This window comes from Denticeps clupeoides, chromosome 17 (genome assembly GCF_900700375.1).
Source record: "Denticeps clupeoides chromosome 17, fDenClu1.1, whole genome shotgun sequence".
Lineage (NCBI taxonomy): Eukaryota > Metazoa > Chordata > Actinopteri > Clupeiformes > Denticipitidae > Denticeps > Denticeps clupeoides.
This window is the reverse complement of record NC_041723.1, coordinates 11,842,073-12,069,473: the sequence shown is the minus strand read 5'-3', so window position 1 is coordinate 12,069,473 and position 227,401 is coordinate 11,842,073. Positions and strand designations below refer to the sequence as shown.

At 44.3% G+C, this 227,401-nt stretch overlaps 17 protein-coding genes, 1 long non-coding RNA gene, 1 other non-coding gene and 1 pseudogene across 35 annotated transcripts; 9 read left to right on the top strand and 11 right to left on the bottom strand.

Moving 5' to 3' along the window:
- Positions 1 to 9,545: 9,545 nt before the first annotated feature.
- Positions 9,546 to 11,629, top strand: LOC114767342 (uncharacterized). The gene is made up of 3 exons (XR_003742929.1): positions 9,546 to 9,768; positions 11,151 to 11,371; positions 11,455 to 11,629. It is a non-coding gene; the product is annotated as an uncharacterized LOC114767342 (long non-coding RNA).
- A 2,789-nt stretch (positions 11,630 to 14,418) lies between these two features.
- On the top strand, positions 14,419 to 20,840 carry oaz2a (ornithine decarboxylase antizyme 2a). Its single transcript, XM_028959122.1, is given in 6 exon segments — positions 14,419 to 14,665; positions 17,467 to 17,533; positions 17,535 to 17,615; positions 18,250 to 18,422; positions 18,773 to 18,858; positions 19,098 to 20,840. Coding segments are annotated over 6 exon segments (645 nt in total). The 5' UTR covers positions 14,419 to 14,558; the 3' UTR covers positions 19,229 to 20,840.
- An 864-nt stretch (positions 20,841 to 21,704) lies between these two features.
- psma4 (proteasome 20S subunit alpha 4) lies at positions 21,705 to 27,301 on the bottom strand. Its single transcript, XM_028958100.1, has 9 exons — positions 27,212 to 27,301; positions 26,434 to 26,458; positions 26,293 to 26,335; positions 26,018 to 26,180; positions 24,108 to 24,185; positions 23,800 to 23,888; positions 23,220 to 23,350; positions 22,736 to 22,859; positions 21,705 to 21,970 (listed from the first exon to the last, which is right to left on the bottom strand). Exons 2-9 carry the CDS (start codon positions 26,434 to 26,436, stop codon positions 21,816 to 21,818), a joined length of 786 nt encoding a protein of 261 aa, XP_028813933.1. The 5' UTR covers positions 26,437 to 26,458; positions 27,212 to 27,301; the 3' UTR covers positions 21,705 to 21,815.
- A 304-nt stretch (positions 27,302 to 27,605) lies between these two features.
- Positions 27,606 to 36,463, bottom strand: ireb2 (iron-responsive element binding protein 2). The gene is made up of 22 exons (XM_028957904.1): positions 36,396 to 36,463; positions 34,610 to 34,705; positions 34,244 to 34,409; positions 33,971 to 34,108; positions 33,688 to 33,888; positions 33,546 to 33,615; positions 33,220 to 33,403; positions 32,674 to 32,813; positions 32,419 to 32,590; positions 32,234 to 32,334; positions 32,028 to 32,144; positions 31,773 to 31,932; positions 31,495 to 31,630; positions 31,301 to 31,385; positions 31,048 to 31,204; positions 30,836 to 30,960; positions 30,632 to 30,736; positions 30,414 to 30,556; positions 29,777 to 29,924; positions 29,563 to 29,685; positions 29,128 to 29,313; positions 27,606 to 29,037 (listed from the first exon to the last, which is right to left on the bottom strand). The coding sequence occupies exons 1-22, from the start codon at positions 36,460 to 36,462 to the stop codon at positions 28,924 to 28,926; spliced, it is 2,934 nt and encodes a 977-aa protein (XP_028813737.1). The 5' UTR covers position 36,463; the 3' UTR covers positions 27,606 to 28,923.
- Positions 36,464 to 37,245: 782 nt separating this feature from the next.
- On the top strand, positions 37,246 to 40,661 carry slc25a44a (solute carrier family 25 member 44a). The gene is made up of 4 exons (XM_028958878.1): positions 37,246 to 37,570; positions 37,815 to 38,473; positions 39,070 to 39,197; positions 39,527 to 40,661. The coding sequence occupies exons 2-4, from the start codon at positions 37,840 to 37,842 to the stop codon at positions 39,716 to 39,718; spliced, it is 954 nt and encodes a 317-aa protein (XP_028814711.1). The 5' UTR covers positions 37,246 to 37,570; positions 37,815 to 37,839; the 3' UTR covers positions 39,719 to 40,661.
- A 136-nt stretch (positions 40,662 to 40,797) lies between these two features.
- skic8 (SKI8 subunit of superkiller complex) lies at positions 40,798 to 45,699 on the bottom strand. The gene is made up of 11 exons (XM_028958879.1): positions 45,618 to 45,699; positions 45,447 to 45,502; positions 45,339 to 45,366; positions 45,138 to 45,243; positions 44,247 to 44,419; positions 43,741 to 43,889; positions 42,976 to 43,069; positions 42,096 to 42,189; positions 41,847 to 41,939; positions 41,657 to 41,735; positions 40,798 to 40,990 (listed from the first exon to the last, which is right to left on the bottom strand). The coding sequence occupies exons 2-11, from the start codon at positions 45,456 to 45,458 to the stop codon at positions 40,901 to 40,903; spliced, it is 918 nt and encodes a 305-aa protein (XP_028814712.1). The 5' UTR covers positions 45,459 to 45,502; positions 45,618 to 45,699; the 3' UTR covers positions 40,798 to 40,900.
- Positions 45,700 to 48,039: 2,340 nt separating this feature from the next.
- crabp1a (cellular retinoic acid binding protein 1a) lies at positions 48,040 to 56,508 on the top strand. The gene is made up of 4 exons (XM_028958880.1): positions 48,040 to 48,195; positions 49,735 to 49,913; positions 54,289 to 54,402; positions 56,153 to 56,508. Exons 1-4 carry the CDS (start codon positions 48,126 to 48,128, stop codon positions 56,201 to 56,203), a joined length of 414 nt encoding a protein of 137 aa, XP_028814713.1. The 5' UTR covers positions 48,040 to 48,125; the 3' UTR covers positions 56,204 to 56,508.
- A 5,449-nt stretch (positions 56,509 to 61,957) lies between these two features.
- Positions 61,958 to 76,096, bottom strand: sin3aa (SIN3 transcription regulator family member Aa). Of its 9 annotated transcripts, none has more exons than XM_028958870.1 (21): positions 76,046 to 76,096; positions 71,974 to 72,184; positions 71,680 to 71,865; positions 70,881 to 70,987; positions 70,506 to 70,794; positions 70,178 to 70,429; positions 69,854 to 70,024; positions 69,600 to 69,755; positions 69,414 to 69,497; positions 68,770 to 68,888; positions 68,436 to 68,646; positions 68,167 to 68,283; positions 67,264 to 67,502; positions 66,682 to 66,865; positions 66,014 to 66,590; positions 65,368 to 65,537; positions 64,618 to 64,791; positions 64,443 to 64,535; positions 64,255 to 64,349; positions 63,951 to 64,146; positions 61,958 to 63,294 (listed from the first exon to the last, which is right to left on the bottom strand). In XM_028958870.1, exons 2-21 carry the CDS (start codon positions 72,151 to 72,153, stop codon positions 63,064 to 63,066), a joined length of 3,831 nt encoding a protein of 1,276 aa, XP_028814703.1. In that variant the 5' UTR covers positions 72,154 to 72,184; positions 76,046 to 76,096; the 3' UTR covers positions 61,958 to 63,063. The 9 variants fall into 9 exon arrangements, with proteins under 9 accessions (XP_028814703.1, XP_028814705.1, XP_028814704.1 ...); XM_028958872.1 differs by lacking the exon at positions 76,046 to 76,096 and adding an exon at positions 75,815 to 75,921; XM_028958871.1 differs by lacking the exon at positions 76,046 to 76,096 and adding an exon at positions 73,909 to 74,119.
- An 886-nt stretch (positions 76,097 to 76,982) lies between these two features.
- Positions 76,983 to 89,385, bottom strand: ptpn9a (protein tyrosine phosphatase non-receptor type 9a). The gene is made up of 13 exons (XM_028958875.1): positions 88,843 to 89,385; positions 85,367 to 85,510; positions 84,818 to 84,907; positions 82,844 to 82,968; positions 82,612 to 82,717; positions 82,396 to 82,506; positions 81,396 to 81,712; positions 81,150 to 81,237; positions 80,803 to 80,872; positions 80,562 to 80,640; positions 80,237 to 80,387; positions 79,751 to 79,958; positions 76,983 to 78,690 (listed from the first exon to the last, which is right to left on the bottom strand). Exons 1-13 carry the CDS (start codon positions 88,972 to 88,974, stop codon positions 78,500 to 78,502), a joined length of 1,812 nt encoding a protein of 603 aa, XP_028814708.1. The 5' UTR covers positions 88,975 to 89,385; the 3' UTR covers positions 76,983 to 78,499.
- A 2,649-nt stretch (positions 89,386 to 92,034) lies between these two features.
- On the bottom strand, positions 92,035 to 95,798 carry snupn (snurportin 1). Its single transcript, XM_028958876.1, has 9 exons — positions 95,724 to 95,798; positions 94,106 to 94,277; positions 93,636 to 93,813; positions 93,427 to 93,531; positions 93,166 to 93,262; positions 92,974 to 93,071; positions 92,766 to 92,843; positions 92,539 to 92,619; positions 92,035 to 92,457 (listed from the first exon to the last, which is right to left on the bottom strand). The coding sequence occupies exons 2-9, from the start codon at positions 94,261 to 94,263 to the stop codon at positions 92,152 to 92,154; spliced, it is 1,101 nt and encodes a 366-aa protein (XP_028814709.1). The 5' UTR covers positions 94,264 to 94,277; positions 95,724 to 95,798; the 3' UTR covers positions 92,035 to 92,151.
- A 2,335-nt stretch (positions 95,799 to 98,133) lies between these two features.
- On the bottom strand, positions 98,134 to 128,639 carry met (MET proto-oncogene, receptor tyrosine kinase). Of its 2 annotated transcripts, XM_028959061.1 has the most exons (21): positions 128,502 to 128,639; positions 126,939 to 128,124; positions 117,674 to 117,865; positions 114,799 to 114,933; positions 114,226 to 114,399; positions 113,246 to 113,400; positions 112,729 to 112,831; positions 112,445 to 112,581; positions 112,198 to 112,362; positions 111,482 to 111,575; positions 108,914 to 109,132; positions 107,584 to 107,730; positions 106,482 to 106,638; positions 105,345 to 105,485; positions 104,812 to 105,048; positions 103,551 to 103,631; positions 102,293 to 102,474; positions 101,847 to 101,956; positions 101,594 to 101,759; positions 100,769 to 100,905; positions 98,134 to 99,466 (listed from the first exon to the last, which is right to left on the bottom strand). In XM_028959061.1, exons 2-21 carry the CDS (start codon positions 128,115 to 128,117, stop codon positions 99,256 to 99,258), a joined length of 4,122 nt encoding a protein of 1,373 aa, XP_028814894.1. In that variant the 5' UTR covers positions 128,118 to 128,124; positions 128,502 to 128,639; the 3' UTR covers positions 98,134 to 99,255. The 2 variants fall into 2 exon arrangements, with proteins under 2 accessions (XP_028814894.1, XP_028814895.1); XM_028959062.1 differs by lacking the exon at positions 105,345 to 105,485.
- A 4,994-nt stretch (positions 128,640 to 133,633) lies between these two features.
- cav1 (caveolin 1) lies at positions 133,634 to 139,300 on the bottom strand. Of its 3 annotated transcripts, none has more exons than XM_028958370.1 (3): positions 139,285 to 139,300; positions 137,910 to 138,077; positions 133,634 to 135,222 (listed from the first exon to the last, which is right to left on the bottom strand). In XM_028958370.1, the coding sequence occupies exons 2-3, from the start codon at positions 138,012 to 138,014 to the stop codon at positions 134,881 to 134,883; spliced, it is 447 nt and encodes a 148-aa protein (XP_028814203.1). In that variant the 5' UTR covers positions 138,015 to 138,077; positions 139,285 to 139,300; the 3' UTR covers positions 133,634 to 134,880. The 3 variants fall into 3 exon arrangements, with proteins under 3 accessions (XP_028814203.1, XP_028814202.1, XP_028814201.1); XM_028958369.1 differs by lacking the exon at positions 139,285 to 139,300 and adding an exon at positions 138,696 to 139,063; XM_028958368.1 differs by lacking the exon at positions 139,285 to 139,300 and adding an exon at positions 138,669 to 138,746.
- A 268-nt stretch (positions 139,301 to 139,568) lies between these two features.
- Positions 139,569 to 142,806, bottom strand: cav2 (caveolin 2). Its single transcript, XM_028958680.1, has 3 exons — positions 142,105 to 142,806; positions 141,658 to 141,845; positions 139,569 to 140,565 (listed from the first exon to the last, which is right to left on the bottom strand). The coding sequence occupies exons 1-3, from the start codon at positions 142,255 to 142,257 to the stop codon at positions 140,415 to 140,417; spliced, it is 492 nt and encodes a 163-aa protein (XP_028814513.1). The 5' UTR covers positions 142,258 to 142,806; the 3' UTR covers positions 139,569 to 140,414.
- A 20,367-nt stretch (positions 142,807 to 163,173) lies between these two features.
- On the bottom strand, positions 163,174 to 171,997 carry tes (testis derived transcript (3 LIM domains)). Of its 2 annotated transcripts, XM_028958320.1 has the most exons (8): positions 171,955 to 171,997; positions 171,631 to 171,817; positions 169,769 to 169,854; positions 167,522 to 168,092; positions 166,726 to 167,121; positions 165,224 to 165,439; positions 164,918 to 165,076; positions 163,174 to 164,004 (listed from the first exon to the last, which is right to left on the bottom strand). In XM_028958320.1, exons 2-8 carry the CDS (start codon positions 171,655 to 171,657, stop codon positions 163,813 to 163,815), a joined length of 1,647 nt encoding a protein of 548 aa, XP_028814153.1. In that variant the 5' UTR covers positions 171,658 to 171,817; positions 171,955 to 171,997; the 3' UTR covers positions 163,174 to 163,812. The 2 variants fall into 2 exon arrangements, with proteins under 2 accessions (XP_028814153.1, XP_028814154.1); XM_028958321.1 differs by having other exon boundaries at positions 171,631 to 171,962.
- A 1,596-nt stretch (positions 171,998 to 173,593) lies between these two features.
- LOC114766844 (carboxypeptidase A1-like) lies at positions 173,594 to 177,564 on the top strand. Its single transcript, XM_028958107.1, has 11 exons — positions 173,594 to 174,009; positions 174,202 to 174,280; positions 174,483 to 174,617; positions 174,700 to 174,801; positions 174,872 to 174,973; positions 175,077 to 175,178; positions 175,291 to 175,401; positions 175,601 to 175,691; positions 175,861 to 176,060; positions 176,411 to 176,495; positions 177,318 to 177,564. The coding sequence occupies exons 1-11, from the start codon at positions 173,945 to 173,947 to the stop codon at positions 177,503 to 177,505; spliced, it is 1,260 nt and encodes a 419-aa protein (XP_028813940.1). The 5' UTR covers positions 173,594 to 173,944; the 3' UTR covers positions 177,506 to 177,564.
- A 683-nt stretch (positions 177,565 to 178,247) lies between these two features.
- On the top strand, positions 178,248 to 180,760 carry LOC114767206 (carboxypeptidase A1-like; annotated as a pseudogene).
- Positions 180,761 to 180,946: 186 nt separating this feature from the next.
- Positions 180,947 to 186,662, bottom strand: cep41 (centrosomal protein 41). 5 transcript variants are annotated; one of them, XM_028958975.1, is made up of 11 exons: positions 186,319 to 186,662; positions 185,771 to 185,837; positions 185,648 to 185,695; positions 184,793 to 184,854; positions 184,455 to 184,524; positions 184,023 to 184,167; positions 183,466 to 183,635; positions 183,281 to 183,348; positions 183,043 to 183,157; positions 182,605 to 182,820; positions 180,947 to 181,977 (listed from the first exon to the last, which is right to left on the bottom strand). In XM_028958975.1, exons 1-11 carry the CDS (start codon positions 186,352 to 186,354, stop codon positions 181,856 to 181,858), a joined length of 1,119 nt encoding a protein of 372 aa, XP_028814808.1. In that variant the 5' UTR covers positions 186,355 to 186,662; the 3' UTR covers positions 180,947 to 181,855. The 5 variants fall into 5 exon arrangements, with proteins under 5 accessions (XP_028814808.1, XP_028814807.1, XP_028814810.1 ...); XM_028958974.1 differs by having other exon boundaries at positions 184,023 to 184,170; positions 186,319 to 186,659; XM_028958977.1 differs by having other exon boundaries at positions 185,771 to 185,834; positions 186,322 to 186,656.
- Positions 186,533 to 210,996, top strand: poc1b (POC1 centriolar protein B). Its single transcript, XM_028958973.1, has 12 exons — positions 186,533 to 186,860; positions 186,998 to 187,082; positions 187,164 to 187,335; positions 187,435 to 187,614; positions 187,994 to 188,101; positions 188,866 to 188,981; positions 189,069 to 189,202; positions 189,283 to 189,351; positions 189,443 to 189,595; positions 189,708 to 189,782; positions 208,156 to 208,353; positions 209,456 to 210,996. The coding sequence occupies exons 1-12, from the start codon at positions 186,846 to 186,848 to the stop codon at positions 209,666 to 209,668; spliced, it is 1,518 nt and encodes a 505-aa protein (XP_028814806.1). The 5' UTR covers positions 186,533 to 186,845; the 3' UTR covers positions 209,669 to 210,996.
- Positions 210,997 to 219,539: 8,543 nt separating this feature from the next.
- On the top strand, positions 219,540 to 219,611 carry trnag-ucc (transfer RNA glycine (anticodon UCC)). Its single transcript has one exon. It is a non-coding gene; the product is annotated as a tRNA-Gly (tRNA).
- A 3,232-nt stretch (positions 219,612 to 222,843) lies between these two features.
- On the top strand, positions 222,844 to 226,864 carry dusp6 (dual specificity phosphatase 6). Its single transcript, XM_028958310.1, has 3 exons — positions 222,844 to 223,665; positions 223,999 to 224,433; positions 225,223 to 226,864. Exons 1-3 carry the CDS (start codon positions 223,266 to 223,268, stop codon positions 225,534 to 225,536), a joined length of 1,149 nt encoding a protein of 382 aa, XP_028814143.1. The 5' UTR covers positions 222,844 to 223,265; the 3' UTR covers positions 225,537 to 226,864.
- The last annotated feature ends 537 nt before the right edge of the window (positions 226,865 to 227,401 follow it).

Below are 227,401 nucleotides of genomic sequence, written 5' to 3'. Positions count from 1 at the left end.
TTTTTGTTCGTCCACAAGTTGTCAATCTGATTAAGGTCCGGGGAGTTTCCTGGACATGGTCCCAAAATTTCAATGTTTGTTTCTCTGAACCACTTAGTTGTCACTTTGACTTTATGGCACGGTGCTCCATCATGCTGGAAAAGGTTTTGTTCTTGGATGGTTGGGAGAAGTTGCTGTATTCATGACTGTGTTCTCGGGCAAAATTGTGAGTGAACCCACTCCCTTGGATGAGAAGCACCCCCACACATGAATGGTCTCAGGATGCTTTACTGTTGGCACGAGACAGAACTGATGATAGCACTCACACCCCAAACAATTGGAAAGGGCGTCATCTGAGAAAATTACTTTACGCCGGTCCTCAGCTGTCCAGTCAATGGACTTTTTGCATAATATCAGTCTGTCCTTGATTTTCTTGGAGAGAAGTGACTTCTTTGCAGCTCTTCTTTACACCAAGCCTTCCTCCAAAAGTCTTCGCATCACTGTGCATGTAGATGCACTTACACCCGCCTGCTGCCATTCCTGAGCAAGCTCTGCACTGGTAGCACCCCAATCCCGCAGCTGAATCATCTTTAGGATACATTTCAAATCAAGCAGCTCTATCTAGTGGTGCTTTCTTGTATATAAAAACCTATACGAATTCTGATTATTGATGCATGAAAAATTGCATCAGTCCCAACCAACCCTGATAGATCGACTGTGATAGCCCTGTGTAACAGACCTAATACAAAAATGCCAAATTATGAAATGTGATTGCTTTCTTATTGTGATGCACAGCAAGCACACTAATCACCCATAGTGAGCAGTGGGAAGTCATATAAGGTTCCTGGGGAGCAGTGTGTGGGGACGGTTCCTTGCTCAAGGGGACCTCAGTGGCCCCTTGGCTTCCTTAAAATGGTAGGTCACCACTGCCCAGTACATCCTGGCAACGCATTCAAAAAATTTGGTGTCCTAAACCAAAGGGAAAATTATATTTCTTTTGTATTTGATGATAGATCTGTTTGTCCCACACCGCTCAGTTGTAGCAACCGGGTCTGAGTGGAAATGCAACCCTTTCTCAGGGCTGCAAGTGTGCAAGTTAGATTACAGAAAGCAAACAGAGAGCAGGGCCTGGCCCACCCCTATTAGGATGTGCTCTGTTTGTTTACTTGTGATATTTATCACTAACTACTGAGCAACAATAACACAAGAAAATATGTTCACTCAGTAACATAAATGGAGCTTTTCGAAATGAAGGCCACATAATCACGCCGATCAGGATGTCTCTGTGAGGCAGTGGAAATTTGCATTCATTTCATTACTTTGTTTGGCACACAGAAACTAGCTTATCTAATATGACAAACATGCCAGCAGATCGTGGGCACAAAGTCTTCATAAGAGGAGGAACATTTCAAAAAGAGACTAACAATATGGTAATTTCACTCCAAAATCACTGTGATCCTTGCCTGATTGCCTGATCAGATCAGAAACTGGCCCCATGCCGTCACCCTGAGCAGTGGGCAGCCATGACAGGTGCCCAGGGAGCAGTGTGTGGGGAAAGTACCTTGAAGGGGACCTTAGTGGCACCTTGAGGATTCAGGATTTGAACCTGTTTTCTTACCCGCTACGTCACCACTGCTCACATCAGAGACACATCAAATGACACAGATATTTCAACGAAACTGTTCCCTGTGTAGTTATATTTATGTCAAAGTGTTGTTGTATTGTGAATTATATTAAAAGATCAATAAATTCTGAAGATGAAGTGAAATGATTGTCACATGTGATACACAGCAGCACAGCACACGGTGCACACAGTGAAATTTGTCCTCTGCATTTAACTCATCACCCGGAGTGAGCAGTGGGCAGCCATGACAGGCGCCCGGCGAGCAGTGTGTGGGGACGGTGCTTTGCTCAGTGGCACCTCAGTGGCACCTTGGCGGATCGGGATTCGAACTGGCAACCTTCTGATTACAGGACCGCTTCCTTAACCACTAGGCCACCACTGCCCCATGATTTTTACACAGCACGGTGAAATATTTCCAGATTCTCTAGATTTTTTGTCTTGATGTAATAAATGACTTTGGAAAAGTGATTGTGTAAACACACACACACAAATATCTATACCCATAAAGGGTAATAAAATATAGAGCTGGTTAATCAGTGCTTTACTACACTCTTTGGGATGTGGTTTGGCTGGGGGTGATGGGTGCAGATATAGAGTTTTTGGGGGCAGACTGGGTGTGATATGTTCCAGGGCCAAGTGAAGTACATTAACCATGGGTCTCCCATGGGATTCGGCGCATTACACGACAAGACATCACTTCACATCAACCCAGCCATGGATGAGGCCTACTTAACAGGATGAATATTTCATAGGCACCTTCCCCATCACGCTGGACTGTCGGTTTCTGTTTGGATGTACAGCTGTGTCCCGTTCTATACTGGCACAGGATGTGCATTATTCAGGGGCATCTTCTCTTCTCTTCTCTTCTCTTCTCTTCTCTTCTCTTCTCTTCTCTTCCACTAATCTTGAAAAAGTAGATGTTGATTGTTACTAAAACTGCTGACTTTCTAAGACAAAAAAATGAAATGGCTTTCATATCTGTAATGACATAATTTTTCCACTGTGTTCCATGTTTATAGGAAAAATTTCAAAGATGATTCAATAGTGTTAACTGATTTTGTACAGTATTCAATGCATGGTGCCTTTTTGGTATTTGTTATTTGCTTTAACACAAGAATTATCTTATTGTATAAAAATACAATACAGAAATATTGTTGAGATGCATTGACTAATTAATGCATTAAGATTCAACAGTACAGTGTATGTTCATATTATGGTTTTGAATTTTTAGTTGTGGTTCACATAAACTTAGTACTATATATACTCAGTACTATATACTATTCTATATATAATCAGTTAAATTAAAAAGGCATTATTATTACTTAATAGCACAATGGATATTTATCAGTTACATTAAACAATCAATTGTATTTGTGAATCAGTTGGTTGATGATATCCATTTTTTGACACTAGAGCATTAGAAGCATTTTTTAATAATGTTACTATACTGTACTATAATGTTATATTATCAACAAAAGTAAGAATTAAAAAGTCACCACACATAATTTCAGACCAAAACACATTTTTAAGTGTTTCCCATAGGAATTGTATCATTGTTTTTTGTGGAATTCCACTTATTAGTCACACAGCACTGTAGCTGTGATTACATCATCTGCCGGCAATGCAGAGAGCCTTTCCTTCAAACGTAGCATTTGCACCAGCAGAGCACACCATTTATGTACACTAATTAAGCATGCTCCCTCACTCGCTTTCACACACACACACACACACACACACACACACCCTCACTCACACAACACAAGAGATTTGCGGCATGGTAGAGGGTTTTTTTAGTTTATCTCCAAAACATGTTAGTGTACTCGAAGCCGTCAACTTTTGAGGAGGGCCTAATGTAGTTTAACACTGAACACTGACACTCAGTTATTATTAATACTGCCTCACTGCCACTCACAGCCTGAATTCTGACAGGAATCTTGATGTCTCTGACAGAAAGTAAGCATAACATTTTTTTTTTTTGTCCTAAAAATGTTACTAAGAGTGCTACTAAAGAAATGATTCCACCAGTGAGTGCTGGGCAAATTTGAGAAATATGAGCCACAAATCTGTGATCTGTCACCAGTCTCACAGTTTGTGCACACTGCTCTCTACTGGATGCCAACAAAAGCACCAGTCAAAAAAGAGACTGCATGCCCTTCTCACTCACTCACTCACTCACTCACTATCCTTATCTGCTTTGTCCTGTTACCCACCAGGCACACACAGGGTGTGCACACTAACACACACACACACACACACACACACACTCACACACACACACTCACACACACACACACACACACACACATACACACCATTGCTCATATGCTCGTCCCTACGGTCAATGTAGAGTCGTCAATCCAACTGTTGTCTATGTATGCCTTTGAATGGGAGGAAACCGGGGAACTCTGAGGAAACCTGTGCCAACACAGGGAGAGCATACAAATGAATCACACACACAGTCCAAGCTGGGATTGAAACTCAAAACCTTGGAGTTGTGAGGACCATCCCTTTCTCATGATTGCTCAATTCAATGCACCTCATTAACTATAAAACTAAGAGTGTTTAGTTTTCTTAAGGTGACTTGGGACAAAAAGAAAACATTATAAATGATTGAATCACTACACATGCAGGCCTCGTTCCATAAATTGTCATCTTCTCTGTCATTTCAGACACATCACTGTAACTGAATCAGTCGAAAATGGCTTTAAAAGTTACTTCACCACATGCACAGGCCATTGCATGACAGCGTGCATCAATGCTACCTTACAGTGGAAACAGAAAAGAAAAAACTGAGCGATTAATAAGCCAGCGCCCCAGGCTCAGGAGAAACAGAGGAGTGGTAAGCCGATAAGGGAGGCGCCTGCTGGCCAGCCGATTGGCTCCAGATGCAGGTCCGTGGGCCACGCTGCCTTACTGACGTAACCCGGAGGTGTGAGAATGTGGCTTTATTTAGAGCGCGCGGTTGTGACGCGGTTCTGCTTTTGGAATGGGCACCAGATCGCTTTCCTTATAAGTCACTGGAATGTTTTCCAGTATGCCGTGAAGCCTGACCAGGTTTTGGTCGATGGGTTATGTTGTGGCAGGACTTTCAGGCTCTGATAATTGTGCTTGTTACCATTTTTACAAGTCATATAATAAGATAATTTGCTTTTCTACTGTTTATGTGGTTTCTTGTTATTACGCCCTAGTCCGGGTGTAGCTCTGTTGAAAATCTTGAAAATCGGTGCAGTCAGAGCTTCTGCTTGCTCTCCAGTTTTCACTCGTGGTGTTTTCCTTCTCCGCTCTCTCCCACTCCTCGGCTCGATTTAAAGATCTGGTTTAGGATCTGGGGGAGAGAGGGGGTTTCTCCCATTCTGCCTCCCACATCAGTTGTTCTTCAGTGTGCTGCTCTTTGTGCTGTTTGGATAAGTTCATGGAAACATGTCAGCCCAGCCATGATGCTCCCCATCTGCTGCAGCCTCTTCCTGACCTCACAGCCCCCTCTGATGGTTGTGTAAAAAACCCAATCCTGCTTGTGTATGGTCAGGAAATTTTTTTCAGAATATGTATTTCAAAGGCAAAAAAGGGTAAAGGAATGATTACAAACCTTCATCTCTGTTTACGTGTATTTCCACTTAGATATACACAATTGTTTAGGGTATTTTAGCATAGAATTTAGATTTTATAGCTGGGGATACATGCGGCTTACCACTTATTTTTTATGGAAAGCATTTTGTTTTGTATTTGCATGAAATTTGTTATATAAATTAAGGGATTGATTCATGCGCACAGTCTTAACATATGAAAAATCAGTCTTTGTAAGGGGGACAGGACATCTAGGCCGTGATGGTGGCAGGGATGGAAACACAACGTTGTTGCAGTTAAAAGGCAAACTCTGTTTATGAAGTTATATATATAAAAAAACTTCAATAAATACAGTTTTAAAAATATAAATAATAAAACACAAGTCATTCTTTAAAAATCGCCAATTCGACTCACTTCTCCATCTCCTCTCTAGCTCAATGCCATGGTATGTTCCTTGCTCCACCCCTTCCCCAATATCCAGGAAACCATCCCTGCAGTCTCTTCACTGCTGGACTTTAGCAAGAGCTGTACAATCAATAAAATTATTATCAATTATGGAGTGTTTAGTACCAGGTAACAGACCTTAGCTCGGTTACAGTCTTCTAAAAAAACCTACTAACCCCCACCCCACCCTGCCACCATTATACCCTGTCCACCATGATTCTCACTCGGTTCATCCCCCTTCTGGAGCACATCTCTGAACATCTGGACTATGTTCAACTCATATCAGAACAGGATGTCATACAAGTTTTAGGTCCACAGTGTTTTTTTTTTTCCTTTTCTGGAGTGTTTCTGGAGTATTTCACTTTTGAATGCTGTTGTTGGTGTTAGTCCTGCATTTCTCAGCCAACAGTGTTCCCTTGTGGACAAAAAGAGCAACATAAAGGAATTCCAACGGTGTCATGCAGAGGGTTGTACAATAATGGCCTTAATAATGAACATAATAATGAAAGTGGTGGCCTAGTGGTTAAGGAAGCAGCCCCGTAATCAGAAGGTTGCTGGTTCGAATCCCGATCTACCAAGGTACCACTGAGGTGCCACTGAGCAAGGCACCGTCCCCACACACTGCTCCCCGGGCGCCTGTCATGGCTGCCCACTGCTCACTCAGGGTGATGGGTTAAATGCAGAGGACAAATTTCACTGTGTGCACTGTGTGACAATCACTTCACTTTCACTTTCATAAGAGGCAGCATTTCTCAGCAGATAAGTACTTGACAAAGAGTGTCATGGCTCAGGAACTGCTGGAAATTACACAGAATGTGTATATAATAGAGACCTGATGTCATAATGCTAATAGTAAAAATATTTCTAAAGTGTGTATATAAAGAAAATTGCTTTAGTGGTGCTAAATAACACAGACATACAGACATGCATGAAAAATGCAATTAAGCATGACTGTAGATTGGTTTTGTTAGTTGTTAATTTAATTGTTAAGATCTACACAGCTATTGGTTCTAGCTGGGAAAAAAAGTCCTGGCTGTGGCAGCTAATCTGGTTGATCATGGTTCTTTCTAGCACAATTTTGGACAGTAGATGGAGCCACTGGATTGATCTCATCACATCACCTTACCCCATGCCACATTAACTATCATAACTATTATGCTTTCAGACTGGAGTTGACTCCAAGGTCAGGATGTTCACTTTTAGTGCTTTTGCATAACCAAATGAGTCTATTTGAAGGTGACCACGAAAGCTTTACATCTAGGTGCTGGCTGAGCAGGGACAAGGAAGGTCACGTTCCGTCTGTGGTGTAACATCACACTGCTGGCCAAGTAATGTACACTGTGTCCCATCAGACATTTGATCCAGAATGTGTTCATCACCTAGCCGACAACTGACATTTACGTACGTGAGCAGACGAAAAGAAAGAAGATGACTGACACAAGCCAAACCAGTAGAGGAAATTTACATATATATGTATAAAGGGAATGGAATTATTAAATGTTGAAGTAATAGGAATATGAAATGTGCTTAGTGTAACAGTGCATATATACTATATCATTGTGCATAAGTAATATGTATGGCTGAGAAATATTTTTATTTCAGAATGGTACAATAAAAAATGTTTTAACTGCACTTAACATATGCATTTTCTGAATAGATCACACAACATATTGGCCCAAATGTGATTCCTGCAGGAAAAATGATGATATCATAACCTCGTAACCTGCCCACGTAACCCTACGTAACATGGTTGCTGAATGTGCCACGTCAACTCAAATTCTGCAAAGGGCACTTCACTGTTTAAATATTTACTGCGTGAGCAAAACATTTAATGAAATAATTTAACACAACAATAATGAATGTCACAAAGTTAGTAAAATTCCATTTCCCACTGCTTGTTAGCAACAACACTGTGTCCTGTCAGTCTCATTCTGAAGATGCTGAGATTTGACAGCAGTGTCTTTTCCGCGGGACATATGCTGCAGCTCAGAGGGTCACATGCCCCCCTCCTTCCACCAGACTCTGCACTGAGGACGATTCACAGTGCTCTGATACACAGTTCAGGACCGCACACTGTTTATCTGACTGCTTTAAGGAGGCTTGTTTGTTATACTAATTGGCTGAGTGTGAATTTCAAACATGTTTCGACCTTTTCCTGAACAAAGTATATCCTGCATACACCAAAAAGGCACAAAAATGTAAACCCAATGAATGCAAAAAGTGAATAAAATTGCTCCTGTTGTCAGAGAGTTCCTGGGTTGGATAAACTAGACAGAGGTTGAACATCTGCCTGGTGTGTGTAGGGCTGCAGGCCTAAAGCAGATTGTGAAGACCTGCACCTTAAATGAAGATCTGAGTTCACTGATGAGGTTTAAATTTAGGCATCTGTTTACTTGTTCCCATATTCAGGAACAGAGGAACATGCAGATAAGCAGACGCCAACGCATTCATTTTTTCCCCTCCAGGTGATTGCGTGCAGAGGACAGGGGTGTAGCAAAGATGAAATAAATGTCAGATCCTGAGGAAACGCAGGAGAGACAGACAGACGAAAAGTGGCCGGGAGTCACGTACCGCTGAAAACTTTCTCCCCTCCTGTTTTGCGGCTTCCTCTTAATGAAAGGGCATCCGGTTTACATGTTTCCCACCACATGCTGCTGTACACTTACTGTGCACCCTGTGCCATAAGCCAAACAAATCACAGACTTCAAAAAAAGCAAACACAGACCCCACAGCCATGGTGAAGAAATACACAGCAAAGTAAAATGTGACATGGCACACACATATTATATTCATATATATTTTTTAGATTATACATTTTTGGTGGACCAGCAGATTTTAGAAAATTGCTGTTCTTTGTCCATTGAGAAATACCTTGACACTGGACTTGTTCAGCAACAGGGTCTTGTTTTGCTCAGGTCCAGTCACGCATATGTTGGCTAACCGGGGAAGTATGGAAAGAATTCCCAAGAGTCGGCACAAACATGGACTTGGCTAAACCCCCTGTTGTGCGGCTTGGCCTAGTTCGTGGCAATTTGGATTGTAAAGGCCTGACGCAGTGTAACACTGTTATTCTACAGTTCAGTTCCTTTGCTGGGAAGAGCACAAGAGCTCCGGACATATCTGGCATAGCTTCCTGAGGTGGCTTTGTAACAGAACCACAGAGACTGAAGCAGCAGCGGGAATAACAACACGGTGCAAAAATGCCCAACACTAGGTCGGTTAATCACCACGGCGGAGCAGAGGGTCATTGTTGTGGCAGAAAAAAATGGATGAAAACAAGGCAGGCTGTAAAGTGCAGTTGACGGTGCGGTTAAACATGACCACGATGCATGCGAGAACAGACAATTATATAAACTCAAATACAATCGATTTAATAAGTGATACTTTAATGGATTTAATAAGTGATCCAATACTATGATTTAATACAATAATGTGACAAAAAATATTTGCTATGCAATCATGTACCACTATCTGAAATTATCATTAGCAAATATATCAGCATTTTGCAAAGATTGTGAAGACAAGTCAACAAGTACATATACGTATGAATAAGTACATATGAATATGATTATGAGGATTTGGTGTGTGTGTTCTCAAACATTTACAAACGTTATGATTGTTTAATACAATCATATTTTTTGTTTTGTTTTATACTGTAATAGATAAAGTTGGTGAATAGATAAATGTAAAAATTTGTAAGATTCCTTACATGCTAATCTTACTTACAGAAATCACAACTGTGATTTCAGGATAGCTGAATGAATCTGCTGCACATTAATGAATTGTGTAAAAAATCTATATTCATACAGATAAGAAATGACAAACGCTGGCTATGTCATTGTATGTCCGGCCACTCCGAGGGCAAACCAGGGGATGGCTTACAGCGTAAACAAAAGATGTGGGAAACACTGCCGTGGGAAACAGGTCTGTTTTTTTGTCAATGAGCTACTACAGCCTGAGCCGTGGATGCACTGGAGTCACAGACCCCACACCCTGTGCCGGCGTTGCCATTATGGGCAGCTGGTGTGTGAAACGGCTAAGCGGCTCCACATTGTTCTTCTGTTTCCGTGAGATCTTTTTTTTCTTTTCTTTTCTCCAGTTTCTGGTGTTTTCCAATGGACCTGCTTCTCTGTGACCGGTGGCGATGGCAGTAGTGAGTGAGTTCCCACGACCCCTTGCACTTCCTGCACCTTTACAGCTCACTCAGGGCTCGGCCTTCCCCTGGAGCAGGATGTTGCTGACAGGCCAGATCCCATCTAGAGACAGGGCTAAACTAGGCAAACAAACATCCATTTTCATTTCTAGATGAATTTGCGTTAAATGTTGCTTTAGATAGAACCCCAAGATAAAAATGGAAATATTTGCTTATGGGATCTCATAGCCCTCACAAAGGTTGTCAGTGCTAAAAAATAAGAATGTCTCCTCAGGATCTGCCCATAAGCTATGTTATTCCTAAACCTGACATACTTACATATTTCAATTTTTTGGTTCAACAGATGGAGAGTAACTTTCTACTTTTACAAAGCATGTACTTGTTATTAGAGTTCTGTAAGAATGTATGTGGTTCTAAAAGTTCATGAAGGGGATGCATGACGTTCTTCCATTTCAAGCAAGCTCCAACCTGGCTAATTAATGGCAACTTGGTGTGACATTGACAAAGGTCCTCCATGTGCAAAGACATACATATAGCCTAGTGACATAAAACTTGTTTGTTGCAGCCACCTAGCACTGTATGGAGTGCATAGAAATGATGTGGCTTCTCTTATGATAATGGCTGGTAGGCTAATGGGTCAGTATTTGTGTGCACCAGTATTTGACTCCTGGATGGACAGTAGACTGTGAATTATGAAAAGCAGGATTGATGGGGGATGGAAACTATTTAATGGAATATGTACATTATTTTAAATATTGTGAACATAGTTTTCTCGTTGTAGAAAATGAATACAGAAATTGAATGGTAGTAGTGGTGGAGGTAGTAGCCTAGCAGGTAAGACACTCACCCATTAACCAAAAGACCACAAAGTGCCCATTGGGGCAGTGGTGGCTTAAGGTTGCTGGTTTAAAATCACACACCGGCAAGCTGCCACATAGGAGCCACTTTCATGGCTGCCCACAGCTCACTAAGGTGATGGGTTGATCGCAGAGGACACATTTCGTTGTGTGCACCATGTTCTGTGCTGCAGTGTTTCACAATGACTTAATTTCACTTAATTTTAATAAAAAATGTAAATGTAACTTAATTTTCATTACTGATTGTAAGTCACTCTGTATAAGGGCCATAATTGTAAATAAATCTAATAACAAAAAAAATCATCTAAAACAAACCATCAAGAACACAGCAGAAAAAACTTGCAGAAAACACATGACTGGGCAGTTTGTACATTTCCATTCCGACAATAATTCTCAAAGGACACGAGATACCAGAATCTCCAGCGAGTGGCAGATCCTCATTTTACCCATCTAAACTAGGCAGGACATAATGTTCTATGTGTGATGGTCTGCGTCACTGAACTAATCTCACAAATTATTCTCATGTCAGAATGTGATCCCTGCATCACCTGCACGTGGACAACTGAGCTCCTGCTGCAGGTCAGTCTGGGGCAGCCACTGCTGAGAGAACACTGAGAGACACTTGATACCTGTGATAGGCAGCACGGGATACAGGACTGGCAGTTGTCTTCACACCCACCTGAGCCTCTAAATCTGAACACAGACGATCACCGGTGTCTGGATGAAAGCAGGAGCAGAAGCAGCGGTTGCGTAAGTGCATAAAGTATTCATCTCAATGCCAAAGTCAAGTTGAAATGCCTGCACTCAGCTCTTTCACTAATGTCTCCTCTCAGCAAGGCTCCGCTGCAGTGCATGAAGAGCAGTGGGGCAGGAGGGTTATGCAACAAAGCACAGAGCCAGAGGCCAGACGTCCTCTGCAGAAATAAGAATATGCCAGAACTCTGACCTTTCTGCATATGTGCAGTGGACTCAGTTCCCTGTACAGACTTGGCAGTGGCACAAAATGCTTCGATTGCCTTAGGGTGGAGTCATAATCCCAGCAGGCAGAAAGGATGAAGTTAACAATTAAACCAATAAACCTATGAACAAGGAGCAAAGGAACTCACTGTGAAGTCTTCTTTGGAGCGCTATCAATAATTAAGATCATGGCCCCAGCCATCCCAGTGAATTCTTTAACGTGTATGAATAAGTTAAGCACACCATTAAAACTACATGCCTAGTATTGTGTCAAGAAATTGACTAAACAAGACCTCTGAAGGTGTCCTGTGGTATCTGGTTCTAAGACGTTATCAGCAGATAGGGTGGCTGTGAGGGAGGAGCTCTCGGTTTTACGAACTTAAACTTGGTAAACAACATACACACACACACACATAATAATACATGCAAAATAATCAGACCAGGCCAAACTTTGCCATTGCTTATTGGTTTAGGTCTGAGACTAACATGGTTGCCATTTCAATAGTAGTCAGAATCACGAAGGATCACGCTGGGTGGACCAGGTATGATTCACCACATCAGCATCAAGGATTGGCTGTTCCCTTGCTGCCTAATGCAATGAGCAATTGTAATGAGAGGTTTTAATGTTGTGGCTGACCAGTGTACATGACTCATGTAGGATTATTTTGAATTGAATAAATGCATATATATATTCTTGGATCGAGGAATAAATGCATATATATTCCGGGATTATGAAACATCTCATTAATGCATGATGCTTACTGGTGCATTAAGAAGATCTTTCTGGCATTCCAGGTCAGTTCAAGTGTCTTCCCAGAATTCTAGGAAGATTAACTAATGACATAACCATGTTTGTCTGCTGTGGACAACAAATCAACTTGAGGAACATTTATAATCTGTTCTCGCTCCCACTTGGGGGTGGCCTCCATGGAAACTGTGAGGCAGGTATTAGCAGGAGACAATCAGCTTAGGCGTTGCTCTTGTCAGCCATGGGAATGGAGAGGTGCTGATGAGGCAGCATGTGATGTGAGATGCTCACCTGCGAGCATCTCTCACCTGCACGAACGCGATACCCGGTGCATCGTGCCAGCACAGCTAAGGTACAAAGAGATAAAAACAAATGCACAAAACCACAATCTTTTCCATTTTACAGATCAAATTCTTATGTGTGACGACGAAGAATCTTAATACCATCTTCGAAAAGGTTTTGCATCTGATGCAAGTGTCCTCAACTTTTTATAAACTGCAGAACCTTGTTTATTTGGCTTTAAACATGTTCCAAACCATGCACACATACCGAAACATTTTCTAGAGGGGATTGGGGCAGTGGGAGTTCAAGGTGAAACGTGTTTGGAACCAAAAAGTAGCTCCTGTGTTCACAGATCAGGGAGAACTTCGCCCCTAAACCAAACAGACCTAAGTCATGTTTTGGGCAGCCACCAGTGAATTTCCAGGCAGTGTCATCCTGCTCCACCGGTGGGACAATTGGACTGGCCAGGAATTCTCATCTCGGCTCCTCTGCGCTTGTTGTGATTACCTGACAGTGTAAATATACATTTCCCGGACACGTGAGCGTGCCAGAGCGGAAGAGATACAATGGGCTCTTTAATTAGATCAAGAAGGTTGTTCCAAGGAATGCAATTTAGCGCTGGCGGGCGTCCCTCGTCAGCAGCGGAGCTGATCAGAGCGAATCGCTCCCTACATCACAGCACACGACACTACGGTTCCAGGGGAAAGCGTTGGTGGCAGAGGCGCTTTCTCTGGGATGGCCTGGCCCTGATTATTCTCATGTGTTCATCAAGCGTCACCATCTGGTAAACAGAGAAGGGCCTCCTTTTTGGTCCAATTTTCCATCCTTTGTTCTCCCTTCTAGCGCTGCTTAATATTTTATCTTGGGTAGATGTGTTAACCCTCTGGCTGTGTTACTGCTATCTCCTTACATCTTGTTCAGCAGGGGCATGTAATCGACAGTGGTGAACAGGGGTGTGGCATCGGCAATGGAAACATCTGAAACAATGAAACTTGGGATTGCTTTCCTTTTATATTTTTGCCAAATGTAAAAGAAAATCCTTTTTGGGACAGTTTTCACAGTACAACAACACATCTGATAATCTAAACTCATGTACAATTACTGTAAAATGCAAAAGATTTAGCATCACACCATTACATTAAACAATTACAACTTTATACTTTACAACTTAACTGTATGTATTACATGAACAAACACACACCTAAACCTTTCATAAAGACCCTGATCTTTGTTCGCTTTTGAAAATTTTACACAGGTCGGCTTTTCTGCCAGGATCAAGTGGCAAGCTTGGTATTTTGTTACCGATCTGTTAATCCACTTGGCAGAGGGTCCCTTCCATCGTTCCCCTTACATAAGTTGTTTCCATGCACACACAGATCAAGAAACTTGTTCAAAGATATGGCCAACTTATTGATTATTTATATGCATTTTTACTCTCTCTCTCTCTGTCTGTTTATGTGCACACACACGCACACGTACAGAAACAGAGAGATTTCTTCTACGTCTAAAACGCGTGTTTCAGAGCCATCTGCAGCGGTAACTCGCTACACATCTTAAAAATACATTTCCCATAAGCCTCGGCGTGAATGACGTAGAAGACGTTATAGAACGTTCCGACGTTTTCTTTTTGAATACTCTGGTTTTGAAATCAGCACAGCCCCGTGTGTCGTGAGCCAAATCTACACAAACAACACGCTTTCATCTGCGTTAGAGCGTCCCGCATCCGGGAGAAACGCAAGAAGATCGCGCGTGGCCGCCAACATTTACCCATGATGCCTAGCGCCGGCCTTTAAATAGCCGCGCAGGCGGCACAGCCTCAGTAGCGAGCAAGGCAGACTGGCGCAGGGCTGCCGGCGAGAAGCATTCATGTTTGCTCTTCTCTCTTGTTTGACGTCCTTGCTCTATATCTCACGGGTATAGAGATTTTTCTATACTTTGGCCTACCTACGGATGCTTAACTACTCTGTGGAACTTCTATTAAATAGCTATTGCTTTGGTTGTCAAGAAGCCCCCCTTTTGCGTTCCTTCGAAGAGATCATGCGTAATACCGAGGATAGGTACGTTCATCTCCTTCGATAGATTTGCATTATTTTCTTTTGTTCTCCTTTACGCCATTTGAATACTTTGAAATACATATTTCTGACTTTTTTTTTTTTTTTTTTTTTTCCAGACTCAACTTTTTCATTAACTTCTTATGTGTTCAATCAGTTTTTACAAAAGTAGCAGTGGCCTTTATTTGTACTACAACATCCAGAACCCGTGAAAGACGTATTCAATATTTTTTATGTATTTTTTTTTTTTACTGTGTGTGTAATGTGTACATTTCTGCTAATGGACGTGGGTCAAATGTGTGCTTTTACTGTGCACTTTATCAGTGATTTATTAAGTTATTAACGCCCAGCCTGAGAAGTTGTTTACCGCCTGAACAGATATCGTATTGCCAAGAAGGCGATACGGAGCACTTTCATTTTTCCACGCATGGGTCGAAGTGGGACAACAAGCCCCATACAGAGAACTTGTAGTGTTCGGGCATTAAGCGCGGTTCGATCGATGACGTCACTCTAATCACGCTGCCATCAAATGATGACAATGAAGCGGTTGTCCTCGCTATTTCAGGAGGTGCATCGTGTGCACGCACCGCGGCTCATCGTGTTCTCGGCATTGATTTCATGTTTAATCGGCTTTTGCACGACCAGGGACGCTGCTTCCTGTTGTGGTGTCTGGATGCACGGGGGTGGGGGAGGATGCTGATGAAACTGATGCTGCGTTCTGTGGGACCCACATTTTGTCTGTGGACCAGCTTCCTCACATCGGACCCACGTTATGCAACTGACCTCCGCCAGCAGCTGCTTTTAATGTCACCAGGAACTAAATCACATGCTTGCTTTTAAGTAATCTTGTGCGAGTTGTGATCATGTTTTCTCACAATCTGCAGTGTTTCCACGCTCAGGTCCATGGCTGGCAGGATACTTGATTTTCCTGTTTCTTTCCAGCTCCTAAAATGTGGCCAATAGTGGAGTCATGTGACCTGAAGCATTACCCAGTTAAAATTAGGGCCGTGACTTTTTTAACGCACCGCTCTTATGTGGGGGTTGGGGGGCGGCTCCTCAGTGCCGAGCATTCCTCAAAACACGGTCCGTCCGTCCCATACAGGGTTCTGTGTGGATTTTTTGCTCTTTAATTTTTTCCCTGGAAGACTCCTGGTATCCTGTTTTGGATGGGGTGTTGGTTGGACGTCTGCCATCCTCGCGCTCGTAAGAAAACAGGCCGACTGGCCCAACCGTGCAGATTTCCCCCCAGGCAGCTGCTGCAGTTCCTGCCATTTTTAGGTGTGAAATTCTGATATCTCACGCCTGCCTTGGCAGCGCCAGCGCATCGCGCACTTATGTTATTAACAAAATGCAGGTCATGTAGTCCCCTGCTCTCCTGCCATCCCCTAGTAATCTCATTTCTATTCTTCCGCTTATCTTTCCGATTAAAGCTGAGACGATGTTCTGTACTCTGATTCAGCCTGGCCTGCTTTCTTCTCACGTCGGGCTTTCTGGGACATGCGTGCGCTTTGTTGGAATGCTGAAAACATGACCCGATTTCCCATTTGAGGATGACCCTGTAACCAGAGCAGCAGTCTGGATAGGACTTCATTAAAAACATGAGCTGCCGCCTGCCCTGCCCTCTCATGCAGAGGGCACTCTTTGCGTATCAAAGGGCCCTGAATGTCACGGGGTGAAGGTGTCACTTTTCAAAACAAGCTGGCATTTGGACCGTGGAAAAGCCCTGTGGTTTGGCTTTGTTGCGTTCTAGCTGGTTGCCTGGAAGCATCAGGTGCGATGTGGGGCCGTGTTTATGGCACCGAGAGGAAAGGCTGCTTGGCACGAACGTCCTGCTTTCCGGCTCATCAACCGCATCTCTGTGGGCCTTGATGTCCATGTCTATGCAGATTGGGTTGTCCAGGTGACCGGTGCTGTTACCAGAGCAATAAAACCCCACAGTATTCTGGGTAATCTGGCCCGTCCATACAACAGGAGAATCTCATTCTTGGCTATTCTTTGCGACTCAAATTTAGGACTGATGTGGCTTTGTAGGTTGTCAGGCTGCTTTTTATATGATCTTTTCATTTTTTAAGGAGCACAGATGCTATTATTATCAGCCTGAGACTCCGAGCCGTAACTCAAAACGGCAGCAATGTGTGTTCCCAGCCGTGCAGCTATTTGCGGACGTGTTTACTGATCATGCGCTTGTTTGTGATGCGTGCTTTCCACCCATCGGCGAGCAGTGTTGTGTTCCCACGTTGCCACTCGCAGCCTGGGGTGTTGGGCCTTTTAGTGTCTGTCAAGGACACTTGTTTCTATTTCGGTTATTGAAATGTTCAGCATGCTGATCAGTTTTCCCTCTCATCTTTAATAATTGCTTTGGCATTTTATAGGTGTCGTTCAAATGAATTTATTTTCATGGTTAAAAAAAAAAAAAAAAAAAAAAAAAAAAGGGTTTAAGTAAGCAGTCAGTTTACTTGTGGAAAAGAGAAGTGGATGACTGCGTTTGCAGTGGCTGGAAAGAGCCCGTGGAGCCCAGGCAGAAGGTTTGATAGTCACATGGCTGCCGGCTGGCTCTGACACGCCGCTCTGGCTTGACTGCGTGGGGAGGAGCCGCCGCCGCCGCAGTCGGACTATTTGTGGAGCCACTGAAGTTGATTTAATATCGTAGGTGTGATTTGTGTCAGTGCTGAAAGCCGAACAGAAATAGGCCTCAGGCAGGGAATATAAAAAGTAAATATGGAACCTGTTGAATAAGTGATAGCCATTCATGTTACGCAATGGAAGTTTTGTTTTAAGTGATTCATTTTTTTTTTTCTCCGTTTCAGCTCTTCATTAGTGGGCTCCCGGCTTCACTCCACCAGGCACCAGGCCCCAGGGCCTCTGTGGTGCTCCTGATGCCCCTCACCCACTAGCGAAGATCCCGGGTGGGCGAGGGACTGGCAGGGATCACTCTCTCAGCGTACCACTACACAAGGTGAGACTCCGCCCCTCTCCCAAAACCTTCCCAGGCCCCCGATTTCCCACCATCTGGCCAAATGTGGCGTAATGCTTAGAAAAGAAACGTGGCCATGGTTGTGGAGCCAGAGGGACGAGGCTGTGGTTCGCCCTGCCGCCGCCCTCATTTCCTGTTGTCTCTGTCGAGCTGCTGGGAAGAAAAAAAATAATTAAAAAATCAAAGTATTAATCATGCAAAGTTTGGTCAACAATGGCATGGTGTGATTGATGGTTTTAAATAACATTTAGACCAAAAGTCACACAATCAGCTCTATAATTAGCACCAGTTGACGTCACCGTTACGAGCTTTCCCAGGCTTCTAAATTAATAAACCTTTTGTATTTGGAGGAGCTTCTGGAACGGTGGTGGGAAAGTGCAGGTGCAGAGTCTGAAAGCTGCTTTAGGCGTGGTGGTGTCACCTCTGCATAAGCTCCAGACAGGTGACACGCAGCTCAGACAGGCCAATCACACCAGCGCCGCAAACGTCACTGGTCTGCTGAGTGGCGCGCATAGGCACAGACATCTGGTTGCGTGAGCGGGAGGGCAGGGGTTGTGTAATGCACAAAATGGATTCTCTGGTTTGATGTTCTGACCTTCCCCCACTCCACCACTAGGACAACAGGCTGACTGTGCTGCAGGCTGTGCCGGTGAATGGGACCCCCGCCGTCCTGCACTTTCAATATCAGCTGAGCGAGCGTAGGACCTCCTGCTGGGACACCGTGCTCTCAGCCGAAAGCCTCTTCCTGGAGGTTCCTGATGGACCCATCCCAGAAGGGAGCAAAGAAGGGTACGGCACCTAAAGATCTGGATAATATTGGTTTTAAACCAACATATTTTAGTCTGTCAAGCATCCCTTATTGTTTATTTTTATATAGTAACAAATCAAATATGATTGAGCTTTTGTGGATGAAGTATTAAAGAATTTGACCATTGCATTGTGCTCATGAATAGTAATGACCCTTCATTAAAAGCCAAAATCACCTAAGGTGGGGCCGTGTACCAAAAAACGTGCTCCCATCACCCTGTGCAGCACCCTCCCAGGCTAATTTGAGGAGTTCTGCTGCTGCCACTGCGTCATTATGTAAGTTGAGGCGATTATGTAAAACTCATGCGTCATCCCTCCCCTCTGTCCTGCAGCCTCACCAGCCTGCTGGAGTTCGCTGAGGAGCGGCTGAAAGTCAACTATGTGTTCCTGTGGTTCAACAAAAGCAGAGAGGATCGATGTAAGGAAGTGTTCTTTCGTCGCATTCCGTGTCCTGTTCAAATGCAGCAACATCGGTTACATCTTCTTTACTGAATGATGGTGCTTGGATGGAACAAAGTTCTACACTCTTCTAAGATCCCAAAACTATTAATTAAACTGTTCTATTAGTTGCAGGTCACTCATTTCTGCTTTTAAATACTGTATTCTTGGCTCTTATGCCTTGAGCATTTTGAGTTGACTATGACTGTCTCGTTCCAGTGCCCATCACGAAGACCTTCCACTACATGGGCTTTGAGATTGTGAAGCCAGGCCATCCTCTGGTGCCGGCACGCCCTGACCTGCTGTTCATGGTCTATTCTCTGGACCACGGCAGCTCCGACGAGGAGTGAAAGCCCTCCAGACACCTGATCCCACCTCAAACCGCTGCCTTCCTCCCGCTGGTCTGCGAACCTGGCACTGTGTCCCTTTCTGTTGGGTTCCCACCCCGGTGGATTCTCGCCAGTTCCTGAGAATGTTAGGGTTCCTGTAGGTCGTCTAATAAGCTCAGGCTCTGGAAGGGGGACCGGGTATAGAGTGTGGACCTGCTGTCTGACTGAGTCACGCCCGTTTGTCACCCTGCTGGTTTGGCTCCTGTCTCTCTGCCTGTCCTTATTTGTTTAGCTTTTGTCCTTCAGTTGTTCGGTGCTATAAAATAATTCAACAGAGCATATCATCCAATAGATTGCACCAAATATCTACAAGGTCTATACTCTTTATACTGTATGTATACTTTATATACAATGGATCATGTTTCATAGGTGTGGTGGGAATCATATAAGGGAACTGGAGCAGGCTGATTGTAAACCGTTTCCTATAAGCTCATGTGTGATTGTCTGATATGGGGGAATTAATTTTTTCTTAAGTGTAAGTAGTTTAAATGACATTTTGGTTTGTGGTTTTTCACATCACCATTCCTTCGTGTGGAATTAGGCTATTAGTTGGAACTTTCGTACCATGTGTGAGGACTCCGGGAGGCAGGATAGTGCGTTGGTTCTGGCAGGCGGTGTGCAGCCCTTGGCTACAATGAAGTTTTCTTTCTCTCACTCCTATGCAGAAATTGATTATTTGCTTCTACTGTGAGAGAGGGACGCTGAGCCCATCAAGACTGTGTTCCATTCCGTTGTGTGCAGGTCAACATTCATATGCATTCTATCTCTCTCTCACACACACACACACACACACACACATTAACTACATAATACATGTTTTCACACCTGAGAAATGACTGGCCGGCCTGCAGAAAGGCTCTAGAGGTGCAATGAGCTCATTCACTTCAGTCTTATTGTAGAAAGTTAGTATGTCTCCTAGTCTTCTCACCACCCACATGAATAAAGCCCTTTATGGAAAATGACTCGAGCACTTTAGGTGTACACAAGCGATTCAAAGGATGGTGTCTGGGTCACCTGGGAGGAAAACTCCAGCACCTTGTATTTGTGTTGCAGTGTCCATGAACTTATAATTTGCCAAAGAAATGGTCAAACACCAAGGTTCCTTTCAACGTTGTCTGTAAAATAAAGGGCGCCTCCACGCAGTAGCACTTCCTTCAGGGAAGCAGGAACCCGTGCTGGAACTAAAGCACTGCAGCGTGTTAAGTTCATCCCAACATTCACCTACATTCCCCGTAGCCGATTTTACTTTGTGCGGTTTTTATTTCAATGGAACATGGTATTGCTTGTGGGTGCCAAGTGCTGTCTCTATGTGGGATCCCACTGTGGGCTTCATTTTTGCATGTGTTTAGGCTTGTTCTTAATTACCTGACCCATGATTTGAGCCATGACAATAAGCTGTTAACATAATAAATACAGAGCGTTTCTGCTTGTCTTGTCGGGTGAATGATTCTTTGTAGCCTAGATTTTTGTTTACAGTCAAGCAGGTAATCAATTAATGACAATCCATCTTATATACCTTGAATTTTTCTGTATGTTTGGGAGAGGTCCTGTAATAAATATTGTACCAAACGTCTCTATGTGTGTGTGTATGTGCACCATTTTATGGGCCTAAATGCAGGTCACTGCAGAGGCAGCGAGGTTTTGAATGGGAAGAGGAGAGGCCTTGTTTTCTCAATGGCCAGTGAGTATTGAGCGGCGATGCCGCCGTCCTCTGGGTGCCTGACGCACTCGCCAACCTCCGGGCGGATTAAGGCGGAGCGCTCAGCTTGTCCCAATCCAGATGAAGCGCTGGCTCGCATCCAGGGCCGCCGAGCGTGATGATCTTTCCTGCTATTTCAGGCGCCCCGCCCGCCACGCTGCGGCTCCGGGGCCATCCTGCTACTTAACCTTGCCCTCATTTTTTTTTTTAACGCTCGACCTCAGGTCACACAGACTCGTTGCCAGGTACAAGGGTCTGTTGGCCCCAGGCACATCTGCTGTTTTAATGGAGCAGCATCTCCATTAGCTGAGCTTGGCCACCCATGCCAAATGCATTTTGGTTACATCACTAAGGAATCCCAGGTATTGAAAGCAATTAAGAGGCACTATTTATATATAATCAGTTTAATTCTTTTACTGCTGCGATGGATGCTGGAGATCCTGCGGGGGTGAACTAATCTCCGATTCTAGGGAGCAGCAGTGACCACCATCTTCTGTTGGCCTTACATAATACACTTCAGTTGGAATGCAGTTACTGCACCAAAATATACGGCTTTTCGCAGAAACCCACATGCGTGCTGGAGCTACGGGTCAAAAGAATCATTTACTTAATCCACTCTAAACCGCAAAAAGCTTTCTCAGGGCGTGGCCATCTTATCCCGTAAATCACATTTCTTACTGGAGAGGTTCAGTCTAGATCTTTCCACAGGCGAACACAGCAGAAATCACACAGTGCACATTTCTCTATGAATGGTTTATTTAATAAAGCTGACAGGACAGAGCTGTGGAATTTGCCTTTGAACAAAAAAAAATTATTTTAATAACAAAAAAAAAAAAAGATAAATGTAGACTATTTGTCTTTCTCCTTCTGCTCCTTCTCTTTCTTGTCCTTCTCAGCCTTGGCCTCCTCTGCCTCATGCTTCTTGATCAGCTCCTCCACCTCCTTCAGCTTCAAGACCTTGATCCTGGTTTTGCCGTTCTCCCGCGTCAGTGTGGCAATTTCGACTGCGGGTAGAAGTGACAGTGAAGTGATTGTCATTGTGAAACACTGCAGCGCAGCACAGCACACGGTGATACAACAAATTGTGTCCTCTGCTTTTAACCAGCCCTGACAGGTTCCCGGGGAGCAGTGTGTGGGGGGCGGTGACGTGCCGGCTCGGGATAGAATCCAGCAACCTTCTGATTACAAGCCCGTTTCCTTACCCGCTAGGCCACCACTGGCCCACCATTGGTCCGACCCAGACTGGGTATTAACTGGATGGGTCTGATTCAATTTGCTTTAGTCAGTAGACTACAGTCAGTAAAGACTGTGAAAGCACAGACAGATCCACACGTGTAAAACAGACCCCTGCAAATCCAGCAATATTATTAAAACACCATTTATCCACCAGTCAAGTGGATCTGGATTAACGGAACGTGCCACCAAATCAATGTAGGTCTTTGGTCCTATTTTCAGAAAAGCCATCGGCCTAATCTTTCAGCTATTCTACATTTTCATAAAACACACAGCAGGCTTGCTCACTCATTCATGGACTGCAAATAGGCCTTTCAAATAAAGGAATTAGTGTAAAGAGTTTTTGATAAACCAGAAAATATTATTTTGAAATTACATTGAAAAGGATTTTTTTTTATTTATTTTTTTTTAATTGCTGGACCAACGGTAAAATAATGCAGATATAACATAACGAGGGCTGTCACTGTTCACTTTTGAGTGTTAGAATTCATACATCTATGTGTTCATGAAGCTCACTCCCTAAAATGCACACACACCTTTTTCTGCAGAGAGCTTGCTCACATCCATGGTCTTATTCAGCACTTTAACAGCCAGAGCAAGGGCGGAGGACAGATTCATCTCTCCCTCTTTATAGTCCTGCTTCAGCATAGATACAGCAGCCTAAAGAAAAAAACAAAACATACACAAAACATGCATTCAAATGTACATTTCTGCCCACATAACATCTCAATATCGTTAAGCGTTCACAACATATGATTAAAATATATATTCTCTCTTTCTGAAAGATAATGTGTCCCAAACCACTGATGCACATGCAGCATATGGAACATGATGTTCCCGATTGTTCAGAGGCAACAAAATGCTCACTGGAGCCCTCGTGTGGTCAGCATGGACAGGGTGCTGGTAATAGCTGAACTATTTACTTATCAAATACTACTGAACACGGTTAAAGCTCTATTGAAATCTAACTTCACAGTTACATTCATAGCAGTCATTCAGCCTATAAACAGTCTGACGCACCGCACTGTTGTTTCCAATGCAGGTGGCCTTCCAGCCGCCGTAATTTCCACTGGGATCACTCTGGTAAAGCTGGAAACCATAGTGCTTATCCCAACCCATGTAAAGCAAAGACACTCCAAAAGGCCTCTTTCCTGTGGTAAACAAAAAAAAAAAAAAATACACATGCCAATTTAATTCAAGATAAAGACGCAGATCTTACTGCTTCTAGCTGCTCATAATATTTCAAGAAACATTTACGCCTCACGCATTTAATGCCAGTATTACACTGCCAATACTCACCAAATTCTAGATCTATTCTAGATAGAACACAGATCTGTATGTTTTAATACAACTGAGAAAGTCTTAATTACTGTCTGAGGACACAGATTGCCCTCCAAAGCCGACAGCTTTGGCTTTCTCTGTATTGTACAGAAAGCCCCTTGTTCGGCTGCATCCATTGACATTGACACTGGCTGGGTCCGCTGCGGTTTACTGATGCTGCTCTACCTGCCTGCATTAGCCAATCAGCTAATTAGGAAGGAGCTGAATCAGCTCCATCAATGCAGCAAGAACGCGGCGTTCGGTAACCACGGCACTGTACCTCCAAACTGGGTGTAGGCTTGCTTGATGTCACACAAGGCTGTCACTAGCTGCTCACAGGGGATGGGCTCCTGGTACTGCAGTAAGTATCTGGAGACAGCAAAGCCTTTACGTCAGCAAGCCCGACAAAAACAACTCTACGCACGCATTAGCTCAGTAAAGGTTATTTCTTCAGCAAAACCTTTCATAGTCACCACCAAAAATGCTGAAATGCTCCAATAAAAAAAAAAAGACTAAGCACTTTTAACAGAAAGCGGTGATGTAAACATAAAAACTACAAAACCCTTGTGTGTGAAAGCTCCTGCTCACCTCTGTGCAATTAGTCTCAGCTCATTTGTAAGTACATTGGCATCTGACGTGATTCCAGCCACGCTGCAGGCCATGTCCCTGTCACCAGCAGACACAAACGAAGGGAATGAGAGCAGAGACATTAGACGGGTTTTCAAATTCTAATTCCCGCTGGACAACTTGTATGACTCGCTCCGGAATTGTAATCTAGCAATTCTTCACAGTATAGTGAAGCATGTCCCAAGCTATACGAATCTAACAAAAGCAGTTTTCTACAGATCGCAAGTTAACTTGGAATTTGTTCATATCGCAAAATAGAGCTTCTTGTTCTTCTTAGTTACGTTAAACATGAGCATTGTGGCTGTTTTGGTGGCAGAGGGGGTCTCCCCATGAGAGACCCTACTCCTACTCCATATGAGATGGTTGGTGTAAATGTTTTGGCTGATCCGTGCAGGTTTATATTGTACTCAGGTTGTTTATACATCTCTCACACACACTCTACAAATGTGAGTACAGCCCTGATATTTTCGTAAATATTATATTGATCTTTACAGTTTCTATAACAGTGCAAATTTCTTCACAAAGCCATGTCTAAGGCGATGGCAACAAAAGTGAGTGCACCCCTAAGGTCCAAATTGTGCCCAAAGCAGGGCTCTCAAGTGTCATCCACAATGAATTTCTCACAGGGGGGGGGGATAATTTGTAGGTTACAAAACATGCACAACTCCACTGGAGTCCTACAGACTGTCACTTACCAGCCAATCAGAAAATAGCAGGGAGTAAAATGCAACCAATGGAAAGGGATCCTGGAATTCTGCTACTTGTAACGAAATCTTCTTGTTAGTCATCTTCTGTTTTAATGTTGCAACACAACGACAACTTGACTGCTGGTAGAGAAGGTTGCCCAGATAATTAGCATCAGTTTTTCAATGCTGAGTGTCTATTAACTGACAACGCCTGTTCAGAACAAGTACTTGTCATATTCCGTTGTGACAGGATGATTGACATAGTCTCGCATTATAATCACCTCTCCAAATAAGTCTAAATAACTTTATTGAATTGTCTATGCCATGTGGAATGTCACCATTATTTTCTAGCACTGCCTTAATTCTGTCTGGCATGGATTTCACCAAAGCTTCACAGTTTGCCAATGGAATTCTCAACCATAGCTTATCACCTTGGAATACTGCACTGTGCTCCCCAGTATCGGCAGCACTCACGCAGCATCAAACCACGACACTCCCACCACCATGCTTCACTGTAGGCAAGCCACACTTGTCTTTGTACTCCTCACCTGGTTGCTGCCACAAGCACACTTGACACCTTCTGAACCAAATAAGTGTATTTTGGCCACATCAGGTCACAGCTCATGGTTCCAGTATTCATGTCCTTGAACTACTCTTGTGCATCATCTTTAGAAGAGGCTTCCCTTTGGAGCGACAGCCATGCAGACCGGTTTGATGCAGTGTGCAGTGTCTGGCCCTTTTTTCAGATCTTCAGAGTTCTGGCATGTTGAACTGCCAGTGACCAGTATGAGGGAGTCTGAGACCATGTAACACTAACTGGTCACCGGGGAGGGAAACTGCTTGGACATTTTCACTTTGGGGCATACTCACATTTGTTGAGGGATGCATACTTCCTTTTTTTGAGGGAAAAGCAAATTGACGCTGTTATACTACTTTAAATATAAAGTATAATTGTGTTAATTGGTTTACAAATTAAATTGTATCATAAGTATCATAAGTCCAACTCACTTTTCTGAAACACTGTATATGACGCAAGTTATCCTACAGACTACCTTAATGGAGTGATCTAGTGTTTAGAGAAAGAACAGCTACAGAGGAACCGAATCCCAGACATAGTAATAATCTCAGCCATGATACGGACAATACGGGAAGCGTCTTCAGACACAAATGATCAAGAACACTCACTCATTCAGTTTGTATATTTTCTCTGAGAAGAAAACTTCATCCAGCAGCTTGTGGATGTTCCGCCTCTCGGCTGCCAGCAGCACCCCATCGTTGGCCAAAATGCCCAAACATGTACCAGCGTGTCCGATGGCCTCCATGGCGTATTCTACCTGGTACAAGCGTCCTAATAAAAAATATATATAATAAAAAATAAAAAAAAACAGTTAGTACACTTTACGAAAGTGCGTCACACACGAACGTACAAAGCAGAAGGATGTCCTGGTAAATGTACTTACCCTCCGGTGAAAATATAGTAGTTCTTGAATCATATCTGCGAGACTAAAGAAGGAAAAATAAAAAGAGAAGGGAGAGAGAGAAGTGGTTTGTTAATTACATTAACTGTATTCGGGTCATTTTTATGATCCGCTGAGACTCACCATGGTCGTAACTTCTTTTCACAGGCTGCAGAAACACAACAGAAAAAGCAAAATTACAAACCGCGGAAAAGGAACAAATTACAAACGTGCATAAATAGTAAATACATCTTCCTGTTACCACAATTGCTGTTTAAGCGATTACAAAACAGAGAGATAATTTGATTGTAATGTAATTGGCGATGTGTATAAGGGAGGTAGTAGCCTCGCGGGAAACACACTCGCCTATGAACCAGAAGACCCAGGTTCGAACCCCACTTACTACCAGTGTCCCTGAGCAAGACACTTAACCCTGAGTGTCTCCAGGGTCCCTGTAACTACTGACTAAGGGCGTCTGATAAATGCTGTAAATGTTTTCAGTACATAACACATGAAACCGATATCAGCGAACATAAACCGCGAAACAGAAAATGAAAGCGAGGACCTCACCGAGCTAGCAGTACTAGCCCAGCCCCGCTAACCAACAATCCCAACAAACGAAAGGCGCGCGTAAAATGATATTAAAAGGCCGATCTGAACGAAACGTGACGCATATCTACGAACGCCGCTAAAGCTTCACACGGGGAGGATCGTCGGTGCACAAGCATCAAATGCTGACAAGCATGAAGCAGCAACTTTTAGCCAGCCTGCTAACTCCCTGACGAGACCACGCACATCGCGGCGCGGCAGACCGCGTTGCTCCGTTTTCGACGCCCGAGATAAGACTACAAGCCCCCTCCCCACATCACTCCCACGTTTTTAAAACGACGACGTTCAGGATCAACGAGCGCCCCGTTCGTACCGTCCCCGCGGGCTGTCGCTAGCGTGTTGTCACCGGTTGAACATGAAGAAGATCCAGCGAATTCAGAAGACCGGCGCGGCGCGGCGCTGCGCGGGGAAACTCAGCGGCGCCACCGCGTGGGCAGGAGGAGAAACGCGTGCGGGCGTCCGCAATCCCGGGGCCGCTCTTTAAACGTCACACAGACGTCGGGTCGGATTATTTCATTTCTAAATAATAAATCTGTACAGCTATTGTTTTAGTCCATGCACACCTCATCTGTAAATCTCCTAAATGAACGTAATGTAAAATATGAATCAGATTTTGGACACAGTCACAGAGTGGGATTTGGGCTCATGAAGGGGGCACGATGCAGGCCGGAGCAGTCTCCTCCACAACTCTGCACCAGACACACAGCTAAAGTAAAACCAATCATGTTTGTTAGCCTTTATTAAAAATATGTACAGTATCTGCTTTGCCAAATTACATGTTTCGTTTATGCCTGCCTTCATCCTTTTGCCAAGTGCCTTAGTTTAGTTTGTGCAATGTGCACCATCACTGCATACTCTTCATCTTTTACAAACGGTAAAAATGTGGTAAAGACATTGAAGGACACTAAACATATGCACCAGAATGACAGTTACTTAGCTAATATGCACACATTAACATCCGTAATTACACAACACAGAGAATGAAATGCATATCGAGCATCGCCCTTGAGCCACCATTGTAAAGTCAAACTGAGCTGTACCAGAAGCATCATACACCCAAACACACTTGGAACATAATCCACTGTTATCTGTGAGTTCTTTAATAGTCTTTCGCACTGTTAGAAAAGAAACAGCCCATAGTGAACAGCCCACAGCTTCAGACAAAGACCATGAACAGTACTGAAAGGAACAGAGAGCAAAGATACAATGCGTTTAGGTTCATGAACTACTTCAAGATGTTTGCTGCGTTTAGCATTCATCAGCCATTTATCATTAATGCCTCAACACATATCCAAATAAGTGATAAAACAGTCATGTGATATGGATCGGATTAAAAAAAAAAACAAAAAAAACAAGCGCGTGCTTTCATTTAGAAAACATACTTCACAGAGAACAGGGGTGAAATAATATTTGAAATAATAAATACTGTCACGATTCCACATGATTTTAAATGACCGGGGAGGAGTAAGGGACACACTGGAGATCTGTTGTCTTGGTGAGTGGAGAAGAACCTTGTTAACAGCCTGAAAAAAAAAAAAAAAAAAGCACCAGCGAAGGGAAGGGGAGGGGAGGGGAGGGGAGGGCATCACGCTCACCAGCAGCACCAGTTATGACGGAACAGTTAATATCAAAACAAAAGCAAAAAAAATTGGGGGCGTGTTCTGTGCAGACACTGCAGACGCAGGTGATCAGCCCAACACATACTGTAGTCAACATCTTTTTTTTTTTTTTTTTTTTTTGTTAAGTGCATGAATGCAGGCCTCCCAGGCCGCACGCAGTCCGGGGAGTCGACAGGCAGCGCGTGCAGCATTAATCCGGGCCAGATCCGAGCGCACAGACGCCTCTTCAGGCCCCGAGTCGGTCAAATGTCAGTCTGGTTGCTCAGATGGAACTACGGCTAGTGCCAAAAGCCCCCCATCCTCGTTGCAGGTCTGTTTAGCGAGAGCGTGAGGGGGTCGCGGTCAGCCCTCTGTGCTGTGCGCAGGCTCTGAAAACACCCTGTGAGGTCAGGACAGTCTCTACAAGCTACTGCAGCATCCGCTGTGCCACATATCGGAGGATGCCGCCATGTCTGTAAAACGCCACGTCCATCTCACTCTCGAACAGAGCAGTCACCTTGAAGGTCTTTCCGGAACTTGTCTGGGGGGGAGAGAAAAGAGGTTGAGCTAGGTGAGCCGTTAGGATACTTCCTGTACCAGACTGAGCTGAAATGTCCTTTTTTATGTTTACCTTGATTGTAATTTCTTGTTTAGGGGCGATCTCTTGTGGGATGGAAATGGAGAATCTCTCTTTGCCACTTAGCTCCAGTGTGTCAGCGGTTTCCCCCGGCCGGAACTGAAGGGGAATGATGCCCATGCCGACAAGGTGGTTTCTGTGAATCTTCTCAAAGCTCTCAGCAATCACCGCTTTAACACCCTAGAGCAAACCCAGACACATTCAGAGCAAACCTCACAGAAACATCACGTTTCAGGCTTAATCTCATTTTTATCTACTTGTGTAAAGATCCTTATATAAAGTACGAATGCCTTATTTCTGCGTGCTCTTATCAGAGCGTGCCTGGAATGGAGCATGTGGCCAGAATCAACACCGCTCTTGATGTCTAAAAAATGATTTCATGACTTGCCATGCATTGATCTCATAAAAGAAGGAATGTTGGAACCTTACCAGGAGATAGGGTCCCTTAGCTGCCCAATCACGTGAGCTTCCTGATCCGTACTCCTTTCCAGCCAGAATGATAAGAGGAATTCCATCCTTCTGGTAACGTTCGGCTGCTTCAAACACATCCATCTGCAACATATGGCACAAAGTTGCGTAAATGAAACCTCAAGAGTTCACAGTCCCTGCTAGTTACAGCACTGGTCTGGGTTGACTTGCTTACCGTCTGCCCAGATGGAACATGAAGGGTTTTAGGTCCGGTTTTGCCAATGAAGCGGTTCTGGAGCTTGATGCTGGCGAACGTGCCTCGAGTCATCACAGCATCGTTTCCTCTCCTGGCACCGTAGGAGTTAAACTCACGAGGTGTGAGACTGAAGGATTAAAATAATAATTATTATAATAATAAAAACAGTGGGAATGACAAACGAAGCAGCCGTGGACAGACTGCTAATTCATTGCAGATTATGTGCCTCTGCACACACACACACACACACAGGCCAGTTCTTCCACATTGGCATTGTGCAGACAGGCGCCACCCAGATTTTCCACCATCAGGAAGACAAGTCACACCATGCAGCAGCCAGATCACACTGTAATCTGCAAAGCTCTAGATCCTTATTTTGCCCGCTGACTATGGTGCTTAAGGACCATTCTGAGATCATAACATGCATTTCACAACGTTTGGACACAAGATGTTCTCGACGCATTAGCTGGATGAGTTAAAAAAAGAGAGAGAGAGAGAGAGAGAGAGAAATGCAGTCCTGTAGCAGGACAAAAGTAAACAAGATCCTTTCATTCATGAAAAGTAAATTTTTTAACCCAAACCTGTACAAAATCACAATTGGGCGGCAGACACTCACCGCTTGCTTTGTAGATACTTGGCAGCAGCACTGACCCGAGCAATGCTGCCAGCGGGGGAGATGTGATCGGTGGTCACCTTATCCCCCAGGAAGAGCAGAGCGTGAGCGTTGTCTATCGACTGAGGGGCCAAGCACTCCTTAGTCTGGACAAAGGAAGGGACAGTTAACGCCATTCATTCCATTCAGAGACCAGGTATACGCCGATCTACTCCACTTACTAAATTGCTAAAGAACGGCGGACACCGAATGTACGTTGATTTGGGATCCCACTGGAAAAGAACAGATTCTGAACAGTCTATGTTGTTCCAAAATTTGTTCCCTTTCTGGAAAAGACAGAACAAAAACACCCCAAATGATCAATACCATCACAGCTACATAGACTACAATTACAAACAGCGATCGATTCAGACTGACACACCCACCTCCGCCCTAACTCCGACGTCCTGAAATATGCTGGAGATAACTGTGTGCTCCTCCACATGCTGGACCTCCTCCCTTGAAGGCCACACGTCACTGAGGAACACTGGTTTGCCATCAGCGTTTACTCCTATTTAAAAAGACACAGTCTCAGTTCAGCGAAAGATCAACAACGCATGAATATTAGCGGGATCTCATCGCTGCAACACAGTCTTACCTAAAGGGTCTCTCTCAAAATCAATGCTCACTGTGCCCGCAATGGCGTAAGCCACCACAAGCGGTGGTGACGCAAGGTAGTTGGCTCGTACGCAGTCACAAAGGCGTCCTTCAAAGTGCCTGTTTCCAGACAGCACTCCGCATGCAATCAAATCGCCCTACAACGAAGACAGCAAAGCGCTCAGGAACTCTACACAGTCTCCTTGTGGCATGTCGGCTGAGAAAAAGAAACGAAATCAAACAGGATGCTGTACCTGTTTAATGGCACCCACAACGGTTTCAGGCAACGGGGCTGTGTTTCCAACACACGTGGCACATCCATAGCCAATCACTTCAAACCTAATAAAAAAAAAAAACAAAAAAAACACACAATTTGTTAATTATAATGTATCGTGTGAGTCTGAGCGTTCCAGATGTTCCGGACACACAACGCTCAGGGAACACTCACCCTAGCTGGCTAAGGTAAGGCAGCACCCCACTGGTATTGAGGTAGTGGGTCACCATCCCGCTCCCCGGAGCCAGGCTGGTTCTGATGTAAGGCTTCACCGCGAGACCCACCTCCACCGCTTTCTTGGCCAGTAAACCTTGTTGCCAGAAAACACACCACGAATTCACATCAACTCCCTAGCAACACTGAGGCCGTGATTAGTGACCGCGAGGCTTTTAGATAGAAGTAAAGGTGGCATAACAGGACCAGTTACCGGCTGATCGCACCGAACGGCCCACCTGCAGTCAGCATCACTGACGGGTTGCAGTTGTTGGTGCAGCTGATGACTGCAGCGATGACAACGGAGCCGTGCGCAAGCTGGTACTCCTTGCCGCCATGCTGGAAGGGCACCAGTGTCTCCTGTTTCTCTGGGGGGATGTGGAACCCCTTAAAACACACCTAGAATTTCCACACAGTATCATGTGCGGTTAACATCCTTAAACCCCGAGAAGCCACGCAGATTTTTCAATGAAAAGAGCGTTTTTTAAAATCACCTTCTCACTGAGACAGCTGAGGAAGTCCTGCTTCATGTCGCTCACAGCGACTCTGTCCTGGGGACGTTTAGGCCCACTCACATGCGGCACGATGGAGCCGAGGTTGATCTCGACGACCTGGTGACCAAACCAAAGGCAACAAGTTACAGCTGGACAACCAGGAATACGTGAAAGACATTCTGCAGAGTGACTATTTAGTCCTATACCTCAGAATACTGTGGGTCTTCGGACTGCTCCTGATAACCCCTATACAACTTCACAGCCTTCAGGTAGGCTTCCATCATCTCAAGTTTTTCTTCAGTGAAGTCTGACGACACAAAAAAAAGATGTTCAGCACTAGCCTTGAAATGTTTTATTTATCGTTGAAAGCTGTGAACAGATCACTCCTTACTGGTTTTCTTAAAGTGCTTCAGTGTGACATCATCTACAGGGAAGAAGCTAACAGTGGCACTGTACTCTGGGCACATGTTGGCGATGGTTGTTCTATCTGGGATGGAGAGCTGAGAGACCCCAGGGCCGAAGAATTCCACAAATTTCCCTGCGATCCCTGCTTGGCGAAGGTGCTGTTGAGAGAACGGGTAAAGTGAATTAAAATCTGGTGGAGAACATGTTTCCAATCAACTCCACATTCAAATTAAATTAATACCTTCGTGATTCCCAACACGATGTCTATGGATGTTGCGAGGGCGCTGATGGATCCAACCAGCTTGCAACCCACCACCTTTGGAAGAGTTAAAGACACCGGCTGGCCAAGCATTACAGCTTCTGACTCAATACCACCCACTCCTGTGACAAACAGAAAGATCCTTCAGAACAAAACGACATCCTCTCACTTTCTATACCGGATTAGTCCTTTTTACGCAAAAGCCCAGGACACAGGGCCCGCACACACCATTCACTCTCACCTACGGACAATTTAGTGTCACCAATTATAGTGTTGGTGCAGTCTAATGGCAGGAGGAAACCGGTGAACGCCACACAGGGAGAGCACGCAAACTCCACACACAATGAGTCTGAGCCAGGCTTTATGCCACATTATATTTCTTTGTCCTCATTTGGTCATTGTGTAACAAAGTAATAACGTCCCACCGACGTCCATCGGTGAACATTTGTGGGGATGTCACAAACGTCTGGGGAATACCCCCGTTTGCTGGGTAACCAGAACAAGGAAGGGAAATCTCTGCTTTCTCACCCCAGCCAAGAATCCCAAGGCCGTTTATCATGGTGGTGTGAGAGTCTGTGCCCACCACACTATCGGGGAAAAGGAAGCCATCGCTTTCTTGAACCACCCGGGATATGTACTCAAGGTTGACCTGATGCACGGCAGCAAAGTCTGGAGGGACCACATTCACATTTCTAAAAGCTTTGGAGCACCACTGAGGAAAAAAAAAAAAAGGAGGAACCAAACCATCACTGAAAGTACACTTTAAAAAACAGAATTACAAAAACCACAGTACATGATACATTCTGACGCATTTGAAGAATGTCTTAGCATGCAACCAGAAGATCTTGGACTACCTTGAAGAACTGCAGCCTCTCCTTATTTCTGATGAGCTCCATCTCTTGGTTCCTGACAGCAGTTTCAGGCCTGCCATGAACAAAGACATTAAGTGTACTGGGCAGCTAACTGCACCTGATATTTTAAAAAGCTCCTTCTTACTCAGAGACAGGTTGGAGATGGAACGGGCAAAGAAGAGGGGTGTTTTCAATCTGGACAGAAGTAGCTTTTCCAGAGGTAGAAGGCAGGTCGCTGCAGACTCCTTTGCTGCAGCCACGTTGTCCGCTGCACTGGCTGCCCCGGTGGGGAGGCTTTGCCGAATGACTGTCCCCTCCACCCGGGTTGGGGGCGTTCTGTATGGCACTGTGGACAAGCAAGCTTGTTTTACAACAGTCCAAAGCTCTGCTGCGAAAGGTAAAGAACGTAAAGGCCAAAACATTTTTACCATTTACTGAAGTCGATCTGCAGAGCATGATCCACAATGAGATCTGTGGGACACTTTGGATTGACGAGGTTGGGGTCCTCTCCATACTTGGCGACAGCGTCCCTCATAGCAGCCAGATCCACCATGGCAGGTATCCCCCTGTGGCAACAGTCAGCAGTTGCGGCACCAAGCGCAAATCCACTCACCACAACATTTCATGCACGCTGCCCAGGGGGCAAAACGTGCACTACACACCACCGCGTCAGCTGCGCACAACGGACGTATGTCACTTACGTGAAGTCCTGCAGCAGGACACGAGCTGGGGCGAAAGGCACCTCCGCCACACCCTGCTGATGCTGCCAGTCCAGTATGGCCAGAACATCTTCCTTCTTAACGTAAAAGCCATCGCACTTGCGTACAGCGGCTTCCAACAGGATGCGAATGGACAATGGCAGTTTCTCTGTGGGGACAGAAATTTTAAGATAAAAAAAAAAAAACGTGCATTTTTTAAGTTTAAGTTTTCAGTTCCTCCATAAAACACACACGTTTAGGTGTTTGGTACAGAATAACACTATGTCGCCATACTGTTTTCTGCCCTACTGCAATCCCAGACCTATTTGCCTGCGCTGATTTCCTTATCGTGTCTTAAAAACAACTCACCATATCTAGGATCATTCAGCTTCAAAGGATTGAAATATTTTCCATCTTCACCCTTCTCATTTGTGATTGAATCGATTAAATTACTGAAAGGATGATCTGAAAAGAACATGAACCAAAAATGTAAAGCAGGAATGTGCATAAGATCAATAAAAACACTTATTTTCAGTGCCTGTAATCTTTAATCCGAACACATGCCAGCGAAATTCAGACATTCAAGTGTTTGATCTGTTAGCCATCCGTACAAATGACATTTAGACGGGGAAAATGTTACATCTGTTCTCTTCCTCTCCCCCAGCGCTCTGCAGATTTGTAAAAGCTGGTGGCGTAAACAGCTTCCGTGCCGCACGTGCACCGCCAGCCTCTTCTGAGCTCAAAGGGCTGTTTGAAGAGAGGGCACTTGGCTCCGCTCCCTGCTCTCAAAGGTTCAAACTGGAAACTGGCCCGTTTTAATCGACACCGAGGCGACTCCGTTTCATTTCCCTGTCAAATCTCTCTCACAGATTTCGATTTGCCATCAGCATTCCAGCGAACAACTTCAATTTGTACAGCTCCTTTCAAGGAACACAAGGTCAGTCATGGCAGAGGTGGCCTAGCGGGTAACCAAGAAGGTTGCGGGTTTAACTCCCAAACAGTCGAGGTGACACTAAGGTCCCGTCCCCACACACTGCTCCCCGGGCGCCTGTCATGGCTGCCCACTGCTCACCAAGGGTGATGGGTTAAAAGCAGTCGACATCTTGTTGTGTGCAACGTGTGCTTCGCTGAGGTGACAAAAACAATCGGCGTCAGCTCGGAGCCCGAAGGCCTCGGCGAAGAGGCAGGTTTTCCGCTGGATCTTGAAAAGACCGGGCGCGTTGCGGATGTCGGAGGGCAGCAAATTCCAGAGAGCAGGAGCGGCGGCAGCACTTCAAACGCTATCTAGCGTGAGGGATGGAGAGATGCCCGGTGTATTAAGACTAGCAGTTAACAAGTGTGCACACCTTGGTATTTTTTGTAAACGTATTTTAAAAGGAAAGGCTTCAGAGTGCCAGTGTTATTATGCCATACTACTATTCAATCACAGTATATTATCCGCAGGATAATATTTTAGTTCTTTTCAGAACCCTTGAACTGCGTTTGTAAAAAGCTGTCGTGCCCGGGAACTCAAGTTTGGGTAAGAACAGGTCGAACCGGTAATTCTTGCTTTGAGAATCAACCAGAAGAAAAACAAAAAGACATTCCATGTATAGTCATGTCCATTTAAAAAAAAAAAAAAAAAATTGCACCTCGTCTGCAGAGGAAAGGGAGGGACACGCTCCCCTTATCGCCGCCACCCTACAACACTCGGGGCTCACATGCTGCCCGGAGATTAGCGAGAGGGGACAGTGCTGCACTCCGGCTACTTGACATGGATCGTGGTTCAGGATATCGCACGAAAAGAATCCAGCCATTGACGTTAATGTAAAGGGACAGAGAGAGACGGGCTTGTTCCTTTCCATTGTTCGTCCTGTCTAACATTTGTATTAATGGCGCCGGCTAGTTTGCATTTCCCGCACTGAGCCGTCCGGCCAGGTGCTGCGCTGACAGGGAATGATGAAGGGAGCGGGGTGAAGCTAGCTCGTTAGCCGGCCGGCTACATGTCACAACAAGCCCGGCTCTTCCGCCCAGCGAGCCGGCGGCGCACGGCGTCTGCCCGGCAACAAAGCGACCGACCGTCGGACCGAAGGTTACGAAAAGGCAGCGCGTCAAACAACACCGCGTCTCGGCGTCCGACGGGTTCCGCTGGCCGGTCCCACGCAAGCTTTCTTACCTTCGGGCGAGGAAGTGAGCGCCATGATGACTTCTGAAATGCACACGACTCCGCTCGCCCTGCACATGACAACGCCTCCCCGAGATCGGACCAATCACAGCGCGGCGAGACACCGAGGCCCCGCCCACTTACGCAACGACGCACGATGACGGGAAGAAACAAATCATGTCGTGTTTACCAAGTTTTTTTACCAGCCTATAATAAACAACTTTACATTATGCACATTTGTACATTATTCGCAATAAATGGATTTGATCAGAATTCAAGCAATGATGCGCTATTATTCTAGATTCTAGAATAACCTCTGTCCCACAGATTTTTAGCTAGGGCATTCGGTGACTGGTTTTGTAGATAAATGTCTTGATTGGTTGCCGAAGTTGCGGAGGGCGGTGATGGAAAGACGATCGGCACTCAACATCAACTCACATGAACATGTTGAAAGCAGGGAGAAGTACTCGACACTCGAGCTCATCTGACGGGGACGACAGTGAAATGCGATATTTTGGTCTAAACATATCATTCATTAGCAACTGCAGCTGCTTTTCACTTAAAAAATAAAAATAAATTACCACACCGGACACGTCAGGCTGGACAGAAAAATATTTATTTTCAGACGGTATAGATATACAGGCGTCAAAGTCATTGCGCAGCAGCGGCGTGTCGCGAACCCGCGCGAACGTGCCCTGTAACGCGACCCTCGCTGCCGTCAGACGACGGTTCATTTCGTTTCAGAAAACCAACATTGCAAATATTTTAAAAATAAAAAAGTAAACGTTTATGCATCTGTCGTTGTTTTCGAACGGTCTTAGTCTAACGCAAAGCAAAATCCCACACCGGAATTTGACGTGTGACCTTTCACCTCTGCGTGTGAGGTTGAGGTGGGCCGTGGGCTCACGTTGAATGGGTAGCGCGGGTCCTCCGTGGAGAATTTAGAAACTCGCTCGACATCTTGACCCTGTCGGCGTGAGCTGTGTATTAATACTGTGTGTGTGTGTGTGTATACATGAATATATAGATGTTGCGCTTGTTGTTATAGCGTGTGGGACACTGCCGATCATGAGACGTGAAACCGCTGCTTGCCGCCGAGATCGTGTGAGTTCCACCCGAGGACAGCCTGCCTGTGATCGGGACACGGGATCCGCGGGCGTCGTGCGATAAAACGTTGACACGCGACGGTAAGACGCCACGTGACCTGCTCGTACGGACGTTGTGGTCTTCTCGCCGAAACGTTCACCCTCTGTTAAGATCAGACAAAATAAGATAGAAAGATCACGGATGTAGGATCACAATACATGGATTATTGTGGACCGTGCTGCACATTGATCTTAACAATAGTTTACCGCTGGAAAGGCCTTCACAAGTTGAGCAGAGTTTAAAGTCTCATAAAGTTAGAGATTTTATCCTCGTGTTTTTTGGCAGGCACCTTGGGGAGGGGGGTGAGAGGATGCATCAGAAACGCACCATCCAGATCATCGAATGGGAGGACCTGGACAAGCGGAAGTTCTACTCTTTCGGGGTGTTCATGACCATGGCCACCCGCGCCACCGTCTTCCCGTTCACACTCATTCGCACCCGGCTGCAGGTGCAGAAGGGAAAGTCCCTGTACAACGGCGCCTTCGACGCCTTCTGCAAGATCGCGAAGGCGGAGGGGGTGCGCGGCTTGTACCGGGGTTTCCTCGTCAACAGCTTCACCCTGATTTCAGGCCAGGCCTACATCACCACCTATGAGCTGGTGAGGAAGTACGTGTCCCACTACTCTTCTGAAAACACGCTGAAGTCTCTGGTTGCGGGAGGGTGCGCCTCGCTGGTGGCCCAGACCATCACTGTGCCCATTGACGTCGTCTCGCAGCATCTCATGATGCAGGGCCAAGGGGAGCAGCTCACTCGATTCAAGGTCAAACCCAAAATGATGATGGCAGCTTCCAAGCAAAAAGTAACTTTTGGCCACACCAGAGACATTGTGGTCCAGGTCTTTGCTGCTGATGGTCTCCGAGGATTTTATCGGGGTTATGTGGCATCTCTCCTCACCTACATCCCAAACAGTGCCGTTTGGTGGCCTTTTTATCATTTCTATGCTGGTAAAAAATCTTTTTCAAAGGTTTTATGAAGACTGTGTTGTGTTTGTCCATGTTCTTCGGTTCAGGGTTTAATTAAATCCATGAATCCACAAATTAGTTGGAATGACATGAACAGGAACCGGTAATTTATGTACAATTCAAAGTCGAATTGAAAGGCCAGTAACTCAGAACTGTATGGGTGGTAGTAGCCTAGTGGGTAACACACTCGCCTATGAACCAGAAGACCCGGGTTCGAATCCCACTTACTACCATTGTGTCCCTGAGCAAGACACTTAACCCTAAGTTGCTCCAGGGGGGGACTGTCCCTGTAATTACTGGTTGGAAGTCGCTCTGGATAAGGGCGTCTGATAAATGCTGTAAATGTAATGTAACTGTATAAATATTTCTTGTTTTTAGTGTCCTAGAATTATAATGACTTTTTATGAACTAGACAATATCAGCAGTCCTCAAGGTTTTTACCAAGATCAGGAAATATGAAAGAAATTAATCCAGCAGTCCTCTGGAACTAAAGGGACCTGTAATTGAACTATCGTCCCGCGTAGACTAGAGAGGAAATCCTCACCGTGCCTAAGGATCTTTCGGTCGTCTGTTCACAGAGCAGCTCTCGATGTTGGCGCCTAGCAACTGCCCTCATCTGGTCCTGCAAGCCCTGGCTGGGCCGATGGCGGCCGCTACAGCTTCCACCATCACCAACCCGATGGACGTCGTTCGGGCACGAGTTCAGGTAAAGTAAATCCCCACATCCCCTGGTCAGCACTGGATTACCCTGCGTTGTACATCTCAGGTCACAGTTCCAGGGATTGCCAAAAAAGTCAGAAGTTACCTAAACAGGTATCAAGTGATCCATGAATAGAAACAGAGCTATTTATCGTGGCCTATCAAAAAAAAAAAAAAAAAAATATCAAAAGAAATATATATATTCAAGGATTAGATGAAAGAACATTTCCAGCTGGTCAAGTCCTACTAACGTCCAATAGAAGGCGACTTTGTTTCCCATGAACTCTTTTTTTTTTTTAAATGTTTTTTTTTTTTTTATTCTGTTTATTTTGTAAGGTGGAAGGCAGAACGTCCATCACCGACACTTTCAAGCAGCTGCTGGCTGAAGAAGGGGCGTGGGGTCTGACCAAGGGGCTCTCAGCCCGTATCATCTCCTCCACCCCGACAGCTGTGGTCATAGTGGTGGGCTATGAGACTCTGAAGAGACTGAGCTTGAGACCAGAGCTGGTGGAGTCAAGACACTGGTAACAAGAAGGAAACAAAAAATCTTGTTACCTCATCCCTTCTGCCTTACCCAGTTCAGTCTGCCTTATACCTTTTTTGGGCCTGTTTGATGTTTTAATTAAAACATTAAAACAGCAACCAGAAGGGAGACAGGACAGTGGAACTTTTTATGATGGTGTTGGATAGGGATCATAATCAAAATACAGAATATTTTTCCCAGATTGTTATGTAGATTTTGTAATTAGTTGAGTCAAAAATTGTTGCAAATGTATGCAATGTATGGAGAATTGTGATTTTCTCCACTTATATTGTCCTCTTCATGCCATGTCTGATATTTAGTGGTGTGAATATCTGGCCTTTCTTTACATAAGCAGTTTATATATAGTAAATTAGAAGCATGTTCTTTCGGAGCATCAGGTAGCTTTGTGTTTGGGCCAAAACCAGATGTTTATTGAATTTGATGCTGTGTGCACTGGATCAAATCATTAAGGTGGTGCCGATGTGTTCCACACTTGGGACCCTGAATTCATTCTTCCTGTCATTTCATGGTTACTGCTGAAGTGTAATAAAAGGGCGCCAGAACTGGTGTCTGAAGTAAAAGACCGTTTCAGCCCGTAGCTGATGGCCCTGTAGAGGGAGCACTGCATCAGTTCATCTTACTGGACCTTCCAGAAGCACCATTCATAGTCCACAGAGGATCTATGGAGGAACCTGCAAACCTTTTTATGGTAACAGTCAGGTTGACTTTAAAGAAAAATCCCTCTGGAAACCTGAAGAAACCGAATGCCAGACTAAATTGCGATTGCATAGCACAGCCAGCCTTCAAAAATGAAAACCCAGTAACTCCATATGAATTGGGCTACTGGATTAATCCATTAGAGCACCATGTGTACCATAAAGTACAATAAATGTACATTGTATAGCTCTTAAAAAAAATGTACCCTTCACAGAAAAAAAAAAAAAAAAACTGACATCAAAACTTTAGGCCAAAATTTTAATTAAAGTCATCATTTACAGTGTCTGTGTGTGAATTATGCAATATATCATTGTTTTTATAAAGAGTGATGGCAGGGGAGAAAAAAAAAAAAATACAATACAAAAAATACTGGAGGAGATTTAATCAGAGAGCGCTGGTTAAAGAACTGCCGGGGTGGGGTGGGGAACGTCTAGGATGCAGTTTCTCAGCCAGACAGAATGGGCAGAGCCTCAGACTGGACAGTCATAAATGTGTATGGCGCGGTCATCTCCAGCTGAGATGATCTTGGACCCTGTACTGTTGTACTTAACGCTCCACACCTACAAATGAAAAACAGAACAGATGTAATGACTGTGGGGGAAACGTCCCCAAAAGCCGAAGACTTGAGTCCTCAGAGGGTCCACACCCAATCCCGACAAAATATGAAATTCAGAAGGTTTGGACTGCTAACAAAATGAACGCTTTTCCTCTGGGTAGGAAATACTGGATTCTCCAGCTAAAGGGACAAAACGTCTGCTTTTAATATGACTTTGCTGAAGAATGAACCTTACATTCAGCCACTATATGCGATGACAAAGCAAATAAGTCCGGTGGTCATTTTCTGTTTTGTACGAGGAGCCTGTAATTACAGACGCCGATTCGCGTTCCAGCCAGTAGCAGGGATTTTAAAGTTGCCGTGGGTCCGCTGAGGCGGGAGGAAGGAAAAGGGGGAGAGATGCAAGACAGACGTCCTCCTGTCCGCAGTGGTTCTTAGTGCCTGACAGCTTTGTTCGTCTTCATGTCATGGCTTAAATGTACTCCTCTCTTGTTTATTTTAAATTGTTAAAACGTTCGTAGCATGTCAATCCCTCTTTTCCATTTGGTTACGTTCCTGTCCTAGACCAGGACGTGTCCCTGGTTTACCAGTCACCACTGAAAATTAATAGTAGTACATATAGAATATTTTCCACTTTACTAATTTGCAGTGAAAAGGTGAGTTCCTTCACCTGGTCTTGATGGTCAAAGAACGTATTCACACACGTCCTGGAACTCGCATCCCACACCTTCACACTTTTGTCAGAGGAACTGAAGAGAAAAAATAAAACCCCAACAAAATCACAAGGAGGAAAATGGACCAGAGGACAAAAGCAAGTGCATTAAATGCATTTTGACGGCATTATGAAATACCTGACTCACCTTGACACAAAGTGTGTGTCATCTGAAGAGAAGGCGACGTTCAGGACCCAGGATGCATGTCCACTCAGGGTTCCAGCCAAGTTAGCATGTTGTCTGCATAAGATGGGAAAGCATATAAGATGAAACCATGATGAAAAATTTATTCCTATATAGTGATACAGGTTAGTGAGTAGATACAGGTTAGTACAGATACACTTAATAGACATGGAGATTTCCAGATGAATACAGTAAATGTACACCTTTACTCACACATCATAAATCTTTATATATCCATCATCTGAAGCTGTTACTAAGAGCTGGGAGTCGGGTGAAAACGTCAGTGACCTGATTGGCATGGCATGACCTGCGAGATGAGAACAATGATAAGAAAAACTGGATATTGAGGGCCGTGAGCTGAAGAACTTTGCTATAAAATCCTTTAGTATTCCAAGCCATAAACTAAGATTTATATTATATATGTATATTTCTGAGCCTTTGTGTGCTCCGACCTTACACACAATAAAATTAAGGGTGGTAGTAGCCTAGTGGGTAAGACACTCGCCTATGAACCAGAAGACCCAGGTTCAAAACCCAATTTACTACCATTGTGTCCCTGAGCAAGACCCTTAAGCCGTAGCGTCTCGGTGGGGGGTGGGGGGGGGGGGGGGGGGGTGGAATGTCCCTGTAACTACTGATTTTTATGTCGCGCTAGATAATGGCGTCTGATAAATGCCGTAAATGTATACGTTAAACTCCCTGTGAACCTGGAGAACATTCAGCGTTGTGAGTGCAACGCACAACACGCAGGTAGGTGTCTAGTGAATACAAAGAGACTCTACAAAAGACAAAACTTGCAAAAGGCCTAGTAATTGGGGAAGGAAATGATGGAAAAGCTTGGGATGCCTTTGACAACTGCAGCTGAGTGACCAATAATAAATTGTTGGATGTTGCACTAGCATCTGGAGTGTGCTGACATATTGCAGCTCTCTGTGGTGCTCGAGCTGCATGATGGCAGGCAAGAAGTCACTAAAGAAGGTCATCAACTGCTGTGATATTTCTGCAGGAATCTTCAGATAGGTCCTCTGTAATGTTCTACAGTAAGGGAATTCACACACACACACACACACACACACACAGAATAATAATTTACCTTCCAGCGTGTGGAGCAGTTTTCCAGTTGCAATATCAAAGATATTAATGATTCCATCTATCGCCCCACTGGCCAAGTACTTTCCATCTGGGCTCTGAAAGAGGAGCAGTCAGAGGATAAGAAAAGAAAAAAAAAAACTGCACTTGCCTCCAGTTCAGTCCAGAGAATTATGAGCAGATGTCTACAATAAATTGGAATCTTTTAGGCTTCAGAGAGAAGCTTTTCGTTTAGCTGCACAGCCCTGAGCATTAAAGGCACATTATCCATTCACATGATCAGATCAGACCACCTTCTTCCATGGTGTATGGATGACACAGGTCAGCATGGGCACCCTGACCTCTCTGCAGCTACGAAGTCCTGTGACCCTTTCATTCAGAACCACCATCACTTCTATTATTATGTCCCATCAGGGCTCACATAAAACTGGCAACAGCCTTGTGTTCACAAAAACAAGCTAAACAGTTATCTTCTATGCCTCTAAATTGATTTTAGTTATTTAAGCGTTATTGTATTAAGCAAGAGGTTAAAATTTAGTTGCTTCATTTGCTTACTTGAATCACTTCATTTCAAAAGAAGCTGGCAACAATTCCCTCATGCTATTGACCGTACAAGCCTGAGGTGAAGTCACTGGTGAAATCCATATGGGGCAGTGGCGGCCCAGCAGGTAAGGAGGCCTGAATCGCAGGGGTGCCACTGTCCTCACACACACACTAAATATTCAACTCGACACTTGTAGAACAGGGTCAGTAACCGTTAATATCTTACGTAAGCAATACTGAGAATGAATTTCCCTCTGGTGTCCAGAGAGTACTCCTTCTTCCCACTTTCAACACCAAAGATGTTAACCTTTCCCAGGTGGCTTCCCGTGGCTATGTACTTGGAGTCGGGAGAAAAGGCGACAGTCCATGCATCAACTGCAACAAGACAGAAAATGACGTTATCCGGCTCAGCTCAGCAAACACTTGTTGTCAGCCACACCACATGGTCTCATCGGTCTGTGGCATATTTATGCCCCTGGGCCAATATGAAAAGGCCCAAATTTCTCTGGCCAGGTTTCATTTGATATTGGTGCTCTTCTGTTGGTTGAGCAAGGACCATTTGCTCAGTTAAATCAGACTAAACCCGGAATACTTTTACATTTTACCTGGCTGTGAGGAACAAGCAACTAAAGGTGAAGTGGATTTTATTTCCCCCATATTGTATGAGTAATATTATATCGACTTGTACATTCTTAAGGACAAATGTATACAAATTTTAAAGTTGCATCTTACCTGGACCAGCGTCCATGGATTTAATCTGCTTCCCTGACTCTAAATCCCACAGTCGAATGTGAGCGTCCAGAGAGCTGGATGCTGCAATGGCACCATTGTGACTGATGTCCACTGAAACCACTCCAAGCTGATGTCCCTCCATATTCCACTGTAGCTCAAGCTTCTCGTCGGACCTAGGGGGGAGCATTAAAAAAAATGTTACGCTGTACTTTCAACATTTTTCTATTCAAGATTTACATTTTACATTTACATTTACAGCATTTATCAGACGCCCTTATCCAGAGTGACTTACAATCAGTAGTTACAGGGACAGTCCCCCCTGGAGCAACTTAGGTTAAGTGTCTTGCTCAGGGACACAATGGTAGTAAGTGGGATTTGAACCTGGGTTTTCTGGTTCATAGGCGAGTGTGTTACCCACTAGGCTACTACCATCCTACTACTACTACCACCATATGGCATCAAGATTTGAGCTGGCTAGCTAAAAATCCATCTGAGATGACAATCTAAAAACATTAACTAGCCCCAACATTATCTGCCCCAGGGGCAGTGGTGGCCTAGTGGTTAAGCGGCCCCATAATCAGAAGGTTGCTGGTTCGAATCCCGATCCGCCACACACTGCTCCCCGGGGGCCTGTCATGGCTGCCCACTGCTCACCAAGGGTGATGGGTTAAATGCAGGGGACACATTTCACTGTGTGCACCGTGTACTGTTCATCACATGTGACAATCACTTCACTTTCAAAGTACTGACTGCATATTTAGAATTGTGTGCAGTGAATCATTTTATAAGTGATATAGTAATAATCTCTGGATGGACAGAGATGGACTTTATGTGTATTAAATTAAGCCACAAACTTCCCATATGACGTCTGATCTGAATCGACTGGATTACCATTTCCAGACCTTCACCATGTCATCCAAAGACCCAGTGACGATGGTCTCGGACCCGTCCTTCTGACTTCTGCCCCAGGCCACCGTCCATATGGCATCATCATGGGCTACACGCAGGAAGAAAAAGCCACACTGCTCACAGCTCAGCTCGCGTTTCGGTCTACAGACAAGTAAAGAACTGAATACAAGATCCCAACATTACCATGTTCCTGCTTGAAAAGTATGCTGTACTGAAAACGGGGGAAAGAACGGAGAGTCGTGAATCCCTGCAGTGACTCGGTCAACAGTTCGGCGCGATGCCGCCGCTTACCTGCGTGCTCATCGTTATACTTCAGGCCGACGTACAAGTCGGGGCTGGAACTTCCACTGAACGAAGTAAAAAGCAACGTTTACGACAAAAACAAGTCCCCGCGCGAACTTGCCGACGAATCGTGACGCTGCGATTCACCGCGAACCACGAACGGGACGCGGCCAACCTTACCTGCCACCGCCGGGGAACAGAAACAAGAAACCCCGCCGCACCACTAACAGGGGGGCGCCATGACGACGTCGCGCACAGGATTCTGGGTACGGAGGGGCATGTTCGCCCTGCTCCTGCGACGCATTTCTGCCTGTAACGTCGGCGTAAGACAAAATCGTATCAGCCTTCCAGCCGAGTTGATCGAGCTGTCAGGAACGCACTAAACTCGTGCTCTTATTTCAACCTGGACCCTATAATCACGAGGAAAGCGTCGCTGGCAAAACATCTCACGAAGTACTGAATAATTTGCCTTACGTGGATTAGAAATTGATTAAATCTCAGGGACTGTGTTGCTTTGAAGTCCAAACCGGCATTCGAATACAAAAGCCACTGTCGGACTTCCATTTCTTTTGTGCATGTGTGGAATCCATCAGATCACAGAGGGCGTCTGTCCTCAAATCACCTGCAAATCGCGGCCTGCGTCTGAGTTCTGTGGTTGTGTGGACGTCAGCAGCAGGCCGGGTCCCGAAACAGTTCGAGGGCAGCTGGGAAAGCCCAGGGAACTTGGCCGTAGAGATGACCACCAATTTGTCGAAAATATGGTGTTTTAAAGATGACAATTATGGAGAGAAAAACCCACACGTCCTCATGTAAAGAATGTGGGAAGATGCAGCTGTATGGCATTAAAAACAGAAATGTAAGCATTTAAAAAATGTCTTTTTAAGGGATTTTTCCCATTGATTGTAGTGAATAAACTTGGCTTTAATATCATGCTACTCTGTATGCAGCACCAGGTAGGCTTTTCCCAGCAGACCTGAAATAGAACATCAGCTAGATGAATTCTGTGGGTGTGAATTCATTAAGACAAATTGCCTTATTCTTTTGTTACTGTTATTGCCCTGTTTTATTAGTTGTATTTAATTATTGTGTCTGCACTTTGACCTGTATGGAGCATGTATTATATTACTGAGGTTGACAATGGTATGGGTGCTTGGGGGAGTTCTTGCATAATTAGTTGTTTTGTACTACGTTGGTTCTAAATGTTCTCAACAGGAAGCAAAAGCTCATTAATTATTTATCTGAAAGGTCGCCAGTAAAAGGCCGTCTGTTCAGCAGCCCCGGCGTTTGTGCTCTGGAGAGGGAAGCGGAGATGCAGTTGAATCTAAACTGGATTTGTATGTAAAGTAAAGTGAAGTGATTGTCACTGTAAAAAGAACAGGTACTTGGAAATGGCGTAGTGCAGCCTTGAAGGGCGGTGAATAGCCTCAGAAGTGTTTTTTTGTACAGGACAAGGTTTCCACAAATTCTCTCATCAATTTGCATTGACATTGTTGAAAATGCATCATCGATGAACTTTATGAGCTTTATGATTAACTTCAACATTACTTTATAATAGGTGAAGTAAAGCTTGCTTGCTTGTCAGGGGCTTATATATATTTTATATTTGTTTAGGCGTTTAAATGCTAACTAAAAAAAAACTGTTTTTCCATACTTTTATGTACTCCTGCTGTAAATCACATAAACAGTGCAATTATATTATGAATTAAAAATGAAAAAAATTAACTTAATATTTTTGGCACGTCTGCAAACCCCTGTAATTAACAACTTCCAAAGTGAAACTCACGAAGAAAAAAACACCTTTTTTTAAGAGTTCTGCTGAATAAAATATCCCCAGCTTCATACAACACAGCTGATGTTGGCTGCGAAGTCCAAGAAATGCGCTTAATAAATCTGCGTTACGTTACTGTGCACATATCAATGCCATTCGGTACATTTCTTTGAAGAAAAACATTTTAGGAAAGTATGAGAGTACAAGTCTGGGTTTGCAGTGACAGCCGTGTGTGTGTGAGGCAAAGGAGAGATCTCCCCCCTCAACTGGTGTAATGATGGCATAATGATGACACTGAACAAGTGGGTCTGTAACGGGTATCTAGTATCTAGACACTCATTTCAAGTCTTTGTTACCGCATTAGAAAAATAATATAGAGTTAGGTGCATAAAGAAGACCCTCTGTACTATGTATTGGAAATGTGTTGTATATTGAGGGCATTGTAATGTCATGACAATACAATTATACAACTATATAATCTTGTTATATCTATATGTATCTATATTTAGACGGTTTATATATATATATATATATATATATATATATATATATATATATATATATATATTTTTTTTTTTTTTTTACATTTTTTTTTTTACCTGCAGTAACATTATATAAGGAAATAAATGTTGTAGTAAAGAATCTTCCTGATTCAGATTTTGGACTGAGTAGCGGCACGGCACCGTGAAACAGGGGTGGACAGAAGACAGACAAGACAGAGGGACCTACTGAGGGGCTGAGCAGAGAGGGGGAGAGAGAGAGTGACGGAGGGAGAGCTGAAGCGAGACAGGGACAGACAGACGGGGGTGGGGGGGTGAACAGAGAGAGAGAGAGGAAGACAGGGAGGGTGGGAGTAAGCAGAGAGCAGAGCGCACAGCAGGTTCTTCTCCAGGCTCAGCCCCACTGACAGCCACAGCAACATGCCCAACTTTGCAGGCACCTGGAAGATGAAGAGCAGTGAGAATTTTGATGAACTTCTCAAAGCCCTGGGTAAGAGTTTTTTTATTTCGTCTTTTGTTTGCACTCATCTATTAATGTCAAGGAAAGAAAAACAAAAATGGTGCGAGCTTGGCTGCCATATTAAAATGATCGATGGAGGATCTCAAAAAAGATCCATTTTCTTATCCTGATCGATGACAGATTCTTCAGCCAGGGTCTTCAGTCAGGAATTGTAAATCAATGAACGGATTAATCTTAATTAAGCAATCGTCATGCTGATCATCATCCTGCAGCATATTGAGTGTGATTTTTTTTTTCACATTCCCCATTAAAGCAGGACAGGGAATGTCAGTATAGGAACCGGTTTCCAGGTGGAATTCTGTCTGCTGTGGTTCCTTTGTGCCTGCTCGTCTTCTCATTGCCTTTATTCAAGCAGAATCACTGTGTCTGTCTGCAGCAGACGGGCTTAAGTGGGTCAGTCGCCGAAGTGACTTTTTGCTATTGATTTCCAATCAACATGAGTGATTAAAAAATAAAAAAAATTCCGGGAATGTGTGGCTGCGGAGTGGACATCAAATTTTCATGCTGGTCGCACCCAAGCGCTCAACAACATGAGTTTATCTCCACTGCATGGCTCAGAAGAGAAAGAATGAGTCCAAATGACTTTTAAGAATTTTGAAAAGAGTTTGAAATTTCTGGCAGGAGGGATCAAACTCTGAGTCTTAATTTGATCTAATAAAATGTTTCAGTGAATTTTGGAAGAAAAAAAAACTTTGTAAACTGTTCATAGAATTCATGGCTTGAAGACACTTGTGTGTGTAAGATGAAGTTTGTGTGTGTGTGTGTGTGTGTGGACGGGTGCTGACACTGAGGAAAGAAAAAAGATGATACTGACGAACGAGTGTCTCAGAGACGTCCCTGTTTCCTCGAGCAGATGTGAGCAGCATGTGTCCAGGAAGATCATTCACTTACTGTTGCTACAGCGCCATGTAAACAGAGAAGCCGGCATCATTCTCATGCAGATTCCAGTGCCGCTCCCCTGTTTCTGTCAACATCCCATCTGCCACATGCCTGTCCAGCTCTGTGCTGTGTCAAGCAGCAACGACACACACGCTCACACACACACACACACACACACACACACACACACTCACAAAACATCCATACAAGATGGCAAGAGAAAATGCACTGTGTGTTTGTATTAAATTTGGGCGAGAAGCGTTGCTTAACTCACCACACGAGTGGCTGCCAGTCACCGCAGTTCTGCAGCTCTGTCCTTCTCCACGGTCACATGCAACACTTCATTCAGGAGTAAACAAGCCAAAATTCTCTACAATGAGTCCGTTTTTTTTTGTAGAACTCTGGTTGCACTCCCTTCTCAATACAACATTTTTTTTTTTGTTGAAAATTCAATACTGTATGTCTATTCGACCCTCATTCTCTCACAAAAACAAAAAGTGAAGAGGGTGTTTCCAAGCTCAAACCAAGCATGGGTGGGTCTGGACCGTTTGCCGACCCAGACAAAAGCAGGCGGGGGGTGTCTGAGGCGGGTCTGGTCTGGCCATTAACCCCCACACTGTGCTCACCCAGGCGTCAACGCGATGCTGAGGAAGGTGGCCGTGGCGGCCGCTTCCAAGCCCCACGTGGAGATCCGCCAGGACGGGGAGCAGTTCTACATCAAGACCTCCACCACGGTGCGCACCACTGAGATCAACTTCCACATCGGCGAGGAGTTTGATGAGGAGACAGTGGATGGCAGGAAATGTAAGGTAAGCAGGGAGCGGTGGGATTCCCACACGCAGACAGACATGCAGCCGGATGGATAGACTCATCTTAATTTGAAGTGTCAACATGCAACCTTTTACATTTGCAAAGATCGAGATACTATAATGTTTTACAGTATATTACAATAACATGTGCAGCATCACAATGGATCTGTATGACAAAGACAACAGATGAAACAACTTAAATGAGCTGTTACCCATCTCACTTGGACATTTGGTGGCAGAGCAACTCGGGCGTAAAGGTTCTTGCTTAGAAACAATATGGTAGCAAGCGGGGTGTAAAACGTCAACTTTTGTTTAGGGCACTGGGCTACATGGGAACCACAGGGACAGTTAATCCCCTGGCAACATCATGTCCCTGGCCATGGTCTGTAAATCCAAATTATTGTAGAAAAGGCTTGACACTGACATCACAGACTGATCAAAATGAAGTTTGCAACACAGTGGTGATTCTATTCAGGAGACAGGAACTCATATACGCATTCGTAAATGAGTGGCAAGTGTTAAATTCAGTATCTTTAAAAAAGTCCCGATTCTAAGGAAGCCCCTCATCCTTCCTGTTTACATACCACTGGGTTAGAATTAAGATTTGTACATTTATGACATACTGTGTTAAGTAACAGTTATATCTAAACCACACACATTTGATTTCATAGGCTGCATGGAAATATGTTTTTTCAACCATCAGATCACAGACATGATGTCATTCTATCCAGGCATTACTTTAATCTAAACCGCCTGGATGGTGCTTGGACACTTTGATAGCAATCGTCAGGGCATATAGCTCTTTGATATTAACAGACTGCCTTGAAAACATCTGACGTAAGCACAAAGGAAAAAATCCCCCAAAAGTCTCGTAATGAATTCTAGACATCATGACTGGAAATAAGAATGCTAAAATGTGCTTTTATCGTACATTCATATAATGTGACTGAGCTTCTGCAGAAAGCATATTAAGCACACCAGTATGTGCATTACAACATTACCTTCCTATCCCATCAGATAGTCAGCCTTCAAAACATTGGTTTGTCTCTTAACTATCTTGCTCTGTCAAATAAAGTAATTAAAGCATTCATAATTTTTTTTTAAAGCATTCATAAAACTGGCATTTTTTTTAAATAGCAAAAAATGTCTTTAGGTGAATATCAAAATGTTTCATTATTTTCATTTTTAGAATTCACATGAGCCCATTTTATCATTGTGATATACAACATAGCACAGCGCATGGTTGCATTTAACCCTCTGCATTTGGTGAGCAGTGGGCAGCCATGAAAAGCGCCCAGGGAGCAGTGTGTTGGGGATGGTCCCCTGTTCAAGGGGACCTCAGTGGCACCATAGCATTTTGGGATTTGAATTATGAGTCCACCTCCTTAAACACTAGGCCACCACTCCTCCATCTACACAGTAATGGTTTCATCAAAGCTCTGAAAAAAAGTGTCATGAATTTCTCTGCTGTTTTTCTCCCCAAGATGAGTGACTGGCCTGATTTGGGATGTAAGGCGAAGACATGTCTCTGCTGTCCGAGCCCTCAGGGACGGCAGTTATAGGGAGCAGCCAGCAATGGCAGCTGAGCGCCGGCTCGGTCTGAGCTTATCAGTGTGAGCGGTCGCCCCTGGCAGCGTGTGAGAATGTAGGTAAAGCCTAATTGAGTTGGTCCATGATTTGAGCCCGTGTGGGATGCGAAGGACGAGCGTCCACGTCCTGTCCCAGTCTAACTTGTCGACTGCCTGGCCAGACCCGTGGCCAAGGGGATTACACACAGAGAGACCCGCGGCGCGGAGAGGGCTTATTAACACTGGCACAAGGTTAAAAGCGCCCTCTAATCTGTGGACTTTGGAGGATCAGACTGGTGTTCGCACTTAAAAGGGCTTTCTCTCGGCTGGGAAGCGATAACCTCCTGAAAAGTCCCCAGTGAGCCGGGAGAAAAGATAACGAAGTTCAGCATTTCCTTCGGCTCCTCATCCTCGTGTCAATCGTATTAAATGAACAGTGGAAGAGAACTGTCCAGAGTCTTGTGGTATATACTGATGTGAAATACTAGATAAAAAAAATGGAAACGTAAGAAGAAGAAAGAAAAACAACGTGCACCTGCACTAGCGGAGTTGCTATTGCTGTGAGCCAAAATCCTGCATTTTGAGGGGAAAGACTTTGAAAAATGTGGTCCTCTTGCCAGTTTGGTTGCTATAGAGACGGGCTTTAGAGCTGCTCACCTGCTATGGGGCAAAGGGAGAAGAACGGTGACATGCAGAGGCAGTTTTGTCCACGTCAAAAAAAAGCCATTCCCTGCAGAGATGCTGCCTAACCATTAACCTTCTGAGCAGCTTCTTCACTGTCATTATCTCAGCTTAAAGGTGACGAACCCCAACTCGGGGGAGGGTGTGGTATGAACTTCACAGGCCTGTCGTGAGATTAAGAGTCATGAAAATCCATTGTGACAGATGCTGGGCCGTGGTATCTTCACATCACACATTGCTGAATGCCAACATGCCAGAATAGCTGGAGAATCGCAACGATGGAATATAGGATATATAATCCATGTCACAATATCTATTTAATATTTATTAAAATAATGAACTAACGATATGTTAAGTTTATAGGCGAAACACTGTCCACTGCGTTTAGTCATTTTCATTAAGAAATTCGTCCTCTTTTGTAGCCATGTGATGATAGGAGGCCCATGAGTTATTATCCTTACATAAAAACAGCAGATGTTCCAGTCAATTGGCCTGTTAAGCGTTACAGAGAGAGGCATGACAGGGTAAAATAAACGCCCGGAGGAGAGGGAGAAAAGAGGATCCAGTGAGTCAGAGCCAGAGATGGATGGGGGAAAACGAGGCCATGGCTAATCGACTCTCGCGGCTTTATTTTTTGCAAGGAGAGCCTGAGAAAAGCTGGAAGAGTTCCACGGTTCTGCGCTGTGCTGCATTTGATATTCTGTCTGCTGGCCCTGCAGGGTCTCTGATCGCCTCCCCACCTTTGATATGGTGATTAACAGTTTGGTCTCACAGACAAGAAATGAACCTCGGCCTACTGGGTGCAACATCAAACGCAATTGTGAGAGTCGCTACCAGGAGTCAGGCTTTTGTTTGGGAAGCATTTTTTTGTTTCAATGAAAAGGGGGCAGTTGATTCATAATCATTTAGATGAACTACTTTTTGCTCTAACGACAAGATTCCCACACATGTGAGACAAAGCCATGGAAAAATTCCTACCAGACCTTACTTGAAAAGCACCAGTGACAAAATACATTAAATATATAAAAAGCTCTACTTTAATTACAAAAATAAGTGCAATTTTTATAACTGATGTCTGACTCTACTTGTAAGCTGTATAAGGCCCCTTTGAGGGTCCCTGGCAAAAGAGACCTGCAGGGTCCTTCATCAAACTAAACCAGGCCCAGCTTCAGGGCTTTCTAATTCAGTGATATTAATTTGTGTGTTTTATAGTGGCCTGATAGAGACTGATGATGGCATTCATTTATACAACAAAGCGCTTTAAGAAGATTCTCTGTTAATGTTTTGTGCATGTTGCAGTAGTTTGTAGATGGTTCCTTATTCAGCAGCACTGGTGAAAACATGGTGGGTGTGCTATGCCAATTAAAATATAGAACACTTTTTTAGAAGTAGCTTCTTTGCCTACCTGGTGGGTACATTGTCCTCAATGTGTCCTTTTCATAGACTTTCAGCCAATTTCAAACCAGCACCAAAACCTCTGATTCCAGCATTCATAACACATTGTTACTGTATAATAAAGAGTAGTTGTCTACGGTGCTGAAGTTGTTTTGCTAAAACTGATTCTTTGGGGTTGATTGCACAGTCCTTATACATATTAAAAATGCTGTTTGACTTTGGAACTGACTTGTGAAACACGGCCAGAGGGAAAGTCACTGAGTCCACAAACCCACACACCAACATACTTTTGTTTAATTTCAGCATTTTTTCTTGGTATTTTTTTGGATTTCTTGGACTTTGCGTGCATATTCTTGCACATTCCTTTGTTTGACTAACCCAACTCTGGGAAGATTTTTCTGGCAGTAACCAAAGAGACTTGAAGATCATGAAATGAAGTTAGAAGCCTGCAGATAATGCATTCTTTTAAATTAATTTCAGCTGGATTTTGAGAAATAAATAACTGATGATGGTTAAAGTTCAGCTCCTAAAACAAGATTCAGACACGTAAGATCACTGCCATTTACCAGAGGACAGTTGGTGTCAGGTAAGTTGTCTTGACATTAAATGCAGGTATCATATGGGACACGAGGTTTGTTTTATTTCTTTAGTGGCTACAACTGCCATTTCAAGGTCAAGGTTTGCTCCTCATGGTCAGAGCTAATCCATTTTCCTGTGTCTAACTCCAACAGAGTTTGGCCACCTGGGAGTCTGAAAACAAGATTTACTGCAAGCAGACTCTCGTGGATGGAGACGGCCCCAAGACATACTGGACAAGAGAACTTCAAGAAGATGAACTCATTCTGGTACAAACTTACATCACCGGCCAATCTGTTTTCAGAAAGGAACCAAACTTGTTTTACATAAATGAACATGAGGAAGGAAGAACCAGCAATTAAGAAAATGACTTCCAGATGTACACTGTAAACATGTGGAGAGGAATATTCGATTAATTCAATGTTTGAAGTCTGCATAGTTTATCAGGTTATTATTATATAAAAAAAATAATAAAACATTTGACACAGCTGAAAAAAGTAAAGTCAATAAAAAAAATAAACAATAAAAAATAAATTAACACAGGGACTGTAATTAAATGTATCTGAACATAATATAATATAGAATTTATAATATTTTAAATTCTCAATAAGTTCTCATTTATTTTTTCTCTAAATGTTGGCTTTGGCTTTGTCCAAAATGGAATGAGAGCGTAAGCTTATAATGTCCGGTGTGGATGAAATTATCGGACTCTAGTGGGCAAAAGAAGCTTTAATTGAAATGATCAGTTACCAGATCAACCCATCATAAAATAGTTTTTGTAATACAGTGTTTAGCCAACTTTTAGTTTAGTTGAAACACCGCATACACATTCAGTTGGATGCACCTACTCATTTGAAGGTCTTGCTTTTTTTACAATATAGAACAAAACTGAAGTTAAAGGATATGAAATTTAGCTTATGGTGTTATTTAATAAACCAAAAAAGGCAAACAAGCCAAAAAGTTGAACATTTGAGCGATTGGTAAATAACTGCCACATAATATGAACTTAACAGTGTGTGCCCTTTAGCATGAGGCATTTAGAGTTTACCAGGAATAAAGGCATGGAATGGCCAAAAGTCTGATGCACAGGTACTTCTGATGTGTGAACCCCGGCGTGGCTGATGCCTCGCCACTCTAATGGATCACATCGATCTGGGACAGCGCTGACAGCAGAACCGCTGCTCTTCACACTTCACTCCCATATGACTTCATAGCACCAAGGACACATCCTTCCCTCCATCTGGCTCATCACGCACACTGCAATTTTCCAATAAAACCGTCCACTTTAGGAGCTCCAGGCTTTGAATTGTGAAAGATTATGTGAATTAAATGCTGTGGTAGATATTCTTAAATATATTCTCGAAAACTAAGGGGTTAATCACAGAAGTAGCACCAGTTGACCAGAAGATTTCATAAAAAAAAATTGGCTACAAAAAACAAAGACCTGAGCTGGATTCATTCCCGTCCACCATACAAGGGATTTGCAGAGGCAGATGTGCACTGGGAACCATCTTAAGAAACAAACCCCAAAAGCATCAAAATAAAGTGAGTTTCTGCCTAAACTGGGCCACATTTTCATAAGACTCACGTCTCAATAAATTTGGTTAAATGTTCCATTTACTTGTTCATGTGAATTTGTTAGTTCAGATTCATTGCATTTCTGGAAGGCACCTCTGTATGTGCTGTGTTTTAATGACACCAAATGGTGGGACGTTCTTCCGTGATACCTCAAAAGCATCTTCTGGGTTTTGGGATATGAATGAACAAGATCAGTAAGAGGTTGCTTGATAATTATCTAAAGGGTATTGCACTTCATGGTTTGCAAACTTTCATTTCCTGAAATGCATATGACGCTCAGTATGTACATTATGAGCCATTGGCGATAGAGTCCGAATGAGCTGATGGACACCATGTCACACAATTGTTAATTAAATGTCATTTACCAAATACTGGAATCAAATGCAAAAGAACATTTGATGTCAACTGATGTTCCAACGAGTGTCTCTTGCTCCGAAACAGACATTTGCCGCTGACGATGTGGTCTGCACAAGGGTCTACGTACGAGAATAGAGGGGCATCGGTGACAACCAGCAACAGACCCTCAGCCCCGCCTGGCTCCATATACCCAGCATCAGTGTCATGTTGGATTCCTGCACCAGACCTCCATTCAGCCCAAGCCCCGCTCCAGGCTGCTCATTTGTGGTAATTACTGCACTTCTGCAATGACTTTTTTTCGGTGTGAAAATCTCTTTGTGCCAAAATTCACCTGAACAACTGCCCTGCAGTCTTTTGTATGCTAGATATGATAGTGTGTGTCATTGGTATTGCATTCAAACAAACAACTAAAAGAAAAAGAATAAAACGAAATGAATAAATACATGTGTCGTTTTTTTTCTCTTCTTCCTCTATTCCTCTGCATTGCTTGAATAATCTGAAGTGTGACTCCAGCCAACAGAGTCTCTGGCTGCCTCAGCTGACCCCCTGCCTCAAAGCCCGCCTCAGATTAGCGCACCCACGCACCACAGTCTCCCGCAGGCGTTTTTCACCCATACCGCAGCGTCTACGCACAATCCCGACGTCTGCTACTCCAGGCAATGAGATTAGAAGCTGAATGCAGGGCCGAGATAACTGCCGGGCTCTTACGCACACACCCTCACACTCACACGCATTCATCACACACCGTTCTCAATGCATGCTGTCGGTGCGGCTATTAAAGCCAGGGCTTTGGAGGCGTTTTACGAACATCCCTCCGCCATGAACTGGGAGCCAAACAACACGTCGTCCGCGTCCAGAAGCTCTGTGATCTCAGCTGCAGTCAACACTCCAAGCAGCAAGGCCCACAGCCGCCATGGCGTCTAATGTGACTAATTAAGGATGAAGAAAGGGACCCAAAACAAACTCACCCACAGATGCTGCTTCTCAGACATGAAATAGAATTCTAATGCAGCCGGAAACGCTGGAAGTGTAACAGTGTGGTCTGAAGGAGGCGGGGCGGGGGATCAAAGCCATGTGGCTGTCAGACTCGAATCTGACACAGGGAGGCCGTCGCGCTCCTTCGCAGGCGTTGCATGCAGATGACGGATCGGCTGTGCCTTCACAAACCTCCAAACAAAATCACCCCGTCACAACTCGCCATGCCTACACAATGCCCAGAAGACGGGTTCAGTTGGGGCCAGCACTGTGGGTTGGGAATCGGTCTAGAACTGCTTAAAAGGGTTATATATAAAAAAAGGAATATGTCAGAGTATGAATGTACATTTTTGTTTCTTCTCCCTCATAAATGGATAGCTTGCAAAGTTCTGCAAGCTTTTTAAAAACCTAACTTGCCTTTTGGCCCACCACAGGATCCCGCCAGTCATTTTTGTTTGCCTTCCTTTTCAGTAGACAGCAACCAAATAAAAAGAGTCCATGATGGAGTTTTGTTGTATGGGATGATGTTAAGATCAGGGAATGCATTGAACTAGTGTTTTAAACATTGTATGAATAATAATTGGGTTTCCAGATGAATAAGAACTGCTGACAGCACTAAATAAACTGTAATCTAATCATTTACAGCATTTATCAGACATTTACATTTACATTTACAGCATTTACCAGACGCCCTTATCCAGAGCGACTTACAATCAGTAGTTACAGGGACAGTCTCCCTGGAGCAACTTAGGGTTAAGTGTCTTGCTCAGGGACACAATTGGTAGTAAGTGGGATTCGAACCCGGGTCTTCTGGTTCATAGGCGAGTGTGTTACCCACTAGGCTACTACCACAATCTGATTGGTCAAAACAAGTGGGGAAGTGCCTCTTGTACCTATAAAAATATAACAAGGTAGTATCTTCAAATGATAGAAGAGTTCATTACCCTGAGCCTAAATACGAATAAAAGAAGAAATAACCGAGGAATTCATAGTCCTTAAAGGGAATGAAGGGCTCCCATTAGTCAACACCACGGCTGTCGGAGCCAGACAGCAGTGCCACCCCTGCTTTTTGACCCGGTGCGAGATGAATGAATGGATGAGTTTTCCCCCCTCAGCGCAACGTTAATTTAATGATGAGGTGTGGCCCCAATGGTCGGCCACGCATCTGAATAAAGTCATTGTTATCAAGTCCCCAGCGCACTGGGAGTGCATGAGGGCCGCCTCACCCTGTCTGGGGCTGGGCTGCGAACAGTGACATCTCTGTTAGAGACGCCGCTCCACGCTCAGACAGGGCCCCCTGGTCAGAAGATGCCGCCGGTTTTGTCAACTGAGACAATTAGAGCCCTAATTGGTTCATGCACTGTGAGTATGATGTCACGGAAAGGGTGAGTGCAAGACACACAAAAGATCTTAAAAGTGGAAATGGCGTCATATGAGCCCGGTTTTGCCAGTGCGTGAAGACCCGTACACAGATGAACAGTCTTCCCAGGGCAAAGCCTCACTGAGCAAAAAAAAAAACGAATTTTACCACAGCGCAACACATACTGCTGACTTCAAATAAAATCAGCCAATTAAACACACAGCTTAATTACAGTGGAAGGTAAAACCATTGTGCCACCGGATTTCTGAAGGGGAAACAGACATCCAAAGCTTCAAACATGACTGTTGAGTTTCCTCAAGAGCCAAAGTTCCAATTTGTACTGTCCTTTACGGTTAAACTGATATTTACACATTTAGCCTGAATGGAAAGAGACAAGATATAATGGAGCTGGACACTTCACAGCGTCTTGGTGAAGGACTAGCTGTTCACTTTGACTGCTCCAGATGCTGCATGCATGATAAAATGACACCGGGACGGTCTGCTTGTGGAGTGTCGGGATGCCCACCACAAGTACAACAAACACAGGGACAAAGAGGGGGAAAATGGGGATTAACGCGAACCCTGAAATACCGCGGTGACACAAGCGTTCTATACACGCGGCACAGACAGGCCAGTCCGAGTACAGGCCGAGTTTAATATGCAAGCGCGGAGAATGGCTGCTGCGGCACTGGAATCGGTGGCAAGTAAACTGACAGCGTGGATAGTGCTGGGAGACAGCGCACAGAATCGAAGCGGGTTACATAAGAGCGGCAGCCACTAATCTCCTCTGTTCGAGGCAGAGCGGGCCCCTCTCATCATCCAAGACAAATCAGATTTCCCACTGCGCAAGGCCTGACAAAGCCCGTACTGTATTTACACCGACCAGGAAACTCGCACATCCACTTTTCACGGGTCTTTTAACGCAGACGTCCCACATGTCGAGTCTAAAACCGTCTCGCGCAACTCCCCGAGGTATCACGATGCACCCGGCAGACCAGGGTGTCGAAAGTACTATAAAGGCAAAGAAAAGAAAAGAGGGAAAAAAAAAACTGCTAAAAGAAGCCGAGCTCGTTTCCAGGGAGTAATCATGCAGAAGTGCTTTGTGAAATCCCCCTTTTGCACAGAACTCATTATCTCGACCGGTAGGGGACTGTTCCTTGCGCATCTGTCAGGCCGGCTCCTCGTCAGGTTCCGTGCACGAGTCCAAAGTGGGTCAGCAGCGCCCACCAGGACACAATGTCCGTCTCTCACCTGTCCAGAGTCATTGGGTTTTGCACTCTGGTGCGAATGCGGCAGGCCACCTCAGGCTGCTCACGAGATGGGAAATCTCTCTTCGTCAGGTCTGGTTTACCCACATACCTCCAGTTTTCATAATCATATTATACATGGGAAGGATGCTATACACAAAACACCACAAAGTCATGAACATTGGGTTTTTTTATATTTTTGCAATGGGTGGTAAATATTTGTCAGCGCTTCATGGAAACCGTATTCATGATGGAAGGGCCCTCTTAGAAGGACAGTCATCCAAGAAAGGTTTGAGGGACACAATGAGTTTGACTTTTTTTTTTTTCTCAAATCTCAATCAACCCTCTGTGAAATATGCTGGAAAAAAACAAATCGGAGGCACCACTGGATTTAAAAGGACTTGCTATTGAAGGTTATGTGCCAGATACCACAACATACCTTCTGGTGCCTAGTGGAGTTTATGCCTCAAATGGTCAGGGCATTTCTGGCAGCCAAAGGCAACCTACTCAATATTGGGTGCTCATATGGGATCTATACAGTCTTTCAATCTATTCACCTAGATGAACATGCCCATATTTCTTCAGATTCTTAAGGACAAGATCATGTTTTTTATCAATAGGTAACAGATTTAAGGAATTAGCATGTGATTAGGTCCATTCTCAAAAGCTTCCACGAGAAAGAACAATAGGAGGATCATCTGTGATTAGCATGCAATCCACAGCAGATGCCCAACACTGATCCAGTCTTTCAGAAATGCTTTCTTACGCCATCTTATCTGGAGGAAGTGTTAAAACTTGGCAAATTCATAAATACAGCCCTGAATGTAGAGACGGGACTGTGTATTAAATGAAATTTAAATTTGTCACATTAAAATGCATCCATGAGGTCATTAAATATAAAGAACTATAAAGAAAAACTTTGGGCATAATACCAGTCTTCTGCACAATTTATAGAAATTAATGTGTTCCAACCCAGCCACTGGGGATGCATGTGACAGTATATTTCTTGGTGCCAGTCCCAAGACTGGGTAAATGGCAGAGTTGCATCTGGCATAAAACTTTTGCCAAGTCAATTGTGCGGAAAAACAGACTAGCTGCTGCACTTTGGCGACCCCTAAAGGGAGAGGCTGAAAGTGGTGGCCTAGTGGGTAAGAAAGTGGACCTGTAATCGGTGCCAATGAGCAAAGTATCGTCCCCACACAATGCTCCCCGGTCGCCTTTCATGGCTGCCCACTACTCAGTAAGGGTGATGGGTTAAATGCAGAGGACACATTTTGTTGTGTTCACAATGTGCTGTGCACCAATTCACTTCAAGAAGAATACATGAAATGTAGACGCTCAGCATCACTTGAATAAGAAGAATAAAAGATTAAATAGCTCCCTCTACAGTCCAACAGAAGAATTACATTACATTATTGCTGGTAAGAAATTATTCTCTCTCTCAATAACCACTTATTCCTGCTAGTCATTGCGGCTGGTGGAGCTGCAGCCCATCCCAGGTTACTGGGAGCAGGCCAGTAAGAAACTAATGCAACATTAATATGAAATATAAACAAAGCATGCATTTTTAGAAATTACATTTCATAAAAATATATACCAAAGAATTACTATATGCATAATTATTTTAATAAATGCACTTCAGCATCTTTCTTTAATTAGACATCTCCAACCCTACCAGAAATTGTGAGAAGCACTTCTATCACAATATTTCACAAACAGCATTCACAACCAGGAAAAAAAAAAAAAAAAAAAAAAAAAAGTCAACAAAACTGGTATCTGCTACAAATGTCATTTTATTATTATTTAAATAATAATGTTGAAATAAAGGGCTATGATGATCCACAGAAAAAGACATGCTTTCGTGAGTTTCAATTTTAAAACGTGTAGACATTTTCCAGCAGAAATCTATCCAGGCTGGGAAGAAGACCTCACAACAAACAAGACTTTACATTCTTCAAGTTTCCTGGTTGCTTGAGGACCATGAGCCAAATTGTCTTTTGGTCCGATTTCACGCAGTCAGAGTGTCTTATATCCAAATGGGCAGTGAATATTTTACCGAAATGAAAGTCTATTTCAAAATTTGAAAATTAAAAGATTTTTTTTATATAAAAAAACTTTCATTTCAAAAAACAAAGACCTGGATACATTTCTACCTGTCAAATTAACATTTTTACTATTTAAAAAAGGACAAAACAAACAAACAAAACAAAAAAAAAAAAAAAAAAAAAAAAACACACAAAGGAAAAGAAACTATTCTCATTATAATCATCAACTCCCTTTGGTAAAAACTGTAATAAACTGTTTTGCTTTTTTTTTTTTTTTTTTTTTCTTTCTTATTCTACCCACTAACTTTCGCCTTCCCTCACTAAGTCCACAGAAAGCCTGTAAAGTTTTACTAGCACAACAACGCTGATCTTGGTCATAAAAAAAGTCTGACAATATATACAGTTTATTTACAATATGTGAGCAATGTGTTGATAGTCCATTTGTGAGAATCCGTCTTGTGTACAAGCTGGTATATTGGCAGAGGGCATTGCCAGCAACTTTGAAAGGCTCAATGCCAGGGCGGCCAGGACCAGGTTATGACCCATAAAAGACTTTCACAATATACAATTTTACAGTTTGAGACAAAGTGGAGCTGCTTCTTTTTTCCCCCTTTACACAAACCACAACAGTGCTTTTTGCTCCCAACCCCACAATACTGCTTGTTACACAGTTATAGTTCATTTACTTCCAGAAAATAACATCTCCAGAAAACACAGTATGTCTTCTTTGTTCTATGTTTTGGGTCATTCTAAAGATTAGTGATCGACCTCTGCAGCACTTTGTCATGGCAGGATAAATATCAGCTTATCCTTCTCATTTACAAGTTAAGTGCACTTACAGTTTCCCCAAAACTTACACATATACCATATCACGCCCGCTACAACATTTAGTTAAAGGGGCATATATTTTTATATATTTATTTACACTGTTATCTTGCCTCGCTGGTCTTGTTCACATTAAACCAGTCAATCCATGGTCTCATGTTCTGAACTAGCCGATCCTACACGTCACACACGCACTATGGTCCTTAAGTGACTGTGGTTTGGTTTGCTTAATTAAGCGCTCAGTTCAGGGCAGGTGGGCTCTTCACTGACTGGTTGGTTACAATGTTTTGGCACTGAGGGCTCTTGCAAGAGCAGGAACAGCTAAAAACACTGTTAAAAAAAACTGAGTTCCACCAGTCGCCTCTGGCACCACATGACAGCTACAATGGCTTGTGCTTTCATGTCACCCTTGTAAAGTTGTTGGTAAGCCCTTTCCTATTCTACCTGTGACCCTCCCCTGTTACCCTCCCTGACCCCTTCACCCCCTTAGTGGGGAATATAAGAACCTTAGCTGGCCCGCCCGGACCCTGTGAGAAGGGTGGGTTACGGTGCTTTGTGGGATGTGCCATATTTGACTCGGTACTTGTTGATGTTCATGAAATGAAGGACCTCTGGCTCGCAGGTGGTGGAGCAGGGCACAAGGCCCTTGCGCCCATCTCCCATAAGCCATTTGGTCGTTTCAGCTGCCATGTCATGGGTGACGTTATCTTTCACCCAGGAGTCCACCCAGGCCTGGAAGCGCTGGTGTAGCCGTGTGCTCACCCTTTCGTGGGACTACAGGCAAAATCAAAAAGAACAGATTTTAGTCAGTTATGTACAATAGGGTACATAACAGCATTATTTTTTAATTGCATTGCCTAAAAATCTGAGCACTAATATCAGCCAATTTAGAGCGACATGCACTTGCATTGACACCGTTTCCGGAATCAGCATCATAAAGATGTACCTGTCTGTCAGTTGGAATGATGTATGAAATCAGAATTGTCTTTAGCCTTATTCTGGACTTAACCAAATATTAGATCAGCATTGTCTATATACTTAAATAAATATACTTATAGACTCGTTAAATAAAGGAAAAAAGGCCCCAAAGCGCAATCAAGTTTATATTTCAAATACAGGAAAAGTGATCAACTGTCATCCTGACTTCCTGTCTATTAGAATAGAGACACGTCAACGTTATGTATGGCACATGATGTGCAGTAAAAATTGGATTATGTTGAAAAAAACACACACACTTTAATAATTAAAAAAATATCATTATAATAGTCAATTATACTAGTGTATTGTTAACAAAATAATGTTGCACATCATCTTTACTTGTTCATTTTACACGTTTCGAAATGTGCTGGATTTTATTGTACTGTTTCTGTGTATTCAGTAGTCATGGGGAAGGGTGGAATTTGAAACCTGAAACCCTTCCTCTGTCTTACCTGGTGAGCTCGCAGCAGGGCAGTGCGCCGATACATGTAGTCCTCAGACTTACACACATATACCATCTTGTAGGAGTTGAGTTTGAACATGCACTCCATTTTCATGTTCTCTGCGTTCTCCTTCTTTCCGCCCTCTTTAAGCTCCTTCTCCTGCTGCTCTCGTCCTCTCTGGCACTTCCGTATCCGCCGCAGGTTCCTGTGTGACGCAGGGCCACAGTTAGTTGCCTGTTTCAGAGCAACGTTCTTCCTCAGGGCTACAATTGTCTAAAGCAATTAATGGAACTATCATCATGAAAAAGCCAACCTTGGCAAGAACACAGGCTTTTGCGCGAGGTGCTCACGAAGTTCTGTGGACGTGGCTTCAGCATTCAGGTACCGACCCACATAATCAGACCAGCGCTATGTTTAAATGAGGAATAAATTAGTAAACAGAGCTCATTTACAGGAAGACAGTAAAACAGACGTCTTTAAAAGCTGCTACACTTAACTCACCTCAGTGTCTGCTGGTTCATCAGAGTTCTCCTCCTCTGTGTCCAGCAGGTCAACCGTGAGCTGCACATTTGCCCGGTTCTTCAGAAACATCAGCTGCAGAGAAGCAGAGAGCATGTCAAAGCCAGACATACGAGGCAAACCTGCCACAAACAGCCAGACAGCGAGGTGGACGCACCTTGAAGCAATTCTCGTCAGCCATCAGTTGCTCGGCCTTGCGCTGGTAGGCTCCTTCAGCAGAGGATCTGGATGCTTGAGTGGAGAGGGGACCTCCGGTGGCCCCACTGCCACACTCAGCTAAGTACAGGTCAGTCACCTGAACGCAGATCTCATCACTCACTATGTGCTGCAGCTGCAGGAACAGAGAGAGAGAGAGAGAGAGCACCAGACGGAGACACAGTGGTGTCAATATGGTTTCAGTTTGTGTTTAACATGGAAAAATTACTGATCATGTGAAACATGTACAAGGCACCATTTCCAAATTATAACTCACAGAGTTATTATAAAAACAGACAGGTTTCTCTCAATCTTGCCATATTTAGTTGTTGTGGTTTTTCATTGTGATGCACAGAATCACACAGCACATGATGCAGACAACGAAATGTGTTCTTTGCATTTAACCAGTCACCCTTAGTGAGCGGTGGGCCCGGGGCGCAGTGTGTGGGATGGGATTTGAATCAGCAAACTCTCGGTTACCTACTACGCCACCACTGCCTAATAATTAATAACATAATTCCGGACCTGATGCCAGTTCCACGTCCCAGGAAATTCAGGGTGTAAAGAATAATGAAGACAAAAAAATGTATATTTATAGAAAACTTTTAGCATGGCGAATAAATGGTTTTTTAGCCAACATTTAAAACATATAATCATGGGGGTTGATGAGGCATGGAGGCGAGACTGCAGCATTTCAAACACAGCCGCTCACCTGTCTGACGATGCTCTGTATAAGCTTGTCCATGGTGAAGGCTACGTAGGCGTGGATGGTGAACATCTCTCTCAAAGAGTCCTCATAGTGCGATGCCTCCATGTTCCCATCCAGCAGGTTCCGCACCATATCCAGGAAGGCTGAGTAGTAATCCTCCACTTCAATGTCCACTGCAGTGCACAGAGATCACAAATTACACAGAGCGAGGGTTCTCAAAGAAGCCTTGCAACACACTCAGCTATGCGGGTCTATGATCGGTAAGACACAAAAGTCGCAACACTTGCTACCATTGTGGCCCTGAATGATTATTTTTGAGTTGGTACCTGTAACTACTGATAGGGTGGTAGTAGCCGAGTGGGTAACACACTCAACTATGAACCAGAAGACCCAGGTTCAAATCCCACCTACTACCATTGTGTCCCTGAGCAAGACACTTAACCATGAGTGTCTCCAGGGGGGGGGCTGTCCCTGTAACTACGGATTGTAAGTTGCTCTGGATAAGGGCGTCTGGCAAATACTGTAAATGTACTGATAAGTCACTCTGGACAAGACATGGCATGAATGTTAATGTAAAACAGAAATCATTAGGCTTGCAGAAAATGAGAAAACTAATGAGCGGCGACAGAGTGGAAGGCTGAATACTTACTGGGCTCCTTCAGTCGAAGCTGGATGGCAGGGTTGTCATTTTTGTCCCGTCTGAGGCCCAGGACCTCCCTTTCCCAGTCCTTCTCTCGCAGGTCCTCCTCAATCTGCTTCTCAGCTTGTGTGTAGAGGCGCAGCAGGCGTGAGCACAGGGTCTGGTGCAGCCGCAGGAAGATGTACCAGTTGTTGTTAACGTAGAAGAGGTTGTAGGCCTCCTCGCAGCTGCGCAGCTTCTGTGCGGCGGAACTGCTGAAGAGAAGTTTGGACTTGGAGGGGCTGTTGCCACCACCCACACCGTTGTGTTTTTTGGCACCGTTCTCATCAATCTCCATCTCCTCTTCCTCCTCCTCTTCCTCCACGTCAGACAGCTCCCCACGCTGGGAGAAGAGCATGTCGGGGATGAAGTGGTAGACGATCTGCTTGATCTTGTACTTGTCTTCCTTCTGAATACTGGTCTGCCTCTTCACGTGATGGATGATGAGAGCGGCGGCATCTTCCAGGATCTGCCTGTCTTCATAAGTCAGGGTGAGGTGGGGGCCGGTGGACAGGGAGCCATTTTCATCTGATATTTGTTCCTGACGCTGGAAAATATTATTCAATTTATCTTTATGAAATCAGAAACTTCAAAACTATTAATTTAATTAATTCCCCTTGGGAGCGAAAAATGCTAACCTCATCGTAAATACTCTCAATTTCATTCAGGAGAGTCTTGGACCGTAACACCTTGGTGTCATTCTGTTTGAAGTTGATGCCTTGGTGGTCCAGAGACTTCAGGTAATACTTCTCATTCTGCTCCCTCCATATCTTGTTAAAGCCCCGCTGGGCTTCCCGCCACTCCTCGTCTTTAGTCTTTAGCCTGAGGACCCCAGTACAGCAGAGATTAATACCATAGTGCATTTACGGCTGGGTGGAACTGCAGTAGGTGGGGTCAGGAATTTGTGAATCTGGACTAATTAATAAACATCATGCTAATGTGTGCATTTTCCCACAATGTGGTGCAATGTTCTCCCCAAAAATGTGTTATTATCACAAGCTTTTGGTTTGGTCTGCAAAATGGAGAATCCATCAGGGTTTTGAAAATACATTTTCCAACAATCATTTTCATGGATTCTGAGTTTGAAGCTCAAGCTTCAGGTTTCAAAGTGAGGCCAAATTCTCTCTGGTGGAAGTTACACTTTAAAGACTCACTAGCCAGTGAAAATTGAAGAACAAGAAAACATTATTGTCGATGTTCGCAGTTGCAATGCGCCTCACCTCCTCAACACGATTGGGACAGAAACAGCTGGGTTCCTTTTCAGGCCATCAATGATGTCAGGGGCCTTGTCACCGTATATCCTCTGGATGGCCTTGCGATGAATAACCTCAGAGGAGCCACCCAGCGTATTGTCCAGGTGGAACTTAGCCTGTTCTTCGGCAGACATTCGGGACAGCTTCTTCTGCACAGTCTCGAGAACCCGAATGGTGGCCAGGTTGGTCTCCAGCACCACATCCAGCTGCAGACAGTGGAAAAAGCAGCAGGGTTACATTAAGATTACAAAAAACAGCAAATTAAAGACTCTTCAAACCCTCTACTGCCATGTTTACTACAAATCAAACTTTATACACTTCAGTGGTAGTGGTAGGGGTGTAGTAGCCTATGGGACAAGGCATGCCTATGCCAGAAGACCAAAGTCACAAGTTCAGACCCCACTTCCTACCATTGTGTCCCTGAGCAAGACACTTAACCCTGAGTGTCTCCAGTGGGGCTGTATCAGTCACTACTGATTATCAGATGCCCTTATTCAATGCAACTTACAAATGCTGTAAATGTAACAAAATAATCGGTAAGAAAACCAAGAGATCTTAAGGAACAGTAAAAATATTTAGCACAATTTCTGTTTTTCTCATGTGCAATATTTGTATATATGTACATTTACATATGTTATGTATACAGACGTACACAAATATATTTTTTCTATGTATATATATATTTTTAATACTCTCATCCACCATTTTTTCAGTTTGTTTCCAGACTATTTATTTGTATATTATATTATACAGTCAGCATATTCTTTATGCTATATTTTTGCTGCTGTCCACTTTCTGCTGTGACAAAGTCAATTTCCCCACTTGTGGTACTAATAAAGGATCATCTTATCTTTTTCTGATGCTCCTTACCTCAAAGCGCTCATCTTCACAGCGGTAGATGTGCTCCTCATACTGAGTCTTCTTTGAGCTAACAAATGTTGAGTCCTCTGACCAAGAGGGAAATGACACCCATGTGTCATTCAGAACCTAACCAGGACAGGAAAAAAAATGATGACCAATGTATTTCCCAAGCCAATGTCATTGTGAATTCAGACATAATTTTCTAAACTGTGAGAACCACTCACGTCCATATTTTTAAGTTACAGAACCTCAGCATGGATAAATTATCAACAACTAACCTCTTTGCAGAGGGGCGTTCGGCCTGTGCACTTGGGCTGCTGGTAGCTTTTGGGAAGTGCTCTGTAACTTGACCCAAGCCTCTTACAAGAGGCGTAGTCGATCTCCATAGCAATCCCCTCAGTGGCTCGCTCTTTGGGGTACGTCTCAATATGGGACATTTCTTTGTAGCCAAGAAAGTTCTTGAGCCAGGTAAAAAGTTCTGGGAATTTCCTATGTGGGACAGACAAACATGACAGAGACTATGTAAAATAACATTAGTCTGTCATACACAGAAATAGAATTACCCCAATTAAGGCCTATATTCAAATATGCAAGGCACACAGTTTGACTCACCCTAAGAACGGCATCACCAACTGCACCAGCTCAGCTCGAGAGATCACCTCCTGATTAAAGATGACTAGGCACCGCAAGAAGTTCTCATAGGCCTCGGCACTCCGCAGGGCCTTACGCACCTATGCACATAAAGAACTAATCTTAGAAGTTCTTCAGTGATGGCACCATAGCCAGAACCTCACTGGATCCACATTCGCACAACAAAGGCAGCAATGGACCAGATGGAAAGATGTGCTTAAAAACACAATCATTTCCAGTATTGTATCTTCCTGTTTACACAAACATAATATGATTTGCACAATGACAAAACCATACTGGGACTAATAAAGGCAAACAAAACAGAGCTTTTGAATGTGAAGAGCCCTCTTGTGGCCCAAAGATGAACTTGATCACAAAAAAAACATACATTTTATCAAATTGCTTAATAACTTTATCCTTCTCTCAAAGCATCTGTGATAGTGTAGTAATAGCTTTTTTTCCTGCAGTTCATCTCACAATTTCTGTTTTATAAAAGAAATAAATGTAATATTTTGAGGGCTGATAACTGATACATAAATACAGTGCACAAATGCCAGCATATCAGACCACCCAGGGATTCACCAATGATGAACTACAACAGGTATAAAATGACAATTCAAGTATACCTTCTCAAAGAACTGAGACTCCGTTCCAACTCCGTGCTTGCTGGTCTCTGCTAGAGATCCATCTTTCAGCACCTTGAGCTTTTTCTGGGAAAGATATTCAGATGTTAACTACTGCCAAGCAATGCACATTAGTGCCTAAACAAATGCCACGAATATAAGAACATAACTTATGGTGAGACGGCATACCTTCACTGGAGGTGTGGTTCCAGGCCCAGAGGGTCTACGGATCTGGCAACCATTCTGATTGGGCCGCTGTTTGTTATTGAGCTGAAGCTTCTTCACAGTGCCCCCATGATCATTGCGTACAGATTCTGCCTTCTCTGCAGTAGTCTTACTTAGCAGCTAGAAAAAAAAAGGTTTGGGGGGGAATATGACATTAGAACATGGAAAGGTGAAGCTTTTCCTCCAGCCTGTGACACTTCCATCTGTCTATTACTCACTGCTGAACTATTGGCATCAGGCAGGAACTGGCCGAACTCTGACAGAAGGTCCTCCTGGTTCTTGAAGAGTCGCGCAACCTGAGCGTAAACCTCCTGCTCAGTGAGAGCTGGGGTGTAGTTCCCACCAGCCTCCTTAGCATTTCGCTGCTCTTTCTGCAAGGAAACAACAACCTATAATACCAATATAAATTTTAATACTTTTTACCAGTCAACTGATAATGCTGGCACCTTCCAAAGTCTACTTAAAACAACTAATGCATTCTCGCAAATGCTTTATATGGAAAATAATGCTAATGAGAAAGCAAGTTGGGTGTCCACGCTTGCCTGATAGGTGTGCAAGATCTCCAGAAAAGCTTTGTAGATGTCTGGTTGTCCTTGGAAACGGTTCTTGATTTTGTTGACGTAGCTGATGGCATGGTTAAACTCAACAGGCTGGTTGTTCTGTAGGGGTGTGGCATTAGGAGTGCTGCTGACTTGGGTGTGGGGCTGCAGTGGTGGAGATCTTGGAGAGGCATATGGCGGAATGGACGGATTGGGTTGGCTGCTTGGGGTCAGAGCTGGAGACTGCAGTGGTTGCTGATGAGAGCAGCAGAGTTGATTCAATAGCTGAAATCTATTTGTGTATATAAAAAAAGTGAAATAAACTGCTCACCTTGTTAGTCTTGGGGGAAGGCTGTGCAGGGGGAGCTGGTGCAGTGGTCGTAGTAGGACCAGCCAGTGGTGTCTGGGGCTGGGCTGGTGCTACAGGTGGGATATTTTGGACTGAGATCCCGTGGGGGGTGATGTGGTGGATCTGTCCTGGGGTGGTTACATTAACCAGGTCATTGGTCTGCACCTCAATCTTGTAACCAGGAGGCAAAAAAGTATTGAATCCCATGATGAGGTCAGGGTGGCCTTTGAAAAGCTGAGACACCCTGCTGATTACCCCTGGTGTGTCAATGCTGTGGAAACGGCAAAAAAGCTCAATTTAAAAAAAAAAAAAACTTCAACTCAGACAAGATACAACTCAAACCTCAAGTACGCTCACCTCTGAGATTTGAACTCCTTCATTATGTCAAGGAAATCATTGTAGACTTGTGGTTGACTCCCAAACTGTAGTTTTACTTGGTCCAGATAAGACAAAGCATCCTCAACCTGAGACAAACGGATTGGAATAGAAGAACGAAAACAAATCCATGACATTAGATTATTAGAAAAATACATTATTGTAATAAAAAAAAAACGTTTTTTTTACTTAAACAAGAGATAAAGAAACAGAAGCAAAAGAGTAAAAAATGAACAATTATGATACTATGAACACATGATAAAAGTGATACTGAAGAACATGATTAATCAATGAATCCACATACAAAAAAATTAATGAACATGAATGGATATTTCTAAAAAGGTGGATTGTGCTCACCTAACCCGAGGTTATAAACCATTGGAGAAATCAAACATGCACATGTAAATCAAATTATCAACAAAATGCTTAAAACACTGTACAGTGGGCACACAAAAGCATGAGGTCAAAGTAAAAAAAGTGCATTTTAATGACCCTTTGGATTATTTGTTTGTTTTCAATAGTACACAAACACATTACATCTCTACTCTAAAAGGAAATTGACTCAATGGTCTTTCAATTAAATTATTTTTAGCAATATGACTTTCAGGAGCATGAAAAAAATACCTGACATGCTGAGCTTAGGTCAATTAGAAAGTACAGATTACTAAAATGTTATTACTGTTTTAGAACACCTCATAGAAGTTGGTGCCTGCTATGTTTATATCAAGGATTGTGTATTATACTGTGCTCATGAAATCTCTAATGGAAGTGGGGTCTTCACCTTAAGTCTCTGGAACTGCTGCTGACCCTGGGCCGAGGCAGGAGGCGCAGGGGGGTGAGCGTGTCCCTGAACCACAGATGGCCCGTGAGACTGAACAGCTGTGTTGTGGTGGTGGGAGCCACTGTGCATGGCAGGGTTAGGGGTGTGTCCATGACTGCTGGAACTCTGTGCCACTGTTGGAACCTGCTGAGCATTAAGGCAGATCTAAAAGAAGTGTTCAAGACCATTTTTAGCAACAACTGGTAAGAAAAGCCTAAATATCCAGTTTCCGATTTATCAGGAACATTTTCACACCTGGTACCCTTGTGGAACTGGATACTGGATACCAGGGGTAGGCTGCATAGTGTCTGCCACAGCGTCATACACAGCTGGCGCAGGGGCCAGAACACGATGCTGGAAAGTCTCCGTTTTGCCGGTGAGCCGACGTGGCTGGGATGGGAAGATCAGTTCCTGTTCATCCAACCGCCGCTTCATTTTGAACACATACTCGTGGGGGCTTCTAGACCTGTGAACACAAAATGGGAAAATCATCTATAAAGCTGTGGCCTATCAAGCGATGACACAGTTAATACAACTCATTCAATATTAAGACACTATGGGGTCTGAGGAGAGCACACACCTGCCTTAATGTCTTAATTCATGTCTTTTATTGCATTAAAACAAACAAAACAAAACCGGACCGCTGTTTTGATGTAATGTTCAAGAAGTCATACCCAAAACTGCAGGTATTCACTAATTAATTCATATTAATCTGGCGCGCAGTAAGGACGATTAGCATTTTTCTTTAATCATAGTGGGGGGTATTTTACAGCAGGTTAAATATATATATATACACACACACACAGGCTGATCTTAGCATCCTCGTGCTTGCTGCGCCGCACGTAACTTGTATTGATCCGCTGCATCGGTATTTTATTCAGCCACGAAAGGTGGAGTGGGGTAGTGACCGCGACCGCTCGCGTTAACGGGTGCGTGGGGTCGACGCCGGGTCCTCTGGTGAAGTGCGCCTGTGAGGAGGAACCCCAGCGACACACTGCAGAACAAAGTGTGACGTCATCGCGCCACTAGTGCTGGCGTACGCGGCGCGCTTAGCCGCGCTAGCTGGGTTGTCAAACCCTCGATTCCTGCACGGTTTACCGCTTCGTTTAAGCGAAGCGACGGCATTTTTTCCCTTTTTTCTCTCCCTCCCCGTCTCTGTATGTGAGATCTACGACTAGTCGAAGTAATCTCATCGTTCCAAACACGTAGCTAATAGCTAACAAACAAACTACAGACTAGCTTGCTTGCTTATACGTGGACTTGATTCTACATTTGGACATTTTAACCAAGAGAAATATATATATAAATATATGTCTGGAACGGTAGTTGTAAATCAGAGCTGGTTTAAACACAACGCGAAGGACGGGAAACCCCAGTGTTCTTGGTATAAAAAAAAAAAAACTAGCTCGCACGTTAGCGGGCTAGTTAGTTAGCGCTGCCAGCACATGCACTAACAGCTCGGCGTCCCACGAGAGCAGCCACGGCAGGTTCGCCGGATAATAAAACCCTCGTTTCAAATCCATCTGTGTGGTTTTTTTTTCCGTCCCCGCGATTCCCCGCGTAGCCCGGGCAGACACCGCCCCCAGCCCGGGTTTTGCTCAGGCACCGCATTCAAACCGCCGAGCCAGTCAGCGGTTCGCTCGTTCGGATGAAAACTCACACGCGAAATCCACGAGCTGCAGCAGCAGCACTCTTCACCACACTGGACATTGTTCAAGTCGACGTACGAAATGCAAGTGCTGTTGGTCTGTTTTTACACCGAGTGTCACTGCGAGTTGGTTCATCATCATCATCATTATTATTATTATCGTCTCAGGCTGGGACCGAATGGCCAGTCCCCCGTCCCCTCCCCCTCCGATTTAAGGCCTGTCACAAACTGAGAGCACCGACCTGGCGTACATGTTGCCGGATGAAACCATCTTTCAACTTTTAAACGGAGTAAAATGTACCACAAGCAGCAGCCAGTCGCGCAGAACCGCTGCTTTGGCCGCTGAGGACCAGAACAAGTGAAAACGGGGCTGAGAGCGACGTTCTCCGCGGCGCTTCGGACGGCGAGGGCCACACACGCACGAAACTCGGGGGGCAAGTTGGTTCTCTTCCGAACCAGAACCGAGCCGGACGCGTCGTCGCGAAGTGCCTTTGCGGGGGGAACGGCGCCCCACAACAGCCCGAAATCAACAGCAAACTCACCTCCCTGCACCACCGCGACTTGGTTAAACTCCAGTGATGGGTAATGTTTTCTAAAAACTCCGGGGACAATAAAAGATACTGCGGCGCGGGTCTGCGCGACATATAGCGACTTAACAATTAAAAAAGCTCCCAAAGTTAAATGATCTTTTTTTTTTTAAAAAAAGCAAGAGAGACTCAAAAGCGCAAAGGAAAATTTCTCCTCTGAAAACAACCTCCGCTCGGCGCTTCGTCGAGAGGCGTGGCTCCGACCGAGCACTTCCCTAGTCCCCGCCTCCCGACGATCGCCATTGGCTGGCGCGCGTAAAGCGCCGAGCAGGGGGAAGGCCCGCGGCGTCCATTGGCGGCTGCGTCTGTCGCTCAGAAATAAAGGCCGTACAATCGCCCGCCACTCTGTCTCTTTGCGCACACACGTACACACAGTTTGAAAGCAAAGCTCGACAAAAAGCCAAAACAGCGGGGTCTCTAGTGAACGCGGCGGAGAACTCGGCCGGGCGACATTTCGCGTTACGCTCGTTGTCCGCTGTCCCCTGATTCGGGGCAAGGAACGCGTGTTGACGGAGAGCAGGGAGGGAAAACTGTAACATGAGACCTGAATTATCGATTCGGTCCAAATAGTAAAAACTCGCGGTGAAACCAAAGTTGTTACTCACTGGTAGCATAATGAACCTAGTTTGAACATAACATAAACGAGCTGTGCTACGGGCTGGCATTGCTTGTGTGTTTTTAAGGCGAGCTCGTTCTGTTTTTTTTTTTTTTTTTTGGCACGTTTACGGCTTCGACGCCAACTTCCTGAAGTTTAAGAAACACGTGATCCGACGACATTAGCGACCCATACGTCACCGACTTCGATCACAGTTTAGCCCCGCCCCCCGTCGTCTCGCTTTCGACCAATGGGCGTCGCGCGGTCGTCGCGCACGACGCCCCGAAAAGGTGGGACCTTTAAAATAAACCCTCGCCCACGAGAGGCGGAGTCAAGCACTTGCCCGGGATTCCTAGTCCCGACCGTCCTACGATCCACAGGCAACCTTGCCAGTAAGACTACCATGTTTGTACGCGTACTTTCCGTCGTAAGGGGCGTTCTGAATCGAGATTTTGTGACCGACTGCCCTCGGTCCCTAACGACCGGGGGGGGAGTGTAGCTCGTCATGTTTACGCTCGGAAACGTACGCATAGCACAACACCGCTCTTCAATGTAAAGGTCAAATAAATAAAAAAGAAAACGAAACGTGTGTGTGTATGTATGTGTGAAAAGTTGTTTCGCTCTCGCGGCGAACCACCATTGTTCGAGGTAAACGACGTTCGGGGGTCCGGTTCGCGGTTCCCGAATCATCTGCGCCATGCACGTTTTAGGTGCCACTTTCCCTTGAACAATGGATGTTTGCCGCGATCTTCTTGTTTCGGGGTTAAACGCCGCAGCGGCTTTTGTTGTGCCCAGTGTTCGCCTGGCACCGTAGGCTGCCTGTCGCCACACCACAAGGCAACCCGACCGACCGGGAGGGCGATCGGTTCCGCGACGAGTGCTCGATTCATTCCGACCCAAAAGCGGCCGTCCTCCGCGCTCGACACCAAAGTCAAAATAGGAAATGTTTGGCTAGAGATCGCAAAAAAATATATATAATAATCGCCTCCCGGAGCACTTCGCCCGCGTTTACGAACGTCGCGCCAACGTATCCGAGTTCCTGTCGTCTGCGACACGGCGGCCGCACAAAAGTGGCCCAAATTCTTTGTTTACTTCGATATCGAGGGGCCGGGGGAAAAACGGAGAGAGAAAATGTCTAACCTGGTCAGCACGACCCCCCCCACCCCCCGATCCCCTCGCCAACTATCGGGCTGCACACACCGCGCAAGGAGGCGTGCAAAATATCCGCAGGGAGTCCGCTTCACATGCCCACAACACGCTCTTTACCCCGGCGAGAGCCGACGCTTCGGTCCGCACCGACGTCGCCGCACGTTTTCTGCTCACTTGACTGGCGAGCCTGCCTGCCTGCCTGCCCTCATCTATTTTTATTTATTTCACCAACGTCGACCAAACCACCAGAAATCTGCATCGCGACCGCGGACGTCATATAACGCCACGACACGACGGACGGTGGGAAATCGGGGGGGGAAATGTTTGGTTTAAGCAGCTGTTACATACCTCGGAAAAAGAAGCTTCTCACTCCGGATTCGTGTTTGTAACAAAATAGTTGGAAACGCCCCTCTCCGCTCCCATTGGTCGACGGGACGTGTTACGTCAGAGGTATTTAAATATGACCCGCCAAATGCTGGGTTTACTTTGCTGGCGTTCGTCTTCGTTTATAGTGACTCGATCGGGCCGCTGGACCACTTGGCCAATCCTGCACCAAATCTTAATTTCTTCTCCTGGCCTGTAATGCGGGTGCGTTTGCACTCGCTGCATTCTGATTTCAAATTTCTGAGCTATAAACTTGAAAAGCGTGACTCCTCAAAGGATTATCAGCTTTCCTGGGCTTCTCACGCTGTTCGAAACAGCACAGTCACTTCTGAAAGGTCGAAATGACGAGTCTGGAATAACGTGAACTTCGAAACTAACAAGTAGAACCAAAATGTTTGAACGATTCAAACAAAATGCAGAATCAAGGGGTTTCTAAAACGAGGCCTGCAATATTTTAACAAAATTGTTCGAATAATTGAATGGGTGAATACATAAATAAATCTCCTCCACTAATCATTTACATTTACAGCACTTATCAGACGCGCTTATCCAGAGCGACTTACAATCAGTAGTTACAGGGACAGTCCCCCCTGGAACAACTTAGGTTTAAGTGTCTTGCTCAGGGACACAATGGTAGTAAGTGGGACCGGCCTGTATATGATTTAGAAATGTACGGAATGTAATGACACAATTATTCATTTCTAATCACTTACTCTATTATCAGGAACAGCAATGCAGTTTGTGGCTCAGTTAATATTTTTCTTTAAGCCAAAATGACTTAAATGTTGTTGATGTTGTGCACCGTCGCTGAAATAATTACCCAGCAATTTTTTTTTCAAATATATATTTTTAATAACTACTGATGGAGCAGTTTTACAATTTTAACTTACATAATGGTAGCTGTATTGTTTCCAATGATCACAGTGTAATAATTACAATAATAACCAAAAACGAGGAAATGCAAGATCTGTTTAATTATTTTAATCTTTTTTTTTTTTTGGTCATCCTTTACATAGTATGCTTAGATTATATGACTGTTCTACAGCTTGACATTTCATCTTTCTCACAAGTCAGTTTCTATTGTAAATAATATAGTACCAATAAGAAGCAAGATTATGACTGAGAAAATAGAGTATAATTTAGGTAAATACTTAAAAACAAGTAGCATGTATGAAAACAATTTGTGTAATACAATAGAAAAATAAAATTGGTCACATTCGGTGTCCATCCTTGAATGATCAGTTCTGAGATCATTCTGAGTGCATGAGCGAGGAGGACTACATATGCTTCGCTACGAGCAAATTCAATATGAATTCAGTAGCAGAGAACATTTTGCTCATCCGACGCGTTGTCACTACACACACAGACATGGTTTCTTCCCGTTTCTTGTTGTGTTTCTAATTAAAATAAATGAACACTCATTTTACACCCATTTGATTTGTCTTGGTCAGAATACTGTACAGTAGTTTTTAAGATTGGGTTAAGATTTCACTTCAATCCTCTACCAAAGACAAGCACAGCCCACAACAACTTTTTGGACAACGTTTCCATGTTCCACCACTCCTGATTCTGCTCAAGAACCTGGTGGAAGCAAGTGGACAGGTTGAATCAGGTGTGCTGACTGAGGGTAAACCATCCAGGACCAGGGTTGGTGACCACTGTTTTTGGAGGTGCATTCCTGACAAAAGGCTGAAGCTTGAATACACATCTTCTACAATGAACACAGCAGTAATGGCAACTCACGGAATGTTAGAACAGCACGACGCAAGTGGGGCTCCGTGAAGCAAGCACAACGGTTAATTCCTTTCAGAGGTGTTTAAGCAAAGGTTAAAATTGTGTTTAACAGAAATGTGAAGGCAATCAGTATGAATATATATATATATATATATATCTAGTAGTACATGGTGTAAACAGGAGGAAGGAGATGATCTCAGGAGGACAACTGAAAAAAAGAATTGATAACATTTGAGTATTTCTCAGGCTAGAAGCATTAGGATAAGAAAAATATACAAGTAGCTTTACAAGTAACGGATGCTAAATGGTATTCACTTGTGAGCAGCATCTATGGATATATCCTTCATCTCTTATGTTTAATGAACTAAAATAAACATCAGTCTTTACCAGATTTCATTACACCTCACAAAGAGGTACAACTTGTTGCATTTTACATAATCTGAAGAGACAACCCAACAACGAGACGTCTTCACATTCCAGCACAGACGGACAGCATTTGGCAAAAATGTAAGCTATGAGTATTGCACACAGGCACTATATACTATTCTGTCAACTGTTATTCAGTCAAGTCATTTTGATAGGAAGGACAGTAAGAGCAATTCTAAAAAGGCCTCCTATGGCCCTGATTGGACTTTCTTTTTTTTTTTTTCCCTAATGGGGTGGAGTCTTCAAGGCAAAACAAAATCACTGATTGGCTGTGAGCAAGCCCTGTCTCTGGGCATGTTCCAGAATGGCAGTGTGGCAAAAGTAGTACTGTTCAGGGGTCTGGATGCTGAAGGCTCTTTGCGTCCTCATCCTCCGGACTGTCTGGCATATATTCATAGTGCCCAGATCCTGCAGCTGGGACAGGCAGATATCCAGCGCACAGAATGTACCTGAAGACGAGAAGAGGAATGCATACATACACACATATTAAACACTGATTTATACTCATTTATAAAATCACATCTATTTAAACTCTGTTGGTTAATTAAAAAAAATATATATTATATTTTATATATATATAAATAATAAGTAAATACCATTTAGCATCCGTTACTTGTAAATATGTGTGTGTATCCCCCCCATGGATACAATGCAATTAAAACAAGGTAATTACTAATTACTTAATATGAACATTTCAGATAATGTTGTGAGAAGATTAATTATATTTAATATTGATTACTTTAACATAAATTCATACACTGTGCAAACACCACAAGCTCAACTCCATGTGACCCAAAATGCTGTCAGACCATCGGGGCTTTTTTTGTATTGTGACCTTTCACATTTTATACTGAAAATCAAACCACTTAATTAATGACAAATCATTTCTTGAGCTTCTTTATAGCAGTTTTATGAACTTACAGATTTCCACTGATTGTGCAAATCATCCCACTTAAAAAGATGAGAGAGGTCTGTAATTTTCATCATAGGCACACTTCAAATGTGAGAGAAAGAACGTAAAAAAAAAAAAAAAAAAAATCCAGGAAATCACATTGTATGATTTATAAAAAAAATTATTTGTATAATGGGCAGTGGTGGCCTAGCGGTTGCCGGTTCGAGGTTACATTGTCTCTCACAGTTGAAGTGTACCTATGATGGAAATTACAGCCCTCCCTCAACTCTTTAAGGGGAAAAACAATCAGTGGCTGCCAAATACTTTTCCCCCCACTGTATGTAAAACGTCACATGCTGCACCATGGTGTAGAACTGTAGTGTTTACTGTAGTAAATACTGAAGACAAACAAAAAATAAGAAATTCTTCTAGTTCGTTTCTAAAATAAAGCCCACAAGTTAAATCAGTGCAGAGACATTCTGGACCCTGCTTGCACATTAGATGTTGCTACATTTTGCCCTTATAGCAATGGTGAACCTCATTTATTTAGCAATCAGGTTTACTTTCTACAAATTTTAACACATTTTGCATAAGGGAGATTACACATCGTATCTTACCTGTTCTGCCAATTCCTGCGCTGCAGTGTACCACCATTGGGGGCCCTAAGGGATGCCCTCTCCACTGTGTTCCCATGGCCTGTACTGCCCTCTTCTGCTGCCTCTTGACTGCACCCAGAAAGTCAATGAGTGTTACAGCAGAGGTGGGCACGCCATAGTCCGGCCAACTTATGTACTGGAAATGGGTCACTTGTCTCTGTTCACAGGTCTGTGCAGAAGAATCAGAAGTTCATTTAATGGGCAAAACATTCTGGTTATTCACTCTCAGCTCTATTCCAATTCCAATCATGCACACAATATCCTGAAGATTTTAAAATTATATTTTATATACATTTTATACAAGTGTAAAAATAATTAAGAAAAGTCACTCACACTTCTCAATAAGTTTATGACTAGTTTCAAAATGTCTCAAAATTGGTATCAAAGCTTTATTAAGCTAAAATGGCAAAAACAAGCACTGTGCTGCATCATGTTAGTTTGTCTTACCTCGGTATTGTGCAGTTCCAAGGTGGTCTGATTGTAGTGGGAGTGATTGTCCACCCTTTGGTTAACCACAGCAATGTGGCCATACACCTCCTGCCCACCTTCTTGCAGGGGCCAATACTGACCACATTTTCTCCTGCCACCCTCATCCGTTCTAAACACAGACAAAGAGTACAGGAAAAAAGCTCCAACGACACACTCATGGTTCTCTGGAACATCATTAGGCTTCCTAGTACATTATCAGGACTTAGTTAGTAGCATTTGAGAAGCATTTTAGCTCCCTTAATTAAAACAGATCAATCTGCTCAAGGATTAAATCTAATAATACCTTGTAGTCATGACGATGATTAGCACATTCTGCTCCCAGACCATCCTCCAAAAATCACCATAGGTCCTCTCTAGGGGTCCTGTCAAAAGCCAGAAAAGGTGGAAAAATTAACACCCATAAAACTTACTTATATAGAATGTTTGAGAGGGGAAAAAGAAAAGAAATGGTACCAGCATATCTCCATTATATTTATATTTTCTTCCCTCATACATTCTGTATAAGTGAGTATATTTTACTGTACCTTGGGTCCCAATGTACGCATTCTTCTGCTTGTACCCATCCATAAAGCTGGCATTAATGTAGTCCGATCTCTGGGTGTACACGAACACATTGACAGAAAATATCATAATCTATATGACATTTACATTTACAGCATTTATCAGACGCCCTTATCCAGAGCGACTTACAATCAGTAGTTACAGGGACAGTCCCCCTGGAGCAACTTAGGGTTAAGTGTCTTGCTCAGGGACACAATGGTAGTTAGTGGGATTCGAACCCGGGTCTTCTGGTTCATAGGCGAGTGTGTTACCCACTAGGCTACTACCACCCAGTAGTAGTAAAGGATGTCTGTTACAGATGTGTATATACCTCATTTTTTCTGCTTTTCAGGCACACACGGGTTTGGTCCAAGCAGAGTACATCCCCATATCGATTCCTCTCCTGGTTATATGCGGTGCTGAAGAAGTAATAAAAATATCCACAACCCCCCCATGTACAACATGAGCACAATACGACAGAAATCCCCAGCATCAAGACAAATACCCCAATAAATGTTCTGAACCTACAAAATGTACCACAGGGAATAATGTAATTTTGGGGGGATGGGGGACTCACAGTGCCCAGTGGAAAGTGCCAGCAGGAGGCTCTTTGCGAATCTCATCATATTCTGCATAGATACCGCTGCGCTGGGCTCTACTCAAGTGGGAAATCAGCTCCTCCAGCTTCATCGCCTCAGGGCCGGGCATGTGAACAGAGGTGCCTACTAGTGGGATGCCAACGAGCTCATCTACAGGATCCACCCTGCCATTCTGGCCAGCCAACAGCTGCTGGTTCCAGCTATGGGCATCTAGCGGCAACACCCCTCCCAGGTGCTCCGGCAGACAGTCACGAGGAAGGTGCTGTCGGAGGTCAGTCATTTTCACCATCTGCACCTACAGAAAACCATGTGGTTAGCCATGCGCAAAATCCACAATCACATCACCCCTGAACAGCTTTATAAAGCAAGATTTGTATGTAAACAGAAAATCACAAGTGTAGATACTCTGTGAAACAGAAAAAAAAAAATCCAGATTTTAAAGCAGCATTAAAAAAAAAAAAAAAAAAAAAAAATCCACCCTAGCTACTGCAATACGTATGTATTTTCTCACTAACTTTCTACCACCTCATTCCAAAACAGGATCGTGGCCAGCTAGCACCTATCCCGGGACACTGGGCACAGCCCACTGCAGGACATGCAACATTCACGCACACACCCACGGACAATTCCCCTTGTGTGCATGCCTTTGGACAGTGAGAGGAAACCGGCAAACATTGTTTCTTAATTCCTAGGCAAGCAGAATAAATTTCATAAAATCGATCGCTCGCTGCTTTCCAGTGCAAAACCTAGCAGAAAAAAAAATAGCTGGACAAAACTGGAAATGCACATTTTTCAATATGGGTCTAGCCAATGTCTTCTACTAACCTGCCAGACCACAGGATACTAGAAGATGGTTGACTGTAAAAATCACTGGCCATTGCAGTTGTGAAGATGAGTGTGAAAAGAACCTGTAGTAAATTCTGTTGGACGTGCAAAAAAATAGTTCCCATGACCATTCCTACTGAATGTCTCACTCACCCTTTCTCGTAACTTTTCCTTCAGCAGCAGACTCAGAAGGTTGTATGGAACACGGAACCAGACCGGAGCGCCGACAATGAAAACTTTCTTCAGTCTGGCAGGAAAGGCCCCCTGAACACAAATAAATTAAGTAGGCAATGATCTGTTCTAGTCATCCATTTCTGTAATGTTGTGTCAAAGCACATAAATAAATCAGTGTGCCGTCCTCTAACTCACCTTCAGCAAGTTGAGAATTTTCTTACTGAGGTCCAGCTCAAAGTTGTTGTAGTTCGAGCCACCCATGTCATAAATAAACACCAGGCCATTCCTCTGAGTCTCAAAGCTGAAATAAAGTTCCCAGAAAAGTCATGGATTTCTGCATTCCGAAATCCCACAGAAAAACACAGCGGCGTTTAAAAGCACTTCCTGTAAACAGACAGGAACAGAGCTGATTTTACTCCAGACCCACCTTTCAACCGCCCGATCAAGGAGGTAGAAGAGGGCCTGGAGGACGACGTGGTTGCCTGTTTTGTTGGGGTGATGCAGCTTAGCCGTGTAAAGGGCTATAGATGCCCCTGAAGGGTCCCGTGTACTCTGTAACAGGCAAGGACATACCATCGGAGTTTACCACATCTAGCTGACACAGGGACTATGATAGTAAGTAAAACGATTTACTCTTTCCTAGAGATGATTTTCCAGAACTAGAGATGATTTTCTGTGACAAAAAAACTGGCAACAGGTGCTCCAAAATACGTTAACATCTTTAAGCATTTCAAAAATCTCTCAAGCAGCCCATTCAGCTTTAAACTCTGATGATATGAATGATAAAAGGGAAAAAAGTGGGATTTCTATTAACAGAAAAGCTGTGATTGGCTGTATGAAGTTTATAACAGGCTATTCCTCACTGTTACTCTAAACTGATGTTCTCTAAAATGTCCACTGGGAGGCACAGCAGATATGAGCCAAGAAGACAGGAACAGAAGGGAGGCTTTAGTGATGCAGTGCAATCTTTTATTTACAAAAAAAAAATGATTAAATGTTTTAAATATTTTTATAGCCACAATTTTCCTATTTCAACCAACAGGATTTAAATAAACATCAAGATATTCTCATAAATTCCCCCGATTTGAGGTTTTAAGGTTGTTTAGACATCTCCTGCGAGTCTTTCTACAAGTCCAAAAATAGCCCTGACAGGATGTGAAAGTCTCCGGTGGAATGATGGAAGTGTACTGTGATCTGAGAAGAGAGGAATGGAGAGGGGGAAAAGTAAAAAAGAAGAAAATCGATGCGGACGTAGGGATTGGTGTTACTTGGCTCTGATTCTGCTGAGTCAGTGCAACTCAGAATTGATGGTGCTTCTTACACCTTATGACAGTGATGGGGTTCATCAAAAGAGCCACGGCGTGCCCAAGTTAGTCACACGCACGCTCAAAGTGTGCTTTTTAACCGTGACCGTCTCAAAACCCAGTTATTACTAACAAGCCAACGCCCAATCTCCAGCTAGCCACAATGGGCCCAGAGGCTAGAGATGCATCCACAGAAAAGCAGCCACTCAGCAGCACATAAATCTCATGCAATGGTGAAAGCACTTCCTCTGTGACATGATGACAGCCTTTATTACTGTCCCATAAGTGAGAGCTTTATCATCAGAGGGTGTAGAGGGACACGTATGAAGGAACGTCTGCATTTCAGACAAATTAACCCACATGTCTGTTTCTAATATGATTTTCTCGGATTTTAGGCTGAGAAAATAAAAAAGAAAGCGACATTAAGAACAATTAATGAGGATCATGGCGATTAATACGTTTAAATACATTTTGATACAAAACATTTATATTTATATTAGTTTAAAATGAGCATGGTTCATTTGTTTGATCAGAACTATGGTTTATTGGTATTTTGGCCCACATATTCATACAGAAATGTTGCTGTATTTTTTGGGAAGACTTGTTTTTAATGGCATTTTAATGGAACTAAGGTCAAGACACCAATTTCTTCTTGGTTCTGAATCATTGGTACATTTCAGAAGAAAAACTATTTGGTTCAATGTGCTTCTCTCCCCCCGACAGCAGCCTGATGCAGGCAATGACTGCAGATCCTGCCAACCTAAGGCCCTTTGTTACTTGTTTGAGGATTCTACAGCATGCCCTTGTACTGATCTCCATAGGAGGCCTCAGTCAGGGAGAGGAGCAATAGTGATTAATGTCTTCCATTTCTCCACTGACTAGACTGATGGAAGCCTCTAAAACAGCTTTTATTAGTATTCCTTCTCATCATACAATTCTGAACTTGAATAGTAATCAAGAGAAGATTGTGTGTTTTATCATTCAGTTATTGCAGGGTACTCAAAGTATTTATCCCCCTTTCAGTGTCATTATTCATAATCCACCCTGAAATCTCCATTACTGCACAACATCACAGCCACGGCTGCACGTGAACTTACCAGTACTGTAAACTTCCCGCTAAGCAGCTCCGAGCGCAGGGGCTCCTCCATTGGCTGGAGCTTCACAATGCCCTCCTTCAGACGCGTTTCCTGGAAAAGGCAGGACACGGTCAGGGCTTTCATTCTCATATAATAAAATATCCTCCACCCTCTCAGTCATGGACACACATTTATTAAAAAGCCACAAAGAGGAAGATGGCTTTGTAAATCTAATATTTTAGTGCTAGTCTAAAAATGACACTCAGTCCATTCTAAAAATGGGGGTAAAAGGCGATTCTGATTAATAACATATTTGTTGCTACATAATGTCTTAATAAAAGTGCAACAATGTCTTACATGACAAAATGCTGCCCTGTGCTAAACATGACCTTAAAAATGGGCATTTATCCAAAGTACAAAAATCTGTCCCAAACAATAGTAGTAAATTATATTGGAAAACATTTTACAGTTAAATTTACACCAAACGATTATAATTGACAACGTCCAGACTATTTGCATGCACTGCATTGGTTTCTGTAGCTTTCAGGCAGTGACGTGTCTCTGTGTTACCCTGTAGCTATGAAAGAGCTCGATGGCCCGAAGAACGTCAAATTTCCGAGCCATGAGGAACTTGACTGCGACCTCCCAGGACAGAGGTGAAACACCATGTTGAGTGGTCCACTTATTGATCTCCTCCAGAAACTGTTTTGTCGCCTAGTGGGTGAAAAAAAAAAAGACAAACAATCATCAAAACATGATCAGATCTCCGCTAAACAGAAGAACCCGGCTGCTTGAGGAGATGTAATATCCTGGACAGTCCCAATATCCTCTCCTTCATAAGTGCAATGCAGCGCCTGAATGGCGGGTGTTGTGTTTCAAAGGGCTAAACCTCCAGAAGTGCAACATCAAATAGCCAGCCTGCATTTAACCCCCAGCACGTTGCTGCTGACGGTCAAGCACAGATAGAAATAAAGGCTGTTTATCTGAGGGCACACCACCAGTAAGATAAACAGTTTAGATAAAAAGGAGCCTTTTGTCTCGGGTTTCCTGTAGACTCTGGCATGTGCGCGGATTTTAAAGTAGGCGATGCATGAGCACAGCGCCCTTCCTTTTCTGCGCCGAGGTGGATGCAAGGTTCCTCGGGTTATCGCAAGCGTCTGTGCTCCATAACAGTAAGGTTTGTGGGAAATATGCAAAACAAGAAAACAAACTAGAGACCATTTGGATTTATTTTCAGCAAAGACACCAAGAGCAGGGCTTCCATCTGGTGCGTGCTAGCACCAGTGATCAAAGGTGACACGAAACAGGATGTTGGCCATGATGTCAGCGTGGCTTTTGGTTTAATGTCAGCAGAGAATATCAAAACGTTCTCGAGGGTGGAATGCGGGGACTGAAGAGAGTCTGAATACAGATCAGCAGATGCTGCTCATAGAGAAATGGCCATCCCGCATTTCTTACGAAGGGCCCAACTTGAGCTGAAATGGGGAGCGTTTTAAACATGCAAAATAAAACAGCCATTTGTGCAGCAGATACGTTACTACGAATATGGACCGGCACTTATTTTTGGAGACTGAGCATTCATTACGCTTTCCTGTTCCTTCAAATGATACTATATTCAATGTGGTCCGAGTGCAAGAGGAAGAGCTGCTGCTTTTTGGTTTCAGCGAGTTGAAAAACACTCGAGACAAAAATAGTTATTTAATACAAATGTTTAGTCATGCATTTTTTTATGCTGATGTCTGCAACCAATATGATTTCTTGGGCCAGTTAAAACACAGTTGGTCTAGGCAATTGAAATAAAATAAACCTCTAGACACAATTGGGGCTTCAAACAGAACTGACTAGTTCATAATTATGAAAAAGGAAGTCCTGAACATAATATATCCTAACATCTGACCATATAAAACATCCTACTCCTTATAAAATGAACTACTCTGAAACACGATAAGCACAAATGCATTTCTTTATTTAACATATGGAACATTTACATGGCTAAGTGGTTCGAACACCTTTAATAGTTACCCAAAACTCATGCATGAATTTTAATTCATAGTTCGCTAAAACAATACCTTATTTTATCACTTCGGCTACATATTAAAATACTACACTGAAGGGTTTCGCTACTGTACTGACTATAGGCTCCTTACACCCACCAGTGAGCATAAAGCAGGGTCTCTCTCGCGCTACGAAGACTGACCACTGGCTCAATGAAAGCTTTCCAGACTTCAGTTTCTCAAGAAGTCAAGAGGAAGTGTCAGAATACAAAAAAGCCACGGAAAGAGATGCACAGAACCAGAAGAGAAACGAATCAGCCTGTGATTCTGTTCTGCAAAGCCCGGATCTGCATGTGAACTCATGGAGAGGAACAGACATTTGGATTCCTTGGATATTGCAGCTTTTTAATGCGTCTTCATTTAGTCCTTTAAACTGCGTGTGCTGCAAGTACACTCACACACCCTAATTCCCAAAGGAATAACTAAAATAGCTATTTATTGGCTGGAACAAAAGTGCTTAAAGTTTGTGTTGTAGGTGTTGCAGAGCAGTTTCATAAAAGACTGAGTCTATCGAGTTCCTCGGTCTTAATTCTGAGCCGTGACGCAGGAAAAAAAACAAGGCAATTCTCCCTGTGGGCGACAGGTCACAACCTTCCCATACAGTTGGCCCGAAGTTTGCTGCCTTTCCTTAAAAGGACATCAAGCTCTAGTAATGCAAAGGAATTAAATCCCACTTGACCTGAAAGTATTCCTTATCGGGATATTGTCTCTAATACAACTAACGGGAGTATGCTGCACTAAGATGGGCATTACGCTGAACTCAAAGTTCCGTAACATCATCAAGATGTGAAATGAGATGTATTCTTACACAATATCATTATATATATATATATATATATATATATATATATATATATAAAACAATAATAATAAAAAAAATGACTAATTCATTTGATAAATAGCAATTATGTGCTGAGCCCCAGAATGAATTGGAAAGGAACCACGACCCATCACACACGCCACCATCGCACCAACCCATTCTGGTGAGCGCCAGAGCCAAAGAGGAAGTGCGTTGCGTCAATGGCCTCATCCCGCTCTCGCTCTCTGTTTCTTCCTGGGAGAAGAAGCCATCCTCCTCCCCCCACGTCCCCCACCTACCTCCAGCCTTCTATCTCCAGAACTACGGAAATGCTTTTAGCAGCTGCCTGAGACAGGAGCTCCATCGTTCAGCTGAGAGCGGGCCACAGCGCCGGGGATCGAATTACCAGGGGAGCCGCTTCCACCTCGGCTGGACCCGACAGGAAGTGAGGTGTCCGGAGAAAAGGGGGACTAGGGAGGTCCAAGCAGAAAAGCAACCGGCGGCCGATAAGATGCCCCCTTCCATGTTTTTACGGATAAGGTTACTTTATTCTCATTTTAAGTGTGCATGAAAACACCCACACCCACACTAATTATGGTGCTTCATCACTCTCCAAATCATAACTGAGCCAAAGCCGCGTATTCTGACAAAAGCAGACAAGCATTAGGTCAGTTCTGCTCGAATACTGAAAAAAAAAAAAAAAAGGCGCCTGAAGAGTTAATGTGCGAGTCCTCGAACAACAGGAGACTTTCAGAAACACACACACACACACACACACGGAATACGACCATTACTACAATGATTCCGACATGATTTCAGCTTGACTTTTAACCGCTTACTGGCCGCGCTGGTAGACCGGCGTCCGGCGGCTTGTGGCACGTCGGTAGGCCGCGGCGTCGGGTGGATCCATCATTGCTCTTTAAAGCAACGCGAACGTTCCCGGACAAGCAGCTAAACGGGACCCGCGTCTCACCACGACGCGTCCCCGCGGAGCGCGACCACCGTGCTGCACATCGTCATCATCATCATCATCGCCGATTAAACCAAAGCGTTTTCGGGAAAAGGACGAATTTGCGACTTTTGCGCGCATCGTTTCCGTATCACGTGTCGCGAAAAGAGGAGAAGATGAACAACGTCGCGCCATGAGACACGATTCCTGTCGCCGCGCTAGCCGGCTAGTCGCATTAGCCTACCTGCTCCTCTTCTGCCGTCAGCGGCGCTGCCATTCTTCGCTCCCCGTTACGATGTTCGCTCCTCTCCGGCGTTCCCCCGGACAACGTGGGCGGATTATATATGTACAGAAACAGAAGAAAAAGAACGTACATATATTCTGCGCGCTTAAAAAGAAAAAGAACGGCCGGAGGTCGGAATCCCAGCTGCCGCTTCGCAGGGCATGTCAGCCCGCACTGACCGGGGCCGCCGCGCTAGGCTGCCGACAGTAACCTGGCTTGCTCGCCCAGGCCGGAGGAGTCGGATCCCGTCCCGCCCTCGAGCTTCGGCCTCATAACTCACGCGGAGGAGCGGGACTCGGAAGACGTCAAACGGGGACCGGTCGCGTCGACTGGCGGAAAGTTGAGGAATGCCCGCGGCCCGTCCGTCCGTCCGTCCGTCCGTCCCCGCAGCCACCCTCCCTCACGAGGTGACCGTCCCCTCTGCTGGTTACAATTAAACACGACCGGAGACAGCGCGCCTCTTCCTCCTCCTCCACCTCCTCCTCTCCATTCATAAAACGGAGCACGGATGGAGGGGGGGAGGGTTGCGCAACCTCAGAGGAATTAAATTCCATCAAGGCAAAAAAAACAAAAACGCCTTTCATCCAAATGCTCACATTGAATATCATGCACGCACAAACAAGCTCGCAATAATAATATATTCTTGTTATATTTATTATTATTAAGTCAGATTATGGCAGCCTAGAGTATGTGTTGATATGCTTCAGTTAGAAAAATGTTCCCCTAATATTAAAACATTGTTTTATACAACGTTTCAGGGCTACGATCTGTCTTCCCGTGGGGGAAACTAATATAAAAAGACTCGATATGAATGCAGATATTAATATTACACAATACCAGAATTTAGCAGACTGCATTGACATACAGTTTAGTTCTTACATATGAATAACTTATGAATGTAATAAACTTTATATTTCCATCTGTTACAATCAGTTTTATTACAGATGATTTAAACTCTTCTTTCTGCTTGAGGACAAGGTCATGGCCATTCAGGCCAAATCACACATGTACCAAATACTGGATGGTCCATCACAGCATCCAGAACATCATGACCGGCATCACTTGTCCAGGTCACCTTCTAAGTAACCGGTGAAAAGGAGCCCCAGGGGGTCAGTGCGCTTCAGATCAGTGAATTACAGAGCGCTGTCTCACCTCATCCTGGAAAAATCCAGAGCTTCAAATTCTTTTCATGCTGAGACAATGCATCCAACCTCAGAGAAGTAGAATAGAGGTCTGCATAGGCGCCATAATACATATGTAGGTGGGGTCACATAAATCAAATTTAACATTCAAAATGTAGACATTTTCTATATTAAATGTAAGTTTACTATTTAATAAATTATATAGTAAAATGTCATTTGATTTAATTTTGTAATTTAGTCCACCATCCACTATTAATGTAACTTATAATGGCATGACGTGGCTTGTTTTGACCCTAACTTTTCCTTTTTGTTTGAAATCAGAAAATGTAGTAAAAATAAGAAAATCTCAATGTGGTTACAATTCAAGATTCTGTATGTCATATACATAATAATACAAGTTATTACAATTTATTTTAGGAGAATATTGTTGGAAAATACAAAAACTAAGGTATGCAAAAACATGTACACAACTGATATTTAAGATTAAGTTGCCAAAGTTCTGAGAATTTGGAATAGCTGTGTATTATTAAATTAAATGAAGGTTGAAGGTTTGCATGTTGATGTAAATCATCTTCAATGACATGATGACAGGTGAAAAACTGTACCGTACATTTTTTTTCCAACAGCTCTAAATGCAAAATTCAGACTTGGACAAAGTGGTTGGTACCTTTCAGTCAATGAAAGAAAAACTCACAATGGTCACAGAAATAACTTTAATCTGAAAAAAGTAATAATAAAGGGACAGAGGAACCAGAGGAAGTGAACGATTACTTAGCCTATAATATAATTTTGTTATGTTCAGACAGAAAATAAAGCGTAACAAGAAAAGAACGTTGTCCCTACTGTGATACATGGAGGAGGCTGTTACAGTCTAGGGCTGCTTTCTGGCACAGGGTGTCTTAAATCTGTCACACCAAAGAAATCTCAAGACTATCAAGGGATTCTAGAGAGAAATTTGCTGGCCAGTGTCAGAAAGCTTGGTCTCAGTCGCAGGTCATGGGTCTTGTAACAGGACAATCACCCCAAAATTGAGTATTCTAAAGTGGCCTTCTATGAGTCATGACCTCAATCCTATTGAGCATCTTTGGAAAGAGCTGCAACATGGCATCTGGAAAAGGCACCCTTCAAACCTGAAATGACTGGAGCAATTTGCTCATGAGAAGTGGGCCAGAATACCTGCTGAGAGCTGCAGAAGTCTCATTGACAGTTACAGGGATCGTTTCATTGCAGCGAGTGCCTGAAAAAGTTGTGCAACAAAATATTAACTTTTGTCCAGGCCTGTTCCATACGTTCATTTTTAAAAATAATTCTGTTGAAGCATGGTTGAAAAGCAATGTCTGACTTTCATTGGTTAGCATTCATAGAATTTGTCAGATTAAAGTTATATCTGTGACCATTGTGAGTTTTTCTTCCATTGACCAAGGGGTACCAACAAATTTGTCCCTGTCTGTTCATAAAGTAAATATGTAAAGTAAAATAAATCTTACAAGTAGGAAATGCAACTGCCTCAATCAACATTCAACGCATTCAAATGCTGATTTATGTCATGGAGGTGTTTCAGCCAACAATATTATGTGGGCACCGTGTCATCACCAACCCTGTTTTGCTCAGTCAAGACTCATACTGGGACACTTAAGTGTGATCCGATTTCACTGATATGTGTCATCAGTGTGACCGAAGGCATCTGTTCCATCTGTGCTCCATTGAAAACCCAGAAGAATGTTAACAGCGTCTAGATTTTTAGGTAACTTTAATTATGAAAGGCCACAGACTTCCAAAAACATCTTTGGCAAAATACGTACAGACAACAGGTAATACAATTCCAGAAAAAACATCATTGAGGCGAATGTTAAAAACTAAAAGACTAAAATATTTATTAATAAATGATAAGAAAAAAAACTTGAAAAGACTCAGATGATTTCTTCTACATCAAACATCAGGTCCATGAAGTTAAAAGTGAAGCATAAAATGGAACACGTACGAACCCCCCCCCCCCCCCCCTTACACCCTACAAATTCAGTGCCTCTCAATGACATTCACCTCCAGGTTCCTTCCATCATACACAACTGCGATGTATCAGGTGTATGGAGGTGTGATGGATGGCACGTTTAACGCAGCCTCCTCACCCTCAGCACTCCATGCTCTTCACTTTTTGACTGGGACTGCATGCTTTTTTCGGCTTGTCAGGAGTGGAGAGGTGTTCTAATTCATATTGGCCGTCCTGCTCAGCAGGTCGCACCTCAGATGACTTTTTCTTGTGTTCGAGGATCTGCTGGAGCTGCTGGCTGGCGTACTCTGGTTTAGCGGTCAGGGGGTTCATGGGGACCTCCATGCCCAGAATGTCTGATACCATGTAGGGCCTTAGCCAGCCCACTAACGGGGTGCTGCCTGGAGTGTAATGGGTCTGGCGATGGAAGAAGAGGAGGCCGTCCACCTGAAAAGACCCATAATGCTACGGTGTCAGAGATTTACATAGCTGGCAAACAGAAGCACTCTAAAGAAAGGAAGTACTTACATTAAAACTGTACTCCTTGGACAGAGCTTCTTGAATGAACTCTGTAGTGCAGACAGTGCTGTTCAGAGCTATAAATCGAAACTATACAAATACAGATTATTACATTTCTGAAATCATATGGAGGCAAGTACAGGCAAGTAACCAAACCAAAAATGTGCTAAAATCACTGTACAATTTTTGTGGATTTAATGACAAAAAAACTGAGCACACCATAAAGGGTCACTTACAGGATTACGCTTGGCAATTTCTGATAGGTTCTCTGTCTCAGCAACCTTCGACTGCAGCCAGTAAAACCTGAACTCAGTCTATGGGTTGATCATTAAACAAAATCACATACATGATTTAAAATTAGGCAGAATTTGCTATACAGTTCACAGCTGTTGATATAAAAGTGTAGTACCTCCTCACATGGGGACTACTACTACTCAAACTCACCGGACAGTCATAGACAGGATGTCCTCTCCAACACATCACATCTAGGATGTAGTAGGTTCGGTCCACTTCACTATAAATGCAGTCCAGTATAGTGTAATCTGTACAAGAGGAGGGACATGAGACAACAACGAGGTGACCATCCATTCCATGATGCAGTAAAAGCAGAAAAGACCACTGGTCTGTAAGGCCTACCTTTTCCCATTGCAGAGTTGTGTCTGTTTCCACCAGGTAACATGGAGGGGAAGCGGTTCACACAGTACCCACTTTTGGTATAAGCTGCTGTGGAACCCTTAGAAGGGGGGAACGTAGACATCTTATCAACCAACAACTAGACTGCAAGTGTCCATCAGATTTATGAATGAGCTTTAGTCGTATCCATAACAAAAAAAAAAAAAAAACGCATGGTTGGCTTTACTCAGAAAATTTAACAACAATAATTCAATACGCACAAACCTTGGAGGCCACAACAAGAGAGCGTTTCCCCACTGGACAAACCACCAGAAGCCAGTCTGTGTTCAGGTCTGTAGGAACATCTACCAGCCATTCAGACAGCATCAGCTGGACAGACAGATGTGTGGTCAGCACATGGTTTCAGTGCAGTCACCATTGGTATAGAGAATAATAAAAATAATATAAACACACACACACACATCTCGTCATACCTGGTTGGCGTAGTACTTTGGCAACTTTTTGCGCTGTTCAATTTCCATGCCCTCTTCTGTTTCATCCGGATGCTCTTCCTTTTCTGCCGTTTCTTCCTTCTGCTCATCATCGCTATCTGCGCCAGTCCAGTCTCCATCAGCCAAACGACGAGCATGGTTGACATAGTTCAGTCTCTTTCTGAACATAAGAACCACAGTCATATTTTTAATCAGCTGAGGCCACTGTTGACCTCTATATCCTGGTAAACAGCACACAAAAACTCATTTTAAAGGTTAAATAGTTATTAAATTTAGAAAAGGTGTTCAATGTGTTTTGTTTTTTTGTCAAACTGTATGTCAAATTGCATTCTCTGGTGTGACAATTTACAACGCTAGACAAGACACGATGTGCAGATATGCCCTGACAGAGCAAAGCCACGGCAAGAGAAAACAGAACACAGTGCACAATACGGTGTAAGGATTTGTCTCACATTTTCTGCAGCTCCAAAAACCTCCACCGCCGTTCACTCTGCTCAAGGACACTGTACTTGCTCTTGTACTGGGAAAGCCGGGGGTGAGGCGCTGATGTGCTGTTGGGCTCTCTAGAAACAGCAAAGCTGGCGGAGAGAGCTTGGGTGAGTTCATCCATGGTGAACCTGTAGCCTAAAAAGCACATTTTCAAACGATCAAGCAGTGGAGTCTTTCAGCAATATCTCAGCAGTAGACAACATCAGGGCACAAAATATCTATATCAAATATCAATACTTTTATAATACAAATTTCATCCCAAATTCTGTTCTGATTTCTGTTGTTTTGGCTGAATTTTTTAATGCAATGTGAGCCACACAGTTCATACACAGCATCTTGTAAATCAGCTCTGTTTTTACATTTTCAGCAAATTGTAGAATATCACAATATGTACAGTATCACAGCATATTGTGATTATACTTGTATCGTGAGATCCTTGCCAACGAAAACCCCTAAATAACACTGTGACCTAAAAGATTTTATGATCACTGCTAACTTTTGGAAACAGCTCTATAAATAACAAAATATTCAAAAGCTTAATTTGAATATTTTACTGATACACTGAGTTGAAACAAGAAAGAGCAAAAATTACACATCAAAAATTATTAGCCCCCCGGCCATTAATAGTCAATAGTGTACCCTGAACCACGACTGCTACCAATGTCATAGAGTAGATCTTTACTAGGATGGCACGGGCCTCCTGAGGGATTTTGGCCCATTCGTTCATTGCAAATTGTTGTAGCTGGTTCCAAACTGCATGGTTTCCACCACAGATTCTCAGTAGTTCTCCAGAGTTCTCGAAATCTTGCGCTCACAAGATTCACTTCTTACAGAACTTGCCAATCATGCAACCTACATCAGTTCAAGACACAGACATGAGCCAGTACTGTCTTCTTACAACCAGTAGTTACAGGGACAGTCCCCCCGGAGCACCTCAGGGTTAAATGTCTTGCTCAGGGACACAATGGTAGTAAGTGGGATTTGAACCTGGGTCTTCTGGTTCATAGGCGAGTGTGTTACCCACTAGGCTACCACCACCATAACCACCTACCCTCTTCTTTCTGCGCTCCAGACTGGTTTCCCGTGTCTTTGGCACGGTGAGTAACCCTAGACAGTAGTAAATGCTGTAAATGTAAATGTAGACCCGCTCACAAGTGCCCTGTTCCTGGGGAATCTTTTAAGCTGATTGTCCTTAGGAAGCAAGATGACCGCACAGGTCTGGTTTCAAAGCTGACTGGTTTATTACTGTAAGGGTGTTTGTTACGAACCCCGTTTTTACATGAAAAAGAAGGCCTAAAATTGTATTTATAATGCAGAAATCTACCAGATCTACTAGACAGCACTGGTGAACGTTTGATTAGATTAAGTTTCACCAATGTCGTAAACACTGGGAAGAAGTTCAGTAAAATGTTCCATAATTCCTGGCGGGGCTAATAATTTTGGCCTTAACTGTACACGTTAATACGACGTTCAGGTAAAGAAAGTGACAGTTCAGTATCGTAGGCCCACATCCCAAATTAACATTCATTCTGCATTTACATTTAAACAAATCCCATCAGAACGATCCGACTCAGAACAAACCTCAGAGCCCACAGCAAGTTGCTGGTACAGGTCCACGCACGGAGACTCCGTTCAAACGTCTGTTCCGCGTCGCAGTCAAATGACGTAATAGGCGCGCCGTCCTTTCTGTGGACGACCAACCACGGCTTCGGAGTTAGACTCGATCGTCAAGTAGAGGTGCGTTAGTGGTAGGGTTGCCCGCCGTCCCGTATTATCCGGGGACGGACATGTTTCGGAATGTCAAACACATCCTGCGAGATTACTGTTTATAGACCTATTATTATGGCCCGGAGAAATGAGGCGCTGATAACATACAAACTACAGATCCCATGATGCAGTCCTGCACTTGCCTGGCCGAATGCGGCCGAATCAGCACAGGAGCGGTTTCCACTTGGGATAAACCACAGAATTAAAATTCAGTCTGGCATCGGCGAATCATTCATATAAACAGCAAATGTGTTTGTAAAATATAAATAAAAAGGGGGGCGCGTTCCTGCTGGAAACCCTACTTAATAGGCAAGAGATTTATTATTATTCTCTTATTCGAACCCGGGTTTTTGTACATGATACGCCCGGGTCTTGATTAGAATTAATAATAGATTGAGTTGAAAATTGGAGCAAAGTAAAACCTTTTGTGCGTTTTTTTCATCATCAGGCAGAGGGTGCTAACCTACCGCACTTCGCAGAGAACTGTGACAAAACCTTTCATTCACAAATATATTCTAGGTATTTATATGTGTGGAATACAAACTATGTATAAAAGGTTTAGTCTACCTTTTATTTCCTTGGCTTGTCTTGGACCAGAAAAAATTAATTTATTTAAAAAGGTGTAAATGATATGTGTATATTGAATTATGTGTTTCAAAATTGTCATTTGTTTCAAATTAAGTTATTTAATTTATAAAATACTATGGTTTTGTTATTATTGGACTTAGACTTTGATCTAAAATGAATTGCATAATTAAGGACTATAATTAAAATCCTTCCAAAACAAGGGAGATTTGCCTTGTTTTTTTTCATAGTGTCTATGCAGGGTCCTGGATAAGTTCTGATGTCCTATTTCTGCTCCTGTCCCTTGATAGTCCATTTACAGCATTTATCAGCCGCCCTTATCCAGAGTGACTTACAATCAGTAGTTACAGGGACAGTCCCCCCTGGAGCAATGGTAGTAAGTGGGATTTGAACCTGGGTCTTCTGCTTCATGTGTTACCCACTAGGTTACTATCACCCTACCAGTCCGGAGCATATACTGGTTTAAAGTGTAATTGCATACTGTATTCTTAAGACAATTTGATGTTTTTAAAAATATATATGTTAATGAATTTCCATTTGGAGCAAGCAAATTACTGAGGGAACAAATGAACTAATGAATTAATATTCCCCGCATATCTTTATATAAACTGTATGCGCTCAATCTGTATGCAACTGTATGCGCTTAAATCAACTCAAGAACGACCAGTGAAGCCCCTGAATCCTACACGAACGGGCATAAAATAAATCGGCGTATTCAACAAGCCTGCTCATTTAGTAAAACGTCCAGGCAAAAGGGACTGAGCTGAGTGATCTAAAGATGTCCTTTCTTCCCTCTTCACCTCTTTATTTAAATGAGAAATTACTGAGGGAGACGTGACACAGCTCCTGTTTTGGAAGCTGTACAAAGGCAGGATCATATCTTCATTGGTGTCATCGCTGATAGTTGGGCTGTAAAGAACACAGAGGACAGCAGCATTCCCTTTAGTTGTCCCAGTTCCAGGCATGAGCTGTCACCAATGCGCTGGTCCTCCCCAGCACTCCTGTGTCCTTGTCCCTCAGACCTTTTTAATACAGTTCAGAAAAATACTCATTTCTGCTTCTGTAGGAGTTTCCAGTGGAATTCTACTGCCTGCCAGCAGGTGGCGGACATGATCCACGAGTATGCCACCCAGAGCCACTGCTTTGTCCTGAACCTACAAAAGTCCTTCTATGGGAAAGAATGATAAACAGAGCATAACGTTCAGGGGGACTGGCCTTTGATCACATTTTTTTTTCCCTCTTTATGAAGTGTTGTTGAGTACAGGAGAGAAATGTGGGAAGTGAGGGGTGGTGCTGAGGGGGTCATGAGGGGAGGGCAGGCGAACAAAGCTGAACAGGGTGTGCAGCAGCCAAGGTGCATTCTAACTGCTCTTACTCACCTGGATGACACACTGTGAGTGGGTGCTTTTCCAAAAAGGTAACGGAAGCAAGACGTTCTAGTGACTGCATCTCTTATAAACTATTTTATGCTTTCCTTCATTTAAGACATGGAAGAAAAGTACATAATTGACGCCTCTATTGCAGTTCAACATGAGATAACCTCAGGTCTGTTTAGAATTTTGTTATAAAAACGCCTGTTATGCCAGAAGGACAAACACACTGTTAGCTTTATTAGGTAGACAAAGCATAAACATCGTCACATGTACCATTATTACCGAATCGTCCTCATACACAGTGATCGGAAAGTCACATTCTGATTATCAGAACCATAGACAGGGAACAGCGAATAATGCCATGTAAAGTCGTCTGGAATGTAAAAGAATGAAAGGCTTCGTGTGCCAGTTGTACCTCACGTCACCTGGACTACGTATAGACACTTTTACCACAGTAAAGCACACACAGGGGATGCATTTGTCCGAAAACCCCTAGCTATTTACAACATATTATACAGTGTCGGTGGGGTGCACCATGCAAACCCGGCAGCCTCACCTGTCTTTCAAAACACTCAGTCGGCCTCTTAAGGTGCGCTTCAAATGCGCACGTTCCTCTAAAAGCATTGTTTCCATGAAGCTTGCTCACAGCGTAGATGTAAGATGTTAAAGCAGACCAAAGAGAAAATTACGCACACGTAACATATCCAGTGTACTGCATGGGTGCTTTCAAACCGAAGTAACAACCGCACCTCATAGCCACGCACCTCGAACAGCGGAGGCAAATCATGCATTCACATTTACTGCCGCGGCCGAGTGGTGCACCGGGCCGCTCAGGTGTGGTGCGGTGTGATTTGCTCGGAATCCAGTCGGACAATTTTTGCGTGGGCACGCATGCAGCCGCCTGGCCAGCGTCGTATCAGCTCATTGTCCCCGCACTCTCCGTAACACAGTCGCCGCTGGACCGTTGAGCTCAGTCACGGCTATGTTGCCCCGCACAGTTCCTCCTTGAGGGACACGGCTAGTCGTGGTCTGCCATCAGTCCACTACACACTGCCATAAAAACCTGAAGGTCCAGTTGTAGGTGTTTTGGAGGCTTCGTGTCTCATTACTCTCCCCTCACGATAAAAAAAGAAAACTGTACAAGAGAGATGTCTGCCGGGACCCATTAATTCCTGGGCCCTAAATGGAGTCAGAGGTCCTCAGAGGCTGACATCACTGCTTCTGTGTGTCCATGATGGAAGGTACCTCATTCAATTTATTCAGGTTCGTGCTTTTTTTTTTTTTGCTCCGAAGCACAGTCCAGTGCGTATCTATCACATACAGTAGTTGACAAGATGCAGGTCTCTGTCCTGTCCACATTAGTCCCACTGGCTTGACTCTCCCATCGCTCAGGTGCAGCAGTCTCGGTCTAGGTGGCCTTGAGAGGAGATGAGGGAAGGGTATGGTGTCATCTTTTCAATGTTGACATAGGTGGTGTTGAGAAGAACATAGTGCTCCCCACTGAAGCTGGAGAAGATGGCTGAGATTCTGGAAACAAGCTCAGAGAATGTTGGCCGCCTCTCTGGTTTTGGGTGCCAGCATTCAATCATCACGTTATATCTGTGCACCGAGAGAGAGAGAGAGAGAGAGAGAGAGAGAGAGAGAGAGAGAGACCGAACATCAGACAATATGAGCTTTGCTTTATGCTGCAAGCTCTTACATTTTAAATAAAGGGCCATGAATCAAACATTATTATTCCTATACAGTGCCACTTGCATCAGGGCCTAGAACTGATGCTATGTGTGCTCTGCAAGCAATTTCCTTAAATTCCTGAGTTCAGTCACCACAAACCATACACATGGTAACCATACACTACCATAACATCAATATTTCATTTGCTTTACTAACCTTTTATTTTAAAAAAGGACAGAATGGGATTTACTTTTTTCTTTAATTACTCATGAACTTATGGACACTATAACAAGGCAATTTGCTGACAGGATATTTGGTCCAGGTTTGCATTTTACTCGCAAGAGTGAAAATACCCCTGAACATGAAAAGGACTTCAATAATTAGTCAAAACTTTGACATTTTACAAACTAACAGGACCTGCTTTAGGGAACAAATAGCACAAATAATCAATTCAATTCATATTACTACACAGTATTTAGCAATATAGGCCATGGGACCTTAAAACAGGCCAGTGGCATTAATGTATATGACAAATGGATATTCACTCAGAATTGTTCATAATTCCTTATAAGCCTCCAGTCAGTCATCTTCCAACTGTTTGTCCAGATGAGGTTCGTGGAGGCAAAAAATTATGATTCAAAGTAGAAAAAAAAGGTGTGAACTGTCACGCTTTTCTGAAGTAAAGATTTCCCAGTTTTTTTGCTGAATTTATATCTTGTTATTTTTATAACATACTGGTCTCTGCCTAGTCTTTGTTGATCTCAGCAGATGGTGCCCTCTGAGGTGGAAACAGAGTTAGATTTGTGCCACATGTGGTTTGTCTGGAATTGTGTACAACACCAAAAAAAAAAAAAAAGTTTCAATATGAGAGGAAACTCTTGGATTTTGGCATCGTTCACAGCCACCGCTGAGAGGTGACTCATCTTTCATGGCTGATATGAGGGCTGCCCAGATGGACTCACTGACTGTTCAGCTCCAGTGAAAGTGCATTCTTCCCTGGCGCTGCCCTTATACTGCACCCACCAACGCCGTTTTACAACGGCCATTTCTTCTCCGGCTCACTGTGCCGAATAAGCGCACCGAGGCCTGGTTCCTCACCTGTCTCCGTGTTCTCCTTGAATGCATGTTTGAGTTTTGCCGTGATAAGTTACTAAAACGTCTATTTTGCTAGAGTTTTTTTATTGTACAAAGCATGTGAATAATGCATTTAAATTGTGTGTGTGTACTCACAGAGCGTCAGGACAGAACTCTGGCTGAAGCAGTCTCCGCCCTTGCAAGAGGAACACTGTGATGTCAAACGAGTTGACATCGGAGTAAGGTGGGGCCCCCCGGGTCATGAGTTCCCATAGCAACACACCAAATGACCACTGTGCAGAAATGGAAGAACTTTAAATCAGATGCACTCCCCCTCTGACAGAGTGGTGTATGTAATGTATGCCTGTGCATTTTCCTGTCAGAATGATGGTTATCTGGGAGGACGGACAAAATTAATTATATGAACGGCAGTCAGGTCAAGGCAATTTTCATACATTATTTAAATCACATTTGACTGGTGGAATGTTCAAAACACCGAACAATTATTTACTTATTCAGCACTAGAATGGGTTGGCATTGCACAGAGAAAACAAAAAAAGTCAATGCATCATTGCAAAACAAACATGTAAAACATATTCCAGAACCGACAGGGCATTTACTTTTTCTGTCAGTTTTAGTTTGTTGACGTGAATGGAAGAAAATATGAAATTCTAGGCCCAGGCTGTGTAATCTTTCAGCATGGTGCTATGTTTTGCCTAGGCCGGTTGAGTTTCTTTTGGCAAGAAAATTCAGAAGGGCGATTCAACTTAACTTAAAGGAAACACCAAGAATCAGAGATTCAAAAAACATAGACCAGTCCTCTTAATTATTCAAATTATTTGTTTATTATATGATCGAATGTATGTTAATTCATACTTCTGTGCGTTCAGTTTTGTTCTATAATGTAAAAGACCTGTAAATGAGTTTGTGCATCCAAACTACCGGTAGTGTACTTGTTAATAACTCCTCGGCAGTACTTACAACGTCTGACTTTGAGGTGAACTTGTGCGTCTGCAGGCTCTCCAGGGCCATCCACTTGACTGGCAGCTTGACTCCGCTCTTGTTGTGCACACTGTAGTACTCCTTCTCGTAGATATCTCGGGCCAGGCCAAAATCCGCCACCTTCACAGTGTAGCTCTCGTCCAGCCTAGCAAACAACAGGGGACGTCAGTGATGCATTGCAAAACCAAGTATCTCATGGGTGTAATTAAACATTGTGATTTTTTAAACTTACATGCAATTTCTGGCGGCCAGGTCTCTGTGCACAAACTTCTTGCTGGCGAGATACTCCATTCCTTTTGCAACTTGCAGCCCAAAGCCCATGAGATCTTTGACAGTGGGGTTCTGTGCAAAAAAATATATATATTGTCTTAATATGAATGATCAGTTTATATTAAGACCCACCGGTGGTGGTAGCCACCATCTACCAGAAGACCCAAGTTGGAATCCCATTTGTGTACTACAATTGTGTACCTGTCTCCAGGGTCTCTGTCCATGTCACTACTGATTGTAAGTTGCTCTGGATAAGGGCGTCTGATAAATGGTGTAAATGTGAACGTGTTCGTAAATGGCACCGTTAATTGATCTATAAATAGATGTTTAAGTCTAAACTATGAGTTCAAGGCAGAACATACATTAGTTAAGTACTTTCTGTATGATATGTTTAGACTCTCATCTTACGTGAGTCTCATCCCTGATAAAGTTGCGTAGGTCTCCATGCTTCATGTAAGGTAGGACCACCAGAGGGGAGCCCTCGCTGGGCAGGCAGATGCCCAGCAGTGACAATACATTGGCATGGCTGAAGTCTTTCATTATGATGCCTTCCTTCAGGAACTGGGACACCTCCTCAATGTCTGTGATTCCTGTGAGAAATCGGGAACATCTTAATGAACCTGCAGCACTCATTTATTTATATATATCAGCTAATAACATGAACTTAAAACAACTCTTTTAAAAACACTGACAAAAGCAAAGCCATCCAATTTCAGTGTTCGGTGCCATTTCTTTGCATTACAAAGACTTTATCAAGCTTTGTAATCCCATCCAATTTATTTTAAACGAGATTCTGCTAAATATCTCTGTCTCTAATCTGACAGAGCTATTATAGGGCACTCTGAGACCAGCAGAACTAAGTGATTCAGCATTAACCTTGGCAAAACCTCCCACAGACGTTGAAGCCATCACAGTCTGCTGAATGGGCATAGTCACCAGCATGTCTGTTTTTTTAGATCTAATTCAGAGCGACACAACATTCCCATTACAGAATCTCATCAATGTCGGCAGTGCTGTGACACTTTCCCCTTACTCTCCTCTAATCCCATCTGAGAAAAGAATCCGATTTAGTGAAGATGGAGAAGCTATTTACCCTCTCACCCATACTGTGACGGCAGTAAATTACATTAAAAAAAAATCATTTTTGCCTCCAGACTGTCAAATTAAAAGAGCTACCCTAGAACCAACAGGAAATAATCTTACTTGAGAGAATCTGAATGGCAAACTGAAGTGGTGGTGTGAGTGAAAGGGACCAAACCAAAGCAAAAAGCAGTGCATTAATCTTGCTCTCCAAAGTGACACGTTACCCAATTAGAAGCAGCCTAACATGATACGCCGCCATTCATCATAATTATTATGTCCCCTGTTACCAGAATCCACATCTCAACAAAATACCCTTCTTATGCCATTAAAGGGTGACCCAATCAAACCACATAAAAACATACAGAATCTAATCAGACTGGCAGATTATGATGCATGGAGATCAGCTTCACCTGTCTATCTAAATGCACACATTTCGTAAATTATATATTTAACCATTTTTTCAGTTTGGGAGATCCAGTGATTAAGATAAAGTGGGTGGTGAAAAAAATTATGTCCCAAGGGACTGCTACAGCTTGACTGGAAATGGGCACTGCGGATTAGGTTGATCAGGATCCTCACTTACGGTTTAGGGACTTGACGGCACAGTGCTGCTTCTGGCCATCCGGCTCGAGCAGAGTCCCATGGAACACACAGCCAAAGTGACCTGGGGTTCACAAAGGGAGGAAAACAGGGCAAGTGCACTTTATAAAACATGAATCAATCAAGTTCAGTTCCCCTCTGAATGTCTCAGATGTGACATAATGGGTCACTTATTGTGCTGGGCCTTGCTGCTGAACAATGAGGAATCCACAAGTCCACCCTAAAACAACTGGGCTGTTAATGAGAGTTCACACTGCCTCCCTCGTTCACCTCCGTTATTTGAAGATCCGGAGTGCCCTGATCCTGTCACTGGACTGGCACATCACTGAGTAAAATTGGATTCAGTGACAGAAGAGAGACAGTGTGGCATCTTGTTAGCTTGCAATTACTGCTCCTACATGGTGCTATATCTCTGCCGCATTTTATAAAGAGTCTCTCTTACGTGCGAGTAAAACCTGGAGCAAGTAAGTACACAGAAAACACAAATAAAACCTTACTGAATACGGTGTAGCTTTTGTGGCATGTAAAAACAATCAGGCCTAGTTTCTCTGATATCATGTCCCCGCAGATGGCAGCAGAGTCAGATTACTGGACTCAAGCCCCAAGACAGACCAACAATGGAGTCGGAATTTAACACGGGAACAAATCATACAGCGATGCACAAATCTTGCTCCCCCTCACCCCCTGAGAGGGAGTCCTGCTTTCCCAGGGGGACCCTGGAGGTGCGTGGGGGGCAGGGGGAGTCTGAGCCTGGAGCTGTGAGAGGGTGAGTGGGAGAGGGCTTTGTCCCGGGCCTGATATATTTCATCTGGGTGTGAAGCTGATATACTTAAGTTCACACCCCCACTTCTCAAACACAATGAAACATCCGGAACCAACTTGGCAGTTTAATCATCTCAATTAAGGATTGTGAGTGCACTGCACACCTTAAGGTTATATCGTTTTACCACCAAAAGTGTGAAGCTTTTCCTTCGGCCCTGTGTGAGACCCTCCACTAATGGACATGAATATTACATTACAATACAATAAAATTAAAATACAGTATATATTAATATAATAAGGCTGTATAATTTAATAAAGAAATTAATAGACACTTCTTAAATTGTGTGATTATAATAATGAAAGTACAAAATGACAACGTGACCAACACAAAGAAAATACAAACAATGAAGCTATCATTTAGTTATTCTAAAAAATATATTTTTTGTTCTACAGTTGTTGAATAAACAGCCGTGCCATTGTACCTCGCCCGATGACCTCAGTAACATGCAGTAGCAGGTCCTCCCGGGCGATGACCACATGCTGCACCTCCTTCAGCAGCTCTGGCTGCAGGCAGGCCAGGTCTATGGGCGCATGGGCTGGCAGCAGCGGAGAGGCCAGATCCCCCTCCCCAACCCCCAGCATGGGCGACAGGTCCACGTGTGCGTGGGAGTAAGGGGGTGGCCGACAGGACTCAGTCTGGGACAGGGGCATGCTCTGGTCTGTAAACAAAGCGGTGAGAGGTCAGTCATAAACTGACCCCGGCGTTTGTCACAGGTCACCACAACAAAGCCCGGCGTCTCAGAGGAACGGCTAGCAGAAGGAGAGACAGTGAGGCAGAGACCCACAGTTTAGGAAAGGAAAGTCCAATGCATCCCATCTTTTTAAGCAGAGCAGAGGAATATGGAGCGAGAGCAGGAATCCATGCATGGCAGTGAGAGACAGAGAGTTAAAAAAATGAGAAAGCAGAGCCGCACACTACAGGGCTAACTCTGAGAGTGGATAAAGGAAAACGTACCCTCGAGCAAAGTGGTTCTATAGTCCACGGATTCGTGGGACACCATTTCATTAGTGGGACTGACACTCCTTGCGTTTGCCAACATGTCCAAGTGAGGAATGTGTGCCCGGCCATCATACCAAACCATACCCTCACTTAAATCTACAACCAGAGACAGAGAGAAAGAGGGGCGGGGGAGAGGGACAGGCAGATGCTTGAGAAAGGGACAGGACACTGCACCAGAGAACATATGCTGAACCCACTTAAAAAAAGTCCAGGGCCGTTGACAGCTAAAGTATCCTTCACAAAGCACTCCCCCACAAAAAAGGACTTTGAGAACAGGATCCAGAGACCTTCCTGTGTTAGCTTGGTTCTCAAAGAAAACCCAATCAAACCACAGCATTGAATAAGCAGTGGAAGTGATTTATAGCAAAACTTGCAAGCGCAGGAAGGCCGGGGCCTGAACTGAGACGCTGTTTATCTGAGAGACCAGGAGTAACCTGTGTGTGAGGATATTCCTGATGATTGAAAAAGGTGGGTCAGAATTTCTGCACCAAGTTCGTTTAGATGCACCTGATAATACATGCACTTCATGATGTATGTCATTTAATTATACTGAAATACTATATTGAAATACAGGTGTAGAATAGGTGTAGGTGCTATAGATCTCTGAACAATGAGCAACATTATTTGAATAATTTTAATATTGAAACAAAAGAGATTTAGAGCAACTGGAAGGAAAATAGTGCTAATATTAGTATATTATATTAGTAAACTCGAGTTCCTAATGATATACAAATGTGCTGGTAGGAGCATTTATATTTCAATATAGTTTATTTAAATACATAAAGCTCTGAATCCAGAGATCCAGAAATAGTGATCCACCCATTTCAGAAAGGACTTTTGGGTAATTCAAACAATGTTTTGTGCTCATGTCTTTCTATATATATGCGCCAGCAGAGACACTTACATAGTGGATAATGCACAGTGAATCTTGTCTGCACATACCCAACTCACACACATAGACACACACAACTCCATAAAAGTGTATACAGGTGTTAATAAAGTCACAATTAAACTGTTTGCATTCTCATTTGTGCCTCTGTGCCCTTCACAAATCCCATTCCAGACACATGGCAGCCCTGTCAGATTTCATACCGTCGATGTGCTTCTTCCGTTTGACCCAAGCAAAGAGGCAGAGCAGCAGCAGCAACAGCAGAGTGACGCAGATGACACCGGTGATCAGGCTGGTGTAGTCCTGCTCGTGGGCGTAGATCACCCGGCCCAGGATCACGGTGGAGTTCTCCTGCCTCCACTGCAAACGCAACCAAAAAAGCTTCTTACAGACACTGGAAGACCATTCTCGTGGCTAAGATATGTACGCACAGGTAGTGTCACATAAAAACAAAAGACCACCCTGTGAATCCCACCCTGGTGCGCAGAGATCCTAAACAGCCCAGTGTCCCACAGACAGAAGGAAATTGGATTAGAGATATTGCTTCTCTCATGTGGATGAGTGTGTTATTAAGTTTGGGTAGAAATGAGGTTTCCTCTGGCCTGCTGTGATGGAGTGGATAGGGCTTGGGTAAGAGTGGGATGTCACCCACTGTCTGGGCGAGGGGTCTCTCTTGGGAGATAAGCTCTTAATATGAGAGGTAACATTCTGTAATGTTTGTGTGTGTTGTATCATATCAGCCAATCTGATGTCACTGTCTGGGGCTGAATGTTGCTTTAATGCTCCTGAGAAGCTAATTCTGTATCCGAGATGACAGCGGTGGGAAGGCCAGTTGCTGTGTTTTATCTCTGATTTTTCTTGGCACATGAAAAGAGCAATAAAAAAGATGAAGGATGTCAGAGATAATTCATAATCTGGAATGCTGCATCCCAGGTCTAAAATATCTATCAGTGACAGATATTTTAGAAGTAAAGAGAGCAAAGCAAAAACATTTCTTATTTGTGTGTGAATGTGTGTGTGTGTGTGTGTGTGTGTGTGTGTGTGTGAGTGTGAGTTAGTGTGAAGCTACTTGATGGGAAAGTGTTTGCACTGCGAACATCTGAGAGCAGCTCTTCCAGACCAGGCTGGAGAGAGGGGGGCAGCCAGCGAATGAGTGGCTAAACAAGAGCCTCTTTGAGTTCTGGAGTGGACTTGCTGAAGTGGATGTCTGTGTGCATGTTTCTCTGTTTGTGAGACAAAGACAGACTTAGAGAAGGCGAGAGGGGAAGAGAAAATACACTTTTACCTCCAAATACACCCTCTTACCTTAACCTCGAGCTCTTCATTGGTGGCCTGAAGCTCCATGGGAACGGTGCACTCCAGAATGTCCCCTGCGAGAGTGACACCCTCGCAGGTTCTGTTTGACACCAATAGCACCTGACCTTTCACGGCTTCCAGGTCCACTCGAGGAACCTAGGGATAGAACAAAGGCTTGAGTGAGATATACTTTTCGCTAACCAACATCCTTCCATCAGCAGGCAATGTTTATGACTTTAAATTCCATTTGGCAAACAGTTGGCCAATCCCAATGCAAGGCCAGAAAAAATTATGGCATCTCTGATGAAAGGGTTTTAGTCCAGCGTCACCGTATTTTGGGCAATCCGAGCATAGTGTTTAAAGCTAATGTGAAAAAAATCTGCGCCTGCTCTCTTACAACCCGAACGGGTAATAAAGGCAATGATCACATTCCTCGCCTGACAGTCACGGCTTTACCGATTGGATACACAGTTCAGTCCTGCACCTGTTACTCTGCCATGCCCTGCGAGTAGCCAGTCAAAAGAAAGTCCTCAGTATCCTGCTAACCAACTCCTTCTCACCACAGGTGGGATGCTTGCAGTGCATGAACTCTCTAACTCATCTGAAGTTTCTTTTTGTTTGAGAAATAAGTCTTACATTTACCCATAATGCAATTCAGTTGCATGAAATGGGGGCTGCGGCTCAGTAGCTGGATATGTGTACCTCATAAAGGGCCAAGATAAATCTCAGCATTTAACATTTTAAATGACCCCTATTAGTCTCGATGATTAGACAGCTTTTAATGTGCCCAATGAAGCTGGCCAGCCTCCCAGCGTACAGAAGACGAGGTGGGGGTGCCCAAGCTGGGGGCAAGAGGCACAGGGGGGGATTATCGTGCCGCCTGAGTCTTACATGGGAAACAAAACACATGGCTCTCACGCGACCCCCCCCCTTCCCAACAGCTGCTCCTCACCATCAGGCTGCAGGCAGCATTTCATTGTTAAAAATGATGCTTTTTTCACTCAGAGAAGCACACTGACACACAGTCTCACTGTTAATGTGTCAAAAGTTGTGGCCTTTGGGGAGCAGGAACAATGAGCAGTACAGGGTGCCCATGCCTGAGAAACTGGGGGAGAGGGAGGGTTAATGGGAAACAAACTGCTCTTCCTGTTTTGATTCAGTATTGTTTCCTTTCAGCTCAGTGAGTGCAATGAAACGTCTTTGTGCATGCTTGCGTGTGTGTGTGTGTGTGTGTGTGTGTGTGTGAGCAAATCTTTGTAGGCATGCATGTGTGTGACAATGCTTGCATGTATGTCTATGTATCCTCTCTGTGTGTATGGCAATTGCTTGGATCACTCACTTTAATCTCCAGAACACTCTTGTTGCCTTTGCTGGTGATGGTGGGCTGCTGGAATTCCTCAAATTTTGGGTCTTCCACGTAGAGCAGGTCAAACTGCGGAGTGGAAAATCCATCAAGGGTGAAGGACACCTTGGTGATGACAGGGGGCCGGATATTCAGGTCCTTCAGTGAAGGTGTTGTGCACTGGATAGACAGTCTGTCTTGTCCCTGGACACAGGTCTGGACAAAAGTCATATTTGCAATGATTTTCAGTTCGAGGCCTGATAGAGTATATCCAAGTCTAAATATGCATCCATGTTAATTCATAATGCCCAGCCCACAGCATAATGAGCAGTCACCCTTGTAACAATGGCAGATGGATGTAAAATGCGTTATTTCAGGGCATACCAGACTGCAAATCTTAAGGTACACTGACTCTTCTCATGTGAGTTAGTTACGATTTAGAACAGATGCCAGATATGACTCCATCGTTCAGCGGCCCTTATTCCCGCCTGTCACATTCCTCATCCACACACTGATCCCATCTCAGCAAATCAACATAGGAATGTCGTATTTTGCGTTATGCTTGTCATTTAAACTGAGGGCCACTGGCTCTACAGTTTCCACTCCATCCGTTTCATAAGAACCGCAGCTAGAGATGGTTATCCTGGTTATTAGGATTTATTATTTTCTGCTCCTATATATCTGCTTTTGCTGAAATGCACTTATGCTAATGGTACTGACAGTTTGAAAAATCGTCTTAACCAGTGGAAACAAACCAGTGCAAATATTTGTGGTGTGGTTGAGGCTGATATTATCTGTTTACATTGTGGGCCACAGAAGTAAGCATGCCCTTGAGTAGATAGCTCACACTGAGATATATAAGCGCATTTACCAACAAGGACCATGACTGCGTCCCCGTGGATTTTGTCCATTTAATCCGCTGATTTGAAACGCTCTGAGCAATATTCAGGTCAAAACATGCTGGCTATGAGAAACCCGTCAAACAAACTAATTCAAACAATTGCATTTACAGCACAGTAGCCACACGTTATGTCTAAAATAACTCCCCCAACTTCCTTCTGGCAGTTTCTCCATATTTCCCAGTATGATGCAGTATGAAGCAACATGGCAGCAGTGCAAACACACACCGTGGGCCTCTGTTCATTCACATGAAAACACACACAGGGCCCTCCTGCTATCTGCCATAGCGCGACTGAACAGAGACAGGTCCACGCTAATGGAGCCCTTTTCCTGGGCTACACTTCCCAGCCACGGAAAATGATTTTTTATGTCAGTGACTTTAATTACTATTTTTTTTTTAGAATTACAGTAACTAGAAAAAACGATATGGGGAAACACTTAACTTTTTTCAGACTTATCTTTTTCACAAATTAAACTAATTAGCCAAAAAGCTGGATAAGCAACTCAAACAACGCTAATAACTAATGCTAAGCTAAGAGTTGGCATTCATTTGAGGCACTGGCGATTTTGTGTCCATTCTTGTGTCCAATTTTGTGGAGATCCCCACCTTCCTGAAAACACTCCATTTTATTGCACCTCATCAGCCTAATGCAATATTTTTTAAATTGAAACAAGTGGGAACACCAAGGCCATGTGAACACTTGCCACTTGGTGAGATAAGGAAAAGCTCTTACGATGCTTCAGTCTTCTCACCGTCCCAAGGAAAGTGAGACAGACGGACTATGTATTTTCCCTCTCTCGATGGTCTGTCATCATGACGGCACTCTCTGACTCTGGCCCACATGAAATGTAACTCAAACCCTCAACCACATTTCTATTTTTGCTTCCGTCAAGCGAGCCTCAATCTAATGGATGACAGGTTTTCTCAGGTTTCGGGTTTTCTCTGTGGCTGTGGCAGAATTCAGAAGTGTGTTAGAGACCAGCCTTTAAGATAAGGAGTGATGACAATAAAGCACTCGCCATATACACTCAAACGCAATAATTTACAGGGTGACAGCTGTAGCTGTTGGGGTGTATACTAGACCAAATTATTTGCAACCATATCCCTTCATAAAATGGACACTATTGTCACAGGAAACTTCAGATGCCTGCAGACCTCATACTCACTACGGTTCAGGCCACAAGCAGTGATTTATGAGCTTGTAAAACATGATAAGCCTGAGCACAGTATTTACCTTCTGTTTTTCAATTTAGCTCACAAATAATATGTGATGTAATTTAATGCAATTGAAACTGTTATAAAAACAATAATGCCCTCCACTTCTTTCAGATTTTCGGATTCTTCCGCACAGTGGGTTGTCTTTTTTTATCATAACCATGCCAATTGATTTAAAACCAGTGGAAGAAATCCAAAACTGATGCTGGGCCCTGGGCAGACGAGCTGGTGAGACATCGCCTGAGAAATGAAGACTATAAACACAGGAGGTTGAGGTGATGACTATATACCCGCCTTGAGTGTGGATTTTCCATTTCCTCTCAACTTGTGCAGGTTTGGCACTTTTTCTCATTATTAGTTCAGATTCCACTCCTCCTCCATCGACTAATGGCTATAACACGCATGTTTTCAACTATATCGCGCATTTGACAGAAGCCCCGTGAACTCACCACTTGGAAGACCTTTCCCTCCTGGGTGAGGACCATCTGGGGCTGCAGAGCAGAATGGAGATGGACCCCATGCACCGACACAGTGCTACCTCCGCTGCATGGACACACAGAATAGGGAAACCTTGTGTTAGTTGGAGGTTTTAACCCACACCTCCTGTCAAGGACCCACATCCTAATGTATCCCAGCACCCAAATAAGTTTCCCTTCCATGGCTGACTAACATTCGCTTCCTCCCCTGCGTTACCTCCTTCCTGCTTCTGAACACTCATGCCTCTATGTCATCTGTTTTGCCTTTGTTTAACCTTTCCAACACCTCTAAATACTAGTACACCCACCTGTAGTCCCCAATTTATCTGATGTCACACACTCGGCTGCATATTCTTTCACTCTTTCATCCAAACCTTCTTAAATGCCGTCTTTCTAATCTGCTTTTTTCCACTACACCCACATGCATCCTGTTTCCCTTTTCCATTACTTTCTCATTTGTATATTCCTCCACACAGTATTGTAGATTTACTTCATTCTTTGTTTCAGTAATGATCTTTAAGAGTGTTTTATGATAATGCATAGAGCTGAAGGTCAATGTGAAAAACTGTCCAAGTATTAGGTGAAATCTGGACTGAAACTGTTGAATTGTTGACCAGTATAATCTAGGTCTTCCTGTTCAAGCAATCATAACTAAAAATTCTAAATTGGAAATGGATGTGAATACCCACCTGAAAAAGGAGCTTTTGGGCTGGATGTTGGTAATGAAGGGGTCCTCATTGTAGGTAAAGTATTCAGGCGCCTCCTGGGTCACTTCATCTATCTTCAGTGTGACCTTGTGGATGGAGGACGAGGGATGAGGAGGAGTCCTGCACTTTAAGATTTCTGCTGAGACACTAATTCGAGAACACACTTGCGTTAATGCAGAAACTCACCTATTTACTTGTGTGTCATTTATGACTGAGAGTGATTCCTCACCTATGAATCTCGCATGTAGCATTCCCTACTGTCACCTGTCTCACATTTCCACTGTCAAGGAAAGATCCTTGCATTGTGAGCATGGTTCCTCCTGACTTGGGGCCAAACTCTGGGAAGATCCTCCTGATTACTGGGTTCTTTGAATTGAGGGAAAAAGACATTTCTACACTGAATTCAGACATCAAATGTTGGTTTTGTTTCCATCCATCAACACATGAATGCAGAACCATGATACACATTTCAGTTCTACAATATGGCAAAGGTCATTTTACAGACATACTTACAACAAATGAGAATCCCACTTTTTGGTCCATCTCTTTACCACTGTAGACTTTCACAACATGATTAGAATGATCTGCATTCACATGATTCAGACCACAAACTAACCTAAACAGAGGGAAGGGCATAAACATAATGAACAATAAACAAGCTGCTCCTTATATGAACTTGTAGTAAGCAGGTTATTAACTACGGCAAATTTAATGATGGGCACACTACTCCACACAAAGCACATAAGGGTTACTATGTTGGGGAAATTCAACCCCCCATTCTCAACAATAGCATGGCTGTAGACTGAAGAAGCCAGTGGCACAAAGGCTTCTGGTTTCAGTTCTGGTGTTCCCGTCAGTTTACACGGATTTGGCGGAAAGGAAGCTCTCAATGAGGCAGTTTAGTATTTGGAGTTTAGTAAAAGTCATGTTGAGAAAGCTATGTGAGGAATGCATCACACAAAGCTCCCGCTCCATTGTGCCTTTCAGGGGTAGTGCCCCCCTCTGTTCAAGCCCAGATTTCTGGCCTTACCGGTTACTATTGCCCTCTTGCAGCTTGCAAATGGCTCCGGCCACATTAATCTGGATCATCTTGGAGTCAAAGCGTTCTCTCTTGGTGAAACCAAAGTTTCTCCCACAGATGGTCACCTTAGTTTCTCCTCCAACAGGCACAGTCAATGGGGAGAACTAGAGAAATTCAGAAAAAAAAGTTCTGACCTTTCAGTAGACCTTTCAGGGCAATTATGTCAACCGTGTAGTTAAACTGGCCAGACTTGAGCTCCACTGGCTCTGACTGACCTTCCCTTGTCCTGAACGCTGAATTCCAGCAGTTACCATAGACACTCTTGGGGCCAGGGGTTTGGAAACAACAATAACAGAAGCACTAAAGCTGACTGAAACTGCTCTGTATCGCACAATAATGGAAGCATATCTATGGAAGGGCCACTGTGCCCGCCACAAAGAGATGAGTAAACAGTGAAGAAATTCTTTTCTGGCTTGAACTCATCACATTTTTTGTCAACATGCTTCACCTTTATGTTCCCTGTGCCTGAAAAGTTTACACAGTACACAATACTGTGGCCTTCACACACACACAAAAAATGTGTAGCTGCTGGTAATGACTGAGCTAATGATTGATGGCTGAAAAAAACATTTCATATATCTCAGTGTGAAAGGACCTTGGAAATATCTACACCATTACAAAATAAAGCTTATTATTAAAACTCATAACATGCGTTTTCTTCATTTTTAATACAATTTTAACAAATAGGCCATCCACAGACTTCTGCACCTTAGGTCAAAGGTGATAAATGTCCGGTGCAGTCATTCATCAAAAATAGTTAATGCCAAAAACAGCAAAGTCTAAAACAGTGATTGATGAAAAATTGCCTTAAATTTGATTGCTTTACTTTACAGCCACTTATTCTATTAGCAGAAGTTATTTGGCAATGCAACTATGGCAACCTTTGTTTGTGTGTGGTTTTAAGGTTATTGTGTTCCTGGACTGGTTACCGTGGTGATTGCAGGGGGGCAAGAGTCCTGGATCCAGCGCGAGGATGAGCACTGTGTAGCTCTGGTGCAGCGACTCTGGCACCAGCCACAGCCCATGAAAGTCTGGGCCAGGAGACAGGCACTGCAGGTCCTCATCTGCTCACAGCCCGGCCCGATCAGTGGCACTTTCGTGACCTGGAGCAGAAAACGAGACAAGGCATAGTTCTGCAATTGACCATCAGTGTGCTATTTAGATATTTCATCACAGTTAGATGACTAGATTGAAATAAAAACAGTGTTCTTGTTAGTACATGTTCAAAAAAAGCATTTGAAAGAGAGAGATTGGCTTAGAGAACAGATGGTAAATGTCAGGCATTTCATTAGAGTGTATTTGCTAATATGCAATGAATTATCTGTACATTTGTTTTTTATTTTGGGTGCTTCTTCACCCATCATTTGTTATGAACACAGGGTCCTGCATGAACAGGATATATTTACACCAGCTCTGGTGCCAGCGACTTGCTGGCAGGGGTAGATGGTGCCTGTTTTCCTGCATTCTTTATAAAAAGAGAAAAAAACGTGTCGACTACTTACCTTGTTTCCTGTCACCAACAATATGGAGCCATCTGGGTTCTGTGGAGATAGCAGAGCCACTTCTGGAGACACGGGGTACCCATCCAGTTGGAAGTCAACATGTGGCGTGATGCCTTTAGAACGGGAAACCACCCTCTAAAGAGATTACCAACAGCAGTGCAGAGGAGAGTCAGTATTGAGTTCAGCCCAAGACCAAGACCATTCAGAAGCAAAAGAAGGAATAATGGGAAAAACAGCAGACTAAGATCTCGAACATAGAGGAAAAAGTGAGATTGAGAAAAGTAAAAACAGTTTTTTTCTTTGCTGTTTACCACAAGGTCTTGCACAAAACACCTTAGGGTTGGATGAAACTTTAATGTCTACAGATATTAACAAGTACAATCTCCGTGGTGGACACACCCTCTGAGGTTCTTGCATTTCACAAAAGACGGGGCAGCCGATCTTTGTACAATGCTGTGCCCTTGTTATATAAGCTGGTTTTCATGGTCTCTGCCCCGTGGCGTTATTTTTCATTACACCACAAAAAGTGACCCAAGTGTAAGACATCTGTCGTATACCCGAGCCTGCTCCAGTTTGTCATGGCAGCCTACCATAAAAGTAATAATTACAGCTCACACTCGAAACTTTCATTGAATGCAGCTGTATCAAAGAGACCTAGAATCTGGAGACACTTATTGTCAGGGACGGCTCCCCCCTGCCATGGATACTGTAATAACTGGTGTTTGTGCTTCCAGGGCTGGATGACGGATAGTCATTTGGAACAGTCACGGTGCCGCTACAACGCAGGGAGAGGCCGAAGACAAAAGGAGTAGCTGCAGGCGCGCGGAGACGCGAAGAGCGTGGCGCGGCGGACGTGTCGGGAGGTGTCGGGAGCGTTGGCTCGGCGCACACCTGGACGCGCCATTTATCATCTGTGGCTGCACTGCAATTACAGCCCTGCGAGCTACAGGAGCCTGGTGGAAAAACAGGCTCCTAATGGAGCGTAGTTGTGCCCTGATCTTAGGGTTGCATCAGCACCCGCACCCCCTCACCCCGCCGCTGCGTCTGACGGAGAGGAGGCATTAGATTATTGGGTTGCATGTTTTGTTGAATTGCTGATGGGCGTAAAGTGTAAAAAGAAACACTGGCACGCGAACCGTTGATGGGGGTATATGATATTGTTTACTGTCTCCATGTAAAAAGTATATTGATAAAATATTTTATTTCACCATTGTCTATGTTTGAGCACATTTTTAAAAATCATATTTGCACTATATGTGTACCCCAGGGAAATCTGAGCCATCCAATTCTGGCTCTGTATACTTCACAGGTCCACTCTTTCACTCAAGCCCTCTTTATTAAACAACAAGCTGTAAAATGCAAAAAACTGTACAAAATCCCAGGGATTTGCACAAGAGGGTGATTTAAATAACGGGAAAGATACACAAGAGCACTTTTAGAGCCGTAAGAACGGTGGTGTGTTGTCTACGCTTTGGTACCCAAACACTGCTGGGTGTTGAGTTATGCCTGCAATTTTCTCAAGAGGGAAATACTTCCTTCCACTGAATGAAGACCCCGGGGACTGTCCTTCAGCATGTGTCTCTGTGAATTCGAGTAAAACAATGATCTGAAAGCCACTCGTTGGTCATCCAATTATTTAATATATATTTAAATTTTTTTTTTTTTTTTTTTTTTACAAATAGCCTCACCTTCCCTCTTTCTCACCCTATCACTATTTGCTCAACTTCTCTGCTGCTCTCCATCGGTCCTTCTCCCAGTCTGGAGTCTGAAACAGAGTCGCCCCCCCCCCATGTGACAGCTGGCCTAAGACTCGCTCCTTCCCAGGCCTTCGTGCTCAGACAATGGGGAAAGAAAATATTTTGGGGGAAGAAAGCAACAGCTGCACTCTTTGCGAGAAAAACGTGCCATCGAAGCTGCATGCAGCACATTAATGGACCGTTCAGCCCTTTAAGTCCTCTTCCGTGCAGCTGTCACACTTCTTCTGCATCCTTCTTATTTTCTGCATATTTTCAACTTGATTTGAAATGACTTGGGCAGAATCAAATGATATATTATGTCATTTTTGCATGTTGGAATTTCATCCAAAAAGGCAAACAGGCCACTGACAAGCAGGTATTTGAAAAACATGAACAGGCTACAAACTAGATGTTCTCTGTGTGGACGTGAGCAGGGATTTCAGATCCTCGCTGTAGTTTTGGACTTTCATTGATCATAACACCAGACCAAACTGTTCAAATACACAACAGCAGAGGGATTTCTGCAGAAATGGTGGACGGGGTTAAAGGTGGCTGCTGAATAAACAGGAAGAGCCCTGAACCATTTCCCAACCTGCCCCTGGCACCTGCGCCTTCATTCCTTCATCTGGTTTTCACTGGTCACGTACCAACATCCTGCCCATTTACATACACAATGAAGAAGGGAAGCATGCCCTACAACTACCGGAATTTGCTCCAAAATATGTAAATATTTACTATGAGATGCTCTAATATTCCTATTTTAGATTTCCAAGGAAAGTTACAACAATACGGCTCCCCTTGGGTGCTATAAAGGATCTAAATATAAGAATGGAAATTACACGACACACAAACACAACATTCTATTAGATCTGCTGTAGCGCATCTAAAAACAATCCCAGAAAAATTGTTAAAATTCATAATGTCATTAAGAAAAGAAAATTATGTGCTATATTATAAGCAAAGTGTTTTTTGATGTGGATTAAGATTAAGGTCAAATTATTAGAATGTTACCTTCGATTGTCAACTTTGACATGTTTCATGACATCCTTTGAAAACCCAAGTCTAATGGATCAGGATGCTCTTGCTCAACCCTGATCCATTTGCGGTCCACCCACAGTGAAACCCCCCACGTGACCCACCTGTATGACCCTGCCGTCAGCTGTCCCCAATGTGGCCACGGTCTGGTTGAGCACAGGGAACACAGCAATGGAGGTCAGTAGGACGTTGCTGAACTGTCCGTTGAAGAAGTCCAGTCGTCTGATTGTAGTTGTCACTTCTAGGCGATAGCCTCCCTCATGCTTTCCACAGGCAAAGGAGTCATATGAGAAGGTCTGAAAAAGATCATATTTTACATTTTACTGCAGCATCTGTGCAGCAACAGTAAAACAAAATCTTCTTACATCACTTTATAATGTAAATGTGCTGCCATATGCTGATTTGTAGTTTGCCCTTGCATGTGGTATGTTTACTACGGTTCAGCTCAGTGCGTGACCTAATTAGAGGGCCCAAAGTCATGAGGACAGAGCATCTTTTGGGCTAAATGAACCCCATGCCAAATGCATTTAATGGGTAATCTGTCCTGGCAGGGAGGGAGTCGGGTCCTGAACAGAAAAAGCACTATTTAAGCTCCGAATATACTATTTCATCCGGGCCAGGCCACAATAGAGAGCTCTTTCGCGTGCCCCTCCCTGGGAGAGTGGATCATCCTCGCAGATATCTGAAGGCTGGGCCCGCAGATGGCAGGGAAATGGGCTGGGAAACTGCAGGAGGAATGCAGACCTCATGCTGCTAAGCTGGACAGCCTTCCCCCTCTCGCCGTGGAACCGGTGCAGCGCGATCCGTACGGGCTGCAGTCGGGCCGAGCGAGGTGGGTGTCCCGCCGAGCACGGAAGTAGGCTGCCAGAGAAAACGCCATTCCGGCATCCAGGGGCATTTATTTCGCCCTCTGTTCTGAGGGGAAGAAAGAGGAGCCCGAAGGCCACGGTGCGGTCAGACTCTCGGGGTCACGGAGCTGCCACAAAAACCCCGAGAAGTCATCAATAATTAATGAAACCGGACCCTGGCACCACAGGCCATGACTAAATCGGCAGAGAAGGGGTGGTTAATGATTAAGAGAGGGACCATGCCTGCTCCGCTGGCCGGTGTATTGTTACACTGTACGGTTGAGAGACCCCGGCCACAACATATCGCAAGCACACGCCCCGGCCCGAGCCTGGCACCGAAAGGGAGGGGTCGGGGGAGGAGGGGGGGGTGTGGGGTAGAACACAGACCTTTCGCAGCTCTTTGAAAGTCAACTCTGCCTCACCCTCTCGCTCCCTTTTTGTGAGTAAGACGCATGAGTCAGTCGCACGTGAGCCCCGCAGCCTCATTTTAGGGGGCTTTGAAGCCTCCGGAGAACAATGCGGGTCCAGACAATAAATCGGGTCGTTACGGGACGAGGCAGCCTTGCTCCGAGCCGGGGCTGATTCGGGCCCTTGTCCTGGCCGCCGAGGTAAAACACCAAAGCGGGCTGCGGGGTGGACGCTACAGCTGGACGAGAGGCGCGTGGGGCAGGGGCGGGGGAGGCCCGTTCCCACCGCCGGGGTACCGGGAGGGGCAGCTTTGATCTCTCTTCTGCGGCAGCGAGATTACTTTTTTTTTCGGCTCCACGGGCCGCGAGGACGATCCATCGCGGCCCATTTCGGCAGGACCCGCGTCAGCGGCCGCGAGCGGGTTCAGCCGGCCGGGGCTATCACCAGCCGGGAACCCCCAGAGATTAAACGCCCTGCTGAAAAAGGGGGCGGGAGATTATTTTCATGGCAAATAAACCAACAACTTGGGATGTGTTTGAGAAAATAGAACATATAATGAAAAAAACAAGCCGGCGCATTCCGTGGCCTCTGCGAAGGTATTGCAGGGATCAAGGAAAAAGATTGGAAAACGGAGCCGTGTTTTGACAGGCTTTGTTTGAAGCCAGTTGTTATTATCCTCAGTCCTTTACTTTGGCACGGACCCAATCGGTTTTTAAGGTCCCGACGTTGCCATGGCAATTAAGTTTCTTCTTCTTTTGGGGCACGGCGTTGTGTACATTCATCCGGAGGCTTCAAGTTGCAGTCATCGCCTCTCCAGCCCATTTACCCGACGCATTTATTTATGACTGTGACCTCACCCGCTGTTGAACTTTTCTCATGATCCAGTTTCCAAACGCATCCTAGAGCTGTTCCATAACGCGCCATATTGACTGCAAGACAAGAGGACGGGGATGTCTGGGCCACCGAAAAAATACCTCCAGTTCAACACTTGAAGCAGGCCTCATTGTGTCCAGCACAATGGCGAGGTGATACAGTTACAGGCGGGCTCCTCTGAGCTCCGCGGCTACGTGGCCTTTGGCACCGCACCACAGAGCCCTGATGTGCGAGTAAGAAAATCTGGACGTCCCACTGTCACCGCCACGCACTCTCTCCCAGCCCCCGGGCTCTCATACAGTAGGCAGCACTGCCGCAGGTGCGCGGCGCTTTGGACTTCTGAGGCGCGGACGCCCCTCCAAATCACTTGCCCTTTGACACAAAGCAACAGCCCTCTGACCCCAGAGCCTAGCGGGTCTGTGTGGGTTCGGGCGCATGGGTGTTTGTTTAAGCGTCTCTCGCCGTGGTCATAAAACTAGGGTCCTCTGGAAGGGCGTTTTCAGGCACGCTGCTATGCAACCCGACTCTGGGGTCCCTCTGGCGTAGGGATTCATTTGATTACAGGGTCGGGGGTTCATAAGCGCTGAGGGGAATTAGAAAAACTGATAATAACCAGGGATTAGGGGTCGGTGGGGTCGGTGGGCACCCCGCACGCCAAGAGTTTAAACCCACCTTTCATCTGTCTGCCCCTCTCACGTTTTTTTTTTTTTTTTTTCTCAAGCCACCACGGACACTCCAGCTCGCCTCGTTTCGTCCTCCATAACGCGTACAGACCCTACAGAACCCCCCACACCAAACGTGCAGCCACCTCCTCCGACCGCCCGACTCATTTCAGCCGTCAGATTGTCTGTCAGCAGAGCCCTTTGTTCCTCTCTTGGGTTTCCTCCTGGAAAAAACAGTGTAGGTTCCGGGCTGATCAGAACGCTCAGAATGTTTAATATAAAAGGACAGAAATCCCTGAAACGGGAAAATCGACAAGGACAAAGACGAAAACAAAAAAAAAAAAGCACAAGAAAAAAATGTAGACGGCCTTTCAGGAAACAAGACCGGCAATTTAGATCTCAGGCTGGACGCATGACTGGCCGGGGATTAGACTTCCTGACGGTTCGGTTACAAGTGTGCAAGTGTGGAGAGAAAGAATACTCCCTGTGTGTGCTCTCCTGTGTGACAGAAGCACTCAAACATATTTATGGGGGCCAGAGGCGGGCGTTCCACATCCATTCAATTAGAGAAACAGACAAACGCAAACAGAAGATAATTTAGCGTCAGGACCATTCCAGGAGCCCGCCTCTCATCGTTTACGAAACACAGCGAGGCTCTTCTTTCAGCATTAGCACAGGCCTCCATTTATTACTGCAGACAGGATGACTCTTGGGTACCGCCTGTCCCACGATGCACTGCGGTGCGCTTGATTTATTCTGATTTATTTTGGAAACGCAGGGATCTTAAAGCTCCGAGCTTTAAAAATATCAAATCCAGCCTTTCTGACAGGACAAATTTGCCAAACCAAGCGAGTGTCTCCTTGGCAGTTGTCTGGAATAATCGATTCCTCTCACAACTGCGCATACTTGGCAGAACGGTTTCAGTGATGATCTCACACTTACTCAAAAACGCAAAGTCCAAAGAGTGGCCCTGGAACGTTGGTATGTTTCCATGCACAGTTTAGTCAAGCGACAGTTACAGCTTTACAAGGCCATTTACTGACTGTGTCTTATATACTAATCCTGGAAAGGGAATTGAATCAATTTATCGACCAACAAAACAACACACAAAAGAGATTATTTCTTAAGTGCCGTACCCATTATCCCTTAAGTTATGGCACAATCTGAAGGCAGCCAATGGCACGTCCAGGTTGGGGATTGGAGGCTGGAGAAGGGAGTTCAGTTCGACTTGCATATTTTAGACGGACTGTTACGTCCCTGGACGTATGCTCCCACGTGTTCTGTGTGTCTGGCTGTGTTTTTTGCGTCCTGTTCCTTTTAGGTTGACTTTGTGGGAGGAGTTGAGGCCTACCAGCTCCATCTGCCATTGGTCACTTCCACCAATTTAAAGAGACTTCAGATGGTGTTCGGGAGGTCCCCAGGGTCTGCTAGGCCCTTACTCTTTCGGGAGGTCCCCAGGGTCCACGGAGATCTGCATGGAGCTCCGTTGGGGATCTCATTCGTGTTTCTTGTTGCTTTGTGTGATAGACCCTTTGTTGTTAGCCTGTTAGCCAGTCATGTGCCGTTTTTGGTAACTTGTACGTGTTTTAGTTATCCCTGCTGTTATCCCATCCCTTCCTTTAGGCTGTTTTGAAGTTGGTTAGCTGTCCTGAGTCCGCTGTGTTATTGAACCTGTTAACACACTGTAAATAAAAGCACTGTTTGTATCGTTTGTTTGGTTGCATGTGTAACAGGGACCTCCTCCTCTCCACACCCTTGTTGCGTTTCTGAGACCCCTAGACTTAGTGACGTGACACGGACAAAACCCCGTTCATCCCGTTTGACTTATGTGGGCCACAAATCTGATGTTTTCTGATGGCAATCAGAATGTTAAGATCTCCAATGAGGTTCAGGCTCAGATGAACTCACAACCACACCTGAGCCGTGGCTGACGCTGCATGTCCGTACTCATACCACGTTGTGGACTGGAGCCAGAGAATAAAATAAATAAAGCCGAGCTTGCGCCACAGGTGAAAAAGTGGAGAACTGGTTCACAACAGGCCTGGCACGAAGGGACATGCAACGAGTACAACACGCGCACGCACAAGCCAGCTGGTGAAAACCAAAACCACGGCCAACCCTGAGATGTGAGGAGGAAGGCAGAATCCACGCGGAGGAGCAGCGACGTTTGAAATATCATCGTATTAACGCAGGGCCGCGTGGGGCCAGTGTTTGGGCGCCCGTTCAAAAACACTCGGTTCACTGTACATTCTCATATTGGTTAACCTTGGTTAACCTGCTTTATCGTCTAAAGGGGGAAAAAATGTTTTATTGTACTCGCCACAAAAATACCCAGGTGGCTTCCTTCGCTTTTACGATATACCATTCTGCCATTTATTGCTATATGCCTACATATTTGTAAAAAACCCAGACGTCCATTATCCACACATGATAATACATACTGTCACACTGTCTCATATACAATTTTTCAGGGTCTGTCGGGGTCTCAGGACGTTGTTTTAGCACATCTGGTTTGCTCTATGCTGCTGAGACCTGAGGCATTGATCCAGAGCTGCCACTGCCAGAGATGAATGCTTTTATTTTAGGAATCTGTGCCGGGCATGACCCAAAGCCTTTGTTCTCAATTAGCATTTCTGATGATTTTCCAACAGGCAGTGCGAGAATGTCAGGAAACACGTGTTTCAACTCCTGACTTTCGAGCAGAGGTCTGTTTGCAGTTTCGAATACAATAAAAAAAATCCTCTAGACGTATTAACTAGCAGCAGGATCGGTGCAAAAAGATGCTAAATGATATGGCATGGGATTCCTGGCACCTATCAACTGGTGCACTTATCTACTCACATAAATTCCCAGTTCATGCCAGTAAGTAGGCCAAAGCCAAATGCTTATCGTGCCGTCTCATAGCCATCTGAAGCCCCCTTGGCCACAGCAACGCGCCAAAAATTCAAATGTCAGACAAGGGATAGACTCCATCAAAGCCAAGCAGCCTGACTAGAACAGAGTCCTTTGGGTTGGGCAGATAACATCCTGTTTACTGTGTATTGTCCGTAGGGACAGAGGGTGATAATGGGCTGTGTCCCATTGCCTTTGTCACCTAAGCACACATTCCTTTACAGGCCCACAAACTCACATCGACTCATTGTTGTGGGGATTACAGATGAAGAGAAAAAACCCGGCAGGGAGGAGAGATGCCATCAGCTTACACTCTCCTCAAGATGTGGTTCCATACGGAACCGGACGGTATTCCGACGCTGCTTTCTCTTTTAATCACCGCTTTATGAGAAGCTTGGTGACGCTGTGCAAGGTGGAGTTTTCATTTCACTGGGTCACACTGAGGATCACAGTTGACCAGCCGCCCCTTCCGGTCTTCCGCTTCAGTGAAGAAATGGAAATGAGGAGATCCTGTGACCTAGGGCAGGCAGGGTCAGCTATAAATCCAAGTCAGGGAGAACTATTTCTGTTTGTGTGAAGCGTAAAATCTGGGAAACTAGGAAGTAAAGAGACCATTTTTTTGAACAAATACAGCCTCCAGGCCACTGACTCATCACCCAACAGAATCGCGGCATTGTTCTGTGTCACAGAACCAAAGCGGGAGGCGATAAGGCCCCACATGAGCGAGCATTGCTGCATGTTCATCCCTGCTGCAACATGACGTGCATCGATGAAATAAACAATATGATAAAAATGTACAATTTTACCATAAACCACTGCATCTCCATATCAGCGTTTAACATCACTGCTGTCCAGTGAAGACTGCCTTAGGTTGTCACCTTTCTTTGATACAGGACTCCAAAGCATGACAATAGTTTGTCCGGGAGGCTTCAGCGTATGAGACGTTTTGACAGTGGACGCCTTCGCCCACGCGGTAAACGGTTATAGGTGTGAGCGGTCCTCTCGAGGAGACAGGTGGCAGACGTTTATCAGTTGTGGCTCAGCACTTATCTGTAGTGCTGAAGTGGTGCTCAAATAACTGCAGCCAGCGCCAGAGACACCTGTCCAAGGTCAACGTGCAGGGAGACGGGGGAGACGGGGAGAGTTTTTACAGGCACCGTGGTCCTGCCACGATGAGGAGGGTGCAGGTGCGGCGCGTGTAAAACTGCCAGCAAACAGAGCTGCTGTGCACCTGGATGCCAGCTGCCCTGCGTTCTAAAAAAAAAACGCCCGTTACGATCCAAAGTCACGAAGGCCGCTGTCGGGACATGGCTGCCAAAGTGTGCGATAATAAAAAAAAAATGAATAAAAAACAACAAAACAGGCACCGGGCTATGAGGGAGGGGCAGTCACGGTTGGCAGGAACACAGTGGCGCATCAGACCACACTAACATCCAAACACGCTCACCAGAAGACTGAGATTTTTATTCCCTATTCAAAGCGGCAAGAACCCTCCTACACTTGACCTCTGACCCGGATTGTTCGTTTCGCCACCTTTACGCAATTCCAGCTGGGCAACAGCCACGAGCAGGCTGTGACATGCAGGCCGTTACACACACACACACACACACACACACACACCCCTAATAATGCCCTGCAAAAAAATGCCTGTTGCATCTCATGTCAACTGGACGAATAATTAATATCCATTTCAGATTACTGTTATCTATGGATTATAATGTTGAAGTATGGGAAATCAATCCGCCCCAGTTTTTGTTCGTTTAGCCTTTTAAGCCATCATTTAAAGGCATTTACAATTAGTTGGCACTGCAGCTGAAATTAAAATGGCTGTCGATCAAAATATCCCTCGGTAGGAATTATATTGCACTCAACAATCAATCGGGTCTCAAATTGAATTTAAAAGTAATCAGCGTTTGCCTGTATTAACAGATCAATTGTAATTCGATGATAATTTTGACCTTAAATGTGGCTGTATTTTTCATTTTCATTTTCATGCGGCCTCCCCTTGGACCCCACAATTTTTGCATTCGTTGGTAAGTAATCCAACTCTGAATGTCTCCAGCTCCCACCATTCGCCCTCCGAGGCTGGGTTACATATCTGTCGGTTTTATTAACAAATATTGCTGCACAACAGCAAACCGCTGGATCAATAGGAGTTTTAAGAGCCTCTTGGAAGTCTTTGAGGGTCTAAGTCCATTAAAGAGACAAATCATTTGTCCTTAATTAGGATTCGGCTTGACTTGGTTTCACGCTAATGAAGAGGAGCCGCAAGGGAAAACGAACACAAACTGCACTGGAATTTGCCTCGACCAGCACATCTGGGAAATGAACAAAGGTTTCCCAAAAACCAACATTTACTTCTCACATTTTGTGCAAGAACGGGTCAAAATAAATCATTACGTTTTGGCAGATGCACGTCATTTTTTTTTTTTTATTGCTTTGCTTATTTTGTTGCTCCAGACCACGGTTACAGAAGGAGGCTACTGGCCATATGCTACTGAACCTCGTAAATCCTGCAGGCGGCACCAGGGACTTTCTCATTTATGAGGCCAAACAAACACAGAGCCTTTGAGGATGCAACTTTCCACCGTCTCACACCTTGCGTGCCCACTGAAGCCTTGTGAAAATGGTCCGCTTGTCCGGGGATTCCTTCGGACCTCTTGACCAGACTTTGTTAGAAGCACGTTTGCCTGTTGAATGTCGACGCGGGGGAAGTGATAACAGCCCAGTGTCTTTTAACCTTGAAACTAAAACATTTGCGTCTTTCTTCGGTTCGGGCTCACTCACTGATAGAAGGTGTTCAGTGACGGTGGACAGATATAGAGAAGTAAAAAAAAAAAAGAACATATAACGTAAACACACATGAAGGGGATCAGGTTAACGGACGAGGCCTCGGACTCGGACTCCGGCATTATAATGAAAGGGGCGCTTTGACGGCCGATCGTAACGAAATCAATTTCTTCAGCTTGCTATGCGCTTACTTTCTCCTCTCGCACTTTCTGCAAACACGTCGCGCCTGCACTACTGAATCGGTACCTGATATCCCAGTGGCCTTGGTTTGTTTTCGGTAGAATGAGTAACCAGGATCAGTACTGCTGTATTATCACGAATTTCACTTTTAGGCCTTCGACCCATTCTTTTTTTTAAAGGAAATTATTATCTTCTTTCCCTTTAGTTGGTATTACTAAAAAGTGAATATGACTTTACAGAAAGTGAAGTGCATTCTGGGTTGGCAGCTGGTTGCTGGGTAGCATGGTTAGTGCATTTGTTTACCGTGTTAACCACGCGTTGACGGAAAAACGTCATCCTGTTGTGCAACAATAACGTCATTACATGCTTATAACAAGCTCCTGCATGACCATACGACCCAGGTACCGAAACTGGTGAGATCAGAGCCCCAATCACAGGAATGCCCCTCACCTTACCCCTTCCCATGATCCTCCCTGAGGCCCAGCCCACATCGTTTAATGCGGCTGTTCATTACGACCAATTAACATCAGCTTGGCTGGACCACCCGCAACATCTGTGGCGTATGAGCAGGTTCAGTAATGGAATTGTTATTGGCAGGCCCCCGCGGGAGTCGTCTCCGCGATTGATCCTGTGGATTATTGACGGGTCCCGTCACTGCTGATGGACGAGGACGCCACAGCAGGACAGCGGGCACCAGTGGCTCCCCCCGTACGTACCTCGTTGTAGCAGCGCTTGCTGTCTGAGCCGGTGAAGTGGTAGGGCTGCCTGGTGTTGCACATCTGGAGGTACATCCCGAAGAAGTAGTTGATGTTGGTCAGGGAGATGACGCAGACGGCGGAGCTGGGCGCGGGCTCGGCCGAGTCGGGCCTGCTCCGGGCGAAGGCGGCGAACAGCACGTCTTCGTCCTCCTTGAGGTCCAGCTCCTGCCTCAGGTCCTGTCCCGCCTTGGCCACGTGGGCGGCCTGCAGGACGTTGAACTCCGTGCTGTGCGAGTGCCTCTTCCTCCGCCGCTTCTCGGTCAGGATGCAGGTGAAGGGGATCTCCACGTAGCGCCGCAGCTCCGGGTCGGAGGAGCACATGCGGACGATGCGCGTCTGGAACGAGCGCGAGCCCCGGCGCTCCGGCTGCACCGCCAGGAAGTAGGCATGCGAGCCGCTCTCGAAGGCGTACACGTAACGCAGCGGGTGCTGCCCGCGCAGCTCCGGCACCAGGTCCATGTGCGACTGCGCAGAGAAGAACCGGAAGCCGTCTTGAGTCTCCTTCATGTCCCTGACCGATATAGTGTGATGGTCCAGACCGGTGGGAACCGGGGGCTCGGAGTTCCCCACGAAGAACCTCACCACACCGCCGCTCTCCACGTTTAAAACCCGCGCCCCCGAAGGGCTGGCGACACAGTCCGGGCAGCCGTGGCCGTCCATGTCCTTCTTGGGCGAGCGCATGCATTCCACCTCGGCGTCCAGCTTCCCTTCGTCCAGGACGTGGCGACGGCAGGCGCCCTGGCCGATGGAGCCGCAGCTGAAGAGCTCATCGTCGTAGTACGTCTCGATGAGGAGGGCCATGTTGGTGTTGTTTGCCGCGGGGGCTTCGGGGCCGGCGCAGCCCTGGCACGGGCTACAGCGTGGACCGTCGGGTTCGGGGGCCGTGCTGAACTCAGACATCTTCACGAGGTCCCCGGTCAGGGCGTACAACTTGTTGGTGGCACCAACGAAGACGTTGCCGTTGAAAACCACAAGGTTCTGCACTGGCGTTTCTGACACAAAGCTCGGGAGGTCATAGGTCACGGACAGGTTGAGCTTGACATTCTCGGCCGGTTCGTCACACTGGCCCGTCACCCCCCGCCACAGGGACCACAGAAGGACCAGGGCGCAGCCGGCGGCGAACGAGCAGGCGTTCATGGTGAACCTGGAGTCCACATTAAAACAAATCAGTCAAATAAATCAGCACAACAGTCAACCTGGACGCGGACACGCTCGGACCGTCTTTCTGGCGCCAAGCGACACCGATGTCGCCTCCGCGCCGTCTGCACTGAATCATCGTGCGACGTGCCAGGTTCACGTGGTGCATGCATGCATTTAAACGACAAAAAAATAGCATCACGTTATGGGTCACGACACGTCCCGGGGGACGGAAAGTGTTAGAAAAGTCTCCTGGTCAACTTTGTTAAATTGATGGTTTTACGATCGCCGTTTCCTCACAAGACGGACTTTTTTTTTTTAAATCGAGTTTATTTCATGGCTGGGAGCAGGTGGCGGATGAGGACGACATTCGTGTAATCCTACCTGTCCACGCCGTCCACGCCGTCACTGCTCGGGTTCGACGCTCATCTCGTCCTGCCGGGGTGTCGCGCCGGTGGCTCCGGAGCGCAGGAGTCCTCCGCGTGGATTCCGTGGTGCCGCTGGCCTGACCCCGGCGTGGAGTCGCGGGGAGTTTCAGGTGAGGGGGGGTGGGGGGGCGTGGGGTCGGGCAGCTGCGTCACGGCCGGTGGAGACGGAGCGAGTCCCGATTGGCGACGCTCCCTCCCACCTACCTTCCCTCCACATGACGATCCAGCAGCACCACGGGCGGGAATAAATCACCAACTTTACATTTATTTTGTTGCTGTTTTGTCGAAGCGACTGTTTAAACCTCACAAAATAAGTACAAGAAGTAGAAGTTAAAGCGTCGCTCATGACTCAGGTCTCCGGCGCAGCCGCGACTTTTTTACAGCATCTGAAGCAAATGCCATCAGAAGGCGACAAGAGGGGGAAATAAAAAGAACAACTTCAAATAAAACGAGTAATGCAATGGTCGATCGCCTGTAAATGGCCACAAACCATGGAGGATATTAAAAGTACTTGATCTTTAAAAAAAAAAAAAAAGGTCATGTAGAAAGTGATCATTTCCTCAAATCCGCCTATAATATATATATATATACACACACACACACACACACACACACACACACACACACACACACACACACATATATATAGTATGTGTGTGTGTGAGAGAGAGAGAGAGAGAGATAGTATGATTGAACATTTCACTTGTAATAAGGTGAGGTATTTTGTACTCTTCCTTCCAAGGAAATTCCCATTTCTCCTTCAGACATCTTCAGGGCATCTTGGCAATAGTCTGACTGTTGCTTTTGGCTCGCAGATTTACTTTTTTTTTTTTCTGGCCTCCTCAAATCGTATCAATCACACATTAAACCGGATTGTCCCCGTGCGGCGTCAGTTCCCTTGGACATTGTTGTGATGGCGCCTGGATGTGATGGCATGTTTTACTGCCGGCTGTTGGGAGGTGACCACCGTCAGAATGGGCCTTTTTACGGCGTCCTCGGGGTGAGAGTGAGCGTGCTTTCGGACCTGTGCAGAGGAATAAGGGGGCTCTCGCGGTCAGCCCACACCGCCACACTGTAATTTCTGCCCTCCGAGCTCCGGCGGCCTGAGACCGGTGACACACTCTGCAAACACGGCGGAAATGTCTGAGTGCTTTGTGGCACCTGTTTCACCAAATTCCTTTTAGCCAAAGTAAGATTAAAGAGGATCGACTTGATGGTTTTTCAACGCCCAAGTTCTCATTCAGGTTTTCAGTCCACTGAACCACAGTTAACAGACAAAATCTCTTTGATGCAACCTAGTGGTTGTAAAAGACATTATTCCATGCAAGTTCTGACCAAACACAAATATTAAATGCTTATCAACGGGCCATAGCTATATTTTTTAATTGCTGTGCTATGAAGTTAACCGAATCCCATAAATCACATAATGGCAACTGTAGGGTGGTAGTAGCCTAGTGGGTAACACATTCGCCTATGAACCAGAAGACCCGGGTTCGAATCCCACTTACTGCCATTGTGTCCCTGAGCAAGACACTTAACCCTAAGTTGCTCCAGGGGGGGACTGTCCCTGTAACTACTGATTGTAAGTCGCTCTGGATAAGGGTGTCTGATAAATGCTGTAAATGTAAATGTTGGATCTTTTGCTGGCTGTCTGATCCCACTAGCATGAGAGCACATTTTAGGATCATCATTTCCAGCAAGAAGGTGGAAAACAACCCTGGTCAGAGTGCTCACAATATAAATCTTGATTAATTGTGTTGCTCCGTTGTTCCATCTAGTTCCACGGGATATTGTTTCAGGACTTTTTTTTTTGGAACGATTGGATTTAGGGATATTACAATCCATCCCACGCAAGCTAATTACTCCACCAGTGCCACAGTATATCACCTCACAGTCACTACAGGTCAAATTTATTATGCTGACCAGGAGAACGCGCTACTGTAAATCCTCGCTGCAGCTGGAGCCATTAAAGGCCGTTCGCTCTTCATTTGGACAATGCACTCTGCGGCCCGGATTCATCAGCGTGACAGTCGAGCCGCTGTTCCGCTCAATGGCCTGCTTGTTGCGCTGCCTGACTGCGGGCGCAGTGTGACGAAGAGTCATGTGATGATGGTCCCTGGTGACAAACATGTTTATTCTAAATAAGCAATATCATTCTGATAATCCACCGATCAGACTCGTTTTGAATTATCGTTCAGCCCCTAAACAAGTCCGACCTGTAGATAAAACGATTCTAATCAGCAAGCGGTTCTGATTAAAAAAATAAGAAAAATATGACTTAATAATAATTCTCTTTATCTTCTCGTGACTGGCAGTTGCTGATAGTGGCTTATCTCACAAAGACGATCTGCTCTTCATCCAAGAGTAATAAAATGTGGCATGAAAACATACTGAAGTTAAATGAAATTTTAAAGTACCTCCAATGTGTTAATCATAAATCATGATTTAAATGATATCTATATTACCCAGTTTATGCTATTCTACCATAAGTAAAATAAAAAAAAAGCTATCAAGAACAGATGACGTAAATTCCTTGATTTTGGGCGTTTGTGTTCCAGTCCTTTGTGTATCTCAGAGGGGGGGGGGGGCCTTCATTCTTGTTAAATGTTTATGGACACCCTCAAGCATTCCAGCTCCAATGAAACCCTTACAAACAAAGCCAGCTCACTCCACACAGCAGGTAGGTTTGAATCACTGAGGCTCTATCAGTCCCAGAATAGATAAAACCCCCCTGTACCACACTGTAGCTCATTGTTTCACTCGGGGGGTAAAACCGCTGCTATCAGATAAAGTGTGTTTTTATGCAAATAGAACCCAGGTGTGCTGCTTATTCACACCTGCATTCTGCTACGCAAGCCGGCCAAGTGAGGTAGGTCGTGTCTTTATTCCGTTAGCATGGTGTGCATCATCACAGATGTCACCTGAACTGTCATCACCCTTGTCATCAGCCGTGTTCTGTAAGACGCAAACAGCTGTTACGGTCCTTTTAGCCGATAGGAAAACAGACGTTACCAAATAACACATCGCTTGTCCGTCGCTAGTACAGGTAACACGTGTCTAGCAGCTAGTATTACATATTTATCCAATATGTTACCACACAAGGCCCAATACTCATTCCTCCAGGAAGCCCATGCAGAAATAGACAGACTTGTGCAGGGTCCCGGTTTTGCCAGTAGAGGGAGACATCATACACGTTTTGATAATTCCAGTTGCTGAACAGGCCTCGTTTGAATTAATGTACATAAGAGTCACAAATGACATCGATACACTTTATTTACGAAATATAAACAGTAATTCTACAGTTTGTTTAATGATTACATTTTTTCCCCTAGAACGAGGCTTGATTGTTAATTATTAAATTACTTATTTAGCAAAGTATGAAATTAAGATTATAATTTTACTTCTTTTGAAAATCCGCAAATTATGAAATCTCAAATGATGACTCTGAAACAAATGGTCCTTACTGAATGTGAACAAGGCCTATCAAACGACAAAAATACAAGATTTCTAACCATAATCATAAAAGTGAGAGACTACAACCTGCTGGTTACCTTGATATCCCCCCAAAGGAAGAAGACCACTGCTGAAATACAAGGGAGAAGTCTAATGTAAAGTTGAAAAGGAATAGTTGACACATATCACTGTACAGTATGTGACAAATAGAACCAAACCTAACCTAGTTGTCACATGTGACACACCACAGCATAGCACCCAGTGCACACAATGAATTCTGGTCTCTGCTTTTAACCCATCTGATCCTGAGGGAGCAGTGGGCAGCCATGGGGGAGCAGTGTATGGGCATGGTACCTTGCACAGTGGTATTGGGATTGGCCGGGAATCATATAAAACCATATAAATATAAGTTGCTCTAGATGAGGCACAGACTCACACCTTCGGAATAGCTCATCAGACACTGCTTTATAAGCAGCATGTGCTTACCGATTGTGCCACTGGAGTTGCATGTTGCATCACTGGCAAACATGTATGCACATGAACAAAGTATGTACGTTACAAATAGACAATTAAAGAATATTCTGATTAACATTTCATGAGCTCAACTTCCCTAACAAGTCTCTATTTGTCCTCATTGTAGGGTTTCGGGGCTTTGAGTGGATGTTTTCCACCATCAGGTTGGACATCCTAATGTAGGTCTGGGCAGCTGAGATCCTCATTACCATCCATTTCCCCAAGGACTATGATCGTCACTGTAATACAAAGGTCATGGATGTTGACTGTGGTCCACATCCTGTATCACAATGGCAGAGAGAACATTTTGCTAAGAATTTGATGAAATCACATTCAGCAAATCGGAAAAGGTCTTGGACATATATTCAAATGCATACCCCCACCCCATGTAATTGCCTACCCTTCAGGCAGACCTTAGTTTGCAGACCCCTGCTTTTGAGGGTTTGCAATCTAAGGTCTTGCAAACCCAACCTACCAGTGCTGCCTGAGGATTTAAAAGTGTGCAGCATGACAGGAGATTCCCCTTCTCTTCAGTAGTGTTCCTAAAATTCCTAATTTCTAGTGAGATGCAGTAAATATTGGATGAAGGCATAGTCTACGGCAGGAGAAAGTATTAGCTGTACATTGCTGACTTTATTCATGGTATTTATTTGCTGCAGATGTGGTTCAGTCATGTCTGATGCCACACTGTACCCGACTGGCTCATTTTACTTATACTGACCAGCTGCATTCACTTCTTATAGAGAGAAAAGTCATTAAATGGCTCTAAAAGTATAAACCGTACCCAGACACACCGCTCACCGGATCTGAAACGAGGGTCTATTACCGCTGCACCCAGATGTCTTGTGGAGCCCAGCTATGCATAAACACTGGAAGCGAACGGGGTGGTAGGCTGCATTTACGGTCGGCTGTTTACACGAGACAGTAGACTTTAAAAACTCCATCTGCCCTTTCTTTACGCGACCACACTTCAGCTCCCTGAGTAAAACCCACACAGTGGTATAACTCTGCAGTCTAACTGAAAACCATATAACATGATGACTGTATTGCACAACATACACAAATAATGCTTCACATAACAGGTGTTCCTTTTCAAAGGAAGTAAAGAAACACAAACCCATCTGATTGTTATATTTTTTAATGTGCACTGCGTGAGGTTTACAGTAAAAAGCAAGGAAGGACATTATGAATCATATAAAAACATGACCTTTTTACAAGGCAATCTCATTCAAGCAATATTTTCTATATATTACCAAAAGGGTCGGTTTAAAAAAATAAAATAAAAAAAGTCTCTGGGGTGGGAGACTTCACCTTTTCGCAGGCCCCTGCCAGTGTGTGTCTGACTGTGAACAAGAGAAAAATGACGCCTACGTTTTCCAGGGACAGAAAGAACTCACCAGGCCTTCAAGCAAAAAAAAAAACAATAATCCAAATATAATGACATACGCGTGCAAATATAAAATATACTTCATCTTTCGTGTGAATAGAAAAACAAGCATAAGTTCACTAAAAGCTACATTGCAATGTGCATTTACACGGACAGTAAAACTCTCGCTGCCAATGACAGGTCTTCTGTAGTCAAGGTTGTTGGTGTGGTGGGACGAAAATTCAAGTGAGACCCTTTTAAGGACTCTGTTATCTCTAGAACATTCTTTGTCACATAAACAGTTATTCTCTTATATAAAAAACTGGTTTGACAAATTGGCTGACGTAGAGCCAGGCTCTCTGTTAGTATATGCTGACTTGACAGCGGGCTCAGTGAGGGTTGCCTTAGCCACATGATTGTTTTGGCGTCCACCGTACAATGGCGGCATGCAGTGTGATGGGCGACCCCCCCCCCCCCCCCGCCGCCCCCCCGCTCATGCTGGCTTCTCCCTTCTCGCTCTCTGGGACGGCCCGGTACGACGCAGTGGAACATCGGTGGAGGTCAGAGACAAGTTGTTGGCAGCTGTCAGAAGCAGCCCCTGCTTGGAAGCGAAGCAGCCCGAAGGGTTAAGACAGGGCAAATATCCAATATCACAAAATATTTTCACAAAAAAGAACTGAAGGCAGCAGAAACAAACGTAGAAAAAAAAAAAAAAAAAAAAAAAAAGACACGTACAAAGACAAGGTAGCTCCAGCGGGCAGAAAAAGGCAAGTATGGTGCTTCGGCAGTGATAAACACTTTAAATGATAACAATTCAAAAATACACAAGGATTCCCAAGAACTCTTGAGGCCCTGCTAGGAACATACAGACGATGGTTCCCAAGGTGTAAGAAATACGGCGAAAGCGTTTCTTGACGTGGAATTTCCCCCTTGCTCCTTGTTGTCAATTCCACCCTATTCCTTCTCCTCTCCTGCCCCCTCCTCTCGGACTTTTAGGCCATTTTTAAATTTCCTTTGTCGTGGAGATGCGGATGTTGCTGAAGCACTTGCCCACGGCCTCGTACAGGGGGTCGAGGAACGTGTGGACGCAGATCGAGTAGACGCGGCTGATGCACTGGATCTCGATCAGGTAGCTCTTCACACACGGCACCACAGCCCAGATGTGCACAAAGGACAGGATGGCAAAGAAGATGCCCCACACCAGTGCCAGGGGGATGCCAACGATCGCTGTCAGCAAACGGTAGCACCAGTACTTGGTTACTGTGAATGTGGTGAAGCTGGCCTTCCACACGCCATCGAAGCTGTGGGTCCCCGCCGGCTCGGCTATCACGTCCTCAAAGTCCACCTGCAAGAGAACCACAGCTCCACTCATCACAGAGCACAGCCACAAATGGAAGATATGACCCATACAGGGTTCGCAAATATGCCCAATGGTTTATGTGACTGAAAAGAAATTATATTCTAATCCTAATATAATTCATAATAATCTATTCACAAAATTCCATACAATGTATTAGCGGTGGTAATACAAGTTCACAAAGTCACAGGTTCGAACTACCATTGTGTCCCTGAGCAAGACACTTTAACCCTGAGTGTCTCCAGGGGGAGGACTGTCCCTGTAACTACTGATTGTAAGTCGCTCTGGATAAGGGCGTCTGATAAATGCTGTGCATTGAACATTCATACTCTCACCAACATTAATGTGATGAAATGAAACGGCAAGTTTCATGATTATATAATTTAACATTATAGCATTATCACTTGGTACAAATTCACAATTAAAACTTTTTTAAATGGTCTTTTTTAAATGGTCTATACCATAATATCAGCACAGTACTGAGGGAAATTCTGATATAATTCTTGTGAGAATTTCCATACATCCCAGTAATCCTCACTAAACCAGCCTTTTGACTCTTTAAACATGTCTGTGTTAAACTGGGTGACTGGGTGATTTTGAACATGAACAAGATTTGTAAACTACTGTTAAAATGACCTGGGTATCACTTAAGATGTGTGGTCATGCTGTGTGCTGATTGGCCAGTCGAATGCATGTGCCACTACTGACCAGTACAGCAGAAGTCCTCCAGACAGAAACTAGTTTGATCTGAAACGTGGGTTATCTGGTCAACGCCACTAATCCGAGCGACCATCATTCATGCATCTTCCAGCATGTAACAGGTCATAAGAAACAGTGCTGCAACGCCTCTGCTGTCCCTGACATATTGCTACACCATTTCAGATTATGGAGTGGAAAAGCACACAAACATTCTCTCCGGTTCTCTCTCACTGAAGAAAGTCGTGATAAAGCAAATATTTATTCAGCAGTAGCAGCACACACTGCAGCGTAATGTCACCTACACGTGTATGTCTAAATAAGGGCGCCGTTAAACCATTTATGTGTCTACAGTACGTAAGACGGACCTTCTTAGGATCAAGATTCTTCTGAAAGCAATAAAAAAAAAAAAGACATGCTGTGTGAGAGCACATCAACCCAAAATTCCTCAGCTCGGACAGAGAATTTCTGTTACAAGCGCACACTGAAGCACGGTTATTAACTGTCTACAATAACGGAGCATGTTGTGCAATGCTGCCTTGCTCAATTACTCACTTTCCACAACCGTTCCATACTCTGGGTCATGGCTGTCGTCCCCATCCCGGGACACTGGGCCGCCCATCACAGAGCACTCGCACAAACCCACTATTCACTCACACACCCACAGACAATTCAGGGTAATCCAATCCATCTAGTGAACATGCCTTCGGAGAACATGGAGGAAACATGCAAACTCCACATTTACATTTACAGCATTTATCAGGCGCCCTTATCCAGAGCCACTTACAGTCAGTAGTTACAGGGACAGTCTCCCTCTGGAGACACTCAGGGTTAAGTGTCTTGCTCAGGGACACAATGGTAGTAAGTGGAATTTGAACCCGGGTCTTCTGGTTCATAGGCGAGTGTGTTACCCACTAGGCTACCACCACCCACACACTGGCACTGGAACACTTGCAACCTTGGAGGGGTGAGGACCGCAGCACTGCACCTTCCTTCTTTGCTCGTTCTTTAGAACATTTTATAAAGGGCCAAACATACATAATCAGAATACATGAAAAAAGGAGAGAAAAAAAATTATTCTAAGACCAAACACATTCAAATGAAAGAGAGCGATTTTCTATAAGTTCCCCTCGAGGAGCACCGTTCTGGCTCTGTTCCTTTACGAGGGAAAAAATGATCCATTCACAGGCAAAATGGGCATGGATGTGAGCGATGGAGGAACTTTGTTGTGGACGGCCGAGCGAAAGCAGCCGCCCAAATGTTCCTCCCACTGCCACGCCCTCCCGCTGCCTGGCAGCCAGAGGGAACGCAGCTATTGTGGAAAAGGGAATTCCCTGTTTATGCACCATTTTGGTTTTCAGGGCTTTTCTCCCCGACCGACCTCCGGTCCGCTGCAGCGGCCACGTGAAGCTGAGGCCTGGCTAAATTTGATTTGAGGGCACACGCTCCGGGGCGTATTTGGGGAGAGTGACTCACTGCCATTGATGAGTGTGTGTGTGAGGGCGAGCGAGGGAGGGCGTGGCGGCAGAGGTTCCTCACAGGAATCCTCAGAACTCATCACCACACCGCTTGCCCCTGCTCGGGTTCCAGGGGCGTTTTTCTCGGCATTCAGCAGGGGTGGGAAAGCTAAAGTAAATTCATGTAGAAATGCTCATCCACGGATTATGAATTTGGCCCATCGCAGGTGACGCGCCTTCCTTACTTCGCTCCGATTTGTGCGGAATGAAGTGACCTTTCCAGGCTCCGGGCTATTTTTTGACGCTTAAGAGTCTCCCAGAGGAGGACATGCTGTAGACCAGCTGGTTCAAGTTATTTTGGAGTTATTTCAGTGGAAAGGTTCAGGACACAGAGCGTTAAGTCTCCTGCCGATCCTGAAGAGGATCTCAATTTAAAAAAAAAAAATCACATCTGCACACTTCACCGTGCTGTAAAATCTTTAGTTTTTTTGTGGGGTCGTGGCCGGGTTCGAGGTGCCTCACCTTGACCACGTCCTCGTTCACGCGCTTGGGGTCCCTGTCGACCAGGTCGATCTCCTTCGTGTGGACGTCCTGCAGCGTCTTCTCGTTCATGCTGTCGTTGTCCATGCTCTTGTTGTTGGGCTTGTAAATGTTCCCCTGCTTCCTGATGAAGGGCGAGCGAATAAATTCCTGCAGCTCGACGGAGGCGGAGGAGAGAGAGGGAGAGAGAGAGAGAGAGAGAGAGAGAGAGAGAGAGTTTGGGGGTCCTGGCCGGGATGGGTTTAAATGGGCAGGAGAAGCGCGGCACCACACCCCTCCGCAGCGGAGTCCTCCGGCAAAACGCCCCGAAGGTTTCGCCTACTATCACCGACAAGCCCGACCCGGTTTCACTTTACACCGGAACGAACTTTTACTTATTTGCAGTCCATCTCACTCAACCGGACACTCTGATCATCTACCCCCCCCCCTTTACTCCACCTGTCACGGGGTAAAAAGTCCAGCTTTATCATCCATACAAATGTACTTTATATGCTGTTACGTTCCGTAAATGCGCGTCTGCAGACGTGTAACCAGCTCTGTTCCGTTTTCTAAACCTCACGTTCGCCAGAAAGACAGAGATGCAGATATGATGCGTTGCGAGTTATTTGACGAATGTGAGCTACGTGCCAAAAAAACAAAACAGATGAATGAAAACGAGCCAAAAAAAAAAAAAAAAAACGGAGCGAAATCTTCGGCGAGAAACGCAGCGCGATTATTATTATAAATGATTATTATTATTACTATTATCTTTCTATCGCCGCGCCCTACCTCCTCCGGCCGTCCGTCCTTCAGTCCGCCGGTCATGCTGTCGCGCCACCGTGTTTTTACCCCCCCCCCCCTTTTTAACCGGAGGAAAGAGCCCCGTCTCGGGGGGGCGTGGGGAGTCTTCTTATACCGACACCCGGGGGGGGGGACAAACGCGCCTCGACCTGTGCGTGATCGACCGGCCACGGTTTTATATATAAAAAAACGGAGCTGCTGATTATCGAATTTAATTGGGCGACGGAACAGTTCGGAACACAAAGAAGCGCCGTGATCGCAACATACCTGCACGTCCGCGGCGCAAAAACGCACTTCTTACAAAGCAGCTACATTTACATTTACATTTACAGCATTTATCAGACGTCCTTATCCAGAGCGACTTACAATCAGTAGTTACAGGGACAGTCCCCCTGGAGCAACTTAGGGTTAAGTGTCTTGCTCAGGGACACAATGGTAGTAAGTGGGATTCGAACCCGGGCGAGTTCACAGGCGAGTGTTTTACCCACTAGGCTACTACCACCACTACTACGCCCGGTGACCTGAAACAAACTACCTCGCGTCGTGTAAAAGCTTCACAATAATGTTTTATGTTTACCTCTTAAAGTGCCCGGATGTGGATACGGCGGTACGTCCTCCCGCGGCATCAATATTTAAAAAAAAAAAAAGAAAAAGAAAATCGACGTTAACGCGCCCGGCCGCTCCGGTCACCTGTTCCGGACACTCTGACGTCACGGCCAGACCAAAGGCCACACGCATCGCCGTCTTGTGCACATGAATGGGTCCGACTCGATTTTCCACTGTGGGTGGGTCGGAGGATTCAAATGCATGCAAACACGTTTATTCTTAATGCAGAATCAGAAAGTGGCAAAAAAGACAACATTGTCGCTTCAAAATAAATCGTTTATTCGCTAAATAAAGACTTTTGTTCCCATTTGACTTTCGGAGACTTTACATCATTCGATAAAAGCACCAGTCTGGTTGCACAATCCTACCGTTGATATGCATGCACACGCACATGCGCATTGGAATGTTGGAGAGATGAATCCAGTCAATATTGATAACTGATCATTCCATCAAGACCTGCAGCCTGCGCCGTAATGATTGACCAGCACCGCATATGTAACAGTATACCTGTCAAGTCAGCAGTTGACATCTGAGCGTAGAAATGAACACGTGACATCTTTATTCATCTCGGACATCGTATTTCGCATGATAACCTGTCAGCCCCGGACAGACACAATGCTAAAATGTGTTCGAAACCCAGAGCGCAATATTAATAACCAATGATGCAACATTGTACCAGAATCAGGCGTTTCTACAATAAATTAATTAGTTCATCCTTCAGAATGTGTGAGGTCGTTTCTAAATGATATTCTTTATCAAAAGCGTCACTCAGCAGCCCCTTTGAATATAAGTTATAAAAGCTTGTCAATACTATAAATAATGCCAATCAGCTCAACGTAATATATATATATAAAAACAGTTCTTATATTTGCAACATTTACATTTTTTTTTCCTGATCAAAATAGCAAATGAAAGACAAATAACGAGCCTCAACATGTCTGAATGCAGCTCAGCATCTCTGCATACTGTACACTCCACCTTCGTCATAATCTCTATGCATTATATACAATATTTGTAAAATATATAATCATATTTTTTATGATAAGATAGAAACTAGAATTAATGAAGACCATAGAAGAACCAATGGCGATGGTCGTGGTTTCAGTTCTCTGTAGTCTTCACATGGACAGAGGACAGACACTTGCCGCAGCTGCGGGCCACCGGTGTCACGAACATGTCGATCATGCTCGCCCATATTATCTGGATAGGAGGCAGGAGCATCATGCAGCTGTGGATCGCCGGCATCACCACCCTGATCGCGGACAGACAGAGAGACACGGACAGATTGGGCAGTCAGGCTTTAGTTCATGGAAGTGTGCAGTACCTGAAGAGCGCTAAAACGGGGCCTGAGGGACAGTTCTGCAAGCGCTATGCATGATGTTGTACGTTCATCACCAACAATCTAAATACATATTACTGTAACGTCTGGGGCCAAGGCTGTGAGTTCAAATCCCAGCTCGGACCTTGTGCATTTGCATGCTCTCCCATGCTCTCCCTGTGCAGGTTTCCTCCAGGTTCTCCTCCATCCAAAGCATTGGTGGCCCTAAATTGCCTGTCGGTGTGAGTGAAGGGTGTGTGCCTTGTGGCGGGGAGTCCTCATCCTGTTCCAGGATGTGCAGTAGGACTAAGCGGTTGTGGAGATTTAGTGAGAGAGTGTTTGTAGCATCTAATGTTTTTTTTATCTCGTGTTCTTGACCAGCATATCGAGCATTTCCTTTTTAGCCACAAAAAAAATGGCGCAAACGTTTTCAACAAGGGAAAGCCTCAGGTCATGTTGGGCTCAGGCCCTCTAGAAATTGAGCTTAACACCTTGGTGATACATCATGCATTGGGCTGCGAGTCACCTGGAAGAAATACCTTTCAGTGGCACAGAGAGCTGCTGTGTGCATTTTACTGACCCCCCCCCCCATTCATCCAGCTCATCGCAACTCACATACTGTAGCTAACCTTACGTTCAACCGCGTAAAAAAATCTTTACGTGATTTAAATGGTCGTGGGAAACGTCTCAAAGTCGTTCCAAATCTACTTGAAAATATTTTACTATCCAGCCTCGCAGGATCTACCATTCAAGGTATTAGCGTATTTTTTCCTTTCGGAACGGAATTTCTATGCAAAAAACTTGATGAGGAATGTTGCCGCTCTGGAGCATTTTCCACTGTTTTGCACGCTGCATTCCTTTTGGATAAAATGCGCTGGACGAAATGATCTGCTCGTGTGCACAGGTTTGCATCGAACGGGGTGACCTAAAGCAGGAAAGCCATTTGTTGCCATGAAGCGGCCTGCTCACCAAAGTAAACAGCTATCAAACCAGGCCCACAAGTCAAACAAGATAGCACGCTCATACCAAACATGAATGCAGCTGAGGACCCCGAAAACGATCCCGACCAGGAATGCCATGGGGACGGCAAGGAGCGTGGTTAGCAGCAGGTAGAAGACGTATTTCGCCAGTTCAAACACGGCATGACTCCCAACCCATATGCTGTCGAAGCTGTGGGAAGAGATGGGCTCTGCGATGACGTCTTCAAAGTCAACCTGCAAGAGCAGCAACAGGAAACCGAGAGGGCATCACTCACACGCACTGGGTCCAACAACCACAGCAAGCCGGTCATATGTGGTGCCGAGCAAAGGTTCTCACACCCCAGTGTGTAGCTTTGGGGAACACACTCCCAAACAAGGCAAAAAGTGTCGAGCTGTGCAGTGTTAAAGATTCAGAGAAGTCTGCATCTGCATATTATATATTATCAGTTGGAGTTGTTAGGGTCAGTGGAGCTTCTCCAGCTGAACCCCGTACCTTCAGATGCGCGTTGATGTCGTGCGGGTCCCTGTCCGGCTCCGGCGTGTACAGGCGGCCCTTCTTCTTCGCGAGGATGGGCTCGATCGAGCGGTTGAATTCGTCCTCGTCCATGATCGCGCTCGTCTCGGACCTCTCCGTCTCCAGCCCCATGTTGCGGTTTGGTCGGGGCGAGGGAGCTGCGCGGAGGAAGAGGAACACGCCCCACGGTCGCAGACACAACAGGGCACGTTCCCGACTGCACTTGTCTGCAGCAAACGCGTCACATCATGACATCCGCCATGAAATCGACTAAAAGGATTTCGTAAAACTAAACTATGCTTTTTTCCCCCCCTGAAATAGTCACACAGCGAGATTCCTCAGCTACTTTCACTTCATATGTTCACTCCAACAGCATCTCTTTGCATATATAGGTTATTATATGTGTTCCGAGTTTATTAAACCACAAAGAAATGCGTTCTTAACAATCATGCCACTCGATCGATCATTTACGTGTTTAAGGATAAAATGAGATTCTGCGCCGCATTCCGTGCGCTGGAACGCTGGGGGCGTGTCCGCCGAAACCACGCCCATCTCGCAAGTGTAGAGCCAAGTTTGTCTGCCAGATTTATCCATTTTAATTTACATGTATACTGAGGGATCAAACTGGCAACATTCTAACACGTAACAGCAGCAGTAATAACTCATAATGAAGCCAGAGAACCATTGATGCGAATACATCTAGCGTTTATATTCAGAAAGTGTTGTGGGCAGGGTGATGCCATGATTTAGGTCCCACCCATGTTCTCTTTTACATTTTGAGTGACAGTCTGTTTTTTAATTGTGGAAAAACTGGAATTAAATGTTGTAATTAGTGGGGTGGAGTAATACTGCAGAGTTACCAGATTCATATTGCAAACATTAATTCTTCTGGAGTGTTACACATGACTCTATCATTTGCCACAATATATAATACTCTCAATATAACATTGCTGCAACATTTCCCAAATATGTATTGTGTTATATTATTATTGAACATATTAACACATATCTTGAGGTCTCCAGCTGTCTGGAGTTTGTAATGATGTTGCATGGTGGCAGTGGGGCAGTGGTGGCCTAAGAAAGCAGAAACTGGGTTCTCAGTTAAAATCCCAAACCAACGGCACTACCCACTACCCACTGGGGGGTACCCCCTTCTCCCCCACACACTGCTCCCCAGACACCAGTCATAGCTGCCCACTGCTCACTAAGGGTGATGGTAAAAAGCAGAGGACACATTTTGCGGTGTGACCGTGTGCTGTGCTGCAGTGTAGCACAATGACTTCACTTTCACATACAGGTGACTGTAACAATGTTTTTAGTGTTCTCTGTACATGCATTGCATGCACTTCGTCAAAGTTGTTACTTGTTAATAAACACACAATTTTTAATGCATGATCAACATGAAGCAGCAAGGTATGTTCTGGCTGTATGGGTTGCTGTATGGGTTGCTGTGGGGTTGCCCCCCCCCAAAAAAAATGCAATGGGTAAATCAGGGTGTGGGGTCATCAGGGATGCGGACAGCAAAACAAAAGCATAATGGTGAAAACAAAAAAAAAGCTCAGCAGAGAACACACAATGCTTCTGACTATCCATGGGATTAGCGCTGGGCTGGTTTCTGTCAGCAAAGCAGTGCTTGGTGCAGAGTGATTGTGTGTGTCTGTGTGATTACTCTTTTTTTTTTCAGGAAGGCCTAGCTGATTGCAGAGGAAGAAAGAAGACAACAATGTCCTTGGATGCATCTGCAGTTTTCTGGAATAATGAATACATGAGCAGTTCGAAGCCACCTGTATTTATAACATCCTCAGCAATGTTATTGAGCCTTGTCAAGCATTTCTTGGAAAAGAGACAACCAGATCTCCTCATATAAAAACACATTCACACACACACGCACACACACAGGTACACAGGTACACAGGTACATGAGAGCAATGCATTTAGAACATGGAATCTGCCTGGCAGCAGTGTTGTCACACAAATTCATGATCTTCAGGTTTTACTACATGGAGCCACGTTTGCTGTTTGTCAGACGGTCAGACCACAGTGGAAAAAAAAATTAATAATGTACTTAACAAATCAGCTGAGCTCACAAAAACATCAACATGATTCCTTCAACCTCATTCAGCCTAAACCCATCAATGCCTGTATGGCCCTTCGGGCGGGCTCAGACACCCATTCTATGTCCTTATCCTAACATGTTGCTGCATGCATTTATAAAACCTAGTTAAATAATAATATTGATGAGCTGTCTATGGTGCTGATTCCTGAGGTTAACACGGGGTTAACTGGACCATCATGCCATTGATGACAGTGATGAATATGTTTTGAAAATTCTGTTGCAGGGAGGGACACATTGGAGCATTTTTTTTATCTTGCAGTGGGCCCTGTCGTGCTCTTGTTATGGAAGCAGTTTATTGTAGGCTGGTAGAAGCTCACAAGCTCATCTCTGGACAAACAGACCCCTCAAAAAAGGAGCGTGTTTGAACCGCACTCTTTAGAACCCGACCACTGAACCTCTGAAGAAGGCACTTAAATGAGTGCGGCCCCAAGAGTCACCTACTGCAACAAAACAACACAAAGCTACTACAGTATTAGCATGAAGAACCACGTTGTTTTCTGTTTCAACAAGTTTACTGACACCGTGTGTATGTGTTAATGTTTAATGAATGAGCCGAAAGCTCGCATTCCTCAGTCTGGTGTATTCCCGGGCGGATTGATCTGGGAACGTGGAATGCTTCCTCTTTGCTTGATGAGAGAACAATGATATCAGCACACTGGCCATCTATAGGAACTCCCTCCTCCCCAGCACCGCGCTGAACCCAGTGACGGCCTGTGCTGAACGTACCGTGACACCTGGGAATTTGTCAGCGGCCACCACCCTGTAATGCAAGTGGGAGAAAGCGGGTTCTTGGTACTCACACACCTGCAGCCATGCACTGCACTCTGTCTCCAAACATGTATGAAACTAGAAGACTGACTATGATATTTCATATCTTAAAACACCAGAAGATCACAACTATAATATTTTAACACATTAAGTGCTGACAGTTTCAGCAAGGGGAATGAGTTAGATATTTTATTAGATATTCCATGAATGGCAATATTAGTCACTCAATGTCTAACTGACCGAAACAGCAGATTCTTAAAATGATGTGACCAGATGAGTAAAATGAAATGAGATTTTCTTTCTATCCACAGACTACGTAATACTGAAGCCTTCAGTTTCTGCAAGAAAAGCAAACACACCTGTTGTCCGCCTCAGGCCCGGGGCTGTAAAATCTTATGAAGGCCGTATGCCTCTCACAAAGACATAAATAACCCTGTTCTGATAAACAGCCATCTCTGTGCCTGGGGTTCTTCTCCACGGCTGGAGGGTGTCCTAACAGGCCCGCGTGCATTCTGCAGCTCTGAAACCGTCACCTCGTCACACGTGGAAAAATTCGTCTCGGAGCCATGACAGCCCCTGCAACCATTTTCCAGCGGAACCTATTGCAGACATATGCAGCGCTGCACCTGCAAACTGATGTTGCCAAACTCACCCAGCTTAGGTTTCAATCCTTCAGACTGCGTTTGTTCTGCAACCTCATGTGGCATCTTGGTCACACAGGTAAAAATAGGTGAACAGCAGTAAAAATTTATTTTAAATAAACACAGAATCGAATGCAGGCATTAGACAGGAAAACAAATTGTGCTTTGAAGGTTGGGACTATTTAATCAAAAATACATTAGATAATGTTGTATTTTATCAATCAAAGAAGAGGTTAAAAAAATTACAGGCATTCTGAGTGTCATGATCCGGTCCGGAAGGGGTTACTCAGGTCCGGGATCCAGACCGGTGTTTCACGTTAGTCCTGTGTAATGTTTCACTTGTTCACCTGTTCCTGGATGTCTCCCCTGTCCTGTTCATCACGTATTAAAACCCCTGTTCTGTGACGTTGTGCAAATGCGTCCTTCTTCATCGTCAAGTCTTATCATCTCAGATCACTTGCCTCGCCATGCCAAACAGCCGTGACACTGAGACTGACTGGTCCCCCAGCGCAGTACATGCATCACTGGGGTCTTAGCAAAATAGTGACAACATTGCTAAGATTACATGCACTAATCTCTTCAAAGCCCTGTGTCATCAAGAGACTGATGGAGATTTCACGCCTGGCAGCTGCCAAGTCGGAGCTGTAATTTCCACTCGTGGATGGGAAGAGGTGAGTAACTCTACAAAGAGTTTTTTAAAAGACCACTTTTATGAGAAAAAGCCACAGCGTGAATGAAAACACATCACTAGAGGGTATGAAGGGCAAAATCTAGGCCCTGAATAAAGACGCGTATTCTAGTGATGCATCTCAGAGGAAGCTGAACTGCTGGCACACAAGCAGATGTTCTGAATATTGCTTATAATGTGTATGGTTTCCTACTGGACTCAGTCATGTTCTTCCCAGAAAATCTGACAAATTTGTAGATTTATAACCATAAAGATATAGAATGGACGGTGCAATGTGTCCCTGTATTTTATATCTGTGATTCCTCATTTTTATTGCAGCTCGGCACACGCATTGAAAACGAACCAAAACTGGAAAAGCACATTGTTATACTGCTAATTATTCCTAACAGAAATGCAGAAATATTCCACCATGTTTAAATATACAAGCCTAACAGAAATGCTGTTTGGGTGCAACGGTCAACCATAATGGGACACTAGTACACAACACACCGCTTGAGCAGGGAGAGTACGGATGAATTCACGGAACCAGTCAGTAAAAGAAAAAACTTCCCACATCCGGGCAGGAATGTTTTAATCTTTGGTTTTATAAATTGTCACTTGCTGAAAATCCAATTTTCATATACAGACAGCCTACGAGGTTTTTTTTTTTTTTAAAGCGAAATGGTCATGTAAGACGTTTGCATATCTTTCATGTTTTGAACACTGGCAGATGATGAGAATATACTTCTGCTATTCTGGTAAATTATTATAAAAGTGCCGGTCTTTGTGGCTCCGAGAATTCAGAATTGAACAGCATGTGGATGAAGTTTAAATAACTGCATGAACTTGTGTGCCTGAGTTATTAGTCATCAGCTGCAGCATTAATACAGCGTTCATATTGTCATGAAGCGATCACACCACGCACGCGGTACTAATAAACAGGTCACCTGATAGGCCCTTGGTCAGTGTGGGATTTCATTTGCTGGTAGTTGCTGGTAATTTTCCACAGATGTGTCTAGTGTTTACTGTGGCATGTCATGGATACACACGAAATGGCCCGTGACTCAGCTGCAAAGCATAAAGCCGTCGTTTATGCAGCCGTCCTCGGCCGTGCTCGCATGTGGGATGTCCCCGGAGCTATGCCCTCGACGCTTAATGAAGTTGGACCGGCGTGAGCAGAGAGATGAAAGGAAAGAAAACGAGAGAACGAGGTTTGTTCTTAATGGAAACAATGTTCGCCCGTCCCTCCCTGTGTGCAGTTGAGGGGGGGTTTGATGCTAACAGCCAGCCTCTATGTGAATCAGAGTCCTCCCCCAGCATGGAATCCCCTTTCCAAAATGCACGCTTTAATTATTCTCCCTCCTCTCTCTCTCTCTTCTATGACCACACCATCTACAGACACACAGGGAGCTCTGTTACTCCTCCTGCCCCAGGCTGCGAGGGCCAAAGGGTTGGGAAAGATATTTTAAGGGACTGGTCCGGCCCCTCCTCTCTACTTTACTCCATAAACATATATTTATGCCGCGCCACAGTTTATTGGCTCTCGACCCCACAGACTGGCACTACACCAATGGACCTCACTTTGATAATGGAGCATTAGGGACTGCCTCGACTCTGTCAGACCACACACTTCTTACATTTCACCTGTGTGTGAGTGTGTTGTATGTGGGAGGGCAAGCTCTGGGAGTTCAAAGGAAACTCTTCCCAAACGGGGACGATAATGAGACCACTCCTTAAGTGACTCTTCTAGCATACAGCTCTTTGGTTGGAGGCAGAAAAGATCAGCTGTCCTCTCCCTTCATCGCACATAAACAATATGAAATGAGCAATATTATCTCAGGCTGGGGAGTCCAGCACACAAAGGCCACTCCTTTAGGTGCGGTGGACAGGAAGCTGATTTTCCTAGAGCAGCGCTTAAAGAATGTGAACATATTTCTCACCCTGTTTCTCACACTATGTGCCAACTGAACAGAGTGCTAACATTTTACATCCAGGTGGTGTGCAGAAGTATCATAGATCTCGAATTCTCATATGTTGAAAATCAACCCATGTAAGAAGGACTAGAAGGCTGGATTTATATCTTTGAGGTGAATTTGAGAGATGCTGAACTGTTCCACTAATGAGAGGTTGAATGAGTTGGCTGCACCAAACAGCGCCCCTGGTGGAAATACAGAGACCAGCCAGTATGTAGATCCAGTGATGGGTTTTTACCAGGCCAGTCTCAGAATTTATGGCTGGTCACAACTCCATAATTAATTGTTTCCTATGAATATACAAGAACCAGAGCATTATTCATGGAGAAGTGTAGATACAACATCTGAAACATGCTTTAAATATGAAGGTAAAATGTAGCCCTTGATAGAAGTTGGTCTTAAAAAAATGTTTTAAACATTAATTGAAACAAGCTGCTTTGAAAACGCAAGGAGACAAAGGTACAGATGTTCATGTAAAATGTGTAATAAAAGTAGAATGTTGGCAAAAAAATTGTCAAATAAAATAAAGAAACACAAAACTTTGCTATGACAAGTACTTGTGGCATTGTTTTGTGGTTGTTGAGATGAACACGTAACAACAATATAGACATCTGTATTTCCATTGGCAAAATGAGCAAAAATTAACAAGATGAAGGAAACAAATTGATGCTTTGTCTACCTTTAATGACCTCTAAGTATGAAAATGCATCAGATGTGATGACCTTCTGCACAGTAATATGAATAGAAGCGTAATATAAACAAAGCTCATATGACAATCTGATTACAGGTTTCTTGTGTGTTTTTTTTTATTTCTTGCCTATTTTTAGTTGTATGTCTACACCTTCAAGTCAACAGATTCGCTTTGAGATCAAATACTGAAACTGAAAACTCCCCTGGGACGTTTGCTAATGTCCAAGTGCACATGCACCATTAAGGTTATAAAAGGCTTTTTGGCTGAAGCAGTGCATCTGTCCATGTCAGCCCTGAAACACAAAGAGCTGAAGTTTTACTGTTTTTTTTTTAACACAGCAGTGGCTGGAGGGCACTCCATCGTTTTAAGGACATCTGACTATAATCCGTTTGATTTAATGGAGAATAAATCAACACGGGTAACTCAGAGCTTTCCCTGGCATCGCGTCTGAAAAAGATCCCCCCTTCATCTCTGAATCTCTGCTCTCCACCAGGGTGCGGTTTGGCGGTATCCTGCGGTATGGGGTGTCATTAGGCAATTCCAGCACATTGAGGCATGCTGGGAAACAGGGCAGGGTCAGAGACAGCAGGTTGCCATGGCACCCAAAGCCATTGCTCCCCTAGCAAACAACGACACAGAGGGTGGCTTGCAGCCCACTGATCTATCTTATTTCTTGTGTCTTCTTCTCTTGGTAAAGAGTGGAGGGAGGGAGTCACCATTTGTCTCAGTCTGGAACAGACGGTGCTGTAGGGACACAGCCTGCGGTGGACACAGGCAGATCTGGACTTGAATTACCTGTATCCTCAGATTCCTGGATCTGTAACAGATAGCTCTGCTGATAGACAGAGGTTACATTTTTGGTGCCCAGGTGTCCGGTGGGTGGGTGGGTGGGGGGGGTGGCAAAAAAAAAAATAAGAATACAGTTACACACACAAAAAAAAGATCTAATTGTTTAATATTTTTTTAATCTTTAAAAGTTTTTTTCAGCATAATCCACCACTGGGTGTGGTGGATTTTGAATGCACTCTTGGCAAAATCTCAGACGAACCGTAAGTGAGCTAATGGCCATGGAATCTCCTCTCTGTGTTAACGTTCCACTCTACGCGAGCAGCCAACAGCCTTTCTGACTTCCAGTGCAGGAAGTTGTGCGTGGCTGATAACATGGGGACCCATGGCGCACCTCCAGCCGAGCCCCTAACATGGAAGCAGAAGCAGGCCCGCTAATTAATAAAGGCCGGGAAGCCAGGTTTGTTTTCCTCGTGCATCTGAACATGAAATTAGGTCTTTATCTGTGCAGACCAGGCGCCGTTCCCCCCAGGGGTCAAATGCATGGAAGCCGACTGGGTCACACACCCAAAAAACACAGGCACACAGTCCAGGCCCTGTCCGACTGACAAAGGGACAAGTTAATTAACTTTCCACCCTTCCTAGGCTCACACGGCAGTCCAGCTTTCTTTACGTACACAGTAAGTAAAAATTCCTCGTCTAACACTTAACAATTTCCAAGCATGTTCTTTTTCTGACAAGTTAGGCCTTATCGGGGCTCTTAGTTTTGTAAACTCAAAATCTATAGAAATCGAACGAGAATTGCTGGTGTCTTCCTCTAGTAAGTCGCTTTGGATAAAAGCGTTTGCAAAGTAACGTAAAGTAAAGTCAAATTTAACTTCGTCCCTTCCTCCCACTTGCTGGCCACCCTCGCTCACACATTCCTACCCATTTTTCCGTCCTCCATCTCCCATCGGCCGCAGTCTTTTTTTTAGCTAATGTACATTTTACTCAACATTTTTCTTCGCATGCGCGAAGTCTCCCTTCAGAACCGTGAACGACCCGAACAAAAGAAGGTGGCCCATGGAGTCGTGTGGCTATATAAAGCTCTCTGCCTCAGAACTCAGGCAGGCCCTTTGCCCATAGTCTTCCCACAGTCCCGCTGCCAAGCCGACACAAATTTTCCTGGCTCCGGTTCAGGAAAGAGCTGCTTGAAGCTGAAAGCTGGAAACTTCGAGGTCTCTTTGCCTGGATACAATAAAACACACACAAACATGGGGTCTGGTGATTCAGTTCAGGGCAGACAGTGCCTCCTTTATCATGGGGCTCACCCCTCCAGATACAGCCCTTATCAATCCACGGTGCCCATTACCATCGGGCGAGGCCATTACAAACGCACTTTGTGCATTAAAATAAAATCTTACAGCGCTGTACTCATTTACATTTGCAGCATTTACCAGACGCCCTTATCCAGAGCGACTTATAATCAGTAGTTACACCCCGGAGCAACTTAGGGTTAAGTGTCTTGCTAAAGGGACACAATAAGTAGTAAGTGGGAGGTAGTAAGTGGGATTTGAAGCTGGGTCTCCTGGTTCACAGGCGAGTGTGTTACCCACTAGGCTACTACCCAAAGTAGTCTCTGCTCCTGGACTGAAGGAACATGTTCACACTCAATCAGAGGTCTCAATCATTACAGACAGCAGCCACACTCTTACATTTAAGTGAAAGTGGAAAAGTGAAACGTTTCATCTGCCTGTTGAGGTTATTTAGCCGAAGCCATTTAAGGTAAAAATCAAGTTGTCCACCTCATTTTAGCTGATTTTACAACAAGTTTGAAATGGGATCTAAATCCTTGAAGCATCTTGTGTTTCAGATAAAGAACATCAAAAAAAGAAAATCAGAGACAAAAGAAATAATGCAACAAACAATTTCAGTTTCTAGATAATCGGCAAATAATGTGATTTATTGTTCCAGTGAACAATAAATGTTTTTGATGCTAATTAAGAAAACATGAATCAAAATCATTTTTTTTTATTTAAAGAGCACAATTTAAAGGCAACGCAATGTCATATCCATATGCTGTACAAAGGTACAATTAAAACACAATTTAACTTAATAAAATTTTTACAAACAGTTAAAGGCAATGGGGCAAATGTGTTTAGATTTGAAGGTTTGAGTTGATTGCACTAACCTCCTAATTTTGGAGCTAAATTGGCAAAATAATAAACGGATGAACGTATATAACACGCTAACATTAAATGCTTAATAACATAAATCTGCTTGAATGGTAAAGAAAGAGGAGATGTCACATCATTTGTCATGACATTATTAACCCTTCTTCTATTTAACTGGTTAACTGGTTAACTGGTTGTTAATTAGTAACTGGAATAAAACCAAAAAATTACACTATGTTCCAAGGTAAAAAAAAAATTGTTCCATGTTGCAGAACATCACTCAGACCTTAAGATTTGACATGCAGGCATGCCGGGAAGGCTAATTACTGCTGTCGGCCTTCCTGATCATCAGCTACGTCTGGTCTCCCTGGCACCTCAGCCCACGTCCAAAAGCACGCTTGCCGGCCTCCCTCGGCGGAGTTAAGGCTCGCCGCCGACCCGCGCTGACACGCAAACTTCAGCGGCGCCCTGGTCTCCGCAGCAACAGCAATGCGTGGCTCCTGACTCCTTTCCTGCTCTACCCCCTTCATGTACGGGACAGGAGGAATGCTCGCTGTCAACACTGTACTCTCGGGCTTCCTCCTCCTTCCCCAAACACTGGCATCCATGCAGCGCCCACTGCGTCTCCATGACGACAATGTGCTGCTCCTGACAGGTTTTGGGTGGGTGGAGTGCACGGCCCATTCCTACAAAGGGAGATTCTCCCTTAATGGCAGTGCACTCACCAAGGTTTTCAGTAAGTATGCTAATGGTAATAATGTTCTGGTTCCTCGGAGCAAAGACTCATGGGAAAAAAGGCCTGCCACGTTCTGCGTTCGGCATTCCGAGACTCTCACGCTCATCTGTCCGAACTGGCATGGTCCTCCTGAGAGGCACACATGCGAGACGTTAGATCCCTACCAGACAAAAGCCGTCTCAGTGCAACAGCTCAAGGCTAAAACAAAAGCAGATGCTCTGCATGACCAGAAACCGACGTCAGGCAGCTAAAATAATCTAAGGACATCCCTGCTGGCCACGTGGCCCAGCCGGGCGTGTGAGGAGGATGACGGGGCTTTTCTTCTGGCCCGAGCACCGGCGTCGGGAATTCCTCCATGTCAGCGGAGGGCCGCGGCGCTAATGGGATATCAGCGTAAATCTTTCCCCTGGACCTGTGACAGGCACGCCCGCATCCTCTTCCTGTGCGGCCCACGGTAGCGGCAGGAAATGACAGCGTGTTGTTCTGAAATGGCGCATGTGAAAACGATCCTCCAGAGAAAGAGCTCCAGTTACAGCCAGGCCTCCGCTGACGGCTTCCGACAATTGATGCGGCCCATCCTCTTTCATTCATTACGCGTTGGGTGGTTAACGGGGGGAAAATAAAACCAGACGGCAGGGGGCAACGAGGCATGGCCATTTTTCAGAGGGTGGTTCATTCATCTCCAGTAGCAGCGAGGTGAGTCAAGGTGACAGCCGTTTCAGTCAAACTCATCAGAATTCCAGCCGAAAAAGCACCGCAGGCTAGAAACATGCAGAGAGGAAAGAATGAAGTAATGAAGGATGAAGGAAAAACACGAAGGTATAGAGGCTACATCAACACGGTGTGATGGAAAGGGCAAACAGAGGGAGAATCAGAGAGGAGGAAGAACGGAAAACAGCTGGAAAATCACACCTGGAATAATATGATATGACATGACCTCCCTGAAATTAAAAGGGAGTAAACATTACCAAACCTCAGGAACTACAAGTGGCTTTTAATTTAAAAGATTTGAGTTGAATCCTCTTTAGATCTTTACTGCCAATGTCAAAAAAAAAAAAAATTAATACTAATATCACAAAATAAACAAAAGTTGAATATTTGAGTCTTTGAAGGTTTATGCTGAATCATTCGCTCATGTTAAAGAGCATCTCATGAAGCAAAGAAAACATTATTCATCAAACAAAAAAATGACAAAAAGATTTCAAATGTCTCCATGACTGCCACAGAGTAGGTGTGTTTATTTTTAAATTATATTTTTATTACCACACTAGTTTCTAACTATTAGTCTCAGATGAAGAGCTGTAGGAATCTCATACGCCTGGATCACCCCTCAAAAGTTCTAAATCGTCCCTCTTCAGTCTTTATTTTACCCTGTGACTCTGCTTAGGGGGTGGAGACCTCCATCCTAAAGTAGGGTTGAGTTCCTCAGACTGAAGCTCATATCATCTTACAAGAATGTTGACAAAAATGTTCTAATATTTTAATATCTCTATGGAGCAGGCAGAAATTAGAAATACTTGACATTTTGTGTAGCAAAACATTCGTTTGCATCATTAAAACATCAGTGACAGGCAAATGGGCTCCGTCCTGCACAGACAGTTTAGAAGCAAATCAGAACATTATTTCAGATGACAGAATATTAGCAACATGGACTGGTATAAAATCTGGGAGTTGCCAAACAAACACTCTCCACTCTTTCCAGGGCTGTTCCAGTTTCCACTCAATCTTTTAGTGGTGCACAGAAGCAGACAGTTCATTAGCCATAGTGATATTTGTGTCCTATGGATGGAGACGTTATTCCTGATGAATAATGAAGATGGCATCCCCTGAGGACAGAAACATTTCATCACAATCACTTTCCATAGATTTGAAAGTGGATTTAAGCCATGCAAAGACATTGTGTCCATTTTCCTTCTGTTAATTTGTCACCCATGGGTATAGAGTGAATGGGAACTGACAACAAGATCCTCATTGTTTTTTCGATTCTCTGCTCACCAGTGCAAACTGAAAGTTCCCGTGTAAACAGCACATGTTTTATGTGCACATTGTTTCAGTGTCAGACAACCTGTCATACTGGGCATACCTATCAGTCCAACAGCCACACATCCACACAAGCAGCAGGCAGCGTGTGTACCTGATCATCAGGTATAATTTGAAAAGGCTTCTTTACTAAGGCCAGTAGGAATCTGAAGAACTCCCCCACTGGCATCGCCGGCAGAAGTGGATGAAACAGCATGATGCCGAGCACTTCGGGCAGTGGGTGCAATGTGAATCGGACCTTGTTTTGTAAATGTGCAAAAAGCCGCATTGGTTTCATTTGGACGCAGTGGAAAAGGTTAGTGTTTCCACTGGGTGTGGTCAGGAGAAAATCATGAGCCGTGAGCACATTTGCACAGGCTAGAGTGCATAGAGACTACCAAACAGTCAGTAAACACGCTGAGATCGTAATTCTGTCCATGTCTCTGTGCTGTATTGTGGACGGTTAGAATTTATCTTCTGACATCCATTCGCATCTGAAATCTGGACCTGAACACACTTTAAGCTATGTGGGAAAAGTCTGGTGTTTGACATTTTACTACACCAAGGCTGTATGTTCTCCGTTTATTAATGTTACTAATGTGCATTTTAAATAAAACTAGGATATTAAAAAAGGAATTTTCACTGCAGCCACCAAATCAGGGAGGATAAATTCAGGCCCAACCCATCAGCTGTCACATCTGTCATCACTTCAGCTGTTTGCCTCCACCAACCCCCAGTATCTCCTCTGAATCACACTATGGATCATACCACATCAAATCAGCAGGGAGGGAAGAGGAACTGCAGCAGAGGTCAAATTCTTGACTCCTATGGGCTAAGCTCACTCCCAAGCACCCTCCCTCCAGCACATCCACGCTAAAATGAATGTGTGTGTACCAGAGTGCGTGAGGGTTAATGGGTGAAAGCCAGAGGCGTCGGAGAGAGGAATTTTCCAGCTAGGGTGCGTGTGATCTCCAGCCTAACCGCTGATGGACGGAGAGGGGAGCCAGGCATCGTCAGGGATTAACTAACTACGTTGTGTAAAAAGCATTGCTTACACAACAGAAACTTGCATGCCTGGACATTTTGCCACTGGGGGATCATTAGAAATAAGAAGTGACCCTTCAGCTGTCTGGGCAATGGGTGAAGTTGAGAAACTTGCAGGTCAGGATCATGCAGGTCAGGATCAAGTAACCCATCAGTACCGAAATACACATCAACAGCACCAGAATCCACGTCTACCATTCCATTATAAACAGTATACAGAGATGCTTGCTGTTTTTTTATTCATTTTTTACGATTTTGAAAGCTCAGACATTAGCATTTGTGGAAAAATGTTATGTTATACGTGGAACGCAGATGCAGAGTTTGAAGCCCAGAGGCAGCTGAGCTCATTCTGTTAGGACCAGCTCTGTCATGATGATTTACTTTAACCAGAGCCTGGAATCTGAGGATATGGTTTATATTGTACATTCGTATATTAATTCCTTCAATTTGGTGAAATGTCACTTGAACCCCTGTTAATTTCACCCCTCATTATGCAAACAAAATCAATTTAATTATTTCATAAAGATGCAAAACAACAAAGAAACTGTATAAACCCAAAGAAACAGTGAGGTTTTTTTAATACTCTTTTGATATATTCTGACAACATAACCATAACTGCATTGTTTAATTCCCGTAAAATGGCAGGAATGCAGAGAGAAATTCTTGGTTATGATGGAGAGTTGACAGATGGTGTGGAGCAGGTTGGTCCAGTTGCAGTGGGGCACAAAAACAAGAAGGTGTGGATGCTGCTTTAATTAAGGTTTCAGTTTTTAAGTTAAATTTTTTAAACCTAAAACATTAGCATTTGGGTCTTGAAAAGTGGCACGCGCTTTGGTGATGCTCACATGCAACTGGTGAAGCAACATGCAACTTCAGGAAGTGGTATGTGCTCCATTTTCCTGAGAATTGCCTCATGCAGAAGGAATTTGACTGGCCTTATCTAAGAAAAAAAGGTCTCTGTACCAGTCGCAGCGCTTGAATACAATGCTTATATAGGCATCGTATGATTTTTATAATATGACTTGGACTTTATAAGCCAAATGCCCACTGTAGATCTTTCGCCTATACAGACAAGAATTTCATGCTGTAGGCAAAGCCCCATAGGATTGAACTGAATGTGTGCGCATGTGGACTGCATGAGGTCTCTTGGCATTCACAATGTGTCGTAATTTATCCCCTGTGTACCTTGATTGTTGTTACCTGTTTGAGAGTCATGTGTTTGTTTCGTCCCTTCTTTCCCTGATACACGTTTGCAACAACTTCAGATGATAATGCAGCCTATAAAGGTTGACATTTTGTTCCCTTGTAGGGACAATGCTTACAAATTTCACTGTGTGCACCGTGTGCTGTGCTGCTGTGTATCACATGTGACAATCACTTCACTTTCAAAAGACGTGAAACAGGATGTCAATCCGTCCATCCACCCATCTCACATAGGAGAATCAGATAAACATTTAGAGAAACATAGTCAATGTGACAGTCCACTGCAGTGGGAAGAAAAGTTTACTCTTCTGCACGATATCAGAGGTCACTGTTTACAAAATATTAACATTTTTCCAAGATCTTTGTTAGGTAATTCAATGACTTTGAACCAGGGTTTGAGCAAGTGCAAAGTTCAACACAATTCTCGCAGCAATGGCAGCTCACATGACCAGCCTTTAATCGTTGTCTACTGTCAGACAGCAGTGGCGATTTTGGCTGTAGGTCAAAGATCAAGGGTTTTGAAGTGGCCCAGCTCTAACCTTCTGTCCGACACTCAGGGAGAAGTCTCTCTTCCTACAGGAAAAGTGAAGAGGAAATCAGCATGTGTGAGCAGGCCGAGATCATCTACCGGTGTTGTGATGCATTTTGGGAGGTTAACCTTTACTACACAGCTCACGAGAAGGCAGTGAAAAATCGACCACACTACATTCCATAGACCCCTGTCCCGTCTGCACCTTCGTGTCGATATCACGCCGGAGTGTAATGGGGCCAGAAGTGTTGTAATCTCAGAGACTCTGCAATCGTACCCTTTACACACCATGCATACACACACACACACACACACACACACTAAACATGCTTACAACAGAGCTGTGTGTGTACACGTTTAAAGCTTAATAGATCTGGGTTTCTTTGAGGGGGAGCAGAAGGATTTGGAATGTATTCGCTGTTTTATCTCCAGTCCTACCATATGCAGCATGACACTCTAGTTTATTTACACAACAGCAAAACTGTACATACGACACAGGCAAAGTTAAAGAATAAAAAGAGGCAGGACTCCATTTTGTTACCATATATGGCAGCCCCACATTCCTACATGAGATTTATTATACTTTCTACCCCCCCCCCCCCAATTCCAAGCTCAGCTTTTGGAATTTCTTATCTTAAATAGAACAGATTTGCGGGGAAGGTATAATTTATCCACTGGACAATTGTACAATTAAGTTGAGAGACCATGATGAAGTCTACAGTACAGCATCACACTGTTTTCTTTGATTGAGTATGAGATGAGAAATAGTAACCTTGATTTGAACAGCATTGCGCTAGGGCATCTTTTGTCCTTTAGTTCGGCTGTTTTGAGGAACGTACTGTTTTTTTAGACAGGTATTACAGGAGTGCTTGGGGTGGTAGTGGCCTAGTGGGTAACACACTCGCCTATGAACCAGAAGACCCAGGCTCAAATCCCACTTTACTTTACTTTACTTTACTTTACTTTACTTTACTTTACTTTACTTTATTTAGCAGACGCTTTTATCCAAAGCGACTTACAATAGGAAGACACCAGCAATTCTCGTTCGATTTCTATAGAATATCGAGTTTACAAACTTTACAAACTTGTCAGTGAAGAGCATGCTCGGAGATAGTTGGGTGCTAGACTAAGAAAAATTATAATGTATTTATACATTTTGTATTTGTTTGTGCAATGTGTACGCATGTGCGTGTGTAAGTGTTAGATTTGTCTATAATATTTTTGGAATAAGAGGGTTTTCACCTTCTTCTTAAAAGTGGTGATAGTCTCGGCTAGTCGTGTGGAGGAGGGCAGGTTGTTCCACCAGCCAGGGACAACAACGGAGAACAGACATGATTGGAATCGGAGACCCCGTGAAGAAGGAATTTTAGTCTCCTTTCGTTTGCCGATCTGAGAGAGCGTGCAGGAGTGTATCTAGGTAGTAGTGTATTGATGTAGGAGGGCGCAGTTCCATTAACAGCCCTGTAGGCAAGCATCAAGGATTTGAACTCAATGCGAGCAACTACCGGGAGCCAGTGGAGGGAGGTAAGAAGAGGTGTAACATGGGTGTATTTTGGCTGATTGAAGATGAGACGGGCTGCCATATTTTGGATCATCTGGAGTGGTTTTATGGTGACTGCAGAGGCTCCAGCCAGGAGAGAGTTACAGTAGTCTACTTACTACCATTGTGTCCCTGAGCATGACACTTAACCCTAAGTCGCTCCAGGGGGGGACTGTCCCTGTAACTACTGATTGCAAGTCGCTTTGGATAAGGGCGTCTGATAAATGTCGTAAATGTAAAAATGAGTGTGGAAAGTGAGGTGGTGGATTCATGAAGCCACGCCCCAAGCGGAACACTTGGTCACCATCACATGGTGCAGCTTGGAACTGTGCCGAATGACTGCCCCGTTTCACTAAGCGTGCTAGGAGGAAACCCATGCAAGCCTGAGGAGCAGCGAGGAGTTGAATTGAACAACCATAAAACTACTCCACTATTTGTACTTTTGGACACCGTGGTGGACAGAGCAAAAGGACCAGCTCTGGGCCCTTTCTTGTTTGCTATGGTGATGGACAGATGAGATTAGACAGGAGCCCCCATGCTCTATGATGTGTGCTAATGACATTGTGCACTGTAGCGAGAGTAGAGCGCACGTGGAAGAGACCCTGGAGAGGTGGATGTGGTGAGAGAAAGGACATGGAAGATGAAGATGTGGATAATAAGTGGAAATGGAGACGGTCGAGCTGCTGCTGCATCGCCTAATAAGAACGAAAGTTAACTGTTGATGGCGTTAATTCTGTGTTAATAATGATTTATCGATTCACGATTCACTTGCATTGTATACACATTTATGTTGTATCTGTGAAGGTCCAAAATTGGAAAACTGAAAAGTGTGAAATTGATAAATTTACTGACACTGATGTATCTCAAAATGAATTGCCTCATGATTTCTAACCCCTGAATTCAACGAATGATTAGAGATGGGCGGGCCTGTCTGTGGCATGACCAGTATTCGTAAGACATGCTATTTCAAGTCGATTTTGTTCAAGTAATGGAAAGAGGGAAGCGCAACACACAATGGCAGGAAGGGGAAACTGTAATGAGTGTGCAGGCAGAGTAACGTGTTGCGGCTTGGGCTCCAGAGCGCACTTCTCTGATGGCAACAATAGGCTCCAGAGAGATTACACAGAACTATGTGGGTATTTCTTTTCCTGGAGCGTTCAAGTCGCCTCGCAGTTTATTCTCAATGTGTGAGTCAACATAATCTTCTAAATTATTCTAAATGCTGAACAATTACCACTTGCCCTCAGAGCAATTTCAGATTGCTGGACTGATGGGACCTGATGCTCGAGGAACAAACCGGAGGAAAGTATCGCAGTGCTTCATGCCTGAGTGTTTAGCAGTGCCATACCTTCTTCTGGGCAGCGGCCCAAATCCCCGGTGAGGCCAGACACAGTGTCCTGGGCTCTGCATCAACTCATCCCCGCGTCCACCCCCCGTCTCCAGGCTTAGAGAGATTCAGATGCCACGGCATGATTTAATACCGTCTGCCAAGCAGGTACTGCCTGCCTGCTGCAAAATGGTATTAAATGTCAACGTCAATGTCTGCATTGTGCAAGAGAAATTCCAAGAATGAAAGACAATAAATTACATAGCCTAGCATGGCATGGGATAGCACACAAGGCTATCAAAACCAAATGTTCAGACTGAAGGCGGTCCTAGTCTTTATTATAACAAACATAACACAGGATTACTTACATTATGTTTACAGCATTTCTGCATTATTACAGTTACAGTTACAGCACAGGTCCAGTATTTGGGAGGGATTCGGATGTGGTTAAATGAGGAACGTACGTATCGCATCAATTGACGTAAATCCACGATGGACTTAATGTGCCAGAGCAGAACAGGTGTCTTCACCTCTGGATGTCTTTTCAAAAAAAGTACCATTCAAAATGTGACCAATAAAGGAGGAGAAATGTGCGAATTGCAGCAGGAAATGATGGAACAACTGAGAGAAATAAAAGTGCAACATATCCTCGTGGAGGGGAAGAGAATAAAACTGTGGCGGATAAATCATACTGACAGTGAACATGGCGCAGATCTGTGCCTGGAATGGCATTAAACAGGCATGGGCATGGTGTAGTAGAAGAGACATCTCACTATTGAAGCCCTCGAGCCAGCACCTCCGATGGAAGGGCTCCCTGCCAACCACAGTGCATGCAGTGGACCCATTACTGTTGGAACAAATGTATTAAAAGTTCTTTCAGTGAAGAAATTCGCCTCAGTTCATGGTGTTCCCTGGGATCTCCATGTGCTTTAGATTAGTTGTATTTGCATCTTACTGAAGGCTCCTTTTGATTCTGTGCCTTTAAGTCTTCTGAGTTATTTAAGACAGGAAAGAGGAAAAGGAATGCTCCTTTTTAGTTAAAAATGTCCACCAAAGTGAGAAATCCTGTTTTGTGGAACAGAACCCGGGTCTCAGTACATTGCGCTAATTACTCATGCACTCGTGAGAGGAATGCTGCAGGGAGTCTTATCTGTGCCTGCAGCAGCTGACACTATTCCTCCACTTGGCCTGACCGGGCCCTTAGTATTTGTTTTAGTACCTCCACATTCTTTCCACGTCGACCTGCAACATGCATAAGGGTGAAGACTATGAGTCATTTTTCAAACCTTTTCACTCCGGATGAGATAACACAAAACTGCATTAATTAAGCATAGATGGCAGCGTTGCCATGTTTAAAGGCGGTGCACAATTTTTCATTTGCATCGAAATGTGGTGTGAAAAACCAGTGTGAAGGGGCGCCCCCTGCAGGAGGCGTTAACAAACGTATTGTTAAATACCAAATAACTACATATGTGTAAGAGCCAAACAGAGAAAGTATGATGTGATGAATTATGTTTTGACCACATCTATATGTATTTATTGGAGACAATAAAGAGTCATTAAACAGTAACTTCTGTTTAATGACAACTGTACGTGTTAATAGCCCATCCCTGTGTAGACGAATTTGTTTTGGCCTCAGATTCAATGGGAGCCGTTTGACAGGGACGTGCCACAGTTTGACATGAATGTGCCAGCCCCTCCTCCTTGCTGGTCTTGAATGCGTGTCAGGGGGTGGATCGGGGACGGGGGGTTTGCACAATTTGAGACGATAAGCAAATTGTTTCACAGTCTACGTTTTACACATCATTTAGTCAGAAATAAAGACAAAGATTTTTATGTTGCAATAAATGAGACTTGGTATGTAGCTACATATCCATCTGTCCTATGGTTGTATTCTCTACATGGAAGGTGGTGCTGATTTCATTTTAACTACTCATCACATTCATCACCTCTATTCCAACTTTGCCTTGTTATTGGTACAATCACAGTTCATTGGTTTGTTTAAGGGTCATTATGAGGGCCATTGGGTGACCATGGCAGCATGGGTTGCAGGGTTGACATGCTCACAAGGTCCCTGCTTCCCTCCCAATATGCAAAGGCATGCATGCCAGGTGCTAAATTGGCCTTGTGTGGCACAACTAGAATTCTACCATCCACCATTGTGCTTTAAAGGACTTACATTGTGTTGGCAGCACAAGAGGAATCTACACAATAAGAAGCCGATGGGTTTCACGTAGTGGCTGAGGGGTGGGGTCTAATGCCCACTGCTGCTTATAGTAACAGCGCTAGAGGGACGGAAATCGTAACTGAGAAACAACTGAGATTTATTTTCTGTGGCAGGGTTAAATGGAGCACAAGGGGAGCATAGGGTGAACTTCAACACTTCAGTCGTCCCTCATGAAGGGCAGTAACTTAACGCAAAGTTTGCATTTGGCTTTCATCACCGAGGGAACCGCAGGCAAATCAACAGTCCCTCGCTCGGTAGTGACAAGGCGCTTGGAGAAAAACACGCTCTCTTCCCTATGAAAACACTCGGGGGGTTGGGGAGGCACAATGCAAATTCCAGCGAGGCGTGTGACATCAAGGGAAGCCCTGGAAGCCATTCCCAGGCCGGATAGCTGGAGGTGAATATGAGGGGATGCAGGAACGCCAGGTCCCGGCTGTATAAAGGTGAGGCGGGGAAAGCGCGTCACTGGCCTTGGCAGCCGCCACTGCTGACAATGAGGCTGCAGAGAGCCTGGCTTCCTTCAATTGTGCACAGCTTCCACAGCACACTGCACGCACTGATATTTCCATATTACGCTCTTTACACTGCCTAAATACTACAGCTTGAAATCACGAGAACACCCGTAACCCAACTTTTAACCTCAAATGATTTTATTGGATCACTGACTATGTTGACAAAAAAAATTATAAAGTGCTAGTTGATCAAGAAAAAAAAAGTTGATGGCACTTGAAGTAATAAAAGAGAGCAGACATTGAGGTTTTCATCAGTTGGCTTGAGGCACATTAAATCTCTCCTCATCAGTCACCTGCGGCTCTAAGGCACACAGTAATACTGTGCATTGAATGGGGTTTCTTAAGATCCCTGCATAAGGAGGATCATTTACATTACTCCAACAGGCTCAGCCTGAACTGCACTGAGGACAGGAGGAGAATCTCACCGGACATTTTTAAACCGTTGGTACATACACAAGCCCTTATACCTCAAAACAAAAATACTTGGTAATCACAATTTGAAAAGTCATTGTCTAAACCAATTCTTTTCAACTTGATGGACTAAAGTTTGGAATGTAAAGACAGACTCTTCATCCAATCACATTGTAGCAAAAGCTGAATTACACACAGTCTACATAAATAAACCATGATGGCATGCTAATTATGAAACAGTGTGTTATGAAATTATAACCAATGAATGACATAAGAGGCAGGAATGCAGAGACGGGGCGAATTGTGATTTGAAACACATTGAGCTCATCTTGGGAAGGACTGATCTAACCCAAGATCTTCTTCTTGCACTCAACAGAGCAGAAGAGCTTTCCCTTCAGGGCCATGAAGCGCTGGCCTATCAGGCACTTGGAGCAGCCAGAGCACAGGAAGCAATGGGGCTCAGCGTGCCAGTGGTCATCTCCAAATGACACCCGCTGAGCCTCGGGGTCTATGGGCTTCTGACAGGACTTGCAGTGCTGCGGAAACACACGAGTAGCATTATGTTAAGAAGATACAAACGTAAGGGTGTCACACCTATTTAAAAAATAAAAATCAAATTAAAATTTCCAGCAGTTCTTTACACTTTTTAACTTGTAATACTCATGTCATGGTAACATCTAATATATCAGAAGGTTGCCGGTTCGAATCCCGATCTGCCAAGGTGCCACTGAGGAGCCACTGAGCAAAGCACAATCCCTATACACTGCTCTGATAGGCTCTGATTGGCTATTGTGGGGCAGTGGTGGTCTAATGGTTAAGGAAGTGACCCCCTAATCAGAAGGTTGCTGGTTCGAATCCCAATCCGCCACTGAGGAAGCACCGTCCCCACACACGGCTGCCCGCTGCTCACCAAGGGTGATTGTTAAAAGTACAGAACACACTTCATTGCACTTGCTGTGCTGCAGTGTTTCACAATGACAATCACTTCACTTTCATATAATCAAAACTTCCCCTGGTTTGGAATATTAATAGGATCCATAATCACATGAATCTGTCTCAGAAATAAAACATATATAACTGAACCCTGCTCAATGGCAACATTAAACTTGCTTGTTGCATATTAATCCGATACATTTTCTATCCAACGTACAGTTCAGCATTTTGTGTACATGTACGAACATTCTGTTTCCCCAAAAAAGTGCATCCAGTTAGAAATGAGCAGAAATGCCAGGCCCATCTGGATCAAAGCTGAACAGGAAGTAATAGGAAAACTGGTCCCTCTTATTCTGGTCCAAAAACCAATGAGGGGAACAGTGTCCATCGTGAGTCCTGCTGTAGGACCTAGTGCTGTACTCCTAGATATCTGTTTACTTAGATGTGCTACAGTCTGGATTAATCTCTGTGTGTGAGAGGGAGGTAAACACAAAAAGCCTCAGTACAGGTCCTTACCACAGCGTGGCTCTTCATGTAGCAGGGCTTGCAGACAGGCTTGTCCTTCTCCATGACGTAGGTCTCCCCAGCCAGCACACAGTCACAGTCGAAGCAGCAGAAGTGTTTGAGGTGCCAGTTTTGCCCTTCAGCCTGCGTGTACTCATTGCTGAAAATCAGCTGAAATGAGAGACAGATGGACGAAAATCGCACTTTTACGTGACAATGTGTGATGGACCACGAGTTTGATGTTGCTTCGTTTAGCATTTATGTAAACACAATTTAGTGTATTTTAACAACATGTGCATAAAATCCCCAGTTGCCCACCTCATCACATCCCCCACATCGAGGCTTTTCACTGTCTCCATAGTGACGGCCACAGTACAGTTTGCCCTTTTTCCAGAAGTAGATCATGTCCACCAGCAGCTCTGTGCAAGTGCAGCACACAAAGCATGCTGGGTGCCAAAGCTTGTCGTACCCCGCCCGCTCCGCAAACACCGCCGGCTCCCCCTCCTTCATCAGCTGCTGACACCGGTGGCACGACTGCAAGAAAGCGCACACACACACACCCCAAACTCAACCAAATGCAGCATCACATACTCACACTTCCTTATCCTCTGGTACACGTCTATTATGAAATGAGAGCGAAGATCCTTTCAGGGACAAACCGGACTGGCTAATATGTTTAATGTTGTTTTTCCATAAAAGGAATTTCCAAAAGAATAAACAATTAGCAACGGATACATTTTACAAGCCTGTTAACCTCTCGTCTAAAAAGTTTTACCAGCAACTTCACAGAAATGTGGCTGTGTGGTGCCATCATGTGGTACATTTGAGCTTCAGCTTGTTGCTTACGTATCACTTTATAACCATTTCCTACTATTACAAGAGAATCTGGTTATTGCAAATATTTATGGATATGTTAAAGTTAATATTGTATATTTATGTGAGTGAAAGCCCACCTTCAGAGGACTACATTTATATCTGGTATTCCTTTGAAATTATGGTCCTTTGAATTCTTTAATTCAAATTGTCTTATTAACACTGATCACACTGGGCTTGGGCAATGTATTTAGAGATAAATGATCATATTGTGGTTATGAACATTAATAGTGTAATACATTTGAATATGAATAGGACTATTACGATAATCTAAAACAATTGCTTTCTTGCATAATTACCAATTATAGTCCATCCATATCCCCATATCCTTCTGTCAGAAATTCTGCCCCAGCTCAACATGCATATAACACACAGTGGAGACTACAAGGAACTGACTTACACTAACAGTGAGGCGGAGCAGGAGAAAGTGAAATACGTTTGATGAATCGGTTTCTTCAGAGTCGCCTCTTTTTACCTTCATGACTGCTTTGTTCACTATAGTCATCATCAAAAGCCACTTCATGGGATGCTTATTAACATGATTGAGTGAGAAAGTCACAACACCTTCAGGACCATTGGAAAACCATCCTATTAAGGTGGTTTAGGAAAGAGCGTGAAAAGCTGCCTCACAGCGAAATCTCACTGCTTTGAAGATTTTTTTCCATTGTTTGCTAATTTTGTTTATTACATACCTTGCATGTTTTATTTTCTGTGTCTTCAGTTTTTTTTTATTTTTTTATAAATGTAAAAAAAAATGCCCGACTCTTAAATGAGTAGGTAAGTCCTGACGTACTGTACGTCACTCTGGACAAGAGCACCTGCTAAATGCCCTAAATGTAATGCCTCCTCTTTCATTGTGATAATCCCCCAGATCTTTCTAATCTAATTACAGCTAAACAAAGGCTTCTCTTGTCTGCGTTGTATTAATCCAGGCAGGGCACACTTACATAGGTTTGGCCTTTGGGGCTCCCGTCTGGAGCGCCACGGGCTGCCGGGGTGCCAATTTTCCCCAGCGTAGCGGTCCCTTTGTCTACATGTCCAGGTCCAGCTGCAGCTCCAGCATGAGTGCCTGCCTCCAGGCCTCCCTTCCCACCAGCCTGGGCTGCATGGCTACTCATCTCCTCGGGTAGTTTGAGGTCACCCACTCCCAGTGCCTCATCCTTGTACTTGCGCACGTACTGCTGCATGAGCTGCACCTCTTTCGGTGACAGGTCGTGGCAGCAGGAGGGATCCTGGTCGTGTTCGGGCAGCTGCCTTGCCATCTGATGCTTTCTGTACTCTGCGCCCTGTGTGCCAGTGATGGGCCTTTTCTCTGGAGGCAGCAACTCGATGTAGCGGACTGCCTGTAAGGCAGATGAATACATTCACGTTTTACATAAAACAGGAGACACAAGCAGCTCAAGAACTTGTGACTTAAAAGTTTTGCTGAAGAGGTGGCGCAAAGCATATCTCTCTCATACCCCCCCCACCACACACACACACACACACACACACACACTAAAAGGTGGCATATAGCAAAAAATGATTGATTCAAAAACATGTGAATTGAATGTTCATAAATCTGAAGGAAATCCAACAAGTACATCCATACAATTGTGTGTGCACAGGAGGAGCCGCTATATATTACTCCAAGTACAGATGAGTAACGAGTCTTCAACAAAAGACCAGTGAAACAGTGACCCCTACTGGACAGCATCAACAAACAACTAAAACACTCCCTTTGTACAGATATCAGATACTTACCAGCTGCAAGTTGGCCACAGGCGGTGCCCACTCAAAGGCTATAGCCTTGACTACATCTTTCTTGGCGGGCACAGCAACGGGAGTGAAGACTGATGTGGCAGCAGGTACACCAGTGGGTTTGGGGGCACCAGTGGCGGTGGGCACACCAGTGGCGGTGGGCACACCAGTGGCGGTGGGCACACCAGTGGCGGTGGGCACACCAGTGGCGGTGGGCACACCAGAGGCACCAATGGAGGTGGGCACACCAGAGGCACCAATGGAGGTGGGCACACCAGAGGCACCAATGGAGGTGGGCACACGAGCTGGCACGGCTGTGGCTGTGCGCACACCAGCTGGCACACCGGTGGCAGTGGGTACAGCAGCTGGCACATTGGTAGACGTGGCCAAACCCGAGGCAACTGACAAAGCGGACAAGGTCTCTCGGTACTGGGGTATTCCCTCGGTGTTCAGCTTGTTGACGAGGCGCGTGTACTTGGTGTCTTCAAACAACCTGCCCACCTTCTTATTCTCAGCCGATTCCATTTGGACATCATGGTCCTCCAAGCCACACTTACAGTTGCGGCAGATCTTTCTACAGAAAAGATAGCTCATTAGAATTCCAGCGACATTTTACTTTGACCCATAAGCCAAATTCTGATTACAATATTAAGAAACACTTCTGCTTGGTGACTGCTTGAAGATGCATCAAGCAAAATACACATCAAACACAGTACAGGCCAAAAATTTGGACACACCTCCTCATTCAATGTATTTCTTTATTTTCATGACCATTTACATTGGTAGATTCTCACTGAAGGCATCAAAACTATGAATGAACATGTGAGGTTATATACTTAACAAAAAATGTAAAATAACTGAAATCATGTTTTATATTCTAGTTTCTTCAAAATAGCCGCCCTTTACTCTGATTACTGCTTTGCACAGTCTTGGTATTCTCTCGATGAGCTTCAAGAGGTTCATTCATAGTTTTGATGCCTTCAGTGAGAATCTACCAATGAAAATAAAGAAAACACATTGAATATGTGTCAACTTTTGGCCTGTACTGTATAAAATGAATGGGTTCAGAGGTAAGAATCAAGAACCCCTCTTCCCAGTGAACATTTTAATAAAACAAACTTGTTTCTGTACTTTTTTCCTTTAAGAAATATTTATTTTAAAATAGAAATATGAAATAGATTATAATGCCGTAGCAAAAGTGTGATTATAAAAGAAGCAACAGGAAGGGTGGGGAAGTTCACAGCCATCTTGGTGATATGAGAAATGTCACATGACCCCCACACAATTACAGACTACTGGCTTCCTCAGGCCAGACATTTACATTACATTTACATTTACAGCATTTATCAGACGCCCTTATCCAGAGCGACTTACAATCAGTAAGTTACAGGGACAGTCCCCCTGGAGACACTTAGGGTTAAGTGTCTTGCTCAGGGACACAATGGTAGTAAGTGGGATTTGAACCTTGGTCTTCTGGTTCATAGGCGAGTGTGTTACCCACTAGGCTACCACCACCCAGACATAAGCAGGAAGCTGAATTCTGTGCCACTGCGGTAAAAGCTGGGCAGAGGTGCCAACCATCACACTGTGGCAATCTTCAGAAAAAACAGCCAAGCATGTCTAATCACGTGAGGATGAAGGACGGTTCCCTGGTGCGGAGGAACTGGGCTTCTGTAAATTCACTCACTCTTTTTCCGTTACAGCTTAGTCCTACTCAGGGGGCGGCGGCCGGAGCACATCCTGGGACACTGGGTGCGGGGTGCACACAGACACACACCATTCACTCACACATGCGGACAATTCAGAGTCCGATTCACCCAGTGTTGCTGCCTTTGAACTGCAGGAGGAAACCTGCAGCAACACTTAGGAGGTGTCAGCTTGAGTCACGAACTGCCACAAGGCCCCAAATGTGTTTTTAAAACATAAAAACACAGCATCATTAAAGAGAAAAACTGGACCTCATGCGTTTTGTTGAGCGAACATACGCTCGTTGTAGCAAAGCCATAGAAGTAGGATAACATTTCTGGAAAGGAAGCGGCCTGACTGCTTTACACCATCAATACAATCAGGTAATAGATGTTTGTAGTAGGGTGGTAGTAGTCTCGGGTGTAACACACTTGCATTTGAACCAGACAATTGACCCTGACTGTCCCTGTAACTATTGGTTGTAAGTAGCGCTGGATAAGGGCGTCCGGTAAATGCCAAATGATGATCAGCCGTCATCAACTGGAGCTAGAAGGCCACACGAACCTCCAAAAGTGCAGCTCAAAGCCCTCACACTTGTCCTTGCACTTCAAACATGCTGCGCCCGCTCCAACCTCGTGCCCCAGCGTCATCTGTGAACGAGAAAAACAAATGACATAAAAAATAATTCAGCAGGCTGCTTGTTGGGCGAGAATGACACAGCAAACACAAAGGAAATGTCAGAAAGAGGAAGCTGGTGCGGATTGTTTCCGGGTCATCACGTCTGCAGTTTTGTTCCGTTCCGGGCAGTAATTGCCAATGATTCAGTGACCCGCCCGCTGAAGTCCTTTCTGCTCTGGTCTCAGACAGAGGATCCTCTTCAGATCCACCGGGACGGGGCTTTCTGGTTCAGCTGAACGGCGGCCTTATAAGGGCAAATATTTCATTACTTGGAAAATCCTGCAGCACGCCGCTGGATCTGTGTCAGAAAGATATTCTTCAAGGGCCCTGATCTGAGAAAGAAAAGTAAAGGAGCAACAACACCCTCCCCAGGGGCATGAGAAGACACGCATCGCCTGGAATGCAGGGGGCGGCTCGAACATTCGGGAGAAAAAGAAAAAAAAAACGCCTCACAAAATTACCGGCCCCAAACCCCGACTTCCGTCCGGACGTTACTTCTCCATCACAGCTGAGGTCAGCGTGGCGCACCAAGAGTGTGCTTGCTTTCAGGCAGGCGAGGCTCGAAGCGTAAAAAAACATCCATCAACGTCCCACGATGTAAATGTTCGCGGGTTGCTTCCTTCGCCTCGGAGAGGCGGTGCCTTATTAGGAACGTGTGCAGTTTATACCCGGTCAACGTGAAGTCAAACACTTCTGCGCAAGATAAAGTCAGCCTCGCTGCGTGGCCTTCTCGGCTGTGCCAGTGGTCTTAAATAAAAGCGTTGAGGGGCATCAAAATCACTCATAGCTACCCCCCAGAGCCTTTTACACTAATATGAACAACAACAGACTACTATATAAAGGGCAATAAAACCGGCACAGCCGGGATTATTTTCAGATGTCTTGCATGCCGTTAATACGGGAGGTTTCATGCTGTGTTTTTGTTCGTCGTTTAATGATATAGAAGCATTTGAATAGCGTTTTTATGGGGCATTAGTGTCGTTATAAATGTTCAGTAGGTCCCAGACGCAGGAATTAGGCCTCACAGCGGGATGGCGGTAAAAAAAAATAAAAGGGCTGCCATTAACTACCCATTCTCGCTCAGGGTTTATCTTACATTTACAGCATTTATCAGACGCCCTTATCCAGAGCAAATTCTATTTGTCACATACACAGTCATACACGGTATGACATGCAGTGAAATGCTTTAGCGGCTGCTACTGACCACGGTATTGCAAGTATACAATGAACCAATATGCAAATATTGCAAACATAACCCAAGATTACACTTTTATGTCTGTAACAGGTAGGGTGAAGGTGTGCACCCTACAACCAGTAGTTACAGGGACAGTCCCCCCCTCCTGGAGCAACTCGGGGTTAAGTGTCTTGCTCAGGGATTTGAACCTGGGTCTTCTGGTTCACGGGCGAGTGTGTTACCCCACTAGGCCACTACCACCCTTTATCTGCACGGCGTAGAGGCGTCACGGCAAGGGCCGTGCGACTGCGGAGAAGAAGCTGAGGAGGGAAAGAGAAAGGAAACGTGTCCCGGCGCCGCGGAGGCGGAAGTTGAGCGACTGGCAGGTGGCGACCAGAAGTAAAAAAAAAAAAAAAAAAAAAAAAAGATCGATTTCAAATCGTAAAACGAATTTAACTGGATGCGTGTAGCCGAGTGACAGCACTATAGCCTTTTTCCACAGCACTATAGCCTTTTGTGTTATATTTCTACGAAAGTCTCCACAAAAAAAAAGGTCAAACCCGCGTCACGATACCTTTTTCGTCTCTTTTTCCAGCTCCATGTCTGCGGTGGACGTGTCGCGACGCGTGGGACCCCGTCCCGTTGTTAGTCGCCAGGACTTCCGCAGCCCTCCGACCACGCAACCAATAGTGGCGGTGACAGCCCCTCACGGGCCGGGGAAACGCCCTGTAACATTCACACCAGGCACACGGGCGCCATCGCTGTACACGTTCACAAGACCAAAACATGAATCACTTGGTAATTCACCTAAACCAAAACATTCCTGTGAACAAAAGAGCCACAACATACTTTCACGGTAATAGAAATATCATAAACTTAAAAAAGAAGAGAGCAGGACCTTTATTACATTCTACCGGGGTGTCTCCCAAACGGCGGGGTTCTGCCCCCTAGTGGGCAAAAAATGGAAAAGCGATTTTCTCGTTTCGCCTAGAATTACCATGAAATATTTATGATCAAATAGGAAATTACTAAACAGGAGGGCATATTGCATTTGTGTGCGTGAAGGACTGATTAAGACACTTCCCAGATGAAACCGGTCCTATTGCTTTGTCATTTAAAACAAATTACCCACTCATACAGGAAAACAGACTGTATTTTTACTATACCACATAGCTAATATTGCACAAAGCATCTGCCAAAATAATACCTGGAGCCCCCTCGGGCAGCCATTATATCTCTGTAGGAAACACTGTGAAACACAGCACAGCACACGGTGCACACAACGAAAATGTGTCCTCAGGGAGCAGCATGTGGCGATGGAGATTTGCTCATTTGCACCTCAATGGCACCGTGGCAGTCCGGGATTCGGCATGTGGTGACGGCAACCATCTGATTACGATTCCGTTTTCTTACGTGCTAGGCCAACCACTGCCCGAGTGCTTCTAAATGTGAAGGGAGAGCTGCAGGCTGGGAAATGGGGGATTTCTGCAGGGCTTTTAATATTTTATTGCTTAAAAATCATGCAACTAATCGCATGGATTGTAAGCTACAATTACAAAGAAGTGTTAAAAGTTAAAAAGGCATCCACAAGTAAGACAAAAAGATTTGACTGAAATCTCTTCTCACTCATCTGAAGGATTATCTCATTATTGCCATGTGGAAAATGATTGACCTGGACACCTTGCTTTGCTCAAGGTTTTTCTATATGTTCTAGTTTAAATACACCACAGAACAGCTAAAAACGATATTATACAGACCATTCAGACACATTTATCACTCACAATACTGATAGGACTTCTTCCTTGACCATTGGAATCCCCCATTAGGGGTCACCACAGTGGATCAGCCGGCCTGGCTGTCCACACAATGGACCTGGCAAAAGGGCTGAACGCAAGCCCTTCCCGACACAACTCTCCCCATTTACCTGGCTTGGGACCAAGACCAAGAAATACACTGTCACATGCATGAAGATGAAATATTTATCTATGTGTTTCATTTGTGACACTCAAGTTCATTCACATACCCCAAACAAATGCAATGTACATTTGCTTGTATGCTGACTGTTTCAAACTAACAGTTCACTTTAAGCCTGAAGTCTAGACAGCTCTTATCCTTGTCTGAGATTGGTCATGTCTTTTGTCCTTAGCTATTTAACTGTGAAATCTTGCAATACCCTCTTTTACATTACAATTAAATAGTACAGTGTGTACGTATAGAAACCATGAATTCACACAGGCATATACTATGGAATTTTGTTTCTGTTTTTCCACAAAAATCTTCAATTCCCTGTAAAAGTGATTGCACAACTTCACACAACACCTTATCAGGAAGTGGGGTGGGGCAGACATGAGTAGTGTGTGCACAGCAGGAAATTCTTCACACTTTTATTCGCTCTATTTCTTGTAAAGAATCATTCACAAATATGTATGCACGAATTAAGAATTTCAGGTATTTGAGGAAAACAAAGTGGTCATTTGTGGTAGTCAGATTTCATTATTAATAATGTTTTTTTTTATAGAATCCAATTACATAATCTATTTTGTGAAAAATAGCACGTTTGCACAAACCCATTTCACATCTGAACATAAGCGAGCATAACTTGCTAATAAGGATAACAGGCCATGTCCTATTATTGGACTCAAAGCTTATTAAAGTGGAAACACAAGAAGGTGGAGTGAAAGAAGTGCAGATACAGCTGCTGTGTTCTCACTTTACCCCCACCCCATGATGTTAAAAGAAAAAAGAAAAGCGTGGGAGGATGAACAGCAGGACTTATTTTTAAAACTGAATAAACTTAACCCTCCATTGCAAGGACACACTGTGGTCATGTGACTCCAGTTCTGTGAAATAAAAGGTCGCCCTCAGCAAATGAAGAGACTCGGAACAACATGAGGGCACTTCTAGTTTTTACCGCTGTGTTTGTGGCCGTTTTCGGCCAAGAGACGTTTGAGGGGTGAGTAACTCATACACATTTCTTTTATTACATTTATTCATATGGGGGAATGTTCCATCAGATGTTCCTCTGGAGACTCAATCAATTGGAGTGTGCCAACATTATCCATTCTACACTGTGTCTGTTTTCACATCAAGACTTTCATCTTAAAAACAAGCTACAAACCACTTTAACAATTGTGCATCTTCATAGGCATCAGGTCCTTCGCATAACTGCTAAAGATGATGCGCAGATCACCCTGCTAAGAGGACTGCCCGAGCTTGAGTTGGGGGTAATTTTATTAAACATAATTTTTCACAACAAATACAATCATGCACTTAGAGATTATGAAGGACAGAAGCTATCCTTTGCATAGTCAACAAACACTGCAATGACAACACCAATGTAAAAGAAAAATACATATTGTTATATTGTTATTGCAGAGAAAATCTGAAATAGTCTCTAACATATATTCTTACTTGTTTGTGCCCAAGATTGACTTCTGGATGGAACCCACTCACCCCTCTCTACCTGTGGACATCCGTGTTCCCTCTCAAAGCCTGAAGGAAGTCAAGATGTTTTTGGAGTCTAATGATATCCAGTACACTGTCATGATCCACGATGTTCAGGCATGTTATAAGATTGTTTTTAGGTTTTATTTTTTTGTAATTTTGTCATATTGTCATTAAATGTAACATTCTTTATCACCAGAATCTTCTGGATGAAGAGAAGAGACAGATGCTGAAAGCTCGTGCAGTACAGCCACGAAACACAGACGACTTTGACTTTGCCAACTACCACACCTTGAATGAGGTCAGTATCAACTTGATCGCTTTTTTTTAATCACTTCACCCTAACAAATTAAGAAACACTGTGATTCCAGATCTACGACTTCATTGACATGCTGGTGGTTGAGAACCCACACCTTGTTAGCAAGATTGTCATTGGTCAGAGCTATGAGGGTCGCCCTCTGAATGTCCTCAAGGTCAGTTGATGCCGAATTACAGATACATTTTCACAAATCTGCTTTCCATGGCCGTGGACTGACTGGTTGGAGACCCCTGATATCTCCTGTCTCTGACATGTAGTTCAGCACTGGTGGAAGCAATCGCCCTGGCATCTGGATTGACACTGGGATTCACTCCAGAGAATGGGTGACTCAGGCCAGCGGAACCTGGTTTGCCAAGAAGGTCCGTTTTGGTCCTGGTTTAGAGCTTCATGATCAAGTTATATCTATACTTTAAGATACATCAGTGGTAATAACGTACATGTGCATGTTGACCACTTTCTTTTAATCACCAGATCGTGACAGATTACGGCAACGACCCAGCTCTCACTGCCATCCTTGATAAGATGGACATCTTCCTGGAGATTGCCACCAACCCAGATGGTTTTGCTTTTACTCACAGCCAGGTAGGCAATGAAAGCTATTTTTAAGATCTTTTCAGTAAACCTTGAAGGACCCATAGTACATATTCTACAGTGGACTAGGCATATTTTGCTGGAAGCAGAAATTGGCAAGTTCTTTGTATTCCTTGCTGGAACAGTTGTCACAGCATTTCCAAGAAACCATAAAATTGTATCTCCATAAATATGTTGCTTTCTTGCAAAGAATCGCATGTGGCGCAAAACCAGAAAGCCCAATTCAGGCTCTTCATGTGTTGGAGTCGACCCAAACAGGAACTGGGATGCTGGTTTTGGAGGTAAAGTGTGTGAAATCGTTGCTAACTGGATCTGTCACCCTTAAAATAATTTTCGGCATAAACAAGTATCCTGTTTACCCCTATTTACGGTCACAATTAATTTAAACAGTTTATTGTGTTCTCAGCAGAATATAGTGTAATGGAACTGTTATTTCTTCTCCTATGGCAGGAGGTGGTTCAAGCGGGAATCCCTGCACTGAGACATACCGTGGACCTAAAGCTCATTCTGAGCCTGAGGTCAAGGCCATTGTAGACTTTGTTCAGGCTCATGGAAACCTCAAGGCCTTTGTGTCCATCCACAGCTACTCCCAGATGCTCTTGTACCCCTATGGTTACACCAGAACACCAGCAAAGGATGAGCGAGAGCTGGTAAGGATGAAGATCTGTTTTTGTACGATATTACATTTACAGAATTTAACTGACACCCCTATCGAGAGCAACTTATAATCAGAACATACAGGGACAGTCCCCTTGGAGACATTCCGGGTTAAGTGTCTTGCTCACGGACACAATTGTAGTAAGTGGGGTTTGAAACAGTGACTTTGTGGTCTTCTGGTTCATAGGAGAGTGTCTTACCCCCTAGGCCACCAACACCATTGCACATATATTTACGTGTACATAATATTTAACACACTTGTACAATTATATATTAACACAGTTTGTGAGCAGAAGTGGAATCACCTGAATAAAGATTATACATATATATTATTATATCACAGGATGAGCTTGCCAAGAAGGCTGTAAATGACCTGACTTCACTGTACGGCACCCGCTACAAGTATGGCAGCATCATCACCACCATCTGTAAGTAGAAGACCATCAACTGCATTGTTTCTTAATTCATTGTTTCTTAAGATAACTGGTAATTAAAGTCCCTTAAATGTTTCACTTAGACCAGGGGTTGGGAACCTTTAACACTCAAAACATTGGGTCCAAAAATGTTGTATATTACACTGTATATATTATTTTCCTTTATGCTATTCATAAAAGAACTAGGCTAGTGTGTTGCTTGTGAAATCTTATTTATGCCGGCTGTTCACAAAGATTGAGTGTGAGCGGATGGGTTGGTGAGGGTGAACGCTCGTGTAGAACCCGGACAAGTCAAAAAACCCGGCCAGACATGTTGGGGGGAAAAGTGGAGATCTGGGCACCTTAACTTAGCATCGCTAATTGAAAGTCAACATATGCAAATCATTAAACTCTAAATAACCATTTACTTACACTGAGAGGCATCAAATTTTGAAATATGACTAATTCAACAAACTGATTAACCTCTGGTGGGAGTGGCGGACATACGCATCTACAGCATTGTTTGCTGCATATTTTGAGTGACAAAAACATCAAACACATTGCATTTTAACGTTACAAGATCCCAATAATCTTGAAATTTCAAACTACAATAGCAAAAAACAATGGACGAAAATAAAATACACTTAAATGATTATTTATTTTCCGAAGCCACAGGGAGCCACAGTGTGAGGCTGAAAGAGCCGCATGTGGCTCCAGAGCCGCGGGATGCAGACCCCTGACTTAGACAAACACATCAAATTGAATGAGGATATAACAGGAAATGCTAGCTTGGTTGTACAGAGGCAAGGTCAAATCTCCCTGTCAAATCTTTTACAGACCAAGCCAGTGGCGGCACCATTGACTGGACCTACGACCAGGGCATTAAGTACTCTTACACCTTTGAGCTGAGAGACACTGGTTTCTATGGTTTCCTCCTGCCTGCCAACCAGATCCTGCCCACTGCCAAGGAGACATGGCTGGCTCTGATGGCCATCATGGAGCACACAAATGCCAACCCCTATTAAACAGGGACTGCTGACTGGCTTAAACATCCACCTATTCAATAAAGTTTTATTACAACTTCCTTTCAGTGTCATTATTTATGGAAATAAAACAAAACAATATCCGATTTACTATTACTTCTGCAAAAAAAAATAAAAAATTTAAAACCTGTACATTGCCCAGGGTGTAGCATCTTTTCAGCTACTATGGTGGGGTTGAGGTGAGTAGTGTGCAGGTAGTGTGCACACAGCAGGAAGTGTTAAACAGATATGACTGATTTTAATCATGTGTTTGAGAAGAAAATAAAGCAATTAACTTGCAGTCAGATTTAAGAAAACATTATGGTCTGTGGCATTGCAGAAAGCAAATTACTTAATGTTACCTAATTACCCTGGAATTACCTAATAAATTGGGGAAGGAAGTTTATCTGCCAAAGTTGCAAAATAACTTGCAACTAAACATGAGTAGCTTGACATTTCCCATTTTTAGCTTCTTTGGTAATGGGACACAAGTAAAAGAATAAAAGGTGTATCTGAACAAATGAAGGGACTGTAGAGAATGAATGAGCTTTTAGTTTTTACTGCTTTACTGTTTGCAGCTACATTAGGCAAAGGGACATTTAAAGGGTGAGCATTTAATAAAAAGTTACATTTCTATATCTATTAATTTATATGTTGGTAATGAGCCAGGACAATAATGTTTGCATTGTGGATATCTTCAAATTTCGAAATTCATCCTCATCACAATAGATAAAAAAATTGGATTTACACTGGGATTCACTCCGGAGAATGGGTGACTCAGGCCAGCGGAACCTGGTTTGCCAAGAAGGTCCATTTTGATTGTTTGATTAATATAAATTTTATAATCAACATCAGTGAAAATTCTATCTTAATATACAATACCATTCAAAAGTTTAGGATCATTTAAAATATTCTTTTATTGGATGGGAAACTATTACCCTGGGGCAGTGGTGGCCTAGCGGTAAGGAAGTGGCCCTGTAATCAGAAGGTTGCCGGTTCGAATCCTGATCCGTCAAGGTGCCACTGAGGTGCCACTGAGCACCATCCCCGAACACTGCTCCCCGGGTGCCTGTCATGGCTGCCCACTGCTCACTCAGGGTGATGGGTTAAATGCAGAGGACAAATTTCACTGTGTGCATCATGTGCTGTGCTGCTGTGTATCACATGTGACAAACACACTTCACTTTATTAAAAAGTGGGTCAAATGGGTCAAAACTCTAGTCAATACATTGTTAATGATGTAAATGACTCTGGTAGCTGGGAATGGCTGTTAATGATCCAAGTGTCACTTCATTCATTCTTCATTCATTATTAGAAAACCCTTAGAAAATCATAGTAGAGCTAAAAAAATGTTAAGAGATCAATTCGGGTTCACTAGGACCCCAACTATGAATACATCTATTTTATTCACTCTGTTGTAGTTGCTGTACACAAGTTCGACAACAAGAAAATTACAATTTAATCTAAATATTCTTTAAAGAGGAAGGTCTAGAGCTGCCGTGTGAAGGTGCTCAGTGACTGAGCTGTTCTGACCTCGAGGGGAAGTTCATTCCACCACCGAGGGGCCAAGACGGAGAAGAGTCTAGATGAATGTTTTCCTTTTACCTTCAGAGATGGAGGGACCAGGCGAGCAGTACTGGAGGCTCGGAGTATACGAGGTGCAGTGCGAGGTGTAATAAGGGCTGTGAGGTAGGATGGTGCTGCTCCATGTTGATGCTTGTAGGCCAGCATCAGTATTTTGAACCTGATGTGTGCAGCTACTGGGAGCCAGTGCAGAGGGGTGGTGTGGGAGAATTTGGGAAGGTTGAAGATTAGTCGTGCTGCTGCTCCGAGCTGAATCATGGAGCCAGAGTCCCCCTCCAGAGTCAGTTCCTGACATATTTATTTGAGTCAACTTTCTTTTGATGACTAGATTGTGACAGACTATCACAATGGCTCAGCTCTTAAAGCCATCCTTAACAAGATGGACATCTTATTGGAGATTGTCACCAACCCAGATTGTTTTGTTCATACTCACATAATGGTACGCATTTATTTAAGCATTCATGTTATAATTTTTTGTGTCTCAAATGAACCTTAAAGACAATATATATTGTATTGGTGGAAATAAGGTGAAATTCAGTTCCTTTGTTAAAAGCAGAAACGCAGCAGTTCCTTAAGGTATGGTTTTGCAAGTTCTTCTTGGTGGTATTCCTTGGTGTGATGGTGGTCACGGCATTTGCAGCAGCTTTGCTCAGTTCCTTCTGTTCTTGAATTAGCCCATAAATGGGGATAAACCCATTAATTTGTACATAAACATAAATATGTGTATCTCTGTAAAGATTCACTTTTGGCACAAGAACAGAAAGCCCAATCCTGGCTCTCCATGTATTGGTGTTAATCTGAACAGGAATTGGGATGCTGGTTTCGGAAGTAAAGTGTGAAATCATTGCTTTATGGATCTGTTCTGTTCTTCAACTTAACTTATAAATACTCAATGTAATAATATTTAAAAATCTTTTTGGGGCAGCTTGTTTAACCCTATTTACTTACACAGTTAACTGTTCATCACCGAATAATTTCTTCTTCTCATATGGCAGGAGGTGGTTCAAGCGGGAATCCCTGCACTGAGACATACCGTGGACCTAAAGCTCATTCTGAGCCTGAGGTCAAGGCCATTGTAGACTTTGTTCAGTCTCATGGAAACCTCAAGGTCTTTGTGTCCATCCACAGCTACTCGCAGGTGCTCTTGTACCCCTATGGTTACACCAGAACACCAGCAAAGGATAAAGGAACTGAATGAAAACAAACATTGTGTGTGTGTGTGTGTGTATGTATATATATATATATATATAAATATTACATTAACATAGAATAAGCTTGCCTAAAAGGCCATTCACTGCCCTGGCTGCTACATATAAAACCAGCTACAAGTATGGCAGCTTCATCAACACAATCTATCAGTGTTTATCAGTGTACCTGAAGTGTATGTAGGAAGGAAAATATTTTTGTCGTTTTTTTTCAACTAATTTTACTTCAGGCAGCATAACATAAAACCATAGGCTATCATAGCAAATCAAATAAGACTGTAACAGAAAACACATGGAAAACACAGTTGGTTTTATATTGGGTCTACCTGTCACCTCTTTTACACAGCAAGCCAGCGGTGGTGCCATTGACTGAACTTACAACCAGGGTATTAAGTACTGTTATACCTTTGAGTTGAGACCAGATAATACAGATCCTAGTTTTCTCCTGCCCACTGCAAATGAGACATGACTGGCTCTGATGACTAATATTACGCATGCAAATGCAAACCCCTATTAAACTGGAACTGCTGAATAATTTATCAGATCTACATTCCACTTAAGCAACAAATAAAGTTTCTGCGAGGCTTCATTTATTTCGTTTAAATGATCAAATGATCATACTAAGTTTAAATGATCATCACATTCCCAAAGAAAATAATTTCACCATTACATCATTGCTTTATTGAACATGAAAAATACAAAATAAGAACTGAGTTCATTCAAAAGATGTGTCAGAGACATTATTATTCTACATGAAAACTCATCCACTTGTCAGTGAGCTAATAATTTAAAGCAGTCAGGCACCTTGGGTCTCGGTTTAACAGGAAATGCACTTCATTTTCTTCCCTTCAGTCTCATGTATGAAGGCAAAAAAACAAAAATATTATATGCACATTCAAAATTACAGCAATATTACTCACATTTCTCCACTAACAGTTTTGATGGTGTCAATGCAATCCATGCTTCAGTTAGTTTCCTTTTTTTAAAACAATGAATAATGTTGAGAAAGATGTTTCTGCTGGAATAATGTAAGGGCTCAAATGATCTCCCCTTTGCTAATTCATATTCCAACAGCGCGATACAGCTATCTGAAAAAGCTATGCGAAAAATGTTCCAAGGTAGGCTATTTTGGTCAAGCATGACTCAACTCTGTTCTCAAGGGCATGAAAAAATATTTTGTTTCATAAATACTTGAATTAGACTGATTCTCTATTGTCTCTCTCTTTCTGTGTGTGTGTGTGTATTTATATAAATAATATAATAATTCAGTAATAACCTATGAAGGCAAATCTAGGTATCTGTGTGTCAAAACCTTATTTCAGGCACACTGTAAACCTGGTTGGTGGTCTACACTAAATCATGATGTGAGATTTTTTTTTTACAGAATCTCCATTCCTGTGAGCGCAATCAAATTTCCATCAATTCACACAAACATTTAAAATGAAGATGAAACATCAAATACACACCAACAACACAATTCAGTATAAAACTAGGTAGTGATAGGTTCCCTGTATACAGGTACAGGAAATAGAGGGCCTTAATGGGGCTGCAGTTACTGTGGCAATTATTTCCAAGGCCTGCTGCTTTGGGATCTAGCACTGGTAGACCCAGCCAGAGAGGAAGACTGTCGGCTTCGTGCACTAGATTTGGAGTAGGCACTGCTGGCAGACATTCGGCTGTATCGGCCTGAAAAACAGAAGCACACAAAATGAAGCACTTATCACTAGAACTAAATGTATTAAAGGAACAGCAGTGCAAGGAAATGGCAGCTATCTATGTTATCAAAGTCAAATTAAACTATATTGTCATCTCATCATATGAAAGTACATAGAGAGATGAGATTGCAAAGCTTTTGGGATTCACAGTTTGACACACAAAACAAAAACAAGACAAAGGACATTGTGCACCAATCCATAATACATTGCAGGTCGAGACAAAGTAGGTGGACAAAATAGCAGTAGTATGATAATATACAGTATATAATGTGATATGATAATAATAACAATAGCTATATGACAGAATGATGATGATAATAATGATAACACAGCAGCACAGTGTGAGGTAATTGTGTCAAAGTGCAGTGTGCAATACTGTTGTTTCAAAACATTTTACTTTAAAATAATGGAATATAAACAAAGTCTGCATAAAATGTTGATTTGGATTTTTAAAAAAACATGTGTATATTAAAAATGTGCACTGGAAGAATTATTCTTCAGTATTATTACTTAATATGATGAGTATATTATTTTACCAAATGGTACCTGGTATAATGGCAAACTATGTGGATCATTTTCCTGGTACAGCTGCACTTACTGTTGGAATCACTTGGAATCAGAATTTCCTCTAGCTGCTGATGAATATTGTTGATGTCATCACCACTGAACCGCCATTTCTTCTCTGCGGGGAGGCTGACTGTGCGGGGTGAAGAACGTTTGCGAGCAGTGCCCACTGTTGGAGACGGCAGGCAGGATACAGGAATGGAGCCGGTGGTCATTCCTTCTGGAAACTTCTGTATCAGTACTTTCAAGCCTATAAAAAAAGCAGACAAAATACTCACTCATTTTACTTAATTATAAAAATTGACTGAAAATGCATAGCGATGTTGGTATCGTTGATACAGTTTAGAAAATGAATTTCATGGAAAAACATAAACGAAGATATGTGTTCCAAATCATTTTTTTTTTTTATATTTCAGATAACAACAATATGACTTCATAAGTAAGTGGGAATGTAATTGGAATGATTGCTCACCTCCTGAAAGCATGAAGAGATTTTCAAAGCCCCTCTCACACATGGTAGTGGCTGCCTGACTAGCTATTCTCTCATCTTCATCATAGAGGATTATGAGCTTTCCTGGGGCATTTTTCTGGATGGATTGACAGTTAAAGCAAAAGTAAAGCAAATCCTGTTGAAAATGTACAGGAGTCATATAAAAGACAAACTCATACTGACGCAAATGCACTTTAGAAGAAAAAGACTTGAAGGATACATAATCTAGAACTTCCTTGGTGTAAGGGTTCATAGTCCGTGAAAGGGTTGCAATTGGATAACTGTATGCTGTGGAAAATGATATTATTAATCAGCATTTAATAGCTCACTGACTACAGTAATGAAAAAGTAAATGGTTTCAAGTTTGGAAAAAAAAATACTGCAGATGATTGATGAACATCATACCACTAATAATGTGACACTGGTCATACTGGTCTCGGTCCCGCACGTCTAGCAACAGGTACGGGCAATCAGGGTATGGCTGCTCCAAGACACTTGGACTTGGTACAAGAGGAGGATCCTCAGTCATTTGGCCATTTTTATCAAGATCCAGCTCTCCCACACCACTGATCACGCTGATGTAGAGAAAAAAAAAAAGCACATTGTGTTACAGTCTTTCACCATGTATCCCCTCATCCCCTGTGAAAGTAACTAAAACCCCACCACTTCACCCCCAGCGCCCATCCCAGTGGAGGGGCAGAGTTACAGTCTTTACTCACGCCGAGTTAAGCAGAGCTTGGGGGCCATGAGAATGTGGCTATCTGATACAAGGTCATTATGTATGTACAATGCAGGGACTGTTAGAGTAGCACAAAAAGCAGAGCCTTCTCACATGAATGGATATGTGCATCACTAATGTTACAGCTCGCGTGCTTGTGAACTGTGTGTGTGTGTGTGTGTGTGTGTGTGTGTGTGTGTGAGTGAGTGAGTGAGTGTCAGAGGTGCTCAGGTACTGAAATTACCTTTGAAGTGTGGACCTGGGAGAGAAGCTTGGCTCATTGTTGTTGTCGTTTAACTGCACTGGCACTACTGTAGTGGGCTGAGGAGAACCTTCCATCCATTCGGACAAGGGGTCTACTTCTGCCTCTGACTGTATAGTGCTATTATCTGCTGAGAGATGTACTGATTTATTCGATTTATAACTGTATTACTCAATAAAATACATAAAATAAAAACACTGGATTATCAGTTCAGACTTATTGGAAAAAGCACACTCAAACACCATTGTGCTAAAAAAGAAATAATAATTGTGATACATAATCATAGTGTTGTAATTCTATGTTAGATAATATTTTAATTTTATGTTAAATTAACACTGATCCAGCTCTTTGAGCAACAGGACTAAAGCAGAAATACATTTTACCTAATCACTAACAAAATAGTAGAAATAGTACCTTCAGACCTTGGCGTTTCTCCATTGGCAACACTCTCATTCAGCTCTGATACTGAAGCAACCTGAATAACCTGATACATTATAATAAACTTCACAGTCATGACCAGGAAGGAGCAAGTACACAATGATCCACATGTGATGAAATAAAAAAAATTCCTATAAAGCTCACTGGGCCACAATTACATCCAAATAGAAAATGTAAATACATTAATATGATAGCAAATAAAAGCATAACTTGTATAATATTGAATATCAGAGAATGCATCACTCAACAGAACATTTTGTAAATGAACCTTAAATGTGAAATTAACACGTTTAGAAATTACATACATCACTTACCAGCTGAGCAAAAGTGGTGACTTTTAGCCTCTTGAAAAGCTCGTCCTTTTTATACCTGTAATCTGCATAAACTTGAACTGAGACCACTTTTAAGGTTCACATAATAAGATGCTAAAAGTCGGTCCAAATCTCAATGTCTTACCAGGGTCATGAGAACTGTCATTTACATCATCACTTTGTTCCAATATTTGACTAAACTTCATAGTTTCAGTCTCAATCGCCATCCTGTTCAAAGTGCCCTGCCTCGATCCACCCTCAAATCACGTTCCAAAGCTTCTGAGGACAGAATCCCTACATCCCTTTTTAACATGATGGGTAACTTGAGGTTACACCACCCCATCTCGCTCTATCACAAGGGGTCACTGTCTGTGTTAAACAAGGTAATGTAGCCTGATCAGGGCTGACAGAAGAATTATTGTAATGAACGGCACAATCGTAAGCCATTTATGCCAACTGAGGTAATCAGACTTCCTTATCCCTGAGAAATCTGAGTGACCGTGAGTGAACAAAATGCCTGACGTGGACAAAGCACGTATTCTCCCCCCCAAAACAGGCTATCTGGTCTGAAAATATCACTGGGACCAGGCTTCTCTGATTTACTTGTCAGATGCATTTTTAACCTTAAAAGGCAGAGCTGGACCAAAGACAGGGGCTGAGTTTCAGGGTCATTTAAATGGACCACCAAAACCTAAATTAAAGGGGCTGCCAAACTACGTCTAAGTACACCGAACAGGGGCTGAATTAATTTGTGATGTGGTCAGTCTCTTGAGTCTCTTAAAGAGTTCAAAGTGCTACTTTCATTGTTTCCTTTCTTGGTCTAGGCTATTTCGCTTCAAAATCACATCAAAGTCTTACTTTTATTCATCTCCTCCAGTCTCTCCATATACCTTGTGAGGCTGCATCCTAACAAACAAACATATAAATCATTAAAAAGCCATTCCACCCACTATGATGATTTACAACCCTCTGGATAATTACCCGTATCGAGCCTCGATTTCACATGCTGATATTTAGGGTTTTGGGGGATCCTCTTATTCAAGTACTGAAAGAGAGAGAAAAAAAAACAACAACAAAGAACTAAAGTTGATTTATTAGTCAAACTGAGCTCAGTTGTTCATACGATAGGGTCACTCAATAGCACACAATCCGTTGCTGGTAACTGGACACACTGTAAACAGGCCAAGTTTAACCACTAGCGCACTTCCCATAAAATACACGTGCCCCGCTTTAAAATGTACGATTATTATACACGTAAACCCATTAACAAAGTCTGCGTGCATAATGTGGGCTAGCCATCACTAGCTAGGTCGCCGTGGAAACAAACAACGTGACGTGGATATACGCGATGGCTTATATTTAGCAGCAGTTGAATGGAAACGTCTGTCTGTCTAGCACTTATTCTGGCCTTGGTAGAGAGCCGACGACGAACATCGCAAGTATTCTGAGCAGGATGAAGGTTAGCGTGTGATGGTTGGAAACAGGACTGGGGTTCGCTCAAGCACTCGCGATAGCCAAGCAAGAATCAGTACCTTCGTGTCGCCAATGTCCCGTTTCGTCGACATCGTCTAAGAAAGACGCTAATGTGAGTTTGGTAGCTCACCGAAAATCAAACTCTGCTTTTTTTTTTTTTTTCCCCTCTTTGCTCGCTGGAACAACCTCATCGCCGATTGGCCCGACTCCACCGACTTGTCCAATCAATAAGCCTCTTTTAAAGATGTGGTTGCCAGAGATGTTGCTAAGCAGCGGGTGACGCCAAATCCTTCCTTGTCATTACGTGCAGCCTGTTGCGCTGTTTGGGTTAGCATCCAGCTTTCCTTTAGAACTTTTGTTGGAGGTATAAGTCGCTGACCAGACTATAGGCTGGCGCTGTGAAGTAAGACGGTAATTCCCGGAGCCCCAGCTTCCACTTTGTCGGGTTCCCTCCGCGGACAGACGGCGAGGCTGCGCTCTCGGGGTGCGACTAGTGCTGTCTGCGCAAAGCGCGCCTTGTTTGACAGGTTGTTCCCGCGGAAAACAATGACGACGAATTGTGATTAAGTCGCGCCACGTCCAAATGGCCTCCGTGTTGGTGAGTGCAAAAAAATACAAAATAAATTCGCGACTCAGAATATTTTCATTGCGACGAAAGTACACTTACAGCTAGCTAGTAGATTAGCAACACGGCTATTACGTATGCGTCCTAACAAACACAGATCTGTGCTTTAGGAGGATCCCGCGCTCGAAAGACGTTTTAAGGGACATAGAGATTCTGTCACGTGTGCAGATTTTAATCCCAACAGCAAACAGCTGGGTATGTGAAACGACCCCCCGCTCCCTCCGTCGTTACTCGTGCCTCGTGTCCGTTCACCAGCGCCACCGTATCTTTTGGCAGCCACGGGCTCGGCGGACCGCGATCTGATGATCTGGAACTTGAGTCCCAAGGCCAAGGCTTTCAGGCTTGTGGGCCACAAGGACGTTGTCACAGCGGTTCACTTTGCCCCGTCCGGAGACCTCCTGGCCTCAGCTTCCAGGGATCAGACTGTTCGACTGTGGACACCAAACATGTGAGTTTTGGTGTCACGTAGAGAGCCAGTGTGAAGTGCGACTTACTCTACTAATTCATTTTTTAAAAATATATTTCCATTGTTATGTACGGTCCACAGTAAAGGAGAGTCCGCAGTGTTTAAAGCCCACACTGCCACGGTGCGCAGTGTCAATTTCTCCAGTGACGGCAGCAGGCTGGTAACTGCTTCTGACGACAAGTCTGTGAAAGTGTGGAGCGCCCATCGCCAGCACTTCCTCTATTCCCTCAACAAGCACACCAACTGGGTGCGATGTGCCAGGTATTTTACTTCCCTTATAACTTATCCGCCACACAAGCAGCGCATTGCAGCGAGTGAACTGCACCATTTGCGTTTTTGTCAGCATGTGGTGCACACAATGAAATGTGTCTTCTGCATTTAACCCATCACCTTGGTGCACAGTGGGCAGCCATGACAGGCGCCCGGGGCGCAGTGTTTGGGGACGGTGCTTTGCTCAGTGGCACCTCAGTGCGACTTTGAATGTTTGGGATTTGGACCCGCAACTTTTCAGATATGACTCAACTTCCGTAATCGCTAGGCCACACACTGGTTTTGTTTTTTTAAATCACATGCTAAATGCAAACCCATGGTCTCTTCTCATCTGCATATTTTTATTCAGATTTGGGTCATTGCTTTCTAGATTTTCTCCAGACGGGCGTCTCATTGCCTCCTGTGGAGATGACCGTTCTGTGTGCCTTTGGGACACCTCTACTCGCCAGTGCATAAACACATTCACACATTATGGCGGGTAAGAACCTTATGCTTTTCTTAGAATGGCAATCTGTTACAATATATTAAATACAGCACCACTTAGTATACAGTACAGGCCAAAAGTTTGGACACACCTTCTCATTCAATGTGTTTTCTTTATTTTCATGACCATTTACGTCGTGGGGTAGATTCTCACTGAAGGCATCAAAACTATGAATGAACACATGTGGAGTTATGTACTTAACAAAAAGTGGAGACCTGACCTCCACAGTCACCGGACCTGAACCCAATCCAGATGGTTTGGGGTGAGCTGGACCGCAGAGTGAAGGCAAAGGGGCCAACAAGTGCTAAACACCTCTGGTGTTGAACTCCTTCAAGACTGTTGGAAAACCATTTCAGGTGACGACCTCTTGAAGCTCATCGAGAGAATCAGAGCAAAGAAACTAGAATATAAAACATGTTTTCAGTTATTTCACCAGTGAGAATCTACCAATGTAAACGGTCATGAAAATAAAGAAAACACATTGAATGAGAAGGTGTGTGCAAAATTTTGGCCTCTACTGTAGTGCCTGTAGTTATTTGTGAAATTTGCTTGTAAATACAAGTGCATGAATAGTGCTCCCATTAGATGTAACTGTAAGGGTGGTAGTAGCCTAGTGGGTAACACACTCACCTATGAACCAGAAGACCCGGGTTCGAATCCCACTTACTACCATTGTGTCCCTGAGCAAGTCGCATTGGATAAGGGCGTCTGATAAATGCTGTAAATGTAAATTATTGAGAGAACGGAATCATTTTCAGGTCTGAAACCTTTGTGGACTTCAATGGTAGTGGAACATGCATTGCTTCTTCTGGAGCAGACAATACGCTGAAAATATGGGACATTCGTACCAACAAGCTAATACAGCATTACCAAGGTAATTTTCAAAAAATAGCTATCTTGTGTACTGTGACCTGGAAGGTGCTTAAGAATCCCTGAATTATGTGGGATTTCTTTTTGCCAGTACATAGCGCAGGCATACACAGCTTTTCCTTCCATCCGTCGGGAAACTACCTGATCAGTGGTTCTAGTGACCACACAGTGAAGATCCTGGACCTGCTTGAGGGAAGGCTGATCTACACCCTCCATGGCCACAAGGTAATGGCCCAGCTTCGGTCTTAAAACAGTAGGGCGAGCCATACAAACACCTTGAGTCAAACACGGTTTTTGTCCGGCAGGGTCCTGTCCTCACTGTGGTATTCTCTAGAGGAGGGGATCTCTTTGCGTCAGGCGGTTGTGATTCTCAGGTGAGTGGACCTCAGTTGAAGAACAAATAGTGTGTGATGAGAGTGTTTTTAATTGTATTGAGTTCTTTTTTTTTTTTTTTTTTTTAATCAGGTACTGATGTGGAAGACAAACTTTGATGCGCTAAACTACAGGGAGGTGCTGAGCAGACATAGCCAGCGGACCACTCCACAACAGCCACCACATTTGACAGATATCCACCCTCGCATCCACCATCTTCACTCTGCCCAGTCCGGCACTATTGAGGTCTGAAATGGTCTTTTAAACAATTAATGTCATGAAAATGTTACCCACAAATTGTATATATTTTTTTAATAATTTTCTTTTGGCCTGTCCTGTTCCTTTTGTTTTTATGCAGATTAAACCTTTAGTCAACACACAGGCTGTTGATCCACCAGTTGTAGAGCTGGGACAGCCCTTTCTGCCAGTTACTGTAAGTTGATCTCTGTTTATTTCTAGTTAAATCCAGGAAAAAAAGTATGAAGTGCGCTCTCTCTGCGAGACACGGTGTTTGACAATTACAGTGTTTTGAAGTAAAGAGCTGAGCTGCATCTGTCTGCATTCTTGGTCTGCTCATGCTGAGATGTCTACAGTAGAGATCTACACTTTGGCTGGTTAAAAAAATGATCACGTTTAGTCTTCTGGGTGTCAGAACCAACTATGTAGTGTGTGGGTACGAAATGAATCCTCTCCAGGACCGAGACCATTTGCAGCAGGCACCCGTGTATTTCCTCAGTCCTGTCCCATATGCAAAACTGCAGCTGCAAGTGTTTTTAACACAAGGTGGCAGTGTAAGCTAAAGATTATTTTTTTTTGCTTGAGTCAAAGTCGTTGCATACGTGATTATGTAGAGTTGTCTTTATTGCCCTGTACACACATTTGAAGAAGTATTAATGTGAGTAATTGTTTATTGACTGTAGTACATGATGCTACAGAGGTTCCATTGACTCCCAGTTTCTCTGTGTGAAGTTCACGTATTCTCAGCGACCCTATAATGGGCCTTGATTTGTGTATGTGTCTCACTGAGATGTTCTTGCCCTGCCAAACAATTGTCTAGATGGTGTACAGTTCCCCCTGCATCCTTTGGTAAGCTGGTGGGTGCTTTAGTACGTAAACAGATTCATGCAAAAACCTTTTTTCGTACATCACACTTACATACTGATTCAGACGTGATTATTATTATTATTTTTTAACAATTTATCACCGGCAATCTGCTTATTTCTATTCAGTAGTGATCTCAGGCATATGGGATTTGAAGTGGAGCGCACGCACAGTTTAACATGCTCGCAGCAGCACATGGACTTTGTGTCCTGGCAGGCACGTTTAGAATGCACGCAATCTGGTGTGTGTGTGTGTGTGTGTGTGTGTATGTTTGCGCGCGTTCCAGTTCCGTTCTCTCACGGTATGAGGTGGGTTCTTTGTTTTGGGTGGGCGCCCCTGCTGCTGGAGTAAACCAAGCGTGCTTGAGTGCTGGCTGAGTGTCGACTGAACATTGACTGAGCGTTGTTCTTGGCCTGGCAGCCTGGCAGTGGGAACACACGTGCCCAGAGCTGGGGCTTTATGTGACCTCACATCCCCTCTAGAGCCTGTGCCTAATAATAGACTCCTCCACATGATGACTTCACCCCCCCCTCCCACTGCGATTACCCTTAAGGGAATTCATATGCAGCCCCCTATCTGCCATTGGCTTACGCGTGCATACACTTCCTCTGCCGATTTTCGTCTTATTGCATGCCACTGCTCGCACACACCAACACGCATATACCCAAACACACCCACACACGCCCACCCCATCACTGGGGAAGGCCCTGACACAGTGTTTCCTCGTCCAGAAGCCCCGTGGAGTTTAGCTGAAGGGCTTCTTTCCACACGACCTGTCCCACATCACTTCCTAATAAAATATTCTCTAGTCGGGTCTCTTGGGCAGGGGGGGCGGAGAGGCGGGTTCAACTTGCGCCTTTGCCCGCGTTGACGCTGACATGAGTCCTTCTCCTCTCTCACTCGCTCATGTTTGTGCCATTAAGTGCTCGCATGCAGTGGGGCCATTAGCAGGGCCGACTGCTTCTCAATGGCAGCTGGCCGAGCTGCGTCACCACTGACTGCGTGGTCCCCGTTCGCCACGGTTTTTATGCAGCTTGTAAGCATGGCATGCACGTGACCTTGCCCCCGATCTTACACGTTGAGCTGTTTTAAAAAATTACCTTAAATTGTTTCTTAAAAATAAAATACATATTTTCATCATCTGTTTACTTTGCAGAGGTACAGTGTAAAATGATCACAAATCAGTGTGTTGGCGTACATAATGTGGATTATGTTGGCCAATGACAGCCCTGCAATACAGACAATACAGGGGAAGGCTCAATTTGTCATCACTAACATTAAAATATCCATTCCTACTATGAATTGATGTTAACAATGAGTACAGAAAATGAGCTGTTGTGGTGATTGTGTGTGTGTGTATACAGAATATAAGGTTAGTCAGGAGATTAGGGTAGCAGGGGGGCAGGAGCCAGGCAGAGCCTCCTTCCTGTGGAGTGGACTACAGGATATTGAATAGCTGTGAGGTGTGGATGCCAGGTTTAAGGGTTGTGGCGAGCTCGAATGACAAGACGGAAGGAAGCAGCTAAAGATAGACGTGCCCTGTGGACAGGCTCTCTTTCACAAGGAAGCTCCCCTTACAGGGAGAGAGTGAACTTCCTCATCTCTGTAGAAGTGAAGGAAAATGCAGTGATGTAGTTTTTATATATTCTGAGATATAAGAGTTATATTATAACAAAAATTAGAACGAAGGTATTTCAATTGGTTTTAGTCTTGCTGGTGTTGTTGCATGTAATTGATATCAGTTCAGATCTTATATAACCTTGAGTGGAAAGTTCTGTCAAGATTTTAGGCATTGCAGTATAAAAAATATATTCTAATTATAAAGTATATTGTGTAACACTACACATGTAATTCAAAAGCTATAATACAATTATATAATTAGTTATACTAGGTACATTTCTCTGTATTTTTATATGTACAACAATAATAGTATTGTTTATGCCTTATTTGTCTTTACTATTTATATCACAAAGTCACTCGTTTCCTGCCCTACCTGCCTGACGGCTGATTGAATGATGTTGCATAGCAACTGCATCAATAGCTGGGTCGTATGAGTAGGGTGCTTGAGTCTAAGCATCCTATGGAAGTGTCACATCTAGGGTCCAAAATCGGTATTGTAGATTTTGGCAGAAGTGGGGGTAGAAAAGGAAACTAGAATAAAATCTGAAGTGCTCTCCTAAAATTCTCGCTGAATACAATGAAGCATGGTCACGGCTACCGAAGCCCATCCCTAGACATTCTGTGCAGGGAGGGGACTCACCCAGCCCGCAGCTCATACACAAACACCATTTTAGCGCACACACTCATACCTATTGCCAGTGTAGTGGCACCAGAGCAAAGGATTTGCTCAGCAGGAGGTAACCGGAGGAAATCCAGATTCTGTCGCAAGACCTGGGTGGTGTGAGGCCATGATGCTAACCGCTGCACCACCATGTGGCTCTGTTAACTGTTCAAATTCAAAGTGTTTCGATGCCAAGTGTTTGTGTGTCACATACACAAACACGTACCCCGTAGAATTGTCTTGTTGGAATTTCAGTTTCAGAATTGGCGCCGCCATGGTTTCCTGGTCTGCAGACAGCGTGAAGACAGAGGAGCCCTAACGGGAAGCCCCGTGCGACACTGTGCACTTTCCACCCTGGTCCCTCATTGTGTCTGGGATCTCCCGTCAACACCCCCACCCTGGTGCTCGCATGCGATCACCTCAGACCGCGGTAGACAAACATGATCTCATTCATCAGGGATACAAGAGAGCAGTTGGCCTCATTACTAATTCAGCACATCTCTGTCTTTCCTACCGCCTCCCTTGTTGTCATTGTGTTTTGTCTTTTAGCCTTTATGCAATGATGGCAGCTGCAGCTGTTGCATGAGCTCTGCTGTCTCGTGGGGAGTAGGGGGTTATCTAAATGCAGATGACCTTCTTTTTTTTTTTTTTTTTTTTTTTTTTTTTGTTGAAGACTCCTTCCCAACAAGGGAAGGTTTCCCAGTTAACCTTGCTGGTCTGGGCCCTATCGTACCGGTAATGCCATGACTAACATTCTGCTATCAGGACCGGCCGCTGCCCGTTTCCCCCATAGATGGGTGTTGGGCAGGCCTTTCGTCCTCATTCGCTCTCAAGGGCATTCGCCAGAGCCTGAGGGACCACAGCTGAAAATATGCTGACAGGCAGTGGACCCAGACTAAAAATAGTGCCACAGGTCTATTACAGGTATCAGGGACACCTCAGAGGCAAATGACCTTGTTTTTCACCCACGTCCCTCCCCGTCCGCTCTCCATGTTGAGCATGTGCTTGCCCTGCCAAAGGACCATTGTTATATTTCAACAGGAAGAATGAAGAGCCATGTAATAAAAAAGAATGAGAGGACCTGGCCATCATCAGAGTATTTATTTTCTGCGGAAGGTAGTTCGTGAGGATGTGCGTGAAGAGAGCCAAGTGACCTTTGCTTCACACACAGATGTGCCAAGTTGTCTAAAGTTTCTGGAATATATTGTATGTATGTGTTTACAATAGAACTACTTACAGTTCTACTAATAAGTAAAATAGAACTACTTTAGCAATAAGTGCGAATAATCTTCACTTTGTGAGATTATTTAACATTAATATAAGTTCGACTAGCCTGTCTATGGTGCTGCACTGGCTAGAAATGGCGATAGGCGTAAAGAGTGCTTTGGCAATTCTGCTTCGCCATTCAGAGAGCAGCAGCTCGGACAGTCAGATCTGGAATTTGTCCCCTTATGTTGTCATGAGGGGAAAGGTTACCTCCCCTTTCTCATTTTTTCCACCCAGAGAATTTCCCACCCCTCCCTGTATAACATGTAAAAATGAGCACAAATGAATTTTTTGGGTTCCGTCACACAAGACTGAAGAAACTGGGTTAATTAAAACATTTTTCTGGAAAATGATTAAGACATGTGAATGGTATGTTTTATACATTTACTGACCGTTTATGAATAAGTCTGTTAAATTAGAAATTATGAGGACAGTAACACAGGGTGATGCAACAGGTACTTACCAAAGGTAGTTGGTTTAAAACCAGAATATAGAGTATGTAGTAATGTATACTACATTATTTAGTAACAAGACAAAAACAGATCTAAATAAGGGGTGCAGACATTTAAAATGCCGGGTCGAGATGTCACTGTTGAAATGTAATTAATAATTTTCAAAAAATGATTAATGCCTGTCTGTCATCGTCTCCTTGTTGTGCAATCTTGTGCAATCAGAGCCTGCTTGCCCTGAAACAGATACATTGCCATGGTTACTGCAGTAAGTCCGATTGGCTGCAGCAGAACACACCCATAACACATTCATGTCAGGTGCCTTGGAAACCTCTCGGTGAAAGATCGTGAAACTGCAATCTGAATTCTGTGGAGACCAGAGTGTCGAGCACCAAGCTCAAGTCATTGTTTGCCTTTACAGGGGTGTTTGCTTTGTGCTGTTTGGTGTGTGTGTGGCATCACTGCATTTTCTTTAAATAACATGGGGTTTCACATAGAAAAGCTCAATAACTCAAATACCTCTCCTGTGTGTGTGTGTGTGTGTGTGTGTGTTTCAGTAAGTGTTTATTAAGCCTTTTTCCTGTATTTGCTATTTTAGTAAAATCAATGCAGAGCGGATGTGCCCTGGCGAACTGCGTAGGCTCAGCCGTCAAAGCAACTTCATTTGTGAGCTTAAGTATCTTTTTGCTCCATAATTATCTGGGGAAATTTAAGTGGGCAATTTGTGGATACATTTCATATTGGGTTCTTCTATGTCTATTATTTCCATATAAATTATCTTATAGGGAAAAACATAGGGCTCAAAATGTTTTTAGTGGCATCACTACAGTATATAACACGTTAATCGTTGTGACTAGTTTCTACATGTTACTGTAAATGAATGCAGCTGCATTTTGTATGTCCTGTGTGGGGACATGACCATCCTCACAAGTGTTAATCACTGCATTAAGATTTGAGTGGCAGAGTTTTAGGGTGTCTCTTTCAAATGGAGACGTGGGAGCAATGTACTTGTGGTCTGTCTGTGTGCGTAAGTAAAGTAAAGTGAAGTTATTGTCACATGTGATACACAGCAGCACAGCACATGGTGCACACAGTGAAATTGTGCGTGTGCACAAGCAAAAAAATAAAAAAAAATTGTGATTTTTACAATAAAATAGGTCCATCAACAACAGGTATTTCATAAGTAATATTCAGATTCTGAGAGACATTTATTGATCTATGGATACTCAGTAACATGGAAGGATGTTTTAGCAAAGGATGTTCATAACTGACTGCCTATTTACAGGAAGGAAACACAATTTAAAACCAACCTTTTTATCCAAAGAAGTGTCTTAAACAGACTGGAGAGATTAGAGCGAAGTAGGGTAGGAAAACAAATCTGTTTCCTGTGGGGCCGGAGCACTGAGGTCACGGTCTCCGGAGGTGAGGCAGAAACTGAGCACTCCACAGGGTCGCAGGGTAATCTGCTGTAGAGAAGTCTAATTCAGGCCCAACTGTTAGGAAGTCATTCATCTCTATTCCTGAGACTGAGAGCACAGCGCACATTATTTTCATTTTGTCCCTCCATCCTTTTCTTGACTTTTTGGACCCCTCGCTCACCTCCTTTTTAAGGCTTTCTTCCTTTGCCAGCCTGTCAGCTTCAGCCTCCATTTTCTCTCCTCACATTTGATCTCACTCTATATGGATCTGAACCTGCTGCCCCTTTTTCCATACCAAGAAACCAAAGCACGTTACTGGTATGGAAAGGACCCCAGTTTCAAATATGCTACAAATTGCTCCATAATTCAAGACCGGGCAGGGTAGAACTGGGGAACATTTCATGTAAATGAGCTCGAACACTGGGAGGTCCATGTAAAAGAGCCAGTGCCGGTGGGTTTTTGTGCCTTTTAGACATAATGCTTACATTTCACAATTATAAGTCTTTGGATTCAAATGTTAAAGACAAACACTCAGTTGTGTGGGTGACTCTTCATTTACAAAAAATCTTTTTGTGTCAGGTTAGGTTGAAGCAATTTAATTTATTCTTTGCCCTTCAGCACCCACTCATTCCGTCGTTCTTCCACTCCTGTCCCAGGTCAGCATCACGCTGCTGGTGGCTGCCAGGCGCCAGCTCACCAGCCCGTGTGCTCCCAAGAAGCTTAGCACACGCCCTCAGCTCCTGGAAAAAAATATTAGTCCCACCCCTCGCAAGGCAGAGGGCAATGACGGGACGCCAGTCTGAAACGATGGCCTCGGCATTCCATACAGGTCTCTTCATGTGACCATGAGCAGCTCACGTCCGCCTCGGACCTATTGAACTTGACGGGAATAGCTAAAGAAAATGCCCACTCTACTGTTACGCCTCTTTTCTTTTTTTTTATTAAGAACGTAAAACATATTTTTTTATTTTAAAAGTTTCAGTGGTATATATATATATTTTTTTATAAAATCCTTGAGATTATACAGCAAACTAGAGTACTATTATTTTGAAAAATTATTTTTACCAATAAAATGTCTTGTGCATTAATAATTGATTGATTTATGAAAATTAAATTTTTTGGACCAAATCTAGGTCACACTTCATTTCTTCATTCAGAGTTCCGGTCTGCCCCCTCCTCTCACCTCCCCGTCATTTTCAGCACTCGGGTTCCATATTATTTCTGTGCATCCATTAAAACAGTGAGTGGAGGACTGAGGAATCAACATTCTGCTGTGGATTTCACATTAATCACCTCCTGGCAGGTTTTTTTTTTTTTTTTTTTTTTAATTCCTTCATCTGAAAGTGCTCAAGCATTTTCTCCAAAGCCAAAAGCCTCAAGAGGAGCCGCAGAAACGGTTTTGAGGAAAGGCATTCCTGTGGTGGGATTTGTATTAGGGTTCCCATTGTTTGACACCGGTGCAGTTACTGACCAGCTTACATTGCGATGTTCCCACAGCTACTTTACTGAGCATTTAATTTTATCTCAAGTTGGAAAGCAGATTATCTGGTATTTGTGTGGCAATCGCATACGGCTTAATGCCAAAAAAACCTCTGCATAGCGTCCGTCTTGTTTCCTTCTCTGGTTTCTTTTCTTCCGTTGACCCCTTCTCATGAAAGACCTAGTGTGTGGAATAACTGGCCTATGTTGGGGATAAACAGTGTATGAGTTGCACATGGTTGCCAGTAGCGTCAGCGGCATCTGGCTCGGTGGCTTTTAACACGCCGCACCACCTTCAGAGCAATGCGTAGCGATGCAAATGTATTACGTTTAAGATAAAGTGCCATTTTCCAGATTGTGGACAGGATTACAGATGCCTCTGGTGTGACACATGGGTGCTCTTGCCTCTGTCCCCCGGTTCTGTATATTTGTTGTAGTCGCTTTGTGTTATCAGGGTTATCAGAACACTCGAATGAATCACATCCTGTTTATTGGAACAGGCCTGTAAATACTCACCCTACTGCATTTAGGTTGTAAACTGCAAGGTTGTTGCATTCCGAGTGGCTGGCTTTCTGCATGCGTGCTTATGCAGAATTTGCCCATCTCTTTCCTCCTCCCGTCCAGTATCTCGGCCCTCGTCTTAATTGGTCTTTTAAAGGCACGGATCTGCGTTTTGGGAATCAGTCCTGCACTTCAAAGGCTGCCTTGACCCCGCCGCGTCTCAAACTTTCATTTAGTCACAGTGTTGCGCAGTTATTTGCAGGCCTGCTCATGTGAGGGCAATCACTCAGGAAATGCACTTCGCAAGGACTTCAGTGATGTTCCTGGTTTTGCAAGGATCAATCGGATTATGTGCAATCGAATTATAAGATGTTTGTCACTGGAAGTTTCAACTGAATGGTCATATGTTTGGATGCTTTTTTGAACTCCATTACAAAATTGACCGGGTTTCCCAGTCATGTTGATGCTCTCTAACAAGACGTGAGCATTCAGTAATGCAGTCCATGGAAACCCTAATGGTTGCCAAACGTATGATGCATATTATTACTGGGCATATAACATTGACATATCGAGCTGCACAACTTTTTATTAAACAGTGATGTGGTAAAAATCGGTCATCGTTAAAATATTATGTTACCTGCTTGCTGCCTCATTTATGTTTCCACTCTTTCATCTCCTTCGTTATCTCACCCTGAATGGCAGTTCCAAGTGTAGGAAAATGCCACCCGGCAGCCACTCCACGTCCTTTAATTGTTGAATTGCAACACCAAGACACATTCTTCCACATAAAGAGCTGCTGATTGAGCTGATCAGCCCAAATCTCACTTAACAAGGAAATCCACTGCTGTGGACTTGCCCTCCCACTTCACCCTGTTTTGATTAAAGAAATGTTACTGTATTAATTAATAATTTGCATAAATATGTAAAAATGACTTGTTCAGCAATATTCTGTTATGATTGTATCTTTCGAAACTCAGCTAATGATAGTTTATGATGATGGCCGGAATTCAATTGTGATCAGTAGTTTGATGAAGAATAAAGAGAACATTATACCTGACTGGAGTTACGGTCAAGTGACGAGTGGTCAAGTGACGCTTGTGGTGACGTTTGGGTTCTGAGTCAGTGGACGGTGACGTGCAGCATCTTAACCTCACGCGGGGAACTTTTAATTATGGATTGAGGCTGGATTAGGTGTGGCTGTTTGAACATGGAAGCATTTCCAACATCATACATGGGTTATTGTTGCCGAGCTTTCACACAGCACTGAACATATTGGGGGTAGAGCTGTCATTCATTGATGCGGGCTCCTCCCATTCATAACTCTGTGTATAAAAACGCTATTAAAGTTCATCTTCTTTGTATCGTATATTATATTACTGGCTGGGTAGTTAGTGTCACCTCTGGGAAACATTAAGACATGATGCAGCAGTAGCTCAGACTCCCACATGCTAGGTCTGCCTTTAATTCCAGTGTGACTCTAAACGCCCTTTTCTTGTGTCCAGGGTCTTTTATGGTTTTATGGTTACAGTGCATTCTGGGGATGCTACAGCTTATGCTCCTGACTGCCTCTTCCTTCTGTATTATTATTACTTTTTTTTTTTTTTTTTTTTTTTTTTTTTTTTTAACTCACTCCTGTTTATTTATGAGGCAACCCCACACTACCGCTATATATAGATTCTCTCTCACCTTCTGAAATGCCAGAGTGTACGATACCCCAGATGTGCTGAAATGCCGCTCCGGCTTCAGTCTGGCACTCCAGTTCTGGGAAACGGCAGGAGCCGCCATGTTCCGGCCGCACAGCATTCAGTCAGGGACACCATGACAGGGGAGGCTGTCGCGGCCTGGAAAAGATTTGGGGGTGTAGCATGACGGACGTGTTGACACGGACTACAAATTCCCCTGATGTTAATATGACTGAGCATCTGTGGAGACCAGTCAGGTCCATTGAAACCTTTTCGAGTATTTGTTGCTAAAGTCTTGGTGGGAGATACTTCATTCACATACAATGTACAGCCGTGACCGTTAAATCACTTAATTCTGTCCAAACAGCTCTGATCTTTTTTTTTTTTTTTTTCTTAATAAATTTAAAATAATTTTTCCCACGCCTCCCATGCACCAAATGCACCTGTTAAACTAATGTGAAAAATATTGAAGGCAGCCTTTGGTTTGGTTACCAGAGATCTTTAAGATTGTATTCTGCATGGGATGTGTATTACACATGGTCTTCATCGGCTCGCGCTGGAACGAAGAACTGAAGCTTTCATTGTTCCTGCGCACGCCACTTCAACTTCATCGCTCACAACGTGCGTCAGCTTATCCCCTGGCAGACGGGAGACTTTCTGTAAACCTAATCTCAGGCGGGAGCGTTAAACAGGAGAACTCGCCGTGGGATTTGCATTTCAGGGATTGGCCCCGCTGATGGTTTCTTTTGACGCAATAGGCCTCCGGATGTCCGTATTGAATATCGAGCCGAAGTTCCGCTCTCACATAAACACCCCTTGATGCGTTGTGAAGGTAGAGCAGGGCACGTGCAGAGAACATGTTTCCTCCTCGCTCTGTCTGATTTAGTGTCCGTCAGCACGAAACTTTGATCCTGTCACACTCACACAGGTGGCTTGGCTATGTTTTATGTTTTTTTGTGTGTGTGTGTGTGTGTGTGTGTGTACGTGTACATGCTACAGGAAACACGTAAGGCTCATGCCCGCTGCTGACCCCTGATTCATCCTGCCGGCATTCCTGGCTTGAGGCCCGGCGGCGAAGTGCAGAACCTCTGATGGCGCGGGACATTCGACGCGTCTGAGCAAGGGGCGCGATATTGCTGGCACTTCCTGTTTTAACCACGTTCCGGTGCCCGGCTCCGCTCCTCTTTGTCAGCCCCTTCATCCGCGCGGGATTCCGTTTGAATGGATCCGCATCTCAGTTTCAGCAAACTAGCCAGAGGACCAGGTGCAGACCGTGTGGGGGCGGCGTTGTCACCTTCCCAGCTCCGTACTGGGAAAGAGGCCATTATATGCACCTGGGATCTGGTGGTCCGTGCGGTTGTTAAATACGGCACAGACGAGCCTCCCGCGGTGGCAGGCCTTCGGTTCTGGGATCTCCTGCTGACCCTGTGAATGGCACGGACTCGGTGGGTCAGCCAGCCACCTGCCGCTCTGCCTGCCACTCAGTCACTTTCCATCCGGCCCGAATCCCTGCCCCACACACACCTAAAAGACACATAAATCTCTATTGGTGGGTCCTACATTTTCCTTCGGCGCATCTCTTTCCTGCAGTTTCCTGTATTTTTTTTTTTTGTCGTTTTGGGTGTAAATTTAGCTCTAGGACATAAAGGTCCTGATAAACATTTAAAATGACTTTGGATAGTATTTGTGAATTATTAATAATAGTTATTACAGTAATAATTACAGTTATTAAATAAGTGAAAGTAATATACAAGTGTAACCAGTAGTGTAACTTCTGTATTTGCCCATTCATTTAACTAATGTTACTGTATTTGATGTCTTAAAGTTACACTGGTGTTTTAAACAATAAACCCAATCCCATTAGATATAATTGTTTAAGTTGTTTACTTAGTCTTGAAAAATTGGGAGTTATTGTTTTTTCTGAAGGAGACAAAATTAAAACGTCATTTATTACATTATTTCCGTAGTGAAATGGTTAACACTGAGTTCGCAGTATTTTTGGATAGAACCCAAAAGGAAATTGGTCCTTTATATTCCAAGGCTTTTTGCCAACGTTATGATAAAAAATAAATAAGGTGTAGTTTTTATTGTATGCACTACATCTCGTCCTCTGAAACAGACCAGTGTTCATAGCCCAGCAGCTGTTGGTGAGAAGCGAGTGTTCCGTGTCCTCTGTCCTCTGTATGTCACCACCAGAGTGGGTGGAGCCAGATAAAGAGAGGACTATAGCAAACAGAAGTGGAAGCCAAAGTTACAGGGTCTGCAGACATGAGAACGAAATTCCGGAAACCATCCAGTTGGAAGAACTGTGAAAGACTCCGACAGAAGGAACGAGGACTCGTGGCAGAATAGACACTGGGGACAGTGTTTTGGGTCAGAGAGTGCAGAGTGAAGGACACCGAGCATGCGCAGGACGCGCAGAACACTGAAAATGAAGACGATTCTCCAGGAAGTGGCCTGTTTTAACAATGAGGACGTCTGCGCGTGATCCCTGCGTGAGGCGTGAACTTGGCAGAGCACCGTGCTCCCGTTTCATGTATTGGCTCGGGAGTAGCTGTGGATTTAGCCTGTCGGCATTAGGAGCCTGCTGGGTGGGTGGGAAGCTGATATTCACGAAGCTGTAGCTGCTTCATTCACAGCAGATTACGGGCTTTGGTGTTAATGGGTGTCAGGTCTGAAAAATGAGCTGCGATGAGGCTGCAGCATGCAGATGGGTGTAGATGTGGGGCAGTGGTGGCCTAGCGGCCCCGTAATCAGAGCAAAAGCACCGTCCCCACACACTACTCCCCGGGCGCCTGTCATGGCTGCCCACTGCACACCAAGGGTGATGGGTTAAATGCAGAGGACAAATTTCACTTTCAGATGTTGCTCCACTCTCTTAATGAAACATGGTGTCCTGATTTACGTATACTAGTTACACGTTCTTTCTTTAATACTTAAAAACGGCAAATCACCAACGGTGTGGCCCGGCCTGACAAGAAGCCCCGTGTCAGGACCACCCATTATGGCGCTCATTGCACCCAGCTGTGCTGTACATTTACGTCACGGAGATAAATGGATTATGTGGTTCATAAATCCTGAGGTTCTAATGACTTTTTTTTTTTTTTTTTTTTTTCCCCCGACGTCCCATATGTGCTGTGGCTTGTCTGCCTGATGACTTGATTTGTTGAATCAGGATTCGAGTCCCGATTGAGACACCTTCTCAAGGTCTGAGGCTTAACGGAGGCCCAGAGCCTGTATAAAAGCATGTTTGCATTACCTGCGTGAGGTTATATAGAGAACATGCGAGAAACATGGCTTCTTGTAGCGGCCACCTCCAGGCGAGTCAGCGGGGTGTCTTACAGTTTTGACAGCGACATTAAGACTACAGGCTTAACCGGGCTAAAATAAGTTTAGCGTTCAGGGCTTCTACTGCATTGTGATGAGTTGCCCGGGGTGGTAGTAGCCTAGTGGGTAACACACTCGCCTATGAACCTGAAGACCCAGGTTCAAACCCCGATTACTACCATTGTGTCCCTGCAAGACAACCCTAAGTTGCTCCAGGGGGACAGTCCCTGTAACTACTGGTTGTAAGTTGCTCTGGATAAGGGCGTCTGATAAATGCCATAAATGTAAATGAGTTGGATATCTTGTGCACTTTATCGATTGCCTGGTCTGCGGATGCAAAGCAGACACTGCTCCCCTCATGCCGTTTTTATTTTTCAGAATATTCCAGCCCCCTCGCCTCTGGTCTTACAGCACCCCCGCCTTCTAGTTTCAAGCCTGTATTCTTCTTCATTCCTCTGCCCACTGACAACCCCCATCACACACACACACACACACACACGCAGCCAACAGAAGGCTGTTCTAATCAATTACCCACAGGGAGGACTGTGACATCACTTTCTCAGAGGCAGCAGAATTTAATTTCCTGCCCTGCATCCGCTCTGTAATGCCATGTTAATGGCTTCCTGCTCTGATGCATTACAGCTGCCACAGCGCGCTCATTTGTATACGCCATAAACGAACCCCGCGCCACGCCAACACATCCTGCCCTGGCGGCTCTGCCCGGCCCGGCCCGGCCCGGCCCGGCCCGGCGTCCGGATTCCGGCCCCTCTCCCGCGCCGTAACGTGGGCCGCGTCCTCGTTCCTCCCCGCACCCGCGGGGTATTCGAGGTCTGCGCCTGACAGGCGGGCTTAGCGCCACGCGGGTTCTAATGCTGCGCGTTCAGGAGGCTTAACCTCCACTTCCTCTGCGATTTACTCGTCTTCGCACGGTGCCTTTATATAAGGAGCTAAAATTTCTCCTGGACCGGTGCCACAGAGAGATGGACACCAGGGCCCGAACCCGGCACCGCTGCCCCCCAAGGTTATGCTCCGTTGTAGATCCCGACTGGAGCAGGTGAGGCGAGTCACTTCACTGTCGAGGAAAACGTTGATAGGTAGTTTATACCAAAACTATCATCCCCCTACACTTTACTTTTCTTTATTATTACTTAAAGCTCATGGCCGTGTCACGTTATGGCTGAATGTTCTGCCACAAGCTGGCTCTTCATTTGCCTTTACTGGCTGTAAGGGGAACCCAATTGTTTTCCGGGACTTTCAGGACCATTTTTAGTCTTGTTTTCAGTGTGTGTGTGTGTGTGTGTGTGTGTGTGTGCGTGTGTGTGTGAGTGAGCATGTACAGGTGGGGGGGGTTCGGTGAGTCATCCATGCTGTCAGGGATCTCGGGGACAGACGTTCCCTCAAATCTGGGTCAGGATGCAGAGTTTATTGGTCCTTTTCCTTACGAGGAATCCTCCCCAACACCCCCACCCCCCCACTTTACCTGATCTGCGGGTGCAGGATGCACGTACACACACATGCATGAGGTAGGTGGTGTCGTGTTACATGCGTGACCCCCCCACCCCCACCCGACATGCATGATCGACAAGCATGACATAACTGCTTAGTCACAGAGCTGGTTATAAAATGTTGTGTATTTTTATGAAATCTGTGAAAGAGGTGCTTTATCGGCTGTAGAGTCTCTGCGTGGGTGGGAACGAGAGATGAGTGCGAACATGACAGAAAGTGAGAAAGGAAAAGGGAAAAAAAATAAATAAAAGAGAGGAAGTGGCGGCTTCCTTTAACGGCGCATGATTTTACCACCACTTTTCACACTCTGCGCCCTGCCAGCGTTTTATCCGGTTTGTTTATTCTTTTTCTTCATATATTTCCCTACCTTCCTACACCCATGTGTTACTGGCGTTAAAGCACTGATCTCAAATCAGAATTTTTCGAATAGAATCATAATGATGTGGAGGGACACTCTGGCTATGGAGGTGAAAGTGCCCTCGCCCCCCAACCCTCTGCGCTTCACCTGTCACCTGACATCCTGTTCGGGCCTCGGGGGGACGGTGACAGCTGGCGAGGTCCCCCCCGGCAGGAAGTGCCATACATTCAGACGGGCCCCGGCTGGTTTTGCTTTTCCGTTAAGCCAGCCAGTGCTAGGGGCCGTCTTCTCTGAACGGCGGAGCCGTTTCCGTATGGGTGTAAATTGCGCTCGACCTAACTGCACTTCTCCCCGCGGTGAATGCGCTGCTACATTGACTTTTATCACTTATTTCAGTACAATATCACAATCCTTAAATGCTTTTAATGCTCCGGGGCTTAAAAGCAGAGGTCCAAGTGTTCCGCTTTAATGTTCAGGAAGCCCGAAGCATATGAAACCTAATCCAGAGGGGAAACTTAACTCCATTAGCCGCCTTTAACAGGTACTTTAAGGAACAGAAATCAGACTTTAAAGTGCAGCATGCTGATAAAAAGAGAGGGGAGAAATGAGCAAGGTGGAGGAGGGTTTTTGGGGGGGGGGGGGCTAATGCTTCCTTTGATTTCAATAAGGATTTCCTTGTACTGAGTGGGCTCACTTTAATGGCATTACATGGCATCCTGAGACAAGGAAATGTTCTTTTCTCCATCACAAGATTGTGCGGCACTACGCTCCTAATTGCTTAATATGTTTAAGCAAGCGGGGTGACCCCATACTACATGACCATATCCCAACCCATGTCCATCTTGGCTTTAATCTGTTGCTGGTTGTCTCTGTAGTACTCTGTCTAGAGTCTCTTTCTCTGGACACACAATGTCATTGTTTGATGAAAATGAGGAAATTGTGCAGTAAATGGTCTATATAAATTAATACTTAAAAAAAAACAGTTTTTGACAGGGCATTTGATATGTTGAATAAACTGCGGTACAAACCTTTGTACAATACTGTAAATATATTGTGGAATTATAGGGTGGTCGTGGCCTAGTGTGTAACACTCTCGCCTATGAACCAGAAGACCCAGGTTACTACCCACTTACTACCATTGTGTCCCTGAGCAGGACAAGTTGCTCCTAAGTTGCTCCAGGGGGGGGGGGACTGTCCCTGTAACTACTGATTGTAAGTTGCTCTGGATAACGGCGTGGATAATTGCTTTAAATGTATTGTAAGCTTGCCGAACAGCATGCTGTTTCAAAGTTCAGTTTTTATAGACTCTTATATTTAGACTAGGTGCCACCTGCCATTGATAATATTATCATGGGGGCGCTCTCTCTGTGGCAGGTCCACAGCACGGTTGCCTCATACCATGGCTTTGATCTCCTCAACGTAAAAGAAAAAACAGTGGACTTTTCCATCTCTGTTCTGCAGAATGAAAACTTCACATTTTTTTAAGGTGGTTCCTTTCTTGCTCTTGTGCCCCCGAAACGGGTGCAGCGCCGCATAAATATTCCAGACCTGAGTACTTATTGAAATTATAGCCGTGCGGCCATGATGAGTTATCTGTAGAACCACGGCGCTCGGGCCTTGCGCTACAGCCGTAATGGGCCACCTGTTCCCACTTCAGGCCACTCGGAGTCCAGGCCTGCACGGCCGCATGGCTTTATATGGACTTCGGCCGCACTCCTACCCATTTCCAGGGGCTGATTCAATGCTGCGCGTCTTCTGCAAGGGCTTTGTATTATTAACCCGTTTTAACAGAGGAGGAGAATTAAATAACTTATTAAACATCCACCGTGAGTTAGGATTTAATGTTACCATTGCTTTTGTGGGTTTTTTTTTATTTTATTTTATTTTATTTAACTATTCCGTTTTTTGCTAGGCAATTATGGCAGTGAGTGGAAATTATGCTTTTTTTCTTTTTTGTGCAGTTTATTGAAAACGAAACTGTTCTGAGTGGTTTCAGTCATTCACATGTTAACACTGACGTGTTGACAACAATGAATTCTTCTTACTATCGCATTGCCCCTGTTTGATGCTTATGTTGCCTGACTGCATTTTGGCGATTTGATTGTGTTGTATGTTTAGTTGTTTTTCATGTTATATTGTGCTTGAGAGACACCACCAAACGGAATGTGTTCACTCAGTTGGGCCGCATGCGGGTATGTGTCTGTGGAAGCAGGTAAATACGCGATGCATGTTATCACCTGTATGTCCATGGTGCGGTGGGTTAAACCCGGACCTGTGTGTGGTGTTTCCTTTTACTCTGTGGGGTTAACTTGTGCTCTCGTTAACAGGGTCACCAGTTGAACCATCAGAATCAGCATTTGGACAATATTCAATATTCGCAATATTCAACAGGGGCTATTTGAATCTGCTACTGTGAATAGACAAAACCCTAGAAATCCTTGATCAATTTTTATTTTTATATTATTTTCCTGAGGCTGGATGCGAAGAACTAGATAGCTGAAGCGAGTATTCCGTGGATCTAATCGTTAGAGCAGTAATTAGGCCTCTACACTGATGCAGTTAAGGGCAAGCGTGGCGTGTAGGAGATAAGTGCCCTGATGTCTGGTGGCTAACCGCTCTTTCTCCCATCTCCTTCCTGCTTGATTGGAGAGCTGCCACAGAACCTCGCGCTTCCCTCGCACGTAGCACCATGCCACTTCCGTTTAGCCTGGAGCTCCACATGAGCTCGGACGGAGTGCCCCTGCGACGAAGCAGTAATTGGTGCGTGGGCCCGCCCTATTATTCTCAGGTCCTGTGCATGGAATTGCGTCGTGACTTCCTGTAAAAGGGGGAATAATAAAAAAAAAAAAGAGGCAGCAAGGATCTGATTCCTGCTGAGCATGGAGATAAGTTGAGCAGATGTTGCCCAGATGTAGCCGGTGGGTGCAGTAGGAGATCGCTGCCTCACACACTAGCAGCTTTGTTCACCTTCAGCTCAGAACTCCGAACACACCCCTCCCCCCCCAAGTCCCAGGCCGCAGCACGTAGGCCCGGCCTCCGCTTTGAAGTCAGGACGCCGGACAGGAAGCCAGGGCCGGAATCGATTTCTCCGCACATTATCCGCCCCTCCCGCCCCGGCTTGAGGGGTCCCTCTGGCCGCGAGCACCGTGGCTCATTGTGCCGATCCGTGTCAGTGCAGAGCTCATTCAGGGTCACAGGGCCAAAGCAATGAATCATTGTTCACAAAGCCCTCTGAGGAGCAGCAGCAACAAGGTGGATTTCCACCACGGAGCCTGGCCTGATAGCCCAGTTCCCCAAGCCCGGCACTTTCTGACAGATTTCAGAAAAAAAATTGTACACTCAACAACAATCAGTAAAAGTTCACGTTACCCGTCTAGAGATCACATAGCTCTGTGGGCTTCATCTGAACCGCTACGCTGCGCTCTGTTTCCATTCCAGGAAGCCAGATACGGGGGAAACGGGCTGCAGATGAGTAGGGGCCACGGCAGCGGCTCATTCAGCTCTCGCCGGACCGAGGAAGAGGAAGAGAGGAAGACCTACGGGCCGGACCGTCCTCTAGAGGAGGACCCGCGCCTTCCCTCGGGATTTGGGAGCACCCTGAAGCACATTGTGCAGCAGCTGGACGTGTTAACTCAAGTGAGCAGCGCGAACACGGTCTTCCGGCTGGGGCCGCAAGCGGCGACCGCAGGTCACGCTGTCTGCTTGCAGCTGTGTGGTGGTCGTGGCGTTTCGAACGTTCTGTTCGCGGTGAGAACAGGGTGTGAACAATGCGGCCCTAGAAATAACAGGAAATAGATCAGTAAAGAATCTCATTTTATTTACCTGTTATGACCATACAGGAGAAAGTCCAGCAATTTTAGAACTTTTACAGTAAAATCAATGAAGTCTAGGAACAGAAGTAGTTCTTAGGTTCTTAGATCCATTCGGCCAAAATCCTATCTAATAGGTTCTTTTCAACCCTGAAATGCCTGATCAAAATTCTCACTTCACTTTTTTTTCTTTTTTAAATTGAACAGAATGCACACAGTGCCATTGACACGCACCTACTCTGTGGCAGTTATGGAGTCTAAGATGGAGACATTTAGATTAGATTAGAATTTTTGTAGCCGGAAATCGCAAAAGTGAAGTCGCAGCTTTTTACCGTCATGGCTGCTTTGTTCACTATTGTCACCATCAAATGCCGCTCATGAGTGAAAGACAGTGTTACGTTTACATTTACATTTTATGGCATTTATCAGACGCCCTTATCCAGAGCGACTAACAATCAGTAGTTACAGGGACAGTCCCCCCCTGGAGCAACTTAGGGTTAAGTGTCTTGCTCAGGGACACAATGGTAGTAAGTGGGATTTGAACCTGGGTCTTCTGGTTCATAGGCGAGTGTGTTACCCACTAGGCTACTACCACCCAGTGTTCAGCATATATTTTTCTTTTGTTTGTAACCTCACCTCACCTCACATCATAGTCTCTTGTCTTAATTTTTGTTCTATGATGTAAAAAAAATGCAAGTGAGTAGGTGTGTCCAAACGTTTGACTGGTGCTGGTTGGCCTGCAATGTATATATTTTCTCAGCTTGTATTCATTAATGTACGTGAATGAGTTGGACCGCTCTGCTGTAATTATTCTGCTTAGTAGTTGGCCTACTGTGTGTCATTTCTAGAGCAGCTGCTGAGTCTGAGGGTCTCAGGGGTAGATGTTCTTGTACAGATGCACTAATGCTGCTGCTGCCGTTGCTTTTCAGACCGTGTCCATTCTGGAGGAGCGTCTCACCCTGACCGAGGACAAGCTGAAGGAGTGTCTGCACAACCAGGCCCGAATCCTTCTGCAGGTGCACCAGTCTTCGGTCAGTGATGAGGAAGAAGAGGAGCGGTCAGGTCAGGCCTCTCCCCTCATCCAGGGCCACCGCACCCAATCAGCAGAGAGCCTGGCCGCTGACCCCCGCAACCTTTCCTGAACCACGTCCATGGTGGTCCAACCTACCCGGGGTCACTGCTTTAGGTCTCTCTTGTACTTTATGTTCTTTTAAAGACATCCAGCTGTTTTCTGTTCAACATGGACTAGAAAGAACCTGCCAGGTGGAAAGGAAAAAAGCTTTTAGGAAACAGAGAGTTGGGGCAGGGATGGACCATCCTGCAGCCTACAGAAAATTCATGAACGTTCTCCTGGAGGAGACCACTGCAGCTACGAAAACACTCCTGATGCTTTGCTCCTCATGTGCCTTTGTTATTTAAGCTCACCTAAATAAAGCACGAGCTGAATGTATTGCACCCTCAGCAGACGTGACTCCCTGTACTTGTTTTGTTTTGCTCCTCGCTGCAGCCACGTGGCGCCCTATCGGTGGAGGCTGGGTGGAAGTGGTTGAGAAGTGACACAAAAAGTTCACTCTGCTCTTGTTTGCTTTTCTTACCACATCCTTCCTCGCTCTGGCGCCCAGCAGCACACTTCCCCGTCTTGTGTGTACACAAAGCCCCTCTGTGGAAAATGACGCTTCCGTCATCTCAGTTTCAGTTCAACATAAAAGCAGAGCACGCGGCGTCCTCTCGTCTGTTCTTCTGCGCCACTGGGTTTGGTGAAACAACTCAATCGTGAGGCACGGTGCTCTCTTTTTTCCACGTTTGTCCTGGTTCTAACGTAGGCCTGCAGGTGGGGGTGGACACAGCAGGTGGGCCTCTGCTCTTACCGAGCTGCACAACCAGCCACTTCCTGCCTGGTGGGCCTGGTTGACAGTAGAGCTGGGCCTGAATCCTCTCCCTCTCTCGGTCATGGGGGGGGTGGGACGTGGGGCCATGCTTTATCTTTAGACCCCCGCAGACATCACAGGTCTCCGCTTCTTCCTCTTATTTGCTGAAATTGGCTCGAGATGAAACGGGGAGGAATAATCTTAGGAAATTCCCTCTAAACTCTGGAGCCTCAGGGGGAGACCCATAAGTACAGGGCGAGGGGGTGGGTGGAGGTGCCTGCGCTGTGGGATTTTTCGCCTCTCTGTCTGCGGTGACACCTGTACAGATGAGATGCGTTGAGGAGCTTCCAGGCAGATGTTTCGTCGTAAAAAGACGTTGAAAGGCTCCGCTGCGGCTGGAATGATAGTGCCGTTTTTTTTTTTTTTTTTTGTGTGTGTGTGAGTGAAAGATTTCTTCCCCTCTCCGAAGAAGGAAAAAATCTGAATGAAGTGCTATCAGCGTCTTCAATTAAATTCCGTCCACCCTTCAACACTCTCATCAGATATCCTGATTAGCTGCGAAATGTTCCTCTGGCTGTTTCTTTCAGGCCTTTCTGGTTGCTGCCACCAAATTGAAAATGATTACAATATGAAACATTTTATGTTGTTTTTTTTTTTTTTTTTTTTATGTTCTATTGTGAATACAATATGAATTGCTGATGTCAAATTTTTTATTTTTTAATAAAAATCAATGCTATCAGGAATAGTGGTGTGATGTGTTTTTAAATAAGAAATTAGAACCAAATGAACAACTACAGCAGTGCATTTTCAGTTGGTTCTTCACAGTTTTTTTTGGTGAGGGAGGGGATGTTCTCACATTTATGGTTTGTTTTTAGCTTGACATGTTTTGGAGGACTGAAAACATACCAGGCGTGTCGCATCATGTATAATAATATTATAATTTTCATAACATATATATTGTTTTTCCAATATAATCTAAAAATAAACCTACCATTACTTAAAAAGAGACAATTACTTTATAATCTACTATACAAACGAAATAGAAAAAGCACATCTTATCAACAGCAGCAATAAAATGTTCTGTCCCCTCACATGAAAGTGAAGTGATTGTCATTGTGAAACACTGCAGCACAGCACATGGTGACACAATGAAATGTGTCCTCTGCTTTTAACCATCACCCTTGGTGGGCAGCCATGACGAGTGCCCTGGGAGCAGTGTGTGGGGATGGTGCTTTGCCCAGTGGCACCTTTTGCAGATCGGGATTCGAACCGGCGACCTTCTAATTACGGGGCCGCTACCTTAACCTCTAGGCCTCCACTGCCCCTGAAACATGCACCCAGTTCTTAATATGTGACATTGTACACTTGGCATGCACATGGCATCATTGCTGAGCCTGTTTTAGCCGCCTATTCAGCCGTCACATGGGTGCCATATAACTTTTCATCAGATGCCAGACATACTTTGATGTGTTATTCCATGGAATTTTTGACTTTCAGCTGTTGCCGCGTCGAGTGCTGCGCTGCAGAAGTATTTCCTGCGCCCCTGCTAGACCCGGCGTGGCAGTTGACATGATTGCTGTGTCTACGTGTGCATGCGTGTTCAAATGTGGATGTGGGCTGCAATGTGTCAAGGCATTTTATGTAGGTCAGCAGTTCTTGGTAGGCTGTAGCAAAAGATGTTCACCACGTTCTTGATCACCATGTTCCGCACTGTGTATCCTTCACTTATATTCCTGAAAGTGAACCAAATTTCCATTTCCCATTCCCAGTTCACAGAAACAGGATAGGAAGATGTTTTTTGCCCATTTCCATTCTGTTTGAAAAGGAAATGTGGGAACAAGCCAGCGCTGATGCTGATAAGGCAGACGGAACTTCCCACCTTACCCATGTGGAATTCGTGCCGAGCAGGACGGAAGCTTCCAGAGGTCAGTCCGAGGCCTGAACATCCTTCCCGTCTCTCCACAGCCTGTTTGGGAAATGTGAACTGGGCTGTGTTTATTATTGTAGGGTTTTTCATTCTGAATGAAGAGAACCGCTTGCATGCTGAGACCTAGAGCTGCGGAAGGCAGGAACTGCACGAGATACTCACACATTTGCATAAATCACTTATGAAAAAATAAAAACATTTAATTTGTTTTGAGGTCCATACATGCATATACAAAGATTTCCATTTACAAAACTATATGCGGACTAAGATCATTTTTTTATGTGCTTGTACAGACCCATTTCTAAAATGTTTCTGATGCTGTGTGAAATAAAAAAATCTCATAGACCCACATTTTGTTCACAATAGACAGTGCTAGAACTGTCATTCAGCAAGCTGAATAAAAAAAAAGATGACCTGTGGTAAATCACCAGTTGTCCACCTTTTTGGCATGTGGGGAGTGTTTGCTGACATCCCACAGAATGTCTTAAGCAGTGTCATGAAAATCAGGCCCGAAGAGAGGGATTCTGCCCATCCCTCCAACGCCTGACCAACAACCTTTAAATGATGAAAGAACTTGTCTTGTAATCTGCACCTAATCTAGATCTAATCTGTGGGTTTACAGTATATGCAGCATGTATCTGTTAATGCTGCCTCATCAGCTAAAGCCATGATCCTTCTAGTACATGCTGATGCACGACTCCTACTGCTACACATCAGTTCTGCCGGTGTGGCATTTGTGGGTTGATTTGTGGAAGTAAAGATTGCATTAAGTTATCGTGCAATCATTTCTTTTAGCTGACCATGGTTTGTGAGCGTCTTGATGACTTTTTAAATCAGGATTTGTCTCTAACCTCAAACCTTTACCGTTGTGAGGCTTCTTAGAAAAGCCGACTATGACCTTGGTGCCGTAGCCATGCTCCCTTCTGTGGTGTGGTGTGAGTTGGTTGATTCTTGTCTCCTGGGTTTGGGACAGACAGCAGCTGGGAAAAATGGCTTCCGGAGAGTGGCATCTGGGCGGTGGGGGGCATGTTGACCAAATTTCAAACAGCATCACCTACATGTGCTTTGGATTATCAAGTAAGTGTTTCAAAGAAGAAAATGTCTGAGACCTCGACTCCCCCTTGCAGAAAAAAACAATTCGGTTTTTATGGTGCTGCCAAAGTGGCATGTGATTGGCTTGAATGCGCTTAACAGGTTCTGTGGTCTTGCTGCCAAGCGACTCTGGGCATGGGGAGCTCTTGCACGAGCGTGTTTGACCGTGTCACAGCCGGCTTGCCGTCTCTCAGCCGCCATGTGCCTCCGCAGTCAGGTGGATTCTTCCTCTACCCTGGTCCAGCCTAATGACTTCCCCTAAGCCTCCACCCCACTGGCCCTTCTTTGAGAAATCTCCAGAGACGCTGCCGTAATCCACACATCCTCCACCCTTCAGTTTCTCCATGATGGCTTCCAGCACCTTGGTTGGTCCGTGGTCGTCGTGTGTGATTGAAATCACCCCCCGTCACCTAAACCAGATAATTCATCCGTGGTTATTGGATTGGGGAGCCGCCTCTCCACGCTGAGTGATGCAGGTCAACGCTTTCCCTGTCTCAACACCATCTGCTTCTGGCAGGAAGTTCTCGGTTGCGCAGACCTGCACTCTCCCATCTGGACTCACATTGTGAGTCTCCTTCACCACATGTGATCCCCAATAATAATTTTTTCTGTCAGCTTGACCTGATGCTGTGAAATGTTTTAGCTGCGGTTGGAGCTTCATTCAGCAAGTTATTTATTTTGCTCTTACTTACGTCTGCTCCCTTATAAACCCATGGGGTGTTCTATTTGAAGAAACTTTGTATAAATCTTGACCTTTGAGTGATGTTTCTAATTGTGTATTCAAAAGTGTGGTGATTTCAATAACGCACTGGGTTTAAAGATGTGCATTTTTTGCCAATATCTGATATGTGTTATGTGCGAGTGTCCTAGTGGTGATCGGGTCTGTGCTTTTAAGGGCCGTTTCCCCTTCGGAGGGTTTTGTTTCACGAAGCACGTCAGTCCCCACAGACAACAGTTACATACTGATGTCTCTGGCACTTCCATTCACTTCCTGTCATGCATACCACTTAGCGGTCATCCAACAGCTGCTTTTAAGTTCATCCTTTGCTCTAAATGTCCCACTCAGGGTCAGAGGAAACGTTGCCATTTACTGCAGTCATATTTTTCCAAGAGGTAGACATGCATGTTCATGAGTCACCATTTGCAAGAAGGGCTTAAAGAAGCATTTTAAGGTACAAGTAGCTTATCAACTCAGGTGTCCAGGTCCAAACCATCTGCAAGACGAATATCTGCGTGCTTGGATGTGTGCTACGTGGTCATGTGTAGCTGTTAACTTGCAGAGTCACCTCCAGGTGTATAGTGGAAAGGGCCCATTAATCCACGGAGCTGGCAACAAAGCAGGAGCCTGGAGTACAGATGGCCGAGTGCCCAGCCCCCTCTCCTGTCTCTAATCCTCAGCAGGTGTTCCCAGCCAAACCCCAAATTCTCTTCCCCCTTTAATCGCTCCTCCCTTACAAGCCGAGGATTTTGTACCTGGCACCTGGTGTTGTTTCAGATAAGCTGCCTCCCCTCCGTCCACTGCAACAACCCCCCCCAAGTCCCACACCCGCTGCCAGATATCCCGGGTCCATCTGCCTAGCCAGGCTCTTTCGGGCGGTTTGTGAGAATGAGAGTGAAAGGAGGGTGAGAGATGAAGATACATACACACTTCCGGGCAAGGCGTGATCCGCTCGGGACCAATAGTGTGGTACCGTCTGTTCATAATGATGTGTAGTAAACCACAAAGTCACAGGTTCACACCACTTGTGTCCCTGAGCAAGACAGTTAACCCTGAGGGGGGATTGTCCCTTTAACTTCCCTTTAAGTCGCTCTGGATCAGGACATAAACATAAATGTGTGTACTGCTCCATGGAGGGTGGTACTAGCCTGGTGGATAACACACTCGCCTAGGAACCAGAAGACCCACTTACTACCATTGTGTCCCTGAGCAAGACACTTAACCCTGAGTGTCTCCAGGGTGACTGTCCCTGTAAATACCGATTGTTAGTCGATCTGGATAAGGGCATCTGGTAAATGCTCTAAATGTAAATGTAAATGGATGAAGGACAGTCGTACCTTTTTTTTACATCCATACGGGGGATGAGTTAAAACATAACAGCAGCCATTTATTTTTATCTTAAGAACTGTTAAGGTTTTCTGTTTAATTATAAAGGCTCTAAATAAAAACATGAATATTTTATTGCTGTTATTAATACACTTTATACAAATTCCTTATGTGACAAATATCTGGAAATATGTTGTCTGGCATTGGTCCTTCTTCCACCTTTATACAAAGATTACTTCCTATAATAGTAAATTTAATTAGCCGTGTACATGTGCAATACAGTAACGGAAATTTCCTTAGTGAAAATTTCAATTCAGGCTTTTATTAAACTTAAACCAAGTCACTGATAAGTCTGAGACTGAAATTCAGTTCCTTGTAACTCAGAGCCACTTCTCTGGAAAGTAAAGTTGGGCATCTCTAATTTAACATCCAGTAAATGAAAGTGAAGTAATTGCCATTGGGAAGCACAGCACATGGTTCACACAGCAAAACGTGTCCTCTGCATTTAACCATCACCCTTGGTTAGCAGTGGGCAGCCATGGAAGGCGCCCGGGGAGCAGAGTGTGGGTACGGTGCTTTGCTCAGTTTGCTTCCTATTACGGGTCCGTTTCCATACCCGCTAGGGACCTCTGCCCAGTGATCAGTACTTCATGCATCCCCGTTAAGCACAAAACAGAGAAACCAGAAAATTTAAGCTTCAATTCAACCTGATTTTTTTTCTCCTGTTGTGCACATGTGCTGAAACTTTGCTGAACAGAAAAGGCAAACGCTGAGTAAAATTTGTCATTTGGAAGTATTTTTGGTTGCTCTCAGCGGTGGCCCTGCTGAGCTTTTTCTCTCGTCAGCAGCAGTTTCCTCTTTGAATGGCCTGCTCTCTGATGTGCCGTGTCCTTGTGCCCTTTGCTCAGACAGCTTTTCCCTCCGACTGGCGGAAATGAAAGCGCTGTTGTGACTGCTCATAGTCAGACGCCAGGAAGAGGGCTTGCTCACACAAACAAAAGCTTATGTTCCTTTTTCTCATATAAACCTTTCCTGTTTTGGCTTAATAAAGCAAATACCCAGGCTTTGTTTATGTACAACCAGCACAGTAGCAGGGTCCGCCATGTCCGCTGATACATTTACATTTACTGCATTTAGAAGATGCCCTTATCCAGGGCGCTTTACAGTCAGTGGTGACAGTCCCCCCTGGAGACACTCGGGTGTCTTACATGTCTTGCTCAGTTACACACTGGTAGTAAGTGGGGTTCGAATCTGTATCTTTGTGGTCTTCTGGTTCATGGGTGGGTGTCTGACCCACTAGGCTACCTCCCCATATATGTTTTTTTTTACTATAGAGAAAAATGTATTTGTTGACCAAATACATGATGTCTGTGGACTGGCATGGGGTGGACGTGTTAGGACCTTTTGGCCAAAGTGGTTTTGCGTTAAGTAGTCTTAGAGGCAATCCCTTTGTGCGCACATGACCATCTGAGCAGGAGTGTGTGTTAATGGGATGAAGGTGTGGTGAGCACTTGGCAAGCTGCTGCATCGGGAGTCACAGTGAGGTGACAAGTGGCGGTTCCCCTGATGCTCCTTGGCTCATGTCTCCACAGGTCCTTCCTGCACATTATTTGGCACGTCTGGTATCTGTGGTTTTGGGGAGGGTGGTGGCCTCCGTCAGTCACCGCTGGTGGAAAAATTGTTGTTGCCATAAGATGCACTTTGACCCTCTTCTACTGCTTGTACTGGGTCAAAGGCCATTGTATAATTATTATGGTAGGAAAAACAATATTCTTCTTTTCGTGAATGTATTTCTGTATTGTCTATATATATATATACAAATGATTTCAAATTATTTCATATACTCAGTAATATGTGGATCATATGATCTTTGCAAAAACAAAAGCCCTCCTATTGTTCTTATTCACAATGTGCACTGTAAAAAGTGCTGTATAAATAAAATGTAATAGACTGATTGATTAATCAGGAGTAATTTATGAGATATAAAGTGTTATTTAAACAATTTGTGAAGGCTAGTCCCAACTCTGTTCCAATTATTCCAGCTTTCAGATTACTGTCACCCCCACTTTCTCCACCACCTCACCCCACCCTGTGTAATTCCCCCTGATGGCGGCCAATGCACCCGCTGTGCTCACTGCTACGTTTGCCATTTGGACAGCTGTAACATTTTGTGTCACCATAACCTCCTGACTCTCCAGGAGCTTGCACCACTGCTGAAGGCCTGGGCCACTGTCATTCCTTTACTTGAAAATGAAAGAAAAAAAATGTGACTTTTTGATGGTGTTGAGTGGCAGATGCCACGGTGGGTGGGCACAGCATGAGGTTAGTAGTTCATATGCCCTTGGGAGGCCCATTTGGTTTTGGGCTCTCGCTTTAATAATGCTTGACCTTTTTACTGAACTTGCTTTTATTTGCAACAAAAGCAGTAAGGAATGTCCTGGTAGGGGGCACAAACTCTGAAAGGCCTGGAGCAACAGGAGAGAAAAGAAAGGCACACTGAGAGTTGTTCACAATAAAAAATAATTAAGATCCAAGGAAAGACGAATGATGTACATCACCAACACACATTTATGTTTGATAGCCTTTTATTTGTAATGATTAATATCACTCTTCCAACATAGCAGAAGCATTATGCCTTACTGCAGTATGGCTGAATAACTAGAGGAACTAAAGCAATGGCTTTATTAAAATTTCAAACATCAAGAGAATGTAAAGCCTTGGGTGGTGGCATGTGAGATAAAGCTACATTCAGACTTTTTTTTTGAGGGTTTGTACATCATGACTGGTTGGTGAAGGGGATTACATACTAAATATTCCCAACTGGTATATTTGGTTTCCAAAACTATTTTTTTGTCCTGTCATGAACAGGTTCATGAAAAGTGTGACATTGCACAATCATTACTTTAGAAAAGCTTTGAATAGGAGAAGAAAAAATATATATAAAAAAAAAAGAATTTGCACACATAGTCTCTTTCTGTCACATCATGTCCTGCACTCTCATTGGCTGTCACCCGACGCCTACTCAACCAGATATCTGGTCACAGGATGTGACTAATCTGAAATGACAATGTTCAAACACAGTGACCTCAGTGGCTTAAAATCATACAGTCTGAACAAGGCATAAATCACTAGAATGTAATTAAAGTCCTGTTCGTTTTGTTAGTGAGAAGTATAAAGAATGATCTCGGAAAGAACCAAGCCGCTATTTTAATTTAAACTATAATATGGTCCATTAGTAAAACTTAATCAGGGTTTCATGCAATTATGACTTAATAGATTGTAGCTTTTTGCTACAATGGCTGCAATGTCAGCATTATTTATATTGACTAATATCCAGTATTTGTTTAAATGAATCAAATAATCATTGCATCACATTAGCTGGCAAATGCCTCACTTGGTTTATTATTCATTCATCATTCAAGTGATATTTATTTACAAGTGCAGCATCATGATATTTCACCAGCATGGCTCAACATATTTTGGAAGAATTTTTTTAGTCCACAAAGGCAACTGATTTATTTAACATGTATTGTGCACATACTTATTTCCTGCAAATGAAATCTGAAGTAAGCAACTAATGTGGTGTAATATCCTGAACTGGTTTATGGTCAGTTTTACAGCTGACTGTAAAATGTCCGCCTGTGAACCCATCTTTCAGCACAAACCTGGTCACCGCTGGTCCAGGCTTGCAGCAGGATGTTTGGTTCCTCATGTGGTGTGTTCTGTCGGCCGGATGCAGTAATTACATACCATCTCCACCACAGTCACCCAACAAACACATAATAACCCTCATCCTGCACTCATTTAATTATGGCCTCTCAGACATTACCCAGGATGCCCCAGGCTGGGTCTTCTCCTCCACGGCCGCTGGTGTTTACAAATTCCCGTCATATTTCAGAATCTGCGGGATCTCTGTTTGGGCGGGTAGGGGGAAAGAAACAGCTGTTTAAGACTGATGAGTTGCAGAAATGAATCACAGGCTGAGATCAGTTTGGCAGCACAGCACACACTGTTACACACTGTAGTGGCTGCACTCTCGGCCCAACGCTGATGGTTGAGTTGAATGCAGATGTGCTTGTGGTGCGTTGGTGGTATAGTGGTGAGCAGAGCTGCCTTCCAAGCAGTTGACCTGGGTTCGATTCCAAGCCAATGCATACTGTGCACTGAAACTGAGGCCCATTGCAATACATATTAAATATATAAAAATTAAAAGGTGACTGTCACGTTTAACTCAATAGGGGAGGTCAGTAATATTTTGTGGTTTGGCCTGACTGTGTATGGGCTACATTCTTTAGGTTTTTCTGTTTACATGCACATCACTCAGTGTGGAGAACGCTTTGGTAATTTATGTCTTTTCAATGACGGCTTAGGAAAAATGGGTCTTTTTGACTGAGACAGTCTAAATTGGAATGCTTAATTAAAACAAGACTTAAAGTAACAATGTACATGTGGCTCCAAATCTGTGAGATTGGCCGTATTCAAATTCATTTAATTTTCATTCATCGAATAATTTATGCCCCCCAGGAAGGCCATTTTGAGGAATGTAGCCTTTACCTGCTCTGCTTGTAAGTAATAGGGGAGATATAATCAAAAATCTGACATAAATGGATGCAGTAAGTGCAGTTCTGGAACAATCTGAGCATCTACAGATGGTATTTTGACAGCATTTGATAAATAGACACCGTTAAGTCAAACTTGTATGCCGTCTCCTATCCCTCGTGGCCAACCTTGTTTTCCTGTGTATTTTTTTTGTTCTAGTTGAGGACCCACCAGGTTTGTTTACCGCCTCTCGCTGGGAAGGATTTTTGCCGCTGCGCTTCCTGTTTTTATTAAACGGCTGCACAGTTTGGAATGTGTCCCTGCAGAGCTCCAGTGAACTGAGTGCATTAATGAAATTTCCATTAGCGGCCCGGTAATGCATGACAATGGCCCTCTCCTCCCCTGACACTCAGGCGAGCCCCGTCACCCCAGCAAACGGTGTCATTACAGTCTCACCGGCAGGTAGTGTGCTGGCTCCAGACGGATTCAGTAAGTCACATAGCCACCTGTAAAAGATCGCACTGTGTAAATGGATAGGTCAGCAAAGGGAAGGAATGGAGTTATGCATGTGGAAAATTTATATTACCGGTTCCAGACTATTCAGGAACTGTCAGAAGAGAGAAAGCCCTTGAAAAAACACACCCCTGCTGACCCTTCACCCTTGGAGCTAAGTGGGCCTCCCAGCCCCTATGTCTGCAGAGCGAGAGGAACAACAGAGGGCCTGACACTCCGCAGAGACAGTGCGATGGGGTCGCCAGATAAAAGCGGAGCCGGCATTATCTCTCCGCCTCGCAGACCAGGGGGCCTCCGACAGGCAGGCCGGCACTTACAAAACACCAGCTCCGCCCAGGAGCCACAGGAAGGCACACCATCGAGGAGGGGAGGGGCAGGATTGTAAATAAGGATAAGGGTGGGGGGGAATGGGGTCTGGAAGTGTGTGGCATCCCGCCGTTCTGCCTCTGCAGCTACCCTGTGATCCTGGAATATCAAAGCGGCTTCCCTGCCTGAAAACACCACCACAATGTTCCATTATTTCTGAAAGGCCAGCAGGATTCAACATTATTTTCTTTAAATCTGCTCTAATACAAAGGTCCAAAACTTGCCATTAAATAAATTTTACATTTACTTCATTTATCAGACGCCCATATCGAGTGCGACTTACAATCAGTAGTTACAGGGACAGTCCCCCTGGAGACTAGCACCGTCCCCACACACTGCTCCCCGGGCGCCTGTCATGGCTGCCCACTGCTCACCAAGGGTGATGGTTAAAAGCAGAGGACACATTTTGTTGTGTCACCGTGTGCTGCAGTGTTTCACAATGACAATCACTTCACTTTCATTGTCCCCAGTCTTTGTTTGCCCGACATGACCAGTGGGCTTCTGGCCTGTGATTGTCATCACTTTTGCACTGGGCTTCATATGTTAACAAGCTGAAACAGCACACACCTTCACCCAAGCTACTGTGCATGTGAATGGGTTGGAGTGAATAGTGACTTAATGAGCTCAAGAGACATGTTGTCTGAAAACATGGAAAAATCAGGAAAAGGGGGGAAAAAAGGGAATTTTAAGGTGCATAAAGAGTTTTTAAAACATGTTTTACTGTCTTGAACAGGGGTTTCACTACATTCTGCACATTTTAAAATATCTAATAACGGTTGTTGTGTGGCGTTTCTATTTTCTATAACGATTTGTAGGCTGATTAATATGTTCACGACCTTATATGTTACCTTATTTGATAATACTCGAGTGATCCTTTGCAATTGTAAAAAATATTTCAAAAACCTGCCTTCGGATGTGAAAGCTTGTTATTTTGCCTTTAAACCAAAAGTTGTGTGTAGTGTCAGGAAAAGAGAATCACTAATGAACTCATAACTCCAGAATGTAATGAGGACCTTCAGGCATAAAGGCTCTAATGTTTTTTTTTTTATATATATATGTTTATTAGGCCATCATCCAAGCAGCCTGCTGCATTCTTAGTTTTTTTTTTGTGTGTGTACAGGTGTTAAAAACTCAGGAAATCCCCCCTCTCAGAAGTACTTAACCTCTCAATGTGTCAGTTTTTATCAAACTGGCTGAAACTGTTGAAATGCTTCATGGTTTCATCATTGGGGGGAAATATATTTTGTGATAACGCCTTGACTACTTTTTAACACTATTTGAGTTATCAAAGCAGTATTAACAACATGTACAAGGTCCCGTGCTAATAACCCTTCTACGTTTGGAAATTGTTACTTTTCTGGTCAATTAAATTTTTTTGTGTGTGAAAATACATTTTACAAATAAATATCGAACAGATTAAAGAAATAAACGTGAAACGTAATCTTTTCGATATATATTTTTTTTTACTGTTCCTTCAAAATTTACTGAAATCAAGATGTATAATTTATTCGAGTTATTCATTTATCATTCGCGTATTAAAACCAAGCTGCAATAAAGTTAAAACGCCAGCGCTTACTTTTGGTGTTCAGCGCGCCCCCAGCGCCAAAAAAAGCGCGGGGACGGAGAATCTAAAACATTTCTCTCTCTCTCTCTCTTCTTTTTTTTTTTTTAATTTTCTATTTTTCTGCCCATGAAACCTGAGCTCAAGGTAACCCCCACCCCAGTCCGCCCTCCTTCCTTCCCCTGCAGCGCCTGAGCCGTTTGTTTGCGCTCACTTGATCCGGAGCGGAAATTCCTTTCCGTTTTTGTGAATGACAAACTTATTAACAATTCATCAACACGGCCCGCTTCATCCGGCCCCGTTGCCGGGACGACGCCTGGCCGGCGCCTTCCTATTGGCCGGCCGATGTCACGTGTCCGCTGAGCCCCGCCTCCCGCCATTGGCTGGCGGATATAATGTATTCATCGACCCGCCTCCCGCTTGTGTCCATTCAAGAGGCTTCACTGCGACAGAGCGGCGCGTCGCCGAACTCCGAGCCGCTTTCTCCGGGAATGAAATCTTCTCCTTTTCGCCCTCCATCTTCTCCTTCTCTTCGATCCGCACTCGTTTCTGCCGCCGTTGTTGGTTGTTTTTTTTCCCCGGCCGACGTAGACGCTCCTGCGGCGGCGGGAGTTATATAACGGCGGGACGTCACCGCGCTCTGCCTCGCCTGAGTCATTGATAAATATACGGGGCGTCTTTGGCACAGGCGCATGAATGACTCCGCGCTCGACTGCAGGGACCCGACGTTCTCCTCCTTCTCCGCGCCGAACGCTCGCGTAGCCCGGAACCGACCGACCGACCCCCCCTTTTTCGCGCCCCCCAAGCAAGGCGTCCGTCCTTTTCACTAATGCTCGATAAGTTCAGGCCCGCGCAGTTCGACTCGGTAATGGCGATCAGCAAGACGGTGGAGTGGCTGAGGGAGCAGCTGGAGACGCGCCGCGACTGCCTGCTGGTGATGGACTGCCGGGCGCAGGAGCTCTACGAGTCGTCGCACGTCGAGACGGCGATCAACGTCGCCATCCCGAGCCTGATGCTGCGGCGGCTGAAGAAGGGCAACCTGCCCGTCAAGTCGCTGCTCGCCAGCGGCGAGGACCGCGACAGGTTCGCGCGGAGGTGCAAGAGCGACACGATCGTGCTGTACGACGAGTACAGCCGCGGCTGGAACGAGAACGTCGACGGCGGCTCAGTGCTGGGCTTGCTGCTGAGGAGGATGAAAGACGAAGGGTACAAGGCGTTCTACCTAGAAGGTGGGTGCTCACCTTTTTTTTTTTTTGGGGTGGGTTCGAATAACACGTTGCAGCGGGATGGGCTGAAGCTGCAAGCTCGCAATTTTTAATTCGTTTCAGCATTTTGTGCACGCCAAAACATTAAAAAAAATGTATAAAAGTAAAAAAAAAGATCTACGATACAGTTGAGTATATTTCGTATCAATTGCTTTGATAAAGTGTAAAGCTTCCAGCTATCACACAGCCGTGGGCTATTTTTGAACTAGAGCAAGGACATATCAACTCATTCCATCTTTACGTAAATTCTGTCTGTTGAATTAAACTTTTATCAATTTTTTTTTCCTTTTTATTCAGGTGGATTTAATAAATTTCAAGCCGACTTCCCTTCACTGTGCGAAACCAATTTGGATGGGTCCTCAAGCAGCAGTTCGCCCACAGCCCAGGTCCTTGGACTGGGCGGCCTACGGATTAGCTCCGACTCCTCCGATATCGAGTCTGACATCGACCGAGACCCCAGCAGCGCCACAGACTCTGACGGCAGCCCCCTCTCCAACCCGCAGCCGTCCTTTCCGGTCGAGATTCTGCCTCACTTGTACCTGGGCTGTGCCAAGGACTCCACAAATTTGGACATTTTGGAAGAATTCGGCATCAAGTATATCCTCAACGTGACCCCGAACCTGCCCAACCTGTTTGAGAACGCCGGGGAATTTAAGTACAAACAGATCCCCATCTCCGATCACTGGAGCCAAAACCTGTCACAGTTCTTCCCAGAGGCCATCAGCTTCATTGGTAAGATATTTAACCTTTACTCATTTTTTATTCCGAATATTAACTAGTTGATGTGTACACACATAGACACGGATGGTCATATTCATGCAGGCTTACCGTGACTAACCCGTACTAATGAGATAAATTCTTATCTCAAGGAAGTGCTGTAATTCTTATTATGCAATTCAGATTAGACAGTTGCCCCGGAGTCATTTTCTTATCAATCTGAGAAGGACTTTACTCGAACAACAGATTAGGGTCACCGTGGCCAGTAATATTAACCCATTTGAATAATCTGGGCACCACTTGCACCGCTAAGGGGACATCTTCGCTGTGTTTTGTCTGCCGCAGAAGGCAAACTGAAGCTTGTGTAATTGTTGCACAAAGGCTTATGATGAAATGGGAGATGAGGGGGGGGGGTGCAGTAATTTGAGCTCAACAGGAAGGAAGCGGAATTGAAAGTAATCTAGGACAGGGCAATGTTTCGCCTCACAATGAGGGCCATTTACAAGGGAATGTTGACATCCTGTTAGCCTTGACAGGGTGCCCCCATGACTTCTACATTTACACGCCCAAATGGCACCATTGTTAGCTAACCCGGTGAGCGGAAGAATCATTTAATAGACATAATTGACAATTTCCATGCCAGATAATGAACTCTGAATGGGACACTCTTCTGCTTGTGCCCCTGGGTTTGGTCGCTTTGGGAAAAGGAGAAAATGTTGTAAGAAAGCAACGTAAAATCTAATGAATTGGTTACATTTTTCCCTCCTAAATATATATTTTTTCTTCTTCCGTGTTTCTCTGTAGACGAGGCCCGTGGGCAGAAGTGTGGCGTCCTGGTCCACTGCCTGGCAGGCATCAGCCGCTCGGTCACAGTGACCGTGGCCTATCTCATGCAGAAGCTCAACCTGTCCATGAACGACGCCTACGACATTGTCAAGATGAAGAAGTCGAACATTTCCCCCAACTTCAACTTCATGGGCCAGCTCCTGGACTTTGAGCGCACCTTGGGCTTGAAGAGCCCCTGCGACAACCGCATGGCTGTGCCGTCTCAGCCCCTCTACTTCACCACCCCTACCAACCACAACGTCTTTCAGCTCGACCCTCTAGAGTCCACATGAGGACTGATGCAACTCTCTTTTTTTGACCTGGAGATTTTCTGGTCTCTCTTTTACGTCACCCGTCGAGGTTTCTTGACGCTATTGACACAGTTGGCTTGAGGTGACAGCTGCCAAACGTAGCCGCCGGTTGGGCGTGTGGTCTGCCCGTAGCTCAGAAGCAGCTGTTCTATTTCAGAAGGAGAACACGAGAGGAGAACATATCTCTGTTGGACTTGTTATTGTTTCCGTACCGTAACGTTTCAGGCAGAGTGACTGAACTTTATACAGAGAGGCTGGCATGCCAAAGACACTTGGTTTGGAACTGGATAGATTTAAAGCAAGAATACGAAAAAAACCTGTCTTTTTCTAGCACTTGCATCTCTGTATTTTTGGATGCTAACTTCATGTCTTCAATGAAGACTTGCCTGTTTGGGGATGGAACACCCTAGGTTATGATGGCACAGTATGATTTACTCCATTTTATTTGTGTGGAGTAATTTTGAAACATTTATACATGTGTATATACCTAATATAAAGATGTATTAGGCCTTGTTGTAGTCAGAATATACCCTTTACTAAGTGGGTACTGATTCCTTTTTGTCCTCTTTTAGGCGTATGTAAACAAGCAAGCGGAATACTGATCAATATTATCTCTACTTTTTAATATGCCAAAAATTTTAATAGGTTTGCCAGATCATAAATGTCTATATGTAATATATTTCAATTGTTTTTCCTGCTTTATTGGTGAAGTCAGCCGTTTGGCCTTTCTTTTGCATTCACCCCACCTCCTTTCATGCCTTAGTTGTGTACATAAGAAGTGTTATTGTGCATTAACCCTCGGAACAACTGTCCCCCAACCGCCATTCATCACAGCTTTTCAAAAGGATAAAAAAAATGCCAATGTTATGGCAAACATATTAAATGTCATGGCAAAATGCAGAACATGTGATTCAGAGAAATATGGGAATGTTGTGGTCACTGATTTAATAGTATGCATGCCGATAGTACATTCGAGCTAATCCGGACTGTGGTTTAAGATGGAGAAGCATGGGGAGTTGGTGCCGTCCATAGTGTGATGTTCTGTGGGGATCTTAGGAGGGTTAAAGCAGGTAATGCTTGTCTTTGTACGACTATTCAAAGTCTCTAAAATGGTGATAGGCGAGGGGTGTCCTGCCTCTCCTCTTCAGGGAAATTCTGTGAAATGCAAGTCAGAGAAATGAAACGTTTTTTTGTTGTTGTCCCTCAGATGGCAGCCTGTTCAAGGGGAGGCTATTTTATGAGCTCCAATCTTACGAATGTAAAGTACAGATAAGTTATTAATAAATTGCTATTTTGTCTATTCACATGTACACCATGTCGGCCTCTTGTTTTTCTGAAAGTGACGAACATTTCTTCCCATAAGCAAATTTGGTCACGCGGGCTGACACTCGGCCTTTTGTGCCACGAAAGTTGAAGTAGCAAGCCAAACAACTGGCGTAAACCTGTCAGGCTGGTATTTCCTGCCGCTGCCCACGCCGGTGTACTTGGTCTGTGGAACTTCCTGTTAGACAATCACCTGCTTTCGTGCAGTACACGTCCGTGAGGGTGAACAGTGTCAAAACAAGCTGTCACCTGACACCGCGTACGGGTTGGTATGTGACATGTGAACCCCTCTCCTCCCCAGGAAACCCGAACCTTCCCCAAACAAACTGCTAGCTCAATTCAATATGAGTCTTTTTATTGTCTTGAATTTTTTAATAAACCCCGGATTACAGCACAGGAAACTACAACTCTATATTTAGAAATGACATTTTTCATTCTGGAGCCTTTGGCTGGTGCATTTGTATTCGTATCTGCGGTATTGGGATGCATTCCATACACGTTCAATATTTCCAAATTGGGTTTGG

Coding starts and splice junctions, on each gene's coding strand:
- ireb2 (XM_028957904.1), bottom strand. CDS start 36,462: ATGTGCAGGGCGAGCGGAGTCGTGTGCATTTCAGAAGTCATCATGGCG. Junction 34,410..34,609: donor GCTGAATGATCCTAGATATG/GTGAGTTGTTTT, acceptor CTGTCCCCACAG/AGAAACTGCCATTGTCCATT. Junction 30,737..30,835: donor ACGTCGGAGTTAGGGCGGAG/GTGGGTGTGTCA, acceptor TGTCTTTTCCAG/AAAGGGAACAAATTTTGGAA.
- ptpn9a (XM_028958875.1), bottom strand. CDS start 88,974: ATGTACGTTCTTTTTCTTCTGTTTCTGTACATATATAATCCGCCCACG. Junction 81,713..82,395: donor AGGAAAAGTTACGAGAAAGG/GTGAGTGAGACA, acceptor GGTTTTCTGTAG/GTGCAGATGGTGAAAATGAC. Junction 78,691..79,750: donor CGCAGGAATTGGCAGAACAG/GTAAGATACGAT, acceptor TCTCGTCTTCAG/GTACATTCTGTGCGCTGGAT.
- poc1b (XM_028958973.1), top strand. Junction 188,102..188,865: donor ACATTCACACATTATGGCGG/GTAAGAACCTTA, acceptor AATCATTTTCAG/GTCTGAAACCTTTGTGGACT. Junction 189,203..189,282: donor ACACCCTCCATGGCCACAAG/GTAATGGCCCAG, acceptor TTTGTCCGGCAG/GGTCCTGTCCTCACTGTGGT.
- skic8 (XM_028958879.1), bottom strand. Junction 45,244..45,338: donor ACTTTTCAAGCAGGAACATG/GTAATGTTGGGA, acceptor TCCTGCGTGTAG/CCCATGATGATGCCATATGG. Junction 44,420..45,137: donor ATGGTGAAGGTCTGGAAATG/GTAATCCAGTCG, acceptor GCTCCCCCCTAG/GTCCGACGAGAAGCTTGAGC.
- cav2 (XM_028958680.1), bottom strand. CDS start 142,257: ATGGGGCTGGAGACGGAGAGGTCCGAGACGAGCGCGATCATGGACGAG. Junction 141,846..142,104: donor ACATCAACGCGCATCTGAAG/GTACGGGGTTCA, acceptor CTGCTCTTGCAG/GTTGACTTTGAAGACGTCAT. Junction 140,566..141,657: donor CTCAGCTGCATTCATGTTTG/GTATGAGCGTGC, acceptor GTCCGCGATCAG/GGTGGTGATGCCGGCGATCC.
- cep41 (XM_028958974.1), bottom strand. CDS start 186,354: ATGTCGACGAAACGGGACATTGGCGACACGAAGGTA. Junction 185,838..186,318: donor ACATTGGCGACACGAAGGTA/CTGATTCTTGCT, acceptor TTCTCTCTCTTT/CAGTACTTGAATAAGAGGAT. Junction 181,978..182,604: donor GATTCCAAGTGATTCCAACA/GTAAGTGCAGCT, acceptor TCTGTTTTTCAG/GCCGATACAGCCGAATGTCT.
- LOC114766844 (XM_028958107.1), top strand. CDS start 173,945: ATGAGGGCACTTCTAGTTTTTACCGCTGTGTTTGTGGCCGTTTTCGGC. Junction 174,010..174,201: donor GGCCAAGAGACGTTTGAGGG/GTGAGTAACTCA, acceptor GCATCTTCATAG/GCATCAGGTCCTTCGCATAA. Junction 175,179..175,290: donor GAACCTGGTTTGCCAAGAAG/GTCCGTTTTGGT, acceptor TTTAATCACCAG/ATCGTGACAGATTACGGCAA.
- crabp1a (XM_028958880.1), top strand. CDS start 48,126: ATGCCCAACTTTGCAGGCACCTGGAAGATGAAGAGCAGTGAGAATTTT. Junction 49,914..54,288: donor TGGATGGCAGGAAATGTAAG/GTAAGCAGGGAG, acceptor TAACTCCAACAG/AGTTTGGCCACCTGGGAGTC. Junction 54,403..56,152: donor AAGAAGATGAACTCATTCTG/GTACAAACTTAC, acceptor GCTCCGAAACAG/ACATTTGCCGCTGACGATGT.
- met (XM_028959061.1), bottom strand. CDS start 128,117: ATGAACGCCTGCTCGTTCGCCGCCGGCTGCGCCCTGGTCCTTCTGTGG. Junction 112,363..112,444: donor GCTACATGCGAGATTCATAG/GTGAGGAATCAC, acceptor TTCTCGAATTAG/TGTCTCAGCAGAAATCTTAA. Junction 99,467..100,768: donor GAGTTCTGTCCTGACGCTCT/GTGAGTACACAC, acceptor CTCGGTGCACAG/ATATAACGTGATGATTGAAT.
- slc25a44a (XM_028958878.1), top strand. CDS start 37,840: ATGCATCAGAAACGCACCATCCAGATCATCGAATGGGAGGACCTGGAC. Junction 38,474..39,069: donor TTTTTATCATTTCTATGCTG/GTAAAAAATCTT, acceptor GTCTGTTCACAG/AGCAGCTCTCGATGTTGGCG. Junction 39,198..39,526: donor TCGTTCGGGCACGAGTTCAG/GTAAAGTAAATC, acceptor TTATTTTGTAAG/GTGGAAGGCAGAACGTCCAT.
- sin3aa (XM_028958866.1), bottom strand. CDS start 73,428: ATGTCCAGTGTGGTGAAGAGTGCTGCTGCTGCAGCTCGTGGATTTCGC. Junction 68,889..69,413: donor AGTCTCAGTTCTTTGAGAAG/GTATACTTGAAT, acceptor TTATGTGCATAG/GTGCGTAAGGCCCTGCGGAG. Junction 66,866..67,263: donor GTCCCAATCGTGTTGAGGAG/GTGAGGCGCATT, acceptor TGGGGTCCTCAG/GCTAAAGACTAAAGACGAGG.
- dusp6 (XM_028958310.1), top strand. CDS start 223,266: ATGCTCGATAAGTTCAGGCCCGCGCAGTTCGACTCGGTAATGGCGATC. Junction 223,666..223,998: donor CAAGGCGTTCTACCTAGAAG/GTGGGTGCTCAC, acceptor CTTTTTATTCAG/GTGGATTTAATAAATTTCAA. Junction 224,434..225,222: donor AGAGGCCATCAGCTTCATTG/GTAAGATATTTA, acceptor GTTTCTCTGTAG/ACGAGGCCCGTGGGCAGAAG.
- psma4 (XM_028958100.1), bottom strand. Junction 24,186..26,017: donor AAAATATACAAACTGAATGA/GTGAGTGTTCTT, acceptor TGCTGGTGACAG/GGACATGGCCTGCAGCGTGG. Junction 22,860..23,219: donor GCATTGGAAACAACAGTGCG/GTGCGTCAGACT, acceptor TTTTTTCTTTAG/GCTGCTGTATCTATGCTGAA.
- cav1 (XM_028958368.1), bottom strand. CDS start 138,731: ATGACCGGCGGACTGAAGGACGGACGGCCGGAGGAGGTAGGGCGCGGC. Junction 138,078..138,668: donor GCGGCGATAGAAAGATAATA/GTAATAATAATA, acceptor GTCGAGCTGCAG/GAATTTATTCGCTCGCCCTT. Junction 135,223..137,909: donor TGAACGAGGACGTGGTCAAG/GTGAGGCACCTC, acceptor GTTCTCTTGCAG/GTGGACTTTGAGGACGTGAT.
- snupn (XM_028958876.1), bottom strand. CDS start 94,263: ATGGATGAACTCACCCAAGCTCTCTCCGCCAGCTTTGCTGTTTCTAGA. Junction 93,532..93,635: donor CAAAGTACTACGCCAACCAG/GTATGACGAGAT, acceptor CTGTCTGTCCAG/CTGATGCTGTCTGAATGGCT. Junction 93,072..93,165: donor CAACTCTGCAATGGGAAAAG/GTAGGCCTTACA, acceptor CCTCTTGTACAG/ATTACACTATACTGGACTGC.
- tes (XM_028958320.1), bottom strand. CDS start 171,657: ATGGAGCTGGAAAAAGAGACGAAAAAG. Junction 168,093..169,768: donor TTTGAGCTGCACTTTTGGAG/GTTCGTGTGGCC, acceptor TCTTTTCTGTAG/AAAGATCTGCCGCAACTGTA. Junction 164,005..164,917: donor ACATGAAGAGCCACGCTGTG/GTAAGGACCTGT, acceptor GTGTTTCCGCAG/CACTGCAAGTCCTGTCAGAA.